The sequence below is a fragment of the Bufo bufo genome, chromosome 5, assembly GCF_905171765.1.
Source record: "Bufo bufo chromosome 5, aBufBuf1.1, whole genome shotgun sequence".
Lineage (NCBI taxonomy): Eukaryota > Metazoa > Chordata > Amphibia > Anura > Bufonidae > Bufo > Bufo bufo.
In genome coordinates, this window is record NC_053393.1 from 517,550,389 (window position 1) to 517,821,566 (window position 271,178).

Consider the following 271,178-nt stretch of genomic DNA (forward strand, 5'->3'; position numbering starts at 1 on the left):
GGTGACAGGTCGGGGCCAATTCTGAATCCTCTATATTATTCACTTGGGGTTGGATAACTCCACGTCCAATGACATACCCCAGGTACTTAGTCTCCTCTAACCCCATCATGCATTTCTTTGGGTTAGCAGTCTGTCCAGCCTATCTAAGGGAGTCCACTACAGCCTGCACTTTGGGTAGATGATTTTCCCAGTCGGTACTGTGGATGACGATATCGTCCAGGTAAGCCGACGAGTACCGACGATGTGGACGAAGTACAATGTCCATGAGTTGTTGGAATGTGGCGGGGCCACCATGCAGACCAAAGGGTAACACTTTATACTGATAATGCCCCTCAGGGGTGACAAAGGCAGTTTTCTCTTTGGCAGCCTCCGTTAAGGGTACCTGCCAGTAGCCCTTCGTGAGGTCCAAAACAGAAAAATATCAGGCTTGTCCTAACCTCTCGATAAGCTCATCTACCGGGGGCATGGGATACGCATCGAACTTGGAGATTTTGTTTAGTTTGCGAAAATCGTTACAGAACCGTAACGTCCCGTACGGCTTGGGTATTAATACTACCGTACTGGCCCATTCACTTTTGGACTCCTCACTGACGTCTAGTTGCAGCGTTAGCTGCACTTCCTCCACGATGGCTTTTCAACGAGCCATGGGTACCCGGTATGGTTTTAACCGGATTTTTGTCTGAGGCTCAGTGTCATGCTGGATTATGGAAGTGCGTCTAGGGAGGTTTGAGAACACATCCGTGTTCCAACTAATAAACTCCCTGGCTTCCTGAGCCTGTTTAGAGGAGAGGCTGTCAGCAATTTTTACTGTAGCAACTGCTTCTCTTGCATCAGACCGAGGAGCCTGAACCTTTTCTCCTACAAAATCAGGCCGCGGGCTGTCTTCAGTAGAGGACTTCCTATATTTCCATGGTTTTAGTAAATTCACATGGTACACCTGCTCCGGCTTTCGCTGCCCCGGCTGGTGTACTTTGTAATTTACCTCTCCCACTTTCTCGAGTAACTCGTAGGGCCCCTGCCACCTAGCTAGGAACTTACTGTCTACAGTTGGTGCCAGAACCAAAACCTGATCACCCGGGTTAAATTTCCAGACCCGAGCTTGCCGATTATAGACCCTACTCTGGGCTCGCTGCGCTGCCTCCGTATGCTCCCTGACCAGAGGCAACACTGTCTCCATCCGTCCTTGCATCTGGGTGACGTACTCAATAACACTTTTGTGTGGTGTGGGTTGTTGTTTCCATGCTTCTTTGGCTATGTCCAACAGACCGCGAGGGTGTCTGCCATATAGCAGTTCGAAGGGCGAGAACCCAGTAGAGGCCTGGGGCACCTCTCGCACTGCGAACATTAGATAGGGCAGACACCACTCTTTTTAACATGTTGTTTAATGTTTGATTTAATCTCTCTACCAGGCCATCTGTTTGCGGATGATACATGGACGTCCGTAGCTGTTTTATGTGTAGCAACTTACAGAGTTACCTCATGACTTTGGACATAAAAGGGGTTTTGGCTGATGTATATCGCAGTGGCACCGCCTCCGGGTACCGAGTGGCGTAGTCGAGGACGACCAAGATGTGTTGTTGCCCTCTAGCGGACTTCGGTACTGGGCCTGTGAGATCGATAGCGATTCGTTCAAACGGGACCTCGATAATCGGGAGAGGCACCAGGGGGCTCCAGAAATGTTGCTGGGGGCTATTTATCTGCAGGTTGGGCAAGACTTACAAAACTCTTCTACCTCTCTGAACACACTGGGCCAGTAAAACTGCTGTAGTATCCGGTTCTGCGTTTTCTGTAACCCCAAGTAACCCCCAAGAACATGTTGGTGGGCAAGCTCCATTACGAGCTTGCGATACGCCTTGGGCACCACCAGCTGTTCAATATGCTCACCCCGTAGTTGGTTTACCCGATACAGCATTTCCTGGTGAACGACAAAACTGGGAAACATCGACTCGGCCCCAGGTTTTTGTGGTTCACCATCAATTATTACAACATTCTCCCAGGCCCGGGATAAGGTTGGGTCCCGGTGTTGTGCGGTTCCGAAATTTTTATCAGAGACATTGAGGTCTGCCAATTCAGGACCCGGCGGCAAGTCCTCAACATCTCCTACCAACACACTCAGTGGGGTTGTCTCCCCCTCTTCCACCGAAGTGACGGTCACCCCTACTGCTGGCCCTTCGGCCTCGGCTTCCCAGGGTTCTGACCTTCCGCCCCAGCCAGGCCACTCTGCTTAAGTTACCCCTGACTCAGGGGCATCAACAACTCTCACAGCCGGCCACAGGGCCGGGAAGCCCGGAAAGTCTCTCCCTACTATCAGTTCTTAAGGTAAAGTGGTGGCAAAGGCCACCTCGTGGGTCCACTTGCCACTTCCCGTGGATAGAGACACCAGGGCGGTGGGATAGTCCTTTAAATCTCCATGTATGCACACGACCCCGATTTTTCGGCCAGTATAGTCGTCGCGCTGCACCAGGGTAGCTCTTACCAGGGACACCAGACTCCCTGAGTCCAACAAAGCCACTTCCAGAGTGTCTCCCACTTCTACCTGGCACAGGTATTATTGTCTATAGTCTCTGGGATACCTGATGCACACAGCTTCCTGGCTTACAACGAGTTGCAGTATCCATAGTTAGTCTCCATGGATTCGCCCCGATGGGGACAATCGGCCCTTACGTGGCCAGGCTCCTGACACCGCCAGCATACTTTTGGAGCCGGGTCTATGGGGGGTACACCCCGGGCGGGCTTGGTAGGCACAAGTCTCTGGGTCTGCGATGGAGATTGCTGTGGTTTGGCTGCCCCCCTCCCAAACGAACCCCCTTTTAAATTCCTGGTAGCCTTATAGCGTTCCACCAGGTCCACCATCTCAAGGACATTACCAGGAGACACCTGGCCGATCCAGTGCTGGAGGGGGTATGGCAAAGCCCTTCAGAACACATCAGCCAACAGACAGTCTAACATAGCAGTGGGACTCAGCACGTCAGGTTGCAGCCATTTTTACAACAGGTGTAAAAGGGTATAATACTGTGGCCTCGTGGGCTCAGCCGGGTTAAACGCCCACTGATGCACCCACTGGGCCCGGACTAATACATTCAGCCCCAGTCTCGCCAGGATCTCACCCTTTACTGTCGGGTAATCAGCCGCTTGATCATCCGGTAAGTCAAATTACACCTGCTGGGGTCCAGACACCAGGAACGGAGCGATGACCTCAGCCTATTGCTCCCGGGGTAGCATCTCTCTATTGGCTACCTTCTTGAAGATTGCCAAGTAGGTCTCGACGTCGACTGCGGGGGTCATCTTGGGGATCACCACACGGACCGCTTTCCGGTCATCATGGACGCTCTGGGATGCTCCTGCTGCTTGTAAAGCCATCACATGTTGTAACAGCAGCTGGTTCGTTTCCTGCTGTTGCTTATTGGCCTCCCTCTGTTGCAGATTAGCTTCCACGAGGGCTTTCACAACAGCCTCCATTTTGTCAAGGGACATGAGTTGTAGTCTCGCTAGTTTGATGTAAGACATACAACCGTGCCCGGAAAAACTAAAAATATTTTGGCCTTTACGCCAGCCTCACTGCAATGCCCGCATCCTCCTCCAATTGTCAGGGATTCGCTCTGGTAGATGGGATAAGCGGGTGCAGTACAGAGGCAAAGTACAAGTTCGTAATTCAAATGTCCATGTTTATTCACACAAAAGGTCAAACTCTTTGCAGGGTGGGTGTTTGTTCACACCGAGTAGAAAGTTTGTGCATAACAAAAAAACGTCACCTTGTCGGCGGTTCTACCTCCAGCAGTCCAAATGCAGGCTTTAGGTGGCCTGCTCTCCCAACACCCAGGTCTCAGCTTTTCAGCCCAGCACAGGGCTCAGTTCCCACACCAATGATTGCCAGAGACTGTCAGAGAGAGGTAATCGCTCTCAGCTGACACTGACACTGAGCACTTTGATTACTCCCAGTAAGAGCCGTCCCGGATCAGCTATACAGCCATACTAAAATAGCAAAGTGTCAATCAGCACTAGCTGCCACTGACACCTGAAAATACCGGCTCTTACTTCACCGAGGCCAGGAACCTCGGTGACACATACCTTCCATCAACGATGGACCCTTGCGCCTTCCTACAATAGTCAGAACATTCCTTCTGTTAATTGTTTTGTCTCGTCAGAAACGACATCTTTTAGTTTGGAGCCGCGGCTGCCCCAATCAGATAATCGCCATGGGACTGGATCCTGACACCCTGGGCAAACTGCTAATTTTGCTGGGGAAAGCCAACTTCAGGCAAAATGAGGTATCACATTTAGATGAAAGACTGTCCATGGGTATGGGGAATACAATGTCTCCTTATGGAGAGCGCCTTAAATGGCATGAGGAGTCTTATAGGCCACACATGCTCCTCTGGAATTCTGGGTAGAGGGTATACAAATGAGCTCTTAACAAGCTTTGTCTCTGATGCTACCAGATGTAAGGTAGCTGTACTACAAGTCAATGTTCAACCTTTTAAGAGGCCTTGAGACTTGGATAATAGTTAAGCCAGCACCTCATCTGCAGACAGCTGTTTTCGGGGTGAGGCGCTCTCCATGAGGAGATATTGAATTCCCCACATCCTGACCTAGGTCTCTCACCCAGTTAAGCCAGGATTACCATGACCCCTTTACTGCCCTAGACCAATCAGGAATTTACAATGAACCCCCATTAACCTAGTCCGCCAGGGATAAGAACATTTTCAGAATAGCTTTTCTTTTAAAAAAAATGAAGCCTGAATTTGCCATGACCGCTTTTTTGCCTGAGACCACCCAGGAATTTACAGTGAACCCTTTGATTAACCTAGCCCGCCAGGGATTATGAAATTTTCGGAATAACTTCTAAATGCTATACATTCTAATAAATGACAAATAGAGTAACTTTGTTCGTTACACAGGGCCCCATTTTCTATAAAAACCCATCCAGTATGGGCTATATGGGCATATGATGACCTAGGCCTCTCACTCAGTTAAGATGGGATTACCATGACCCCTTTAGTGCCCTAGACCAATCGGGAATTTACAATGAACCCTTTCATTAACCTAGTCCACCAGGAATTATGACATTTTCAGAATAGCTTTTCTTAAAGAAAAAAAACAAGAAACAGAACCACCTGAATTTGCCATGACCCCTTTACTTCCCTAGACCACCCAGGAATTTACAAGGAACCCTTTCATTAACCTAGTCCACCAGGGATTATGAAATTTTCAGAATACCTTCTAAATGCTATACATTCGAATAAATGACAAATAGAGAAAGGGGCAACTTTGTTTATTATCCAGGACTGTATTTTCACGCCATCCAGTATGGACTATACTGCACCGTTACACCATGCAGTAATAGGGATCTTCTTCGCTTCGATATGGAAGGTATGCGTGCAGTGTTATAAAGATTCTTGGATTCTTCATGTGTTGCAAAGGTCATAAAGCTGATGGCTAACAGACATGAAGTCTTCATAGGTGTGTAAAATGTAACCAGCCAGCCCTTTGTCCTTTTCCATTAGCTGAGGTGAACAATTAATATGAATCAGGAGCCAGCGTTAACTATTTTCTGCAAGTTTTGTGGGAATGAACAGGTCCCAAGAGACCAAAGTACAGTTCTCTATAAACCTCTAAGACATCTTCTGCTTTGAGAGCTCTGCCTGGAGGGAGCCAGCAGCACCATGCTATCTCCAGGCCACATCTCTAGGCACCTTATAGCGGCATTAATAATACTTTCTGGACTAATATGTCAACTGGGAGAACCTGTGAAAACAAGACAGAAAAGGGATGCAAACGCCGACCAGTAAGTGGTAGAGATTTGGTAAATTTTATTCAGAGGAATACTGCAACTAAAATCTTAGATGCATATTCATGCAGATAAACGATCTACTGTTCTCTGTTATCAGCAAGTTCTAGCTGGGTAAAGGGTGACTGGTATAATATATCTGGAGTCCTGAATTTATCATATCATCACTATTTTACATAAGCTGCTGACTTTAGGTTTACTAGCCCTTTAAAGTGGTTTTGTCACTTCAGCAAATGGCATTTATCATTAAGAGAAAGTTAATACAAGGCACTTACTAATGTATTGTGATTGTCCATATTGCTTCCTTTGCTGACTGGATTCATTTTTCCATCACATTATACATAGAAACATAGAATGTGTCGGCAGATAAGAACCATTTGGCCCATCTAGTCTGCCCAATATACTGAATACTATGGATAGCCCCCGGCCCTATCTTATATGAAGGATGGCCTTATGCCTATCCCATGCATGCTTAAACCCCTTCACTGTATTTGCAGCTACCACTTCTGCAGGAAGGCTATTCCATGCATCCACTACTCTCTCAGTAAAGTAATACTTCCTGATATTACTTTTAAACCTTTGCCCCTCTAATTTAAAACTATGTCCTCTTGTAGCAGTTTTTCTTCTTTTAAATATTCTCTCCTCTTTTACCTTGTTGATTCCCTTTATGTATTTAAAAGTTTCTATCATATCCCCTCTGTCTCGTCTTTCTTCCAAGCTATACATGTTAAGGTCCTTTAATCTTTCCTGATAAGTTTTATCCTGCAATCCATGTACCAGTTTAGTAGCTCTTCTCTGAACTCTCTCCAAAGTATCAATATCCTTCTGGAGATATGGTCTCCAGTACTGCGCACAATACTCCAAATGAGGTCTCACTAGTGCTCTGTAGAGCGGCATGAGCACCTCCCTCTTTCTACTGGTAATGCCTCTCCCTATACACCCAAGCATTCTGCTAGCATTTCCTGCTGCTCTATGACATTGTCTGCCTACCTTTAAGTCTTCGGAAATAATGACCCCTAAATCCCTTTCCTCAGATACTGAGGTTAGGACTGTATCACTGATTTTAAATTTTGCTCTTGGGTTTTTACGCCCCAGGTGCATTATCTTGCACTTATTAACATTACATTTTAGTTGCCAGATTTTTGACCATTCCTCTAGTTTTCCTAAATCCTTTTCCATTTGGTGTATCCCTCCAGGAACATCAACCCTGTTACAAATCTTTGTGTCATCAGCAAAAAGACACACCTTACCATCGAGGCCTTCTGCAATTTTGCTGATTAAGATATTAAACAATATGGGTCCCAGAACAGATCCCTGAGGTACCCCACTGGTAACAAGACCATGGTCTGAATATACTCCATTGACTACAACCCTCAGTTGTCTGTCCCTCAGCCACTGCCTAATCCATTCAACAATATGGGAGTCAAAGCTCAAAGACTTCAGTTTATTGATAAGCCTTCTATGTGGGACAGTTTCAAAAGCCTTACTAAAGTCTAGATAAGCGATGTCTACTGCACCTCCTCCATCTATTATTTTAGTCACCCAATCAAAAAAATCAATAAGATTAGTTTGACATGATCTCCCTGAAGTAAACCCATGCTGTTTTTCATCTTTCAATCCATGGGATTTTAGATGTTCCACAATCCTCTCCTTAAGTATGGTTTCCATTAATTTCTCCACTATTGATGTCAGGCTTACTGGCCTATAGTTGCCCGATTCCTCCCTACTACCTTTCTTGTGAATGGGCACAACATTTGCTAATTTCCAATCTTCTGGGACGACTCCTGTTGCCAGTGATTGGTTAAATAAATATGCTAATTGTTTTGCTAGTTCACCGCTGAGCTCTTTTAATAGCTTTGGGTGTATCCCATCAGGCCCCTGTGACTTATTTGTATTAATTGTAGACAGCTGACTTAGAACTTCTTCCTCTGTAAAGGCACATGCATCAAAAGATTCATTATTCTTCCTCCCTAACTGAGGTCCTTTTCCTTCATTTTCATTTGTAAAAACTGAACAGACGTATTCATTGAGGCAGTCAGCTAGTTCTTTATCTTCTTCCATATACCTTCCTTCTTTTGTTTTTAATTTGGCAATTCCTTGTTTTAATTTCCTTTTTTCATTTATGTATCTGAAGAATGCCTTATCGCCTTTTTCCCCTGACTGAGCTAATTTCTCTTCTGCCTGTGCTTTAGAAGCTCTTATAACTTTCTTGGCCTTTCTCTGCCTAATCTTATAAATTTGTCTGTCATTCTTGTTTTTGTTTTTTTATAATTACTAAATGCTATCTTTTTGTTTTTAATCATTTTGGCCACTTCTGTTGAGTTGTCTCTTCCTTTTTTTGCTTTTACTGACAAGCCTAATGCAATTATCTGTTGCCTTCAATAGTGCCACTTTTAAGTAGTCCCATTTCTCCTGGACTCCATTGAAACTGTTCCAGTCTGATAGGGACTCGTATACCACTAATCTAATTTTTCTAAAATCTAAAACTTTTGTTTTTGTCACTGTACTTATAGTAAACCACACTGACTGGTAATCACTAGATCCCAAGCTTTCCCCTACACTGCTCGTTTCTATGGTTATGACCACCTTGCAATCCAGCAGCAGTGGTCATGCTTGCACACTATGGGAAAAGCACCAGCCTACGTGCTTTTTCCTATAGTGTGCAAGCACGGCTACCACTGATGGATTGCAGGGTGGTCGTAACAATGGAAATGAGCAATGCATCATTTTTATTTATTTATTTTACACACGTATATAGCACTACTATATTCCGCAGCGCTTTACAGACAGTAGCATCAAGCTGTACCCATTGGGGATCACACTCCCTATCAGTTTGCCTTTGGAGTGTGGAAAGAAAACCGGAGTACCTGGAGGAAACCCATGCAAACATGGGGAGAACCTACAAACTCCATGCATATGTTGTCCTTGGTCATATTTGAACCTAGGACCCCAGCCCTGCAAGGTACCAGTGCTAACCACTGAGCCAGTGTGAATCCAGACAGCAAAGGCGGCATGGACAATCACAATACATTAGTAAGTGCCTTGTATCAACTTTCTCTACATGATAAATGCTATTTGCGGATGTGAGACAACCCCTTTAAGTAAAGCTAGTCTGGAACTACAAATCCCAGCAAAGCAGAGCAGAGCAGGGGAATTCAGTGTGATTTTCCATTACCTCAGAAGCAATGTTTAATCTGGAAGTTCTTCTTCTGATCGTAACTCTGTGTTTGCCATTCACCGAACTCTAGCAAAGATCAATGCAATATAATAAAATCTCTTTTAGTTTATTATACTTTATATTTTATATATTCCTTCTATTATAGGCCCCGAATGTCATCTGAAAATGGAAATTTAATATTTTCTGTAAGCCAAACGAAAAATATTGAATTCAAAACCAGTTCCTATGGGAAAATTAAAATGAATGATGACGATCTGACTGAACTTCTGTCTCAGGTAACGAGATAATGTTCACTTTCTAATTACCATGAATGCTGCTGAATTATGTGTATATGTCAGTGCCATAGGCAGATACTGTATGTCTATGGGCTGCGTCTAATATTGTAGCGAGCAATGGGTTTGGCGCTGTAGCTCGCTATATGGGGGTTTCTATGGGCTTCAATCAGACTCTGTTGTGGCAACTCTTATGGTGGTACTATTGCTGCCCCTAGTAGGAGTAATGTGGTTGGCAGTGTTATGGATGCTATGAGGTTCCAAGGCTGACACTGTTTTGGCTCTATTGCTGGCACTGTTATGGGGGAAGTGTGGATGACTCTTTTAGCTGTACTCTGGTTGGCTCTGTTCTCGTGTTTCTATGGTTGGTTTTGTTATAGCGGTTCTCTGGTTGGCTCTGTTATGATGCTACTGTGTCTGGCTCTGTTACGGTGGTACTATTGTTGGCTCTGTTATGGTGGTTGGGTTTGGTTTTATGGCATTGTTTGGTTTGGTTTGGTGGTACTGTAGTTAGCTCTATTAAGGTGGTTCTATGGTTGGCTCTGTTTTGGTGGTTGTATAGTTGGCTCTGTTATGATGGTTCTGTGGTTGTCTCTGTTATGATGGTTCTGTGGTTGGCTCTGTTATGATGGTTCTGTGGTTGGCTCTGTTATGATGGTACTGTAGTTGGCTCTGGTTTGGTGGAAGTGTAGTTGCCTCTGCTATGGTGTTGCTGTATTTGGCTCTATTATGGTGGTTCTGCAGCTAGCTCTGTTATGGTTGTTTTGCTGTTGGCTCTGCTGTGTTGGCACTGTAGTTGGTTATGTTACAGTGGTACTCTAGTTGGTTATGTTACAGTGGTACTGTAGTTGGTTATGTTACAGTGGTACTGTAGTTGGCTCTGTGATGGTGGTTCTGTAATTGGCTCCTTTATAATGCTACAATAGTTAGCTCTGTTATGATGGCTCTATACCTGGATCTGTCGTACTGATGTTGTAATTGGCTACATTATGGTGCTACTATGGTTGACTCTGTTATGTTGTTCTGTAGTTTACACTGTTGTGGCAGTAATTTAGTTGGCTTCAGTATAGTACTACTGTAGTTGGCTCTGGTGTGACGGTTAGTACACAGTATAGTACTACTGTGGTTGGCTCTTTTACAGTGGTACAGTTGGCTTCATTATGGGGCTACTATAGTTAACTCCTCTGTTGTGGTGGTTTTGTAGTTGACTCTTTTGTGGTGATACTGTAGTTGCCTTCACTATGGTGTTACTGTTGTCAGCTCTGCTATGATAGTTCTGTGGCCGGCTCTATTATAGTGGTTCTATAGTTGCCTCTGTTACGTTAGAACTGTTCTTGACTCTGTTATAGTGGTGCTGTAGATGGCCTCATTATGGTACCATTGTAGTTGGCTCTGTTATGATGGTTCTGTAGTTGGCTCTGTTATGATGGTTCTGTAGTTGGCTCTGTTATGGTGGTTCTGTGGTTGGCTCTGTTATGGTGGTTCTGTGGTTGGCTCTGTTATGGTGGTTCTGTGGTTGGCTCTGTTATGGTGGTTCTGTGTTTGGTCTGTTATGGCGGTGCTGTGGTTGGCTCTGTTATGGCGGTGCTGTGGTTGGCTCTTTTATAATGGCTCTGTAGTTTCCTCCATTTTGGCAGTTGTGTAGGTGCCTTTGTTATGGTGGTTATGTTCTTGACTCTGTTATAGTGGTACGGTAAATGGCTTCATTATGGCACCATTGTAGTTGGCTCTGTTATGGTGTTACTGTGGATTCCGCACAGTTTTCAAGCTCTCTACTTGCTATCATTGTTTAGGTGAAACATTTACTTATAATGTAACCTGCTGACACAGAGCTGTTTTACTGAACCAGTCTTTCTGCAGATATTGTCCCATAGTTTATAATACTGTAACCAACCTTGCATCACTTTTACATGTAGACTTCTCTATCAGCTGGCAGCATGGAAAGAAACGGGCACCATAATGCCAGATACTGTTATCATGGAGGAGAGAGATAAGGCTGCCACTAATGATTATATAAATATCTCTGTCTTCTAATTGTTTTTATCACTTCCTTGACAGGTATGGAGAAGGCTGCAGTCCTCTCCTCCCAGACACGTTCCTTAAAGGGACACTTACATTAGAAAAGGGTATTTTTTTAACTCAATTTTCATAGAAAACTTTTTTTTTTGAATTCTTGGCTGTTTTTCTTTTTCATTTTGGCAGTACTGTTCCATTGAAAATTTCAGAACAGACTACCGGATTTACCAAATGCAGATGTGGACACAACCTAACATTTCACACAACTTTGCACAAAGCAATAAGACACTTTGTAATATATCTTATCAGAGAGAAATGTCTAGTCCTTCTGTTATCAGCTGTTTGCACTCCCCCCTATTGCTAAATGCTTTTCTCTTTGAAATTTCTCTTGAAACCAACTAAGATGGAGGAGCTGACTGAAGGATCAGATTATACATGTCAGTACAAGGTTATGGAGAGTGGAGGGGGGGAGGTGAGCAGGAACTCGGAGACAGGCACAGCAAGAGAGATAGCATGAACAGTTTCTGTCTCAGCCCAAGTACTATATTCACATCCACGCAGGTCAGTACCTCTCTGTAATGTCCTCCATGATCCTGGGGCTGCTTTTGAGTAAGAGAAGGTTAGCAGGCAGATTCTCCTCTACTTTCTGTGGGCAGTGTATGGGAGCTTGTCTCCACCCACAATCTCTGGGAAAACGCAAACTAAAGATATATCATACAGAGGGGTAAATTGCCAAAAACAATCTCAGATACAAGTCATATAATGGACAGAAATAGTGTTATTACTGATTTACACTGAGTGTACTATTGATTAATGCAAAGTTTGTAAGTTTAGGTAAGCTGTAAAGAGCGAGGAAAGGAAGTACTGTAGAATACATAGAGTGACCTTAAAAAATTATATCCAGAAAACCTCTAGCTGTTTTTTATAAAAAGAACTACATAAAATATTCACATATAGGCTGTTAATAAGTGATACAAAAATTGATAGAAAGGTCCCTTTAAGGTGAACCTGTCACCATGAAATGCAGAGCAGGAGAAGCTGAGCAGATTGATGCGTGGTCTATGAGAAGAGACTCTCATCTCTGCTCTTTCTCTGCATTGGAGTCAAGGAGGCGGTCCTATCAGTGATGGACAGCATTTCGCTGTATGACTTGCATATAGCGTTACCTGTCAATCACTAATAGGACCGCCCATTGGACTCCTAAGCAGTGAAAGATCAGAGATTTAAATGATGAAACTACAAGTTACACAGAATATTTTATCACAAAACGATATATCAATCTGCTCAGCTTCTCCTGGTCCATAACATGCTGCCTGCAGATAGGACATCACAACATGATGGGTTCCCTTTAACAATCAATATTGGCAAAGAAGCCTTCTTGAAGTGATGTGAACTGTGGGGAAGGATCTTCAGCTGTTTATATCTCCCAATTTTCTGAACATTTTGAAGGTTGAGGACACCATGGACGCTTGGACCTCATACACATGACCGTATTATGGCTTATTTTTGTATGAAGCTATTATCGGGCTCATATAGAGTTGCACAATGCACTTTTTTATGCTGTCTGTCTGGAGATAAGCAGAACCAGAGCTGTCTGGCGACCACTAATCGATTTTTCTTTTATAGCATGGATACATTTTTTGTGACTCCTAATAATATTCACTTTTATTTCTAGATACATAAAAATAAAGAAGAAATTGCTGCGTTAAAAGCCAGTGTTCTTGGAAATAATCAGACTGTTACAAACCAAATTGCTAGACTCGACAGCAAGGTGCGTGGTTATTACTGATGTTGCTTTGACAATTGTTATGTGGTTAATATAATTCAAAAGCTTCCCATTCCTGGCATTGTATACCTTTACTGCATCCAGCTTTAATCTTGCAAGGGACAAAGGCCATATTCATAAAAGTCTTTTAGGGTTTCATGCAAGCTCTGAGCTCTACATAGACACAAGCACCCATACAAGTTTATGGGTCTTATTGTAACTCTGTATGTCTCCAAGTCAAGTGAATGAAACTAAGCTTCAGTAGAAGGCGAAAAATTTAGCAAGTACTGCAATGAAGGGGCCAAAGCTGGTGCACCCTCATTCTGTTGATCTATAGGGGTCCTGGGGATGGGAACACATTGAGGATAGCCATCGATATAAAGCCTCTGTCCTTTTGCATGCATTACTCTCATCACCTGTTCATTTTTTCCCCTAGTTAATTGATATTGAAAATCGAGTTCAACAACTGCAAGAGGTAAGATATTAATGAGCGTAAACTACACTACTGGAAAATGGAAAAAAAAAAACATCTGGAAAACCTACTATGATTAAGCTGAGACTGACAAAGTATAAACTGCTAGTGGTTCTCCATAAGTGATGATCACACAAGGCGGTGCCCCCTTTATTTTGGGTTCTGCAGCAGGGTATATGATAAAGCAGGGTCACATTAATACTGTGTGGCATCTCCCCTTGCTGTGATATAGGCGGCCACTCTGGCATGGTGACGGTCATACAGATGCTGGATATCCTCCTGTGATATGGCCCAAGCCCCAATGAATATGGCCCAGTTTTCTAAATCGCCCACCCCCTCCCCCCACACAATGCATTTTGCTGTACTTGCTATACAGCAGCACATGCCTCTCACATCCAGGGGCTTCCAGGTGACGTCTCCTGCAATCTAGATCTTCTCTGTTATCATCTTCTCCATTCGGTCCGGACTTCTCTCAGCCGCCTCGTCTCTGCAGAGTGTGACACACAGACATCTTAGCTTCCTCACATTTCTATCATCATCCCCCAACCTGGAGTCCCAACATTGTTATCCTGCTACTCGCTGTGCCCCCCAATATCCCCAGATACGCTCCTGAAGAAAAATTAGTGCCCCCATAATAATACTGCCCCCTACAGTGCCCCCAACCGTGATAATGCTCCCCAAGAGTGCCCCCATTAGTAGAAGAGCCCTCCAGTATTAATAATACCCTCACAGAGCCCCCAGTACAAATAAGGTCGTCTATTGTTCCCCAGTGGTAATAAAGCTCTCTACAGACCCCTCAGTAGTAAGAAGGCCCCCCATAGTGCTCTTAGTAGAAATAAGGCAGATCTATAAGTCCCTCCTATAGAGCCCTTAGTAGTAATAAGAACACCTATAATGTCCCCTGGATTTGCAGTGCCCCTTGTTGTTATATTCCCGCCTCCACCATACAGTCTCATGTAAATAACATCCCCCTGCCCCAGCCCCCTCCAACATACAGTCCCATGTAAATAACATAATCCCCTACCACAGCCGCCTTAAACATAGAGTCCCATGTAAATAACAACACCCAGCCCCCTCCAACATACAGGTCCATGTAAATAACATCACTCCCTCCTACAGCTACTATCAACATACAGTCCCATGTAAATAACATGACCCCCTCCCTAGCCACCTCCAACAAACAATGTTCCATGTAAAAAACATCCCTCCCTTCAGCCCTAACATACAGTCCCAGTTAAATAACCACAACTCCCAGCATTGCTCTGCCTCTCCCTTCACTTACCTCACATGATGGTGACATAATCGCAGGTCCTTCTCAACCACTGGTCACATGACCTGTGATGTCACCACAGGTCCTCCAGCTCTTCCACCGCATTTAATTCAATTGTATTGCCGTCCTGTGGATGGCAATACAGTTGTATCTAGCAGGCAGGCAGGACATTCGGGGCCTGGGACAAAACATCAGGGGCCCAGGCCCCGAATGTTTTAACCTAGCAACGCCCCTGCTACCATCAATGGCAAACAATAGCATTAAGCAATGAAAGCAGGTTCTGCCTTGGTACTAATGATGGCCATATCAGAGTTCAGGTCAGAATAAGCATCAGATGCATTCAAAGAGCAGGTGACGGATCAATGCAACGATCTTGGTCCACTATCTGTTTTCTATGTGATATGTAGAAATCAGTGACGTACATGAGGCTATTGCAGGGGAAATTTATTATTACTGTACACGGTACCCATTGAAATAAAGGGTCTTCTCTACTACATCAGGAGCCACTGGTACCTGTTGCTCCAATAGACTGGGGGGGGGGGCAGTATTGCTCTCTGACCATAAACTCCCATTCATTGCAACTGCCATAAAGAAGCGACGATACAGGAAGGCAATGTGTGCATCCAATATGGCCTCCCTAGAGAATCCCCATATTATTATGTATTATTCTACCTCTCCTTCTAGCATGTCAGAGAAGAAAACTTACTTTTATTTTTTTATTACAGAAAATCAGCCAGAAGGCGTGCAATAGTAATACCTGCCAGAATTCCGGAACGTGCCTCAATCTCTTGGATTCCTTCTTTTGTCTGTGCTCCAGTAACTGGCAGGTAATGACCAAACCAGTGTCAAGTGAAAAAAATTCTTGGGACATTTCTTCTTGGAAAGGCAGTCGTGTGTATTTGAGACAAATGACAGAGCAGGAGACAGAAAATTCAGGCAAACTCAAAAATAATGAAATGGTAATGGTAACATTTCTCTCGAACAATAGATTCTTATACCCCAGATGATGAAGCCGTATGTGCAGTACCCCAGACCTGGGGGTATCTGCAGATGTATTTTATATAGTTATGTATTGTTATGTACTGTAATTGTATGTTTTGGCGGTAAGTTCTAGTAGGAAATATGGTTGGCAGGAACAGGTCTAACCACCCTGTTCCTTCCTTCTTGGTAGGTGTGGGCTGTTTCTGCTTCCTGCCAGGACGGGAGTTACTGTTGAGATACAGAGAGGAGAGGAAGCACATATCAGAGCTCCTGCTCCTGGTAGAATTTCTCCAGATAAAACTACTTGAGTGAGCCTCAAGCAAATACTTGAGAAACAAGTAAGGTGAGGGACTATGGCTCAGGCACCCATCACCTATAATAGTACTAGGCCAGTTAAAGCTCAAGTCCAGACCTCAAAGTGAACACCTCCACAGACCTGATCACTGGGGATCCCACCAGGAGTGTTCTGCTTATTGTAAAGGGACCCTACAAACACATAGGACATGTCCAAAGCGGAGAACCACCCTGAAAAAGTCTTGTCCATGACTACTCCATCTCCTAAAGGGTTTTTCTGGGACTTTGATATTGATCATGGCTTGTCCTTGAGATATGGCACCAGTAGCAGATTGGTAGGGATCCAACTCCCAGCACACCCTCTGATTAGCTGATCGAAGGAGCCGTGGTGCTCTGGTGAGGGCGACATCCCCTGCATTGTTTACCAGGCACAGTTTCATTTTTTAATGGGTGTGCATGGTACTGCATCTGTGTCCTGTTCACTTGAGCTGCAGTACCAGGCACAGCCACTATAACATATATGGAGCTGTACCTGGTAAAAAATTAAAGGGATTGTCCCATCACAGACAATGGAGGTGTATCAATAGGATATGTCCCCATTGTCTGATAGGTGCGGGTCCCATCTCTGGGACCTGCATCTACACCGAGAATGGAGCGGGGAAAGGTGGTGGAGGGCGCACTGCGCATGCGCAGCCACCCTCCATTCATTTCTATGGGGCCGCCGAAAATAGCCGAGCGCTGGCTCGGCTATTTCCGTCGGCCCCATAGAAATAAATGGGAGTTGTAGCTGCGCAAGCGCTGTGCGCTCCCAGTTACTTGCATGGGGAGAGCACTTGGTGATGGCCGTAACCCGGGAAATCCGGGTCCTCCAGGAACCATTCTCCCCGCTCTGTTCTCGGCGTGGTTCTCCTAGTGATATTACCCCATTGTCTATGATGAGACAATCCCTTTAAGGGGAAGGGAGGGGTGCGTAGCTCACTACAAAAATGTTCATTACTGGTATTAAAATTTAGATTAAAAAAAATAATTCTAACACTGTAAATGAAAAAAAAAAGTTTTAAAAATGTAATAAAAAAGTGAAAAAGCATATACTCAATATACATAAAAAAAAAGTAAAGAAAACAATGGATTCAATCGAAATCTAAAGTGCATATAAAAGAACACATGAAGTTATACAGTATACACACCAAAATGTTATCAAAAAATCTACACCTTGTTCAAAAATCCTGTGGGGAGGGGAAGCCATCATTGCAACTAATGTGCTGCTCACTTACCTTATCGCCCCCCTTCCCTTCCCCGGGTTATGTGTGGGGCACCTCTCAAAGAAAAATTAAAGTTTCTGAACCAAAAAACATTGGGGGAAGGGTGGGAACTCCAACCCATGTAATCTATATTGTCTCTACATTATTAAGGGGCAAACCTGTGCTGAAGATGTGAATGAATGTCAGCTTTATGGCGGGACGGCGCTCGGTTGTCAGAATGGAGCGTTGTGTGAGAACACACCTGGAAGTTACAGGTAAATCCTTCTATAACAACATACAGTTGCAAGAAAAAGTATGTGAACCCTTTGGAATGATATGGATTTCTGCACAAATTGGTCATAAAATGTGATCTGATCTTCATCTAAGTCACAACAATAGACAATCACAGTTGGCTTAAACTAATAACACAGAAAGAATTAAATGTTACCATGTTTTTATTGAACACACCATGTAAACATTCACAGTGCAGGTGGAAAAAGTATGTGAACCCTTGGATTTAATAACTGGTTGAACCTCCTTTGGGACCAATAACTGCAACCAAACGTTTCCTGTAGTTGCAGATCAGACGTGCACAACGGTCAGGAGTAATTCTTGACCATTCCCCTTTACAGAAGTGTTTCAGTTCTGTAATATTCTTGGGATGTCTGGTGTGAATCTCTTTCTTGAGGTCATGCCACAGCATCTCAATCGGGTTGAGGTCAGGACTCTGACTGGGCCACTCCAGAAGGCGGATTGTCTTCTGTTTAAGCCATTCTGTTGTTGATTTACTTCTATGCTTTGGGTCGTTGTCCTGTTGCAACACCCATCTTCTGTTGAGCCTCAGTTGGTGGACAGATGGCCTTAAGTTCTCCTGCAAAATGTCTTGATAAACTTGGGAATTCATTTTTCCTTCGATGATAGCAATCAATCCAGGCCCTAACGCAGTAAAGCAGCCCCAAACCATGATGCCCCCACCACCATGCTTCACAGTTGGGATGAGGTTTTGATGTTGGTGTGCTGTGCCTCTTTTTCTCCACACATAGTGTTGTGTGTTTCTTCCAAACAACTCAACTTTAGTTTCATCTGTCCACAGAATATTTTGCCAGTACTGCTGGGGAACATCCAGGTGCTCTTGTGCAAACTGTAAACGTGCAGCAATGTTTTTTTTGGACAGCAGTGGCTTCCTCTGTAGTATCCTTCCATGAAATCCATTCTTATTTAGTGTTTTATGTATCGTAGATTCTCTAACAGGGATGTCAGCATATGCCAGAGACTTTTGTAAGTCTTTAGCTGACACTCTAGGATTCTTCTTCACCTCATTGAGCAGTCTGCGCTGTGCTCTTGCAGTCATCTTTACAGGACGGCCGCTCCTAGGGAGAGTAGCAGCAGTGCTGAACTTTCTCCATTTATAGACAATTTGTCTTACCGTGGACTGATGAACAGCAAGGCTTTTGGAGATACTTTTATAACCCTTTCCAGCTTTATGCAAGTCAACAATTCTTCATTGTAGGTCTTCTGAGAGCTCTTTTGTGCGAGGCATCGTTCACATCAGGCAATGCTTCTTGTAAAAAGCAAACCCAGAACTGGTGTGTGTTTTTTATAGGGCAGGGCAGCAGTAACCAACACCTCCAATCTCATCTCATTGATTGGACTCCAGTTGGCAGACACCTCACTCCAATTAGCTCTTGGAGATGTCATTAGTCTAGGGGTTCACATACTTTTTCCACCTGCACTGTGAATGTTTACATGGTGTGTTCAATAAAAACATGGTAACATTTAACTCTTTGTGTGTTATTAGTTTAAGCAGACTGTGATTGTCTATTGTTGTGACTTAGATGAAGATCAGATCACATTTTATGACCAATTTGTGCAGAAATCCATATCATTCCAAAGGGTTCACATACTTTTTCTTGCAACTGTATATGTCGATAATTTAAAGGGGTTTTCCAGTTTGCACCAACTTTATTTAAAATCATAATTTATAAAGTATGCTGTAATTCTGTAATGTATTTATTTTATCTTTATTGCTCCTATCTCCCGTTTTGGGCTGTGGTCACATGACCATGTCCATGCAGCTTTTTTTTTAATCCTGTGATGGTATGTCCATGGGAAGGACAGTGATAGGGCAGTGTCTATCTATCTAGCTAGGTGGGAGGAGCTATAAACTAGCCGGGCGTTGTTAGGGGCGGTGCTGGAGGTGTGGCAGAGAAAGGAGAAGTGCATCATGGGTTTGGTTGGATACAGGAAGTGCTACATTCATAATTGGAAACAAACCAAAGGGGTTGGTTTACATGGTGAAAATGGGTCAGGAAAGTCCAAAATGAAACAAAAAAGAACATGAGGAAGATGGGGTAAACACAACTACATGAGCATATCTGTTAAAAAATCATTATAATCCCTGAAACCCCTTTAAGATTATGCCGTCTTTGCTATATTTTGCTATTTTATATCATCTTGAACATTATATTGCATTGGTGTCCTACAGGTGCTCCTGTACTCCAGAGTGGTATGGTCCACAGTGTACCTCCAAGTATGATGACTGTAAGGCCGGCTCTGTTGACCTCTGCGTACATGGGAAATGTATAGATTTGGACAGAATACAACAAGATCAGGTTAGTGGTGAGCCACAGGCCGTGGAATGGCTAAAATAGGTAAAACTGAAGGTAACTGTAATACAGTATATACTGTATTATAATGGCATAACTTAAATTGGGATATAACCAAATTCACTAATGGTGAATATCCATCTGATGCTCATCACCTCACTGGGGATTTGTACAAAAGGGCTGCTGTAATGGCTGACAGTGAATTGTGACAACCCCTGTTCTGTTTAATCATGGTAGATGCTTGAGTGTTACACAGGACATTGAGTGAAATGCTCATGAGTTCTGCTTCCCACACCCACTTATAGAGAAAGCCTGTTAGTCCTACTTCCCTTGTCCACCCATAGTGAAAGCCTGTAAGTCCTGCTTCATCCATCTACCCATAGAAAAAGCATGTGAGTCCTGCTTCCTCCATCCACTCATAGAGAAAGCCTGTGAGTCCTGCTTCCACCATCCACTCATAGAGAAAGCCTGTGAGTCCTGCTTCCACCATCCACTCATAAAGAAAGCCTGTGAGTCCTGCTTCATCCACCTAACCATAGAAACAGCCTGTGAGTCCTCCTTCCCTTGTCCACCCATAGAAAAAGCATGAGTCCTGCTTCCCTTGCCCACCTAGAGAAAGTCTGTGAGTCCTGCTTCCCCCATCCACTCATAGAGAAAGCCTGTGAGTCCTGCTTCCCCCATCCACTCATAAAAAAGCCTGTGAGTCCTGCTTCCCCCAATAACTCATAGAGAAAGCCTGTGAGTCCTGCTTCCCCCATCCACTCATAAAGAAAGCCTGTGAGTCCTGCTTCATCCACCTAACCATAGAAACAGCCTGTGAGTCCTGCTTCCCTTGTCCACCCATAAAAAAAGCATGAGTCCTGCTTCCCTTGCCCACCTAGAGAAAGCCTGTGAGTCCTGCTTCCCCCATCCACTCATAAAAAAGCCTGTGAGTCCTGCTTCATCCACCTACCCATAGAAACAGCCTGTGAGTCCTGCTTCCCTTGTCCACCCAGAGAAAGCCTGTGAGTCCTGCTTCCCCCATCCACCCATAAAGAAAGCCTGTGAGTCCTGCTTCATCCACCTACCCATAGAAAAAGCCTGTGAGTCCTGCTTCCCATGTCCACCTATAGTGAAAAGCCTGTGAGTCCTGCTTCCCTCCCCCCATAGAGAAAACATGTGTGAGTCTTGCTTCCCTTTTCCACCCATAGAGAATGCCTGTGAGTCCTTCACATCCCATGCTCTCATAGTGAATGTCTGTGAGTCCTGCTTCTTCCGTCCACTCCTAGGGATTGACAGCTTTTCTTATGTGAGTTTCTGCTCAGGAAGAGTCGTCAACCATTTTTTGTGGTTGGACCTGCAGGACTCACAGGGTTTCTCTATGAGCAAGTGGGACCTGCAGGACTCACAGGCTTTTTCTATGAGTCCTGGCAAAATAAACACAGTGTTTTTCCATGAAAATATTGAATCACATAATAGTAAACTATATACCCCTGAGCTTGGCATCTTCCCCTCTATCCTATACTGCCCCCAAATAGGGGATGTGGCAGAGCTACCATCGAATAAATCTGTATTTTAATGGCAGTTATAGTAAATAATATTTACATATTTGTAATAAATACATAAAATATATTTTATAAAAGTTATATTTTATGGAATCTGTATAATATTTTCTAATGACATTGCAGCCCAGGTACAGCTGTGTGTGCGACACAGGATGGACAACGCCGAGTGGAAGTTCTGCCTGTACAGAAGATATCGATGAATGTTCTCTGGACAATCCTCCCTGCTCCCAAAATCCTCCAGTGCAGTGTTACAATACAATATCTTCCTTTACCTGTGGACCTTGCCCAGGAGGTATTGTCATACCTCTTAATTGGGAACACTGGTCATACTGGGGACTTACCATACAGTACATGCATACCAGTAAATAAGTAAAGTCTTCAAGGGGTTAACCAGCAGTTAATATTGATGACCTATCGTCAGGATAGGTCATCAATATCTGATCGGTGGGGGTCCGACTTCCGGCACCCCCTCCAATCAGCTGTGAGACCCATGTGAGCGCTGCTTCCTGGTCATTACACTACTCGTAGTCTCCTGTGGAGCGGCGGCGTAATGTCATTACAAGCACCCACTCCATTCTCTTGAATGGCGTGGATGCTTGTATTACACTGCACTTCCGAGACTGCAGCCGGCGCAAGCTTCTAGAGGGGTGTGTCATTTCTGCTGCAGCTCAGGGGTGTGTCCTTTTCCAGAGGGTGTATTCTTTCTGCTGCAGCTCTCTCCTTATCACAGCTCTGGGGGGGTATGTCCTTTCTACTGCCAGTCTCTGCCTGTAACTGTCACGGCCTCTAACAGTAGATATGACAGGTGTGGCCGTTGAAGGATGGAACTGAGCATGTGCGACCACTTCAGTAGGTGGACATGCACATTACTATACAGATTACACCAGGTGGCGCCATGGTAATTAATTAAAGAAAATATAGCACAACTGTAGCATTCTGTAACCAAAAGTAGATTACAAAAGTAACTAGTTTTTCATGCTCAATTATATTAAAATAACATTCAGTGGTGGTGCAGCCCCTTTAAGTAGCTAGTCAGCAGAAAAGACAGAAGTATTATAACAAGGAGTGTGTGACCAATGAAAAAAAATTAAATTGATCTCCCCTTATGGTGTATGCCTTCTTTTCCTGATAATTACCTAACCCCACCAGGAGAAAGCAACACTTTTAGGGTTATATATATGGTGGTGCTCATAAAGGGGAGGATGTTCAAATATTACACCATTGCTAATTCTGAAATAAAAGGGCTAATTCCATCAAAAACATTTACAGATGCCATAAACGTCTGATAGATGGTCCCACCTCAATGTTCTAGATGTGGGCCCCAGAAGTGGTATTTCTGGCATATCGTTTGTAATACCCCTTAAAAGGCATCTGTCAGCAGTTTTGTACCTATGATACTGGCTGACCTGTTACATGGGCACTTGGCAGCTGAAGGCGTCTGTGTTGGTCCCATGTTCATATGTGACAGCATTACTGAGAAAGATGATGCTTTAATATATGCAAATGAGCCTCTAGGAGCAATGGGGGCGTTATTATAACTCCTAGAGGCTCTGCTCTCTCTGCAATTGCTGTGTTCTCTGCACTTTGATTGACAGAGCCAGGCAGTGAAAACGTCAACATGCCTGGCCTGTCAATCAGAGTGCAGAGGGTGCTGCAGTTGCAGAGAGAGCAGAGCCTCTAGGTGTAACAGCAACGCCCCCATTGCTCCTAGAGGCTCATTTGCATATATTAAAACATCATTTTTCTCAGCAATGCGGACACATATGAACATGGGACCAACACAGATGTCTTCAGCTGCCAAGTGCACATGTAACAGGTCAGCCGGTGTCATAGGTGCAAATCTGCTGACAGATGCCCTCTAAGAAACTACTCTTTGGTGGACATCATTTAGCTCCAGGCCCCATAGCTCTGATGTTCATGCTATTTTTTTCCACTTTCAAAATCCATGATCGTTATATCACTGCGCGCCTTTGCTAAATTCTTCTTTGTCCTCTGACTCTTAATAGGCTGGCAAGGAAACGGATACAGTTGTCAAGATATTGATGAGTGTCAGGAAAACAATGGCGGCTGTTCTTTGGCTCCACTGGTAAAATGCATGAACACTATGGGCTCCTATCACTGTGGCCCCTGTCCTCCAGGTATGTCAGTTCATTAGATCTTACAAACCGGATTCCAAAAAAGTTGGGACACTATACAAATCGTGAATAAAAACTGAATGCAATGATGTGGAGGTGCCAACTTCTAATATTTTATTCAGAATAGAACATAAATCACGGAACAAAAGTTTAAACTGAGAAAATGTACAATTTTAAGGGAAAAATATGTTGAATCAGAATTTCATGGTGTCAACAAATCCCAAAAAAGTTGGGACAAGGCTATTTTCGCCACTCAGTGGCATCTCCCCTTCTTCTTACAACACTCAACAGACGTCTGGGGACCGAGGAGACCAGTTTCTCAAGTTTAGAAATAGGAATGCTCTCCCATTCTTGTCTAATACAGGCCTCTAACTGTTCAATCGTCTTGGGCCTTCTTTGTTGCACCTTCCTCTTTATGATGCGCCAAATGTTCTCTATAGGTGAAAGATCTGGACTGCAGACTGGCCATTTCAGTACCCGGATCCTTCTCCTACGCAGCCATGATGTTGTGATTGATGCAGAATGTGGTCTGGCATTATCTTGTTGAAAAATGCAGGGTCTTCCCTGAAAGAGATGACGTCTGGATGGGAGCATATGTTGTTCTAGAACCTGAATATATTTTTCTGCATTGATGGTGCCTTTCCAGACATGCAAGCTGCCCATGCCACACGCACTCATGCAACCCCATACCATCAGAGATGCAGGCTTCTGAACTGAGCGTTGATAACAACTTGGGTTGTCCTTGTCCTCTTTGGTCCGGATGACATGGCGTCTCAGATTTCCAAAAAGAGCTTCGAATCGTGACTCGTCTGACCACAGAACAGTCTTCCATTTTGCCACACTCTATTTTAAATGAACCCTGGCCCAGTGAAAACGCCTGAGCTTGTGGATCTTGCTTAGAAATGGCTTCTTCTTTGCACTGTAGAGTTTCAGCTGGCAACGGCGGATGGCGCGGTGGATTGTGTTCACTGACAATGGTTTCTGGAAGTATTCCTGAGCCCATTCTGTGATTTCCTTTACAGTAGCATTCCTGTTTGTGGTGCAGTGTTGTTTAAGGGCCCGGAGATCACGGGCATCCAGTATGGTTTTACGGCCTTGACCCTTACGCACAGAGATTGTTCCAGATTCTCTGAATCTTCGGATGATGTTATGCACAGTTGATGATGATAGATGCAAAGTCTTTGCAATTTTTCGCTGGGTAACACCTTTCTGATATTGCTCCACTATCTTTCTGCGCAACATTGTGGGAATTGGTAATCCTCTACCCATCTTGGCTTCTGAGAGACACTGCCACTCTGAGAAGCTCTTTTTATACCCAATCATGTTGCCAATTGACCTAATTAGTGTTATATGGTCTTCCAGCTCTTCGTTATGCTCAAATTTACTTTTTCCAGCCTCTTATTGCTACTTGTCCCAACTTTTTTGGGATTTGTTGACACCGTGAAAATTGGAATCAACGTATTTTTCCTTTAAAATGATACATTTACTCGGATTAAACGTTTGATCTGTCATCTACGTTCTATTACAAATAAAATATTGACATTTGCCATCTCCACATCATTGCATTCAGTTTTTATTCACAATTTGTTTAGTGTCCCAACTTTTTTGGAATCCGGTTTGTAGATGTCATTTCCCTTCCTCCATGATATTATTCACTGAGAGTGCTAACTTTTAACATTACCAGGATATCAAGGGGACGGACGGTCGTGCAATCAGGTGGACGCCTGCTCTGTCAGTAATGGAGGATGCCACCCGTTGGCTTCATGTGCCCCAAGAGAGGGTAATATTTTAGCGTACTTCATTATGAATCGATTTTAGAGACTACGTTACGGGTCTACAAATATGGCGTAGCTTATACTACTTTTTATCTTCTCTCAGAGGGCACTGTACCAATCTGTGTCTGCCCGCCTGGGTACACCGGAAACGGATATGGGGAATACGGGTGTCAGTCTATCAGTGACATTTGTCTGAAGGCCAGTCCTTGTGTAAATGGAGTGTGCAAGGTGAGCAATGATCTCATACAAGAGCTGGAAATATTTGGTAATAATTCTTAGAGCATAATGGGTCGTCTATGGGCGAATTGCATACGTTCTGGCCTTAGCAGAGAAATAAGCCTCCTGGTTTTAAGGCATATGCTGCACTTTGGCACCAATTTATTGGCCTACAGGGATCATTGCAAATCTGTGTTCAGCTTATCAGATGGCTTTCTATACCATGGCAGAAAATGACTCTAGAAAAAAATAAATCATCAGTACTGTACTTACAGATGTAGCAAACATTAACCTGCCATTGAATGCATTTCATACACAGTAGCAGCAAACTTTAACTTTGTTTCACTAGTTGCATTGTATCAATTTAAAGCCCTGTTGCAACAGTGTATTTAACACATTAATGTCAAGTTAAAGGGGTTTTACGAGACTGATGAACTATGCTCAAGATAGGTGATCGGTATCTGATTTGTGGGGGTCCGACACACGGGACCTCCGCCGCTCAGCTTTTTGAGAAGGCATCGGTGCTCCTGTGAACCCCGCAGCTTTCTCTAAGCTTTTCCTAGGCCAGTGACGGCACGTTCATCGGACCTTGATGTAGGAGCACCAGGGATTTGATGCCGCACTTCTTTCCATCCCTAGTAGAATAATGACCGTGTGGACCACATGCGGCTTACCCTAACCTTGAAGGATAATGCTTGATGCCAGCCTGGGCTCCCCTTCTCTCCCGCTACAATGGGATCCATGGCATTTACACAGGCTGATTGTACAGAAAATTACAAACACCCTTGTCTATGCTTGTGAAGGTACCAGTAATACCATATGTGTGGGTATATGAAAAGCCAAAATTATAATAAAAAGTAGAACAAAACGTTGTATCTGCCTTGAGATGATTCCACCCATTCCCATGACCACCATAGCTTTCACAGTGGTTACTTGTATAGATAATACACCCTTATCTATAACATTGAAGATATAACGGGAGAGCTAGAAAAAAGTTGGACAAAACTTATACCTGTGTAGTAGGGATGAGAATGGAAGCAACAGTCTGACAACCTGAAGTCATCTCCTTTTGGTACAAGATTTTGGGTTAACTGTATGAACCGCAACATTGCACCCTATGGATGAAGAACCATCATCACCAGTTTCATCTTACGTTGTGGGTGATCCTTCCTTCTTGCTTTTAATTGCTGATTGGGTCCTTTTGGTTTGCATTTCTCCCCTAACTTTGAGGGTGCTTCTGCCATTTTGTATGTTATAGTCAAAGATGGTAACTATGGTTATGGCATGTCGTTCAGTGAAATTTTTTAGTGGGTCACGTTGAAGACCAAAAATCAGATTTATACCAATGTACGAAAATACCACATTGTCCTATTAATTATAACAATGGGCCGTAGCTTTAGGGGTCTGAAGAAGAAGCATTGGCACGTAGATCCTGGTGTCTGAAAGGGCCTATGATTGGACCATCAGGAGCACCTCTAGAACTTTCTAGAATTCCCATGGTGAACATGCTGAGTACCCCAATAGTATTGTCTGTGTTTCTTTAACTCTTCCAGCCTGGCATCTCAAGCTACATTTGTGAGTGTTATTCAGGGTGGACTGGCATGAATTGTACTGAAAACATCAATGAGTGCGCCAGTAACCCGTGTCAGAATGGAGGCATCTGTATCGATAAAATCAGTGGTTACACATGTAACTGCACCAGCGGATGGACTGGATTCCACTGTGAATCCCAAACACAAGGTACGCAGCTCTTTCTCTATCATTATTATTATTATTATTATTATATTTTATGTGGTTCTTTGCTTGTTTTATGATTCTGTTCACATTAGTGTTTTTTTAGCTTTCCGTCAGGTGTTCCATTATTTTTCACAGCAGGTAGAGTTCTTGACATGAAAAATAACTGAAACCTGTTATAAGCCGGGACCCATTTAGCTGCAATAGCTCAGTTATGAAGGAATACAGTACATTATTCTAGTGTGGACTGATTATAATGTGCATTTTTTGTAAGTAACGGCCCAACTGTGACCTGCCCCACACAAGCAGCCAGGACTAAAATAATCTCTATTAAATTATCTTGAAAGATCTCCTATCATATTGCCTATACAGCATAGTTACTATGCATACCTACGTTTCCATGGTAACAGACTACGAAAAGCCTGTGTAGTCTGATCCTGCAGTCATACTCCCATCTGTCCTCCTAACACACATTCAGTAAGTTAACAAGAAGCATGGACAGATGGAAAGGGATACGACTACAGGACCAGACTACACAGGGTTTGTTTGTAGTCTGTTTCCATGGAGACACATATGTCCACAGGTGTTACCCACACAAAGTGGTAGGGCATTTTTAATTAAGAAAGTTTTAATTTACAAAGCTTTTATTATTTTTAAGATTTAGATGCAGTGCAACAAAAAAAAAAAAAAGCAAAGGTTAACATGGCCCTTATAGTTTTCTTAGCCAATTTTCAAGCATTTGAAGCGTTAATGAATTAATCACATTACATTTTCAAATAGTATATGCTAAAATCCTGTGTTGTCTTATCCTACAATCATGCTCCCCTACTTCTTCCTAACACACATTTAGTAGGTTAACAAGAAGCATGGAGAGATGGACAGGGGTATGACTGTAAGGGTTTGTTTGTAGTCTGTTACCATGGAGACACAGGTCTCCACAGGTGCTGCATACACAAAGTGGTAGGAGATTTTTAATTAAGACTATTTTCAAAGTTTTTATTATTTTTCAGATTTAGATGCAGTGCAACGGTTCAAAGAACAGTTTTGCAAACAAGAAGATAGCCTCTATAGGCATTAGCTGGAAAAACACTCTATAGCCCATTTTTAACCATTTACGCAATCATTAAAGGGGTTATGCAAGCAGTATATATTAATGACCTATCCTCAGGATAGGTCCTCAATATGTGATTGGCAGGGGTCTGACACACCGGCACTCCTGATGATCAGCCCTTTGAAGGGGAGGCGGCGCTCCATACGAGCGTTACTTTCTCTTAATTACACTGCCCGTCAGTTCGGAAATCTTGGCACTGCAATCAAGTATTCGCTCCGTTCACTTAAATGGAGTGAGTACTTATAATTCCACTGCGTCACCACTGCAAGAGAGACAATGAAATGAAGAGGGAGAAGCACCAAGTGGATAGGTCACCAATATAAAACCCCGGCACAACCACTTTTAAGAAAAAAACGAATGTAATCACATTACATTTTTAACTAATATGGGCTAAAAGATATTGTGTTGTGTACTTTAAAAACAATTTTTATATTATTGTAAGTCATCCAATAAAAATTTTTTTTTGTATTTCATTCAGCTTGTGGGGGTGTTTTAAGTGGTTTAAACGGGACTTTGAGTTATCCTACCAATCCAGGCAATGAATATTATGGTGAAAATATAAGCTGCTCCTGGGTCATAAAAACGGAGCCAAACAAGGTGGGTTACATTACTTTAAACATATAACAATTTTTATACATTTAAATATTGCTTTTAAGAAGAAAAAAAAAGCAACCTTTCCCCATAATGATAGCCGGAGTGCCCCCACAGTCGATAGAAATTAAAGGCATGTGTGCACTTTTGCAGCCAATATTCTAATTAAAAGAATTCCTAATGTTTTGGGTATAGAACCCATATGCAGCTCTATGTGACTCAGTGATTTGAGATTGCAAGAAAATCCATGTGTAGTCTGATCCTGCGTGAGTTACTCCTCTCCGCACCCACTTTTTGTTAACATGCAGACAGTAGAAGAAGGAACATAGATAATGGAGTAACACATAACTGCAGGATCAGACTACACACAGGTTTGTTTGTAGTCTGTAACCATAGAAACGCCTAGTTTCGTATAGGAGATGGATACACAAAATAGTAGGATTTTGCAAATAGGGCCGTGCTGCAATATCATGGGTGCGTTCTCTGGAAACTACCGTGTCCTATCACTTGTACTTCCATGACAGGTGGAGATGCTTACTGGCTTTACTAGAGTCTGAATGGTAATGCATTGAATTACAATAATTTTACGTTCTGTTATGATAGGTTCTGCGTATTACATTTCCATATTTCAACCTGGAGATGAGTTCTAGATGTAGTTTTGACTTCGTTCAAGTCCACGATGGAGAAACAATGTCAGACCACATGCTGGGAAAGTTTTGTGGGGCCACTGTCCCAGAAGAACTATTCAGCTCCCACAATGCTTTATATATCTGGTTCAAATCGGATCACAAGTTCAATAATGGAGGATTTCGGATTAACTGGGAATCTCGGGACCCAGGTTAGAGACTTTTGTTTTTTGGTTGAGCTATGTATTACTAGGGCAGTTTGACAGATAAGCTGCACCCAGGAGATCCAGGATTTTCCACCTCCATCTACTGAATAATCAAATGTGGTGATGTGTATAGTATAAGTGCTGGAAGGCGTGTATATCTCACCCAGATACCTAAGCTGGGTGAGATAAATAAAATTCTGAAAGCTGCAGGGGTTTCAGCAAAGCGTAGTTTGCTGAGACAGTTTTGTTTACGTTTTATTCTGGGCTGGATTTTATTCGGACTGGTTGATAGGTTTGGTAGTGGGATCTGCCAGTCCACACCCTTCCAGTACGGGTGTTGTCTCTTACCTGAGGTCATCGCAGGTGAGGCCTGCTGTAATCAAGGAGGGTTAAAACCAACCCTCTGTGTGTCAGTCTGGGGAGAGGAAGTGACCCTACAGAGAGTGAAGCCTGGGAGGCTTGTGTGGCCACAGCCAGGTGGGCTGCTAGACCGTGCGGCTTAGAGAAGCCGGATCTCTCCCCTGGACTTGTGTCTTATGAGCAGGCCTGCTAAGGCTTGAAGCCTGAGACCCTGTGTACAAGCTGTGCTTAGAGGTGAGTCAGGGAAACTACTGTGTATTAGGAAGTGCCTAGACGGGCAGCTGTTTATTTGGGCTTTATGTTTGTGTGGGTGCTGAAGTGCAAAATAAAGCACCAGTTTGGGCATTAAATCCTGTTGTCTGCGAAGAAGTCTGTGATTGCGATCCCCTGAGAGAGAGCGATCCCTTACACAAAGAATATGTACAGGTACATCAGGCTATAATCCAGATTTACTTTGGTCCATTATCACCAAAAATGAAGTCTGTAGCTACAAAAGGTTCCTCTTCAGGATCCTCATCTCTTGGCCAAAGTGGAGATCTGTTAGAAAGAGTGTCTCTCACTCTGAGGGACCTATCCTGTCGTGCATTACACAGACCATCCATTAATGTGATTAGGCACTGTGTAATAGCAAATTTCACCCGTGGTGGAGTTGCAGTGAAATTGAACACATCCTGACAGATTTTCCCACAGATTATAGTTAATCGCTCAGGTTGTCAGCAGGGACTGTTTATTGTAAAGGGACCCTCTTAACAAGTAGGTATTGTCCAAAGCAGATAACCCTTTTAAATTTCTGTAATGACTGTTCTGGATGTTGGAAGTATCCATGTGATCATTGTCTCCTGTGCATAGAAATGTAAAAGAATTATGACTTAAAGAGGATGTCTACTTTTGACCATCTCTTTATGTTAGAAGGGTCCTCGAATGACAAACTGATGACCCGGTTCCCTGTACGTGCAACACAATGTGGTCTGTAAACTGTGCAGAAAATATTAGATCACATTGCAGTGCTACCATAGAGAAATAAAGCATTTTACAGTTTCCTCTTTCCTGCATTATTAACGATGTATATGTAGCCTGTTACAATTTTGTGTTTGGTCCAGTCGACTTCTTTTATGGTCCCAAAACCTCTCAGTAGGTTGCATTGTAATTTTCCAGGCATAGTTCCAATATGTTGATGATGTGTAATTTTAAATTTATTTTCTAGAGTGTGGAGCTCAACTCTTAGAATCTCATGGAACCATATTCTCCCCTGGTTATCCTGGTAACTATCCTCCTAATCGAGACTGTTATTGGACAATCTCTGTCGAAGCAGGTCTTTTTATCACCTTTGCCTTTGGCACGTTAAGTCTGGAGCAGAGCGACACCTGCGAGAACGATTACCTGGAGGTATATATCAGTTTATTTGTGTTCTTAGCTCCATACATACTGTAAGTGTATAAGCTTCTATTTATAATCCATACACCGATCAGCCAAACCATTGATTATCTAGTGACAAATGCACCTGTCTAGGTTATTCAGCAAGAATTGAACAGTCAGTTCTTGAAGTTGTTGTGTTGGAAGCAGGAAAAAATGGACAAGTGTAAGTATCTGAAGAACTTTGACAAGGGACACGTCATGGCGAGATAATTGGTTCAGGGCATCCCTAAAATGGCAGGTCTTTTGGGGTGTTCCTAGGGTGTGGTGGTTAGTATCCTGCCAAAATTAATTTGAGTAAGGAAAACTGGTGAGCCAATGACAGGGTCATGGTCAGCCAAGACTTATTGATGTATGTGGGGCTACCTTATCTGCTTCGATCCCACAGAAGATCTACTGTACAGCAAATTGCTAAAAAGGTTACTGCTGGCTATGAAAGAAAGGTGTCAGAACACTCAGGGCATCACTGCTTGCCGTATGGGGCTACGTAGCCAGAGTTTGGGGCCCTGCACAGAATGTGGTGTCACATACCGAGTGAAGAGATTGCACCTGGATGCACTTTCAGAAGAAGACAAGCCAGAGGAGGCAGTGTGATACTGTGGACAACCTTGGGTCCTGGCATTCATGTGTCATGTACAATCTACCAAAACATTGTACAGACAAGTACCCTCCTTCATGGTAGAGGTATTCCCTAATGGCAGAATAATGCTCAAGCAAAACTGCAAAAATTGTTCAGGAATGGTTTGAGGAACATGACAAAGAGATATAGGTAATGAATTGACCTCCAAACTTCAAAGATCTCATTCCAATTGAGCATTTGTGGGATGTGCTGAAAAAACAAGTCCGATTCATAGAGGATCTGCTGCTAATGTCCTAGTACCAGATACCACAGGACAACTTCAGAGGTGGTGTAGAGTCCATGCAATGACCGCACCATGAGGGAGACTTACAATATCAAGCAGGTGGTTTTATGCTTCATGGTTTTTTGATGTTATAATTCATAGTTGTATATCTCTCTGTTGTCATCTCTTCATACTTTGTTGTTATACTGTACACTCATTTTTCTACACATCAGATTCGAGATGGCCTTTTGTCCCATGACCTGGTTATTGGGAAATATTGCAGCACAAGTTCTCCAGCTCCTCTTCAGACATCGGGTCCATCGGCCTGGATTCACTTTCATTCTAACAGTATGATATCAGACAAAGGATTTTATATCAACTACATAACCTCTTCATGTGAGTAACAGTAGACTTGCAGAAAAACTTGACTCATCAACTATCAACCTTTGGTGGTCTATTGGAGATATAACATTATTTTTTTTTAATATAAAGGGGTGCAAGACATAGGGCATCCCTTCCTACCAATTAGATCATTGTGGCACAAACCACAGAGAACAGAGATCAAGGGCCTACATGGCACAGAGGTATCTCATGGGGACCAGAAAGATGGGTTTCACATAGACATGTACTCAGAAATATCTTTGTAAGTGTGTTACTTGCCAAAATCCTACCTTTGGACTTCTCCAGAGAATGATAACCACCTTAGACTTTTTGTCTCATACTTTTTGTAAATGGATCTGATTGGTTGTCGGTGACATCAAATATGGTCTTTGTTGCAGTACACAAAAGAGCCTTAGTGGCTTCAGAGTAATAAATGAGATTGGTGGATTACAGTAACCAAAAAGATTATCATAATATGGTTATTTTCATAGTTTAGAAAAAAGATGGCGGATCGTATAACTATGTAAAGATATAAAAAGTCAATTCCGATATGTCTCTGTTTACATCCAAGACTGTATAGCTGTAACAAGGGGGCAATATCACTGAAGAAATCCTACCCAAAACGGTAGCTATAAAAAGAGGGCAATATTACTGGAGAAAACCTACCCAGGACTGTAGCTACAGAAATCCTAGCCAGGACTTTAGCTACAAGGGGGCAATATCACCTAAGAACATCCACCCAGGACTGTAACGATAACAAGGGGGCAATATCACTAAAGACATCCTAGCCAGGACTGTAGATATAAGAAGGGGGCAATATCACTGAAGAAAATCCACCCAGGACTGTAGCTGTAAAAAGGGAGCAATATAAATGAAGAAAACCTACCCAATAGTGTAGCTATAGCATAACAAGGGGGAAATATCACTGAAGAACATCCACCCAGGACTGTAAATATAACAAGGGGGCAATATCACTGAAGAAAACCTACCCAATAGTGTAGCTATAGCATAAAAAGGGGGAAATATCATTAAAGTACATCCACCCAGGACTGTAAATATAACAAGGGGGCAATATCACTGGAGAAAACCTACCCAGGACTGTAGATATAGTATAAGAAGAGGGCAATATCACTGAAGAATTCCTTGCCAGCAATTTCATCAGTGATATTTATTTAGTGAATAACCCATATATTAATGTCATTGATATGTATAAAAAGGGGGATCCATAAGTCTAGAGCAGTGGTGGCGAACCTATGCCACGGGTATCAGACACGGGTATCTGTGGGCAGCCGCACCCTGGAAAAAGTCTATGGTGTACCAATAAGCCTTAGACTTTTTCCGCCATTGATCAGCGCAGGGCGCGCTATGTACAGCACAGGCGGAGCACTGAATGTAGGCAGTTATTATAGCTAAATAATAAAGTACATGGAAGATACACTATATTGGACTGAAGTATTTAGGGTAAATTGCTGTGTTGGCACTTTGCGATAAGTAAGAGGGTTTTGGGTTGCAGTTTGGGCACTTGGTCTCTAAAAAGTTTGCAATCACGAGGAAAGAAGGTTTCTACACCAACATTCAAGGGTATTGTTTACTGTAAGAGCAGTAAGACTATGGAGCTTTCTGCCAGGACAAGTCATAATAGTAAAGTCATAGTAAAGTCACTTTCATTGATCCAGGGACTTATTCTGGTTGCCAGATTTGGAGTAAGGAAATAATTAGCTTGTCAGGAAATTGCCTTCAACTTCAGGAAGGTTTTTGCTTTTTTTTTTGCCTTATAAACGATGTCTTTAGTATAAGTTTACAAGTATTTTACCGCACCTCTTTTTCTAAAATTACAGCCGGCTCTGCTTGTGGAGGAACCTTCTCTGATGTTGAGGGCTTCATTATGTCTCCATCATGGCCTGATTCTTACACAGGACACAAGCAGTGTATATACCTTGTCAGACAGGCACCAAATGAGAAGATCAACCTTAAATTTACTCACATGGACCTGGAGAGCAGCCCTGGGTGCTCCCTTACTGTTATGGAGGTACATTTCAAGATTACCCTAAGGTGTAACCCCAATTCATGACAGTGGCTATCCCCCCCCCCCCCCCCCCTTCCCTGGTTTCATAGCTCGTGGTATAGTAGGCTGGTGTGACCTACTGTACATGGGAAAAAGAGGAGGACCATGGGCAAATCCACATCTTCTATTGGAAAGGGTAATTGGGCCAGACTGAGCTGATATCCCATTTCTCCTAGAGGCCCATTGTGGCTACTGTTTTTTCACTATATACGGTATGTGCACAAACCTGATGCACACCAGTCAACTTGACCCTGCTGGCGGATCTCGGTGCAGTTCATACATCCCATGTACAGTGAAGCTTGGTGACGACCAAGCACGTAGCTGATGCTTTCATGCATTTAAGGCACCTAGTCTTAACTTACAAATGCCTATTGCTTCTAAAATCATTAATTCATCTTTTCTTTCTTTCATTCTTCTCATGATCCCTTTTTCTTAAAGGGGTCTTACAACATAAAAAAGTATCTGCTTTCTTCCAGAAACAGCGCTGACCTATTCAGTGGCTGCCTGTAGTACTGCAGCTCAGCTTTATTGATGTGAATAGGGCCAAGCAAAAACTGCAGACAGGTGTCATGCTGTATCTGGAAGAAAGCAGCCATGTTTTTCTAATACTTTACAACCCCCTTTAATTATTGCCTTCCAACTCTCATGCTGCCACAGTTCCCTGTAGGTTAAACATACCCCGTAGTGTGTGTTCTTCCAAAAACAGCACCACGCCTATCCACAGCCCCATTCACTTTAACAGAAGGGGGCTCCAATACCAGACACAACCTATGGAGATGAGAGTAATCCTGTACAACCCCTTTAATAACCGCTTTGTTGTATGTAGGTTAAAGATGGCAGTACAGAGACGGCGCCCTTGATTGGCAGGTACTGTAACAGCACCATCCCCGCTCCCATCATATCAAGCTCAAACGCACTTTGGATAAGATTCAAGTCCGATGCTTCAGCCACAAGTTCCAAATTCCGGGCTTTTTATCAAGTTGGTAAGTGCAATGGGCGGCACAAGGTTCACTATTTGGGGTCCCTGAAAGTACATGTGTTTGTCGTGACGCCGGTTGCATTGCAGCAATGAGGGCACAAGGCCCAGTTTTAGTGATATAGTGGTAGGTTAGGAATGCCAGAGTGGTGTAGGGTGGCCTAATGTCCCTTAGTGGTGTTGCACTTGTCACGGTGCTCCTACCTGGATACACTGGAACCCCAATTGTGGCCGTCCGTTGCAGAAAAAGGGGTAGTTGAATGGTGGGATGAATAAATAAATTGAGTCCAGACCTTGTGATGAACTTGAAAACAGCTTTACTTGAATAAACTTGTATCAGTCAACAGTCTTCCAACTTTATCTTGGTCACCAGCAGGCTTTGGCTTGAATTCTGGCAGGAAAACACGCTCAGCTCTGCTAAATCTGCTACTCTTTGGCTCTGCTGTGCTGACAGGATTAAATTGGAACTTTTCCTTTGCTGTATGCTGCAAATTAAAGGGGTTCTACAGTTATTTTAAACTGATGATCTGTTCACTTGAATGGAGCTTAGCCCCGCCCAGGCCAGTGATACAAGTCGTGACGTCACTGGGCTTGTGGTAAACAGCGAGAAGGCTGCGGCGCTACTGCCAGCGCCACTGCCTTCTCAAACAGCTGATCAGCCGGGGTCCCGGGTGTCGGACCCCCGCCGATCAGATGCTGATGATCTATCCATAGGATAGATCATCAGTTTAAAATAACTGCAGAACCCCTTTAACTTTGTCATCTGGTCTGTCTCTGTCTTGCTTTATCCAGGGGAGCTTTCTCTCACTGGCTCCTGAGGCTCATAGCTTGGGACTCCAGGTCCAACAGAGCTAATGGTGCTCTGCTGGCTTAAGCAGGGCTCGCCCAGCAGGAACAACCTCCCTGCAGCACAACCTCCCATGGACAGGGGGTAGGCAAGACTGACCTTCACTAGCTAAACTCCTCCCTAGAGGGAGAGAAGAGAATGGAAAGAAGGTTCCAACCTCTGTCCCTGTAGCACTGCCATGCTTGCCGCCATCTGCTGGAGAACCAGGCACATTACATCAAACATAACAGTTGCATAGAAATAAATATACACATTATACAGGACCTGGAAATGAGTGCAAAGAATGACACAGAGTTAACCATAAGAGATAGTGGAGAGGTGTAAAAGGTGGTAATGCACCTCTGGGGTGTTACATAAGATCCAAGCATGATCATGATCTCCCTTCTGTATGAATACCCATCAGCTGTATACAGTACATGGGGTGAAGTCAGTTTAAGCCTGTGCTCATATCAGTTTAGACAGCTGAGTGCAGGGTCGGACTGGGGTTCCTTGGGCTCACTGGAGGAAATTAATCTTGAGGTGCAACCTCCCCCCCTTCAGGTTTTGAATTTAAGAAGTAGACCCCAGTGACAGGTGATTAGCTCCAAATGCCAAAGGCAACCAAATGGGTTTTTTCTTCTGGATCTTTGGGGCCCACTATGGTATTAGAGCCTGAGCCTATTACAGAGCCATGGGCATTCTGTGTGGTACTCTGTAATGCCTTTATATGAGGCACAATTATGGAGATATTCTCTTCTAGAAGCAATACTTCTGTCCAACTCCACATTACCATATGTCTTCGTACTATAGGATGCATCTAGGAGTTAGAGGAGGAAAATAAGAAAAAATATATTTTTCAACAGACCTCAGATTAGACCCCCAATCTTCATCAGACCCCAAAATCTGATCCCTAATCTTCATCGGACCTCAGATCAAACCACCAATCATCATCAGACGCCCAAATCTTCATAAGACAACCAATCTTCATCAGACCACCAAATCAGACACCCAATATTCAGTAGACCTCAGATCAGACCCCATTCTTTATCAGATGTCAGTTAAGACCCCAAAATTGGGGCCTCACTACACATTATACTCTGGAACTTCCATACACTACATATTAGTGAGTGTTCCTGTCAGGCTGCTCAGCCATGATGGCATATCACAGGCAGGATCCCATCATTATCATCTATTGTAGAGCAATGTAGTAATATGCACCCCCTCACCCCCCTAGTCAGCATTGTAAGTGGGGGCAACCAGTCCTGCTTATATTATAGGAGAGGTTGCTTGCAGCCATTTTAAGTCAATCCCAGCTAACCCTTTGAAACCTAGTCATGTGCATTAATTAAGGTTAGCCTTAGGGGTGCACAAGTGATGCATTTGAACATTATCTGCTGAAGGGATGCCTCATATAGTCCTTGGTCCAAAGGCTTGTGACCACCATGAATCTTAATTGTATTGCAGAATTATTGTATAGCATTGTTAACCGCTTATGAATGGGTCTATTTTTTTCTCGTTGTATATTGGTATTATTTGAGCACGGTATGGTGGCATTGTGTGGCACTGCTACTTATGCACACTGTACGGTATTTTTGCACTGTATGGAGTAGAGTCATTTGGTCAACATGCGGCACTGTAATTTGGGCACCATTCATTAGCTGTTCTTTTATAGTATGTGGCGGTTCACTGTCTGGAGTAGGAGTCATCCGTACCCCTCATTACCCCAATCCATACTATCGGGAGAGGTCCTGTGAATGGATTATTACTCAGCCAGAAGGGGAAATGGTTATGTTCAAGTTTGACTCTTTCAATGTCTCCAGCAGCTCCGAATGCAGCAACAATTATGTTGAGGTAAGGAAAGTGAATTCCCCTTTACTACAGATGCATGAGAAACATTGGCTCTGTTCATAGCTGTATCATTAAAAGGATTGTTAGGCCCCATTCACATTTTTGTGGATTCGATGTGGACCCATTAATTTCAATGGGTCTGCAAAAATTGCGGACAGCACATGTGAGTCCGTAAGTTTGTTCCGAGGCCCTGCAAAAAGGTAGAACATGTCCTATTCTTGTCCATTTTGCAGACAAGGATAGGCATTGTTATAATGTGTCCTCAAAAATATGGATGCAACACGGACGTCATCTGTATTTTTTGCAGATCCGCGTTTTGCAGACTGCAAAATAAATACGGTTGTGAATGCACCCTTAATCTAAATTAATTTTTACTGAATGTGTATACTGGGTCAGTAAGATATAACGTACACCATATTTTAAGCCCTGTCCATTCTTCTTGCTCTTTCTGTACCCTCAGGTATTTGGTCATGTTTTCCTCAACTGGTCAGTCTACTTTCAATAAACTTTGCATAAATCAATTGAACATGCGATTTTAAGAAAGTTTAAGCTTGTTTGTCGTTAGAGAAAATGCCTCTTTCTTCACGTATCAGCCATTTCTACCCCTCCTCTGTCACTGGCACTGTTCATTCACCCTTCATTCACTACAAAAATATAAGAGTCAAGGCAGATTAGGTTACATGTTACACAGAGAAGTTTATGGAGAAGAAAGAGTGAGCAGCTGGAGTGAGACAGAGGCACTGACACACAAGGAAGCTTCTACAGCTTCTAGTAAGTTTTCTATCTCAGTCCAGTGCTGGATTTGCAACACTGCTCAGTATAGCTGTATAATGTTCTCCATGCTGCTGCTTATGATGGCCTTCTACTGGGAGATCCTCTTCTCTATGTGTTTGCTGTGCATGGGAGACATCATAGCTGTGATACAGAGATGGAGCTTGCAGAGGGGAAAGCTGGTAAAAATGCAGAATACAAGTCATATAATGGCCAGACACTGTGTTATTCTTCATGTGCACCCGACAGCCTATTATACAAAGTCATCTGAAGCAACAGGTATGTTTTAAGCTGAAGATCTGAGTAGCTTGAGACAGACTAGTCCCAGGGGCGTAGCTAAAAGCTCTTGGGCCCTGGTGCAAGAGTTCAGCTTGGGCCCCCGTCCCTCAGTGCTTGTTGGCATGGGGCAGGGAAGCACATATCCTTCCTGCTGCCTGAGGCAAACATTGAAAGGGCACCCCCTCATGCCAAATTCTTAACCTAACCCCTTCCCTCCAGCCAGAGGTGTAAATTGACCAGTATGCACTTTCTATAATGCCAGTGTCTTATGTGGCACAAGGGTCTTTGGGCCCCCTCAGGCTCCTGGGCCCGGTAGCGACTGCTACCTCTGCACCCCCTATAGCTACGCCCCTGACTAGTCCCTAGGGATGTGTTTGTTGTCAGATAACCCCATTTAAAAGTCAGTGGTTATAAGGTAGCATAACTTTATCGTCCAGACTATCAGATTTGACTTCGAGCAGAGGGTCATACTAAGTTCTTTGATAGTTTTTTATGCTATTATTTTATTATATCTTGGTAACATCTCCTGGTGGTAATGTTCTCCTGCTGGAACCCCTAGGATTCATCTGCGAGCAGTGAGTGTTGAGTTTTCTCACAGTGCCTCTACAAATCAAGTGAAGCATTACACATTTCCCAATGAAATCAATAATCAGTCGGCACTCTGGAAAAAGGTGGTGCTCGTATCCTGGGTTGCAGGCCACACATCCAAGTAGAAGACGTGGATCAGCACTCGCCTTTTGATGCTAATAAATCTTCACTTCATTGGCATAAACAAAATACGGGCAGATGTGCTTGTATCTGTACATCTGCCTGTATTTTGTTTATGGCAATGAAGTGAAGATTTATTAGCATCAAAAGGTGAGTGTTGATCCACGTCTTCTACTTGGATGTGTGGCCTGCAACCCAGGATACGAGCACCACCTTCTTCCAGAGTGCCGCCTGATTATTTCTACCAATGAAATCAATGTCCTGACCATGTAATGCACGTGCCGGTCCAGAAAGTGGTATACCCTTCTATTAAAGAATTCTCTTATAGGTCATGTAACTCCTTTTACTCCCAAAAATGTTGATATTTCGTTGACAGGTCAGAGATGGCCCTTCTTCAGAGTCTGCTCTCATTGGAAAATATTGTGGCTCGGAGGTGCCCCTAGCTATTTATTCAACTCAGAAGAGCCTGTACGTTCGGTTCCTTACTGACGCTTCCAGCACTAATCATGGCTTCTCGGCTACATATCGATCCTTGATAGAAGGTAACTTTGATATTTAATTACCGTATATGCGAATTATGATTATGTACAATGGGTCAGATTTACCATTGAAAATGCGCTAGATTTTTGGTGTATTTTGCGCCCAAAAACTGGTGTACATGCTTGGAATCACATTTACTGTTTTACACTCTTTTCTAAGCATCTGACCTATTACACCTCATACAACAAGGGTCGTGGCTTCACAGGGAAGGGGCTTGGCCTAAGCACAGCTCTGCGCGCCAAAATTTAAGCGCTTTTTTGGAGTGAAACTACGGCAACTCGTAGGTGACGTGAACTTAGACTAGACAGTGTTTTTAAGCACAGACAAATTTTTGTTGCATAGACAAAATTCTGGCGGATGGACACATTTTTTGCACACGAATGAAATACTATCGTACATTTGGAGAAGCTCCAAATTTACAAAGGTCCATGCGCCAGAATAGTAAATTTGTCTAATATTAAGACTGCGATTCATATTCTTAGACAGTGCAAAATACAATATTATTAGTAATTCTGCCGCATTGTTCTAATAATCATTTGCAGTGACTTAAAAATGCATGTGAGCGTATGACATGCAAATATACCACATAACAAATACAGAAGTACAAGACCACCTTGAAAGGGGTTATCCAACTCCTATAATGACCCCCCCAATGGCCGGGCCCATCATATACATTATACTTACCTGCTTCCTGGCACCCACGTCGCTCTGGATCCCTGGACGACTGCCGCTGCATCTCCCTGTCGCTCAGATCAAAACATCCGGTGATGGAAGGAGCAGCCAATAGCATGCTGCAACGGGGACGAGCCTCCCTAGCGTCACCCGCTATTCTAGGGAGCCTCGTCCTTGTCGTGGCCTGCTATTGGCTGCTCCCCCCATCGCCGGATGTTTTGATCCGAGCAACGGGCAGATGCAGCGGTTGCTGTGCAGGTAAGTATAATGTATACAAGGGGCCGGATAACCCCTTTAAATTCTATGGACAACTTTGGGGCATTTTTATATGATTGCATTTTACTCATTGTAGTCTAAATTAATTTTTTCAACAGTTTTTTATTAAAACTAGCAGAAGGACCCGGCTTTGCACGGGTATATTTCATCTATTTCATTTAATATTTCTGTGTGTCATTAAAAGATAGACAGTATCCACTATAACAGTGACATCTACAGTACCCTGCCCCCTTAACAGTAACCTCACAGTACCCTGTTGCCTTAACAGTGACCTCCACAGTTCCCGCCCCTTTAACAGTGACCTCCACAGCGCTCTGCCCCTTTAATGCTAGGGCTACACGATGACATGTGTCACGCGACATTTTGTCTCAACTATTTTTATAATGATAGGCTATGGTGTTGCACTGCGACATGTGACATGCTGCGACAGCGACACGACAGTCGCAAAAAATCCATCCAAGATTATCCAGTATCATTATAAAAAGAGAAAGAAAAAATAAGGAAAGAAGAAAAAAAAAAAAGAAAAACAAAGAGAAAAAAAAAGGGGAAAGGAGAAAAGGAAAAAACAAAAACAAAAAACAAAACAGGATCAAGGCATGGCTCCAAAAGCCAATAGGCGCTTGGCTGACCTCTCTAGTCAGAAACAGGGCACCAAAACTTTTGAAACAACAAAAATAGATCAGTTCCTGAGGTCTCTAAGGGTTAACACGAGGGGCGGACAAAAGGACCTTGCCTCTAGAAAAAATGGTGACCCTGGTGCACATTTATGAGAAAGGGATATTAAATATTCTCTCATGTTCCCAGCAAAATTGCAGATTATTTTTAATGATAAAATCCTATTTTTTGATACTCCAGATAAAGCCGCGGACTGGCTCGAACGAAATGATCTGTGACTTAATTGTTTCAGGATTTGGTGGGAACAATAACTGTTATGGGGGGTTTATATCCCCAATTGTCCCTTTTTCTGTTTCTTAATAGGGAGGGCTGAGTGTGGGGAGTGTGGGAGGGATGGTCATAGGAGAGAAATCTACTACAATACGTGGTGGATTACCTATACGGGGGGGCGGGGCTTGGGGTGGGAGATGGGCTGTGGTGCGTCTAAAATTATTTATTTATTTATTTATTTTTTCGTTTTTGTCCTATCTAACCGCTTTTGATAATGACAACTAGAATCCTTGCCTGGAATATACGCGGATTGGGGGATAGAGGAAAAAGACAAGCGATCTTTGACTTGACACAGGTCCACCTACCAGCAATAGTATGTTTATTAGAAACTCATCTTACTGAAGAGACCTCTAGGGTGGTCGGCAGGGGATGGGCCGCGCACACGTATCATTCTACCTTTTCCAGCCACTCTAGAGGTGTTACTGTTTTGATACATAGACAGATTGACTTCGTCTGTGAGGCATCCTCTGTCGACCATAAGGGGAGATTTATCTTCTTATATTGTAGATTAAGGGGGAAGACATGTATTTTGGCTTTTGTCTACATCCCACCGCCATTTTTCTTTTTGGTTCTTAATTCTTTGTTATTATTTATGGATAAATGGCCAGAGTGCCCAACAATGATTATTGGCGATTTCAATTGTGTCATTGATCCTCTGCGTGATAGGGTCTCCACGAGTGTCAGGAGAGATAGCCCAATTCAGGGGTCTCCCCTGACACGGTTTTGTTCTGAGGCGGGTTTCGAAGATGTGTGGGGACATCTAGGACAGGGGAAAAGGGCCTTTTCATGCTTTAGTAAAGCAGGTAAATCTATGTCTAGAATAGATCTTGCATTGATTAGTAGTAAATACGTGAAACTCGTAAAACGAATGAAATATGAAACAAGGTCAATCTCGGACCATTCACCGTTAGTCCTCGAACTCTGTTTAACTCAGGAAAGACACATACAAAAACCCCCTTTTAGATTAAACCCTTACTGGTTAACAGTAATAAAGACACATTAAACAATTCAGAATGAAATTGGTCGATTTTGGGATAACAACTATGGCTCAGCAAAAATCCAAGTGGTATGGGACACCTTCAAGGCATATATGAGGGGAATGATGGTCAGTAATATTGCGAACCTTAGAAAGGAGTACGGGAAAAAACTGAAAAATCTGGAAGAACTTGCATCAATGGCGACACAATGCTTTTATATGAATAAGACGGAGGAGAATAGAGAAAGTATGCAAATGGCCACACAAGTATACTCTAACTTTTTATTGGACAAGGCCCAACAGGGCCTTTTCTTTAGAGGGCAAAAATATTTTACGGAGTCAGGGCGACCTGGTAAACTTTTGGCCAGAGTGATCTCAAGTCAACAATCCAAAAAATATATAGATAATGTTAGACTGGTTAATGGTAAGATGGTTAGCGGGCAGGGACCTGTAGAGAAGGCCTTTGTGGACTATTTTTTGGATTTGTATAAAGCTGATTTGAAGATCACAGATGATAAGATGGATGCCTATCTCGATGACATTTCTTTTCCAACTATTACTGAGGCGCAAAAGAAAGCACTGGAATTGGATGTCTCAATACAGGAACTTGAGGGAGCGATTAAATTATGTTCGGCCAATTCCACCCCTGGCTCAGATGGACTCCCATATGAATTCTACAGTAAATATGGGGACTTTATTTTCCCCAGACTGCTGGAGGTCCTTTCTGAATCAGTGGAGGACGGGAAGTTACCAGATTCAATGTTGGAAGCCGTAATTACATTAATTCCAAAAAAAGGCAAAGATCCCGTAGATCTAGAATCATATAGACCAATCTCACTGCTCAATGCAGATGTAAAGCTCTTTGCGAGGATTTTTGCCACACGGCTTTCTGGGGTTATTTCCTCCATTGTCCATCCGGATCAGAATGGCTTTATTCAAAACAAGGGCACACACCACAATCTTCATCGGCTCTTTGCTAATATTCAGGCCCCTGGGGGGGACCGCTCGCTCCATCCTGTCACTGGATGCCTCTAAGGCCTTTGACAGGGTGGAGTGGCGATTCCTCTGGAAGGTTCTGGTAAGGATGGGCTTTGGGGAAAAATTCATAGGCATTCTTAAGTTACTGTACAGATTCCCCAAGGCAAAATTGAGTCTCAATGGGATTCTGACAACCAGCTTTGATTTAAATAGAGGGACGCGTCAGGGCTGCCCACTATCCCCATTGTTATTTGATATTTATATTGAACCTCTTGCGCTGGCCATTAGACAGGATGATCAAGTTAAGGGATTTGGTACGCTAGGGGTGCAGGACCGTATTTCCTTATACGCAGATGATGTTCTTTTTTTTTATAGACCATACGGAAACAACTCTCCCCAGAATTATTCAAATGGTTAAGTCATTTGGTGAGGTGTCTGGTTTTCTTATAAACTGGTCTAAGACCAGTTTGATGCCAATAGACCCCCTACCACAGAAAGAGGTTCTTGTGACGCAGTTGGATATCGTTGATTCTTTTCAGTATTTGGGTTTGATTATTACACCCAGGGTTCAAAATTTTCTACAACTTAATCTGATCCCCATGGTGACAAAGATTAGAGCTAAAATAGGGATCTGGTTGAGACTTCCCCTGTCCAGAGCTGACCGAGTTTCATTGGTCAAGAAAGTAAAATGAAAAATTCTTTTTGTACTGTAATTTGTTTTTATATCTCAAGTAATAAAGATAATTAATTCAAAAAAAAAGGGGGCGGGGTACTGTGGAGGTCACTGTCAAGAGAGTGGGGTGCTATGAAACTCACTGTTAAAGGGGCAGGCTGCTGTGAAGGTCAAAGTTAAGGGGATGGGCTGCTGTGGAGGTCCCATTTTAAAGTGGCGGGGCACTGTGGGGGGGGGTCAGTGTTAAGGGGTGGGGGACTGTAGAGGTCACTGTTATGGGGGATACTGTTGATATCTTTTAACGACACACACAAGCATTAAATGAAATAGATGAAATATACCCGTGCAAAGCCGGGTCCTTCTGCTAGTTTTTAATAAAGACCAACTGAAAAAAAATAAAAAATTTTGCCTAAAATGAGAAAAATGCAATTATAAAAGAAAATTTGATTGCTATCATTATTGTTTTTGATTGTTATTTATTTCCTGTGGGATTAATTTCTTCATGAAATATGTCACTTGGTATTGTTGTACTAGGCACATTGGGCGTGGTGTGGGTGGGGAAGGGGATGGGCCGACAGGCCCTTTTCATTCATCATTTTGTACGCCTGTTTTAGGTGTAGAAAATGGTCTAAATGTAAGACAGCTAGGAAGCGGTCTTACATTTAGAAGTGGCGCTGGGTGCGCCAAAGTTATGTAGAGGCCAAAGTTAGGTAATCACCCCAGCGCTCTTTATATTCCATGACCACTCAATTTTTATGTAATGTTTTAATAATGTTTCTTCTTGAATAAAGGTTATTTATTAATTATGTATGTGTGTGGATTCTACCATATATTTTTATGGTAGTGCTATCATATAGTATATGATAATCTCTTTCTAGCAAACCAAGAACCAGCCCTGTACCTCACATGGATTTAGAGATCTCCCCTATTAATTTCTCCATGTGCTCTGCTAAATTTATTTCAGTCTGGTAGCTCAGGGGGTGTGTCCTTTCTTAAGGGATATGTCCTTTCTGCTGCAGTTTTTTCCCCTCTCATATCTGAGGGGATATGTATTTTCTCTGGGGGCATGCCTTTTCTGCTGCAGCTCTTTCTCTGTCACAGCTAAGGGGGCATGTCCTTTTTGCTGCAGCTGTTTCCTTATCACAGCTCAGTGGGCATGTCCTTTCTGCTACAATTCTCTCCTTCACAGCTAAGGTAGTGTGTCCTTTCTGCTGCAGCTCTCTTCCTGTACCTGTCACAGCTGCTAACAGTAGATATGGAAACAGGTTCAAGTTCAGGCTAGGAGCAGGTTTAGGGTCATGTCAAACAAACTATGAGGGGGAAACAGGATCAAGTTCAAGCCAGGAGCAGGTTTAGAGCCATGCCAAGCAAACTATGAGGAGGAAACAGGTTCAAGTTCAAGTCAGGAGCAGGTTTAGGGTCATGCCAAGCAAACTATGAGGAAACTGGTTCAAGTTCAAGTCAGGAGCAGGTTTAGAGCCATGCCAAGCAAACTATGAGGAGGAAACAGGTTCAAGTTCAAGCCAAGAGCAGGTTTAGAGTCATACCAAGTAAACTATGAGGAGGAAACAGGTTCAAGTTCAGGCCAAGAACAGGTTTAGAGTCATGCCAAGCAAACTATGAGGAGGAAATAGGTTCAAGTTCAGGTCAGGAGCAGGTTTAGGTTCATGCCAAGCAAACTGTTCATCGATAGATAAACCATTGTATAGACCATAAAGTTCCAGATGTGAAATCATATTCTGAAGATGATTTGTATCTTATTTGGCAGGTTGTGGAGGAACAATGACCACCCCAGAGGGCACCATTAATAGCCCAGGTTACCCCAATGTATACCCGCATGGTGTTAATTGCATGTGGCTTATCTCAGTCCAGCCTGGAAATTTAGTACGCTTAACCTTTTCTGTATTCAACCTGGATCATTCCCATTCATGTCAATATGATTATGTGGAAATATATGATAATTCAACAGATACCTCAGGAAACAAGATTGGAAGGTAATCTTACATGTACTTGTCTCATTCTCATGCTCATAGTAGTTTTTGAAACTGCGGTCTAAGAAATAATTTCTGCAGAACTTTCTATAGTTTGGTATGAATGAGGCCGCAGCGACTGATGTGATGCACGGGCGATTGTGATACGAGAGTGATATCAAAGGTGATAAATATGTAAAATATCCTACAGATACTGTGGACGATCCATCCCTCCCACAATAACCAGCAGTGACAGCACCATGGTTGTATTGCTTGTGACCGATTTAATGATCGGTGCAGAAGGATTTTCGGCTAACTATGTATCCATCAATGCGTCCACAGGTGAGTTCATCTAGCAACAGACTTTACAGAGCACTTCTATTTTTTAAGCAATTAATCCATATTTACCAACGTAAGCCCCACCCACTTTTGGCTCAGGACAGCCTGAATTTGCAGGGACTATCTCAGAAAATTCGGGACAATCCCTGCATATTCAGGAATATTGAGAACTATGTTAATCAGTCTTACAAAGAAGGAATGTGACCAGGTCTAAGACTTCAGAACTGTGAAATAAAGGGTATTGGTCCTAATAAATACGGTGTGCAGACTGAATGCAATTGTGCGAGAAACTATTCTGTTCCTCCCTATTTTAGCCCTTTGGTATTGAGAACCGGAGGCATGAGAAAAGCACAAGAGAATAAATTTATTAATATATTTATTTATTCTCTTGTGCTTTTCTCATGCCTCCGGTTCTCAATACCGGTAGGGCCAGATACAAACAAGTGTAGCATGCTTAAATGGTGGTCACCCAGACAGGAAGTCCAAAGGCTGCTACAGGCAACTTGAACTCAGGCAATCTACACAAAACACCATGATAAAATAGAAATAAGCTTCAACTTTACAAAGTCTCTCTAATATACAGACAGTGTAAACACAGAATAGACAGTCTAAAGATGCTCCAAATTTATCATTTTACAATTAAAATTTGCCTGTTAGAATCGGATGTGGATTCTCTGTGTCTACTAAACAGATGAAACATGGGGCTACACCCAGGGCTGGCCTTAGGTGTTCAGGCGCCCTGTGCGAGCTAATCTTGTGGGCAACCCCCCAGGTTCACCTAAACATACATAAAAATCACAACATAAAAATCACATGCTAACACAGTAGTGAAGGTATAGATCAACTATAGATCAGCTTCACGGTCACTGTCGGGGGTCTTTGCAAATTTGGCAAATTCCCAGACAGTGACAGTGCCACTTTAATAGTATAATCCACAAAGTCAGTTTATGTATTGTAGAAACAAGAGCAATGTTGTCAGTACACTATATTTAAAAAAAACAAAAAAAAAACAATAAGAACAGGTACTCACTGTCTAGTTCTTCTCCCTCCCTGTCTGGGACTGCAGAGCACCGGCCGCCGCCCAGCCCGCCCTCACACATTGAGCGGATGATGCGGATCCTTCCACGGCTAGACTCTGTGAAGGCGCAGGCCGCAGCACTTGGACGCTGCGCCCCTAAGCTCCTCCTCCACGCACCGCTCCTGGACCTGGCAGCTGCAGCGGCTCAGCTGAGCTTGCCACTCGCCAGGCTCGCCTAGTCGCCGACTCGCCTCGCTCACAGTCACACAATCTCGGGTCGGGTCGGCCTGCTGTAGCCTGTAAGAGAGTAAAGACCAACTGTGAGCTGGGTCGGCCGCCGGGCGCCCCTGTTGCCATGGCGCCCTGTGCGGCCGCACAGCTCGCACACTCCAAAGGCCGGCCCTGGCTATACCTAAGGGTGTTATCTAAGTAGCCCCCCTGGTATTTACCATTTAACCCATATACTGGGATCTGGACTCCGCAGTAGGGGAACCACTAGGCCGCTACCTCTCTGTTTAGTAGACTGCTGACCCAAGGGGATCAAGAGACACCGATGTGAAACACCAAGGAATCAGACAAAACCGTAGTCAGGGACAAGTCGAGGTCAAGGCGGGCAAATTTTGCGAACTTCATAGTCGGTCCTAGGGTCTGACTCAAGGTCAGAACGGAGATCAGGCAGAGGTCAGGTCACGCAGAGAAGAGTCAAATCTAGAGATCCAGAACCTATTGCTTAGCCTCCTTCCCACAAGGGAAGGTTCCTTAACTACCCTAAGGTGGCCAGCCATTGGCTGGGGAAGACTGAGATGGATGAACACTGGCTCTTTAAGAGCTAAAAGAGGTGTGCATGCCTTATGGGTGGGGGGGAAGCAGCAGATCTCAGGCTATGTGGAGTGGACAGAGCTGTATGGGAGGGAACAGAAGGACGGCAGCAGGTACTAGCCGGCGGGGAAACAAGGTGAGCGTTCCGGCTGCCATACCCATAGGGAGGAGAGAGATGGAGGTGGGCACTGACGTTCAGCATAACACTGCCTTCATACATACATGTATTCATTATTTTCATCTGCTCCTAGGATGGTGGAAATCAATAAAGGGGACATAAACAGAGCCTTAGATGGTCGTTAGATCCTGTTCACATGAGTGCAAACTGGCAGCAATTATCTAATGTTATGCTTGGTATAATTATATGAAACTGCTAATTAGAAGTGCCCTTCACTATATGTTTTGTTCAGGGACCTCCATGTAAGCTCTACTATCGGGCCTAATTTACCAAATCTGCCTTGTTGCCCCTAGCAACCAATCAAGGTGCAGCTTACATTTGTCCATAGCAATTTCAGAAATGAAAGCTGAGCTCTGATTGGTTGCTCTAGGCCACAAGGCCAGTTTGTCTGTTTAGCCCTATTCCTAGCCATATAATCTTGTGTAACGTGAAGCCTGACGAGTAGACGAGTGGACGCGAAGGCATTTTGTTGATTAAATCTGCACCCCTCTTGTTTTTAGGGTGACCTAGCAGCGCTACGCGTTTCCTGCCCTCCTGGCCATGAAAAATTTGTAACAAACAAAAATAAATGGGTTGGGAGAAGCATAGAAGTAGTGAAGGTAGTCAGTAAACATGTCTATGAAATGCCAGAGGGATCTTGTGGATGCTGAGGCGGTTATTTTTATTTGGCATCTACATGACAATCCCTCTAAAGGGCCTTTGTGCTGGATGATTCTACTCTGTATTGTGGGCCTCTGTGTCTGCCAGCCTCGGGGCCCCCGGCTTGCAGAAACGAGCGTTCCCATTCCCTGCGGTCATGTAGTTATGAAGGGAATATGGATACGGTTCGTTTTTTGTAACCCTGCCCGGTCTCAAATAAAGAGCAATGTGTTTTGCAACACAAATGGAAAAAGTTCTGCAGTAGGAAAATTGGACCAAATGCGCAGCGTGTGATTTCTATATGGTTGTTGCTAGGTCTCGGTGACATAAATCATTACCACGTGCCCCTTAAAAGATGTCCTGCAAAGAAATAGCACCCACTACCTGCCGCTGATCTGTAAGATGGCAGGGGTATCCATGCTGCCACGCTATTTCCCTATGTGAATGAGACATTACATTTCAGCAGAACATTCAATTTGGACTCAAGCACAAAGGGTTAACAGGAGCAAAGGAATCCAGAGGAGTAGGACTGGAGGGCGTTCAGTTTCCCACACATCATCGGGTTCCTTGCCAAAAAGGTCTCAAGAGACGTTAGCTCCATTCAGACTAATTCCCAATGTATTATACCGGTATTAGTCCGTAAAAAAGGGGGGAAAAAATAGCTAACGTGTAAAGTTATTTATGATTGATGCAAAAAATGTCAATCAGACATCATATAGCACATGACAACCTCTTTCTAACCAAGCCTGAACCAGCCCTGTACCTCCCGTGGATCCAGAGATCTCCCCATTCATTACTCCAATGATTCTGCTAGATTTATTTCAGGCTGGCAGCTCAGGGGGCATGTCCCTTCTCAGCTTTCCCTGTAACTGCCACAGCTTTTAACAGACAGTGACAGTTGAAGATTCAAACTGAGCACGTGTGACCACCTCAGTGAGGTGGACAAGAAATAAGGAAAAGAACAACCAGCAGGTGGCGCTATACAGATGCATTTTATTGAATAACTCACTGGCTGTACTACATTTTTTATTACATGCAACTACAAAAGTATTCAGATCCAGGTGCTGGTTTTCCTGGCACAACCCCTTTAAAGAGAATTATGTACAGTACAGACCAAAAGTTTGGACACACCTTCTTATTCAAAGAGTTTTCTTTATTTTCATGACTATGAAAATTGTAGATTCACACTGAAGGCATCAAAACTATGAATTAACACATGTGGAATTATATACATAACAAACAAGTGTGAAACAACTGAAAATATGTCATATTCTAGGTTCTTCAAAGTAGCCACCTTTTGCTTTGATTACTGCTTTGCACACTCTTGGCATTCTCTTGATGAGCTTTAAGAGGTAGTCCCCTGAAATGGTTTTCACTTCACAGGTGTGCCCTGTCATGTTTAATAAGTGGGATTTCTTGCCTTATAAATGGGGTTGCGACCATCAGTGGCGTTGAGGAGAAGTCAGGTGGATACACAGCTGATAGTCCTACTGAATAGACTGTTAGAATTTGTATTATGGCAAGAAAAAAGCTGCTAAGTAAAGAAAAACGAGTGGCCATCATTACTTTAAGAAACGAAGGTCAGTCAGTCAGCCGAAAAATTGGGAAAACTTTGAAAGTAAGGGCTATTTGACCATGAAGGAGAGTGATGGGGTGCTGCGCCAGATGACCTGGCCTCCACAGTCACCGGACCTGAACCCAATCGAGATGGTTTGGGGTGAGCTGGACCGCAGAGTGAAGGCAAAAGGGCCAACAAGTGCTAAGCATCTCTGGGAACTCCTTCAACACTGTTGGAAGACCATTTCAGGGGACTACCTTTTGAAGCTTATCAAGAGAATGCCAAGAGTGTGCAAAGCAGTAATCAAAGCAAAAGGTGGCTACTTTGAAGAACCTAGAATATGACATATTTTCAGTTGTTTCACGCTTGTTTGTTATGTATATAATTCCACATGTGTTAATTCATAGTTTTGTACTGTATATAAAAATGTACTGTATATAAAAACACTTATATAGTCTATATGTAGAAAAAGTTTCCATTGTGAGAAGTTTCTAATATTCTTTGTGTTGCAATTCATAGTCGGTTTGTTACAATGTATCAGTGTAGATAATGCCTCATGCACAAGGCAATGTATAATGGCACATGGTGCAAAAAAGTTCAAGGAATCCAGCTCCACTTCGGTAAAGGAATATTTATTTTGCTTGCGGTAAAATCACATCCAGTTACAAAAGTCTTGTCTACGCGTTTTGGGCTACCAGAAACAGTTCAAGCCCATGGTCATTTGTAAGGGCTTGAATTTTTTCTGGTAGCCCGAAAGGCGTAGACAAGACTTTTGTAACTGTAACTGGATGTGATTTTACCGCAAGCAAAATAAATATTCCTTTACCGAAGTGGAGCTGGATTCCTTGAACCTTTTTGCACTGTGTTACCCGGGCCTGACACGGGTCCTTCGTGCTCACAGGTGAAGGTGGGGCAGGTGAGAGCTGCTGAACTTTCCTTTTTACTATAATGGCACATGGTTTCATATTACAGAGTCATGAGCACTCGGTGTACCGTTCTATGTATAGCAATGTATAGCTCTATATGTCATTCTATCAATTTTTTTTTATTTTTTTATTAAAGGCTCACATAGGTATGGTATGCAGTAGGGCTCATGCACACAGCCATATGACAGACCCATACAACAACCATCCGTAATACGGCTGTGTGCACAAGCCCTACCTCTGGGTTTGGCAGGTCTCACTGTGCCTTATTTTAAACCTAAAGCGCTAGTCTTGTATGACCTATAGTTGTAGGCACTAGAGTCAGCTCTCTTCCAGAAGGAAGAAAACTAAGGGCGGGTTCGCATTGGCATTAGGAAATTCCGTTATAGGTTATAATGGAATATTTAACGTAATTCTAGAACGGAATGCAAAACGGAACCCTTTAAGAGGCATTCCGTTTTGCTTCGTCCTAACACATGTCTATGGGAAGGCATAACGTTTCCGTTTGGTTCCGTTATACATGATGGGAAAAAAAAGTCCATCTCCACAAGGAGAACCAGTACCCCCGAGAGCTACCAATAACCTAGTGTGATACATAGTAACAACAACACCTCCCTTCCCAGCAGTGTGAGCAACCCTTGTTCAAGACAAGTTTTCAGCCTCAAAATGTGAATCATGAATGTTTCAATCAGTGGTGTTCTAAATTGTGATTAACTACATTGTCATTTATTTTTTTTGAAGGTTCATTTACTCAGACTAGGGGGAAAGGTTGTACTGTAGTGGGAGGGAATGGCAGATCCCTCTACCAACACACAAAACACTTTAAAGAAACATGCCTCTGCAAACTACACCTTGCTGAAATAATCCAACTTTCCTGTATTCTTTTATCTCACCCTTCTGAACATTCTGGATGAGAACTACACCTCCTCCAGTACTTTACCATACACAGTGTTACACCACACACAGTGAGGCCTTGCAGGGGTATAAGCATGTAAAATCACAGCCAGACATAATGGCTGCAAGAAACCCGACAAGCAGAGAATAACATGATCATGTATCTTGTAACCAGACATTACCCCAGTAAATTGTTTTTTGATGTGCAATTAAAGGGGTTGTCCATGATTAGAAAAACATGGCAGCTTTCTTCCAAAAACAGCATCACCCCTGTCCACAGGCTGTGTGTGGTATTGCAGCTCTGCCCCATTGACTTCTTTGGAGCTGAGTTGCAATACCAGACACAACCCGTGGACAAAGGGTGGTGCTGGTTTTGGAAGAAAGCAGTCATGTTTTTCTAATTCTAGACAACCCCTTTAATAAAGCGTGACCCTGTTACATAGCAGTCTGGATTTATGCTGAACACAGATTGTTTGACCTATCATGGTTGGCCGGGTAGTCACCATAATACTATGCAGCATGGTGATGATAGGAAATGCGTGGGACATGAATCACAGACATTACCAGCTTGGAAAAACATAACGTTACTAAAGTTTTCCCATCCGTTATCTTTCCAGTTCAGTGATTTCTGTGCAATTTTTCACTGCTTGCTGTAAATGAATGAAAACAAAGGAAATAGGCACAGTCCTACCTCCACACTTGTACAGTTTGCTATAGTTTAGTTAATCTTATGTGAGTAACGCGAGTATCTACCTAGTTCTCCTGGTCTCCAGACTTAAGGTTCTTAAAGATACTGACACACTGTAACAAAACTGATCTTTCATGTGAGCAGAAGTCAGTGCACGCAGAACTCTAGAATATGGTCAGAAACTGAACTCCAGAAGATATTAGAAAGTTTTATAAGAGTAATAAGATGTGGGAGAAACTGCCCTACCGCATTGTAAGAGCTGCAAGTATCCCATCCAACTAAGGGGGGTGGTTGAAGAAATCCATTTGCCACCAAAACAACCCCATTCACATGAACATAACTACATTTTAATACATCTGGTATGTGTGAATTAATTCACACCTAGGGGAATGTTTGTCGACAAGTTTGCCGACTGTCTAAGCAGAATTGTGAATGCAGCTCTGAAGTATAATGCAGGTTGTAAGTCAGGATCAGTGCATGCTCAGATTGATATGGAAATGGGTGAGTGTGTGGTTTGTATTGACATGACATAAATTATACATGGGGTAGATGTAGCAGTCGTGTTTGGCCCTTCTGCCCTACATGAGAAGACACCAGTGTTATGTTACATGGTAGGTGGGGGCCTTTTTACAGATTTTACATTGAGGCTCAGGAACTTCATATTATGCCTCTTAATATTAGGTAGTAACTGTGTGCACTATACAATCCTCCGGGCTGGTGTCCTCGGGGCTGAAAGACCCTACTTCTCTGAGGGGTAAGTTAAAACTCCTGTACTAGAGCCCCCCCACCTACCATGTTCTATTTATAATACTGAGGTCTTCTCAAGGACATTAGGACCTTTGGACCCTCTTAGGCACTAAGCCCCAGGTGTAACTGCTGCCTCTGAGTCCTCTCTGTACCTTACTCATACATGCTAAGGGTATGACGCAGTTGTGAAATGGCTGCCCTGTAGTTGAGTACTACGTGGTTGTATGGACTTCAACTGGCTCTCTTTACCAGGGAGTCTGGAAGGTCTTCCCTTTTTCCAAGAGCCTCCTGGATGTTTCAGAAGAGTAAGGGTATGATCATAGGGCGTGGTCGTGTCACAATTGTGGCGCAGCACTCTACGGTGGAGTACCATGTAGTAGCTGGCTCTGTTAACCAATGAAGACTACACTGTTTAGTCGATCTGCATTGTCAATAGCCGCACAATATTGAAGGGTGCCACATGAACAATGCAGGATCCAGCTGCCACATGGTACTCTACCATAGCATGCCGCGCCACGAGCATACCGTGTGGTCATAGCCTGACTCTCCTGAAACATCCAGTAGGCTCTTGGAAAAAGGAAAGACCTTCCAGACTACCAGAAGAGTTGGTAAATCTCTTGGGTGCTGGAAAAACATCCCGTCATCTCCAGGATATCTGCCTTAAATTGTGTATGGCGCCAGTAGTTACGTCATCAAATGCAATCCCGGCACCCAAACACACACTGGGCGGGTGATGCAGAGACAGTAAAAGGGGCAGGCTTTTTGGTAAGTTGTGCGTGAGTGATGGATTGTGTCAGTAAAATGTGAATCGGCAAATTATCTAAAGAATTATAATTTGCCATTAAAGAAGTGTATGCAGCCATTTGTCTTTTGTTTTTTTTTCCAAAACAGCCTGTGATGTCACCTACACAGAAGCCACAGGCATTTTCACGTCTCCAAACTATCCGAATAAATATCCCACCAACAGGGAATGCGTGTACACCATCAGCGCTGAGGTCAACAGGCAGATTATGCTGAACTTCACACGCTTCAGTCTGGAAAAATCAACAAGTTGTACCAAGGATTATGTGGAAATCAGGCAAGTAAAGAGGACATCATGATGATGAAGTCATAGGTATTAGATCAGGGGTTCTCAAACTTCATAGAGCCAGGGATCCCCAAACAACCTAGAGACCCCACTGCCTAACCTGTTCTCCATATGGATAGCCAGGCTGCAGTTGTTGGGTCGCAACTGGGCAAAGCTGCAACACTGGGCTTAAGATTATGGACAGACCAAACATGTTCTTCAAACCTTTGTATAGACCACACTCTCCAACCTAATGCCTAGGTAGACCCTAAAATCAGAGACATCCCCTTTCAAAGTCCGGCTGATGGGATGATCAACTGATGACCCTAGATGGCCCAGCAAAGTGCTTATTATGGCAAATGAATTGCCAATCAGCAAGGAAAGTTAGTATTGCATGGTGGCCAATCAGATGAATGAGCATCTATTTATTACAATGACAACTCATTCGCTAATATAAGGTGGCTCTCCATTCTGACCCAAGCAGGGGACCCACCTCTATGGTATCCGTAGAGGTGGACAGCCTCTATAATTCCGCCCCGAAACTTCAGAACCCCCAAAATTATTACAAACACCCATTTTCTGACTAAAGCTGTAGGAAGAGAGGACACTCGCTGCTTCTGCACACCCGGGATGAATCGATGAAAAAGATCTATCTCTCTGGCTCCTCACTTTCTAATACACTCCGAATAACACCAGTGCATTCACAATGCAATCCAGCTACCGTTACCAAATATTAGTCCAGAGACCACGTTTAAGAAGCAGTTTGAAAAGCACAGTGTCAGAGTGATCAGCTGGCATTGTCCATTTATTGTATTTTCACATTTAGGCCAGCCACCAATAGATTAATTGTGTTCACAAAGCCCCACCCATGAGGAACATTTTTAATACATCAGTCATTAGGACCAAAGTATTTATAGTCCTCTTCTATTCTAGACACCTTATACTAATGATTTTCTTTACAGGAGAAAAATTTGATTGAATGAAATTATCTGAAATTAATGTTTATTTATTTTTTTCATTTCAGAGACGGGGGCTATGAAACATCACCGTTATTTGGACGGTTCTGTAATGAAGGTCCCCCAGTAATTATTTCCCATAGCAATAAACTCTGGGTAAAATTCAGAAGTGATTCTACTAATACATATGATGGATTTGAAGCCCATTGGGAAAGCGCTGCCACAGGTAATATTGTATTCAGGCTATATGTTTTAATTCACAGATGATCGGTTTATCTAATGGTATATTTTGGTCTATTTTGTTTTCCATAACCATCATGATCACATTAACCATTTGTAATGCTGCATTCTTATTTTTTTCTTATTTCTCAGTCTACCCCAACATGTTTTGTTTCTAATTTTGCAGGACACATGGGGCTTTTAGAGGTTAGAGGGGGTTATCACACTGCCTACCCCTATACACAGCCTTTGGGAAGAAGGCTGCCTTGTGATAAATCTCAGAACTGTGCCTTCTACTGATATTTGTACTGTGTCACCTATCATCCTCAGTAGAGGTTGTTAATCTCATAATCAAGCAGGCCTGGTCATTGGCTCCACCATCAGCCGGCCCCTGCCCTCCTGCCATGCACCCTGGCCAGCCACCATCAAGGTCACCCCAGCCACCATCAGGCAGGTGCTCTAAGCCTAGGGTGTGCCCTGAGGGAAACAAAGGGTGTGGCCCTCCATCCACAACCTAGAGGAGAGCCAGAGAGGGATTGGCCACCGTTAGGACTATGGTACCCCTTATCGCCACCACAGCCACTCTTATCCTCCACATACACGCCAGTGCATCTCCCCCCTGACTTTATTTTCACTTTGTTGCAGGCTGTGGGGCAACCCTAACTGCTCTATCTGGTGCTTTTACATCTCCGAACTACCCCATGCCATATTACCACAATTCTGAATGTTACTGGCTCCTGAAATCTTCGAGCGGTAATCTTCTTGAGATTGAGTTCCAGCACTTCGATTTGGAATATCACATAAATTGTGATCGTGATTATCTTGCGGTAAGTATCACGTGTGCGAAAGATCCAAAGAGCCTCTGGCAATTGCTGATCTGATTGTTGCTTGATCAGTTTAAGGCCTCCTGCACACGACCGTTGTTTGGGTCCGCATCTGAGCCGCAGTTTTTGCAGCTTGGATGCGGACCCATTCACTTCAATGGGGTCGCAAAAGATGCAGACAGCACTCTGTGTGCTGTCTGCAACCGTTGCTCCGTTCCGTGGCCCCGCAAAAAAAAATATAACCTGTCCTATTCTTGTTATATTAATGGCTATCCGTGCCGTTCTGCAAATTGCGGAACGCACACGGACGCCATCCGTGTTTTGCGGAACCGCAAAACACACAACGGTCGTGTGCATGAGGTCTTAGAGTGTGCTTTAAAGAAGAGTAGTACACACATTTTTTTAATATAGATTAGTCCCCTTTCTCGTTTTACGTTCCCCTGCCCCTGTTCAGAAGCCTCCTCTTCATTTATTACAAAGTCCATCTAGTGTAAAATTGTAAATACGGGACCAAAAGAGGGAGGAGGGGAAATGCAGCAGTTACTCTGCATTTTGGAGTCATAAAGGGGTTATCTAACTCTTTGTAACTGTTGACCTTTCCTCTGGATAGGTCGTCAACATGTGATCATGGGGGTCCGACAACTGGGACCCCCGTGGCACTCCTCTGGGGAACTGGTTGACAAGTCTTGGACACTGTCTGTCTGGAGGAAGTAAGGAAGAAGAGTCTGACCTCTTTCTCCCACAAGGAGTCATGTGGCTAACACATCACCTGCTCAGGGGAGAAGAGTAGGGAAAACAAAAAAAACGTAAACTGCGTGTTATGCGCACACCCACCTATTGGACTAAATTAAGGCATGCTGCAATAGCTGCTGCAGCAGGTGAATGTGGACCATCGCAAGTGTGTGTTGTGGGAAAATTTTGCAGTAGCACTAGAAGCTATCTGTATACCCTAGCCAGGGGTGTGCCAAAGAATAGGCCATAGACCAGGCCTGAAGCAAGTCCTTGATTGTGAGTGCCCAAAATGTTGCTTCGTGAGAGGAGATTCCCTCCCTGCAGGTGTGCCACTGAAGCAGATGAGATGGCTGCAGAAGGTACAAAATCCTGCAGATGAGATGGCTGCAGCAATAATGACAAGGCGATAATGAGCATGACCAAAGTGCCAGGTGTCACGCAATGTGTGTAAAAAGTGCAGATTTTTATCCCCTGGAAGTAAACAATAAAGCTTCCTTATTAATTCTAGCAGGCAGAGATTGCGTTAAAGGGCATCTGTCAGCAGTTTTGCACTTTTGAAACTGGCTGACCTGTTCCATGTGCGCTTGGCAGCTGAAGGCATTTGTGTTGGTCCCATGTTCATATGTGCCCGCATTGCTGAGAAAGATGTTTTATTATATGAACATGAGCCTCTAGGAGCAACGGGGGCGTAGCCGTTACACCTAGAGGCTCTTCTCTCTTTGCAACTATGGCACCCTCTCCACTTGGATTGACAGGGCAAAGTGTGATGATTTTTACACTGCCTGGTCCTGTCAATCCAAGTGGAGAGAGCAGGGCCTCTAGGAGTAACGGTAACGCCCCCATTGCTCCCAGAGGCTCATTTGCATATATTAAAACATCATTTTTCTCAGCAATGCGGGCACATATGAACATGGGACCAACACAGATGTCTTCAGCTGCCAAGCGCACATGTAACAGGTCAGCCGGTGTCATAGGTACAAATCTGATACAGATACTTGCAGTATGTTTAGAAATCTCTTATATTAACACTATATCAGAATACAACTTTGCCGTGCAGACTTGGTAAGAATAATGGATATAATTTTTTTGTAAGGTATACAATGGCAACAGTACAATTTCTAACTTGCTGGCCAAACTCTGTGGAAAGACACTTCCGGCTCCAATTCTCTCCTCCTCAAATGTTATGTATGTGAAGCTGAGGACAGATAACTCCATGGCATCAAGCGGATTCCTGGCCAATTACAGACAAGGTGCGTGACAATCAAATAAATGTGGGGTTTACCTGTACATCCTGCGTAGTGCATTGCGGCAGATATACTACTCATTATGATTATTTGTCTTGTACATTTTCTATTAGGCTGCACAAATGCAAACCATTGTCTATCTCCTTAGAGATGAATGGAGCAACAACAAAAAAAATAATGGATGCGCTGTTAGCATTTTCTGTTGCCCCTTTTCATATCTATATACAGTACAGACCAAAAGTTTGGACACACCTTCTCATTCAAAGAGTTTTCTTTATTTTCATGACTATGAAGGCATCAAAACTATGAATTAACACACGTGGAATTATATACATAACAAACAAGTGTGAAACAACGGAAAATATGTCATATTCTAGGTTCTTCAAAGTAGCCACCTTTTGCTTTGATTACTGCTTTGCACACTCTTGGCATTTTCTTGATGAGCTTCAAGAGGTAGTCCCCTGAAATGGTTTTCACTTCACAGGTGTGCCCTGTCAGGTTTAATAAGTGGGATTTCTTGCCTTATAAATGGGGTTGGGACCATCAGTTGCGTTGAGGAGAAGTCAGGTGGATACACAGCTGATAGTCCTACTGAATAGACTGTTAGAATTTGTATTATGGCAAGAAAAAAGCAGCTAAGTAAAGAAAAACGAGTGGCCATCATTACTTTAAGAAATGAAGGTCAGTCAGTCAGCCGAAAAATTGGGAAAACGTTGAAAGTAAGGGCTATTTGACCATGAAGGAGAATGATGGGGTGCTGCGCCAGATGACCTGGCCTTCACAGTCACTGGACCTGAACCCAATCGAGATGGTTTGGGGTGAGCTGGACCGCAGAGTGAAGGCAAAAGGGCCGACAAGTGCTAAGCATCTCTGGGAACTCCTTCAAGACTGTTGGAAGACCATTTCAGGGGACTACCTCTTGAAGCTCATCAAGAGAATGCCAAGAGTGTGCAAAGCAGTAATCAAAGCAAAAGGTGGCTACTTTGAAGAACCTAGAATATGACATATTTTCAGTTGTTTCACACTTGTTTGTTATGTATATAATTCCACATGTGTTAATTCATAGTTTTGATGCCTTCATAGTCATGAAAATAAAGAAAACTCTTGGAATGAGAAGGTGTGTCCAAACTTTTGGTCTGTACTGTATATTGACTATGCAACTAACCAACTGTCCAGGCAAAAATGGGGACTTGGAGCCCCTCTTGTTGGAGCCAGATTCTATTAAATGGGTTAGGCTACTTTCACACTTGCGGCAGAGAGATCCGGCAAGCAGTTCCGTCGCCGGAACTGCCTGCCGGATCAGGCAAAATGTATGCAAACTGATGGCATTAGTAAGACTGATCAGGATCCTGATCAGTCGAAAAAATGCCTGATCATTGAAATGCCGGATCCGTCTTTCCGGTGTCATCCGGCAAAACTGATCCGGCATTTATTTTTTTCACCTTTTTTTCGATCTGCGCATGCGCATGCCGGAACGACGGATCCGGCATTCCGGTATTCTGAATGCCGGATCCGGCACTAATACATTAATATGGGAAAAAATGCCGGATCTGGCATTCAGGCAAGTCTTCAGTTTTTTTCGCCGGAGATAAAACATGCTGCGGTTTTCTCTTTTGCCTGACCAGTCAAAACGACTGAACTGAAGACATCCTGATGCATCCTGAACGGATTGCTCTCCATTCAGAATGCATGGGGATAAAACTGATCAGTTCTTTTCTGGTATAGAGCCCCTGTGACGGAACTCTATGCCGGAAAAGAAAAACGCAAGTGTGAAAGTACCCTCATCCCATTTTTAAAGGGGTTCTCCAGGAATAAAAAAAAAAGAAAATACTTAAATATTATTTTATAATAAATATATTTACAAATACCTTTCATTAGTTAGAATAGCTTGTTTTGTCTGGGGAGCAATAAGGGGAAACTAAATGGCCGCCGTCCTATTAGTGCACACAAAACCTGTCCTAACCACACAGGAGGACAAGTTACTTCACCACAATGAGCCATAGAGCTGCCTCATCCTCCTCTCTGCTCTGCTTGTCAGGAATCATGATCCTGAATACAGGTGAATCTCTGTGGGAATGGAGATAATGAGGATATTTGAGAGGAGGGTGAGGTGTGGCTGAAGAGCAGCAGCACTTGTTTACAGTCTCCATTACCACAGCCTGTCCTGTCCATCCTCACTGTACTTCATGTCTCCTCATGAACTCCATTACTACAGAGATTCAGCTAAAGTTCTTATCATCTCTATTCAGGATCATAATCACTAACAAGTAGAGGAGGAGGCAGCTCTTTACCTCAGTGCTGTAAAGTAACAAGTCCTCTTGTGTGATCAGGACAGGTTTTGTGTGAACTAATGGGACAGCGGCCATTTTGTTTTCCCTGATGATTTTTCCCAAAATGAGCCATTATAAATAATGAAAGGTATTTGAGAGTATATTTATAATAAAGTAATATTTAAGTATTTTAATTTTCTTAAGGCTAGGTCTACACAACGACATTTGTCGCGCGACATTTTGTTGCACCAATGTCGTGCAACAGTTTTTATAATGGCAGTCTATGGTGTCGCACTGCAACATGCGACATGCTGCGACTGCGACAGTCTCAGAAAATCCATTTGAGATGGATTTTTCTGCGAGTGTCGCGTCGCAGCATGTCGCATTTTGCAGTGCAACACCATAGACTGCCGTTATAAAAATTGTCGCGTGACATTGGTGCAACAAAATGTCGCGCGACAAATGTTGCAGTGTAGTTGTGCCCTATCTGTCGCGCGACAAATGTCATCGTGTAGACCTAGCCAAATTCCTGGAGAACCACTTTAATGGAAAAAATAAAAAAATCAGACATCATATAGTACATGACAATCTCTTTCTAGCAAAGTTAGAACCGGCCCTGTACCTCACATGGATCCAGAGATCTCCACATTCATTTCTCCAATTGCTGTGTGATATTTTCTTAAGGCTGGCAGCTCAGGGGGCACTCCTTACTCAGGGGTGTGTCCTTTCTGTTGCAGCTCTCTCCCTATCACAGCTCGGGGGGGGTGTCCTTTCTTAGAGGGCATGTTTTTTCTGCTGCTGCTATCTCCCTGTAACTGTCACAACAACTAATATTATATATGACTGTTTGTAGTTGAAGAATGGAACTGAGCATGTGCGACCACCTCAGCAAGGTGGACAGAGAAATAAGAAAAAGAACAAAAAGCAGGTGGCGCTATACAAATACATTTTAATAAATAACTCGCTTCAGATCCTTGTGCAGGTTTTAAAAAAGTTTAAAAAGAGGTTTTTTTGTGGGATTACCTTTTTAATACCTATACAATGCTGCAAGGAAATTCTCATTCCCTATTATTACCCTCAAAATCCCTTCATGTATATTATCCTAAAGCTTCCAGGCAAAAAAATAAAATAAAAATACTACTATGACTCATATATGATAATACTAAGAAACTCTATGGAATCACTAAGTAAAGGGATTGTCTTAGTCAAGTGACGATCAGCTATTATTTCTAGAGGTTGCACAATTCTCCTGCAACGGCCACTGCTGGAGGAATGTGGTACTACAAGGTGCACATGTAATGCCACATTTCTGATTTATGAAGGCTCTGTTAATATTAGCTTCCTGGCATTGGTTGAAACTGATCCTTCCAAGTCACCCATTATCTTATTTACGCAATAATTAAAGTGGTTGTGTCGTCTTGTGTATCTCCAGAATGGGGCCCCCCAAAGAGAAAAAGACTGCGCATGCTCAGTATGCTCCCTTCACTTCTATGGCAGTTCCGATAATAACTGAGCAAGCGTGATTGGATATTTTCGGAATTCCCACAGAAGTGAATGGAGAGTGCATCGCACATGCATGCCCACCCCTCCACTCGCCTCTATGGGGCTGCCAGAAATAGCAGAGCCAACGCTCTGAAATCAATGGAGGTTGGTTGTGCTCACGCAGTGCGCTCTCTTTTACTTTGGGTAGCCCGTTCTGGAGATAAGAGCAGGTCCCAGAGGTGGTACACGCTCCTAGGGTTATGCCACCAATGTCTGTGGTGAGACAACTCTTTTAAAGGGATACTGCACTTACAGAAGAACCATAACCCCTTCATTGTCCTGATTGGGGGAAGCGGGGGGGGGGGGGGGGGGGAGAATCAGGTTAGACCCCAACCTGAACCCCAAAGACTATTGATGGTATATCTTTAGATAGAGAAGAATGTTATTAACTCCCATTATACAGTACAACTATCCTGATGGTATACCATACATATATCTACTGTATACAGAATGTAAGATACTGAATCTCCTCAAGTAGTAATCCTTCTTTCCTCCTTCTTATGTTTAGTATGTGAAGGAGTCTTGATAAGTAACCGCAACCAAGGAATCTTGGAGAGCCTAAACTACCCAGATCTTTACCCGAACAACAAGCACTGCAACTGGACGATACAGGCGACCGCTGGGAATACAATCAGCTACACCTTCAGGACCTTCCAGTTTGAAAGCATTTGCTCTTATGATTACGTTAAGGTAGGCCGACCGTCTATCCAAATGATGGGTTCTTCACCTGTGGCCAGTGCGTGGTCTTCAGTATTTGTGTAGGCAGACACTGCCTTATATGGGATATATTATATCCCTAATGCTAATCCCTAATGCTAATCTCTGATGCTTCCAAGTAGTAAGCATGGCAGGAAAACCTTTATAGATCATTCTGCCATAGCACCCATGACGTTACTGAAGTCATCCACTAGAACGCTGCTGATTAGTGAAGTGATACAACTGCTGGTGTCAGGATGAGGAAACTGAGTCACTGTGGTCACATAGACAGGATGCACACATCTACCAGCCTAAGAAACAGAACACTTTGGGTTGATCTCCAACAGGAAAAAAAAGCAAGTTTACATGCAGTAATTTGGTAACATATTTTATGGCTGAAAAAAGCCCTCCATCCATCCAGTTCAGCCTGTTATCCTGCAAGTTGATCCAGAGGAAGGCAAAAAAAACAACAACTATGAGGTAGAAGCCAATTTTCCTCACTTTAGGGAAAAAATTCCTTCCCCGACTCCAATCAGGCAATCAGAATAACTCCCTGGATCAACGACCCCTCTCTAGTAGCTATAGCCTGTAATATTATTACACTCCAGAAACACATCCAGGCCCCTCTTGAATTCCTTTATTGTACTCACCATCACCACCTCGTCAGGCAGAGAGTTCCATAGTCTCACTGCTCTTACCGTAAAGAATCCTCTTCTATGTTTGTGTACAAACCTTCTTTCCTCCAGACACAGAGGATGTCCCCTCGTCACCGTCACAGTCCTGGGGAAAAATAGATGATGGGAGAGATCTCTGTACTGACCCCTGATATAGTTATACATAGTAATTAGATCTCCCCTCAGTCGTCTTTTTTCTTAAGCGAACAACCCTAATTTTGATCTTTCTGGGTCCTGTAGTCCACCCATTCCAGTTATTACTTTAGTTGCCCTCCTCTGAACCTTCTCCAGCTCTGCTATGTCTGCCTTGTTTACAGAAGCCCAGAACTGTACACAGTACTCCATGTGTGGTCTGACCAGTGATTTGTAAAGTGGTAGGACTATGTTCTCATCACGGGCATCTATGCTCCTTTTGATGCAACCCATTATCTTATTGGCCTTGGCAGCAGCTGCCTGACACTGGTTTCTATAGCTTAGGCCTCATGCATACGGCGGTTGCCCAGCCGTGGCTGTATTGCGGCCCACAAACAGCGGGTCCGCAATATGCGGGCACCGGCCATGTCACTTGAATGGGTCCGCATTCCGGAGCTGCGGTGCTGAACAGAGGTACGGAACCCCTTGGAAGCACTACGGAGTGTTTCCAAGGTGTTTCTGTCCGTGACTCTGCCCCTCAAAAAAATAGAACATGTTCTATTTTTTTGCAGTGTGGACGGATCACGGACCCATTCAAGTTGAATGGGTCTCAATCCGTCCCGTCAACCGCCGTGTGCATGAGGCCTAAGTTTGCTGTTCACTAAAATTCCTAGGTCCTTTTCCATGTCAGTGTTACAGAGTGTTTTACCATTTAGTATGTACGGTGACTTGCATTATTCCTTCCCATATGCATAACCTTACATTTGTCAGTGTTAAAAGGGTTTGTTGGGCCAATATTTTATTTTTGAACAAAAGGCTGAAAATGCTTTAAAAAAATAAAATACAGTACTACTCAATTTACTAATCTCTCATCACTCCCAATCCAAAGTTTCCATGGTCCCCCATCTGGTCCTGAAAATATAGCCAATCACTGGCTTTATCGGGTCACCAGTTGTGACTAGAGATGAGCGAAGTTTTGAAACATTCACCAAAGTTAGCCAAGAAATTCAATTCATTACAAATTAATTTGTCACAAATCTTTATAAATCAGGTGTACCCAGGCCACTCTGCCTTAGGGTACGGCCACACAGAGTGGCCATGCTGCCAGCAGGTTGTGGCCATGCTGCAGTGAAGAACTGTGCGGCCAATTAGCCAGCAGCTGCCTTTTATTTAATAATGAAGACCGCACTGTATAGTCGGTCTCCATTGTTAATGGCCGCGCAGCACCTTTAATGCACCTTTAAGGCATTTGTTAGTATAGGGTTTGGCTGGTTATTTGACAGTAAATACAATATTAATCAGCTGGCATACCCACTTCTGCAACTCCAGCACTCTCCTGTCCTACAGTTGGGAGCCCTTCTTCTGCCATCTGCTTTTCCACATCATCTAATATCAATGAGAATATGTCATAAGGAATATCCAGCTCCTCCTCTTTCTGCATCTTGCAGATTTTTCTTGGACATGTTCTAGTGGTGATAGAGAATCAGTTCTCACCTTTCCTGCATTCTCTGCTGTCCCTTATACTATAAACAGTGATAAGTAGGGCGTTCTAGTGGTGATAGATAATCAGTTCTCACCTCTCCTGACTCTTATACTATGACCAGTGATAAGTAGGGTCTTCTTGTGATGATAGATAATCATTTTTCACCTCTCCCGTGTTCTCTCCTGTCCTTATACCATAAACACTGATAAGCAGGGTGCTCTAGTGATGATAGATAATCAGTTCTCCCTCTGTGTTCTCTCCTATTCCTCTTACTAGGTATCTTCATGCTGCTCCAAGGCTCTAAGGTACATTGCCTTGAATTGTACTGCACATGCTCACTAGTAAGTTCCTCCTCTAAAGACTAGAGAAGGAAGTTCACTACCGGGCATGCCTGCAGTCATCTCGGAAAAGGAAGACTGCATTAAAGGGCTTTGTGAGGAATATGGATTATTATTTCATTCCTGCCATATGCTCCAGAAGTGGGCAGAGGAAGCCCTGCTTCAAAGCGCACAATTTCTCACCTCCATTCAGACAGCACAGATCCTGCAGGAAAACTTCCCTGCAGGGGGTCTAGGCTATTCCCCATTTCAATCAAATTATCAGACATCATGGAACCAGCAATTCATAAGGAATTATGAATCGCCCGTCCATCACAGACATAAACCAGATACAGATTTGTGTCCCTGTGGCCACGAAGAAACAGGCCCGTGGTCATAGTTTAGTGGTGGGATGTCAGGGAGGGGAGATATACATATCTCCCCACAGAAACCAAATAACGGTACCATGCTTGGACTCTACTGGTAGCCGGAACCCAGGCGGATACATTGGTCTTAGAACCACCTCCCTGCGACATTCTGGTCTGGAGCCATGAGCCCTAATCGGTTTTGTGTCTCATTTGCTGCCAGCCCCAGAAGAGGCGGAGTGTACTCCTCCCAGAGGCCGGGAGGGGAGGGGCCAGCTACAGGACAAAAGACTCGTGCCAGCAAGCGGGTGTGTCTTTTCTCTGAAGGGGGGGTCACATAATGCCATGTGTTTAGAGGGACCTGCAAACTGCTGACATCACTGCCCCCCATGTAACTACAGCTAAGAACTCATCACAACCCAAAGAACTCATCTACCTGGTAAACTGACTTTTGTTCTGCTTAACCCTGGTTGTACCCTATCATCTGTATTTGTAACCTCAGACCACTGTATATATTCTTTGTGTGTATAGTGTTATTTCTAGTGAGCCCTTAAGGCGATTAAATATATAATTTAATCTTGTGCTGTCTTGTATTTCGATCACGAATCCCCACGTCCGTGTTTCGGTCTACTGCGGGTTGGTTTCTAACCCTATATAATCCCGTTAGCGGATCGGGCTTATATCAAACGAGAAGCTGGTGGCAGTCTTCCTAGGATGAGGATGCGCTGTTTCACTGGGGCAGTGAAAAGGCTCCCTCAGCTTGTTGCCTCTCTGTGCCCGCGTGGACAGGAGGAGTCTGTGAACACTGTACCAAGCTGACCTTACCTACTCCCCAGGGACAGCGTAACCTCACGCCTTGGTAACCAGTGACTATACCGTATCTCACTGGCTCTACGTATTTGACGTCCGGCGGCAGCGAGGTGCGGTGCTTGTCCAGGAATAATTAACTTCTCACAGGAGACCGCAGCCTGCGTCCACTATGGAAAGAATCCTGCTTACCTCCTTCCCACCGCTCTGGTCCTGCATGCCAGCTCTCGTGTGTCCATCTTCCGGTCTGCGGCTTGTTTAATTCATCCATAGCATGGACATAATCATCTGCTCCTCTGCAGCCAATGACTGACTTCAGCAGTGACGTGTCTCTTGTGGACACGTCACCACGAAATCCAGTCATTGGCTGCAGCGGAGCAGATGATCATGCCCATGACAGGACAAGAAGTAACCAAGCTACGGACTGGGAGATAGACACACGGGGGCCAGTGCGTAGGACTGGAGCTGGGGATAGCAGGTACATAAGTATGAATCTTTCCATAGCCGAGGCAGGCTGCTAAATTATTGGCCACTTATGAAGGAGTCGGAGTGTGATAAGAAGCAGGAGTCTGAGTCAGAGCTTGGGCTTACCGACTCCATATCCCTGCTTGTTGTGCCATAGCCTAGAGTCATAAAAATCACATTGCTGTGGTTCCCAGTTGCTAGATCCCACCAACCACAGGACTTCCTCTCCATTCAAGTCAACTGGAGTGACTAAAACTTTGCAAAGTTTTCTTTAACTCCCTGTGAGGTGTGCAGTCAGCTCCCTACTAACATCTGTGCCGAAAAACCTGTTAGTCCTGCGTGTCAAAGGCGGTGTCAATTAGCAGATCCTCACCAGTGTGAGCCCCATGACGAAGGCTAGGTCTACACGATGACATTTGTCGCGGGACACATAGGGCACAACTACACTGCAACATGTGTCGCACGACATTAATGTCACGCGACAATTTTTATAATGGTAGTCTATGGAGTTGCACTGCGACTGCAGCATGTCGCATGTCGCAGTGCGACACGATGGACTATCATTATAAAAATTGTAGGGCGACATTGGTGCGACAAAACGTTGCGGGACAAATGTCGTCGTGTAGACCTAGCCTAAGGTCTAATGAATGGGTCATGGAAGTCCATGATTGGAAAATCCCTTTAGCCCCTAATTAAGCGAACATATTTTAATGGAAAACGTAGCGTCATGTAGAATTGCTCACCATCTACTGAGATATTATAAACTATTGGCGACTATAATGGTGAATGCATTCAGAAGTGCCCTCTAGGGTACGTAAACAAGAAAATCACCGCCAACCCATGCCAATGTGCGGCCAAGAAGGTGACAATGAGCTCCCAACACTACTGGAAATAAGTGAGTGCTCAGATTTATTTCCTGAATTTCAGCCATCTGTCCCTGCAGTAAAACCAAAACAAATTCTGCACAAAAAGGACATTCTGTTTTAGAAAATGAGCGGTGGGCCCCAATGGGAATGTTTTAATTAACCCTTTCAGCCCCTGAGGTTTTGTTTTTTTTTCATTTTTGCGTTTTCGTTTTTTACTCCCTGCCTTTCCGGGGCCATAACTTTTTTTATTTTTCCATTCTCATATAGCCATATAAGGGCTTGTGTTATTGTGGTTGCACTTTCTAATGCCGCCATTTAATATTACTAAGGGGAAGCTAGATGTTAATTGATGACTTAATCACCTATACTTTAAATTACACAGACAGAGTGGGGATGGTGATTCTTATTAAAACGTAACTTTTAATTCATTCGATAGAATAAAGTCCCTAAATATTCATATTTGATACCAAAAAAAAGTGCATGATAACACAAAAGATAGTAAATAAAGCGGTGCACGGCGGCACCTAAGATAACCGGTAGTCCTACTGTTTTGCTGGAGTCCTCCGGTTTCCGTGGATATTCAGTAGATGTAATATTACTGTGAAGAGAGCAGTTAAAGCTGGACAGGGGTATTGATGGGTTCTAGGTACCTAGACAGCCCTAATATATGGGTGCTAGCGTAGCCCTAGCGTCCTATTCACGGAGCACCCGTTCTAATATGAACGACCTTGTCCGGAACCTTGCCCTTTTGCTACTTGGCCCTATTGTGCCCTAGCCGCACTCACCATCTGGCTACCCTGATCCCCGCTAGGGGGATCTGGTGCACACTCGGAAGCATGCGCTTCCTGTTTTTTGCGCTCCCAGATGGCATGGTCACATTTGTCGTTGATTGCATACATTAGTTACAGGTGTCTGCTGGCATCTTTAAAGCCAGGTCCAGTGCCGTACATGTATGGCACTGGTTCGGAAGGGGTTAAAGGAGTTGCCAGCTGCTCCTAGAATCTCATGCCAATGAAAAACATATAGGGACAGATTTATCAAAAGTGGTGCAATGGAAAACTGGATTAGTTGCCCATGTAAACCAATCAGATTCCACCATTCATTTTTCAGGGCTCCTTTGGAAAATGGAAGGATCAATCTGATTGTTTGCTATGGGCATAGGGTTGCAAGGCCGGTATTTTAGTGGCCCTGCCGATGCTTTCCTAACAGGACTGCTAATGTCACAGATCAACGGGTTTGAACCCACTGTGCCGCTGACTGGCTATACTCTGGAGGGGCGAGTCTAAGCAACTACCTGGTTTTCACTAGAGCCTCAGATGGTGAGGATAGACTTGAGCCGTTAGGGTAGTTGCCCGGGGCTACTCCAAAGCAATCCCTGAGTCAGTGGCAGCTGGTCCAGGCGGACCAGGAGATACCTTGGTAGGTACAAGAAGTACACACGTAGTCAGGCAGGCGGGATCGTTACCAGGAGCAACAGTGCAGTACCGAAGGATGAGGCAGAGGCGTAGTCAGACAGGAAAAAGGTCAACTCCAGACGACACAGGTACAGGTCAGGCAATCCGAGTCGGCAACAGGAGAGACAAGACAAGCAGCCAGGGATCAGGAGCACACAAGAGTATCAGGAACCGACAAACTCAAGGACCTTGACACTGAGGCATCTGGGAAGAGGGCTGAGCCACTGAAATACCTGCAGGAGAGCCAGGGTTGGTCAGCGAGGTCACCTGACCTAATCCCCACAGCCCAGGGAGTGATGCGCTCCGACCTTAGAGCAGTATAACACGAAACCAGCCGACCTCATGCTGAGTCCAGGGCTGAGTGGAAGCTGTGGAGCGGAATCCTTAAAAGCACTAATCACAGGTCACTGCTGAGCACGGCGATAAGAAGGGGAACAGCGGCGTACAGCAGCCGCTGTTACAGCTACTAATGAGCGCTCCCATTGCTAAGCGCTCATTAGTGCAGTCTTTACCTCCTCCCCCATGTTAATAATAAAAAATAAAAAAATCACTCACATTTTAGTTGTTGTTGCAGAAACAGAGAACGGGGCACTAATGGGGGCATTATTCTAACTGGGGGGCACTAATAGGGGGCATTAGTATAACTGGGGGCACTAATGGGGGCATTATTTTAACTGGGGGACACTAATAGGGAGCATTATTCAAGCTGGGGGCACTAATGGAGGCATTATTCTAACTGGGGGCACTATTGGGGGCATTATTCTAACTGGGGGCACTAATGGGGGCATTATTCTTACTGGGGGACACTAATAGGGGGCATTATTCTTACTGGGGACACTAATAGGGGGCATTATTCAAGCTGGGGGCACTAATGGGGGCATTATTCTAACTGGGGGCACTAATGGAGGCATTATTCTAACTGGGGGCACTAATGGGGGGCATTATTCTAACTGGGGGCACTAATGGGGGGGCATTATTCTAACTGGGGGCACTAATGGGGGGCATTATTCTTACTGGGGGACACTAATAGGGGGCATTATTTTAACTGGGGGAAGTAACGAAGGGATAATTCTAACTGGGGGCACTAATGGGGGAATTATTCTTGCGGGGGGCACTAATGGGAGCATTAGTCTTCCTAGTGGGCACTAATGGGGGTATTATTCTTCCAGGGTGGCACAAATAGGAGCATTATTTTCCTGGGGGCACAAATGGGGGGCATTAATTCTGGGGTGCACTAATGGTGGCATTATTCTTACTGAGGGGCACTAATGGCAGCATTATTTTTTACTGGGGGGCACTAATGGGCCCATTACTCTTACTGGGGGTACTAATGGAGTGCATTAATATTACTGGGGGGCACTAATGTGGACAGTATTAATTCTGGGGGGCGCTAATGGGGGCATTACTATTACTGGGGGCACTAATGGGGGCATTATTAATTCTGGGGGGTGCTAATGTGGGCATTAATATTATTGGGATCATATTATTATGATAGCGACTTAACACCCTGTGTTAAGCCACTCCCCACAGCCACACCCCCTTTGGGCTGTGGCTTAACATGGCCGGTATTTTTTGTTGGGAAAGGTGGCAACCCTATATGGGCAATCTTTTGCGGCCACATTGAAATTAATGGGTCCGCATCTGATACACAAAAAAATGCGGATTGGATGCGGACCCGAAAATACGGTGGTGTGAATGAGGCCTAACACGCACATCTTCTAATGTTAAAGGGGGTTTTTCAATATTTTTTAACTATGGATAGGTCATCAGTATCTGATTGGTGGGGGTCTGACACCCAGGACCACCGTCGATTAGCTGTTTGAGAAGGCAGTGGGGCTTGCAGTAACTTTGCCTAGACCATGTGGGATCATGTACATCTGTCATGTGGCCTAGGCGCAGCTCCTCCCCATTGAAGTGAATAGGGCTGAGCTGCGATACCAGGCACAGCCACTATACTATGTACGGCGCTGTGCTTGGTGAGCTGCGAGAAGGCTGCGGCGCAACTACAAAGCATGGTGCCTTTTCAAACAGCTGATCGGCGGGGTCCCGGGTGTCAGACCCCCACTGATCAGATACTGATGACCTATCCTCTGTTTATAAAAATCTCAGAAAACCCAGTGATGACCCAGTCTACACAGCAAAGCTGAAAAGTGAGCTGCGGAGAAGGGAAACAGACTATTCTGGTGATCATACATTTTAGGATTTTCTTATACAGACTGTCACATAAAAACTAAAGAAAAAGAAAAATCCCCAATTTTTTTAAATAAATATTTTTATAGTAAAAAAAAAACAAAAAAAACTTGACTTCAATAATACGCCTGTCTCTGATTATACCTGCCCTTACGTACATAATATAGTAGACAATTGCCATAATAATATTATGATGATCACAATGGTTCCCTGTAGCTGCAGGAGTGGCCCCATAACATGTTTGCAGAGAATAATTCGTATTCCTTGCAGATAGATCCAGGTTCTCTATCCTCGCCCTGCTCAACTTTGCATGGCAACCCAACAGTTAATTCTTCTTCTGTACAGAGAGTCTTTGATCTTGTGGTTCCTTTAAGTTACTGCGTGCAAATTGAGTCCTGATCCGTAGAAGAGCGGAGCATGCCATGTGTTAAAAATAAAATCACAAAATATTCAGATTTGAGATGGTTTTCATTCAGACATGTGAGCTGTGGCAAGAATGACTCATTTCTTCTAGTTTTTTTTTTTCTTTTCTTTTTTGCGATCTGGAAGAAATTCTGCGGCGACCACACCCTGCCAGCTCACAGCAATGTGACTTCTACTGTTAGTGATTTCCAATAAAGGCCTGTTTTGTGCTGGGCCAGCAGCTCCATCAGAGCAATACGCCCGGATAAAATCATAGGCATGGGAACATAAAGAGGGAACTCCCCGTAACATGTTCTTATAATGCCTCAGCTGCTGCAGAACCTCTTCTTAAAGAGTAGAGGGGAGAGATTCCTATCTACTCTAGATGGACTGATGTGCAATAAAGAAGGCTTGCAGCATTTTGCATAAAATTGTTCTGCAGCAGCAGGGACACAACTGCATAACACATACGGCAGCTGCTGAAGAACCTCTTTTTAAAGAGAGATAGACTACTTCATATTAGACATGATATACTACATGGCAATACCTTTCTAACAAAGCTAGAACCAGCCCTGTCCCTCACATGGATCCAGAGATCTCCCCATTCATTGCTCTTCTAGATTATCTTTAGCCTGGAAGCCCAGGGGACGTGTCCTTTCTGCTGCTCTCTACCTGTAACTGCCACAGCTTCTAAAAAAGCACATGGCTGGTGGCCATAGAAGATTTAAACTGTGCGTGTGTGACCAGCTCAGTGAGACGGATAAGAAAATTAGGAAAAGAACAAACAGAAGGTGGCGCTATACAGATACAATTTTTTTTTTCAGTGTCTATACTACATTTTATATTACATACAATTACAAAAGTATTCAGATCCAGGCGCTGGTTTGTAAAATGTAGAATATGCTTTGTGTCTCAACCCCTTTAAACAGTGGTTGACACAGGAAAAGTGATCTGTGACAGATTGCAGGAAGAAATCTCTTTATAATCGTCTGGTTCTGATTCCAGAATGTTAACTGTATGCAATTTTTTATGTTCGTGTTAAAGGGGCATTTCCATTGACGTGTGCTGTTTACCTATTGTTGTAACGGATCACTGGTGTAGTATGGTTAGGGTGTGGTAAGGGACATTTTGTCTTCAGTTTCCTCCATAATAGAGCAAAAGGGGTTGTCTCAGTTCAGTAAATGGCATTTATCATGTAGCGAAAGTTATCACAAGGCACTAACTAATGTATTGTGATTGTCCATATTGCTTCCTTTGCTGGTTGGATTCATTTTTCCATCACAATATAAACTGCCCGTTTCCATGGTTATGACCACCCTGCAATCCAGCATCGGTGGTCGTGCTGGCACACTATAGGAAAAGGCGCCATCCTCTCTGGTGACTGGGTCCGTGGGAGTGCACCATATAGGCTCATATGAGCACAGGAGCTCCCATCCCAGCCACTTCGTATCTGCGCTGCACCGCACCCAGAGAGTGTGCTTTTTCCTATAGTGTGCAAGCACGACCACCGCTGATGGATTTCAGGGTAGTCGTAAACATAAAAACAGGCCGTGTATAATGTAATGGAAAAATGAAGCAATATGGACAATCACAATACATTAGTAAGTGCCTGGTATTCACTTTCTGTACATCAGGGATGCTCCACCTGCGGCCCTCCAGCTGTTGTACAACTACAACTCCCACCATGCCCTGCTGTAGGCTGTCCGGGAATGATGGGAGTTGTAGTTTTGCAACAGCTGGAGGGCCGCGGGTTGAGCATGCCTGCTCTACATGATCAATGCCATTTGCTGAAACTAGACAATCCATGTAATACAAGAGACAAGGCCAGTGCCGGAAAAAGATGGGTCCCATAGCAAAAAATAAAAGGCACCCATTATGATGCCGGATTTTGCCACCTTGAACAGAAGGGCCCGGTGTTAGTTTCATCCACTGTGATTCTTCGGACAATTCCCCACTCCATTGGCAATGCAATTCCTCTGGGGAGGAGAGTCCTGCACAAATGCCTACCAATAGCAATAGGTAAAAGTCCAACCAAGGCCGGCTCCTCTATCCAAGGGCCCCATAGGTGCCACATGTTCTACCTGTAAGGGACTTGGAGATTTGGAAATAATTTAGATTTCTTTTCATATAATTTTTATACCTGTAATTTATGTTTTTTTTAATTTACATGTTAGCTATTTTTTCTTTCCATAACATAATACGACCCTTAGATAAACTAGTTACCTCTGTACATTTGATACATTTTGATATATCCCACGTTTACTTTCTGGCAATCGTGTATTGGCTAGACATGCGAGCGCGATTCGCTCAGAGAGTGTTTATTGAGGGTGGCTATTACTGTGCACTTTTTTTTATTTATTTTTACTTTTTTATACTCTGTTCCTCTTTGGTCAGAAAAGACCATTTTTGGACTTATTATTACTATTATTTTTAACACTATTTTCCAGCGTAATCAGGACTTTCTCTCAAGCTGCATGGTGGGATAAAGTATTAGATTGTTGTCAGTAGTAGCATGGCGAGTGTATAGGAGGTTTCCATGGAGACGAGGAAATGGCATAAATAGCGCGTGCTGAGCACAAGAGTGAAAACACTGTTTTTGTGGTTATTGCTAAGGAACAAAATGTAAATACAGATCCTTTCCCCTATTAGTCTGACACATATGTAAAAATGTATAAAGTCAACCTTCCTTTAATCCAGCCTCAATGAGACCACATGGATGGCAGATGGACGTAGTAAAGTAGATCAAATGTTATTTTACCAAGAATCTCTGGTTTAGAGCATTTTACATATGATATTAGCAAATTCCATTCTAGAAGTTCCTAATATAACAGACTGGATCCCTGTCAATAAACTGGTAATAGGATGGAACCAACAGAGATCAGGTAAAATCTGACAGGATATGTTCAAATTCCCTGAAGCACTTCCACGTGGAAAATGGAGCATTACCCATTAACCTTCAGGCCCCTTTCACACGGGCGAGTATTCCGCGTGAGGTGAACGCATTGCACCCGCACTGAATCCCGACCCATTCATTTCTATGGGGCTGTTCACATGAGCGGTGATTTTTTACGCATCACCTGTGCGTTGCGTGAAAATCTCAGCATGCTCTATATTGTGCGTTTTTCACGTAACGCAGGCCCCATAGAAATGAATGCACAGTTGCTAGGAGACGATCGGGATGGAGACCCGATCATTATTATTTTCCCTTATAACCATGTTATAAGGGAAAATAATACAATCTACAGAACACCGATCCCAAGCTTCTCTGTGAAGAAGTTCGGGTTTGGGTACCAAACATGCGCGATTTTTCTCACGCGAGAGCAAAACGCATTACAATGTTTTGCACTCGCGCGGAAAAATCGCGCATGTTCTTGCAACGCACCCGCACCTTTTCCCGCAACGCCCGTCTGAAAGAGGCCTTAGGGTTTTCCCATTGCATTTTACTCATTTAAAAATTTTTCAACTGGTTTTTAGATACAAAGGTTCAAAGGTTGCAGAGTATCACTTCTCAGTCTCATCAGCTGACAGCTCTTGTAAAGCCTTATCTCTGATCTCCTGAACTGATAGCCATATTCATACCAATTTGATAAAAGGTTAGCTATAATAAGTGTTTATGAGGTCAGGAGTTCAGAGATAAGGCTTCATATTTTGACAGTCAGCGAATAGACTAATGTTTTAACCCTTGTATCTCAAAAGCGGCTGCACATTTTTAATTAAAACTATTTAAAAAAAATGTTTTCAGCAAGACATGAGTGAGGCTACTTTCACATTAGCGTTTTCAATTCCGCTATTGAGATCTGCCATAGGATCCGCAAAAAACGCTAATGTGAAAGTAGCCTAAAATGCAAACCAAAAAATTCCATAGCCTTTAAAAACAATAGACAGTCCGTGAAATTCAAATACATGTGAGGTGCTCCACAGCTAGGGTGTTCTTTGCAGCCTATCTAGCTGATAGATGAGGATCCTAAATGAGGAATTTCCCTATATTAATGCAAGAATCCCTTAATAAAGGATAGGAAATACAATTTTGGGTAATTAAAAATAGAATGGGGGAGACTTATCAAAAATTGTGTCAAGGAAGGTAGAGCATCCATAGCCACAGACTTCCAACTCTTTTCCTTCTCATCCGTTTTGATCAACCTCCCACAATGTTTTTTTTTTGTTTGTTTTTTGCCATCGTTGTACCATAATCACAGTCCGAAAATTCATGAAAACATAAGGGAGGGGACATACTGCAGAATGCTACCACATACTTACTAACAGTTGTAAATATGAGCAATAAGCTCTCCCCCAGACATACCCTAAATTTAACCAAAACACCCATTTCTGTAAAGCTTACAGGACAAAGACAAATTTGCCAAGATTGTCTCTAAAAATTCAAGACATCCTTGGCAAAGTTAGGACTATTGGCAACTATGTTAGCAAATGTGGGCACTACCCACTGGGACCCCGTTGTGTGCTTATTTCCAGTATCCTTATTCTTTTAATTGTGCCAACATAGTGCCCCCATTGCCACCCCCAACAGCAGCTAACAAGTCTGAGACCAGACGCCGAGATGAATGGTGGGTGCAGGTCCTGTGAGGGGTAGACTCCTTCTCTCCCTTGCTTGACGGTGAGTGGAGTAGCAGTTATGGTCCTTGTGCAGGGGTGTACACATATCTATAGCAAAACTTAATATAGCCCACCCCCCCACACCGTCTCATCCAGTTTCCCAGTACACGTGCTTCAATTAGTCCCAGGCAATGCAGAATAAAAAAAACACAATGCTAAAAACTTCTATGAATTGTGTTTTTTTTTTTTTTTTGTGGAATAACTTTTAATAAAAAAATGTAATAAAAAAAAGTCACCCTCGCCCACTTTATCCAACTTCTATATCAGATGAAGTGGAACAGGTGTTTCATAAATAAGGTGCTCATTCTGACCACTATACTTCTCAATATATTGACTGGCATAAAACAGTGCTTCCCTTTTAATACAAAGCTCTTTGCCTGCAGCCACCACTAGGGGGAGCTCAGTGCATAGGAATTTATGCAGATGCAATTGACTGAAATGGAAGCTGTAATACTCTGTTTGCACTGAGCTTGCCCTAGTGGTGGCTACATGAAAATGCAGTGTTTACACATTGGGAAGAAGAGAAGGCCCCCTCCCCACATGCTCATTCTGCCTCCATTGAAGGTATGCCACTGTCCTTTTGTAGGCCGAGACCTACTAGTAATCCGATGATCTACTAGTAAATTGCATTCAACGCTTGACTGACCTGGGTACTAGACAATCCTATTTCGTTCATACCAATTTCATGAACCAATACCCTTTTCTTTTCAGCTTTATGATGGACCTAATGACCAAGCCAGACTTATTGGGACTTACTGTGGAGAAAAGTTGCCTCCAGACGGCATTACCAATGGTACAAGCCTTCATGTAGTCTTCCAGTCAGATGGTGTCTCAGCACGTCGAGGATTTCAGCTATCATGGAGCATCAATGGTAAGGCCATTATTTGAAGATGTTTATTATATCATCAGACATTGTGTGACACCTGATAGAGAACGTATATATTGGTGGTTTTGTCCATATAAGCTTCATTAGGTGACAGACTGGTATATGCATGTCATATATCCTAAGGACCTTTTGAGGAACATGTAATAGTGACTTCATAGGTGTGCAATAGGCTGCAATAAATGACTCCTACCAAGTGCCCTGAATGTTATGAAGGTAGGCAGCATTTTTTTTATTTGGCTATTCCAGGACCCTTTAATATTGATTGGACCTGGGCAGCCCCACAGATCATCCCCCCACCTCCCTTGTACTTGTTCCACTGATCCGCTACTTGCGGGCTGCACGGGCATGAGTTCAGTCACTTCGGTGCGCAATCCCGTCCTGCGGCGCGTGATCCCGCGAGACCTGCTGCGGGAGGTCACTGGTCTCGCAAGATCACGCGCCGCAGGACGGGATTGCGCACCGAAGTGACTGAACTCATGCCCGCGCAGCCCGCAAGTAGTGGATCAGCAAAACAAGTACAAGGGGGTGATCTGCAGGGCTGCCCCAAATTTCTACACAGTGGGCTTGTACCCCAGATGTTTTCAGACCCTAGCAACGCCCCTGCCCTCTGCAGATGTGATCCAGTCTGATTACAGGGGAGGAATACCAATAGACCCTACAGGGAAATTTCCCAGTGGACCGATGCCCAGGGGACTGCCTCCCAGTGGCCGGCCAGGTACATAACGATTAATGCTAGGAGCATCAGGTACTTATTTTCCAACCCAGTGGCCGCAGGTCCCCCCTCCTGAATTCTATACATTATGGACAGGGGTTGTTCTACTGGATTGACCCCGTTACATTGCGCCCCTGCACTATTTATACCAGAGATTATATCCCAAGGTGGAGCTTTGTTATAATTAAATGGAATTATAACCGATCAAGTGGTTTCTGGAACAAGAAAAGACAAATCTCTTGAATTTCATTCAGTTACTGATGACTCCCAGTCAGTTCCAGCCATGTGCAATAAAATGGAAAGTAACGTTTGAAATGATTTGTGATTCCTTTAATGTTCCTCATTATTTTGATTATCATAGATGTAGCAGAGCTGACTTTGGGTCATAGTATCACATTGTGGAGGGTAAGGGTTCACAGAAACCCTTGCCCAATATACACAAGAGGAGCTGTGAAGAAGAGCTTGAGCGAGTGATAGATTCTGAGGATAGTGATAGATACTTGAGAATAGTCCCAGTAAGAGGACTGAAACGTCGCTGCTTGGGTGAATAAAGAACACATTTTCACCAATTGGAAGTGCTGTGGTTCGTCTTTTCCTAGATAGATAGATAGATAGATAGATAGATAGATAGATAGATAGATAGATAGATAGCTCTATTAGACATGATGGGTGGAGACCAGCTGCCATCCTCTGCACACATAATGTGATTCCTAACCTTCTCTTACTCACTCAGAAGCAGCGCCAGGATCATGGAGGATATTAGAGTGGTACTGACCTGTATGGATTTGTATAAAGCACTTGAGCTGAGATATAAACTTACTATTCAGTTGCAGCAGTTTTTTTGTTAGCTCTCCTGGAGTCCTGTCTCACTCTGCTCCCAGTCACTCCCCCCCACCCCCACCTCCATAGACTTGTATTGACATGTGTAATATGTTCCTGCTGTGAGCTGCTCCAATCCTGGATGGATTCAAAGCATATTTCAAAGAGAAAAACATTTAGCAAGGGAACAGGGATGGGGCAGGGAGAGGAACAGCTGATAGCATGAGAACTAGACTTTCCTCTCTAAGAAATATTACATTATTTTCTTATGGCCGCTTGTACTATTGATATTGACTATTGATATAGATAGATAAATAGATAGATAGATAGATAGATAGATAGATATGAGATAGATAGATAGATAATAGATAGATAATAGATAGATAGATAGATAGATAGATAATAAAGAGAGGAAGTAGAAAGATAGATATATGATAGACTGATAGGTAATAGATAAATATTACATAAACAGGTATTTATGAGATATACTGTATATTAGATAAGTGATTACAAAAACAAAACCAGCTGCTCCATGTATTTCCAGTCCCAGTGTTTTCCGGCTTCCACTGTCCAGAATTCCCAGTGTGTAAACCTTCCGGCTCTCTATCTAAATAAAGGGATTTCAGTCCAACTGATGTCAGTTCACACACCAGGCAAAGGAAATGGAAGTCATTTGTTCTAAATATTACACTGGTGTACTGAATGATGTAATGGCCAACCCCCCAGCAGCACCAGTATACTGACATATAATGGACAGCACAATGACCTTCGCTGTATTGTTGTATAAGTATCCTAATGTTTCAATTGTCATACAGTACATTATATATAGCGTAGTACCTAATCAGTGCCATATACTCGCCAAATAATCATTCCATAATTGCCCAAATAACAATGTTACCGAGTGCTGCCAACACAATGAGCAGCAAGAATAATATACTGTACAATGCCTACGTAGCAGTGCCACACAGAGCCAAAATAAATACCGCTATACCGTGCTGTAATAGTAAAGTGATGACTTCATAAGTAAACGAATCTACATTTTATGCAATGTCTAAATAATACTGCTATATATATAATTCTGTTCCCAATGGGGTTCACAATCTAAGTTCCCTATCAGTATATCTTTGGAGTGTGGGAAGAAACCGGAGGAAACCTATGCAAACACAGGGAGAACATACAAACTCCATGCATATGTTGTCCTCCGTGCTGCATGGTGGCTCCGATTTCTGGTAGCCTCGGGCACCTTGTCACCTGTGCACCCCCTAAAGCATGGAGTGATTGCAGCCCCACACCCTTAAAGGGCCATTCCAAGACTTTTTATATTGATGGCCTATCCTCTGAATAGGTCATCAGTATATGCTGATTGGTGGTGGTCCGATCAACTGTTTGAGAAGGCACCGGCGCGAACAGTAGCACCGCGCTTTTCTCCCTGCTCACCAAGCACAGCGCCGTACATAGTATAGTGGCTGTGCTTGGTATTGCAGCTCAGCCCCACTCACTTCTATGGTGCTAAAATGTGCCAAGTCTAAGCTGCGAGAAGGCCGTGGCTCTACTGTGAGGCACCAGTGCCTTCTCAGCTGATTGGCAGGGGTCCCGGTTGTCAGACCACCACTGATCAGATACTGCTGACCTATCCAGAGGAGAGGTCATTATTATAAAAGTCTCAGAAATTCCCTATAAAACGGAACATGCATTGATATAAATAGTCTATTTTGTGGCTACTTCATACAGTACCATTGTATTAGAGATTTTACTGTAGCTGGTGGTGGGGGTAGTACAAAAATATCCCCTAGTTACCCTGTCTGTTTCTGTTAAAGAAAAGCCTACTTCCTTTTCGAGACGCCTGCCCACGTAGCCTGATACAACTGCGGTGAACGCCCAGCAATCAAATCTTTACTACTTGCAGCCAAATTGCCCCTACCACGACTTATTTCTCTTCATTGCTAAAAACTCTACTTTGCTGAAAAGCCCACATGAAATAAGAGGCGGCCGTGACTCAGAGTTGTACAGTCCGCGGTGACGGCTGACATTACCAAGTAAATCTGGAGTACTACAGACTTCTGGAAATAATCTATTTATTGTCCGGTATCTAGGCAACGCGTTTCGAGCCGGACGTTTGGTGTAATATCCCCCGGGGATCTCCTAAATTCTTTAGACCCTTTTTCATGAAGAATATAATAAAGAGGGAACACACAACATAGCTCATATGCCGTTTCTTGCTGTACTTCTGCTTTGTGGTTTAGCCAATGATTTAGTCAAAAAATGTAATTGCGAAATATATTATTTAGCCAGAAGTATCCAATCGGTGCGAATAACGTTGGTCAGTCTTATAAACTGATAAAGTGTAGTAAAAGACTTAAGGTTGGCCATCCCTTTGAAACTAGTCGGTATAGGCGTTGATGACTACTGTACCTAATGTTCTAGGGTGAGTGTTCGTGGTGGTTTGGAGACATGGAAGTTAAAGTTGAATATACTTTATAGATATTCTACCCCGTGGCTAAGGCCTCATGCACACGACCGTTTTTTTTTTTTGCGGTCCGCAAAACGGATTTCCGTTGTTCCGTGATCTGTGACCGTTTTTTCTTCCGTGGGTCTTCCTTGATTTTTGGAGGATCCACGGACATGAAAAGTGAAAAAAAAAACTAAGTCAAGTTGGCATTGAAAATGATAGAAAAAACGGACACGGATCACAGACACGGATCACGGATGCGGATGACTATCTTGTGTGCATCCGTGATTTTTCACGGACCCATTGACTTGAATGGGTCCGTGAACCGTTGTCCGTGAAAAAAATAGGACAGGTCCTATTTTTTTCACGGACTGGAAAAACGGATCACGGACGCGGAAGCCAAACGTTTTTTTTTCCGATTTTTCCACGGACCCATTGAAAGTCAATGGGTCCGCGAAAAAAAAACGGAAAACGGAACAACGGCCGCGGATGCACACAACGGTCGTGTGCATGAGGCCTTAGGGTGACCTATAGGGTAAAATTTTATATTTATGCTGGTCTAGGAGGTCTAGGAGTTGTGGTCTAGTGAAGTAAAGGTGTGAAATGGTAACATCCCTGGTGGTCTTGGATGGTGAAGTGGTTAATAAAAACCTCCTAGGTGGTCAAGGATGGTGAAGTGGTTAATAGAAACATCCTAGGTGGTCAAGGATGGTGAAGTGGTTAATAGAAACATCCTAGGTGGTCAGGGATGGTGAAGTGGTCAATAGAAACATCCTAGGTGGTCAAGGATGGTAAAGTGGTTAATAGAAACATCCTAGGTGGTCAAGGATGGTGAAGTGGTTAATAGAAACATCCTAGGTGGTCAAGGATGGTGAAGTGGTTAATAGAAACATCCTAGGTGGTCAGGGATGGTAAAGTGGTCAATAGAAACATCCTACGTGGTCAAGGATGGTGAAGTGGTCAATAGAAACATCCTAGGTGGTCAAGGATGGTGAAGTGGTTAATAGAAACATCCTAGGTGGTCAAGGATGGTGAAGTGGTTAATAGAAACATCCTAGGTGGTCAAGGATGGTGAAGTGGTTAATAGAAACATCCTAGGTGGTCAAGGATGGTGAAGTGGTTAATAGAAACATCCTAGGGGGTCAAGTTCGGTGATGGAACTGATACAGTGTTGGACTAGGGTTTCTTGGGCTCACCAGAAGAAATTATTCTCCATCCCTCAAAATGATATAGTCTATATAGCACACAGATAGACTACCCTGGGAGTTTTAATACATACCATTAAAGCGATCCTCCAATCGGGAGCTCAAAAATGATAAGAATAATAATAATAACAACAAAAACAACAATAACAATAAGTTAATATGTGAATCATATACTCTACCTATAGTAGATGATTACCTGCTATTTAATGTACCCCCTTCCCCCAGTGATTTTGCTCCTTGATTGCTTTTTAGCTCAGCTCCAATAGGTCAGGGAGTCAGGTCCAGTGCCTACAGGGAGTCTGGGGTAGTCTGAGACACACCTCCTGCCCCATCATTGGTTTATGCTGCTGCTGCCTCCCGCCCCCTGCAGCTCTGCCTCCTCAGATTGGCTGCTGTGTATAAGCACCAGTCTATCATAGGTTTACTAGGAAGTCACAGCAGGAGCGCGAATTGCTATTTCAGTCAGAGCAGAATCATTATAAAATACGGCAGAGAGAAAAAGAGGATCAGGCAATTGCAGCATATGTAATGAGGGGGATGAGCCTCAAGTTACGCATATATACAGAGGTGTCTGGCAATGGCTTAACGCTATCCCCCCACTAATCACACACGCATGCCTGGCCGAGCCAAGCATACATGTGTGTATGGGGGTGGGGAACAAGACAGTGAAAACGTCATCACGTCAGGACCTGTCAAAGTGCAGAAGGCGCAGCAGTTGCAGAGAAAGCAAAGCCTCTAGGTGTAATGACAACGCCCCCGTTGCTCCTAGAGGCTCATTTGCATATAATAAAACTTCATTTTTCTCAGCCATGCGGACACATATGAACATGGGACCAACACAGATGTCTTCAGCTGCCAAGCGCACGTGAAACAGGTCAACCAGTTTCATAGGGACAAAACTGCTGACAGATGCCCTTTAAATATCTTTTAGTTGCTCCTTAGAATCTTCTGCATCTTGTATTTTCTCTTGTTCTATGTAATATTGAAATGCTTCAGCATAAATAAGGTCACACAAGCACATACTCATGGAACATACACCAATAGTGGATCGGAGCTAAAAATTTGGAATGTGAGAAATCATTGACATTTTGAGTGGGAGCCCTGGAGTCTTCAGGAGGAAATAGCAGCTACGATGCCTCAACTTTCCATAGTCCAGCTCCTCGGAGAGCAGCTGAGTCATAATCCAAGTAATTTGGCTGAAAACATCTTATACGCCAGTGTGGGCACCACAAGAATTTGGGAATGACTCACACCGGACAATACGTTTTTGTACTAAAGGGCTGTGACTGGTATAATTTATAGCCAGAGATGGCTGAACATCAAACTGGAAATATGGAAAATATATTAACCCTCTACTTCCGAGTAATCCTGTGATTTAATATAAATCTTTTACACTGAATCCGTTCATGCATCAGTCCTTGATCAATTCTATATTAGATCTACATGAGCTGAGGACAGTGGCTGCCGCGGTCACGAGCCGTATCGGTCATGTGCGCAGTGACGTGTAGGTGTATAACATAAGACCGCTGCAACCACTGTCCTCAGCGGTACACTGTCAAGGAGAGCGATTGGCTATTGCAGTCACGTGCCACTACAGTTTGTAAAGAAGCATTGTCAGAAGGACCAGACCAGTAGCACACCGCTTTTAATAAAAACGGGAGACCCCCTTTAATAAAAAAAAAAAGACAGACCATTGTGTGTATACAGCTTCTGTACAGAGTTATGTGTCTCTATGACAACAGACTACAAGCAAATATTGTTTGTAGTCTGATCCAGCAGTCATGTGTTATTTCACTCCATATACCGCCTTGTTAAAGAGGTTCTCCAGGCTCTCCTATCTTAAAGACGTATCCTCAGGATAGCTCATCAATAACAGATCGGCGGGGCTTCGACACCCGGCACCCCCACCGATCAGCTGTGTGAGGAGACGGCGCGCAGAGTGCACGTGCCGTCTCCCTTCTCTCTTTCTGCTCACCGCTGCTGTCTATGGCAATGTAGCAGTGAGCAGGAAGAGAGACGAGAGACGGCATGTGCACACTGCATGCGCCGTCTCCTCACACAGCCGATCGGCGGGTGTGCCGGGTGTCAGACCCCGCCTTTTACTGATGACCTGTCCCGAGGATAGGTCATCAATATAGGAGAGCCCAGAGAATGCCTTTAATGTTTTGCTTCTGGAGAAGAACTAATTTTGCATACTTATTTCCCATAGAGCACTGCTTGTAATACTTTATAGAAAAGCTACCACCCCACACCCCCACCCCCACCACCTCAGCTAATCTACGTATGGGTACCAGCACCTTAAATTGGTTTTCCTGGACCAACATATTGATGATGTATCCATAGGTTTGGTCATTAATATGAGATGAGTGGGAGTCTGACACCCAGTAACCCCACTGATCAGCTGTTTGTGGCAGCCGCAGGTTCTGGAAGTAAACTGTGTACGGAGCCGAAACACCTCAGCTCTGTACACCATGTAGTGGCTGTTCTTGGGTACTGCAGTTGATGCTCCAGTGAATGGGAGCTGAGATGCAGTACCCAAGAAGTCCAATTTAGAAAAAGGCAATTTCTATAGCACTCCTTTAAAAAAATCAATCCTTTATTGTAAATGCATTAAAAACATCTTGTACAAAAGGATAAAAAAGCAAAAAAACGATGCGTTTCAGACAGAGTAAGACTTGTCCTTACTCATGGCTTACATAAGTAGGTTTGTTTTTTTTATCCTTTTGTACAATATGTTTTTAATGCATTTCAAATAAAGATAGATTTTTTTCAGGAGAGCTAGAGAAATTGCCATTTTCTACATTGAAATTCCATGTCAGTTCCGGTCTCTGGTTCAGGAATTCTCCGTGCACCCAGGTCTGGAGGCTACAAGTATAAGACAAGAGTGGTGAGCGCATTCTGAGTGTTTATTGATGACTACGGATAGGCATCAATGTTTTGGTCCCGGAAAACCCTTTTAATGGGGAATAGTCCTGAGCAGAAGAACTTCTACATAATTGCTAAATCCATTTTTACGTCACTCTTCCACATTTTATGGGTGAGGTTTGAATTGGTGTCTTCTGAAGGGCGTTGTCCTGATTCTATGAGTGAGTCACTATGCATTCATGTTGCTCACTATTAGGCTGTACGGATATTACATAGCGGTCAGTCAGTGCGGCATGGCTCGTGTAAGGAGAAATTCTGCTAGTTTAGAGGAGAAATAACACTTTCCATATGGCAAGCAAGCACATTCAGTTATATACAGTGGTCTCCGACCAGTGGCACTTCAGCTTTTGCAAAAACCATAGGTCCCAGCATGTTGAAAGGTATAGTGGCCACAGGTTGGAGGCTACTGATATGCAGAAATAAGAGTCATTTCAGTAAGTAGTAGGCAATAAAACCCAGAATAAAAGGCGACATGGGAATACGTTACATGTTGTATAGTGTATAAGATAAAACATCGCAAAAAATGATTATTGTATTTGCCCAGGATTTGAAAGTATCTGTCTTATACAGAAACAGCTCACTTGAAGTGAAGACCTAAGATGCAATACTGGAAATTACCAAGAGTGGCGCTGTGGCAAAATCTATGGAACCACTGTAATGTTTAAGGGGTTGTCCCAATGAGAAGACCATTCTTAGAGGGAAACCGTGCAGGTGATTAATTGAATGTTGCAGGTCTTCTCTAACCAGGGGAGGCTGCATGTGGAGAAGCTTTCAGTATTACTCTTCTAGTAGAATAATGGGGGCAGATATAAGAAAATCCAAACGTTTTCCACAGAGTTTCGCCAAGGAAACACTTCTCCTTCCTAGACAAGTGGCCCTGGCTCTTCTGGCCCTCCTCGCTTTCTCTTGCACAATATAACACTATGGCCCATAAGTTGGTTCTCAAGCTTTTGTTTGTTAATGTCTATGTGTCGGGTGAGAAGGAGGCCATGTTCTGCTGAAGGTGAAGCAGGATGGGCACAACCTCTGCTGGTGCTACCTTCTCCATAGTCACAGGGCTGCCTCACCCTACATACATCCCCGCTTGTCCAGTCTGGACCACCACTTTGTAGAAGGCGTCATGGTGGGACAGTGGTGTGCATTGTTGGTTTATAGCTTATGTTTAATCTGTGGTCTCTGTTCCAACCAAAAACAGGACAGCCAGCTGTGGAATAATCTGCATATACAAGAAGAAGTATGGAGACAGTATGTCCTTTGGTTGGAATTTATTCTAGATGCAACGTTTTGGCTGAAGAGCCTTCAGCCGAAACGTTGCATCTGGAATAAATTCCAACAAAAGGACGTGCTGTCTCCATACTTCTTCTTGTATACAGTACAGACCAAAAGTTTGGAAACACCTTCTCATTCAAAGAGTTTTCTTTATTTTCATGACTAAGAAAATTGTAGATTCACACTGAAGGCATCAAAACTATGAATTAACACATGTGGAATTATATACATAACAAACAAGTGTGAAACAACTGAAAATATGTCATATTCTAGGTTCTTCAAAGTAGCCACCTTTTGCTTTGATTACTGCTTTGCACACTCTTGGCATTCTCTTGATGAGCTTCAAGAGGTAGTCCCCTGAAATGGTTTTCACTTCACAGGTGTGCCCTGTCAGGTTTAATAAGTGGGATTTCTTGCCTTATAAATGGGGTTGGGACCATCAGTGGCGTTGAGGAGAAGTCAGGTGGATACACAGCTGATAGTCCTACTGAATAGACTGTTAGAATTTGCATTATGGCAAGAAAAAAGCAGCTAAGTAAAGAAAAACGAGTGGCCATCATTACTTTAAGAAATGAAGGTCAGTCAGTCAGCCGAAAAATTGGGAAAACTTTGAAAGTAAGGGCTATTTGACCATGAAGGAGAGTGATGGGGTGCTGCGCCAGATGACCTGGCCTCCACAGTCACCGGACCTGAACCCAATCAAGATGGTTTGGGGTGAGCTGGACCGCAGAGTGAAGGCAAAAGGGCCAACAAGTGCTAAGCATCTCTGGGAACTCCTTCAAGACTGTTGGAAGACCATTTCAGGGGACTACCTCTTGAAGCTCATCAAGAGAATGCCAAGAGTGTGCAAAGCAGCAATCAAAGCAAAAGGTGGCTACTTTGAAGAACCTAGAATATGACATATTTTCAGTTGTTTCACACTTGTTTGTTATGTATATAACTCCACATGTGTTAATTCATAGTTTTGATGCCTTCATAGTCATGAAAATAAAGAAAACTCTTTGAATGAGAAGGTGTGTCCAAACTTTTGGTCTGTACTGTACGTGGAATACCCACAGTACAGGGAAGCTTGCCACTTTCCCTGGAGATGTGCACCCACCACTAATTGAAATAGGTGTGCTGTCCGTCCCTCTTTTTTCAAGCTAGCTGTGGAAATTGCCAAACACACCACCAGAGGTGTAGTTATTGGGTGCATAGGTTACGGTTGCACGCAGACGTGGATTCTTGATATGACCCAAAGTCTCCTCTTCCCTATAAGAAGGCACCACTATTACAAATGGCTCATGGTGGGTGGGTCCTGCTATAGGATTTCCTTTGGTGCTCATGCCCCTAAGGGCAACCTCAGTCAAACCCTTTGATTTTGGCAGGACCATGTAGTCATGGGAGTGTGCTGACCCTTTCCTGACAGCAGGTGTTAGGCGAAAGAGGGATCGGGCATGTTGGTCTTCAGCATGCTCGATCCTTTGTTCCTAGAGAAGATAAGCCAGCACCAGAGATCATCAGCTTGTTGCATGCTACCCATAAAGAACACGGACATTTTCGGCCAAGCCTGCCTGTGTACGGGGCATTTGTGTCTCGGCCAACAGCTATTGTAAATGGACACCAGACAAGTATAACCGAAAAATAATTAAAAAACAAACAAAAAAACAAGTACACGAAAAATGCTAATTACACCTAAAACAGCCCTTTTAGGCATGGACAGAATTAACCCTCTAATGCAGCGGTTCTCAACCTAGGGGTCGCGACCCCTTTGGGGGTCGATCGGCCCTTTCCGGGGGGTCGTCTGAGGCTTCCTATTGTGGGTCGCCCGCACAACGGCAGCGGCCCCTTATCCTCGCGCACAGGAAGTGATGTCCTATCACTGCCTGTGCTTGAAGGAGCCTGACGTCTGGATGGGTAAGTCGGGCCGCCTGCCTGCTGAGGTCCGAGTTTTTTCGTTAAAGACACCGCCGCTGAGCACCACTGCCACCAATGATTTAATTGAGCCTGGCTGAGCCTGGCTAATTTTATTTTAATTATTTGGCTGAGCAAGGCTTAATTTATTTGGGGGGACATGAAGCACCGCTGATTTATTTATTTGGGGGACCCTGAGCACCATTGATTTATTTATTTGGGGGGGGGGACCTGAAGCACCGCTGATTTATTTATTTGGGGGACCCTGAGCACTTCTGATTTATTTATTTGGGGGAAACCTGATGCACCACTGATTTATTTATTTGGGGGTACCCTGAGCACTGCTGATTTATTTATTTGGGGGAGACCTGAAGCCCCGCTGATTTATTTATTTGGGGGACCCTGAGCACTTCTGATTTATTTATTTGGGGGGGACTTGAAGCACCACTGATTTATACACCATGCTTCAATACAAAATTTAATTTATTTGTAATTAGAAATAAATATTTGACAATATTTAACATTTTGTCTTTGTGATTAATTACTCTGCTTTAATTATGTTCAATTTGTAGCAATAAAAATACATCCTGCATATCAGATATTTACATTACAATTCATAACAGTAGCAAAATTAGTTATGACGTAGCAAGGAAAAAAATTTAATGGTTGGGGGTCACCACAACATGAGGAACTGTATTAAGGGGTCACAGCTTTAGAAAGGTTGAGAACCACTGCTCTAATGGCTGTTACATTTTGGACCAACTACGGTATAGGAGAATATCCAAAAGTGTGCATATGATTACATCTATAAAGTATAATGCTACAATATGCATGATATCAGTATAACAGCAGCATGTGACTATGATAATAATCCACAACATGCTGGCATCATACATATGATAGAGCATATCACTTGATACCCACTAGATAAGCATGTGACAGTCAGGAGACGTGAGGCGACCGGGTAATGTATAATAAAACTGTGGATTTCACTTTATTTTGCATTTTCTTCCATTCTGATTTTAGTCTTCTAGATTTTTTCCAGAAAATTCTGCCAAACAAAAAAGTTATAAACACTAATACCAAACAGCAAGAAACTATGACGTAATAAAGCAGATGGGGGCTTGGAGCCAGATAGAATTCAGTGGAGTTTCTGCAGCCAGATCCGTAGTAATCAGCTGAACAGGGATTTATTGATGAATCAGCCCATTTAAAGGGAAACAGTGTTAAAGGGGAACTCTTGTGACAACTGGCATCTACTGTTGCAGTTATATATGCATGGAGCTAAAAGGGTTTTCTCATGATAGCAATGCCTTACAAGAGGGTCCTGCTTTGGCTATTGCAACCATTTAATACGTGGATGGTCCACGTATCTTATTCTGGATCCACATAGTGGTGAAATGTAGTTGGAAGCCATTATGCTGTGATGGATCCCTCCTACAAAGACTCTAAACAGTGACCCATTGACCTACAACGGGGACTGTCAAGGCTTCCAAGAAGAGTACTTTATCGAAAGTGACCTAACCCCCAACAAAGGCTCTGAAAGCATATTTGAGCAGAGCTTAAAGGGGTATTTCGGCACAAAAAAAGCAGTTCCAGGGACTGTACTGGATATTCTGTAAAAAAATAACAGAGTTTATACCCACCTTACCGATCCCCTGCAGCTACCATTCCACTGGTGACAAGGTCCCCACTGTGCCTCACTTCCTGCTCCTGTCATGACCAAACAGGAAGTGGCTGCCCAGCCAATCAGTGGCTACAATGATGACCAGCCTCGGTGAGTAAAAGTTCTGTTATCGTTTTCACAGGATGTGCAGCCCCTGGGACAGCTTATTTCTTGCAATGAAATACCCCTTTAATTTGACTGCCTCAAAGTGGTGTACACCGTAGTACTGAGAAATGATGTAAATAATCCATTAACTGTATCGAAGTATAATTTCCACAGGATGTGGCGGAGAACTCTCTGGTCCTAATGGTACATTTAACAGTCCTGGTTACCCTATGAAGTATCCAAATAACCGAGAATGTATCTGGTATATCACCACATCCCCCAGAAGCAGCATCGAGATCAGTATTCTGGATTTTGATGTAGAATACCATACAACGTGTAACTTTGACGTGCTGGAGGTAAGTTGTTGCTGTTGGTATTGGATGTGATATTTCTGTATTAATACAATGAGGTGTCTGTAATGAGAATATGGTAAATCTTCTGAGAATGGGGGTCCCTGTGTACCCACATTTGAATGGATGGGCGGTTGAGCAAGTCCACAGCAGCTTCCTTCAACTCCATAGGGCTGCCAGAGATAGCTGAGCGCTGTGCCGACTATTTCCCATACAGTTAAATGGAGCGCCTTGGTTATTGGCACCAAATTCAAACACCCATAGCTCTATTCACTGTTTGTTAGCTGTTCTCCTCTCCCAAAAGGGCATATGTAAAGAGGATCTTGCAGTGATATAAACACTTGACAGGAGTTGTCCAGTTTAGAAAACCCATTTCCATATAGAAACATAGAAACATAGAAACATAGAATGTGTCGGCAGATAAGAACCATTTGGCCCATCTAGTCTGCCCAATATACTGAATACTATGGATAGCCCCCGGCCCTATCTTATATGAAGGATGGCCTTATGCCTATCCCATGCATGCTTAAACTCCTCCACTGTATTTGCAGCTACCACTTCTGCAGGAAGGCTATTCCATGCATCCACTACTCTCTCAGTAAAGTAATACTTCCTTATATTACTTTTAAACCTTTGCCCCTCTAATTTAAAACTGTGTCCTCTTGTGGTAGTTTTTCTTCTTTTAAATATGCTCTCTTCCTTTACCGAGTTGATTCCCTTTATGTATTTAAAAGTTTCTATCATATCCCCTCTGTCTCTTCTTTCTTCCAAGCTATACATATTAAGGTCCTTTAACCTTTCCTGGTAAGTTTTATCCTGCAATCCATGTACTAGTTTAGTAGCTCTTCTCTGAACTCTCTCTAGAGTATCTATATCCTTCTGGAGATATGGCCTCCAGTACTGCGCACAATACTCCAAGTGAGGTCTCACCAGTGTTCTGTACAGCGGCATAAGCACTTCACTCTTTCTACTGCTTATACCTCTCCCTATACATCCAAGCATTCTGCTGGCATTTCGTGCTGCTCTATTACATTGTCTTCCCACCTTTAAGTCTTCTGAAATAATTACTCCTAAATCCCTTTCCTCAGATACTGAGGTCAGGACTGTGTCAAATATTCTATATTCTGCCCTTGGGTTTTTACGCCCCAGGTGCATTATCTTGCACTTATCCACATTAAATTTCAGTTTCCAGAGTTCTGACCATTCTTCTAGTTTTCCTAAATCCTTTTCCATTTGGCGTTTCCCTCCAGGAACATCAACCCTGTTACATATCTTTGTGTCATCAGCAAAAAGACAAACCTTACCAGCGAGGCCTTTTGCAATATCACTTATGAAGATATTAAACAAAATCGGTCCCAGTACAGATCCCTGTGGAACCCCACTGGTAACATTACCTTGTTTTGAATGTTCTCCATTGACTACAACCCTCTGTTGTCTGTCACTCAGCCACTGCCTAATCCACTCAACAATATGGGAGTCCATGCTCAATGACTGCAGTTTATTGATAAGTCTTCTATGTGGGACAGTGTCAAAAGCCTTACTAAAATCTAGATATGCGATGTCTACTGCACCTCCACCGTCTATTATTTTATTCACCCAGTCAAAAAAATCTATAAGATTTGTTTGACATGATCTCCCTGAAGTAAACCCATGTTGTTTTTCATCTTGCAATCCATGGGATTTTAGATGTTCCACAATCCTATCCTTTAATAGGGTTTCCATTAATTTGCCTACTATTGATGTCAGACTCACTGGTCTATAGTTGCTCGATTCCTCCCTACTACCTTTCTTGTGAATGGGCACGACATTTGCCAATTTCCAATCTTCCGGGACGACTCCTGTTACTAATGATTGGTTAAATAAATCTGTTAACGGTTTTGCCAGCTCACCACTAAGCTCTTTTAATAATTTTGGGTGTATCTCATCAGGCCCCTGTGACTTATCTGTCTTCACCTTAGACAGCAAACTTAGAACATCTTCCTCTGTAAAGATACATGCATCAAACGATTTAATAGTCATTCTTTCTAGTGGAGGTCCTTCTCCTTTTTCTTTTGTAAAAACTGAACAGAAGTATTCATTAAGGCAGTCGGCTAGCCCTTTATTCTCTTCTACATACCTTCCGTCCTTTGTTTTTAATTTAGTTATTCCTTGTTTTAATTTCCTTTTTTCATTTATATATCTGAAGAATGTCTTATCCCCTTTTTTCATAGACTGAGCTAGTTTTTCTTCTGCCTGCGCTTTAGAAGTTCTTATAACTTGCTTGGCCTCTCTCTGCCTAATCTTGTAGATTTCCTTATCTTCATTGCTCTGGGTTTTTTTATAATTACAAAATGCTAGCTTTTTATTTTTAATGATTTGGGCCACTTCTGCTGAGTACCACATTGGTCTCCTCCTTTTTTTGCTTTTACTGACGAGTCTAATGCAATTTTCTGTTGCCTTCAATAATGCACCTTTTAAGTAGTCCCATTTCTCCTGGACTCCATGTAATCCGTTCCAGTCTGATAAGGACTCATTTATGACTAATTTCATTTTTGAAAAGTCTGTTTTTCTAAAATCTAAAACTTTTGTTTTTGTGTGGTGGGACTCTTTCACAGTTCTTATATTAAACCACACTGACTGGTGATCACTAGATCCCAAGGTTTCGCCTACAATGACATCATATACCGAATCCCCGTTTGTGAATACCAAATCCAAAATGGCCTCCCTCCGGGTTGGCTCCTCAACCACTTGTTGTAGAGATAACCCTAGTAGGGAATTTAGAATATCTGTACTCCTGGTAGAACTTGCTATTTTGGTTTTCCAGTTTATATCTGGAAGATTGAAATCTCCCATAATGATAACTTCTCCTTTCATTGTCATTTTAGCTATTTCTTCAACTAGTAGATCATCTAGTTCTTTAACTTGACCAGGTGGTCTATATATCACACCTACACGAGTTACTGCATGGTTAGCAAACTGCAACGTAACCCAAACTGACTCTATGTTGGCCTCACCAACTTGTATTAGGTTAGATTTAATGCTATCTTTCACATACAGGGCCACTCCTCCTCCTTTCTTGCCTTCTCTGTCTCTTCTGTATAAAGAGTACCCTGGTATGGTTATGTCCCAGTCATTTCTTTCATTAAACCATGTCTCCGTAACAGCCACTAAATCTACATTCTCAGATGCCATTATTGACCCAAGTTCATTGATTTTTTTACCTAAACTGCGAGCATTTGTAGACAGGACTCTGAGCTTATCATTTCTTAACCTCAGTGCTTCTGGCCTGTTCTGGCATTGTTTCGGGGGGCAATTGGACTCTTTTATTTTCACTCTTTTGCCCCCCCTTCCTAGTTTAAATACTCTTTCGCAAATTCTTGGAGTTGTTCACTAAGTACATTTGTTCCTTTGAGAGAAAGATGCAAACCATCTTTTTTGTACAGTTCCTTTCTATTCCAAGTAGAGCTATCATGAGAAACAAAGCCAAATCCTTGCTCTTGACACCATTTACCAAGCCATATGTTGAACTCCTTTATGCGCCTCTGCCTATCATTCTGAACATTATGCACAGGCAGAACTTCAGAAAATGAAATGGTGGATGCAAAATCCTGAACGTCATTACCAAGTGTGATAAAAGATTTTTTCACCTCTGACACTTCATTGCAAGCCAGGTCATTTGTCCCTAGATGGACAAGAACATCCACGTCCCCTTCCTGCTTTGCTTGCTTAACAATATTAATAATACGTCTTCTATCTCTTCTAGCAGTAGCCCCAGGGAGACATCTCACAAAACCATTTTCTTTAAGCTCCACACTTCTTATGATTGAATCACCCAGCAACAGCTGCATCCTTTGAGACTTCACTTTATCTATATAGCCTATGTAAAGTGAATTCAAAAGATGTGAGAATGAATAAGCTTACGCAGGCTAAGTGAATAAATATATTTACTAAGTGTGATTAAATATAAGATAACACAGACAAATCACATACAGAATAATAAAAAGTAAATAAACATCACTAGCCTAAATATGCAATATGGGGTAGGGTTCCGGTCGGCCATGCTATAACACATGGCTGTCTACCACATTATAACACATGACCGACACTCCAGGGTGTACAAGAGTCAATACTTACATCCTACCTAGGATGACGTTCCAAGTGGAGTCCCCCCTAATTGTCCGCCCAGACCACAGTTATTCCCATTAGCCCCTCGTCCAGTGTGCATCACGCATGTCTCTGAGATCACTCACGAATTTGTTCTTATCAGCACAATGGGAGATGGGTACTACCTTACATGGAACATCCTAGTAATAGAAAAGAGACAAAATTAAAGGGGACAGAACCAATCAGTACTTAAAAATACCCATACAATACACCCTATTAAGGTATTCTGAATCAATCGAGGAGGGAAGTCCTCTGTTTAGGAGCCTCATCTCTTGAGAAGAAAGGTTACAAAGGGCGTCTGTCACTCTGGAGGACCGGTCCTGTCCTGCATTGTACAGACAACCTATTAATTTGAACGGATGCTATGTAATGCCTAATTTCCCCTGTGGTGGCGCTGCAGGAAAACTAAACACTCACTCTCAATTACAGCTGATCATTGGGGGTCCCAGAAGGTGGGCACTTTGTGATCCACTTATTAGCAACAGTATAATACCTGAAATTAGAGAACTTTTGCCATTTAGTATTCTGGAGAGCTGGGTGACAACCCCTGTGGGAGCTGTAATTTTGACTACTAGTTGTCACCCACCCTTTGCAAAAACAGGCATAGTGAACGGAACAGCGGTCAGCTACACAATTATATCAGCGTGGTACAGGTCCTCCTGATTTGTAAAGGGTCAAATCCTTCTCCTGTTCCTATTATCCTGTCGCAGCGGCTGTGCCCAGCTCATATAATACGGCAGCATGCTCGGCCCTTCCATTGCTCACAACTTTGGAATGCCGACTGAAATTCATCAGTAAATGGAGCTAACAAGGCAGAAGAAAATGCTAAAAACAGTGCACTGCAGCAGAAAGCACCAACACTAAGCAGTGCCGTACACAGCCATGCCCTACGTGTGTGTATATATACAGTATATATTGTAGTTCTTTATTTTTTATCATTATAGGGAATAGAAAATAAATTTTTCAATACACTGTTAAGGAATTCTGTGTGAACAGTGGGTTTCACCCATTCAGGATCCTCATCTTTTAGCCAAAGTCCATCTAAATGGCATTCAATAAGAAGTGTGCAATACTTAATTTTCCCTGTGGTGGCGCTGTAGGGAATTCCAACACTTTTTTGCCATTTTTCCTCAGAGATTCAGCTGATCGCTGGGGGTCCTAGCACTGACATGTGAGACTGTGATGTGAAAAACTGCCTTGTATACATTTCTGTCGAAAAATAATATTTGCCCCAGTTCAATCTGCATCAAAAAGGGTTCTCTGGGAGTAAAAAGCTGATGATCTATCCTCAAGATAGGTCATCAGTATCTGATCAGTTGGGTCCTGACTCCCGGCACACCAAACAAGGAGCTGTTTTAAAGCGCCACTGCGTTCATCCCAGCACTGCAGCCTGCTCTCAGCATACCAACCACAGCGCCATACATTGTATAGTGGCGGTACTTGGTAGTGCAGCTCAGACAGATTCACTTTAATAGGACTGGACTGCGCCTAGGCCATGTGATCGATGAGTGTGACTTTATTCGCCAAGGAAGAGGCCACAATACTCACTAGAGCACAGTGGCCAGCTGATCAGCAGGGGAGTCAGACTCCAACTCATCTGATATTGATGACCTCTCTTGACGACAGGCCATCAATATCCCGGCCAATCCCTTTAATCATCATTTCCTGGAGCTTATATTGTGCCAACATATTCTTCAGCGCTGTACAGTGATTGCCATCAGTCTAACCAAGGTATTGTATCTGGAGGAAATTCATGCACACATTCGGAGAATATGCAAACCCCATGCAGGTACTAAGACACATTTAGTGGTCCTATAGGGGGTGTAAGCTTTAAGGTTATATTACAGCATGAACGCTCATTAGCGATCATCTTGCAGTGTAATACTGGCGCCCAATAGTGTGCAAACACGACCACCTCTGATGGATTGCAGGGTGGTCATGACCATGGAAACAGGCAGTATATATTGTGATGGAAAAATAAATCCAGCCAGCAAAGAAGGAAATATGGACAATCACAATACATTAGTAAGTGCCTTGTATTAACTTTCTCTACATGATAAATGGTATTTGCCGAAGTGAGACAACCCCTTTAAGTACTTTTGCAAGTGCACCTTTAAATTGACATTTTCTGGTGCTCATCGGATCACCACTTTGGTGGCAATTTGTACCCTTTGGACTTTCAAATGAATTTATTATAGTCAACCAGAAAGTGTGTTATAACAATTTTTGTACCTCGCCGCACAATAGGTTGGGGCTATACAGGCAACTGGAAATACATAAAAAAAACTGTGCTCAGGCTCCTAACATAGAAGTAGTTTCACAACAGCTGGAGTGCCGGAGGTTGCTGATTCCTGTTCTACATGTATTTAAAGGGAACCTGACTTGATAAATACGCTGTGTTGTCTACAGGCAGCATGTTGTAGAGCAGATAGTTTGGTTTTGTGGATATTCAGCAGAACTTGTCATTTGTTCATTGAAATCCTTGCTCATTCTGGCTTTACGAGTCCAGTGGGCGGTCCTACTCAGTGACTGGCAGCCCTTTATGCACACTCACACTCACACAGGAAAGGCTGTCAGTCTCTGAGTAGGACCGCCCACTGGACTCCTAACACTCCTAAGAATGGGCAGAGATTTCAATCAATACTTTATCTTTTTAGACAGTGCTATATATCAGTCTTCTCTGTCGCTAGATTGGCCTGCATGCTGACAGGTTCCCTTTACATATGTATTCAATATTCTATATAAACTCATGGAGACAAGTACTAATATTTCCTGCCTGTTCCCCAGAGACCCTCAGAGACCTGCTCACAATATGTTTTCCCAGCATCGCTGTTTTGTAACTCAAACCCCATTTAGTATGTAATGAAATTTACCGTTTCCACCCAGTTTATCTAACTAGATTCATTATACTGTGCTGACTAGTTTATGAACATTTTTTATAGTGTCGAAGCTTAGTTTTCTGATACAAATTTGCTCCAAATCCCCTGCACAGATATAGACTTAAAGGTTTTTTTTTCTGGTGGGGGGGTCCAAAACTTAGCACCCCCACCGATCAGCTGCTTGCAGCAGCCCCCAGCGACGGAACCAACACAGTGGATGGAGCCAGAAGCAGAAAGCTCCATCTGCTGTGTAGTGGCCATGCCGGGGTACTGCAGCTCAGCTCACGTTCACAGGTTTTTGGGGTAATAATATGAGCTGCACTTGAACTAAAGGAGTAACTGACCAAAGGACGTTCAGCTCAGCTCAGACGCTGGTGATTGAGTAGCGTCAGAGGGCAGAAAATCACTCCTCCTGACAGCAATGGAATCAGTTATTGGACAGTAGAACTAATGGTGGTCTTGATCTGAGGAACGGAAATGAGGTGGGGGGTGGCTATGTATAAAGACTAATATGGAATAATAATTCACTCTTTCAGATATATGGTGGTCCTGAGCTGTCTTCTCCAAGGCTGGCTCAGCTCTGTACATCTAGAGCACCGGGGAATCCTCTGCAGGTCTCCAGCACTGGTAATGCTGTGACGGTTTGGTTCAAGACTGACGACCTGGTGAATGGAAAAGGGTTTAATGCTACTTGGCGGGAAGTGCCCGGAGGTATATCAAGCTCTACTGCATGTTATAACATCACCCTGTGCACTCTCTTGAGCCCATGGACTGGACCTCAAATATATAATCTGCCTCCTATCCCTTATTAAAAGTACTTGCCCTGTCAGACGTCCCTTCTTACAGTGATATCCAGAGCCTCTCAGAGGGTACTTATTTTTCCCCTCAGAGAACTATCTAAGAGATACATAAGTTAAAAGTTATGTCCAATATATCAGTAAAACATTTTTTTAATACATACTGTATAAAAAGTCGCTACTTCTTGCCGAGGGTACGTTAGCAAGAAGTCGGTTCACATGGACGGGAGTGTAGTTGTAGCTTCAGACTACGCAGGGTTTGTTTGTAGTCTGTAACCATGGAAGCACATAACTCTTCACAGGAGCTGTAGGTATAAAATAGTAACGTTTTGTTTTTGATCAAGAAAAAGTTGGTTTGTGCTATTTTAGATGCTTTAAATGTCCCATAAATTTGAAATGTTTTCAAAGGATGCTTTGAGAGGAGCAATTTAAAGCTCCTGGGCCCCATTGTAAAAACCTCCACCTGCCAGATGGTATTTGTACTGTGTATACATGGCGTTGGGGCTTTAGGGCCATATGATGCAGCTGCTACTTTTGAAACCTCTATAGAAAATACAGTCCAGGTTACTCAGAATCAGCTAAAAATTGATGACCAACCTTAGCCATTTTTTTTTTTTGCTGCATTATTGTCACCAGTTTGAAAAATTTGTAAAATGGACACAAGTAACTGTTATTTTTCAGGTTGTGGAGGAATTTTTCAAGCACCAAATGGAGAAATCCATTCTCCAAATTACCCAAGACCCTATGATGACAACACAGAGTGCTCATGGCTGATTCGAGTTGACCCTGGACACAGAGTCTTCCTCAACTTTACAGACTTTGACATCGAGTACCACTTAGAAATCTGCAACACTGACAGTGTCAAAGTAAGTGAACCCTATAGATGCACAAATACAAAAGCTAAGCTAACCCTATTGACCACAAACCACTATGCTCATATCAGTTGAACATGTATATTTCTTTCAGTAAGCAGAGGGAAAGGATAGGCTGCTGTCAGAAACCTATGGCAGTAACTTATTTCCCTGGGTACTTTGAAATCCATAATGCTTGACCATTCTTCTCCTTGGCAACAGGGGTGCACCCGTTGCTTCAAATTCATCTGACTACTAACTTTACTATGCAGTTGTCTTGCAATTGGAACTGGTTTTGATTATCATTTAGTCTTTCTTGGTTGATTAGGGTGGAGTGCTGATTGTGAGTCTATTTATATTGAAGCCTCACTTCCCTATAGTTATCAGGTATACTGTTTGCCATGTGCCTTTCTTCCCTTCTGCTACTCTCATCTCTTTATAGTGTACAGTGTTTTCTGTCGTAGAACTGGGATCTTTATTTGTGCATGTGTGTGTTGCTGTGTTTGGGATTTATTTATTGCTGTACTGTTATACTGTCCTTGGCTGAATTACTGGGCTCAATTCGAATAGGGTCAGTTCAGTATTGGATGGTTATACATCTGCAATCCAGTCTATTACTAGATCATCTCGTCCATCTCGTGACTCTCTGTATTTGGTTTGTCAACCACAAAAGATACGACGGCAGCATCTCCAATCCAATGAGGCTTTATTCAAACACGGTGCATGAGACAGTATACACGGTCCGCATTGGTCCAGGAGAGCATTGCATAAAATGCCACCATTGGGTTCAATAGTGATCTAACTTTGGTTCAGTGGAACTTCACAGGTTCCAGATGTTGCTACCTTAATAAAGACCCTAATATACAACAGTATTTTGCCTTTCTGTAATGGGCCTTAACCAGTGAATGACATGATCTACCAGTGTTCACGACTGCTCAGAAAAGGAGGATATTATATTCTAGAAGCTCTTTACTAGAACCTCAAAGCATCTGGTGACCATGTGAAGGTCTTGGGGACATTCACCCCTCTGGTATGTACAGACTCCAGAGAATGACATCTCTCCCTGACAATAGTCTACAGAAAATGACACCCGGTGACCTTCTCTGTCATGTCTCAAATCTCCAAACAGTGCTCAGTTTGTTTTCTCTGCGTGTGTGTAAACTAGGGGTCAAACATAATGAAAACCTGCCAAACTGAAATAGTTCAACCGCACCAATTAATCTGTATTCATCACGATATCTTTGATGTAAACATGAGCTGTTCTGAACAATGGCTCCCTTGAAAATGAGAAATTATTTAGAAACTGGTAGATGTGCAATACAAAAAGATAATCTAGTCTTGTGCCAGTATTACATAAGAAGAGCTATGAAATCATGAGGTGGTCAGCAAGCCTACTGATCATGGCTGTGACTAAAATGGGGATTCTTATCATAAACTTTTTTGTTTCCATAGGACTGCATACATATAGATAATTGATTATTGTGCATGTCGGATCTGAGAGTAAAGAGTAGGATGTCTATTTGCATATGCATCAAGCCCCGGAGGAACCGGTGTAGAGGATAGTAGTGGTAGTGGCCCTGATGGTTGTTGTGTCACGGTGTACTCCCTCAGGCCGTTGCACCCTGGTGATCAGTGCAGTGGAAAATGAAGTCTGAAGAATGAGGCCAGAAGTGAATATATAACAGTCTCTTTTACTAAATGCAAAATATATTTAAGGTAAATACAATGGCAGCAGATTCAAAGTGCAGTTTATTTCACTATTTAAGGAGGTATGGAGGCAGGTTAGATGACTGCAGTTGACCGGTTGTAGATATAAGTGTCCACTGTTAGGTTAAAGTGGCTGATCCTGAGGATAGGTCATCAATATTACAAGCCCGGAGAACCCCTTTAAGACTTGAACTTTGGCTAGCCTAGTGGTGGTTTGCAAGATAGGTGTATGAGCAGTAGTCCTTCACTTTGCAGCAGTGTCTGTAATGCAGTTCTCAGCCTTTCACTGCTGTCTTGTCTCTCAAGATTTTGTCGAGTTGGTCTCTGTGGAGAATGTTTATCAGGAGGTGCATCCTCTCCCTTCTAAGGTTACACAGCAACTCCCCCTCCTGGCAGGAAATGGGACAAGCCCACTCCTACCAAGAGGGGAGGGACAGGGTGGTTAGCCCTCTTCTTGCCAACCATCTGTGCTCCATACCTTTTATGCTGGTACTTATGGCCAAATACAATATGAAATACATAACAATAAAACAATTTGCAGATACCCCCAGGTCTGGGGTACTGCACATACATCTCCATTATACAGTAATGTGAAGGAGATCACAAACTAGCCAATCAGGCCTGCTTATCTGTTTTCCTGGTTATCAGGTAAAACCTATACTTGGTTATCGTCCGACTCTCCCATGCTGCAATCTCCTCGAATCTGTATATTTGATCAACCTTTCCCATCCATTGAGATATAGATGTGAGATCAGTAGACAGCCAAAAACACGGAATCAAAAGGCGGGCTGCACTAAGGAGGGACTTGAAAAGTGGTGAGGGATCCTTAATAGAATCAGTGGGCGAGATTCCCAACAAGGCCAATTAAGGCGAAATCATAGGATCTTATTGCAATTGCCAAAGATTTCAGACCACCAAGTTTGGATCAGGGGGCAGGTCCACCAAATATGGAAAAAGGATCCTCTCTGTCTTAGACATCTCCAGCAGGTATCCGACCCACTGGCATTATATAAAGTAATCTCAGGAGTTTCATACCACCTAGTAAGGATTTTATAACCATTCTCCTGTGTTCGAAAGAAAGGCCGTGATATTTCTGACGGGTAAAGGAGATTCCCAGGTCTTTCTCTCAGAGACCTATGAACGCTGGTTTTGGCATGAGCAGGGGGGTACATAGCGTCTTATAAATCTGAGAGATCAGTTTAGTGTGCCAATTTTAGGCACATGTTTAGAGATAAAGGAGCGCAGGAACGATATTAAAGGTGGGAAAAACCTACCCTCAGAGAAAAGCTGTGATATATCTTTTCAACCCCAAAACCTCTCCATCCTCATTGAGTAGAGCTAGGACTGACTGTGTGAAGTTACCTATGGAATAAGGTAGACTTTCAAGCAAGGTTAAAGTTGCATGAACTAGGATGTCTCGTACTCGAATCAGAGGCGAAGGTAGGGGGATGGCACAGTGGGTTGACGGAAACCATATGCGTGCTAAAAGTGTGGTTTTAACCATTGGGTTGAGGGACCTGTCCAAACATGGAAAGCCACTCGTCCCCACCAAGAGACCAGTAAAGGGGGATCCGAAGTGTGCCTGCTCCATAGGTACCCAAGACCTGCCCAGAGGTCGAGCGAACCAGTTCACCACCCTTGATAAAAGAATGGCTTTCCCATATAACTCCGGATCAGGTAGGCCGATCCCACCATAGGACTTGGGTTTACTGAAAGTGGAGTATGCTAGATGAACCCTCCTTCCCACCCATATAAAGATCCGGATTCGGTGTTTCACTGAAGCGTAATACGATCTTGGCACAGGGATGGGTAAGACCTGCTGCAGGTACGTCAGTTTAGGCAATATGAGTGATGTAACAATATTTTTCCTTCCAAACCAGGATAGCATAGGAGTTTTTAGTGTGGAGAGTTGGTCCGTTATCGATTGTAACAGAGAGGTATAGTTTAGTCGGAAAAGTGAAGAAAGGTTGGGCCCTATTATGAATACCAGATAGGTAATATACGTATGGGGTGTCCCAGATGAACGGGGAGTTAGCTATCAGATCGTGCTTGACTGAGCCAGGGAGGTCTATGCTAAGTATGTGGGATTTATTCATATTGATTTTAAACTTGGAGAAAAGGCTAAAGTGTTCCAAAATATGATCTACACAAGGCAGGGCGTTTGTTGGATTAGTGGTCATAATGAGTAGATCATCTGCAAAAGCTGCGACTTTATGTTCCTGATGTCCCACTAGGACTCCCTTGATCTCACTTTCTCTCCTGACCACCTGCAACAAGGATTCCATAACTAGCACGAATAGTAAAAGGGATAAAGGACATCCCTGTCTGGTGCCATTCCGAATTATAAAGGAGGAAGAGAGAGTGTTGTTTATGATGATTGAGGCTGAAGCATGTGAATAAAGGGAGAAGACTGCTTTAATAAATGAATCGGGGAGCACAAATGTTAACATCACCGTCCACATATAATCCCAGCTAACTGTGTCGAAAGCCTTCTCGGCATCAGTGCTGAGAAGGACCTGAGGATATTTAAGCCTCTTAGAGTGGTAGGTAGCATTAAGGACTCTGGTAGTATTGTCCCTACTCTCCCTGCCCTGAATAAAGCCTACTTGGTCTTTGTGAATCAAGCATGGGAGAAGCTGGGACAGATGGGTGGCCAACATTTTAGCCAGTAGTTTCAAATCTAAGTTCAACAAGGATATCGGACAGTAGTTTGCACAATGAGACCTATCCTTCCCCTCCTTAGGGATCAGGGAAATATAAGCCCCAGTCATATCTACCGACAAAGGGACACCAGACAGGGAGCTATTGCATATTGAGAGTAGGTGTGGCGCTAGGGTTTTATAGAATGTGCGGTAGTATAAAGCAGGGAAATCATCTGGTCCTGGACATTTCCCATTAGGGAGCTGTTTAATTGCAGCTACTAGTTCATCTATAGTGAATGGGTTCTGCAGCGTCTGTGCTTTAGAGTCAGACAGGGTGGGCAACGAAAGAGAGCGGAGGCAAGATATCACAGTCTCCGGTGGGGGAGGGGGGGCATGGCCAGCCAGTTCAGCCTCACGCAGATTGTATAGAGCAGTGATGCCCAACCTACGGCCCAAATGCGGCCCGCGAAGCCGTGTCATGCTGCCTGCGCCGTGACCGGACTTTATAAGTGCACTAGCGCAGGGCGCGCTGCGAACGGCACGGGCAGCAAAGCGATGCTGCCTGTGCCTGCAATCTCCCCGCCCAGCGCCGCCTCCTAGCTAATTTATTCACTGCACTTGCCTCTGTGAAATTGAATAGAAGCGCCGTAATCTCGCACAGGCGCACTGGCAGAGGCATCGAAGTGCGCATGCACGTCTTCCTGGCTTCCAAGTGCAGTGAATAAATTAGCTAGGAAGCGGCTCTGGGTGGGGGATATCTGTGGACAGCACTGAAGGGGGGATATCTGTGGACGGCACTGACGGGGGGATATCTGTGGACGGCACTGAAGGGGGGATATCTGTGGACGGCACTGAAGGGGGGATATCTGTGGACGGCACTGAAGGGGGGATATCTGTGGACGGCACAGAAGGGGGGATATCTGTGAACGGCACTGAAGGGGGGATATCTGTGGACGGCACTGAAGGGGGGATATCTGTGGACGGCACTGAAGGGAGGATATCTGTGGACGGCACTGAAGGGGGGGATATCTGTGGACGGCACTGAAGGGGGGATATCTGTGGACGGCACTGAAGGGGGGATATCTGTGGACGGCACTGAAGGGAGGATATCTGTGGACGGCACTGAAGGGGGGATATCTGTGGACGGCACTGAAGGGGGGATATCTGTGGACGGCACTGAAGGGGGATATCTGTGGACGGCACTGAAGGGGGATATCTGTGGACGGCACTGAAGGGGGATATCTGTGGACGGCACTGAAGGGGGGATATCTGCGGACGGCACCGAAGGGGGGATATCTGCGGACGGCACTGAAGGGGGGATATCTGCGGACGGCACCGAAGGGGGGATATCTGCGGACGGCACTGAAGTGGGGATATCTGCGGACGGCACCGAAGGGGGGATATCTGCGGACAGCACCGAAGGGGGGATATCTGCGGACGGCACTGAAGGGGGGATATCTGCGGACGGCACTGAAGGGGGGATATCTGCGGACGGCACCGAAGGGGGGATATCTGCGGACGGCACTGAAGGGGGGATATCTGCGGACGGCACTGAAGGGGGGATATCTGCGGACGGCACTGAAGGGGGGATATCTGCGGACGGCACTGAAGGGGGGATATCTGCGGACGGCACTGAAGGGGGGATATCTGCGGACGGCACTGAAGGGGGGATATCTGCGGACGGCAATGAAGGGGGGATATCTGCGGACGGCACTGAAGGGGGGATATCTGCGGACGGGACTGAAGGGGGGATATCTGTGGATGGCACTGAAGGGGGGATATCTGTGGACGGCACTGAAGGGGGGATATCTGTGGATGGCACTGAAGGGGGATCTCGGGAGGGCTGTGGGGATGTTGGGGTGTGAGGTCCTGGAGGGGTGTTTGGGTGGGAGCTCTGGAAGGGGTGGGAGGTCCGATAGGTATGTGGGGGTGGGAGATCCGGGAGGGGGGGGGGCATAAATTTTTTTGCTATGGGGCCCAGTCATTTCTAGCTACGCCCCTGATTGTTAAGATTGGGCGGGCACTGGAGAGATAGAGCGCCCTGCTGAAGGAGAAGCCGGCAGGAGATGAAAGGAGGAGGGGCCAGCTCCTGGTGTAGGTGCTCTTTAGATATAAACAGGTAGTCAAGCCTCTGATAAGAGCCATGGACCATCGAAAAGAAGGTGTAGTCATGATTGGAGGGATTAAGAACTCTCCAAGCGTCATAGAGGGACCAATGTTGTAATTTTTTCTTAAGATATCTAAGTGCTATAGCGGAAATCGCAGATTTCTTAGATGTGGAGTCTAAAGTAGGTTCCAGTGTCACATTAAGATCTCGCCCAAGCAAAACCACACCCTCCTTATATACGTTTCCAACAAGGAGAGTATATTATCAATCCAGGAGTTAACATTAGGAGCGTAAACATTAACAAAAGTATATAGTTGGTTAGAAATAGTCCCTTTGAGCAAGATATATCAACCCTCCCTGTCTTGAATGTGGGAGGTATTTGTAAATGGAAGGCCTTTTTCGAATTACAATGCTCACACCTCTGGAGGCCGAAGACCCAGATCCGCAGTGATACCATTGCGAGAATATGGAATGAGAATGATTCGGGTATCTATCAAACCTAAAATGTGTCTCCTGAAACATCAGGACCGAGCATTTTTCACTCTTCAAGTAGGAAAATATCTGGCTAAGTTTGGTAGGGGAGTGAAAACCTTTAACATTAAATGACGCCACACAGATGTCAGCCATCATTTATGAGGTAAAGCAAGGGGGTGGTGTATCTCTAATAAGTAACATGTCACTATAAGTAAGCAGTATATGGGGATACTTAGCCTCCCGAGGTGGAGCATTGGAATTCCCTCGTGAGGCCATCTTCTCATAATCAAAAATCAAAGGAAATAAGCAGTACCTGTCATAAAAATAAAATGAACACAAAAAATAAACCAAGCAAAATAACATGTGTAGAAACAGATTATCATCAAGCTAGCAATTAGGCTCAAATGGCATGTTAGGGGTAAGGTATATACCGTAAAGTAGCACCCTCAATTAAGCAATTGGTTATGGACCACACTACAACTCTAATAGCCCATACTCCTCCATCTTCAAGGACAATATTGAGAGATCTCAGTGACCTCTATGTAGATAATGTTAAAGTAGGACCAAACAAAAAGACAGAATAAATAAAAAGTTAATTTGGAGGAGAAGGAACCAATGAACTCCGTTATAGAAAATGGCTAGAATGGCCGTAAGGTAAAGTAAACTCAAACAAAGGTGGGCACTTATGTAAGGTGGCTGCTGCTATCACATAGGCAGACCTCCTGTTGACCCGGAGATTAGATAGTAATTTTCATTCTCACTTATCAGCAAGTGGTAGTCTCCTCGGAGTTGAAGTCAAAGTTCCTCTCTTGGACCTCTGAGGTTTTGGAGTGCGAGGCATTTCCCAAGGGGTAACTGTAGGTTAGGAAGTGTGGCTAGATCATGAACAACTTCCCAATTTTCAATCGGCAGCGGAGATATCTTAAGGTGGTCATACACCTTATCTAAGTCATTGTAGGATGAGATAGATATGCAGCGTCCATCATGGAGGAAGGATAATCCAAAGGTAACGGTCCATCTATATCAAATCTTGTGGGAACGAAGCCAGTCAGTAAGCGGTTTCAATGCTCTACGTTTTTTCAAAGTGGACTGGGCTAGGTCCTGGAAAATAGTGATGGTATGGTCTTCCCACATCAAAGATGGAGTATTCCTGGCACAGGTAAGGATTGCCTCTTTAACAGGAAAGTGCAAGAACTTGCAAATTACATCTCAGGGGGGCTCAACAGGCTGAGGTTTTCGGACAAAGTGCTCTGTGTGCCCTTTCTATAATGACCTCATGTGCAGAGTCCGGCCCCAGTAAGGTTAAACAAATTTGCACCACCGTTTCAGGTATGTTGGTAGGGGCAACAGACTCTGGAATGCCTCTGAAGTGCAAGTTATTGTTCCTACCCCGATTTTCTTGATCTTCCAGCGCTGTATACAGAGAGTTTATGTGGGACTGGCACATGGCAATGCAGGAGGACATTGCACCTTGGTGCAGTATGACTGCCGACTGCACCTCTTCCAAGGTCTCAACCCTCTTTCCAATGTGGCGCACATCCTCTTTAATAGCTGTGAGGTCCGAGGTGAGGGGCCTCAGTGCATCTGCTAAGGCCTCCCTTAGGAAAGTCTGCAAGATCGGGAGACTATTGGGCCCCAGGGATTCCTCCCTACCTCATTTCGCACTATCAGCAGTGTGTGGTTTATGTCCCGAGGCTCGCGGTGTTCCAGGCGCCATCTTGAATTCCCGGACTGCGTATGCAGAGGCCGCCTTCTTAGTAAACTTTTCCATCTCCCCGGTCTGGATGGGAATTCTAGTGGGACCAGGAGGATCAGCAGGCTTGAGGCCACTGAGCTTGACCATAGTGAGTCCAAAAGGCTAAATAGATCAGGCTGTGAGGGTATAGCTAACAGCAGAGCAGCGCTTCACACAACTATCTTCCTCTAGCGCAGGCTCCACCCCCCCACGGGAGTTGATTTTTCAACTTAAAAAACATTTTGAAACTTGGTTCGAAGTCGGCTTCGGTACCAAGGTACCAGCAAGTACCAAAGACGACTTTGGATTCCTGTTTAAAATGGTTTTTAATTTTAAACATCGAATGTCGAAGTCGTGAGACTCATGATAATTCATTTCAAGTCGCCGGAGCCCATACATTTGAACACTGTACAGAGGCGAATCTCCGTACAGTGTTCAAACTGTTTTGAGCAAAGCGACTTCGGATCTAGGATTTGAAGCTCCCTTCGCTTATCACTGTTGCCTTCACTCCAGAATTCTGGCTTCAAAAAGTCGCAAAATCGGGTTTTGAAATATGGGTGGGAAAGTGGGCATGGTAAGCTATGTTAATGAGTTTCACTCCATATTTATCATTTTAAAAAGTAGCAAAAAAAGTCTCAATCCCACTCAAGTAGGAGGGTGGGGTAGGAAAACTGGAGTAGATTTTTTAGACAAAAGTGTTAGGTTTTGTAAGGATGAGACAAATTTATAAAACAACGTGCAACATTTAATAAATGGGGGGGGGGGGGGAGATGTATGCCAGTTCAGGTGACAAATAATCTGGATCAATTATGATGCGAAATTGAATTGGGAGTCTGGGAACCTCCCAAAAATAGAGCAGACTATTTATTTGTTCTGTATTGTCTTTGCGTATTGTATTTTATCATATTGATTGTCTCAGCAGATTGTGTATTAAGGAATCCGGATTTTTGTCTTGCAAAAAAAATAAAAAAATAAAAAAATGTGGCATAAAGTACGGCAACACAGAGTCAACCAAAACTGACTTCAAATGTTCATCTCGAGATAAATTCCCCTCATTAACTTGGGGAGTTTAAATTTGTTGAAAACTGTAAACCAAACCCAAGTTTTTATTTGATGGAAACCAATCCTTCTCTTATATCGCTGGTAGGTTTATGATGGTGAAAACAGCGATGCAGAACTACTTGCTACTCTGTGCGGAAGTCAAATTCCCAGTGCAATCACATCAACTCAAAACACCATGTTTGTCCGCCTGCGGTCTGACAGCAGCGACCGACGGAGAGGCTTCAGCGCCCGGTTTAGTGAAGGTAAGCTCTTCTATCTGTTCTGTAATGTCCAAAACCCAAGGGTAAATCCGCTCTAACCCTGCTATACTCACATTACTTATCCCTTATTGCTTATAGTATATTATGCTATATAATATATATATACTGTATATATATGAATATATATATATGCACTGTATATACAGGTGAAACTCGAAAAATTTGAATATCGTGCAAAAGTTCATTTATTTCAGTAATGCAACTTAAAATTAGAATTTTGTGAAAAGGTTCAATATTCTAGGCTCAAAGTGTCACACTCTAATCAGCTAATTAATCCATACCCCCTGAGCAAAGGGCACCTCAAAATTGTGACTTTGGGGTTTCATAAGCTGTAAGCCATAATCATCAAAATTATAACAAATAAAGGCTTAATATATCTGACTTTGCATGTAACGAGTCTATCTCATATGTTAGTTTTACCTTTTAAGTTGGATTACTGAAATAAATGAACTTTGCATGATATTCTAATTTTTCGAGTTTCACCTGTATATACAGTATATACTGTATATAGTATATAAGCAAAAGAGGAAATATTGCTAATATTCTATATGTAGGTTAACCTTAATATGAACACCTTCAGGGACAATTTTTTTAAGATTGCATTTTACTTATTTTGGGCTGAAACTATTTTTTCAATTGGTCTTTATTTTACAAAAAATTCAGCAGTTTTTGTCCTACAAGGTTAAGTTTCAGCCTAGCTGCAGAGTATCTTAGTTTTGTTTTAGTCCCAGTCATGTCGCCTTTCTGACAGCTCATGTGTAGCCCTTATCTCTGAACTCCTGATAGCTCATAAACACATAAGGGAGTATTAGACACCCGGTGCTGCAAGGGATGGTCGGGAGGGAAGAGTTCCCTCCTCGCAGTCTCCTGATAGCTAGCAGAGGAATGCTATTACATGCAGCAATGTCCTATGCAGCATGGGAGGGGTGATCGCTATGCCATCACTTGTCCCCATGCCGGCGGCGGTATGCCGGCAGCAGATCGTGATTACACAGCATGATCTGGTGCCAGCAAATCCAGATTTTCAGCATGCTGAAAGATCTGAATTGCTCAATGAATGAGCTCGTTCATCGGGCAATCAGAGGCAGTATTACACTGCCAGATGATCGCTAACGAGCGTCCATAGGAACGTTTGTTAGCGATTATCAGGCAGAAATGCTGCCCATCTAATATACCCTTTACTTAAGCTATATTCTTATGAGTTTGACCATGATCTTTGAACTCCTGACAGTTGATAAACAATTATTTAAAGTTGCGGACCGCTATAGGAAAACAGGTCTATAGGGGATTTCGAATTGGCCTCCATTGCTCTGTATATTCTTGAGAATACAGGCTGCTGATTAGGACAGTCTATACTCTTAGGGAATTGAAGATTTGTTTTAAAGGCCTAGTAATTACCAGATTTCTCCGGCTGATATGAAGGTCTGCTTACAATAATGACACCATATTAGGGAATATGTTTTCAGCGCTTCATTAACGTGAAAAATAGTCCACATTTGTGTTATTAGTCATGGTCTGACTTTCATTTACATCCTTTCCCTTCTGATTCTCTTGTAGCATGTGGAAGCTCTATTGTGGCCGACTCCATTGGAGGCGTTATTTCCTCTCCATTGTATCCCGTCAAATATCCAAACAATCAGAACTGTTCATGGATTATAAAAGCTCAGGATCCTTGTAAGTCACTCGTGTCCATGGCTGGTTTCACAGAAAGCTTTTACTCATTTTTTGGAGGGACTTATCTTAGCAACGAAAAAATCACTTTTACAGCAGGTGTCCCATCCATGACATTGGGGACATTTTTAATTCCTTTCCCCAAAAATGAATTACATCAAAGATCATTTGCCCTTAAAAGGTGTCTAACAGCTGTTTTGACCATGCTAAACTGCTGACAGTGTTAGGTAGGGAATGTGAAGAGCAGTATCATAAATAGTGTGAATATGAACTTGTATTCTGCTATATTCTGCAAGTGCCCAGGAAGCTGAACTTCAGCATGACATGCTCTCTGAACCCCCCGCCCCCCTTGCCCTGAGTGACAGCTGTTGTATCCAACCAGGAGACCACTACAGATGTCACTCTGAGCAGAAGAAGGGGGGTTGCTGTGAAGAAGCTCAATGTAGAAAGCACTTCACAATGAAGCTTCTCCTCCTGGGCACTTGCAGGAGCAGAATATGGCAGAATAAAAGTTTATATTTACACTACTCCTGATGAGAAACGCTCCAGAAAAAGTAGGTTTGAGCCACAACCCGGGAGGTGCAAAGTAGAGGATGGGAGTAGTAGTGGCGATGGTGACTGTACACATGGGTCACAGTGGCAATCCTCATACTGTCGCAGCATGTCACATGTCGCAGTGCAACACCATAGACTATCATTATAAAAATTGTCGCGTGACATTGGTGCAACATCAATGTCACGCGACACATGTAGCAGTGTAGTTGTGCACTATGTGTTGTGCGACTTATTGTCATTGTGTAGCCCTAGCCTAAAGCTAACCTACAGCAGTGAAGAAAAATGGCTGGATTGTTATGGAAACCTGGAGTAAAACTGTGTGTATGTGGAGACTAAGGGCCTGCGAGCTTCTATTGGCTGATAAGGGACATGTGACCGTGTGTATGGCAGTTGGGAAATGAAGAGAAAGACTTGCAGGCTTGTATTGGCTAATGCAGGTAATTTTTTGGGAATATCTCAGGAACAGTACGTCCTAGAGAGCTGAGACCCCCCACAAGATTTCTTTCCAGGTAGCAAGGGATGTGTATACCAAGTTTCCTTGAAATTAATGGTTGCGTTTTGAGTGATCGCGGAACATACATACACACATACAGTATATACATCCTTCTTTATATATATAGATTGTGTGTCCCAGCCACTAAGGCACTGTATAGAAGCATTATTTTTGCAGTCTATAGTGGCAGCACTTTATATAATACTTATTTGGCCAATGTAGGGCACTGTTATGTGGACACCATACTATGTGGAGTATATACAGTAATTAGGCAATGTATGATAGTGTTACTTGTACACTGGATCACAGTACATCATATTGTGGTGGGCGACAACATAAGGTATCGCATAGGGTACTATTAAACAAATGTTGTTTAAAGGGGTTGTCCATCTTAAGGGGCCTTTCAGCCAGATCCCCCCCAACATGGCAGGACCTCTAGAGGGAAGCTTACTTCGGTCTGAAGGAAGGTCCCTTCCTTCCCTCCGCCAGGTTACATGACCCAATGATGTAATGCACCGTGGATACATTACCACTGCAGCCAGTCATTGGCTTCAGAGACAGACATGACGCCCATCAAACTGGATGTTGATGAGCGGAACTAGAGTGCAGCAGCGGGTGACTGAGAGACGGGGGAGCAGGTAAGTATGCTTCCCTCTGCAGGTCCGTTGATGTGGGGGGTCTGACCGAAAGACCCCCTCAAGGTGGACAACCCTATTTAATTCCTTTGTATTTTATTATTTGTAATAATTATATTTTATGTCACTTCTCTCAACAGTTAACCATGTCACCATTTCCTTCACGGACTTCCAAACTGAGGCCAGAAATCATAATTGTTCTGAAGACTTTGTGGAGATTTTTGATGGAGATAATTATGGCTCCCCTTCTCGGGGTATTTATGAGAAATGTGCATCATGTGTATAATGAATGTTTAGTAGTCGATGGTTTTATATGTAGGTTTTGTGTTTTATTTTTAGGTCGGTTTTGTGGCGCAGCAATACCACATCCAGTGACATCTTTCAGTAATGCTCTTGTGCTTAGATTCGTGTCTAATGCCAACACAAACGGGAAGGGCTTCCATGCCTCGTACTCAGCATCATTGTCAGGTGAGACTGATCATATTCATGTTGTCTGTAGCCTCGTTAGACAGGTATGGAGCGGAAAGAAACCTCCACTGGCCTCAGCTGTAATGTTAAATGCCCCCCAAAGGTCTTGTATAACCATATGGGGACACAAAATATAAAATTAAAAAAATTAAAATAAATCGAGTAAAAAAAAAGACAAAATAAAAAGAGGAAAAATAAAAAACATTATAGCAAAATTCCACCACACTGCAGCTTCACACCCTGGTGACCATAACTTATGTATCCCCTAGGACTGTTATGAAAAGGGGATTTTAGTTGCACTTGAAAAAATTTGACAAAAAGGCTATGTTTTCCTTTTTATTTGCATTTTCCTTCGTTTAACACCTTAAGGACACAGCACATTTCCATTTTTTGTTTTCATTTTTCATTCCCTGACTTTCAGGAGCCATAACTTTTTTATTTTTCAGTTCATATAGCCATCTGAGGGCTTGTTTTTTGTGGGACAAGCTGTAGCTTCTAATGGCACCGTTTACTATTGCGTACAATGTAGTTGAAAGCTGGAAAAACAATTCCAAATTTGGCAAATGAGCAATGTGGTTGTAAACAAAGAAATGCCTCTCTGCAGAATACAGGCTGGGAGGAGACTGACCTAAATTATGTCTGAGAATGGAACATCCCGAAGTCATAGACTGGAGAAATGGCGTACTGTGGCAGACCACTCTTTTCCTACATGGGGACAATAGAGTAATGTCGTTATAAAAAGGGAACACAAACTCCACCCTCAGCAGAGGTAACTTAAAAAGCAGGAGACACGGCAGAAGAATGCCTATGAACAAGTTTGGGTTGGAGTTTGAGGGGCAACTTTGGGCTAAATTTGTCCCCATATTTAACCGATGTATGACTGCCGAATGAGGAATGGGACTGCAGGGTCCGGAACCTGCCTGAGCCCTGACCAAACGACGCCACAGACACAAATCTACCAGGGAGGGATATTTTAACACAGAAGGCTTGAGAAAGAGCCATCTTGAGAAGGTAGTAAAAAACATGCATGATCATAACAGTTTTACTAATCTTTATCATGAAACGTATGGTGAATAGCATGGTAGAAAAGAAAAGGAAAAGAGTTCAGGTCTAGGGCGAGACTGAAGTAGAGGGAGCACTGAGGCTGGGGGACTAGAGGCCTGAGGAGAATGGAGGCCATCTTCCCTAACTGTGGATCAAATAGGGTGCAGCTTTGAGGATAGGACCTGCAGCCAACTATTATCCCGTTCCATCAGGCCACGATGCCTAGGGCTCTAAAGTCTGAAATGTAGGGATAAGATCCCAGCTCTAGGTTCCCCATAGGAGGAGAGCAAGGTAACATTGGAGCCACGGTAGTAAGAGACTAGGGAAGGTAGGCGGAAAAAAGCAGGCACGGTTAGGGTCTGAGAAAAAGGTCAAAGTTAACCCCTTCAGAGTCAGATAGGGGAACAAGGGAAAGAAATTCCTGTCTCCCAGGTTGTTATTGACCAATTGTGGGAGAGGGAAAGGTGAGTCCGTAATACCATCGGTTTCTCCCCACCCTAAATCCAGCCGTGTCACCTTTGTTGGTGTGCTGCTCCTTGGGGAGGGAAGCTACATCAGGATAAGGGGAGGCTGGCAGCAAATGTGACCCGATTGCTGGTGGGCAGTGGCAGATTTGGGATCCACCATTCCTCCTTGCCTTCCAGAGGTAGGGAACGAGCAGCAGGTTGTGCAATGTAAACAGCGATTTGCTGCCCAGGAATAATGAATCTGTATAAGGATGAGCAATTGCGGCAAGCCAAGGAGGTGTAAATGTAGGATAGGAGTAGTAGTGACTCTGGTGATGATGGTTGTAAGCACAAATCACAGTGGCAATCCTCAGTGGTACTTCCCAGGGCCACGCAGTGACTGGAGGATTCAGCCTTTCTTCCCTCAAGGCACACCCTGGTGGTGATTGGGGTGCCCTTGATGTTAAGTGTTTTGGCAGGGTGCAAGGCAGGAGTGTGGATTAGGTGGACGGCATACGGTGCTGGAGTCAGTGACCAGGCCAGTTGATATAAATAAATAGGTCTCTCTCTTTACTAAAGTGAAGAATTGGAGTAGTAGTACATTTAACAGATCACAGTGCGATTCCTCCCCAGTGTCAATATATGGATAGCAGCAATGATGGGGATTGTGACACTCCTTCTCTCTGTCTTTCTAAAGAGCTTTAGGCATGCAGTGAGGTACCGTACTTGGTATATATTCCTGTAATTCCCAGGCGGAGGGGTGCAGAATTAAGAAACGGCTGTCCAAAACATCTCAAAGTGTGAGCAGGGTTTTAGCAATATTCCCTCTCACAGCAGCAAAGTCTCTTTCTGCCATAATCAAGCACCATACCTTGCAGAGTGACACCAATGCTCGGCCTTGTAGATTCCGGACCTTCTAATCGTTTCTTTCTGAAGCACTTTAATGCAGCAATTGTTCTTTAGCTGTAGAAGTCTCAGAGGTGATGATTCTCTGAGCTTCGGCCTAGCCCTGAGGAGTAAGCACATGTAGGTCCTCTCTCTTCCTTAGCTAGATTCAACTTAACTCAACTCAACTCACTTCAGTTGGGTACACAAACGCAGTAAATCAGAACATTTCACTCAACAATTCAACATTACAACAATGAACCCTTCTGCAGTGACCCTAATCTGGATCACTGTACAGGATCCCTCGTCCCTGTACAGTGAAGGTGGTCACTGCATGTGAAGGCAGCACTTTCCTTCACTGAAGAACAGGGAGTATTGGAAGTAATGGTCCCTTCCTGATAATTGCCTGCTCGGTTAGCACGTCTAAAGGTACCTCATGGGAGAAAGTGTCAAGGCATTTTATTCGTTTTTGTGCATTTTTCTCCCTTAACCCCTTCCGAAACTTCACTGTACATATACAGCGGACGTCAGGTCTTTAAAAGTTGGTGCCCGCTCGCATGTACAGCAGACACCTGGGGCTTAGATGTCGACGATTGGAGATAATGCCGATCACAAATCAAATGTGACCATGGCATCTGAGAGTGCAGAACTCGGAAGCTCTGTGCTTTCGGGTATGGAACGGGGAAACCATTTATTGTCTGTGAAACGCCGGAATCTGCGGACGCTCCGATGCCTTTGACTAGTACATTCCAATGTAGGCCTGCAAGTGGGATCTTCTATTTGTCAATGGATTTATTTCCATAGATAAATAGAAGTGGCAATCGAATGATTGGATGATGTTAGGCCCCTGTGGACCTAAAGGAAAGTAGAAAAAAAAGTGGAAAAAAAAAGTTTTTAAAAAATATAAAAAATATATAAAAATTCAAATCCCCCACCTTTCCCCAGAATAAATATAAATAATCCAAAAAATAAATATCAGGCATTGGCGCGTCCACACTATTAAAATATCAAAATAAAACCCATAAAACTGTCGTGGAATTCTGTTGGCTTCTCTTCCAACTACATTGTTTGAAAGTACAACTTGTCCTGCAAAAAACAAGCCCTCGTACGGCTATGTGAAGGTGAGAAAAAAAGATATGGTTCCGGGAAAGCAGGGAGAAAAAAACAAAAACAGAAAAATGGAAAACCAAAGAATGGATAACCCACAGACCTCTCTCTATTTCAGGCCTCGTGGTTATCCCTACATGAACAAGTTAGTGGAGCAGACAGTGACATCATTATGCTAAGCAGAGTGACATCACAGTTCTGGGTCCTCAGACTTCAGTCCTGCTTACCTCTTCTCATTCATGTTCAAATATTACAAACCTCTGTTCTCGTTGTTTCTTTCAGCATGTGGAGGAACTTTACATATGGAGAACGGAGCATTTAACAGTCCCAGTTACCCGGACAATTATCCGGCCAGTACGGAGTGTGTTTGGACCATTCTCAGCTCTCCTGGAAACCGGCTCATGCTGTCTTTCATGTAAACCTCACTTCGTATTGTATTCAATTTAATGGCCTTCCAGGAAGGAACTGTAGCATCTGGCAGGAAAATGATTTGACAAAGATTTCAGTGTAAATTATGACCTGGAAAGATAACAATCCGCCAGAGTGTAGCATTGTAAAAAAATTTCCATCGAGGATTCGTTTGTGTCACGTGACCATGGAGCGGGAGTGAAGCACTTGCTATTGCTCCCGCTCCGTGGTCTCCCGCTGGCCCACAATGTGCTCGGAATACTCACCTTTCCAGCAGGGGGACTCTGGACACTCCACAGCACGTCCATGGTCCCGCGCTGCACTGACCTCCTGACATACGCACGCTGTGACCTTAGGCGCTGTGTGAGGTCAGGCCCAGAGCGGCGCGGAACGATGGAGTGTCAGCGGCGCCCCTGCTGGAAACGTAAGTTGTTGACACTGAGGGGGCGTGACTAAGGCCGGGCGCCCGGAGTGCACAGCGTCATAGCAACCAATGACGCTGTGCACTCCGGGTGTCAGGCAGGCTGGGCATTCACGGACCGCGCGTCCGTGGTTTAACTGAAGTGTGGCCCGGCCTTAGGGGAGAGATGGCACAAGGGGAGCAGAGACGATGGCACAAGGGGGGAGTGATGATGGCACACTGGGGAGAGATGATGGCACAAGGGGGAATGGAGCTGATGGCACGGGGGGGGGGGAATGGAGCTGATGGCACGGGGGGAATGGAGCTGATGGCACGGGGGGGGGGAATGGAGCTGATGGCACTGGGGGGAACTGATGCACTTGGGCTGATCGCACAGGGGAAAACGAAGGGTGTTGGGGACTGATGAGTTTTTATAAAGGAAAAGTCTATTAATTTATAAATAATTAATCGTATAAATAATCGGTAGAATACTTTATTGCTAAAATAATCGTTAGCTGCAGCCCTACACTATACAGATACATGAATGCACTGATTTCAACAGAACCGACCAACTATCTAATGTGAATGGGGCCTTCTGACTGTCCCCTACCACAGATGCTGTGAAGATAGTGATCGGGCTGTTGGATACTGTATGTGTGGTGGTTAGGAGAAATAGCTTTGTTATATGGAGGCAGATCTTGCGACCACTATGAGACTTGGGTGATAGGGGCCCATATTGGTCTCCATTTTCTGCTTCGTAAAATAGATCCATGGCATTTCCCTGCAGCTGCCACTAGGATGAGCTCAATTCAAAGAGATCTTTAGAGCTGCCATTGTATTCAGTGGCAATTGTATACATTTCTATGCACTCAGCTCCCCCTAGTGGTGGCTGCAGGCAGACAGTGTTATAATATAATGAAGGGATGCAGGAGAGAGTGGGTAACAAGGGCGAAGTAGAACATTATTTTTATTAATTCTTCACATAAAAGTTCAAAATTAGTCAGAAATCTCTGAGGGAATGGCCTTACTAAGTTTTGCTATAGGGCCGTAAGATCTGCATACACCTCTGGCTGTTGGATCACAGATTTCTCCTGTGTATGGCCAGCCTTACAGGTATCTCAGTTGCTCAGTCCTGATCACATCAAATCCAGTTTTACATTAACCCTTTTACTGACCTAAACCACCACGGATACTGTAATTAGTACCCTCACTGCCCTAGACCACCATGTATACTCATATTAACCCCTTTGCTGCTCTATAACACCAGGGATCTTTACATTAACCCCTTCACTACCCAAAGGTGCAAGGATATTGACATTAACCCCCAGAATATCCTAGACCACCAGATCTACTGATATCAAGCCCCTCACTACCCTTGCCCACCAATGATTCTAACATTAACCTTTTCATTGCTTAGGAATATCGACATTAACCTTTTCATTCTCCATGATCACCATGGATAAGGACACTAAGACCGTTACTGCAATAGACCACCAGGCAAACAAACATTAATCCCCTCACTGCCCTAGACCACCTGGGATTTCTATAGTAACCCCTTTACTGCCCTAGTGTTACAGTTCTCCCGGTCATTGCTGCCTCCGTGCTGCATTGTCCAACTGGTATTTGACCTTTTACCATACGACTACTCTGTTTGTTCCCTGTTTGTGTGTCGCCCTCACAATCATTCCAGCGTAGGGACTGCCATCCAGTTGTGGGGTCACTGCCTAGGGTGACCATGCAAGTAGGTAGGGATAGTGGGTTTGGTAAGATTTAGGGCTGCACTATCACTGTTTTTGCCCATTACTGACACCTAGATCACCAAGGATACTGTAATTAATCCCCACACTGCCCTCAACTCCCAGGCGTACTGACATTAACAACTCCAAGGTGCTAGACCTGGATGCTGTTACTATTTGCCTGGATGATATTTGGCCCTGTTTAACAGTAGACTTGCCGGCAGAATTTTGTCGCAGACACCATGTCAAAGGTCCGCCAGTGGACACATAGGGGGTCATTTACTAACAGAAATACGTCTATGTAAGGCTACTTTCACACTTGCGTTGTTAATTCCGGTATTGAGATCCGGCAGTGGATCTTAATACCGGAATTATACGGATCCGTTTTGATTTTGCACATCAGGATGCATCCGTTTTATTAGGATGCGGTTGTGTGAAATCAAAACAGAAAAAAATCGGATACGGCGCTAAATACATTGAAAGTCAATGGATAATGGATCAGGTTTTTTAGGCTTACATTGTTATCAATGTCGGATCCGTTTTTATGACCGGATACTAACTCATTCAGAATGCATGAGGAAAGTAGCCTTAGGCGTATTTCTGGTGCAGATTGTGGTGAAAAGGTTATTTGCGCCTCAATCTGCGACTTTTCCCCGCTCGCGCCAGGTCTAAAAAAGTGGGCATGGTGTGTTTTAGGCATAGAAAATGGTCTAAATCTACACCAGCAAAGAAGCTTTCGTAGATTTAGAAGTGGTGGTGGTGGTGGTAGAAGTTATGTAGAGGCCTGCGCCTCTTGATAACTTTTGAAGATCCACCGCCAGCGCAGGGCCTTATTAAGACCGCCATCTGAAATGCCAGTCTTAACAAATGACCCCCATAGTGTCTGAAAACATTGAAAACCTTCTTGGTGCTGTGTGTGAACATCTTGAAGCTGTGGCAGTTGTCCCCTCGCAGGTTAGGTCCATTCAATGGAGCTAAGCTGCTAGCGGGTCTGCAGCATCTAAAGTGAACAACTGGGGCAGAAGCTGCAATGGTTTCTGCCACGGTGTACAGGCCCTTAGGGTGCTGTATGTTAATATTGATTTGAGGCTGTTGTGTATTGCTTAGCTTACAGGGTACAGTGCCTAAGCCCCAAATTACCCTGCTCACTAGCTCCAAAAGCTTAGCATTGTTGAAGGATATGCCTCATTCGGTGTATTGTTCTCTCCTTCTATAACCTTCCCGTATTGTGCCACCCTCAGGTCATTCTCACTCCAGCTGAGCGACAACTGTTTAAGTGATTATGTGGAAATTAGAGAAGGAAATGACACAGGCCTCTTCTTAGAACGTTTCTGTGGAAACACATTGCCAAGTAATGTCACCTCCATCGTTGGTCATATACTTTGGGTAAAGTTTGTGTCTGATGCTTCTGGCAGCGGCTCTGGATTTCAAGCCATTTTCTCCCACTGTAAGTATGTGCATTCAAGTAATTTCCATCTGTTCGGAAAATACACAATAAAAGTGTCAATGACCTTACATTTTAGATGAGAGATAACAATAAAAGTAAATCAAACAAATTTAAACCAGAAATTCAATGAGAGATGTATCATCCACACTGGCCTATGACTTTTTGAAAAAATGTGGGAGCATTTATCAACCCTTGTACACCAGAAAACTGGCAGCAAAAGTCTAAAAGTTTGGCGCATGCCATACTTTTTGGAGACTTTAGAGCACTGCTGGCCACTTTTCCAAAAAGTAGGTGGAGCGGGTAGTGGGCAGTGTGGAATAGACCTGCGCAAACGCACTACAATTATTAAGAAGTGCATCTGACGCCAGCCGGGTACAGATTAAGACCGGCATGTAATACGCCGGTCTTAATAAGTGTTCGCTGTAATTTTTTAGTCCTCATTATTAAAAAAATATCAGTCAGAAAATAGACAATCTATATGATGACCACATCCATTCTGGATGGGCAGGGAAAACAGGTAGAAATACTAACCTCCAGCAGTTATTAGACTCACCACCGTGGCCTGATAGTTAATGTCGAAGAAAGTGATGGTTCAGACTTTGTTGGCAGAATCCATGGTTGATGAAGCAACAATCTCTCAAACCCTGTAAAAAAAAAACATCCTGCCCCTCATAAGTGCTCACCCGGAAAGACTTTGCAGGATAACAGGCTGAACTGGATGGACGTATGTCTGTTTTCAGCCGTACAATCTATGGGGCACATTTATTAACCAGGGTTTTAGACACCATTCTTAATAAAGCCTCATAGTTGGCGGTGGATCCACCGATGTAATGAAGAGGCGCCAGTCTCTCCATAACTTCAGCGGATCCTCTGCATGTAAATGCAAGACGGCTTCCAAGCTGTCTTACATTTAGATCATTTTCTACGCCTAAAACAGACGTAGAAAATCGGCCCATCCCCTTCCCCGCCATGCCCACACTTTTAGACCTGGCGTGAGCGGGGAGAACTGGCCCTCGGTATATTTCAGATTAGTAAATGATCCCTTATGTTACTATGTTTATGTATTCTGCAGTTTTTCAAAGGTCCATTTATCCCACCATGTCTCTACTAATCAAATCGTTTCCTTATGAAGTGCCGCCCCCCCCCCCCCCCTTCCTTTCTGGTACCCTAAGCACCTGCCCTCATGTGCCTTGTTGTAAATATGGCTCTGTAAAGATCCGATCTTAGGCAACCCATATCCTTTCCCTAATTGCTATCCCGAACCCATTTCTGCCACTGTCTATGTGGTATCATCAGAATGACAGAGGGTATAGGTAACATCCCACATACAGGCAAAGGTACGTTACCATTTAAACATATTGTGGTGTCAGATACGAATTACTCCTCCAAACAAACCTCCCAGGTATTTTTCTGTCCCTTGTGATTAAAGGGGTTGTTATTCTATTGGGGCATACGGACGTCATATTATAGACAGTCTGTAAGAGCAGCTCCACTGGGGCAGACCCACCAGGTCCATGAGTTACATACAGTACATGCATTCATGTTACATTTTTCTTGGTTGGTGCCCTCTTTGGTAAAGAAGCAGCATGGTCAAGACATTCTTGTAAGTTGGAAGGTGAAAGGATAGTCATAGATTGGATAGACAGTAGTTGGATGATCGTCAACACCAACAGCATACAGTATAGATTGGGGGCTGGATTGTAAGGAGGGCAAAAGGGGCATGTGCCCCTGGGCCTTCATCATATTAAGGACCTGTTCTTACAACCAGGCTGTTAAAAGTACAACCTAATTGGCTTTCTATCTGGGGTAGAGTATTTGCCAAATTGGTCGACAGGCCAAAAGGTCCTGTAGCCTGCACCACTGGATGCACAGTTATGGGTGCCTTTCAAATAGTTGCTATGGGCTTCAACATTTCACAGCTTTGCATCCCCAGAATTTATACAGGTAGTGTAAACACCTCTCAACATTGGGACCCCCAGTTCTCAGGGGGGTGCCAACCTTATCCAGCCAAGAAGAGGTGGCCATACATGGTTCTCTTCACTTTTAGTAATAGTTACAAAATTACTTCATTTAGTGTCTCGGATGTCTGCGTAACTCCAAAATACTTGACTGTGCAGGTCCACATGCATATACGGCCATCAGTTCTATGTGTGATTACAATATAGAATCAGCAGGCGCGTAGCTAAAGCCTCATGGGCCATGGTCCAAGAGTTCATCTTGGGCCCCTATTCTCTCAGTGCTCTGTGGCCAGGGGCCCAGAAGCACATAGCCTTCGTGCTGCCTGATGCAAAAATTTAAATGGCACCCCCCTCCCCTATTCAAAATTCTTGACCTAACCCCTTCCCTCCAGCCAGAGGTGTAGCTTGACCAGCATGGACTGTCTATAATACCGGTGTCTTCTTATGTTGCACAAGAGTCTTTGGGGCCCCTCAGGCTCATGGGCCCGGTAGCGACAGCTACCTCTGCACTCCCTATAGCTACGCCCCTGGGAATCAGGTGTGGTCCAAGACCCAGAGGTGGGATGACAGCTCCCACCAACCTTAATCTGGACTGTTATGTATGTTAGATTTATTGAGTCGGGAGAAGCAGTGAGGGTTGGACTTCCCTAGAACATCATCTTGCATCACAGATCGAAGAGGTGAAAGTGCTTGCCATCAGAGGAAACAATTTAACTTGGGACCATATCTTATCGTAACATGGTGCCCTTCCCATGGCTTGAGTGGTCATTATGATTATTATTATTATTCATTCAAAGTGAAAGGGTCAGAGTTGCAATACCATCAACAACCTGTAGACAAACATGGCACTGTTTTTCAAATTTTGTGCAACCCCTTTAAAGGAAACCTGTCACCTGGATTTTGTGTATAGAGCTGAGGACATAGGTTGCTAGATGGCCGCTAGCACATCCGCAATACCCAGTCCCCATAGCTCTGTGTGCTTTTATTGTGTAAAAAAAACCTATTTCATACATATGCAAATTAACCTGAGATGAGTCCTGTCCCTGAAATGAGTCAAGGACAGGATTGATCACATTTGCATATGTATCAAATCGGGTTTTTTTACACAATAAAAGCACACAGAGCTATGGGGACTGGGTATTGCGGACGTGCTAGCGACCATCTAGAAACCCATGTCCTCAGCTCTATACACATAATCCCGGTGACAGGTTACCTTTAAGTAAAATGGAGTGTTTTAAAAGCTTCCAGTCTCAACTGCAACTACATGAAGTAGACGTCATCTCTGTATGTGACATTTCATCTATTTCTATTCAATACCTTTAGTATTTGGGAACAATATAGAAGGCACTTATGGACAAATTGCATCTCCGCTGTGGCCCCGGCAGTACCCGCACCATTCTAACTACATTTGGAAAGTTAACGTGGAATCGGGCAGTATCATTGAGATTAGAATTTTGGAGATCGACATTGAAGACCAGGCAACCTGTAGTTTTGACAAACTTCAAGTAAGTTTCTTACTAATTTATTACCTTTTAGGATAAGACTCTTTTGATTTTGTTATGGTGGGATATTCCTACCTTAGGCATTTATGGCCCAACCACAGGTTAGGCCATAAATACCTGAAAGCAGCAGATCCCACCCATGGGACTCTCATCTATTGAGTGCAGGGAGTCTAGCAATCTCCATTTGCCAATGCCCAGATGTAATCTCCATACACTTCAACACAACCTTTCTACATTGACCTCTACGGGATGCTGGCCGCTGTTTTTTAAGATTGATGAAGGCCCCAGAGTTGGGACCTAAGCCTACAATATCAGACAAGACCTGTAGATATGCTATTAATAAACAAAATGGGAAGGTTTTGAAAAATGTATCTTGGGAAATCAGTAAAATTTTATGAAGTCCATTTAGAAGAAAATCCATGTTGGTCTGGGATTCATCTATCTGATAGATCCGTGTGGATGACCTCAAAAGTTAATTGTCACCTTACAAATCATGGCTTCACAAAAGGTACCAAAACTTGTGTTCGTAAATTCAGGCCACTTAAGCCCCACCCCAAGTATGACCAATTGCCCCAGAGGCCCACTTCTGTGTGGGGTTTACACAAGCCTCAAACTTGTTTAGATTGTCTCGGAAAATACAGGATGATCCTGGAAAATCCAGGACTCTTAGCAACTTTTAAGCAATTCTTCCTGGGAAACAGATGGGTGCCTGGTTTGATTGATTACCCAGATCATGTTCCAAGGCTCTCTGAAAGGTTGACTAACAGGGTAACTACCTATTGGTAAGTGGCTTATCTAGAACTGACTGGGCCCTACAACAAATTTTTGAATGGGCCCCCAGCTACCCCCTCCTCCCGTGCAACCCTCACTCCTGTGGGTAGTCAAGATCGCTCTCTCAGACCAGGCTCGGCAACCACTCCGTCCTTTCCTACACGTATATACTGTATGTCATGTCACTATACAGTATATTACGGTATGTCATTGTATAATACTGTAGAGTGGGCCCTGACAGTGAATTCTTTCAGTCCTCCTCCCAGGTGGGCCCCTTCTAAATTCAAGGCCCAGTAGCAGCCGTTTCCCCTATAGCTAAACCCCTGCTATTGGTGGTGCTGAAGATGGCCTTGCGGTTTGCCTAGTGGTCATTTCGCTGTAAACTTTGCTCGTTCGCAGTTCGCCGAACAGACGAACATATGGCGATGTCTGCAAGTGCCATATTCTTTTGCATTGTGCAGAACTTTGACCCATGACACATCCATCAGGTGGGACAGGACAGCCATTTAAGAGGTTTCAGCACATGGACATACCCCCTACCTTATAAATAAACCCGATCTGGCAGCCATTTTACATTCAGTCTTTTGCCAGTGTAGGGAGAGGTTGCTGTGTGGAGCAGGGACAGGCTGTTAGGGACACCAAACGCTAGCTAATAGGGCCACAAAAGTCCTTTTAAGGACTGGTATAGGTGTGCTATCGATAGGTGTGACATACTGAGGGGTGTAATACACTTATAATATACTTTCTAACATAGAAAGTATATTATAGTGCATTTGTAATGTGCAGCAATACTCATTAAGGGGTTCTATATACCTGTTTCCACAAAATACTGATAGAGGGGATTGATATACCTGCTTCCACCAAATATAGATTGAGGGCTGCGATACACCGGCTTCCACCAAATATTGATTAAGGGGCTTGATATAACTGCTTCCACCAAATATTGATTGAGGCCTGCGATATACCTGCTTCTACAAATACTGCTCTTCTATAGGGACTTTGTCACAGGGTCATTTTGAAAATGACAGGCAGAGGAAGAGGCAGACCGTTCCACAGGGATAGTAGGGGTCGGGAAGGTGCACCAGGCCGGAGCCTAAGTGGGAAGTTGGAGAAGGTGCGTGCAATTACGTCAAAGGACGCACCACAGTTAGTTGAGTGGCTCACTCAGCCTTCTGCATCTGCACCCTCCTCATCCTCTGTATCTGCACCCTCCTCACTCTCTGCTGTGTGCACCCCCAAAGACACCACCACCATAATCCCTCCACTCGAGTCAGAGGAATTATTTTCCCATCCATTCCCAGACCTAACAGATGCACAGCCATTCTTGGCATCGGATGAGGAAGAGGAGGTAGCAACGGCCGCCACCCAGCTGTCTGACGACAGTACCCAGATCAGCAGGAGGAGGGTGGTCCCTGCTGTTGCTGCCTTCTCCGAGACCTCAAATGTCAGTGGTGCTGAAGGTGACGATGATGACATGTTGATGGATGTCACGTGGGTGCCCACAAGAGGAAGAGGAGTGGAGTTTAGAGGGAGAGACAGAGGAGCAGATAGGGGGTAGAAGGAGGAGAAGCAGGCAGAACTCGCAGTGCACAGGAGGCAAAAAGCAGACGGCAAATGTATCTGGAGCGAGCCATCCACCCTGCACGGTCACATCTGGTGCTCCCAGGACGCCGGCACTTGGCTCCGCAGTGTGGGCTTTTTTTAACGTGTCAGCTGCTGACAATAGTGTTGCCATCTGCAGCCTGTGCTGTCAACGCATAAGTCGCGGTAAGCCCAACACTCACCTAGGGACGACCGCCATCACCGAGCCCAGTGGGAGCAACGCCGTCAGAACCCACAAAGCCACACTCCTGGCGCTCCACTTCCTGCCTCTTCTCCTTTTCCTCTCTCCTCCCATTTGTCCTCCACTCCACCTTCCATCATGCCGTCGTCGCGTTCATCTAGAAAAGGCAGGCTTCCGTGGCCCAAATGTTCGAACGTAAAAAGTTGATGACGCTGGATAACCCTCTTGCCCAATGGCTGACCGCTGGCTTGTCAGAACTTCTAGCACGCCAACTACTGCCATATAAACTGGGGGACTCGGAGGCCTTTAGAAAATTTGTGGCCATTGGCACACCACAATGGAAGGTCCCCCGGAAGGAAATATTTCTCCCAGAAGGGCATCCCAGAGCTACATGGCCATGTTCAGCGGCAAGTGAATATATCTCTGGCACACAGTGTCAGTGCCAAGATACATCTGACCACAGACACGTGGTCTAGCAAACACAGGAAGGGAAGGTACATAACTTTTACTGCCCACTGAGTGAACCTTCTGACGGCTGTCAAGCATGTAGCCCGTGGCAGCCGTGGGGATTTGGTGTTACCGCCACATATAGCATGCAGGTCTGCCTCTTCTTCTCCTCCTCCTACTCCATCCTCCGTCTCCTCCTCGGCTGACTCCTCCTTTTCCATTGCTACCGCCTCTTCCGCTGTCCCCTTCAAGCTCCCCAGAACCTATTCGACATCACAGGTGAGACGCTGCTATGCTGTGCTGTGGATGTTATGCCTGGAAGCCAAGAGCCACACCGGTCCTGCACTGCTTTCTGCTCTGCGGTCACAGGCCGATCAGTGGCTAACCCCGCTCAATTTGACAGTTAGTAAAGTGGTGTGCGACAACGGTGCCAATCTGCTGAGCTCGCTGAAACAGGGCAAAATGACACACGTCCTGAACTTAGTCATGCAGCGATTCGTTGCCAAATACCCTGGGGACGTCTTGCGGCAGGCCAGGAAAATCTCTGGCCATTTTAGAAGATCTTACATGGACATGGCTCGCCTTGCTGACGTTCAGCGGCGACACCACTTGCCCGTCAGGCGTCTGATTTGTGACTGCCCGACGCGCTGGAACTCCATCTTGTATATGCTTGATAGGCTGCTCCAGCAGAAACGTGCCGTTAACGACTACCTGTACGAACTCTGCGGCAGGACAGGTTCTTGGGAGCTTGGTTTCTTTTCACCACTTCAGTGGCTGCTCATGTGCGACGCATGCAGACTTTTGTGGCCATTTGATGAGATCACCAAACTGGTCAGTCGCAGCCAGGGCGCCATCAGTGACATCGTACCTTACGCCTTCTTTCTGGAGTGTGCATTGCGTCGTGTCATTGGTCAAGCCGTCGAGGAGCAGGAGCTGGAAGATAAGGAAGTCGCAATGCTTAATGAATTTCCAGGGGGGCTACTCCATCTGAGACAAGTCAGCAGGAGTCTGAAGAGGAGTCTGAGGAGGATGGTGGCTGGGGGGAGGAGGCGGAGGAGCAAGAAAGGCAGGCTTTGAGGGGGACTTTAAACTTTTCGGGGATCCCTTGTGTTTTCCGTGGCTGGGGGGAGGAGACCGAGGACGACATTATCCTGGGCGATGAGCAGGAGCCAGGGCACTCCATCTCTTCCAATTTAGTGCAAATGGGAGCCTTCATGCACCAGTGTTTGAAGAGGGACCCCCGTATAAAAAGCGTAATGGGCAAGGACCTGTACTGGGTGGCAACGTACTTAGACCCCCGGTACAAACACAAAATGGCGGACATGTTACCAGCATCACAGAGGACTGTCAGAATGCAGCATTTCCAGCCTTGCTGCGAGAGATGCTGCGTTCTGCTTTTGCGGGCGCTGGCAGAGGAATTTCCACCCACAGAGAAACAGGTGCGGGTACCAATCCTACCGTGCCTGCAAGAAGAGGGCGGTTTGAAGATGTGTTGGTCACTTCAGATATGAGATCATTCTTGCAGCCAACCTATCGACAGCCGCCCTCCGGATCCAGCCTCAGGGAACGCCTAGACTGACAGGTGTCCGACTACATCGGGTTAACAGCCGATGTGGACGCTCTGAGAAGCGAGGAACCCCTGGACTACTCGGTGTGCAGGCTTGACCTGTGGCCAGAGCTGGGACAATTTGCCATGGAACTCTTGGCTTGCCCCTCGTCGAGTGTCCTGTCCGAAAGGACGTTCAGCGCAACAGGGGGGATCGTGACCGATAAGCGCACTCGCCTAGCTCACGACAGTGTGGACTATCTCACATTTCTAAAAATAAATGAGGCAGGGATCTCGGAGGAATTCAACACCTTTGACGACCACGTTTAATTGAATTTCACCTATTACCATTGGTTTTTTTTTCAAAAGGGAGGATTTCGTTAGCCATGTTTTTAATCCAATTTTATATTTTTAGTACTTTTAAACATATGTATTTGACATGTATTTGTACTGGCCTGCAGTAAAATTGATATCCAATGACCGTCTAATATACCTCCAGCCATATAATCCCTTGATATTTTCTGTACGGTGAATGCCTAATGTTTGGGGCCTATAATCTAACTGGCCAACAGTAAAATTGTTATTCAGTGAATGCATAATGTACCTCGAGCCACATAATCACAATTTCTTTTCATGTCAGGTGAATGACTAATTTTTAGGGCCCGTACTCCCGTGGCCTAAAATAAAAAATTTCTAGGCTCCAGCAGGGCACATTCTTGAGAATTTCCCTTTGAGACGCATAAAAATGGCCCCTGATTAAAATACATTTTTTTTAAGGAATTTTTGTCATTGATCCCCCTCTAGTATGTCACTGTCCATGTTGTGGGACTATTTGTGCACTTCTAGTAAGTATTTGGTGGCTGCAAATATGACCTGAAGGTTTTTCTGGTTCGCCTGCCATTAAAGTGAATGTGTCCCGCTGCAAACTTGCGGTTCGCGAACATTTGACCGCGTTCGCGAATCGTCCCGTGCAATGTTCGTCCATCACTATTGAAGAGGTATTTTTCTTCATTACAAATGTTGGTATATACAGTATGAATTCTGCCCTAGTGTATTATAAAATTGACATGAACTTCCTTTACCTTGTAAACATAAATGGTACTGCAATTTATAAAATCTGTGGCATAGGTAAAGATTGCATTCTACATACAATAACATTTCTGACCATCTCTTCCTAGAACTGTAAGTTACACTATTCCTCTGTTATTCTGCCTAAAAATGTATAAATAAATTGATAACTGCATGTTACCTTCCCCTTGGCAATAGGGTGTGCCCGTAGACTGACACTGTCCAATCAGATTGTGTTGGGATATACCCTAATGACAAGGGAAATAGTAACACCTGATTGTCAATTTATTTATAATTGTTTCCAGGGAGGAACAACAGAGGAATGGTACAATACACAGTTCTAAGAAAACATGCTGTAGTTTTATCATTTTATAGGGGATATTTAATGAAATAGACATGTCAGTAGAGCAGACACGGACTTCTTTAAAGGGAACCTGTAACGTTGGACATGGTGTCTGAGCTGCAAGCAGCATGTTGTAGAGCAGGAAAAGCTGAGCAGATTGATATATAGTTTTATGTGAAAAGATTCCGTAAAACTTGTATTTTATACATTTATATCCCTGCTCATTCTGGGCTGTGAAGTCCAGGAGGCGGTCCTATCAGTGATTGACAGGGGGCGGTCCTATCAGTGATTGACAGCTCTCTCTGTATACACAGTCATAGAGGGAAGGCTGTCAGTCACTGATAGGACTGACCAGAATGAGCAGGAATATAAATGTATAAATACAAGTTCTACTGAATCTTTTGCAATAAAACTATATATCAATCTGCTCAGCTCCTCCTGCTCTATAACATGCTGCCTGTGCAGCGTGCCGGACCGCAGGGGAAAACACGTGAGGTGACGGTGGGCTGATGGGAGTAGTAGTTCATTTATACTCACGGTTAGCAGAGCCTCCCTGGGTCGGCAGTGCAGTGGATGGGAAGACAGCATGAAATCTTCCGGGGCACTCTCCGTTGCAGGGAACACCAGCCAGATGTTGGTTGAAGTGCCCTTGATGGTGGTGATGTTTAGGGTGCTTGTGGCTGGGCCCCTGGTTTGTAATGCCAGCACCGTTACGTGCAAATGTTGAGAGTGGTAGTGGTAATAATGAGGAGTCAGTAATTGTAAACCAATTGCACATTTACTGAAGATCAATATTCTCTGGACAGTTGGTACAGTTCATCAATGGACAGCTTTTGTCTGCATAAAAAGTTCAGTGGTATTCTATTATCTGGTAGTGGCAAATGTCTATGAGGAATGGTCCTTTTTGGAGTAGACTCTTTACAGGCAAGGATTCTGGTGATAATCCCTCATTTACTTCACAGCACACTGGCACTAAAGAAGCTAATAATTGTTTATCTAGGAGTTTTCCTTTAAGGGCGTCCCCCTCACGGCAGGCAAACACATCTGCTTCATTATTTGGCAGGAAACTCATCTAGAAATGGATTTTATGTTTCCTCACTACCACCCGGAAGGTTAAGTCAGTGATAATGACAACTTGGCCTAAGTTGTCTGGTTGTGTCCATGCACTCTGAAAGCTTCTCCTGGTCACTGGTGCTAATGAGGTCCATAAGCCTTAGTTAGCTGTTACCCTCAATAGTCTCCTTGCATCTCGGTGTATAGACTCACTGTCTGGTGCTGGTCCTCTGGAGATATCTTCTCCAGGCTTGATCAGGGCCCAGAGGGAAGTACCGCCGTTACATGGTGAATTTGGTCTGTCTCCTTCCTCCATGGACTTGCTTCTTCCTCCTCTCACCAGCTACATTCTCTACACTCAACTCCCTCAGCTAGAACCACCCCCCCACACACTATATATACTATGTGGTCACAGCACCACCTAGGGGTGAATGGATGTAATGACATTGCCAGCCAGAAAATAAAGAATACCATAAATTTCAATTACAGATGTTTGAAGTGTCCTCTTTACACACAGATGTGCACATGTACCTTACATTGCATTTTCATAGTGATAAGTTCCCTTTAAACATTGCCTTCAGAGTGGCTGGACCAGCAGTTAGATATCTGGTCCCCGCTGATCTCCAGTCATCAGGAATCAACATCGTGTTTATGGGTGTCACGTGTCCACTGCAGCCAATCACTGACCGCAGTGGTAACCAATCACCCATGCGGCATGTGACCCAATGAGGTGCCGCATAGGGGATTGGTCACCACTGCGGTCAGTGATTGGCTGCAGTGGTCACGTGACACCCATCAACAGGATGTTCATTGGCAGAGACCCAGTATCTACTGAGGCCTCTGTCAAGTGATGCAGCTGGAATCCAGTGGCAAGAACCAGGTAAGTATGAACCCCACCTCAGGTCCAGCCACTCTGCAGAAGTCAGTTAAAGTTTAGTTTTGGATTACCTCTTTCAGCTTGTGCTAGAAATGTTTTTTCATATTATGTTTTGTGTATTATAATTATATTTGTTCTTATTTTTGCATGATATTAGGCAGTGGATGAGGGACAGACAACTGAGGGTTGTAGTCAATGGAGTATATTCAGACCAAGGTCTTGTTACTAGTGGGGTACCTCAGGGATCTGTTCTGGGACCCATATTGTTTAATCTCTTTATCAGCGAAATTGCAGAAGGCCTCGATGGTAAGGTGTGTCTTTTTGCTGATGACACAAAGATTTGTAACAGGGTTGATGTTCCTGGAGGGATACACCAAATGGAAAAGGATTTAGGAAAACTAGAGGAATGGTCAAAAATCTGGCAACTAAAATTTAATGTTGATAAGTGCAAGATAATGCACCTGGGGCGTAAAAACCCAAGAGCAGAATATAAAATCAGTGATACAGTCCTAACCTCAGTATCTGAGGAAAGGGATTTAGGGGTCATTATTTCAGAAGACTTAAAGGTAGGCAGACAATGTCATAGAGCAGCAGGAAATGCTAGCAGAATGCTTGGGTGTATAGGGAGAGGCATTACCAGTAGAAAGAGTGAGGTGCTCATGCCACTCTACAGAGCACTAATGAGACCTCATCTGGAGTATTGTGCACAGTACTGGAGACCATATCTCCAGAAGGATATTGATACTTTGGAGAGAGTTCAGAGAAGAGCTACTAAACTAGTACATGGATTGCTGGATAAAACTTACCAGGAAAGATTAAAGGACCTTAACATGTATAGCTTGGAAGAAAGATGAGACAGAGGGGATACGATAGAAACTTTTAAATACATAAAGGGAATCAACAAGGTAAAAGAGGAGAGAATATTTAAAAGAAGAAAAACTGCTACAAGAGGACATAGTTTTAAATTAGAGGGGCAAAGGTTTAAAAGTAATATCAGGAGGGGGCGTAGCCTGAGCGCAACATGGACGGACGTGTTTAACTGAGCTCCGTCTCTGAAGCCCTGACTTTGTCATTATCCTGAACTTACCGACCGCAATCATATCACCCACGGAGGAGAGGAGATCGGGACGTTCCCGTAAAACAGGGATGGCACGCAATAAGGCGCAGTCGGCGACTGAAAGGCTCAGAGAATTTGCCAGGTCCGATTCCCAAGATGGCGCCGGCTCTGGACCGCGTGCACAAGCGGTTACCTCCCGGAGTGCTTCCCCTGCTCCTAGTGAGGACGGTTCACCGGACGCTGAACCCTCACTCAAGCAAGTGACCGATCAGTTACTTCAGGCGATAGCTACTTGCCGCTCTTCTCTGTCTGGGAAGATTGAGGAGGTGAAGATAGATATCGGCCTCCTGAGACATGACATGCAGAACATGCGAGATCGTATTGCGGAGGTGGAGAACAGTGTATCCACGGCAGAAGATCAGCTGAACCCACTACCAGCTCGTTTAACCGAATTGGAAAAGAAGGTGGATTATTGGCAGCAAAAGTGTGACGACTACAAAAATCGTTTGCGTCGCAACAATCTGCGCATAGTGGGGCTCCCTGAACGTGCGGAGGGTAATAACCCATGCGATTTTGTGGCAACATGGCTGCGAGCCACTTTCCCGGATGCCGTCTTCTCCACTGCCTTTATTGTAGAGAGAGCGCATAGGGTACCTGCCAAACCTCTGCCGCCTAGAGCGCCGCCGCGGCCATTGTTGGCGCGCCTCCTGACATCGGCGGATCGTGACCACATTCTGCAGTTGGCCCGACGCAAGCAGGAGCTCCGCTTTGAGAATGTAACGGTCATGCTCTTTCCGGACTTCTCTGCAGAACTCCAGAAGCGCAGAGCAACGTTCACAGTGATCAAGAGGCGCCTTCGTGATCTAAACATACTATATTCTATGGCCTACCCAGCCAGGCTACGGGTAGTGGATGGGGACTCCATTAAGTTCTTTAACAATCCTGCTGAAGCCGCGGCCTGGTTGGACGGACAACCGCGCCCAGCAAGACCTCAGAGATGAACACTCTCTGCTCCTTTTCGATGCTATTACTTATCCAGGTTTTTCTTATGCATCGCTTATGTGCCTTACTCATTTTATAGTATAATGCTATTCATGTTGGGTTTTTCCACCACTTGTTATTTATTACCCTCTGCGTCACATGTGCTCACAGCATGACACTGCTGTGTAATACTGTTGTCTTCTAGTGGCTGTACGCAGCGTTTATCTTAGTGGTGATATGCAGTATCCTATGGTCCCTTGACTATGGAAGAAAGGTGGTGTGATTGTTGGTATAAGATTGAGGGGCCTTCCTCTCAGATAGTTGTGCCTATATAATACAAAGTTGGGGCATAAGCTCCTTTCCTTCTTTACCTATTTACACTGCCATACAGGATTTACCACCAAACATCTCGCTGCATACTTGCAATGCCCTGGATGCTTGGCGCTGGATCCATTTTTATGATGTCCTTTTTGAAACCAATGTTAATTGTTTGGTCTTTACTAGCTCTTAGCTACCATTTCATGCTCATCTACGTACCATCATATTATGTGAATGATCTGCAGAGATATGGCGGGAGACGGATGTGTGTGATAGAGGGTGGGGGGAGAAATGTATATTTCACTATGTCACAATGGCAGAAATACGGTTGATGTCTTGGAATGTCAGGGGCCTTGGGAGTGTTAGGAAACGCACGATGGTGTTTTCAGTGATCGGGAGGTTTAATTCTCATATCCTGTGTTTAGAAGAGACCCATCTACTCCATGATAAGACTAGGAGATTATGTAGGCCATGGGTCCAATGGTCTAGCCACTCATGCTGCTCCAACTTGGCCAGGGGAGTTTCTCTCATGGTTCATAAATCTCTGAGATGGGAGGTGGAGAGGCTACAGGTGGACAATGCGGGAAGGTTCATTTTTGTGGCAGCATACATTAACTGCATATTATTTGTTATACTGGGAATTTATATCCCTCCCCCCTCCTCCCTCCAAGTGATACACCAAGCGATATGTTTCGCAGCCTCATTCCCCACAGCACGAGTCATATGTATGGGGGACCTTAACATGACCCTACGTCCCCTGCTGGATCGATTTCAAGGGGAGGGACAATCCCATGGGGTATCTCAGACAGAATCACCGCTGTCCAAATTGATGGCGGAAGTGGGGTGGGAGTACCTGTAGCGCCTTAAGCACCCAGATGATAGGGTCTACTCGTGCCAGTCAGCAAGTCACCATCCCCTGTCCCGCATTGACTACGCCTTTGGTAGCTCCACAGTGAGTTCACTCTCCTATCAGGTGGAGTATGGTGCCAGAGGGGTATCAGACCATAACCCTATCCTGTTGTCCTTGCTAATGTCTGCTAGGGGGGTGAGCCGTTCCATGAGGGTGCACCCCTTCTGGCTAACATTGTTCCCGCCCTCAGATCGTATCCCAGACCAATTAGCTATGTTCCTGTCTGAACATGCCGCTTATACAGATAGGTCGATAGTATGGGAGACATTGAAGGCCTATTTGAGGGGGTGCCCGAGATCGTCTATTTCGTTTATTAAACGGAATTCTGCTAAACAAGAAAAAGACCTGGCTGAGGAATGTGCTGGGAGGGAGAGGCTGTATGTTGCGGACCCAACATCTCAGAATAGGGAGGAGTGGCTACAAGTTGGGAGGCGTTATCTTACGTGGTTACAGTAAAAGGCTCAGCGCAAAAAGTTTTTCACTAAACAATCTTTTTTTGAACTGGGCAATCAGTCTAGTAAGTTGCTGGCACATATCGTTCACCGGAACCAAGCGTCTCCTGCTATCCTGCATATTAGAGATGGGGAGGGTACTATAGTAGTGGAGCCGGAGGCTATAGCTCAGCGCTTCCGGGAATTCTATCAAGATCTGTATGAGGCTCGTGTTGATTATACTACAGAGACAGTTAATACTTACCTGCAGGAGTTAGATTACCCCAAGCTTTCACAGGACCTAGCTTAATCTTTGGAAGGCCCAATATTGGAAAGGGAAATAGTGGACGCCATCAAATCTTTAGCGAATGGAAAATCCCCTGGCCCGGATGGGCTACCATTAGAAATATACTCAAGATATGCTGATCAGTTAGTAAGTCCCTTATTGCAAATGTACCATGACTCCTTCTCAAAGGGTGTCCTACCACCTTCACTGTATGAGGCCACTATTGTAATACTGCTCAAACCGGGCAAGGATCCGACTGAGTGTGGATCATATAGACCCATATCACTATTGAATTTAGACTATAAGATCTTGGCTAAGATTTTAGCACAGAGGCTGAATGGGGTCATAGTAAATCTTATTCATCCCGATCAGTCTGGATTCTTGCCCGGTAGATCTACGACAGATAATATACGCAGAGTACAGGTTGTCACCCAGATTGGCCTTCAATGGAGGAAGCATTGGGCCCTTGCTTCTTTAGACACAGCTAAGGCCTTTGATTCAGTGGAATGGCCCTACTTATTGGCGACTTTAGAATGTTTTGGGATAGGTCCAGCATTTATTAAATGGATTTCAGTGCTATATAAGCACCCCTCGGCTGGTATTCTGGTGAACAGTATGTGCTCCGCGAACTTTGACCTGGGCCGTGGGACCAGACAGGGATGCCCGCTGTCACCATTATTATTCGCCTTGGCGATTGAGCCTTTAGCTATTCGAATTAGATCTGATGACCTATTCCAGGGGATATATATAGGAGATCAAGAGGACAGAGTGGGTCTATACGCGGACGACATGATACTGTTCATGTCAGATGTGGAATCCACACTACCTCGAGCCACTCATCTCATTGAAACATTTAGTCAGTTTTCTGGTCTCAAGATTAATTGGACTAAATCTGTTCTATTTCCACTGTATTCCTTATCCTCATCCTCTCTGAATACAGAGTTACCTATAGTATCTGAGTTTAAATATTTGGGAATTCATATTACCAAAGACGTAACATCTTTCCACACCCTCAACATACAGCCTCACAGTGCAGACAAATTCAGGATTTGGAGTGGGCTCCCCCTGTCTGTCCCAGGGCGAATTAACCTGATTAAACTGATTATTTTGCCTAAGTGGTTATATGTTCTGGAGCATGCTCCCTGCATAGTGCCTAAAAAAATATTTCAACGCTTCAAGTCTCTTCTATCTCCATTCATATGGGGTAATAATAGACGTAAACTGTCAATTGATGTGCTGTGCAGACCTAGAGGTGAAGGAGGTATGTCCTTGCCTGATCTATATCTGTATTATCTGGCGGGGCAGCTGAGGCAGTTAAAGTCATGGATTTCCTCCGAAGGTGCTCTGACCAGAGCGGAAAAGCAGTTAGCGGTGTTCTTAGATATTCCATCATTATGGCCAGTGCTGGAACAACCAAAACTGTTTGGTCGACTGCTCCTACCTGTACACAAGCTAGCCGCCCAAGTCTGGGAGGCTGGCAAGAAACTGCATTCTCACACAGGACTGACACCTGAGGTACCTTTATGGGATAACCCTATGTTTCCTTCCCTTCGCACAGGAATAGATGGATGGTTCTGGAGGGATCATGGGATTGGTGTTCTGGGAGATTTATATTCCAGCAATGTATTTAACTCCTTTGAGCAACTGAAGGAACGCCATGATCTCCCTAGAACATCCTTTTTTAAATATCTTCAGGTACGACATGCAATGAGCACTCACTTTGGAAATACTATAATATCTATTTCTGATTACCCACTGATCGGTGTCATACGCTCCCAAGGTCCCAAGGGATTCATCTCTGCTCTCTATACTCACCTGCTGAATACTAAAATGCATGGAACCCCCCTCTTGGTATTATCTAAATGGGAAACACTAATGCCAGGTATTACTAATGAGGAAATCAATGATATATTGGAATCCTCTGTATTGGTTTCCCCATCTATTAATAATAAATTTATACAGTTATGTATTGTTCACCAAAGTTATCTATCACCCGTGCGGCTACAAAGGATAGGCAAATTGACACACTCTAGATGTCACAGATGTGACGCGGAAGGGGCAAATTTTTGGCACCTTATATGGGAATGTCCATATATACAAAACTTCTGGTCTGACATCATAAGTTTCCTTAATACACTCACGCATCCTTCTGTGGCATTGACTCCACAGGTATGTTTGTTTGGTATTCTGGATGAGGAAGTATATCCCCACCATTGCAGAATTTTCTTAAGAGAAACATTATTTCTCGCACGAAAGGCTATTGGGACTCGCTGGATGGGTGATAGACGACCTTCTATTAACCAATGGAAAGTACTTGTGAACAATGTGGTGTCCTATGAGAATATTGTATTTAAGAACCGAGGTTGTCCCCAGAAGTTCAATAAAGTGTGGGGATCTTGGTGTTCATCCATACATACGATGTATTCAGCTCCCAGATTTTCTGATAATCTTAATGCAGTGTTAGGGTAAAATGCTTGTGTACATACTGTAAACATGTGTCCTGCCCGTCATGATTGCTCTGTACATTCATTACAACTGTGAAGTGTAACTTATTGCAACTGATGTCAGTATGAATATGGTACTGTTCTTGTTTTATTTTGCATTTGAATGTCTCATTGACCTTCATGTATACCAACGTGGTCTGTACTTTTCTAATGATTCGTTCAATAAAACGAGTTTAAAAAAAAAAAAAGTAATATCAGGAAGTATTACTTTACTGAGAGAGTAGTGGATGCATGGAATAGCCTTCCTGCAGAAGTGGTAGCTGCAAATACAGTGAAGGGGTTTAAGCATGCATGGGATAGGCATAAGGCCATCCTTCTTATAAGATAGGGCAGGGGCTATCCATAGTATTCAGATATATTGGGCAGACTAGATGGGCCAAATGGTTCTTATCTGCCGACACATTCTGTGTTTCTATGTTTCTATATTGTTCTGGATTTCTCTTGCAGATATTTGATGGACCCGACACCCACTTTCATATAATAGGCACATATTGCGGGGTTGCTCCTCCTCCTTCCCTCTTCTCCTTCGGTAGCACAGTGACCATTCAGTTCCTTAGTGACAACAGTATCAGCAAAAGGGGATTTCTGCTGGAATGGACTGCAGTCAATGCATCACCTGAGCCAGTGCCTACCATCACTCCAGGTATCAATCTTAAAGGGGGTTTCCAGTTGGCTTCAGCATCCTTTAAAATAATCATTTATGAAGGTCGCTGTCATTTTGTAATGTATTTCTTTTCCCTTTATTGCTCCTATCTCCCGTTCTGGGCTGTGGTCACATGACAATGTCCATGCAGTTTCTTCTTGTTTCCTGTGATGTAATGTCCATGGGCGGGGCAGTGATAGGGAAGTGTCTATGTAACTAGCTGGGTGGGAGGAGCTATAACCTAGCTGGGCAGTGCTGGAGGTGTGGCAGAGAAAGGAGAAGTGCATCATGGGTTTGGTTGGATACAGGAACAGGAAGTGCTACATACAGGATGGAAACAACCAGAGGGATTGATTTACATGGTGGAAACGGGTCAGGAGAGTCCAAAGTGAAAAAAATAGCTTGAAGAAGATGTAGCTGAGGTAAGCAACGACATGAGCGTGTATGTTAGAGCAGCGGTCCCCAACCGCCGGGCCGCGGCCCAGGACCGGGCCGTGGAGGATTGTTAGCCGGGCCGCAGCGATCAGGGCAGTCTTTAACTCTGTACTAATGAAGCGCTTCCATTATGGAAGCGCTTCATTAGTACAGAAGGACCAGGGAGCGGTGAAGGATCTGTACTCACCACTTCCTGGTCCTCGGCTCGGCTATCGGCTGTGCATGGCTGCGCACAGCGTGAGGTCTCTCTGTGACCTCACGCTGTGCGCCGCTATACACAGCCAGCCGACAGCAGAATGAAGAGGATCGCGATGGTGACCAGGAGCAGGAGAGGTAAGTGGTTTTTTTTATATTATTTTATTTGCACTAGGGGCTGATGGCTGACCTGGGGGACATGGGGCTGACATGAGGGGCTAATGGGGGGCTTATGGCTGACATGAGGGGCTAATGGGGGCTTATGGCTGACATGAGGGGCTAATGGCTGACATGAGGGGCTAATGGGGGCTTATGGCTGACATGGGGGCTTATGGCTGACATGAGGGGCTAATGGGGGCTTATGGCTGACATGAGGGGCTAATGGGGGGCTTATGGCTGACATGGGGGCTTATGGCTGACATGAGGGGCTAATGTGGGGCTTATGGCTGACATGAGGGGCTAATGGGGGGCTGATGGCTGACATGAGGGGCTAATGGGGGGCTTATGGCTGACATGAGGGGCTAATGGGGGGCTTATGGCTGACATAAGGGGCTAATGGGGGGCTTATGGCTGACATGAGGGGCTAATGGGGGCTTATGGCTGACATGGGGGACTTATGGCTGACATGAGGGGCTAATGGGGGGCTTATGGCTGACATGAGGGGCTAATGGGGGGCTTATGGCTGACATGGGGGGCTTATGGCTGACATGAGGGGCTAATGGGGGGCTTATGGCTGACATGAGGGGCTAATGGGGGGCTTATGGCTGACATGAGGGGCTAATGGGGGCTTATGGCTGACATGAGGGGCTAATGGGGGGCTTATGGCTGACATGAGGGGCTAATGGGGGGCTTATGGCTGACATTGGGGGGGGGGGGTTTATGGCTGACATTGGGGGGGTTTATGGCTGACATTGGGGGGGTTTATGGCTGACATTGGGGGGGTTTATGGCTGACATTGGGGGGTTTATGGCTGACATTGGGGGGTTTATGGCTGACATTGGGGGCTGATAGATGGCTTAAGGTTTGGGGGTTGATCTGAGCCATTGGGGGTCTGATCTGAGGTCTGATTAACATTGGGGGTCTGATTGCTGGTCTGACCTGAGGTGTAATGAAAAATATTTTTTTCTTATTGTTCTTCTCTAAAACTAGGTGCATCTTATAGGGCGAAAAATAATGTACAGTGCAGCAGAGACCAGTGCAGCAGAGACCAGTGCAGCAGAGACCATAGTCAGTTTATATAGTCATTATATAGTGTTATATATTTAATATGCACCTTGTGTTTTGTTATGCGCGTGAATCAGTCAGCCCCGCCCACCCCCTAAGCCCCGCCCCAGGTGCAGCCTATCCTCTGGATAGGTCATCAGTATCTGATTGGGGAGACCCCCGACGATCAGCTGTTTGATAAGGCTCCAGTGCTCATATTAGTTCCGTGGCCTTCTTGAGGCTTTTCCTAGGCCACGTGATGTTAAATTCATTGATCACATGGCCTTGGCGCAAGTCGGCCCCATTGAAGTGAACCGCGATACCAAGCACAGCCACTGTCAGATGGGCGGCGCTGTGCTTGGTGAGCAGAGAGGTGGCCGTGGCACTCACAGGAGCGCAGCTGCCTTCTCAAACAGCTGATCGGTAAAGGTCTTGGGTGTCGGACCCCCACCCTTCAGATACTGATGACCTATCCTGAGGATAGGCCATTGGTAGAAAAGTATCGGAAAACCCTGACATTTGCTTCCATACATAATGAGGGATGAAAGTAAATGACGTGTCGAAAAAAAAAAGGTGCAGCCAAAGTTTCTCTCTACAGTCCATCCTGATATTTTCTTTATTTCATATTAGTAGTAGAGGGCGCTATTACACTTGGTATGGACATTGAACCATATGTTATCACATTACAGGTGCATGCGGTGGAGCTTTACAGACCGGAGAAACACCACTATTTCTTTTCTCTCCTGGATGGCCCAATATGTACCCTTCGAGGATTGTATGTACCTGGGTGATCCGGTCTCCTGAGTCCACGGTGGAGCTGAATCTCCTGTCAGCGGATATTGAAGCACACAGCACGTGCAATAATGACAAGCTGGTCATCAGAGACGGTAAGGGATAGATCACTGTATAAAGATGGAAAATAATAAGGTTGATGACTGTAAATGTCCATTCTTTCTCGTTTTTCTATCTAAATAGAGTGTGTGGTCGTTAATTCTTAAAGGGGTTTCCAGAACTTAAAGGGGTTATCCCATGAGTAATGTAAAAAATTACAATCAGCCATCATATAGTACATGACAATCTCTTTCTAACAAACCAGTCCTGTACCTTGCATGGATCTAGAGATCTTCCCAATTATTCCTCCCATTGCTCTGCTAGATTTATATCAAGCTGGCAGCTCAAGTAGAGAGTGTCTTTTCTACTGTAGCTCAGGGGGCGTGTCCATGCTCTCCCTATCACAGCTCAGGGGGCGTGTCCATGCTCTCCCTATCACAACTCAGGAGGCAGCTGAAGGATGAAACTGAGCATGTGCGGCCATCTGAGTGAGCAGGACAAAGAAATAAGAAAAAAATAAACCATTGGTGGCGCTATACAGAGAGATCTCATTGCAATTACAAAAGTATTCAGATCCAAGTGCTGGTTAGAAAACTGTAGAATATTTTTCATGGGACAACCCCTTTAAATACTCATGACCTATCCTCAGGATAAGTAGTATAAGGCCCCATTCACACGTCCGCAAAAGGGTCCCATTCATTCTCTATGGGCCCGGACATGAAGCGGAGAGCACACTATGTGCTCTCCGCTTCCGCATTTGCGGAGCGCAGCCCCGAAATTCCGGGTTTCGGCCCCGACTTTCCGGTCCGCAGCTCCGCAAAAGATAGAACATGTCCTATTCTGTCCGCAGCTGCGGACAAGAATAGGCATTTCTATAGGGGGTGCCGGCCGGGTGTGTTGCGGATCCGTAATCTGCGGGTCCGCAACACACCACGGACGTGTGAATGGAGCCTAAATATGCGGCACTCAGAGTAGTCTTTGCCATTTGGAATAATTTATTATTCTTATTATTATTAAAGCGCCATTCATTCCATACCGCTGTACATATGATAAGCGGTGCACATACATAATACAGACAATTGCAATAATCATAAACAAGACAAGTTACAAACTGGTACAGAAGGAGAGAGGGCCCTGCCCGCGAGGGCTTACAATAGCATGGTATGGGAGCAGGACACAGTAGGTGCGGGTGAAGTTGGTCATGGCGGTATAGAGGCAGCAGGGTCACGGGTTGTAGGCTTGTCTGAAGAGGTGGGTTTTCAGGTTTCTTTTGAAGGATTCCAATGTAGGTGAGAGTCTGATATGCTGGGGTAGCGAATTCCAGAGTATGGGGGATGCACGGGAGAAATCTTGGAGTCGATTGTGGGAAGAGGCGATAAGAGGAGAGGAGAGAAGGAGGTCTTGTGAGGATCGGAGAGTGCGTGGGGGGATGTATCTGGAAAGTAGCTCAGAGATGTAGGGAGGGGACATGTTATGGACGGCCTTGTGTTATTTCACATCAAAGGTTCATGATCCAGTTTAAAGAAAATAATTTATTAGACGACCACTTTTCATGTTGAGAAACCGAATGTTTCGGTCCACACAGACCTTCTTCGGCGGCTTTAAATTCTGTAGTGAAGGATATAGAAACTCATGTCTATAACAGAGTATCAGAGCGACAGATGTGATAGGTACATCTATATAACACTATATTGCCACTATACAAAGTATTGGTGCGGCCTCAACTGGAATACGCGGTTCAGTTCTGGGCACCAGTCCATAAAAAGGATGCCCTGGAGTTAGAAAAAGTACAAAGGAGAGCAACTAAACTCATAAAGGGCCTGGAAGATCTTAGTTAAATGATTAAATGAACTGAATTTGTTTTGCCTTGAAAAAAGACGTCTAAGGGGGACATGATTAACCTGTACAAATATATAAAGGGACCATACAAAAAATATCAAGGGAAGCTATTCTGTGTTAAACAAGGGTCCACTCCCTATGACTGGAGAAAAAAAAAACAGTCATAAGAGGCGACAAGCATTCATTACAGTAAGGGCTGTGAATCTCTGGAATAGCTGCAGGAGCTGGTCACAGCAAATACAGGAGATGGCTTCAAAAAAGGTTTAGATGAGTTTTTTTAATTCAAAATAACATTGAGGCTCATGACAATGTATAGAAATCTTGTCCCACCCACCCTTTCCCTTTGGCCCAACCCCTTTTTAAAAGGAAGATAGACATTGATCCAGGGATTTGTTCTGTGGATCGATATCAGCAGGATTATAGGTCGGACTTGATGGACTTTTTTCTTTTACCAGCCTTAACAACTATGTAACGATGTTACTATATATACATATATTGTGGGGATTTGCTCTGGTAGACAGGCTTGCGGACGCAGTATAGAGGCAACCATGGGCGTCCGCATGGGGGGCATGGGGGGGCAAGTGCCCCCCCCCTGGAAATCGGGGCACAGGGAGATGAACGCTTCCATTGTGGAAGCGTTCATCTCCATAGTCATCTGTATCGCCGTCCTCAGGAGAGCGATACAGATGACTGTGCTGAGGCAGGGGAGGGAGAGGCGTGTCCCTTTCCCTTCTTCTGATAGGCTGCTGGCATAGTGCCTGCAGCCTATCAGAGGCCGGCGCAGGCGGCGCGATGACGTCATCGCGCCGCCTGAGCCATACAGCGCGGGACACAGGCCAAAAGAGGCCTGCATCGCATCGCTGCCAAGGAGGTAAGTGTAAGTGTTTATTTTTTTTGTGTACAATACTGGTGGCTACTGGCACATAATGGGGGTCTCTGGCTACTGGCACATAATGGGGGTCTCTGGCTACTGGCACATAATGGGGGGGCTGTCATTACTGGCACATAATGGGGGGGCTGTCATTACTGGCACATAATGGGGGGCTGTCATTACTGGCACATAATGGGGGGCTGTCATTACTGGCACATAATGGGGGGCTGTCATTACTGGCACAAAATGGGGGGCTGTCATTACTGGCACATAATGGGGGCGCTGTTATTACTGGCACATAGAGGGCGCTGTCATTACTGGCACAAGGGGGGGCTGTCATTACTGGCACATGATGGGGGGGCTGTCATTACTGGCACATGATGGGGGGCTGTTATTACTGGCACATTATTGGGGGCACTATAGGGGCATCTACTGAGGCCACAAAGAAGGGGTGTTTTATATGGGGGGCGCTGTACAGTAGAATTTTATACTGGGACACATTATGGTGGGTACTATGAGGAAGGGGGGAGAGGAGTACTATGGGGTCATCTACGGGGGGCACTAAGAAGGGGTATTTTATACTTGCAAATTATGGGGGACACTGAGGGCATCTACTGGGGCATTTTATACTGGTACATTATGGGGGGCACTAGGAGGAAGAGGGGAGAGAAGCACTATGGAGGCATTTACTGGGGGCGCAATATATAGGGGTATTTTATACTGGCACATTATGGGGACATTAGCTCAACTGGGGGCATTACAAGGGGATATTTTTGCACTGTCACATTATAAGGAGAATTATTTCTCCTGGGGAGCATTATGGTGGGCTTTATTACTCCCACATGGTATGACCCCCCTAGTAGCAGCACCACCCTCTCCCTGCTCTGCTATTCCTCTGCCCCTTCTCCAAATCCTTATTATGAAATCTTTCTCATTAGGATAAAACACAACATCAGCTCCGCTGAGCCCCCCAGCCAAGTGTTGAAGTGGTGTCCGAGATCCCCAAGGGCCAAGCCAAGTAATTGTAAGTTTTCATGTGAAATATGTTAATATTATACACATATAGCCTACACTGTGCCACACAATATACAGTATACCGCTACACTGTGTAGTCTGTTTTATAAGCACCATTGTATTGTGGCGGCGGACAGAAAATAATCTGGAAGTGCCCCTCCCGAGACCAGGCTCTGGATCCGCCACTGCACAGCTCATGGGTTATTATACTTTGTGATAATGAATATGCCCCTCCCCTTCATTACATTCTCAGAAACAAGCAGAGCATGGATGTCAATAAAATTATGCCACCCCCCCCCCACGGAAAAATTTCTGCGGACGCCCATGGAGGCAACGACAACGTCTTTAACTTAAACTGTTTGGTGTTTATTCACACATAAGGATAAGCAAGACAAAAGGACAGTTTCAAGGAAAACAGTCACATTGAGTCTGGTGTTTGTTCACACCATGCAGCAATGCAGAAGTCCTTGGACATAGCAGAAACCGCCTGCTCTCACACCAACAAGGTAGCAGGCCTTTACCCAGGCCCAAACTCCCAGGTCCCAACACAGAGACTGACAGAGCTTCACTGTCAGAGAGGAGTAAATTCTCACCACCTGACAGTGCTGCCTGTGTTTTTTAGCCAAAACCAAGACCCGGCCTGGAACATGGGGAGAAGCCACCCACCCTGCACTTTAGCTGCTCCCAGTAAGAGCAGGCCCGGATCGGCTTTACAGCCATACTAAATAGCAAAACCATGTCGGCCAGCACAAGCTGCCGCTGACACATGAAACTACCGGCTCTTACCTCACCGAGGCCAGGAACCTTGGTGACACATACCTTCCGTCAATGACGGACCCTTGCGCCTTGTAATCTACCTCTCCAATTTTTTCAAGTACCTCGTAGGGCCACTGCCATCTAGCTAGAAGCTTACTGTCTACAGTCGGTACCAGAACCAATACCCGATCACCCGGGTTAAAGTTCCGGACCGGAGCCTGCCAATTATAGACCCTACTCTGGGCTCGCTATGTTGCCTCCATATGCTCCCTAACAAGAGGTAACACTTTTCCATCCATCCTTGCATCTGGGTGATGTACTCAACAACACTTTTGTGCGGTGTGGGTTGGTGTTCCCATGCCTCTTTGGCGACATCCAACAGACCGCGAGGGTGTCTGCCATATAGCAGTTTGAAGGAGGAGAACCCAGTAGAGGCCTGGGGCACTTCTCGCACCGCGAACATGAGATAGGGCAGAAGAAGGTCCCAGTCCCTCCCATCCTTAGACTTACTCTTTTTAACATATTTTTTAATGTTTGATTAAACCTCTCTATCAGGTCATCCGTAACTGTTTTATGTGGAGCAACTTACAGAGTTCCCTCATGACCTTGGACATAAACGGGGTCCCTTGGTCAGTCAGAACCTCCTTAGGCAGACCCAGTCGAGAAAACCTCTCCATTAACTCCTTAGCTATGAGTTTGGCGATGCATGATGCAGTGGAACCGCCTCCGGGTACCGAGTGGCGTAGTCGAGGATGACCAAGATGTGTTGGTGCCCTCTAGCGGACTTCGGTACTGGGCCTATGAGATCCATAGCGATCCGCTCTAATGGAACCTTAATAATCGGGAGAGGGACCAAAGGACTACAGAAATGTGGCTGGGGGCTGGTTATCTGGCAGGTTGGGCAAGACGTGCAATACTCTTCCACCTGTAGAACATCTGTAGAATCCGGTCCTGCATTTTCTGCTGGCCCAGGTGTCCCCCAAGAACATGTTGGTGGGCTAACTCCAACATGAGCTTGCGATACGCCTTGGCCACTATGAACTGTTCAATATGCTCACCCCGTAGTTGATTTTACCGGTACAGCATCTCCTGTTGAACCACATAACGGGGGAACATAGACTCGGCCCCCGGTTGTTGCAGCTCACCCTCAATTACTGTCACATTCTCCCAGGCTCAGGATAGAGTCAGGTCCTGGTGCTGTGCTGTACCAAAATGATCTGCGGAGACATTGAGGTCTGCCAACTCCGGACCCGGCAGCACTTAGCGGGGTTGTTTTCCCCCCTCTTCTACCGAAGTGGCGTTCACCCCTACCGCTGGCCCTTCGGACTCAGGTTCCCAGGGTTCTGGTCTCCCCCCTGAACTGTGCCACTCTGCTAGGGTTACGTCTGTCTCCCGGGTAACGGTAACTTTCGTATACCTTTCGGCCAGTATACTCAGCATGCCGTACCAGGGCAGCTCTTACCAGGGACACCAGGCTCCCTGAATCCAGCATAACCACTGCCAGAGTGTCCCCCACTTCCACCTGGCACAGATGGCTATTGTCTATAGCCTTGGAGGTTCTGGTGGCACACAACTTCCTGGCATATAATGAGTGGCGGTAGCCATAGTTGGTGTTCATGGGTTCACCCGATAGGGACAGTCGGCTTTTATGTGTCCAGGCTCCTGACATCGCCAGCAGACCACCGGGGCTGGGTCTACAGGGGGTACGTCCTGGGCGGGTTCGGCTGGCACTGGCCGCCGGGTCTGGGGTGGAGATTTCCAGGGATTGACTGGCCCCCTCCCAAAAGAACCCCCCTGTAGATTTCTGGTGGCCTCGTAGCACTCCACCAGGTCGACCATCTCCAAGGCATTACCCGGAGACACCTGGCCGATCCAGTGCTGGAGGGGGTACGGCAAAGCCCTCCAGAACACATTCGCCAAGAGACGGTCCAGCATAGCAGTTGGGGTCAGTACGTCAGGCTGCAGCCATTTTTGCGAACGGTGTAACAGGTCATAATACTGCGGTCTGGTGGGTTCAGCCGGATTAAATTCCCACTGATGCACTCGCTGGGCCCGGACCAACACATTCACACTCAGTCTCGCCAGGATCTCACCTTTTACGGTCAGGTAGTCGGCTGCTTGATCATCGGGGAGATCGAAAAAAACTTGCTGGGGTCGAGACGCCAGGAACGGAGCAATGACCTCAGCCCACTGGTCTCGGGGTAACTTTTCCCTCACAGCCACTTTTTCGAACACCGCCAGATAGGTCTCGACGTCATCTGAGGGGGTCATCTTCGGGATCGCTGCACGGACAGCTTTCCAGGCATCGTGGACGTTTAGGGATGCTCCTGCCGCTTGCAATGCCATCACATGTTGCAATAGCAGCTGGTTAGTTTTCTGCTGCTGCTTGTTAGCCTCCCGCTGCTGCAAGTTAGCCTCCACGAGGGCCTTCCCGACCACCTCCATTTTGTCAGGGGACACGGGTCGTAACCTCGCCAGCTTAATGTAGGACATGCACTTGTGCCGGAGAAAACAAAAACTTTTCGGCCTTCAGGTCTGCCTCACTGCGTTTGCCCGCATCCGACACCAATTGTGGGGATTTGCTCTGGTAGACAGGCTTGCGGACGCAGTATAGAGGCAACGACAACGTCTTTAACCACCTCCGGACCGCCTAACGCAGGATTGCGTTCCGGAGGTGGCAGCGCTGCGCAGAGTCACGTATATACGCGTCATCTCGCGAGACGCGAGATTTCGCTCAAAGCCGGCCCGCGCATGCGCATCGCGGGCCGGCAAAATTAAAAGAAGTATTTCGTCACCAGCCTGCCAGCAACGATCATTGGCTGGCAGGCTGGCGATTTTAAAAAAATCCAATCCAAAGTCATATAACAGATCATATTAGTAAATATGATCTGTTATATGGCTTGTCTGCTCCTGTGCTGGTCCTTTTCGTCGGTTGGATCCAGCACAGGAGCAGACTGAACTGTGAGTACACCAACACTACACCTTAGCCCCAGATCACCCACCTGCACCCCAATTAACCCTTTGATCACCCCTTTGATCGCCCCTGTCAATCACTAGTGAAAGGAAAAAAAGTGATCAGTGTAAACTGTCACTTTTTTTTTTTCACTGGTATTGGCTGTTAGGTTTTAGGGATAGTTTAGGCCCCTTGGTTAGGTAGTTAGCGTCAGTTAGCGCCCACCCCACCGCACCGCAGTCACTTTTATTCGCTGTTTAGCGTATCGCTAATCAGCATTTGTACTTTTATAGTATCTGTAAGTGATCAAAACTGATCACGGTCAGATCTATAATAGTATTAGTGTCACCTTAGCTCGCCCTCCACCCAAAACGCAGTGTTTGCCCGATCAGGCCTGATCGGTCGCCCACATGTGCCTTCACCCACGCCCACCCCACCGCAGTGACAAAAAATATATATTTTTTGATCACTGCACATTCATTTTACACGCACTGCGGCGATAAAAAAAATCAGTTTTGATATTTTTTATCAACCGCAGCGGCCTCCGGTACTTCGCTAGCCTCCCCTTTGTAAGACAGGTTTGCTTTTTTTCTTGGGTAGTCTCAGGGAATACTCCTAAATTTAGTAGTCCAAAATGTCAAACAGGGGGTATTCTTCTGAAGAGGCCTACAGGATTCTGACCCAGTCGGATGAGGAGTGGGAACCCTCATCTGACGAATCTAGCGGGTCAGAATATGAACCTGTGGAAAGCAGTGGCTCTCTGACCCAAAGTTCGGACGAGGAGGTTGAGGTCCCTGGCAGCACCAGGCGTACCCGGCCCCATGTCGCTAGACCACAGGTTATGCAGGATCCGCTTCAAGAGCAGCAGAGTGGGGCTGTCGCTGCCGGATCACGTGGTGAGGCATACACCAGCAGCGCAGCCCTTCCTGGACCTAGTACCAGCACTGCCATACAACCTGGTGAAGTAGCGAGCACCAGAAGGGCAGTTGAAGCTGGTACGGTGGCACGTGCACTAGTTACCCCGTCGCAGCCACCGCACAGACAGGCCCGTAGAGCCCCTAGAGTCCCTGAGGTGCTGGCAAATCCTGATTGGCAGTCACCAACTTCAGCCGCACCAGTAGTTCCCCCTTTCACCGCCCAGTCTGGAGTTCGGGTTGAGACGGCTCAAATCGGTTCGGCCCTGGGATTTTTTGAGCTGTTCTTGACTGCGGAGCTCTTGGACTTAGTCGTGGCAGAGACCAACCAGTATGCCACACAATTTATAACCGCAAACCCGGGAAGCTATTATGCCCAGCCTTTCCGGTGGAAACCAGTCCAAGTTTCCGAACTTAAATTTTTTTTGGGCCTTCTCCTCAACATGGGCCTGACAAAAAAGCATGAATTGCGGTCATATTGGTCAACGCACCCAATTCATCACATGCCCATGTTCTCTGCTGCTATGTACAGGACACGATTTGAGACCATCCTCCGTTTTCTGCATTTTAGCGACAACACCACCTCCCGTCCCAGAGGCCACCCTGCTTTTGACCGGCTCCACAAAATTCGGCCCCTCATAGACCATTTCAACCTGAAATTTGCAGATTTGTATACCCCTGAGCAAAACATCTGCGTAGACGAGTCCCTAATACATTTTACCGGGCGCCTTGGCTTCAAACAATACATCCCAAGCAAGCGTGCCCGGTATGGGGTCAAATTGTATAAGCTCTGTGAAAGGGCCACAGGCTATACCCACAAATTTCGGATCTATGAGGGAAAAGATCAGACCCTGGAGCCGGTCGGTTGCCCTGACTACCTGGGGAGCAGTGGGAAGACAGTCTGGGACTTGGTGTCACCCTTATTCGGCAAGGGGTACCATCTTTATGTGGACAATTTCTACACAAGTGTGGCCCTCTTTAGGCATTTGTTTCTAGAACGGATTTGCGCCTGTGGCACCGCGCGAACTAGTCGCGTGGGCTTCCCCCAACGGCTTGTAACCACCCGTCTTGCAAGGGGGCAGAGGGCTGCCTTGTGTAACGAAGAACTGCTCGCGGTGAAATGGAGAGACAAGCGTGACGTTTACATGCTCTCCTCCATTCACGCAGACACGACAATCCAAATTGAGCGAGCAACCCGTGTCATTGAAAAGCCCCTCTGTGTCCACGACTATAATGCGCTCATGGGAGGGGTGGACTTCAATGACCAGATGTTGTCTCCGTATTTAGTTTCCCGCAGAACCAGACGCTGGTATAAGAAGGTGTCTGTATATTTGATTCAATTGGCGCTGTACAATAGTTTTGTTCTCTACAGTAAGGCTGGGAGAACAGGATCCTTCCTCAAATTCCAGGAAGAGATCATCGAGAACCTCCTTTATCCAGGAGGTTCCGTGGCCCCATCCACCAGTGTAGTTAGCCGTCTACACGAGCGACATTTCCCCAGTGTCGTTCCTGGTACCTCAACCCAACCGTCACCCCGAAAAAGATGTCGTGTCTGTAGCAGGAGTGGAATAAGACGTGACACCCGCTATTTCTGTCCTGACTGTGCTGACCACCCTGCCCTATGCTATGGAGAGTGTTTCCGGAAGTACCACACATAGGTACACCTAGCATAGGGATCACATCTCACCAGGACAGGCACACAGGGCTATTAGGGCCCATTCACTCACAGCTGCTGCAAACCTCTCCTTTCACCTGGGATAAAGTGCATAACGTACTTCGCCACATCTTTGGGCGATTTGCGCTTCGCACATTGTCCCATGGGGAAGGAGAGGTTTGTTCTATAAAGGTAAAAAAAACTAAACAAAAAAAAAAATACCGGTAAGTAAAAAAGTTAAACGTTCAGTTAAAAAAGTTTAAAAAAAGTTTCTATGTTCTGTTCAACAGTTAATAAAGTTATTGCTTTGCGGCCTGGTTTTTTCTTTTTTGTTTTGTTTTTTTTACCTTTCAGGTGGACCAACCGATCGACTAGCTGCAGCACTGATGTGCATTCGGACAGAAGCATTGCGCTGCTGTCAGATTACACGCAAGTCGGTGTATGCGGCGCTGCAAGACGAGATTTCTCCTCTGCAGTAAAAGATACGTTTGCCGAGGCATATGAGCTGAGGAGGTGGCGGTGTTCATATACTTTGGCAAACACTTTGTATATATATAAAAAAAAAAATCCCGGCAATGATTTATTCATCCACATCGATTGATGTGAATGGAGAAATCTGGTTTGCCAGGGCATACGAGCTGAAGTGGGTATGGATGTTGGGCGGAGCTCCTATGTCCTGGCAGACGCCTTTCCCCTCCTTTTTCTTTTTTTGGCAGAGATTTTTTCATCCACATTGATCGATGCGAATGAAGAAATCTGTGCCGTTCATTTTTTTCTTTCAGCCCAGAGGCTGAACGGAAAAAAAAAATTTCATTACCCGTATGCTCAATATAAGGAGAATAGCAGAAACTCCTAATGCTGGGCATACATGTAATGATTGCGGAGACCCTCAAATGCCAGGGCAGTACAAACACCCCACAAATAACACCATTTTGGAAAGAAGACACCCCAAGGTATTCGCTGAGGGGCATATTGAGTCCATGAAAGATTGAAATTTTTGTCCCAAGTTAGCGGAAAGGGAGACTTTGTGAGAACAAAATCAAAAAAATCAATTTCCGCTAACTTGTGCCAAAATTCTTTTTTTTCAATGAACTCGCCATGCCCCTCATTGAATACCTTGGGGTGTCTTCTTTCCAAAATGGGGTCACATGTGGGGTATTTATACTGCCCTGGCATTTTAGGGGCCCCAAAGCGTGAGAAGAAGTCTGGTATCCAAATGTCTAAAAATGCCCTCCTAAAAGGAATTTGGGCCCCTTTGCCCACCTAGGCTGCAAAAAAGTGTCACACATCTGGTATCTCCGTACTCAGGAGAAGTTGAGGAATGTGTTTTGGGGTGTCTTTTTACATATGCCCATGCTGGGTGAGATAAATATCTTGGTCAAATGCCAACTTTGTATAAAAAAATGGGAAAAGTTGTCTTTTGCCAAGATATTTCTCTCACCCAGCATGGGTATATGTAAAATGACACCACAAAACACATTCCCCACCTTCTCCTGAGTACGGCGATACCAGATGTGTGACACTTTTTTGCAGCCTAGGTGGGCAAAGGGGCCCACATTCCAAAGAGCACCTTTCGGATTTCACAGGTCATTTACCTACTTACCACACATTAGGGCCCCTGGAAAATGCCAGGGCAGTATAACTACCCCACAAGTGACCCCATTTTGGAAAGAAGACACCCCAAGGTATTCCGTGAGGGGCATGGCAAGTTCCTAGAATTTTTTATTTTTTGTCACAAGTTAGTGGAAAATGATGATTTTTTTTTTTTTTCATACAAAGTCTCATATTCCACTAACTTGTGAAAAAAAATAAAAACTTCCATGAACTCACTATGCCCATCAGCGAATACCTTGGGGTCTCTTCTTTCCAAAATGGGGTCACTTGTGGGGTAGTTATACTGCCCTGGCATTCTAGGGGCCCAAATGTGTGGTAAGGAGTTTGAAATCAAATTCTGTAAAAAATGACCTGTGAAATCCGAAAGGTGCTCTTTGGAATATGGGCCCCTTTGCCCACCTAGGCTGCAAAAAAGTGTCACACATCTGGTATCTCCGTACTCAGGAGAAGGTGGGGAATGTGTTTTGGGGTGTCATTTTACATATACCCATGCTGGGTGAGAGAAATATCTTGGCAAAAGACAACTTTTCCCATTTTTTTATACAAAGTTGGCATTTGACCAAGATATTTATCTCACCCAGCATGGGTATATGTAAAAAGACACCCCAAAACACATTCCTCAACTTCTCCTGAGTACGGAGATACCAGATGTGTGACACTTTTTTGCAGCCTAGGTGGGCAAAGGGGCCCACATTCCAAAGAGCACCTTTCGGATTTCACAGGTCATTTTTTACTGAATTTGATTTCAAACTCCTTACCACACATTTGGGCCCCTAGAATGCCAGGGCAGTATAACTACCCCACAAGTGACCCCATTTTGGAAAGAAGAGACCCCAAGGTATTCGCTTATGGGCATAGTGAGTTCATGGAAGTTTTTATTTTTTGTCACAAGTTAGTGGAATATGAGACTTTGTATGGAAAAAAAAAAAAAATCATCATTTTCCACTAACTTGTGACAAAAAATAAAAAATTCTAGGAACTCGCCATGCCCCTCACGGAATACCTTGGGGTGTCTTCTTTCCAAAATGGGGTCACTTGTGGGGTAGTTATACTGCCCTGGCATTCTAGGGGCCCAAATGTGTAGTAAGGAGTTTGAAATCAAATTCTGTAAAAAATGACCTGTGAAATCCGAAAGGTGCTCTTTGGAATATGGGCCCCTTTGCCCACCTAGGCTGCAAAAAAGTGTCACACATCTGGTATCTCCATACTCAGGAGAAGGTGGGGAATGTGTTTTGGGGTGTCATTTTACATATACCCATGCTGGGTCAGAGAAATATCTTGGCAAAAGACAACTTTTCCCATTTTTTTATACAAAGTTGGCATTTGACCAAGATATTTATCTTACCCAGCATGGGTATATGTAAAAAGACACCCCAAAACACATTCCTCAACTTCTCCTGAGTACGGAGATACCAGATGTGTGACACTTTTTTGCAGCCTAGGTGGGCAAAGGGGCCCACATTCCAAAGAGCACCTTTCGAATTTCACAGGTCATTTTTTACAGAATTTGATTTCAAACTCCTTACCACACATTTGGGCCCCTAGAATGCCAGGGCAGTATAACTACCCCACAAGTGACCCCATTTTGGAAAGAAGAGACCCCAAGGTATTCGCTGATGGGCATAGTGAGTTCATGGAAGTTTTTATTTTTTGTCACAAGTTAGTGGAATATGAGACTTTGTATGGAAAAAAAAAAAATCATCATTTTCCACTAACTTGTGACAAAAAATAAAAAATTCTAGGAACTTGCCATGCCCCTCACGGAATACCTTGGGGTGTCTTCTTTCCAAAATGGGGTCACTTGTGGGGTAGTTATACTGCCCTGGCATTCTAGGGGCCTAAATGTGTGGTAAGGAGTTTGAAATCAAATTCTGTAAAAAATGACCTGTGAAATCCGAAAGGTGCTCTTTGGAATATGGGCCCCTTTGCCCACCTAGGCTGCAAAAAAGTGTCACACATCTGGTATCTCCGTACTCAGGAGAAGTTGGGGAATGTGTTTCGGGGTGTCTTTTTACATATACCCATGCTGGGTGAGATAAATATTTTGGTCAAATGCCAACTTTGTATAAAAAAATGGGAAAAGTTGTCTTTTGCCAAGATATTTCTCTCACCCAGCATGGGTATATGTAAAATGACACCCCAAAACACATTCCCCACCTTCTCCTGAGTACGGAGATACCAGATGTGTGACACTTTTTTGCAGCCTAGGTGGGCAAAGGGGCCCATATTCCAAAGAGCACCTTTCGGATTTCACAGGTCATTTTTTACAGAATTTGATTTCAAACTCCTTACCACACATTTGGGCCCCTAGAATGCCAGGGCAGTATAACTACCCCACAAGTGACCCCATTTTGGAAAGAAGAGACCCCAAGGTATTCGCTGATGGGCATAGTGAGTTCATAGAACTTTTTATTTTTTGTCACAAGTTAGTGGAATATGAGACTTTGTAAGAAAAAAAAAAAAAAATCATCATTTTCCGCTAACTTGTCACAAAAAATAAAAAGTTCTATGAACTCACTATGCCCATCAGCGAATACCTTAGGGTGTGTACTTTCCGAAATGGGGTCATTTGTGGGGTGTTTGTACTGTCTGGGCATTGTAGAACCTCAGGAAACATGACAGGTGCTCAGAAAGTCAGAGCTGCTTCAAAAAGCGGAAATTCACATTTTTGTACCATAGTTTGTAAACGCTATAACTTTTACCCAAACCATTTTTTTTTTACCCAAACATTTTTTTTTATCAAAGACATGTAGAACAATAAATTTAGAGCAAAATTTATATATGGATGTAGTTTTTTTTGCAAAATTTGACAACTGAAAGTGAAAAATGTCATTTTTTTTGCAAAAAAATCGTTAAATTTCGATTAATAACAAAAAAAGTAAAAATGTCAGCAGCAAAGAAATACCACCAAATGAAAGCTCTATTAGTGAGAAGAAAAGGAGGTAAAATTCATTTGGGTGGTAAGTTGCATGACCGAGCAATAAATGGTGAAAGTAGTGTAGGTCAGAAGTGTAAAAAGTGGCCTGATCTTTCAGGGTGTTTAAGCACTGGGGGCTGAAGTGGTTAACTTAAAGAGTTCGGTGTTTATTCACACATAAGGATAAGCAAAACAAAAAGTCAGTTTCAAGGAAAACAGTCACCTTGAGCCTGGTGTTTGTTCACACCATGCAGCAATGCAGAAGTCCTTGGACATAGCAGAAACCGCCTGCTCTCACACCAACAAGGCCTTTACCCAGGCCTAAACTCCTAGGTCCCAACACAGAGACTGACAGAGCTTCACTGTCAGAGAGGAGGAAATTCTCACCACCTGACAGTGCTGCCTGTGTTTTATAGCCGAAACCAAGACCCGGCCTGGAACGTGGGGAGCAGCCACCCACCCTGCACTTTGGCTGCTCCCAGTAAGAGCCGGCCCGGATCGGCTTTACAGCCATACTAAATAGCAAAACCATGTCAGCCAGCACAAGCTGCCGCTGACATATGAAACTACCGGCTCTTACCTCACCGAGGCCAGGAACCTTGGTGACACATACCTTACCGCACATTCACAGGGTAAGGTGTGACAAGGGCTCACTAACACAGATTTAGACAGATTTGTGAACAATATTTGAGAGTAAAGGGTCTTTTGTGTATGTAGAAAATGTCTTAGATCTTTGAGTTCAGCTCATGCAAAATGGGAGCAAAACCGAAAGTGTTGCATTTATATTTTTGCTCAGTGTGTGTGTATATATATATACAGATTTGCACCTAATTGTAAAAAAAAGCGTTTTCCCTTGGTTTTCAGGTATATAGTGTATCAATATAGTTATAATGAAAGCCAGATGGTATCATATAAATCTATAGTGGTTTTGGCATCATATCCTGGGCCAAGACATATGCCTGCAGTATATATGCCTCTAAACTAATAGTGCCAGAAAATTAGAGAAGCCCGAGTAGATATAAATGTTGCCAAAGTCGCTGTACCTGCAAAGACTAATCTGAGTGCCACATATTTATACTACTGATTGTTGACTGTCAAGTCCTTGCTGGCACCAGAATCATCAAGTGTGCGGTCCTCCATTATTTAATACACTATCCTCAGGATAAGTCATCACTATCTGATTGTAGGATCCGACCCCGTCATCCCTAGTGAACAGCTGTTGGAGAGCGCCTTTACACTTCCTGGGCCAGTGACGTCACGTCCATCGGTTAAATATCCTATGTGCAGCTCAGTCCCATTCAATGAATGGAACTGAGCTGCAATACCAAGCACAGCCACTATACAATGTACGGCGCTGTGCTTGGTATAGTATGAAGCTATCACAGCATTCATTCCAGCATCACAGCCTCTTCAAACAGCTGAGCAATGGGGGTGCCAGAGGTCAGACCCCCCCCCCCCCCAATCTGACATCTGATATAATATGATATATCAGCAAAATTTAAGCCCTGAAAACCCCTTTAATATATCTTCATAGTGTATGAAGCCCAGGTTTTAAGATACAGAGCATTAAATTCACTGCATAGGTTTCAATTTAATAGGTAACATTCTGGCTCCCTGTAGTCACCACTAGAGGGAGCTAACTGCAATTGAACTCAGTAATAACACACTACGCCGTAAACTCTGAAGCTCCCTCTAATAGTGGTTGCAAGAAGCCAGAATGATTTCTATTAAAGGGGTTGTCTCATCTCACCATTACTAAGGCGGAATGAGACACAGTCCAAATCACCAGCCAGCCGGGAAACAGAGGAGCGCTGGCATACTCCGCTGTTTCTTGGCTGGCCGGTGGTCGGGGCTGTGTCTTATTCCACCTTAGTAGTGGCGAGATGAGACAGCCCCTTTAAATCTGTGTCTACACAGGAGATTTGGAGCTGTAATTATTACTGTTTCATTCTAATATTATTAACATATATTCTATTATTTTTTATCATCAAGGAGACAACAACATTGCCCCCATACTTGCCACCATCTGTGGTCGGGAGGTTCCTGGACCAATACGATCAACCGGAGAAGCTATGTTCTTGTATTTTGCCTCTGATGCAAGTGTTTCTGGGAGAGGGTTCAATGCGTCTTATCATCGAAGTAAATTTTCTTGCACATATTTAGATTTTGAATATTGAAGCTATCAATTTGTACCTGTATTTTGCACAGTATGTTTTGGGGGTGGTGACTATCTCCACCTCCAATCTGTCCAAAGCCGTTTTAAATTTATGCAGAATAAAGCTGCTTGCTACCGATCCAGAGTATATATATCGTAGACCCAGGTTTTCTGCTGCCCATGTAGCATGTTAGTGTAAGGCACATGACCATATCTGTGTTTTGTGCGGTCCATGTTGTATGCACATATTTTGCAGACCCAGTGACTTCAATGGGTCCCCGGTCTGTATTTTGCGAACAAGCATAGGACATGTTCCATCTTTTTGCAGAGCGGACATACAGACGTGGAAAGCACACCTGTGTACCTTCTGCATCCATATGTCCGTTCCTCAAAAAGATATCTATTTACACAAAATGTGGACCATGGACCCACTGAAAACAATGGGTCCGCAAATAAAATGCGGACAGCACATGGACCGCATGCTTATTCTGCGGATCCATGATTTGTGTGTGCATGGGGCCTAAAGGCTTATCTGAGTGAGGTTATCTTGTTGTGGTAGGTGGGCTCACACTTATTGACCCAAATATCTCCAAAACTAGAGCTACATCGTATCTTGTGATAGTTATCTCATTGCTTCATAATATGTACTGGGTATGTGCAATATTTTGCTAAATATGGCGTAGACTATGTGAATTCTGCCTTAGTGTAGTATACATACTACAAAAGGTGGTCTGCTTCCACCTTGTGGACATATGTAGTACTGCATGCTCAACAATGTAATATAAACCATACATACCAGAGAGGCAGAACAGGGTCACGAAAAAAAGAGAGCAAAAGGGGTAGAGAAAGCACCAGGAGCATCTGTCCCCTATTTACAGAAAGCAGCAGCACCATAATAGGGGACCCTCTCTCCTCTATATTTGCCTTATATATGGAGGACAAAAATAAAACTTCTCATGGAGAAGACGACTCTTTTCTCGAAGGGTGGGTTCACATCACATTTTATGCCTCAGTTTGACAAATACGTTACAGAAAAAGGTTACAAAAACTCAGCACACCACGTTCTTGTATACTGCACAGTCTGGTAAAAAAAAAAACGGATACTTTTTTTACAATGATAAAAAAAAAGTATACTTTTTTTTTTTTTTTTTTTTACAAAGGAACTCTATAGTGAACGGATCCCGCTGTATGGCATCAGTCTGAGGCATCTGTTTAACGTATACCTTTTTGGATATGTTAAAAGAATGAGAAAAACGTGATGTGAGCCCACCCTGAACACCCATTGCAGCCGCAGTAGGCACCTACATATTCTTCTTCTTCATCAGGCTGTGGTGGATATCTGCATGCCAACAGAGGAGTGATAACCTCGCAGAATTACCCCGAAAACTACGTTCCCAATCTGAACTGCACGTGGCACGTGATGGTCACCGTCGGCTTCACAATTGCGTTCCATTTTGAACAAACATTTGAAGTCCTGAACAACGATGGTTCCTGCGGCAGCGGAGACTTCATAGAGGTAGGTTCACCGTCATCCGGGGGACAATTGTGTAAAACACAGCTATGTAGGTATAACTAATGGATATTATGTCACCAGCTGAAAAACGGCGCAGATGAGTCATCCCCTCCGCTTGGAAATGGGAAATTCTGCGGCAGGAACGCTCCGTCCACCATGCATACCACCGACAACGAACTCTTTGTCCGATTCATCACAGACGCCAGTAACGAAGGGAAAGGGTTTAGGCTCGCATACGAGGCAAAAAGTCTAGGTAAGTGGAAATGACTCGTCAATTACTCTACATAGCAATCAGCTACTGTGGAACTACAACTCCCAGCATGCTTTATTAACTTCTATGGAGAATTACAAGAACAACCAAGCAAGTGAGGATGCTGGGTGTTGTCATTTTACAACAGCTGGAGTGATGGAGGTTTCTAACCCCAGACGGTTGATGTCACCGAGACTAAACCTTCTAGTTACTAAAGGGGTATTCCGAATTTATCCAATAAAATAAACTGGTGATTTTTTTTAAACACTTTGGGGCAGATTTACTGATCCTGTTCAATAGTAAGGCAGTGTAAACTTATACAGACAGTCTTATAGGGGTTGAGGAAGAGATCTGCAGCACAAAGGACACACGCCCTGAAAAAGACACACCTCTTGTCAAAGGGAGATAGCTGCAGGAGAAAGGACACCCCCCAAGAAAGGACATGCTCCCTGAGCTGCCAGCTTGAAATAGCAGAACAATTGGAGCAGTAAATGAGGAGATCTCTGGCTCCATGGGAGGTCCAGGGCTGGTTCTAGCTTTGTTAGAAAGAGGCCGTCGTGTGCTATATGATGTCTGATTTTATATCAATCATGGATGACCCATTTAAACTGTGTCAGATCTAACATATTGGCTGATGCTGGATGATAAATATCGCACACCTATAAACTCTCATCTGACTTTACACCACCTATTTGTTGGTTTAGCTTACCTCAAGAAATTTGCCAGATTTTTGGTGTCATCGCACAATGTTGCCTCTGAGCCATGCCCCCATACATTACCGCTGAACTGTGACAGCACTGTGGGCATTACCGCTGAACTGTGACAGCACTGTGGGCATTACCGCTGTACTGTGACATCACTGTGTTTCTTATCCCTGTACTGTGACATCACTATTTATTATCCCTGTACTGTGACATCACTATTTATTATCTCTGTACTGTGACATCACTGTGTTTATTATCCCTGTACTGTGACATCACTATTTATTATCCTTGGACTGTGACATCACTGTGTTTATTATCTCTGTACTGTGACATCACTGTGTTTATTATCCCTGTACTGTGACATCACTATTTATTATCCTTGGACTGTGACATCACTGTGTTTATTATCTCTGTACTGTGACTTCACTGTGTGCATTATCTCTGTACTGTGACATCACTGTGTTTATTATCCCTGGACTGTGACATCACTGTGTTTATTATCTCTGTACTGTGACATCACTATTTATTATCCCTGTACTGTGACATCACTATTTATTATCTCTGTACTGTGACATCACTATTTATTATCCCTGGACTGTGACATCACTGTGTTTATTACCCCTGTACTGTGACATCACTGTGTGCATTATCCCTGTACTGTGACATTGCTGTGTTTATTATCCCTGTACTGTGACATCACTGTGTTTATTATCCCTGTACTGTGACATCACTGTGTACATTACCGCTGTACTGAGACATCACTGTGTACATTACCGCTGTACTGTGATTTGACTGTGTACATTACCGCTGTACTGTGACATCACTGTGTTTATTATCCCTGTACTGTGACATCACTGTGTTTATTATCTCTGTACTGTGACATCACTATTTATTACCCCTGTACTGAGACATCACTGTGTACATTACCGCTGTACTGAGACATCACTGTGTACATTACCGCTTTACTGAGACATCACTGTGTACATTACCGCTGTACTGAGACATCACTGTGTACATTACCGCTGTACTGTGACATCACTGTGTACATTACCGCTGTACTGAGACATCACTGTGTACATTACCGCTGTACTGTGATTTGACTGTGTACATTACCGCTGTACTGTGACATCACTGTGTTTATTATCCCTGTACTGTGACATCACTGTGTTTATTATCTCTGTACTGTGACATCACTATTTATTACCCCTGTACTGAGACATCACTGTGTACATTACCGCTGTACTGAGACATCACTGTGTACATTACCGCTTTACTGAGACATCACTGTGTACATTACCGCTTTACTGAGACATCACTGTGTACATTACCGCTGTACTGTGACATCACTGTGTACATTACCGCTGTACTGAGACATCACTGTGTACATTACCGCTGTACTGTGACATCACTGTGTACATTACCGCTGTACTGAGACATCAATGTGTACATTACCGCTGTACTGTGACATCACTGTGTACATTACCGCTGTACTGAGACATCACTGTGTACATTACCGCTGTACTGTGAAATCACTGTGTACATTACCGCTGTACTGTGACATCACTGTGTACATTACCGCTGTACTGAGACATCACTGTGTACATTACCGCTGTACTGAGACATCACTGTGTACATTACCGCTGTACTGTGACATCACTATGTACATTACCGCTGTACTGTGACATCACTGTGTACATTACCGCTGTACTGAGACATCACTGTGTACATTACCGCTGTACTGAGACATCACTGTGTACATTACCGCTGTACTGAGACATCACTGTGTACATTACCTCTGTACTGAGACATCACTGTGTACATTACCGCTGTACTGAGACATCACTGTGTACATTACCGCTGTACTGTGACATCACTGTGTACATTACCGCTGTACTGAGACATCACTGTGTACATTACCGCTGTACTGTGACATCACTGTGTACATTACCGCTGTACTGAGACATCACTGTGTACATTACCGCTGTACTGAGACATCACTGTGTACATTACCGCTGTACTGAGACATCACTGTGTACATTACCGCTGTACTGTGATTTGACTGTGTACATTACCGCTGTACTGTGACATCACTGTGTTTATTATCCCTGTACTGTGACATCACTGTGTTTATTATCTCTGTACTGTGACATCACTATTTATTACCCCTGTACTGAGACATCACTGTGTACATTACCGCTGTACTGAGACATCACTGTGTACATTACCGCTTTACTGAGACATCACTGTGTACATTACCGCTTTACTGAGACATCACTGTGTACATTACCGCTGTACTGAGACATCACTGTGTACATTACCGCTTTACTGAGACATCACTGTGTACATTACCGCTGTACTGTGACATCACTGTGTACATTACCGCTGTACTGAGACATCACTGTGTACATTACCGCTGTACTGTGACATCACTGTGTACATTACCGCTGTACTGAGACATCAATGTGTACATTACCGCTGTACTGTGACATCACTGTGTACATTACCGCTGTACTGAGACATCACTGTGTACATTACCGCTGTACTGTGAAATCACTGTGTACATTACCGCTGTACTGTGACATCACTGTGTACATTACCGCTGTACTGAGACATCACTGTGTACATTACCGCTGTACTGAGACATCACTGTGTACATTACCGCTGTACTGTGACATCACTATGTACATTACCGCTGTACTGTGACATCACTGTGTACATTACCGCTGTACTGAGACATCACTGTGTACATTACCGCTGTACTGAGACATCACTGTGTACATTACCGCTGTACTGAGACAGCACTGTGTACATTACCGCTGTACTGTGACATCACTGTGTACATTACCGCTGTACTGAGACATCACTGTGTACATTACCGCTGTACTGAGACATCACTGTGTACATTACCGCTGTACTGAGACATCACTGTGTACATTACCGCTGTACTGTGACATCACTGTGTACATTACCGCTGTACTGTGACATCACTGTGTACATTACCGCTGTACTGAGACATCACTGTGTACATTACCGTTGTACTGTGACATCACTGTGTACATTACCGCTGTACTGAGACATCACTGTGTACATTACCGCTGTACTGTGACATCACTGTGTGCATTATCTGTGTGCATTATAGAACCCTAACCAATCATAAGCTTTTCTGAACTCGCTGCTGAAAGTGGTCATAGTGGAGTGGGACTCCATTCCAGGTTTTGTTATGCCCCTGGCCGCCCTTCTGTACTATGTCATTGCTTTGTATATGGTTAATGTGACAATCATTTATTTCCAGCCTGTGGAGGAACCATCTACGTCACAGACTCCGATCCTAATGGTTTAATTACATCACCAAATTATCCCATTGCCTATCCTCGTAATACCGAATGTGTGTGGACCGTCATAGTGCCGAATGGTGAAGCGGTGCAGATCGACTTCCAAGATCGGTTCCACATTGAGCCCTCCGACAAGTACTTTATTTTTCCAATTCTTTTTATCTACTTCTTTATGGTATTATGTCTGTATATTATACTGTAGAAGCGCATTAAAAGGGGCATTCCCACTATTCAAAGCGATCGGTGGGGTCTGATTGCTGGGATCCCCTGCATATGAACACCCCCCTTTCCACACGCTGAGTCAGTCCCATCCACGTAAATAGAGCTGCAGGTACAGAGGATGGTCAGGAGTCGTGAGCTGAAGGGACATTGATCAGATCAGGGGTCCCATAGGTCAGACCCCGCCGATCATAACGTCACGCCATATCCTTGTGATCATCAAATAAATGTTATTCTTTGTATAATGAAAAGTTTTACTCTTTCCAATAAACACTGTGTGTGAATTGCTCATGGTTTTCAGGATCTCTGCTTGCAGACACTCAGTAGAAACCTATCCACACAAGTGCTCGGTGCGTTACGGTTATCAGATATTTGTCGTGTAACCAGCCGACTCCTGTAAAGACTGACTGCAAGAGATATTAAAAATCATGAGGAATTGATACAGAAAGGATATTAGAAAATTGAGTAGCTTTCAAATGTAATGAAACTGGAATATCCCTTTAAGTAGGAAGCAGCCTTTTCTGTTTTACTTCAAACTACCGGAACTGGTCCACAGTGCCCCTGGTCACATACTGGTAGTCTCTGTTATGACACAACACATGCAGCTACATATTACATGTAGACTTTAAGGAGGACCTGTCACCTATCCTGACATTCCTGTTTTAATAGCTACCTGCATTCCCCATGTAATAACCATTCTGGAGGATCTAGTCTTATTGCTCTATGTTGTGCCATTCCTTTATTATCCCTGCTAGAAGTTTAGGAATGTATTGCTAACAGTTTGTAATGAAGGTCCACCTAGTTGTTCCCTGCACCTTCTGGCAGTGTCACCGATTGGATAGTGCCAGACTGTGCAGGGACATGTCCCCAAACTGGTAACACCCAGATAGACCTCAGTGCAGACAATTTATTCAAACCATCTAGCGGGAATAATAAAGCAATAGAGTCATAAGAATAGATGCTCAGAATTGTTATTACATGGGGGATGCAAGTAGTTACTACAACAGACATGTCGGGAGAGGGGACGGGTCCTGTTTGGTACTTTTGGAGGACACACAAGAAGACAATTCTGAGGAACCTTTCATAATGGTAGAGTTGTGATAGATATTCCCAGTACATTTTTCCATCACTTAAAGGGGTATCCCGGTTGGTTGAAGTTATCCGCTAACTACAGGATAGGGGATAACTATTAGATCAGTGGGGGTCCAACTGCTGGTCAGGGATTATGATCCTGAATACAGATGATAAGATCTTCAGCTGAATCTCTGTAGGAATGGAGTCCATGAGGAGACATGAAGTACAGAGATGAGGTGGGGATGTGGCTGATGAGCAGCAGCACTTGTATGCAGTCTCCATTACCACAGCCTCACATTACCACACTCTGTCCTGTCCGTCTTCTCTGTACTTCATGTCTCCTCATGGACTCCATTCCTACAGAGATTCATCTGAAGATCTTATCAGCTGTATTCAGGATCATAATCCCTGACAAGTAGGAGAGGAGGATGAGGCAGCTCTTTAGCTCAGAGTTCACAAGTGACTTGTCCTGTGTGAGTAGGACAGGTTTTGTGTGTACTAATAGGCCGGCGGCCATTTTATTTCTCCTAATAATTGCACCTTAGACCAAATGAGCCATTATAACTAATGAAAGGTATTTGGGAATATATTTATAATAAAGTAATATTTAAAATTTGTATTTTCTTAATTCCTGGAGAACCCCATAATATCAACCCTGGCTTCCTGTAGATCCTCATATAATATATGTGCTTTCCTTTCTATCAGCTGCAGTAACAGTTACCTGGAATTAGGAGACGGCGCAGATTCTAACAGTAGGCCCCTTGCAAAACTGTGCGGGAACACACTGCCAGTCACCTATAAATCTCTAGGCACTGCTATGTACCTGAGGTTCAGAACAGACGGCAGCACACCTCGCGCAGGATTCAGTGCCAACTATTCTATTGGTAAGGATACTCTTATTGACTACCATGGGAAGGGGCTGCACGTACAGGTGATGGTCCCAGGTGATGGACACACTCCTCCATCTTCATTTCTTCCCATCATTTTATGTATTTTGTGTCTCCAGCTGGATTTAATACATTTTCTACAACCATTAGTGGTGGACACCTCTACATTTTGGAAACCTCTAACTCCCTGACTCACTAGATGGGCATTCTCTTACATGTTCTTATGCCACTTAGATAGAGTACTGGCTCTGTATGGAGACTTACTGGAAGTTCTTCATGGTATGGACACTTATTGGCAATGCTCCATGAAAAATTTAAATTCAAAGAGGTATCTCCTAAACAAAAAGAACCATCTTGCTACTGCCACCTTTTTGGAAGTGACTCCCTATAAGTCACAATCCAACTTTTTAGCGAGCCTTGGGACATGAGTAGGATTCTGGCTGGCTGAGTGCGATGCCTTGGATGCAGCTTAGTTGGGTCTCTTTAAAGACACCAGCCCTGTATTCATACTTCCTGGAAGTGCTCCAAGGTGGCCCTAGCGAAAGGATTCCCTTTCCTTGGGAGATACCTCTTGGCATATTCTTTTCTCATGGAGCATTGCCAATAAGTCTCCTCTTTAAGAAGACCCAGCACCCTACCTAAGCTGCACCCAAGGCATCGCACTCAGCCAGCCAGAATCCTACTCCACACTGATGAGGGGCAAGCACCCTGAAACAGCTTGTCATGTCCCAAGGCTTGATAAAAAGTTGTAGGGAGCCACTTTCAAAGGGTGGCTGTAGCGAGATGGTTCTCGTTCCTTGTCACTTTGCATATATGTTCTTATGCCTAAAGATTAGTCAATCTCCCAATCATGCTCCCCCAGATCCATCATACGGTGGATATCAATGGTGCTCCACCATTGGCCACACCGACAGAGGCTCCTAGCCATAAGGGACACCAATGGCACCCTATGGACCCCACTAACTTACCATGGAGTCCTGTTGTAGTTTTCATCTTTTTGACCATTAGAATAGTGCTGCATGTGCCACAATTCTTGCCGTCCAAATTGATGGAGCCTTCAATGGGAGTGTGAACACAACCTTATTCTTGTTATAGAATTTGGTACTGAGGGTCAGGCTTTTTTTTCACCCCAATATCTGATAGGTGGGGCTCTGACAACCCCGCACTCTCGCTGATCAGAGTAGCTCCAGCACCAGAACAGCTGTACCCATTGTGTAGTGGACGGAGCCTATAACTGCAGTGCTACTCCCTCTCACTTTGACACAATGCTGCATTTACCAGCAACATCCACTATATAACGGATCGCACTGTCTACTTCTAGGACCAGCGCTTGAGCTACTCTGAAACAGCTGATCAGCAGGGGTGCGGGTTGGCCAACCGGTGCCTATCATATATTGATGGCCTATCCTGAGGCTAGGACTTCAATATAAAACCTTAGAATACCCTTTAATGTCAATGTCTAACAGTATGCAGCAATCTCCCCCTAGTGGTGGCAGCAGGAAGATACATTTTTATCATTTAGCTCCATGCATATGCAGGAAGCCTAGAATAGAATGAGAAAAGTAAGTAGGAGATCATGCTACCACCACTATATGTCAGTCTGCAGGATTTTCTGCATGTGCCTGAAACAAACAGGACAATGAGGTTAATCTTCTGTTCCTTGCTTCCATTTTTTGACTAGGAATGACTGACGTGCAGGGAATAATCAAGGGAGGCAGTGCTTGATAATATTTGTGTTCTACTGCACACATGGCACAGGGGGGGAGGCTCCTGCTGCAGCAGTCACCTTACAGCCGGACACAGTACAATGAGGAGGAGGAGGGGGGACATGTCTGACCTGGTGCACTGGGTCTGGGTTACTGGGGCAGATGGTTTATCTTTTTAGATGTGCTGATGAAGATATAATTGCCCTTGGTAAAGTGTGTATTTTATGGATTTGCAGCTACTTGTGGAGGAACTAACTACGGGGAGAGTGGAATTATCCAAAGTCCTGGCTACCCGACCCAGAATTACCCGGACTCCTCTTTGTGTGAATGGTTCTTCAATGGCCCCACAGGACATTACCTTATCATAAGAGTTGAGTCTCTGGATCTTCAGAATTCATCAGATTGCCTAAGTGACTTTGTGGAAATCCGTGAATATAATGCATCTGGTGAGTTCACTTTAACATCTTATATAAGGGCTAGATTACCGAAAAGCTTTCCTTGTCGAGTACCTTGTGCATTGCGGGATGGAGAAGCTTTCCATTGTATTGACTTAGACATATTAGGGAACTTCACTTGACCTTCTAGTATGTAAATGTATATGAATAGTGAAAATTAAGCAACTTAATATTATGCTTCACTCTCCCATCCTGATGGTTTGTTACAATGTATCAGTGTAGATTAAATGTATCAGCTTAGAGTCCATGATGTCACACAGCGTTGACTAGACTGGATATATTTTAAACCATCTGTACAGGTTTTCAGCCTCTGGATTCAAACAAAAATATTTCCATTCAATGGCAGCAAGCACTTATGCTAAAAAAATGAAAAATGTGTATTAGAAAGTTGCAAAGTTTTGATTACACAAAGACTAAGCTTTATTAAGAAAATTGGAAAACCTTTGGTATCTATGAAGGCATAGTAAGCCAGACTCCTCTGGTGCTGCTTATCCTCAGGCAGGGTGAGCCAGTGGCAGGCTTCTCTGAGGCTGCTTATCTGCAGGCATGGTGAGGCAGTGCCAGGCCTCTCTGGCGCTTTACATCTCCAAGCAGGGTGAGCCAGTGCCAGGCCTCTTTGAGGGCTGCTCATTATTAGGCAGGGTGAGCCAGTGCCAGGCAGCTCTATGGCTGCACATCTCCAAGCAGGGTGAGCCAGTGCCAGGCCTCTTTGGGGCTGCTCATTATCAGGCAGGGTGAGCCAGTGTCAGGCCGCTCTGGGGCTGCTCATTATCAAGCAGGGTGAGCCAGTGTCAGGCGTTTTTGGGGCTGCTCATTATCAGGCAGGGTGAGCAAGTGCCAGGCCTCTCTGTGGCTGCACATCTCCAGGCAGGGTGAGCCAGTGTCAGGCCTCTCTGGGGCTGCTCATTATCAGGCAGGGTGAGCCAGTGCCAGGCCTCTCTGGGGCTGCACATTTTTCAGGAAGGGTGAGCCAGTGGCAGGCTTCTCTGGGGCTGCTTAGTGTGTAACAATAGAAGCAATAGCTCTTATATACAGTGATACAGTATTAAAACAGATGGAGAAGGTGCTGGGCATTGTCTGACTAGCCACAGGAGTGGGGGTTGTGAAGAAGTTGCTGCATGGTAAGGGCCCCGTTCAAAAATTTGCTGTGGGTCCGAGTCATTTCCAGTTACTCCACTAAGTGACTTTTCCATAAAAACATATATAAACAGAATATTTTTTTCCTTTTATAGGGAAACTATTGGGAAAGTTTTGCAATAACATAGTACCAGATGAGGTGAGGACCTCCGATAGCTTCGCCTATGTGAAATTTGTCAGCGATGGATCTGTGAATGCCAAGGGATTCCGTCTCCACTATGAAGCCAGTGCAGAAGGTGACATAGGGGGCCACAAACAGTCCACATTTGGTTACAACAACATTATTTTTTTTTACCAGAATTCCTCTTTTAAGATTAAAAACCTATGTATACAGTGCATGTATACAGTCAGGTCCATAAATATTGGGACATTGACACAATTCTAACATTTTTGGCTCTATACACCACCACAATGGATTTGAAATGAAACGAACAAGATGTGCTTTAACTGCAGATCGTCAGCTTTAATTTGAGGATATTTACATCCAAATCAGGTGAACGGTGTAGGAATTACAACAGTTTGCATATGTGCCTCCCACTTGTTAAGGGACCAAAAGTAATGGGACAGAATAATAATCATAAATCAAACTTTCACTTTTTAATACTTGGTTGCAAATCCTTTGCAGTCAATTATAGCCTGAAGTCTGGAACGCATAGACATCACCAGACGCTGGGTTTCATCCCTGGTGATGCTCTGCCAGGCCTCTACTGCAACTGTCTTCAGTTCCTGCTTGTTCTTGGGGCATTTTCCCTTCAGTTTTGTCTTCAGCAAGTGAAATGCATGCTCAATCGGATTCAGGTCCGGTGATTGACTTGGCCATTGCAGAACATTCCACTTCTTTCCCTGAAAAAACTCTTTGGTTGGTTTTGCAATATGCTTTGGGCCATTGTCCATCTGCACTGTGAAGCGCCGTCCAATGAGTTCTGAAGCATTTGGCTGAATATGAGCAGATAATATTGCCCGAAACACTTCAGAATTCATTCTGCTACTTTTGTCAGCAGTCACATCATCAATAAATACAAGAGAACCAGTTCCATTGGCAGCCATACATGGCCACGCCATGACACTACCACCACCATGCTTCACTGATGAGGTGGTATGCTTAGGATCATGAGCAGTTCCTTTCCTTCTCCATACTCTTCTCTTCCCATCACTCTGGTACAAGTTGATCTTGGTCTCATCTGTCCATAGGATGTTGTTCCAGAACTGTGAAGGCTTTTTTAGATGTCGTTTGGCAAACTTTAATCTGGCCTTCCTGTTTTTGAGGCTCACCAATGGTTTACATCTTGTGGTGAACCCTCTGTACTCACTCTGGTGAAGTCTTCTCTTGATTGTTGACTTTGACACACATACACCTACCTCCTGGAGAGTGTTCTTGATCTGGCCAACTGTTGTGAAGGGTGTTTTCTTCACCAGGGGAAGAATTCTTCAGTCATCCACCACAGTTGTTTTCCGTGGTCTTCCGGGTCTTTTGGTGTTGCTGAGCTCACCGGTGCGTTCCTTCTTTTTAAAGGGATTCTGTCACCTCGTATAACACAAATTCAGATTTTAAACCAGTCATGTTCCACAGCTTACCTTGAATCGGCTGTGCTGTTTTTTATTGTAATCCGTCCAGCAGTTTTGCAGAAAAACGACTTTTATAAAACCCTGAAGGTGCCCAGAGGGGCGTTATGTTCCCCTTTGTGTGCCCAGTAACGCCCCTCTTACAGTGCCCAAAACGCCTTCCTACAGAATCCCTAACCGCCCACAGCATCTCATCCCTCTCCTCCCCCTCCCTGACGGCCGAGCGAAGTCTCGCGCGAGCATTGGATGTCACTGGGCTCGGCACATGCCCAGTGACGAGGATGAAGCTCCTGCCCTCAGTCTCCAGCAAATCGCACTGGCGCAGCCCTCAGTGGGTATTGCGTCTGCGCGAGACTTCGCTCGGCCGTCAGGGAGGGGGAGGAGAGGGATGAGACGCTGTGGGCGGTTAGGGATTCTGTAGGAAGGCGTTTTGGGCACTGTAAGAGGGGCGTTACTGGGCACACAAAGGGGAACATAACGCCCCTCTGGGCACCTTCAGGGTTTTATAAAAGTCGTTTTTCTGCAAAACTGCTGGACGGATTACAATAAAAAACAGCACAGCCGATTCAAGGTAAGCTGTGGAGCATGACTGGTTTAAAATCTGAATTTGTGTTATACGAGGTGACAGAATCCCTTTAAGAATGTTCCAAACAGTTGTTTTGGCCGCGCCTAATGTTTTTGCTATCTCTCTGATGGGTTTGTTGTGTTTTTCCAGCCTAATGATGGCTTGCTTCACTGATAGTGACAGCTCTTTGGATCTCATCTTGAGAGTTGACAGCAACAGATTCCAAATACAAATAGCAGACTGGAAATGACCTCCGGACCTTTTATCTGCTCATTGTAATTGGGATAATGAGGGAATAACACACACCTGGCCATGGAGCAGCTGAGAAGCCAATTGTCCCATTACTTTTGGTCCCTTAACAAGTAGGAGGCACATATGCAAACTGTTGTAATTCCTACACCGTTCACCTGATTTGGATGTAAATACCTTCAAATTAAAGCTGACAGTCTGCAGGTAAAGCACATCTTGTTTGTTTCATTTCAAATCCATTGTGGTGGTGTATAGAGCCAAAAATGTCAGAATTGTGTCCATGTCCCAATATTTATGGACCTGGCTGTAAGAATGCCCATGTATACAGTACATGTATCAGTATGCCCATGTATGAAGAACATGTTTACGTATGCCCATGTATACAGTACATGTATAGGTATGTCCATGTATACAGAACATGTATAGGTATGTCCATGTATACAGAACATGTATAGGTATGTCCAGGTATACAGAACATGTATAAGTATGCACATGTGTAGCGGATCTCCTGCCACTGCCGACCCCACGAACCGCCGCAGCTTGGTTGGGATCTCGCCGTCTTCTACCCACCCTGGACTTACGACAAGGCTTCTAGGTTCCAGTGGGTGCTTCAGTTTCTTACATAAACCAATCACATGCAGTTACAGGCAGAAAACACACACATGTGATACAATTAATCAACACAATGGGATAACGTAATCACTCACAGGCAGAAACTACCCATTTTTCCCTTTGTAGAATAATGAACGAGGGTGGGGGGGGGGAGAGGTCTCCATAGTTCTGGGTCCATAGTCCATAGGAAGGAGGCTAGCCCTCAGGCCTCTCCAGCAGCCCCAGTGACGGGTCAGTCAGTCACACCATGTATACAGAACATGTATAAGTATGCCCATGTGTACAGTACATGTATAGGTATGCCCATGTGTACAGTACATGTATAAGTATGCCCATGTGTACAGTACATGTATAATTATGCCCATGTATACAGTACATGTATAATTATGCCCATGTATACAGAACACGTAAAAGTATGGTCATGTATACAGAACATGTATAAGAATGACCATGTATACAGAACATGTATAGGTATGGCCATGTATATAGAACATGTATAAGGCTACTTTCACACTAGATTTCGGGTGTCCGCTCGTGAGCTCCGTTTGAAGGGGCTCACAAGCGGCCCCGAACGCATCCGTCTGGCCCCAATGCATTCTCAGTGGAGGCGGATCCACTGAGAATGCATCCGCCTGCCAGCGTTCAGCCTCCGCTCCGCTCAGTGAGCGGACACCTGAACGCTGCTTGCATTGGAAGTCAATGGGGACGGATCCGCTTGAAGATGACACTATATGGCTCAATCTTCAAACGGATCCGTCCCCCATTGACTTTCAATGTAAAGTCTGGACGGATCCGTCTGAACAACTTTCAGACTTATGTAACCCTGTGAAGTTACACCGGCTGCGTTATCTGAAATGCCCAGTAGATGGACTCAGTATGCTGTTAATAAGACATTGAGCATTCATCACATGACTGGCTGAAATGAGTCACATGGTTAGTGACATCATCGCAGGTCCTAAAACGACGCTGGCTGCACAGCTCTAAGGAGGAAGGTCCTAGAAAAGTTTCTAGAAGCTACAATTTGCTCAGCCAGAGAGAGGACATGTGTCTGGCATTAAGAGACTGCAGCACAGAGATAGAACCTGGCGGAGAGAACTTACTTCACCCAAGATCACACCTGCTGAGAGAGGGACCGCTGGCAAAGACAAGCACTGAGTCCAGACGTCTGGTGAATCCAGTGAAAGGAGATTGCTGCGGACTGGCCTGGTAAATGGTGTTGTGAGGGTAAGTCAAACCTCTCCCTGTATCACCACAGGGCACCTGTCTCCTCACCACAATAAAGACTCTGAGGTCCCGTGCGGACATTACACAGCTCAGGCTGCTTCAGTGACCCTGCGGAGCAGGACTTATAAGGGCCCCAACTCTCCAATGTGCACCAACGGCCATTAGGGCGAAGATAGGGGGTGGGACGCAGGTGTGCTAGTGGGTGGGTGAGGAAGAATCCACATTACCCTGTGATCTGTGTTACTCTATTGTATCTTTCTATGTATGTTGGTTCATTTTGTTACGCACTATATAAAGTTAATTCCAGTTAGGCTGTGTCAGTCTCATTTGCACCAAGTATGTTCCCAGTGGAGCCTCACATCCCTACCCCGGATGCTCCACTGGGTGGAGGCACTGCCGCAGACATGTACCCCAACTCCCAGATAGCGGAGGCTCAGGATCCGCCTGTCAGGCATAGTGAGTTAACTAGGGTTAGGGACCCCATAAACACTAGGGGGCGCCGCCAAAACCCCGTTACATATGGAGGCACTGCTGAGATCAATTGGGGTACAACCAGTGAGAATAGATTAAATCCTCAGGCCACTCCCTCCTTTGCAAAAGAGTGGGCCCAGCAAAGAAATGTACCATTGCAGCAAGCTGTGATGTTATGCAAAGTTCCATCCTGCTGTGAGATGAATCACGTCATCTTGTGTATAGAACTTCGATTGGGAATAGGAATGGCGACCGTCAGGGATATCCTGCAGGATTCTGAAGGCCAAACTTACATGTTAATATATTGTCATACGGACTTGGGAGACCATGAGATGCCTATCAACATTCATTTATATGGAGCCCCGGATGAAGGATGCTCTTTAGTGTACGCTCTCCTTGATAAGAAAGAAAGGGGCTCGCTGCAACAACCTTTTAAATTAGAACAGAGAGATTATGTCACAGAAAATTATTCTAAGCTCCTGACTCCCATCTCCGGAAAGGCCGGAGCCATTCCTAAACAAGCTGCCCATCCTCCTAGAGAACAGGGGATGATTACTCCTAAAGCAGAATTTCAACCATCTATAGCATTACTGAAACCAGACAACCCTGAAGTCCGCACCCCGCCTACAGGAGGTAGTGATGTATCGGACATACTCCAGAAACTCTCAGAAGCCATAGTGACGGTAAACCACACCCATAGTTACCGCAAACTAAAGGTGTTTTCTGGGAATCAGCCTGTTCCTTCAGGAGAAGAGCCTTTTGAGGTCTGGAAGGATAATGCTATGCAGTTGTTGGAGGAATGGTCTTGTACGGATACCATAAAGAAACAGCGGTTGGTGGAGAGTCTTCGTTTTCCCGCTACAGACATGATAAGACTGTACAAGGGAGTAAATGGGCAAGCTACTGTGCACGACTATCTACAAGTTTTGCAGGATGCTTATGGGAAATCAGAAGATTTGGATGATCTGCTGGTTAAGTTCCTAGCCACTAAGCAGAAGGAGCATGAAAAAGCCACTGACTATATCAACCGGTTACAGCTATCGCTTGGAAAGTTATTCCATAAAGGAGCAGTTCCTGCCTCTGAGTTGGATGCTCGGCTATCTAAGCAAATTCAGAGAGGTGGTTTAATCAATAATCCAATTATGATTCTGTTGAGAGCCAAGTTGGATGATAAAGTCCTGCCTTATTCCACCTTAATAAATACAGCCAGGAGATTGGAAGACCAGATGTGTCCACCCCTACAGAAGGAGAAAGAGGATACAGAACTGTCAGCTCTTAGGAAGAAGGTGGCTGAATTGGAGTTCTTATGCAAGTCACCACCAGAGAGAGCAGATCCTCCCCCTGGAAGTGGGGGGCAACACAGGAGGACTCAGAAAAAACTGTTTCCTGAGGATTCACCACGCCGAGGGGATTGCTTTAAATGTGGAAAGTCAGGGCATTTTCAGCGGGAGTGCCCTGCGAACTCCATGGAGGTGGATGTGGAGGTGCTGGCAACCGAGCTTGAGGAGACTCAAATGACCAGGTCTTACAAGCGAAGGAAGACCCGGCCTACATATGGTTTATCTGTAGGAGCCAAGATTGGGCCTAAATATTTGATACACGTGCAAGTAGAAGGAATTCAGGCTTCAGCATTGCTAGATACAGGTTCTCAAGTCACCATTATCTACCGAGACTTCTATGAACGTCATTTGAAACACATTCCTATGGAACCTGCAGGAGAGTTTCAGCTATGGGGCGTTGGTTCTCAAGCTCAACCTGTGGAGGGATGCATAAAAGTGACCATAACTATTCCCCAGTTAAACACTGGGATAATATGTCCTATGGAGCTGGAAGCTTTAATATGCCCTGCAGCCAGGAAAGTGTGTGCCCCAATAATATTGGGCACTAATGCAAAGATGGTACAGGATGTATTCAAGGCCTATCTGACAGAAGTGGGAGATGTCTCCTTAGACCGACTGATGGAGGTCAGCCCTGTCCTAGGGAAAGAGTGTAGACGATTAGCCCTTGAAACAAAACCAGGGTCGTGCCACTATTCAGGAACAGAACCTGCATTTGTGAAGCCTGGTGAGACCAAAACCTTACGAGCCATAGCCTCAATGCACCATGAAATGTTGGGGGGAACTGGACAATACCTTATTGAGTCTCTGCCTGAAGAGGATCAGAAGAAGGGGTGGACTCTCATACCTGAGGTAAAAGATTGGCGGAAAAGGTGGTGTCGGAGCTTTCCTGTGATGGTACAGAATTTAACCCCCACGGAAATCCGGATTGATCGTCATCAGAAGATTGGTGTGATACACCTTTTAGATCAAGTTTCGTCCATCATGTCTGTGAGTGCAGAACAGAAGGATCATGTGAAAGCACCTTTAGATTTTGATCTAGAAGATTCTCCTCTACCACAGGAGTGGAAAGACAGCCTTCGTTCAAAACTGGTCACACGAGAGGGAGTGTTTTCCAGAGCAGAGATGGACGTGGGGTGTTCTAAGAGTGCCACCCATACTATAAGACTTGCTGATTCTACTCCTTTCAGAGAAAGGTCAAGAAGAATATCCCCTCGAGATGTGGAAGATGTCCGGGACATACTCCAGCAGATGGAAGGAGCAGGCATCATCACAGAGTCTCGGAGCCCCTATGCCTCACCTATTGTGGTAGTGAGGAAAAAGAATGGTTCAGTTCGGCTATGTGTGGACTACCGTACTTTGAACAAGAGGACTGTGCCAGATCAGTACACTTTGCCCCGAATAGAGGATCTTCTGAACGCCCTATCTGGCAGCCAGTGGTTCAGTGTGCTTGACTTGATGTCTGGATATTATCAGGTACCCATGAAGAAGGAGGATCAGGAAAAGACAGCTTTCATCTGCCCTTTGGGGTTCTTCCAGTTTACCAGAATGCCACAGGGAGTCACAGGAGCTCCTGCTACTTTTCAGAGGCTGATGGAGAAAACTGTGGGGGATATGAATCCCAAAGAGTGTCTAGTGTATCTAGATGACCTAATTGTTTTCGGGAAGACACCAGAGGAGCATGAACAAAGATTGCTAAAGGTGTTGGATCGACTTCAAGCTGAAGGCCTGAAGCGATCAGTGGACAAATGCCGATTTGCCCAGAACTCTGTCACTTATCTGGGGCATATAGTCTCCACTGAAGGAGTAGCCACAGATCCTGCTAAAATTGAAGCAGTGTTGAATTGGCCAAGACCAGATAACATCAGTGAGTTGCGGTCCTTTCTCGGATTCTGTGGTTACTACCGAAGGTTCGTGAAAGACTACTCAAAGATTGCTCGAGAGTTACATGACCTACTGAAGATTACCTCTGACGTAACGGGTGCTAAGGCACCATCTCCTAAAGACCCCTTTGGAGAGAAATGGACTTCAGGATGTGAAGATGCCTTTCTGACATTGAAGAAGAGACTTACAGAAGCTCCTGTTTTAGCCTATGCAGACCCTGAGAAACCATATATCCTCCATGTGGATGCCAGTATGGAAGGTCTAGGGGGTGTACTGCACCAAAGTTATCCAGAAGGATTGAGGCCGGTGGCTTACATAAGTAGAAGTCTTACAGGTGCAGAGAAGAACTATCCAGTCCATAAATTGGAATTTCTGGCACTCAAGTGGGCCATCGTGGATAAGCTACATGACTATTTGTATGGAGCAACATTCGAAGTAAGGACTGACAACAATCCACTTACCTACATTCAGACTACAGCTAAGCTGGATGCCACAGGACATAGGTGGTTGGCTGCCTTGTCAAGCTACAGTTTCAGCCTGAAGTACAAGCCTGGGCCCAAGAATGTCAGCGCAGATGCCCTGTCCCGCAGACCTAGACTCCCTCCTCACCAAGAAGAAGAGGAGTGGGAAGAGATCCCTGGGCCGGGGGTAGGAGCCTTTTGTCAGATGTATGTGGTGGCCGAGAGACAAGAAGAGTTTGCCGAGCTAAGGGGGATAGACTCCATTAGCCACTCTCCAGAAGCCGTGCCTGAGGTGTTCCATGCTCCAGTCATGCTTCAACAGTGGTCCAGTATAACCACAGAAGACAAGAAGAAGGCTCAAGCGCAGGACTGGTATATTGGGATAGTTATCAGAGCAATAAAGACTAAGAATCCTAAATTGCTGACTTCTCTACCTGTGAGTCAAAGAGAATTATACCGAAGAGAATGGAGCCGACTACATCTTGAAGATGGAGTACTCTATAGGGTCGTGAAGTATCATGATCACCCTGACAGAAAACAATTGGTACTACCCCACAGATACCGTGGCATGGTCCTGAGAGCTCTCCACGATCAGCATGGGCATCTCGGGGTGGACAAGACCTATGGCCTAGTACAAGATCGGTTCTATTGGCCTTGCATGAGGGAACATGTCGAGCAACATGTAAAGACATGCAGGAGGTGTATCCAGAGGAAGACCCTGCCTGTGAGAGCTGCCCCTATGGGTCATCTGAAAAGTACGGGACCCATGGATCTTGTGTGCATGGACTATCTCGGCATTGAGAGCGATACAGCAGGAATTGGAAATGTGCTGGTGGTAACGGACCATTTCACCAGATATGCTCAAGCCTTCCCCACTAAAGATCAAAAAGCTGTGACTGTAGCCAAAGTCCTTTGGCAGAAGTATTTTATTCACTATGGACTACCCAATCGGATACACTCTGATCAAGGTAGAGACTTTGAGAGTAAGTTGATCAAGGAGCTGTTGGACATGTTGCAGGTGCAGAAGTCCAGAACCACACCTTATCATCCGGAGGGTGATGCACAGCCAGAACGGTTCAATAGGACCCTCCTAGATATGCTAGGGACTCTCAAGCAAGTCGAGAAGCGGTCTTGGAGTAAACACGTGGAAGCCATGGTCCACGCATACAACTGTACAAGGCATGAATCTACAGGGTTCTCACCCTATTTCCTAATGTTCGGAAGAGAAGCTCGATTACCGGTAGATGTCCGTTTGGGAGTGTCTCCTGATGGAACAGATTCAACTTCACACTTTCAATATGTGAGGAACCTCAAACAAAACCTTCATCGGGCCTATGAGTTGGCCACCCAAGCTGCAGCAAAAATGGAAGAACGGAACAAAAGAAGGTATGATTCTAAGGTGAGATATCGGGAGATTCAAGCAGGGGATAAAGTTCTTCTCCGGAATCTAGGTGTGCCTGGAAAACACAAACTGGCTGACAGATGGAAAGATACCCTGTTTGAGGTTGTGTCCAAACTGGAAGGACTGCCAGTGTACAACATTAGGGGCCCGGAGGGCCGAATAAAGGCTTGGCATAGAAACCATCTGCTTCCAGTTGTGTATGCTGATGAAGAGGAAGAGAGTAGTGAAGAACTGGAGGAAAACCCAGCAGAGAGTCCTGGAAATGGGGCAGAGGAGACCCCGGGAACTCCCAGTGCAGAGGATCAGTGGTGGTCATCACCCGCAGAAGAAACACAGCAATTGCCTCCTTTAACTCCGGTGGTTCCACAAAGTCCCGGAACCTCTCCTGGGTCACAAAGTTCTCCAAGATTGAATCCAGAAAGTCCATGTTTTGTGCCTGGAACTTCCCTTAGAGACTCTATTTCGAAGGCAGGAGTCGAAGTCCCACAGTTGATGTCCCAAGATCCTCTCCCACAGCGAGAACTGAGACACAGTACCAGAGTGCGGCAACCCCCTAGGGCCTTAGTTTATGATAATATAGGAGAGCCCAGTTATGCCCCGCTGACACAAGCAGCATCTAAAATGGCCACTTTCCTACATGCACTAGCTGAAGTGGTAAATGTTAGTGACTCTTTACCCTAAATAAATAGCTAGCTAGGATATTACTGTGCCGACTGTACTGTATGTATGCTAAACATTTTTCTGTTTAATTTTTGTTAAGCCCCATGGCTAGGACTTGCCAGTGGAAGGCAAGTATTTTTCAAGGGGGAGCATGTAACCCTGTGAAGTTACACCGGCTGCGTTATCTGAAATGCCCAGTAGATGGACTCAGTATGCTGTTAATAAGACATTGAGCATTCATCACATGACTGGCTGAAATGAGTCACATGGTTAGTGACATCATCGCAGGTCCTAAAACGACGCTGGCTGCACAGCTCTAAGGAGGAAGGTCCTAGAAAAGTTTCTAGAAGCTACAATTTGCTCAGCCAGAGAGAGGACATGTGTCTGGCATTAAGAGACTGCAGCACAGAGATAGAACCTGGCGGAGAGAACTTACTTCACCCAAGATCACACCTGCTGAGAGAGGGACCGCTGGCAAAGACAAGCACTGAGTCCAGACGTCTGGTGAATCCAGTGAAAGGAGATTGCTGCGGACTGGCCTGGTAAATGGTGTTGTGAGGGTAAGTCAAACCTCTCCCTGTATCACCACAGGGCACCTGTCTCCTCACTACAATAAAGACTCTGAGGTCCAGTGACGGACATTACACAGCTCAGGCTGCTTCAGTGACCCTGCGGAGCAGGACTTATAAGGGCCCCAACTCTCCTATGTGCACCAACGGCCATTAGGGCGAAGATAGGGGGTGGGACGCAGGTGTGCTAGTGGGTGGGTGAGGAAGAATCCACATTACCCTGTTATTTGTGTTACTCTATTGTATTTTCCTATGTATGTTGGTTCATTTTGTTACGCACTATATAAAGTTAATCCCAGTTAGGCTGTGTCAGTCTCATTTGCACCAAGTATGTTCCCAGTGGAGCCTCACATCCCTACCCCGGATGCTCCACTGGGTGGAGGCACTGCCGCAGACATGTACCCCAACTCCCAGATAGCGGAGGCTCAGGATCCGCCTGTCAGGCATAGTGAGTTAACTAGGGTTAGGGACCCCATAGACACTAGGGTGCGCCGCCAAAACCCCGTTACACTTAGAATTTTTTCTAAACTATAATGCAGACGGATCCGTTCTGAACGGATCCAAACGTCTGCATTATAGGAGAGGATCCGTCTGTGCAGACACCAGACGGATCCTTTCTGAACGCTAGTGTGAAAGTAGCCTTATGGGCTTCCCGGGCAGCCTCCGGTCCCAATGACATGGGGATGACAATCTCTCGCCGGTAGTGCAACTCTGATTTCAAGTATATGGTCCGACAGAGTAGGCCCTGGGTAACAGTCAGCTTATCCCACTACCTCAACAACTTTTGGCCCTCTGTAGTCAGACGGGCTTAGTCTTCTGGCCAAGGCCAGATCTTGGTCCGGACCCATTCTTTCACTTTCCACAGGTCCGGACAGCTATTCTGGACTCTCTCCCAATCAGCCAACGTCTTTCCCAACACCATTGACATCCCAGATGCCACCCCACTTAAATGTGCCGCATGATGAAACATGGGTAGTCGACTAAGGTCTGGATTTTCAGTGTCCTCTAGCTCTTCATCGCCACTCTGAGTCAACAACCTTACAGGGACTCGGGAGACTGTATCGGCGTTGCAGTTCTCCATACCTGACCGGAACTTGATGCGGTAATGGTACTTAGAAAGGCGAGCCAAACACCTCTGCTCAAGCGCACTGAGCTTGGCATTCTCCAGATGTGCTAACGGGTTGTTGTCCGTCATCACGGTCACCTCTGCACCTGTCAGGTACTCCGCAAACCTTTCGGTCATGGCCCACACCAGTGCCAGTAGTTCCAGTTTAAAGGAGCTATAGTTGTCAGGGTTGCGCTCTGACTCCCTCAGAGACCGGCTGCCATAGGCAATGACTGTCTCAGAGACTCCTATCTTTCTTACAGGATACAGCGAAGTCACGAACGAGGAAAGCAACTCCAACACCAGCTTTTGCCAAAACAGAATTTTACTAACACGTGATAATAAACACAACCACAAATGCTGAGAACATAAAATAAATTTACATACACCCAGCCCAAAGGCTGAGACCCCTGTGTTGCACAGCACGGCGCCCTCTGATGGATGCCAGCGGAAATTTTGCGATAATTTACCTACTGGCAGGCACAACTAAAACTGCCTCATCGTACCTATTATTAGCCTGAAACAAACACAAACAATTGGTTGGGTGCTTAGTATGCGCTGGCCTGCGGTGCAACAGAACAGTTTGCAATCTTACCGTGCTGTATATTATTCTCCCTAATAATATAGTCTGGTAGTCTGGTAGCACGTGCCTGATAATTACTCCTGAGCAAAACGCTGAACTGGATAGAGTTCATGGGGGTGTTTATCAGCTCTCAAAAGTAAAATGTCCATTTTAGTAATGGAGTCCTTGTAGTACCAGTAGCAACTCTTTAGACCTGACACAAAGCAGAGACCCTAACTAGCTAACTACAGGCCTGGTCTAAGTCTCTAGGCACCAACACTGCAGTAGGATGCATGCCCGATCTTACTGACCCGGGTCTACTCTTTATCCACTGATGTCTCTGAACTGAACAACCAGTCTCTCCAGCAAACATGAGGTCTCACAGGGTATACAGCTTGTTCCTTAGCTCTTGTCAGCCTTCCTGAAAACAATCCTCCTTTCCCCGGACAGGATCTGGGTCTTGGACAACGATCAGCTGCACTCAGCTGCAGCTGTGGTCACAGAGGGGGTACTCTCACTCCTGGATCCATTAGTTTCGCTGCTCCCACACAGTTCCTCAGCTATCAGCTCGCTCCTAAGATGGCTGCAGCTCCTTCTTCATGCTCTGAAGAACCACACCTCTCATGAATATGGAAATATATATTCAGCCAGTCAGCTGTGCCCAGGAAATAGCAGCATCTTGTGGCCAAACAGCAGAACGTCAGTCCAGAACATTTAATTTAATCCACACACAAATAGTGTTGAGCGAACTTCTGTTTTAAGTTTGGCGTCTAAAGTTCGGCTTCCGGTTAGCAGAGAATCCCGATATGGATTCCGAATTCCGTTGTGGTCCGTGGTAGCGGAATCAATAATGGACGATTATTGATTCCGCTACCACGGACCACAACGGAATTCGGAATCCATATCGGGATTCTCCGTTAACCGGAAGCCGAACTTTAGACGCCGAACTTAAAACAAAAGTTCGCTCAACACTACACACAAACAGTGTTCAAACAATGAGAGCTGTTTCTCAATCTCACATCTATACAGAACATGTATAAGTATGCTGATGTATACAGAACATGTATAAGTATTCCTATGTATACAGAACATGTATAAGTATGCCCATGTATACAGAACATGTATAAGTATGCCCATGTATACAGAACATGTATAAGTATGCCCATGTATACAGAACATGTATAAGTATGCCCATGTATACAGAGCATGTATAGGTATGCTGACTATGTATACAGAACATGTATAAGTATGCTGACTATGTATACAGAACATGTATAAGTATGCTGATGTATACAGAACATGTATAACTATTCCTATGTATACAGAACATGTATAAGTATGCCCATGTATATAGAGCATGTATAGGTATGCCCATGCATACAGAACATGTATAAGTATGCTGACTATGTATACAGAACATATATAAGTATGCCCATGTATACAGAACATGTATAAGTATTCCTATGTATACAGAACATGTATATGTATGCCCATGTATACAGAACATGTATAAGTATGCTGACTATGTATACAGAACATGTATAAGTATGCCCATGTATACAGAAGATTTTTTAATTGCATTGTAACCTTTATTATATCATCACGCAGTCCATGGCCTCCAAAGTCAGTAAGAACATGTGAGGCCTATTATTGTGTCCGAGCCTTAGATCACTGGGTAATAATACAACATACTATGAAGCATGATACTGCTGTAAAAACAACACATACAGTAAAGCCTCCCCCTTTTATATGCTCATAGTCATGTGTTTAGTGATATTGTATGAGATTATGCATACAGGAACATTGATCTGTCTTACAGAATGTGGAGGAGACATTAATGGAATCACCGGAACCTTCAAATCTCCAAATTATCCCAATTTGTACCCTCACAATCGGGTTTGTGAATGGAGAATAACAGTACCGGAGGGCAGACGTGTGACACTGACAATAAACGACCTACAACTACAAGACCACCAGAGCTGTAATTACGACTACGTGGCTGTAAGTCCTATGGGAATGTGGTAACCCGTGCGGGACATTCATTGGGTACATGTTTGTCATTGGGCACATAGGGGAACAGACACAATCCTCTAGGACAGATTCCTCTATGGCTACATGTATATGACTGCATATATTTTGCGGTCCTGATATCTTTATAGTGGTCAGAGCTCCACTTTTCTGATACAGAGAGCCAAATCCACTGTATAGAAATAAATTGAAAAGGTAAAATATTGGCCACAAGAAGTGACCACTAGAGGGAGCTTACTGCACTCTGTGTGATTATTGAGGTCAATATAATGTGTAACAATATACCGGAAGCTCTTTCTTAAAGGGGGTCTTCAGGACTTTGTTACTGATGACCTATCCTTAGGATAGGTTATAAATATCAGAGTGTGACCGTGCCTGGATACTGCAGGGTTGCTCCTACTCACATGAACAGGCGCAGATCTGCAGTAACCAGGCACAGCCACTACACCATGTAAGGAGCTGTGTAATTGCAATGCCTGGTCCGGTGCCACAGTTAGTAAAGTTGCTGATCAGTGGGATGCTGGGGGTCAGACCCCAAGTGATCTCTATTATATAAGTCCCAGAAAACTCCCTCTAGTGGTGGCTGCAACAATTTAAAATATGATCATTTAAATCTGTGACCATGGAGGGAATTTGGAGCTCTGTATAAAAAAAAAAAATATATAAAAAATAATTATATAAAAGATTTATTTAGAAATTAATTTGTACAAATGGGTATGATGATAAAAGGAAGGGATTCACTTCTCACTTTAAAAGGGTATTCCGATTTGGGACCTGCTGCTCGTCTCAAGAATGAGGCCCCACAGTGAACAGAGCAGAGTTTGACACACAGACATCTTAGGTTACTACTTTTTCATCATCCTCCCCATCTTTTGATCACCACATCCTGCCACCCCCAATACTGTGCCCACTGTGCTCCCCTATACTATAGTGCAGAAACAGATAATCCCCCATCAGAATACTGGTACCACACAGATGGCACTTCAATAATTTTTGTCACACAGTGCCCTCAAATATAACTGAGCCCAGCCCACTGCCATAAACATAGTGTCCTCCAAAAATAATTGTGCAAAGCTGATACTATGCCAGGGTACCCCACAGTAATAGTGCTCACAAAAGCCCACCAAAAGCAATACATTTCTGTCAGAGTGCGCTTAGTAGTAATAGCGCCCCTACAGTGCCCCAAGTAGTAATAATGCCCCCCATTGTGCCCCAGAAGTAATAATGCCCCCCATATTGCCCATACTAGTAATTATGCTCCCCATAGTCCTGCAATAGTAATAAAGCCCACCATAATAAAGCCCACCATAGCACATTCTTGTAAGTTACTACTAACCACTTCTGCTCTGATCACAGGTGTACAATGGTTATCGTCATCAGTCTCCACTTTTGGAAAAACTTTGTGGTAACGTAGCCCAAGATACAATAATTAGATCTTCAGGAAATACCATGAAAGTATTATTTATCACAGATGGGTCCGTATCCAGCGGAGGATTCCAGGCGAAATTTATGTCAATGGAGGATGCAGGTAAACATGTGCAGAGTAAGGAGGCAGAAGCAGGTTCAAGCACAAAGGTAGCAGACTTATCAGATGCTAAGGAGTAGCAGGATAGAAGTACAAGTCAGAGTCTAAGTCAGAAAAGTCAGTGGAAGCCAAATCAGTATACTAGGGGTTATTCCAGAGACAAGCCAAAGTCAGTTCACCAGGAGAGAGGATTAAAGCTAGATTAGTAGACAAGACATTAATCCAGCGACAAGCCTCAGTCGGTTCACAGGACGTCCCAAAGCACAGTTCTGAGCACACAGAACTAACAGGAGCCAGGAATAAAATCACAGGCAAATACAGATTAAACACTGCACCTGGGAATGATTGCTGAGGCAGAAACCTAAATGGCTTTGCATCCAGGCTCACAGATAGATCAGCATAGCCAAAGAATGACTATCCAGCTCTCAGAGATTAAAACCATTACGTCTTTATTTCAAGTTGATTTAAAAATAAAATCCAATCGCACATCATGGCAAAAGTCAGTATATGGTTGGCATACCAATCCTCTTACAACAGCTGTGCCCTGGATCAGGGCTAGGTAAATTCCTGACAATCCCAAAGTCAAAAAATCTAAACCTATTAGGTATTAGCATCGTAAGGAATGTGCATGCATGCAATTTTACCACTGGGAAAGCACATGGATGTATGGCCTCTTACAGTGCAGGTTAGACCACTGGGACCCCTAACAAGTCCATGACATGTCCCTTGATCCAGTCAGAGAATTCACACTGCCGTTTTGGCTTTCCGTTTCTGAGATCCGTTTCAGGGATCTCACAAGCGGTCCAAAACGGATCAGTTTTGCCCTTAATTCATCCTGAATGGATAAGGATCCGCTCAGAATGCATCAGTTTGCCTCTGTTCCGTCTCCATTCCGCTCTGGAGGCTGCTTGCAGCGTTTTGGTGTCCGTCTGACGAAACTGAGCCAAACGGATCCGTTCTGACACACAATGTAAGTCAATGGGGACGGATCCGTTTTCTATGACACAATCTGGCACAATAGAAAGCGGATCTGTCCGTTTGTGTTCAAGACGGATCCGTCTTGGCTATGTTAAAGATAATACAAACGGATCCGTTCTTAACAGATGCAGACGGTTGTATTATCTGAACGGATCCGTCTGTGCAGATCCATGACGGATCCGCACCAATCGCGAGTGTGAAAGTATTAGCTGTGCTTTTTTCTCCTTTAGGGCTGTTTTACACGGGAGTTCATTGCCGGAATGACGCTCCGTGTGTGAGCATGATCCTTCATTCCGGACTTGCAGGAGTGCAAGGCATTATACTGATTTATAATGCTGTGTGCCTCTGCACGACCTTACTGATACAGAATCATAGTGACATAAAGCTGTCAGTGTGAAGTAAGGTCAAGCAGAGGCACACAGCATTATAAACCATGATAATGTTGTGCGCTCCTGTAAATCCAGAACGGAGGATCACACTCACACACGGAGCGGAATGTAATTCCCGCAATGGACTCGCTCACATGAAACAGCCCTTATAGTCTATGGGAGAATTGGTTACAGACGAGCGTGCTCACTCAGCCATTTCCATATCTCTCACTTGTTGACTGATTCCGGGAGCTACCAGTAGGCTTGTGAATATGCTCTAGTTTAGTACAGACACTGGGAAGTAAAACCAAACCGATCATCTTTGTCTTGCAGTTTGCGGTGGGCCTCTCATAGGACCTACTGGAGGAAATTTCACATCTCCGGGATATGACCGGTTCCAGAATTACACAAAGAACCTAAACTGTGAATGGACTATTCAGAATCCAAATGCGTATAACTCATCTACATACATGGAGTTCACGACTCTACAGCTGGAACCTCATCAGAACTGCCAGAAGGATTTTATCGAAATCCGCATAGGTTAGTGATGAATATCATATCCATGACTGTATTATGATTTATCCTGAATTAATTATTCATTAGAATTTTTTATTTCATCCCTCTACAGAATACATGAGCTATTACATGGGTTCGGATAGAATGCATGAGCTATGGGCTGACATGGGTTAGGGCAGTGATGGATAACCTCTGGACCTCCAGCTGTGGTGAAACTACGACTCCCAGCATGCTCCACTCATTTCTGTGCAGTTTTGAGAACAACTAAGCAAGTCACACATCTTGGGAGTCGTAGTTATATCACAGCTGGAGTGCCGGAGGTTAGCCATCACAGGGTTAGGGTTATGCTATCCTTCAATTTAAAATGGTGTTACAGGTGACAAATGTTAGATTTCCGGGGTCTGACAACCCCCCAACATCCATGATGCCGCTCTATACAACTTTATGGGGGTATGGACATGGACTTCTAAGACCTCCTTTTTACTGTTGTTGTACCTGTGAGGGTGAAAGGGGACTGGGGTCTCAGCAGTTGGATGGCCACCAATGTAACTTTTATCACCAAGTCATTGAGTAGGTGATACATGTTATAGGCTGGAATACAGTTTAAAGGGGTTGTCTTGTGAAGATGTAACACCCCACAGTGGTGTTATAACTTCTGCACCTTGCTACTGTCTTTAATGGTCTAACCTCATGTCATCTTATGCATTTTGTCCAGGTCCTCCACACTGTGCATTCCTAATAAAGTTGTTATGTAACTGTTGATGCAAATGTTGATAAATGAATGTCTTAATCTTTTGTGTATACAGCTCCAAGGGAAATCTGCGTATCCATGGTTACAGACTACAACAAGCTCTGTATGTAGTCTGATCCTGAAACCATGTGTTGGTCCACTTCATCTGCCCCAACATCTTCTGTCTTTAGGTTAGCAAGAAGAGCGGCAGATGGAAAGGGGTAAAATGTACCTGCCGGATCAGACTACACACAGGGTTTATCTGTAGTCTGTTACCAAGGAGACACATTGGAGCTGTATACAGAAAACACTTCTTTTAACTATTTGTGAATTTTTCCCACATTCTTTACATGCATTGGAGCAATAAAATGGTTGCAAAAGTATACATACCCCCTTTTTTTAAGGTATTCTTTGCAGTAAAGTCTTCAGGATGCTAGATGTACATTCTTTCTATGTGTTGCAGATGACGCAGAAGGCGAGGTTATCAGCAGAGTGTGTGGAAGGACAAAGCCATCCATCCCGCTTGCTCTTGTCGCTCCCAGGATCTGGGTGCATTTTGTAAGCGATGCAGAAGTGGAAGCTCTGGGATTTGTTGCTGTATATTCATTTACAGGTGATGGGTTACAGTGTGGGTTAGGAATATCTATATCTCCTTGTATTGTGGTCTAACATTTCCAATCACTTCATGTCATTTCTGCTGTTGCCTGTTACACCCAGCAGTCTTGGGCTTTATTCACACAGACATATTTCCCCAGTAAGGCCTTCTCCACCTGTCAGTGTTTGCTCAGTGATTTCAATCAGTGATTGACCGCCAAAGCCAGGGGTGGATCCTACACCGTGGTACGGTATAAGGGCTCATGCACATGACCGTATGTATTTTGCATAAAACTGTCTGCAAAAAACGGATCTGCAAAAAATATCCATGACGTCCATGTGCATTCCGTATTTTGCGGGACGGAACAGCCGGCCCCTAATAGAACAGTCCTATTCTTGTCCGTAATGCGGACAATAATAGGACATGTTCTAATTTTTTGCAGAACGGACATGCGCACGGAGAATGCACACGGAGTAACTTGCGTTTTTTTGTGGACCCATTGAAATGAATGGTTCTGCATACGGTCCACAAAAAAAACGGAACGGACACGGAACGAAAATACATTTGTGTGCATGAGCCCTAAAGGATTTAGGCCTCCTCTGTGGCTGAAACCTGACCCAGGTTTTGACTCACAATCACTGATGGAAATCACTGACCACACACTGAGGCCTCTTGCAGACGAACAGAAGGACTCCGTGCTACGGCTCGCAAATTGCGGTCCGCAATGCAGGGGCACAGACCCTGGGCCAGCTGCATGCGGATCGCGACCCCATTCACTTGAATGCGGTCCGCGATCCGTCCGTTCTGCAAAAAGATAGGACAAGTTCTATCTTTTTTGCGGAACGGAAGCACGGAACGGAACACCACAGAAGCACTCCGTAGTGTTTCCGTTGGGTTCTGTTCCGCATCTCCGGATTTGCGGACCCATTCAAGTCAACGGGTCCGCATCACAGATACGGAATGCACACGGCACGGTGCACGTGTATTGCGGATCCGCAATACAGCAACGGAGCCCTTTATGTTCGTCCTGACTGTGTGAATAAGGCCTAACAGGGGGGAGGCTGGACTGGGCCATGGCGAGGGTGGAGTGTGGGGGGTCATTAACCCCGTCTTATTCATCATTATTTATGCCAGAAACTTGCGCACGGACTAAAATGCACGGATGCTCTGAACTGCCGTAGAGTTTAAAAAAAATCTAATTATCTGTGAATGTTCCCAATAGTTTCTGTTCTCTTGTAGGTTGTGGTGGAATACAGAGCGGGGAGTCTGGAGTTGTAGCTAGCCCTAACTATCCTGACAAATATCCAGCTCTCAGCCACTGCGCCTGGCACCTAGAGGCCCCCGAAGGGCACACCATTACCGTGAGTCTTCTCCAAAATATTCCTAAAAGATAAAAGTAAATGCGTATGTCATTGATCATCACCCGTGCTCAGTTTTTGGTGCAGGAGGTTTTTTTTTCACATCCGTGCTCATCTTTTGGCACTTTTTTTTTTCACCAACTTTCCTGGGTGCATCCTGTATCGTACATAACTGATCGTATCTGTGCTCGTTTTCTCGCTTTTCGGCACAGGCTTTTTTTTTGTGTGTATTTATCAAAATAAAAGAAATAGTTAGGTATAGATAGTTTTAGATTCAGATTTTTTACAGTAGTAAATTTTTTTTGCACACACACAAAACTTCCTGCTTCCTACAACCGCTGAGTGGCAATCAGTTCTGTACCTTTTACATTTTTTTTCAAATTGTAGGAAAGAATACTTTTTTTCTTTATTTTTGTTGCTAAATTTTTATCTAAATTTTTTTCCTTTTTTTTCTTTCTCTAAAATTGTATTTCAAATTCATTACAGCCCCTTCGCAGCACAACATAGACACCCTTGTGAATACATAAAATTAATCCACACTTTACATGTGTTGAATCATACACATTACACACCACAATAAAAATACAAATGGCCCGTTCATCCCAAAGAATGTATTCATCATTGCCTCTGGTACAGCCAGTGAGGGAGAAGACGATGCCACATTCATCTCCTCCTCATTACCATCCAGTGATGAGGGACCCTCAAGAAGGTGCCCCAGGACAACAGCGGAGGCAGTCCCCCAGAGTGATCCCTGTGGACCCCACCCCTGAGGATTGTCAGCCTCAAATTCCTGAGTTTCTGGGCAGCTCAGGAATCCAAGTGGACACTACGGGCTTCACAGAAATAGATTTTTTCAAAAAAAATTTGTCAATTTAATGTTGGCCCAAACAAATTTTTATGCAGATGCTGCGATAGATGATGACGTTTTTGGGACTCTTGAACGTATTTTATTTCCGTGTCTGTTCCATATTATTATTTTTTGCTTCCCGTATGCAGAACCACTGACTTCCATCCGCAAAAAAAACGCAAATGACTCTGTGTGCATTCCGTTTCCGTATGTCCGCATGGCTGTTCCGCAAAAAAGATAGAACATGTCCTATTCTTGTCTGTTTTGTGAACAAGCATAGGCATTGTTACAAAGGATCCGCAAAAAAAAAAACGGATGCAATACGAATGTCACACGTCCGTATTTTTTGCGGATCCATGTTTTGCTGACTGTAAAATAGATACGTTCGTGTGCATGAGCCTTTAAGGGGAGGATAAAATTCCATTAATACAAGAGGGCAGGGTATGGCATTAAAATGTATACGCTCGGTGAGAGTTCCTCTAAGTACACCCACAGGTTCCAGGTTTTTTGCGAAGGGAAGGACACGCGGATTGAACCTCCAGAATGCACTCCTCCCTCCTGTCCTAGGAGTTAGTGGGAAAATAATGTGGGACTTAGCGCGCCCACTGCTGGACCACCTTATGCGGATCACTCCAGAGGTCCTGTAGCTTGTGGCACAGTGCACAAAAATCTGAGAGGTCTCCCTAAATCCCTGCTCTGGCAACCACTCAAAAAGGGCGACAGCTGGGCTCTCTTCACCGAGAACATGTGGGTGGTTAAGTTCTCGTCACCAGGAACAGGACCCAAAAGAAATGGCGAATGTGTTCCGAAAGGGGGATGCAAAATATTAGCATGATGTCGTGAAGTAAAAAAGTAACATAACCCTTTATCTCCATCATATTATAGATGTCTTTTGCCTCTTTCGACCTGGAGTATCATTCGGTCTGCCGCTGGGATTCGGTCACGCTCGTGAACGGCGCTTCACCCGGATCCCCCATGATAGGACAATATTGTGGCACCACTTCCCCTGGGACTGTACGGTCCGGATCCAACAAACTATTAGTCATTTTCAATGCTGATCACTCAGTAAATGGTGGAGGGTTTTATGCTAACTGGACATCGGACTCCTTAGGTGAGTAACGACACGATGGTCCCTGTTACTGACCGGAGCACAGGCAAACCCTAATACTGTATAAGGCTACTGTCACACTTGCGTTGGTAATTCCAGTATTGAGGATCTCGATACCGGAATTAAACGGATCTGTTTTGATTTTGCACATCAGGATGCATCCGTTCTAATAAGATGCAGTTGTGTGAAATCAAAACGGAAAAAAAAAACGGATCATTGAAAGTCAATGGGTGCAGGATCCGGTTTTTTAGGCTCCTAAAAAAACTGATCCGTCATCATAGACTTACATTGTTTTCAGTGCCAGATCCGTTTTTTTTTTTCCCAGTTTCTATGACCGGACACAAAACCGCAGCTTGCAGCGGTCACAAAACGGAATGCTGCCAGAACGGAAGACATCCTGATGCATCCTGAACTGGTCTCTTTCCATTTAGAATGCATGAGGACTAAACTGATCCGTTTTATTCCGGTATAGAGATCCTCTGCCGGATCTCAATGCTGGAGAACAACAACGCAAATGTAAAAGTAGCCTGAGAACATTCCTGACGTGTCTGATTTTGAAAATAATTGTATTCACTTTGATTTAACAATTCTGGAGCATCTTTTCCTATAACTTTGCATTATACCGTTCCTCTGTTATCCCTTTTAAAAGTTTATGAATACCTTCACAATTTGGTGTTACCATTCCCCTCCTCCAAAGGGTGTGTCCCTACATATTCAGTGCTGGTTGGATAGTGTGAGAGTGTGCAGGGACCACACCCTCAACTGGTAACAACACCTAGTCGTCAACAGATTCATACATTTCTAGGAGGAATAACAGAGGGATGGCCCAATGCAACGTTATATGAATAGATGCTGTAGAATTGTTTTATTATGGGGAATACTAGTATTTTAAAAGTAGAGCTGACGGGTGCTTTTGATCAGGGGCGAGCCATTACTCAGGACTAGCATTTACGGTTTAAAAAAAAGCATCTTTTTTTAAATGACAGATATAACTAGTGCTTAAAGTGAGCAGAACTTCCAGCACCAACTGAAAACTATTGAAATCTAATCCGCGTTTCAAATCCACTTAAAGGGGTTATGCCATAATTGATGTAAAAAATGTAAATCAGACATCATATGGTACATTACAATCTCTTTCTAACAAAGCTAGAACCAGCCCTGTACCTCACATGGATCCAGAGATCTCCCCATTCATTGCTCTGCTAGATTCTCTTCAGCCTGGCAGCTCAGGAGTGTGTCCTTTCTGCTGCAGCTCAGGGAGTGTGTCCTTTCTGCTGCAGGTCTTTCTCTGTAATTGCCACAGCTTGTAATAGAATATATGGCTGGTGGCAGTATGAGCGCGATCGACCAGCTCATTGAGACTGACAGAAAATTAGGAAAAGAACAAACAGCAGGTGGCGCTATACCGATACATTTTATTGAATAGCTCAGTGGCTGTGCTAAATGTATTCAGATCCAGGGGCTGGTTTGAAAAATGTACTTAGGGTACTTAGTCATTGGCCCCTTTAAGAATACATTGGACTGGTTGAATTCTAAGGTGGTCACCTGCAAAGGAAGAAAGCTTCCTTTCTAAACGTGGCACACAGGGCAAGTGGCTCATCGCCCCCTGGTGCCACTCCCAGAGAGATAAATGCCTCCTGGCCGTCCGCTCATGTATCCCCTCTATACTGTTCATTACTTCAATTACATTCAGTTTTCCTTGTCTATTTCCAGGGTGTGGTGGTTACATCCACGCAGATAGCGGTCATATAAAATCTCCAGGCTGGCCACTAAATTTCCCCACCAACAGCAGGTGCACATGGACGATCCAAACGCATGAGAGCGGCCATTTTGAACTGACATTTAATGAGAACTTCAATATTCCTGATAGCAGCGGACAATGTGAAAGAAGCTATGTGAAGGTCGGTAGAAGCGGAGTGGTAAATAGAAGCGTAAATGTTCCATAAAGAATTGCAAGACTGGGGCATAACGTAAGAACGGCCAGCTTCCTCAAGGGGAGCCACCAGGAAACTCCCTGTCAAACCACTATCTTTTGGGGCTAGCCCAGGAGAATGTAATGATAACGTTTATGTAGTTATCCATACCTTCATTCTAGAGAAAAAGTACTTTTAATCCATATGCAAATGAGCAATTACGTGCACTGAGGGCGGACCCAAGCCGCTCTGTGCACCCTTGCTCCTCCCTCTCCATTATTCACAGGGCCAGGCGAGATGAACCTGGCCCTTTCAATCAAGGGGAGAGAGGGGCTGGTAGAGGAAGCAGGGGCTTGAGCCTGTCCCCAATGCACTTAACTGCTCATTTGCATATGGAAGCAACAGATCGCTAAGTGAAAGGTATCATTACATTTAGCTGAGCTAGCCCTACAAGACATCGTGCCTGGTTTATCAGTGAATTTCCTGGTGACAGGTTCCCTTTAACAGCACACAGATATTGTTTACAGCAGCCACATGGACCGTAGACACAATAGGCAGGAGATTGTTGTGGGCATGCTCTGTGACCTGTGCAGAGGTCATTGTGCAGGGAGGGGGAGGAGAGGCAGGAGGTGGACTCTGACCATGACCTATTATGAATGGTGGATCCTGTGTTGGTTATATATGGGTGTTAACTGTCAGTGTAAACCTGCCTGCGATGATAATGAGATGACTGCTGAAAAGTAATCTTTACAGTACAGAATAGGGGTTTTAAGGTCATTTATTAAGACTGGCGTTTTAGACGCCGGTCTTAATAAGGCCCTATGTTTAACATACAAAACTTGTCAGCTAGATTTAGCGAATCTGTTGTCCAAGGGCACATAGATGATTGATGCCAAACTGCCCCTAGGGGAAGTTCAACCAGCTTAGGCCTGTTTCACACTTACGTTGTTGTTTTCCGGTATTGAGATCCGGCAGAGGATCTCAATACCGGACCAAAAAAAATGGTTCCATTTAGTTCTCATGCATTCTGAATGGAAAGAGATCCGTTCAGGATGCATCAGGATGTCAGAAGCTACGGTTTTGTGCCCGATCATTAAAAACGGAAAAAAACGGATCTGTCACTAAAAACCATGTAAGTCAATGGTGACAGATCAGTTTTTTTAGGAGCCTAAAAAAACGGATCCGTCACCCATTGACTTTCAATGTATTTAGTAAAGGATCCGTTTTTTTCAGTTTTGATTTCACACAACCGCATCCTAACGGAACGGATGCATCCTGATGTGCAAATTTGCTAAATCAAAGCAAATCCGTTTAATTCCAGTATTGAGATTCTCTGCCGGATCTTAAAACCGGAATTAACAACGCAAGTGTGAAACAGGCCTTAGGTTTAAATATTCATACATACTCTGAGCTATAAAACCACAGACCTCTTCTGACTAGCTGTGGACAACAAATACTGTACGATACGTACTGTGATGTATAGGCCCGGAGTGATTCACAGATCTGTCCTGTACTTACTGCAAGCAGAGTGATATATTTGGCGCACTGCGTCTACATCTATGGCCTCATGCACACGCCCGTTGTTCTGGTCCGCATCCGAGCCGCAGTTTTGGCGGCTCGGATGCGGACCCATTCACTTCAATGGGGCCGCAAAAGATACGGACAGCACTCCGTGTGCTGTCCGCATCCGGTGCTCCGTTCCGTGGTCCGCATAAAATTTAACCTGTCCTATTCTTGTCCGCGCTTTGCGGACAAGGATAGGCAGTTATATTAAAGGCTGTCCGTGACGTTCCGCAAATTGCGGAATGCACACGGACGCCATCTGTGTTTTGCGTATCCGCACTTTGCGGACTTCAAAACACACAACGGGCGTGTGCATGAGGCCTTTTAAGAATATATTTTTCTGTGGAAAACTACAATCACATCATTCATTGTAGAATTGCGGAGCATTTTACCCGTACAAGGACATATTATGTGCTGGTCACTGTCATCTGAATATCCTGATTCACTAAACTAGCGCCCCAGACCTTTCACTCTGAGGATCAGGGCCAATCCCGGTGGTCGGATCCACACTGATCAGAAAGTAATGTCATATTCTCATGAAATTGCCATCACATTAAATGCATTTTTCAAGATTTAGTAAAATTTTTAAGGGACTGTATAAAATGTATTTTCAAAAAATTTACTTTTTAAATATTTCACTGCTCCTGCAGTGGGTCTGCAACCCTTACATGATGTTCATTGTTCTCACGACCACTCACCCAATCACTGATCACGTGCCTTAATGCCACATGACCACTGAGGCCATTGATTGGCTGCAGTGCTCATATTGACTGCTGCAGGAGCGGCCTAAGAATGGTGGGATATTCAAATTCCAAAGGTACATTTTTTAAATTTATTTTACACAGACCCTTACAAGTTTTAAAAAAGTTTTTAAATAATACACCATACTTTGTCAACCTAGACAAAAAGGACAAGAAATCAGACCAAAACAGGAGCAGGAGACCACCATTTTACTAATAAGTGGGAGCCACAGAAGTCTATCTATCGGACATTTACAGCATACACAGCATCGATAGTCTGTGAAGATCTTACACCTTTCTGGTGTTACAATGTGACAATCCGGCGCCTGGACCAGATACGGTTGAGCACCACTTGTCTGGAGGGTCACATGTATCATCACTTTGCCCCATGGTAGGAACTGATTTAAACCCCCTATCTCTAATTTAGGAATCCTGAACCTCTAAGCCCCTTGTAGCAGAGATATCAATTCGACCTGTTGAATAGTTTTTGATATCTGCAGTGAGCCCCTGAAGAGTCGGTGCAGAGGATGGGAGTGGTAGTGGCCCTGATGAGATGTTGTGTCACGGTGTACTTCCTCAGGCCATCGCTCCCTGGGGTTCGGTGCAGCGAAAAGGTGATGTGAAAGAATCAGGTAGACGTTTAAGAAAAGCAAACGTTTTTCTTTACCGAGTGCAAAGGATGATTTACAGTACATGCAGCTGTCGTCTGTACAAGGTGTAATGTCTCTATCGCTAGATGATGTGGTATGGTGGCAGGCAAGATGGCAGACAATAGCACTGTGGGGTAGTTCTTCTCTCTCTCTCTCTCTCCTGATTTGCCTTTGCTATAATGTGGCACCTGTGGCTGTAGGTGTCCACTTGATAAATACAGGCTTTTGCCTGTGTTTGTCTGAGCTGTGCTATGGTGATGGGTGTCTTAACATGTTCTCCCTGACCTGCAGAAGTATCTGTGAAGCTGACTGTAGCACCGTAGCTCTGTAAAATGTCCACAGTCATGTACTTTCAGTCTACCAGGAGAAGTGTTCCTCACAGTTGAGATGATTCTGTAGTCCTTAAGACCCTCGGAGCGGGAGCACATGTTCGTGCTTCATCACTCCTCACTAACCTAGCTAGCTCTTTCCCTCCTAGCAGGAAGTAAGACCAGCCCACTCCTACTTAAAGGGGAAGAATGGGATGGTAAGTCCCATTCCTAATGCCAAACAATGTGTACAGTGTATTAGGAACATAGTAAATTGCAATACATAAACAATTGCAGATACCCCAAGGTCTGGGTACTGCATATGTTACATCCTGGTCTTTAAAAACCATATAGCTTTGATCTTAAAGAGGTTGTCTCACTTCAGCAAATCGCATTTATCATGTAGAGAAAGTTAATAGAAGACACTTACTAATATATTGTTATTATCGATATTGCCTACTTTACTGGCTGGATTAATTTTTTTTAATCTAATCTAATTCTCTCTGGCTTGGTTAGGTATGGAGTGGTACTGAAGAGACAGATGAGGTCCTGTTGTCCACAGCCTGTGGAAATACCGTCCCCGGTCCTATCATCTCCCCCGGCAGTATTGTGAAAATAATGTTCCAGTCACAAGACGGTCAAGGAAACGGCTTCATGACCAACTTCGGCAGCAGTAAGTAAAGGGTCTACCACCAAGATCAAAAAGTCTGTACATACTTTCCAACATTCTTCTAAGAAAATTTAGTGCATTTAAGGGTCCCCCTTAAGAGGGCCCAACCATGGTGGGACTAGTTATGGGTGGGGCTAACACAACACATGGCCCAACCCTGTTCAGCCTGGGAAAGCCCAAATTTGTCAAGACTGTCACTAAAATTATGGACTGTCCCTAAATGATAGAATAGGGACAAGGTTTTCTTTTGACCATTCTTAACTCCCTTCTGACATCAACCATATTTGTACGGCAGAAGTCGGGGTGTCGAGTGGTTGACATGGCAGCCATGGGCCTAATGAAGTAGTACCTAGTATCATAGTACTCCTATTACACCCTGCTAGTGCAGCAGGCAGGTGGCAAGGCAAGAGGCATTGGGTCCCTTAAAGGGAAAGTGTTTTTCGTGACGCCTTTTAGTAGATATGGGAGTACCCAGGGTAGGAATGCCAGAGTGGTGTAAGGGTGGCCTAATGTCCCTTGGTGGTGTTGCATGTGTCACGGTGCTCCTACCTGGATATCTTGGAACCCCAAGCGTGGCCATCCACTGCAGTGAAAAGGGTAGTTGAATGGTGGTGAAGATGGAATACATTGAGTCCAGACCTTGTATATAGTTGAACAGTAGCTTTACTTGCCTTTCTGCTGAACTTTACTTTCTGTAGTCGGACTCTGTCTCTTTATCTTTATCCTTAGCTTTATCTTGATCTTTATCTTTATCCAGGGAACTACACTTCCTGGCTTCTGAGGCTTGTAACTTGGGCCTCCAGGTCTAACAGAACTGAAGGTGTTCTGCAGACCCAGGCAGGGTTCTCCCAACGGGGCGAGCTCCCTTCTTCCTTCCCCTTAGAAGGGGGTATTACCAACTCTGCACACAATTTCTCCCCAAGAAGGGGAAGGCTAGACTGCCTTCACTAACTAAGCCTTCACTAACTAATCTCCTCCCTCTCTAGAGAGGTCTGGAATGGACAAAAAGGTTTCATTCCAAATAAACTAGCTCTGCCAACACTGCCGCCTTCTGCTGGTGAACCAGGCACATTACATATAACATAACAGTTTCATGGAATAAATACAAATTTTTTGAAGGACATAGGAATAGGTGCATAAGATGACATTGGGTCCACCGTAGGAGATAGTAGGGGGAGCAAAGAGGTGGTAATACCACTCTGGGGTATTACATTAGTACTGCAGTGTATTATAGAAGTGGTCAAGCGATTGCATATTAAATTACCCTTGGGAGACTAAAAAAAAAGCATAACAAATGTTAGTACAATTTTTAAATGTTTAGAAGGTAGAAAAAAAATAACAACAGTAAAAAATAAACATAACTGGTATTGCCATGTCTTTACATTTCTGAACCATTACAATCATTTATCCTGCATGATGAATGTGGTTAAAGAGGACCTTTCATCACAATAAAAAATCTAAACTAAGCATACAGACATGGAGAGCGGCGCCCAGGGATCTCCCTGCACTTACTATTATCCCTGAGAGTTTTTTTTCTCCCAGGCTATGAGCTGAGCGCTGCGATTGGCCAGCACTCCAGCCTGGGAGAAGGAGACGCCCAGGAGAACAAGAACAGGCTCCTCCCGGTTGAGCCGAAAATCTGAAGATACCGGAGCCTACACCGGGAGAACGGAGCGGCGCCCAGGGATAATAGTAAGTGCAGGGAGATCCCTGGGCACCGCTCTACATGTCTGTATACTTAGTTTAGATTTTTTATTGTGATGAAAGGTCCGCTTTAAAAAAAAAAAAAAATCACAATGCTAGAATTGCTAGGATTTTGTAGTGTAATAAAAAGAAGTGAACAAGACGTCATATGTACCCCAAAATAGTACCAATAAAAACTAAAGCTCAAACAAATTAAAGCAGAAATAAGTCACTCGGCTCCTACCTAAAAATGTTATGAGTCTCAGAATATGGCAACATACAAAACATTTTTTCTAAAGTATTTTTTATTTTGTAAAAGTATTAAAACATTACAAAAACCACATAAATTTGGTATCGCTATAATTGTGCTGACCTGCAGAATAAAGCTGACATGTCACGTTTAGGGCTCATGCACATGAACATTGTTTGGTTCCGCATCCGAGCCGCATTTTTTGTATCTTGGGTGCGGACCCATTCACTTTATTGGGGCCACAAAAGATGCGGACAGCACTCCATGTCCTGTCCGCACCCATTGCTCCATTCCGTGGGGCTGCGATAAAAATAGAACATCTCCTAATAGGAATTTCTATTATAGATGACCCGTTCCGTAAATTGCGGAACGAACATGGGCGGCATCCGTGTTTTTCATATCCGCAATTTGCGGTCGTGTGCACGAGCCCTTACAGTGAACACTGTAAAAACAAAACCCAAAAAACAATTGCAGAATTAAATTTTATTCCCATTCCATCCCACAAATAATCTTTTAAAAGTTTCTCAATTATAGGGTACATATGTACAAGTCATCCCGCATAAAATAAACCCTGATATCGCTATGTCAAAATAAAAAATAAAAAAATGATGGTACTTGGAAAGCGGTGGTAACAAAAAAATTTAATTGGCTGCAGCGGGAGGGGGATAAAAGCGATTAGAAATTTTATAGCAATATCCAGATATGGCTCCTAACCTTGACTTGTGTGTGTCCTTCAAGTAGACTTTGGAACGTGTTTGGTAGAAGGATCATAGAGACCACAGATGTAATGAAAAGGAGAAGCACAAAAATGAGCCTAATAAATAACTAAATACTAGAGCAAAAAGACCATCCTGTTCCTGAGTGAGGAAATGACGACCATCAGTATTTAATTTCAGCTTTTTGGTTTGCATATGTTTCATCGGCGGAGGTCCAACTAATTTATGCCCCCTGATCACAGCAGTCGGCCCCCTCTGTGGTTGCGTTCCCTCCCCTCGTTAGTTCACCCGATTCCCGTTGGCACAGAGACATCCACTTGCATGTCACATGAATGATTTTGTCTTGCAGGATGTGGCTCAAACTTCACAAAACCGAGCGGCCGAATCGTTTCTTCAAATTATCCAAACAAATACGAGAACAACCTGAACTGCAATTATACCATCCAGGCGGATGACGACATGTTCATAGTCCTCACCTTCCTCACCTTTGAACTTGAGTGTGAGTATCGGAATATCATGACCATGGAGATTTATCAAAACCGGTGTAAAGCAGAACTGGCTTAGTTGCCCATAGCGACCAATCAGATTCCTCCTTTCATTTTTCAGAGTTCCTATAGAATATGAAAGGTGGAATCTGATTGGTTGATATGGGCAGAAAAGCCAGTTCTCCTTTACAAAATCTTCCCCTTTAGTTTGCACCTCTAGATGGAGATGTTTAAAAGCTGTATTATTGGTTCTCCTCCACAGGGACATGGAACAGTTCTGATTATAACATGAGAGTCGAGAAATGGCCATTTAATCCATCCCCTAATACAGGCTGGAAAGACATTTACCATAATAACCCATTTATGGCAGTTATAAAACGTTCACATTTTTGCTCAAGCCACATTTGACATAAAAATGATTATTTTTTTCTGTTTTGTGAATTTTTAAAACTATAAGAGGATGGAGTGTAGCTGAAGGGGGCATGACCTTTTAGGCGCCTCTTAAAGGGGTTCTCCAGGAATTAATAAAATGAAAATACTTAAATATTACTTTATTATAAATATATTCCCAAATACCTTTCATTAGTTATAATGGCTCGTTTTGTCTGGGGAGCGACCATTAGGAGAAATAAAATGGCTGCCGTCCTATTAGTGCACACAAAATGTGTCCTAATCACACAGGAGGACAAGTTACTTCACAACACTGAGGTAAAGAGCTGCCTCATCCTCCTCTCTGCTCTGCTTGTCAGGGATTATGATCCTAAATACAAATGATAAGATCTTCAGCTAAATCTCTGTAGGAATGGAGTCCATGGGGGGGGGGGGGAGGAGGATGGGGATGTAGTAATGAGCAGCAGCTCTTGTATGCAGTCTCCATTACCACAGCCGTCTCTGTACTTCATGTCTCCTCTTGAACCCCATTCCTACAGAGATTCAGCTGAAGATTGTATCATCTGTATTCAGGATCATATTCCATGACAAGCAGAGCAGAGAGGAGGATGAGGCAGCTCTTTAGCTCAGTGTTGTGAAGTAACTTGTCCTCCTGTGTGATTAGGACAGGTTCTGTATGTACTAATAGGACAGCGGCCATTTTATTTCTCCTAATGATTGCTCCCGAGACAAAACAATTGCTACTGGTCTGGACTCTCTGAATGACCATGAACAAGCCAAGCCCATCCCTTCCTGGTTACTATCTCTAGGGAAAGGGATTTAACCATGCACATCAACCTTCAGGTAAACTGAAGCAATAAAAGAACAATTCTGTCATGAATAAAGACTATAACAAATCAGTACAGTCATTTAACCCCTCCACAAAGAAAAATCGAATCCAGCTTCGGGAAGCTGGATTAGATTTTTCTTTGTGGAAGGCTACATGGTCATTGTCCGGGACCTTTTTCCGTGCTTCCAAGAGAAAGCTCACAGGTGAGAGCTGCAACCCTTTAACATCCATCCACTGGGTCACTACAGATTTACTGCAGAAATCTGAGCTGACCCTTATATTTAAGCCATAGATTTGCAGTTTGTGATGCCCCTGACCTGACTGCTGATTAGCCCCACTGGAAACAATGGTACATGGATTTGATGCAGGTTTCACATGGATTTCAGCAAGGAGTATATGCATATTTGGACATATACTTATAGCATCAATACAGTGGCAAACTGTACCCAGAGTACGGTACTTTGCTTACGTGGTGCAAGTGTCCACATAGTGCTAAACCGTGACCACGTAGCACTACATAGTGTCCCAGAGAGCTGCGTAATTAGAGCAAAGGTCGTTTACTTCAATAGTCCTCCTAGATATTTGTGATGACAACTGACAAGACTCTACAGCAGTGGGGTTTTCCATCATCAGGTCTCAGGGGGGCCCATAATCAGAACAGAGGTTCTCCAGGCCAGACAACATCTCTGTATTATGGAGTTAATTGTACCATCTTTTCTTTACAGACAATGTATTATGTAACAGGGACAGAGTGAAAATATTCAGCGGAGTCTCAACTTCAGGAAGCCCCCTGGCGACCTTCTGTGGTGACACCATACCTGCACCCGTCAGCAGTAGAGGAACTATGTCAATTAATTTCTATACAGACTCTAACGTAGCCATGCATGGATTTATGGCTACCTACAGGCTATACTGTAAGTAACTCCCGTCAATGTATGGCCAACCATCATCTCTGGAGCTTTTACCCAAAATAAAAACTGAATTAAAGAAGCCCTCTAGGTTGCCCCTAGGCTAAAATGCCTCATTATATGTGCGGCCCATCTTTTTCTCCCTGGTGTACTTTATAATCATTCTACCCTTACTATAATGGAAATCCTCTCTCCATGCACTGATGTTATGGCGAGCCTGTGATAGACTTGTGTTTATACACAGCAGCCAATGAGAGGAGAAAGAGCTAGAGGGGGAGGGAAAGATGAGTATCCTGAACCAATGACGAGGCAGGGGGCGTATCTCAGACTACCTCATACAAACTGTAGACACTGTAGTCAAACTGTAGTCACAGATCTAAGCTCTGCAACCAAGGAGCACACACCGAGGAAAATAAACTGCAGGTAGTCATCCTCTATAGGTACATGGCATATTGTGCCCAACCTAAATTTTATTAAATAAAACACACCATATAAATAAAGAATACACTGACTAGAGAGTGGAGGTAAACGGAACTGATTTATTAAATAAAGTACCAAATTTAAACTTTTAAGAGCCCAGTCATAAACTCAGACTCCAATAATAAATAAATATATATAACTAAAACTCAGAGTCCATCCCATCACGGGACGACTATCATTACTTCACCCAAACATCAATCACATCCCCAAAACTTACCATAGATAAGGGGCGGGCGGGAGGGGCACACAGGATCCGGCTCCACAGGCAGGTTCAAGTCCAAGACAAGCCCAGCCTGCGGAGCACGGCTAATTATAGCCCCTTCTGCATACGCTTAAGCCAATCAGCGGCAATCTCCAGGGCTCCGCTAACCTTCCTTACAACCCTGGGCCATCATAGGCTAAAATTCCCACCAATTGCAGGGTGTTCACTGGGCAGAAATACTCCTCTGCCCAGTGATCCCACAAAAGCGGGAAACCCTTTTCCCGCCAAAAATGCCTAACAATAACCCATCTATCACCAGGCAGACAATTACCACAGGTCAAATAACCATAGGCAAATGCCAGTATGGCCATGCCTCCCCCTCCATAATGTCCGGGGGCCCCTCAGTACTACTAACCCGTACGAATCATTCATTTTTGAGGTCATAATATACTTGTTGTGTGTTGTGGATACAATGAATAATCTGTACTGAATTTCAGCTTGTGGAGGAACATTTAACAGAACTTCTGGCACCATAAGGAGCCCAACTCATTCATTCACCAACTACCACAACAACATGAACTGCACCTATCTCCTCACCGCAGAAGAGAACAAGATCATAGAACTTAAGTAAGATGAGAATTTTTTGCATTTATTTATTTATTCTTGACAATTACAAAATCTCCTTGAATAGTTTTTACCTTTAAAGTCCCCCCACCCCCCAATTCCTCTGCCTCCGCTTTAAAGGGTTATTCCACTTTTTTGATCCTTTTTGGGTCCCCCAGTTCTGGACCTGTGGAGGAAGGCATACTTACTGGTTCTGGCTCCTTCAGTCCACCTCTTTCTTTCCTGTACTCCAGTCTCCTCATGTAAACTTCCGGTGGGGATAGGGTCATGTGCACCAACGCAGTGGTGATGTTTCTCTCAAGTTGCATGTGACCACAGTGACCCAGGTCCATTCTGGAAGTTTACGTACAGGGGACAACAGTGGTGGACAGAAGGAGCTGGAACCAAGTGGCGGAGAGCAGGTAAGTATGCTTCTCTCCACAAGTCCACAAGTCTCCACAAGTGGTGGGAGCCAAAAAGTCTAAAAAGAAAGTTCAAATAACCCTTTAAAGACAAACACATTTTATTATTTTTTCACATGGGTGAGTCAACAATTATCCGTTCTCTGGCTGTAGAATTTATTTTAATCAACTCTCAGAAAAGACAAATACATAATTTTTCGGCATAATCGCCTCAGTCAATGCTGTGCTGGTTTGAATGTGTTACGGCAATTCATTTGTGACTGCGTTGTGAGGAACAACGGCCACCCGACTTGTGATTTGCATGAAAGAAGTGCAACGTGCAGTGATTTGTTTTTTTTTTGATCTGAGGCTGTGTCTGGTGCCAATACTTTGTGCAGAGTATGAAGAAATGGTTTTGTCGCGAACAAGTATGTATGAATAGATAGAGAATTTCAAGGAATGTCACACAAGTGTCAGCCATGAAGAAGAAGCCAAACGCCCGTCCACGTCCACGACTGATGACAACATTGAGCGTACACAAACTGATTCTGTTGTATAGACGAGTGACAGTGGATTATGTCGAGGACGAAGATTCACGTCCGATGAAGAGGTGAAGACAGTGATGCATTTGTGGCTCACAGCTCAGCCTAAAACATTTTTAATGAAGGGATACAAACGCTTGTTGACAGATGGAAAAAGTATATTGAAAAGCAAGGACATTATGTAAAAAAATGATATATTTGTATTTTCTGAAAGTTGATTAAAATAAATTCTACGGCCAGAGTGCCAATAATTTTTGACTCACCCTCGTATTTTGGGGGCTTCAGATTGTTAGAAAACTCCTTTAACCATATATATTCTTATATTACAGATGTAAAATAATATAATGCTTGTTTACAGATTCAATGAGTTTGATGTAGAGGGGTCGGGTTCCTGTACATATGACCACGTTTCGGTCTACGATGGATCAGACATCTATGCCAAACGTTTTGGCAAGTTCTGTGGGAAAGTTCTGCCTCCGGTTATAAGAAGCTCGAGCAATCGTCTGTTCCTGGTCTTTTATACTGACAGTCATGTTAGTGCTGGTGGCTGGAGAGCCTCCTATAGACAGACATTAGGTATGTTAAGTATCGCATAAGAGATAGAGAAATGTGTGGTTTGAAGCCGGCGAGGCCTTCTTGTCTGTTTTGTACTCCCAGCTCATTGCCAATATGGCCTTAATCACAAGACAATGCCGCTTCCTCTATTAAACCCAGTGATGAAGCGACAGATCACAAGGTCCTATAGCTGCCCACGTTAGATGAGACATCAGGATGACCCTCAGATTCATTTGTGACTGCTTGAATGACACATTGCATAAAATGACTTACAAAATATCTATAGAAGGTAGAAGAAACACTAATAAACAAGACAGTAATAAAATAATCAGACCGTACTCATAGCTTACCCTGACTACTAAGGCCTCCTGCACACGACCGTTGTGTGCACCCGTGGCCGTTGTGCCGTTTTCCGTTTTTTTTCACGGACCCATTGACTTTCAATGGGTCCGTGTAAAAAACGGAAAATGCACCGTTTTGCAGCCGCATCCGAGATCCGTGTTTCCTGGCCGTGAAAAAAATAAGACCTGTCCTATTTTTTTCACGGCCAACGGTTCACGGACCCATTCAAGTCAATGGGTCCGTGAAAGAACACGGATGCACACAAGATTGGCATCCGTGTCCGTGATCCGTGGCCGTAGGTTAGTTTTTATACAGACGGATCCGAAGATCCGTCTGCATAAAAGCTTTTTCAAAGCTGAGTTTTCACTTTGTGAAAACTCAGAACCGACAGTATATTCTAACACAGAAGCGTTCCCATGGTGATGGGGACGCTTCTAGTTAGAATACACTACAAACTGTGTACAAGACTGCCCCCTGCTGCCTGGCAGCACCCGATCTCTTACAGGGGGCCGTGATCAGCACAATTAACCCCTTCAGGTGCGGCACCTGAAGGGGTTAATTGTGCTGATCACGGCCTGTAAGAGATCAGGGCTGCCAGGCAGCAGGGGGCAGACCCTCCCCCCCTCCCCAGTTTGAATATTATTGGTGGCCAGTGCGGCCCCCCCCTCTATTGTAATAATAGGTTGGTGGCCAGTGCGGCCCCCCCCCCCTCTCTCTATTGTAATAATTCGTTGGTGGCACAGTGTGCACCCCCCCCCTCCCTCCCTCTATTGTAATAATTCGTTGGTGGCACAGTGTGCGCCCCCCCCCTCCCTCCCTCTATTGTAATAATTCGTTGGTGGCACAGTGTGCGCCCCCCCCTCCCTCCCTCTATTGTAATAATTCGTTGGTGGCACAGTGTGCGCCCCCCCCCTCCCTCCCTCTATTGTAATAATTCGTTGGTGGCACAGTGTGCGCCCCTCCCTCCCTCTATTGTAATAATTCGTTGGTGGCACAGTGTGCGCCCCCCATCGGCCCCCCTCCCTCTATAGCATTATCAACATTGGTGGCCAGTGTGCGGCCTCCCATCTCCCCCCCCCCCATCATTGGTGGCAGCGGAGTTCCGATCAGAGTCCCAGTTTAATAGCTGGGGCTCCGATCGGTAACCATGGCAACCAGGACGCTACTACAGTCCTGGTTGCCATGGTTACTTAGCAATAGTACAATAGTAGAAGATTCATACTTACCTGCTGCTGCGATGTTCGTGTCCGGCCGGGAGCTGCCTCCACCTACTGTTAAGTGACAGGTCTGTGCGGCGCATTGCTAAATGAACCATCACTTACCAGTAGGAGGAGCTCCCGGCCGGACACGAACATCGCAGCTCCCAGGTAAGTATGAATCTTTTACTATTGTACTATTGCTAGTAACCCGCTGCCACCAATGATCGGGGGGGGGGGGGGGGGTAGATGGGAGGCCGCACACTGGCCACCAATGTTGTTAATGCTATAGAGGGAGGGGGGGGCCAATGGGGGGCGCACACTGTGCCACCAACGATTTATTACAATAGAGGGAGGAAGGGGGGGGGGGGGCGCACACTGTGCCACCAACAAATTATTACAATAGAGGGAGGAAGTGGGGGGGGGGGGGAGCACACTGTGCCACCAACAAATTATTACAATAGAGGGAGGAAGGGGGGGTGCCGCACTGGCCACCAATGATATTCAAACTGGGGGGGGGGTCTGCCCCCTGCTGCCTGGCAGCCCTGATCTCAGGGGGCAGTCATGTACACAGTTTGTAGTATATTCTAACTAGAAGCGTCCCAATCACCATGGGAACGCCTCTGTGTTAGAATATACTGTCGGAAATGAGGTTTCACGATCTAACTCATATCCGACAGTATATTCTAACATAGAGGCGTTCCCATGGTGATGGGGACGCTTCAAGTTAAAATATACCATCGGATTGGAGAAAACTCCGATCCGATGGTATAAAAGGGACTCCAGACTTTACATTGAAAGTCAATGGGGACGGATCTGTTTGAAATGGCACCATATTGTGTCAACGTCAAACGGATCCGTCCCCATTGACTTGCATTGTAATTCAGGACGGATCCGTTTGGCTCCGCACGGCCAGGCGGACACCAAAAAGACTTTTTTTTCATGTCCGTGGATCCTCCAAAAATCAAGGAAGACCCACGGACGAAAAAACGGTCACGGATCACGGGAAAACGGGACCCGTTTTTGCGGACCGCAAAAAAATACGTTCGTGTGCAGGAGGCCTAATACGTATGTTATAAATCAAAGGGGTTTTAAAGGTTTAGAAAAACATGACTTCTTCCTTACAGTGCCAAACCTAGCCATGGGCTTTGTCTGGTATTGCAGCTCAGCTCCATTGAAGGGAATGAGGATGAGCTGCAGTACCACGTACAACCTGTAGACAAGTGTGGCACACTTTCTGGAAGAATGCACCCATATTATCCTAATTTTGTACAACCGCTTAAATAAAGGCAACCCCTGTGCATTTGCTCAATAAGATTATATGGTTCTCTGCAGCACAGGACCCCAGTTTATGAGCCAGACTCCCGTTCTGGAGGACTTCAGGCATCCATATATTACACGAACAACCATTCATTTCCCCCCCCCTGCCATGTCAGATGTTTCTGTCACCCCCATAGACATTAAATGGAGTCTCACTGTCCCCAAATACCACCATTTATCAAAAGTGTCTTATTCTAGAGTTACTAGCTTACCATTGCACCCAGTGGCAAATCTGTTTCGATTTTCAGTTTCTGTTAGTTACGTCCTCTATGGAGCCTGGTCATGTAGGACATAGGAAAGGGTGTATGGTTAGTGTCACATGATCTGCTGATGTCAGGACACATCTCACTGCCCAGGTATGATGGAACAGCAGTCACATGACCTACCAGGAATTAGGATTCAAGCATGGGAGATAAGAGAAAACTGCAAATGAGGTTAATTTAATAAAAAAAAAAAAAAAAACAATCCAAAGAGGAATGGGAGGTAGAGTAATAGATAAAAAATAAACGTAAGAGTGAAAAATAGTATATGGCAAAACCCCTTTAATAATTGGTGGGGGTCCCTGCGACTAGACATTTATCACCCTATTCTGTGGTTATGAGATACGGTAAATGCCCATTATGGAAAAACAACCCTTTAAGGCTCCATTCACACGTCCGCAAAATGGGTCCGCATCCTTTCCACAATTTTGCGGAATGGGTGCGGACCCATTCATTCTCTATGGGGACAGAATGGATGCGGACAGCACACAGTGTGCTGTCTGCAGCCACAATTGCGTAGCGCGGCCCCGATTTTAGGTCCGCAGCTCCGCAAAAAGATAGAGCATGTCCTATTCTTGTCCGCAGCTTGCGGACAAGAATAGGCATTTCTATGGGGGTGACGGGCTGGTGTGTTGCGGACCCGCAATTTGCGGGTCCGCAACACACCACGGACGTGTGAATGTAGCCTAAGGCCTCTTTCACACGACCGTTTTTTTCCCCCCGTTTACGGGCCGTTTTTTGCGTTCCGTATACGGTCCGTATACGGAACCATTGATTTCAATGGTTCCGCCAAAAAAACGGAATGTACTCCGTATGCATTCCGTTTCCGTTTTTTCCATTTTTCCGTTCCGTTAAAAGATAGAACATGTCCTATTATTGCCCGCAAATCACGTTCCATGGCTCCATTCAAGTCAATGGGTCCGCAAAAAAAACTGAACACATACGGAAATGCATCCGTATGTCTTCTGTATCTGTTCCGTTTTTTGCGGAACCATCTATTGAAAATGTTATGCCCAGCCCAATTTTTTCTATGAAATTACTGTATACTGTATATGCCATACGGAAAAACAGAACAACGGATCCGTTTAAAACGGACAGCAAAACACTGAAAAAGCCATACGGTCGTGTGAAAGAGGCCTAAGATGTAGATATATATATAAATATATATATATATTCCCTTGTGAGATCCTTATTCCAGGAAACCTGCCAGAATCAAGAACACTGCTTTCAAAGAACTTCAGTGTGCCTATACAGCAGAGTGATCTGCAAAGCCACAGCTTTACAGACCCTGCTGCAGGTGAGGGACTACAGCTCAGACACCATCCCCTAGAACACTGCCAGGCCAGTCTACCTCCACGCCTGTAACACATCCTGAACACCTATATCCACAAGTGACACTTAACTGTCACCTAACCTGCAACCATGCCTCCTCACCTGGTTAGCGAAACTTCACTATGTACCTACCACTGCTGGATGAACTACAAGTTATATTTTGCACTGTTATATGTTTACTTCTGTCCTGATTCTTCAAACCACCTTTCCACTGCACCTATCCCGAGGGAGCAACGGCCTGAGGGAGTACAATGTGACACACAACACCTCATCAGGGCCACTACCACTCCTATCCTCTGCACCAGCACCTCAGGGGCTCGCTGCAGTTGTGCCCCCCTCCCCCGCACTCACTGTCTACCTGGCTTGCCCCTGTGATCAGATCCCTGGTGCCCCTCTCATTTATATTTGACTAGATCATACCAGTTTGGTATTATGGACCCTTTAGTATGGTTTTGTTTTTTGATTCTTGACATTGTAATTTTATTGAGAATGTATTAAAAGCTAAGTTTTATTTGGCCAGGGTTCTGTGATAGATCTGGAAATGACGCAGGTTGCAGCTTTTTCTTGTACCAAGGGACAGAAGTATCGAACACACCAAGATGGTTCCTACTGGTTCCTACACTCCAGTTTTCGACAACAATTTTACCTAAATTTTCATACGAAATTCTGTTTTACGCCAAAGGTGGAGAATTACTACTGTCCATGCCAAGCCCTGTATGAGCCTCATAGTCTGCTCCTCTATACGCGTAGTGGTCAGCACTGACATTATTACCATCTTTATTCAATTCTGCACAGCAGTGCTTGTGTTGGACGCAGCACAATGTCTCTCAGTAACTTCTTCTTTTCTTCCCTCGTGACATTAAGGCTTTTTACAGTATTGGTGGTGACTAAAAGTCATGCCGTTGGCATCGTAATAAACAGAGATAGGAATATTATACACCCTGTGATAAAGCTCATATGACTTGTCCTGGTCACACGTCCAGAAGACACATTAGTGTCAGTAAAACTATATTTTTCTTTTCTCTTCAGAGGTAGTAAGTGCAGACATACACTCATTTTCATATTTATGTAATTTGGCTATTTGGAGCACTGTGCTCTCTGTATTCCTCCTTCTAGGCTCATCTCATCTAGCCCTGTGCTCTCTCTGCAGTGCCATGGCTCAGTGAGTCGGTGCTTGCGCAGTGAATCATATGTTGCTTCCTGAGCTTGGGAAGAAGCAGAAGGATCCACTGCACAAGCGTTGAGTCTTTTCAGTGACTTGGTGCCTTCATCGTGGATCAGATGAGCTCTGCTTTCCAAGCTCCTCAGATCCACTGCACAAGGTCCGAGTCACTGAGACTTGGCGATGCCGCGAGAACAGAGGGCCGGACGAGATGTCCAGCCCTATCACTCTCAGAGGGAAAGGGGAAGTACAGAAAGCACAGAAAGACATTGCTTTATTGGTGCTCCCAGAGCTATGGCCATCCCCCTGGTGCTCCAAATACCTAATTTATATAAATTAAAAAATTTATGTATGTGAAAATAAATATATTGTTTTGTTTATCAGCACTATGCCTGGTTAAATAGGGTTGATCCTGCTGACAGAGGCTCGTTAAAGCTTTAGTTATCTCTTCCTGCTCTGCTCTTTACTCCCAGCACTGCAGTCAACTTCCTATTACTGGCCCATGTTGTCTGTGAAGGTGCCTGCGGAGGAGAGGTGAATGTCTGTCTGGTCTGGTGGTCTTTATCAAAGGCATTATCCGACAAATTTAAAACTGTTTTTACTCACATAATTGGAGGACTTTCTTCCATTTCTGTGGGTGGGCAGCAGCTCATCAAATACCTGCATCTCCCAGGATGCATTGCATTAGCTGTTGTTAACCACTTCCTCCCCACCGTAGAAAATAGTCCCTCACATATAGCTCCAGAGATACATATGGTATGTAAAGCTGATCATGGGTCAGCACAAAGGAGGGTCTGGTGTTAGGTTTTTATAATGGGTTGAGGGTCTGATGTGCATTTTTTTAGGGGCTTTAGTCTGTTTTTAAAATTTATTTTGGTGTTCTGATCTGGGATCTGTATTATTTTGGGGGGAGTGGGGTATATATTTAATTCAGGAGTCCGGGGGTCTATATTTGTTTAGGGGGTCTGCTCTGTGGCCTGTATTTGTTTAGGGCAGGGAGCAGCAACCTTCGGCACTCCAGCTGCTGTGAAACTACAACTCCCAGCATGCAAACATGCTCGGCTGTTCTTCTAACGCCCACAGAAGTGAATGAAGCATTCTGGGAGTTGTAGTTTCTGAACAGCTGGAGGTTGCAGATCCCTGGTTTAGGGGGTCTGCTCCGTGGCCTGTATTTGTTTAGGGGGTCTACTCCGTGGCCTGTATTTGTTTAGGGGGTCTACTCCGTGGCCTGTATTTGTTTAGGTGGTCTGTTTAGTGGCCTGTATTTGTTTAGGGGGTCTGTTTAGTGGCCTGTATTTGTTTAGGGGGTCTGTTTCGTGGCCTGTATTTGTTTAGGGGGTCTGCTCTGTGGCCTGTATTTGTTTAGGGGGTCTGCTCTGTGGCCTGTATTTGTTTAGGGGGTCTGCTCTGTGGCCTGTATTTGTTTAGGGGGTCAGGGACACCACTTTGTGAGCCATTTTTCTGAATCTCCATTCTGAACCTTAACAAGTATAAGGCCTCATGCAAACGACCGTCGCAGGTCCGTGCCCGTATTGCAGCGAGTCTGCAATATACGGACACCGGTCGTGTGCACACGCATCGTGTAGAAGAATCGAGGGCAGTGCACACCCTTTTTAGTGTGTAGTGCAGTGAATAACAGGGACTAGTCCCCAATTATTATGAGAATTACTATGGAAATATGAAATTATGTATTTGGGTCCCATATGCTGGAATGTTATATTATATCTCAATGGACACAATTTGTGAGATATAATTAATATTTAACCGCACGTATCATGGACGCGGACCCATTCAGTTGAATGGGTCCGCATCTGGAAGATATGGTGCGGTGCGGAATGGAGGCACGGATTGGAAGCCCACGGAAGATATGGTGCGGAATGGAGGCACGGATTGGAAGCCCACGGAAGCACTGCGGAGTGCTTCCATAGGTTTTCTGTTAGTGCCTCTGCTCAGCAAAAAAGTAGGGCATGCTCTAAGTGAATGGGTCCACGTCCGCAGACGGCAGACATGCGGTCGATGCCCATGCATTTCGGTCCACAGCACAGGCGAGGTCAGCACATGGTTGTGTGCATGAGGCCATAAGACTGAAAACTTCTTGCTCCAAAAGAAGACTGATGGGGGTTCCAGTGCCCGAAACTCTCACTTAAATAACTTTTATGATACAAATCTGATTGAATAGTAATTTTAGGGGGAATCCATTTTTAAAGAAAACCTGTCATCAACTTTATGCTGATCTCACTGAGGGCAGCATAATATAGTGACAGAAATGCTGATGTCAGCGGTGTGTCACTCATCAGCTAAAAGTGGTTGCTGAGAACCAGCTTCATAATCAATGCAGACCAGGCCTTGAGAAGAGTCACATCTACCTGAGAAGAGTCCTGGTTATTCCTAATCTCCTGCTCTCTCACCCATCTGCTGATGATTGGCAGTTCTCTCCTAGACAGAAAGGGAGAAAACTAGGTAGAAGACTGTCAGTCATCAGCAGGTGGGCGAGGAGAGCAGGAATTCATGAATACCCATGACTCTTCTCAGGTGGCCGTGACTCTTTTCCAGGCCCAGTCTGAAATGTTTGTGATGTTGGTTCTCGGCAACCACTTACTTTTAACTTTTAAATGACAGACGGCTGAAATCAACTCTCCTGTCTCTACTTTATTCTGCCGTTAGTATGGGTAGCATAACGTTGATGACCGGTATAGCAGCAGCAGGGACATTATCTGTTTCCTATTTACTTTGCTCTGCGAGAGGGACGGTCTTGTCCAGGCTGAAAAACAATGCCCTGTATGTTAGTAGCTTACATATTTTTGTTGCCCTGCAGTGCCCCCTGCTGGAGCCATGTAATAATGCCTTCCCAGACGCTTATACTTTGTAAGAGTACAATGAGGGTCATTTACTAACATTTTTACAATTGTTTTGGCATAAAAATAGTTGCTAGGCCCCTTTAAATGCCTGTGCCACAATATTTGGGCGTGACCTGGGGTCTGGGTTTTGGCTCTGGCAAATTTAAAATCTTTTACGCCCAAAAATAGGTGTAAAAGAGGAGTAAAAACTACTTTAGTCAGGGGTTGGAGTAGCTTTTACTCCAGGCGCGCGGACTGCCAGAGGATTTGCATAATTTAAGACGAGGCATATGCAGGGGGGCGAGCATAGACCCACAAATAAAGCCGCTCTTTGTAAAATATTTTGTTTTACATAGATTTTACGGCGATTCAGCCGTGAAATTCACATGAAATCCGCATCCCGTGCATGTCAATGGAGTTTCGGTACCGCTGTACACATGCACAGGAAGACGTCCATGTGGATTTCCAGTAGTGCCCTGGCAAAAAAAAAATCTGTAGAAAAATATTAAGTATTTCAATAGAATCAGTTTATTACTGTTTTGGGAATGTTTGGATCCATCTGACATAACCACAAGCCTTCATAAACCTCTATTCTTCTTTCTTTATCATGGCTATTTTTATTTATTTTCTTTTTTTCACTTTAGGACCTGAACAAGGATGTGGCGGGTACCTGACTAATGCCACTGGGCGATTTGGCTCTCCAGACTCAAATGGTGATGGGAAATATGACAAAAGCCTGGATTGTGTTTGGAACATTGTTGCCCCCACAAATCAGCTAATAAACCTGACATTCAGCTCCTTCTTTTTGGAGGCGCAGTCCCAAGGATCCTGCAGATATGATTTTGTCAAAGTAAGAAGAGAAAATATTCTACCTGCAATGTTAATTATGACCATAGACCCTAAGGCTGGGTTCAGACCTGAGCGTATCTGATATGCGAGTTTAACGCGCGTTTTTGTCGCGCGTTTTTATGCGCGTTTTTTGCAATAGTAAACGCGCGTTTGACGCGCGTTTGTGTGATTGACTGCAGTGTCCTATGGCCACAAACACGCCCCAAAGAAGCTCAAGAACTTGTTTGAGCGTAGGGCGTTTTTCAGCGCGTTCAAACGCGCTGTAAAACGCTCAAGTGAGAACCAGGGCCATAGGGAAGCATTGGTTTTCATGTGTTGAGCGTTTTACAGCGCGTTTGAACGCGCTGTAAAACGCTCAAGTGTGAACCCAGCCTAAGGGAGCTCCACTCACATATCATCCAAGGAACAAACCAGAAAATATGCAGTGTAAGGCCTCATGCACACGACAGTATTTCTGTTCCGCATGCGACCCACATTTTTGGGGATTGGATGTAGACCTATTCATTTCAATGGGGCCACAAAAAAAAAAAAAGAGGACAGCACACCGCGTGCTATCCGTATCCATATGCCTGTGCCGCAGCAAAATAGAACTTGTCCGTTTTGTGGACAAGGATAGGACAGAAAATGGAGACATGCACTTACTATATACTCAACGTGTCATTGTGTCTTAAATTGCAACTACAGTCACATCATATGCTTATAATTGACATTACTGTAAATGTCCTTGACCAAGCCACAAACCATAGCAATTGTACTTCGCCTTAAAGAGAATGTGTCATCAGAAGATGACCGATCTCGTTTTTATGTTGATCATATTTTTAAAGAATTTCTGATTATATTTTTAATTTTCCATGTCAATATTTATAGTTGAACAAAAACCATAAAATCCTGCAGTTTTTACACTATTCCCTATGCCAAATAGGCGCCACTTGTTGGTCTGTAAAGATCACTTTTACTGCAGTTATCTGTGTATCTGTTATTCTAATCCTGCCTGTAATGATAACACCTCTGTGTATAGATAACACAGGATCCTCCATTCACAACATGGAATTGTCAGAGCTTATTTATTCTTTCCTTGTACAATGAGCTAAGAGCATGCCTATAAAACTCTCCCATAGAAGTCAATAGGGTCTCCTCCAGACCATTGTGTCTTTGGCCCATGTGGCTGCCGTAAAGCAATTTTGTTAATGCTTTCTAAATGTTGTTAAGAATGGCTCAGGCAAGATGGCCAACCCATAATCATGTTCAGGAAATAGAAAAAAGAAATCTGCAATCAGAAAATAAAAACAGATTAGAAAAAGGGATATCTGATTTTAACTGGCAGATAAAATGTTTGGTGACACATTTCCTTTAACTGTCTAGTTATGTGAATCACACCTTTACTTTCACTTTGTTCCAATACCCCTCATCTCTAAATTACTAAGAAGTCATAAACACTTATTTAAGCCACATTCTTATCAGTAAGATAAGAATTGAGCTATAATGAGTGTTTAGTAGGTCAGAGGTCAGAGATAAGGAGCCATCAGCTGAGCTGCCTTATAGGAAACAGTAAAAATACAGAGCCTGCTACTGGAGAATCTCAAGGCTGTATAGAGAAAATGGCTCAAATTTTTTAAGAAAGACCAACTGAAAAAATGATTTTTATCTCTATAGCAGTACAATGCAATATTTAAAAAAAAAAAACATGCCCCTAAAGGTGTCCATAACCTTTAATGGAAACTAGACACATCGGACATGGTTTGGGCACCAATTTATAGAACAGGAGGAGCTAAGCAGATTGATAAATGGCCTTGTTGGAAAAGACTGAGTCTAACTTGTCATTGATCTGAATCCCTGCATTTTCTTGCATAATGAGTACTAATAAGTGAATGGCAGCTGTCAATTACTGAGTAGGACCGCCCACTGGACTCCTAGGCTCAAAATAAATCCATAAAATACAAGTTAAGCTGAATAATTTCCCTTAAAACTATACATCAATCTGCTCAGCTCCTCCTGCTCTATAACATGCTGCCTGCAGGCTGGACGCCACATAACTGCATAGAGAAGGCATACCTACAACAGGTCATTTCAGTCCTTCCATGTGACTTACTGTATTTCAGATATTTGATGGCAGCAGCACTAATAGCAGTTTACAAGGCACATTCTGCGGCTCTGACACTCCAGCGCATTTTGTCTCTTCAAGCAATTCTCTCACAGTGTGGTTCTTCAGTGACTTCACCGTGGAGCGGGAAGGCTTTAATGCCACGTATATCATGAACGACTGTGAGTATGGTGTCCATAAGTGAGGTATCTCCTCTCAAAGAAAGACGTCTGACGTGAGTTGTGTGGGCACTATGGTCAGTGGTGTACATAATAAAAGAGGGGGCTGCATGGCAAAATGGCTCTCCATGATGACGTCCACCTGGTACAAAAAACATGTCTGAGCCTCCTGCCCTCTCCATCCATGATGCTTAGGCCAATTCTCCAACCCTCTGAAGATGGGAGTTCTGCAGAAGGTTCTTGCCACCCAGTGGCAAAGGGGATAAGACCAAATAAAGCTGGGCCCCCTTTATCCAGGGGCCTCACAGTGGTCTGCTTGTATCAAATGATCAAATGTACATCCTCGACTACAGTAGTCATCGAAAGATATTCATCACCTTTTGTGATGTCCTCATTCAAGTGAATAGAGATTACCTGCAGTACCAGACATAGCCTGTGGACAACAGTGGTGCTCTTTCTGGGAGTCAGATCCTTTTATCATCTTGTACAACCCCTCTCATGACCACATGTGGCCAGTTAATACAAAGTGTCCAGCTGGTAACTTCGTTTGCTGTAGAGATTGCCTTTCTGTTGGGGGTGTTAATTCAAAATAAGTAGGGGCTACTCATATAAATGACCACCCCACAGCATATTTTGTCTTATTCTGTATTAAAAAGGACCTGAAAGATCACCTGTCAGCAGAATCAAGCCTATTAAGCCAGATATACTGCCTGGTAAGGTTGATCTTGCTGATTAAACTGATACCTGTTTTTGTTTTGTAAAAATCGGGTGCAACGTTCCTGAGAAAAAATACTTTTATTTTTCATGCAAATGAGGGCTTCAGTGCACTCAGGGGCGTGGCCAGCACTGGAAAGATGAGGAGCCACACCCCTTAGTGCACTGAAGCCCTCACTTGCATAAAGAGTGAAAGTCACTGGTGGGTGTATTTACCCTGTAACTATATCGGCCCCAGTTACAGGAGAAATCAATAGTGAAAAAAAAAACAAATATGACGTTAAATGTTATTGTATGACTTTAAAAAACAAAAATAATAAAGTGTTTTTAAAAAATTTTTTTTTTTAAAGTTTTACATTTTACATTTCCCCCCCCCCCCCCCCAAATCCGTTATTTAAAATTTTTTAAAAAAATAGAAGAAAAAAATAAAATATTTGGTATCACCGCGTCCGCAACGACCGGCTGTATAATAATATCATATGATCTACCCCATCATGTAAACACCATAAAAATTAAAATAAATAAACATTGCGCCAAGATTTTTTAGTGATCTCACCTCCCAAAAAACATAATGTTAATCAATAAAAAAGTCGTAGCAATAAAAACATCACCTCATCCCGCAAAAAATGAGCCCCCACACAAGACTATATCCAGAAAAATAAAAAAAATGGCTCTATGAAAATTTAAATTTAAAAATTTCTAAAAATGCTCTTGTAAAAGATAAAAATAAAATATACATATTTGGTATCACCGCGTCCATAACAATTGGCTCTACAAAAATATCACATGATCTCAAGTGAACGGTGTAAAAAAAACAAATAAAAATTATGCCAAAACAGTTTTTTTTACTCACCTCATCTAAAAAAAAACATGATATCAATCAATCAAAAAGTCGTATGCACCCCAAAATGGTAGCAATAAAAACGTCACCTCATCCTGCAAAAAACAAGCCCTCACATAGGACTATAGCCAGAAAATAATATGGCTCTAAGAAAATGGCAACACAAAAACATTATATTTTTTTTCTAAAAATGTTTTTATTGTGTAAAATGTTAAAATAAAATAAAAATATACATATTTGGTATTGTTGCATCCGTAATGACCGGATCTATAAAAATATCACATAAGCTACCTCATCAAGTGAACGGTGTAGAAAAAAATTAGAAAAATTACACCAAACAGCTTTTTTATGACTTCACTTCCCATAGATAAAAAGCAACCAGAAAGTCAAATGTACCCCAAAGAGGTGCCAATAAAAACTACAGCTTGTCTTGCACAAAATAAGCCCTCACGCAGCTCATTCAACAAAAAATAAAAAAAACGTATTGCTCTTAAAAACCATGACAGAAAATTCAGTTAGAAAATCCAGATGCCGCTCCCTCCCTTCTGAGCCCTGGCGTATCCCCAAATAACAGTTTAGGACCACAATTGGGGTGTTACTGTATTCAGGAGAAAGTGGGTAGCAAATTGGGGGGGGGGGATATTCTCCTGTTATCTCTTGTGGAAAAGAAAGCACCATTTACTTGTAAAAAAAAATGAAATTTTTCATTTTCACATCCAAGTATTAAAAATTCTATGAAACAGCTGTTTCCCCCTTAGAAATTCCTTGGGCGGTGTAGTTTACAAAATGTGGTCACTTTTTGGGGGTTTTCTCTGTGGGGTTACGTCAGGGCCTCTTCAAATGCAACATGGTGCCCAAAGACCATTCCAGCAAAATCTGCCTTCCAAAAACCATATGGAGCTCCTTGCCTTCTGTGCCCTGTCGTGTGCCCAAACAGCGGTATACAACCACATATGGGGTGTTTCTGCTAACTGCAGAATCAAGGTAATAAATATTGAGGTTTGTTTTGTTGTTAACCCTTAATGTGTTCCAGGAAAAAATTGATTAAAATGGAAAATCTGCAAAAAAAGTGACATTTTGAAATTTCACCTCTATTTTGCTTTAATTCCTGTGGAACACCTAAAGGTTAACAACATTTCTAAAACCAGTTTTGAAGAGTTTGAGGGGTGTCATTTCTAAAAATGGGGTCATTTATAGGTTGGTTCTATTATGTGGGCCCCACAAAGTGACTTCAGACCTGAACTGGTCCTTAAAAAGTGGGTTTTGTAAATCTTCTTAAAAATTTTAAGAATTGCTTCTACAATTCTAAGCCTTCTAACATCCTAAAAAAATAAAATGACATTTACAAAATGATGACAAAACAAAAAGTAGACATATGGGGAATGTTAAATAATACATATTTTAAGAGGTATCACTTTGTTTCAAAGGCAGAGAAATTTAAATGTAGAAAATTGCGAATATTTCTAAATCTTTGGTAAATTTGGGATTTTTTGATAAATAAAAGGTGAAATATATTGACTCAAATTTATGATTAACATAAAGTACAATGTGTCACGAAAAAACAATCTCAGAATGTCTTGGATAAGTAAAAGCGTTCCAAAGTTATTACCACATAAAGTGACACGTCATATTTGCAAAATTAGGCCTGGTCAGGAAGGGGGCAAAAGGCCCGGTCTGGAAGTATAGACAATTATAATAGCAACAGTGAAAGTTACTACGGCATAATTTCTAGCATCCTTGGAAAGGAGTCCATGGAAGCAGAGAATATGGCTTGGGGAATGGGGGTTCTGCTTTGTTACAGTCATCCAAATTTACCTACAAGGTGGAGGTGACCTTCGAGATGTATCGGCAATGTAGTGCTTTCCTAAAGTCCATCAGGAAAATATCAAAATTGTCCTCATCGTGATGTATGTTTCTTCTTACAGTAATATGTGGAGGGATCTACAACGCAACATCGTCTATGACAACTGCATTGTCACCTAATTATCCTAATTCCTACCCACCATTCACATACTGCATCTGGACCATTGACTCTCCGGAGAAGGAGAATGTAAAAGTCAAGATTCAGTCCTTCCACCTCCAGGCTGAGCAAGATTGCTCCAATAACTACTTAGAGGTTAAGGACTCACCTTTGGTAAGTCGGCTTTACATCTAGAATATGCATTGTTGTAAATTATAATTATAGTGAAGCTCCAATTTGGAGCCAAAATCCCATATTCCGACATAGACATCATATGGTCATGTTAGGGTCATCTCACTACTCTGCCACTATTTGGGCACAATCCAGACTTGCTGTGTAACCTCGGCCTAATAGGTTTAACATGGTTCACTGGGGACATATCTGGCAGCACTATATGTCAGCCTGTAAAATCCAGTTTCTATTTCGAGGGCTTATCACTTATTTATGAACTTGACTAAATAATTAAAATTAGTACATCCTGTATTATACTCCAAAGCTGCACTCACTATTCTGCTGGTGCAGTCACTGTGTACATACATTACATTACTTATCCTGTATTGATCCTGTGTTACATCCTGTATTATACCCCAGAGCTGCACTCACTATTCTGCTGGTGAAGTCACTGTGTACATACATTACATTACTTATCCTGTACTGATCCTGAGTTACATCCTGTATTATGCTCCAGAGCTGCACTCACTATTCTGCTGGTGCAGTCACTGTGTGTACATACATTACATTACTTATCCTGTACTGATCCTGAGTTACATCCTGTATTATACTCCAGAGCTGCACTCACTCTTCTGCTGGTGGAGTCACTGTGTACATACATTACATTACTTATCCTGTACTGATCCTGAGTTACATCCTGTATTATACTGCAGAGCTGCACTCACTATTCTGCTGGTGCAGTCACTGTGTCCATACATTACATTACTTCTTCTGTACTGATCCTGAGTTACATCCTGTATTATACTCCAGAGCTGCACTCACTATTCTGCTGGTGCAGTCACTGTGTACATACATTACATATCCTGTACTGATCCTGAGTTACATCCTGTATTATACTGCAGAGCTGCACTCACTATTCTGCTAGTGCAGTCACTGTGTCCATACATTACATTACTTATCCTGTACTGATCCTGAGTTACATCCTGTATTATACTCCAGAGCTGCACTCACTGTTCTGCTGGTGGAGTCACTGTGTACATACATTACTTATCCTGTACTGATCCTTCCTTAACTACATTCTGTATTACACTCCAGAGCTGAAGTCACAATCCTGCCGATTATTATTGAAACCAGTCAAAAGCTTGTAGAAATACACCCCGCTGAGGACATGTTCACACACAAATTTATCACATATTCCACACCGAAATCTGCAGGAACACCAATTATATTCCAAATCCCATTGATTCTCAAAGGGAATCTGGATTTCACAACAATAAGATTTTTGCTGTAATTTCCACTGTGTGAATGTTCCCTCCATAAAGGATTGAGGCAGTTCTTGGTTTTTTTTTGTACATCAAATTATTGTATATTGTTTTCCACTATTGAAAATGCTAAAGTAAGCCCACAGAATTGTGAATGCAGCTCTGAAGTATAATAAAAGTTATAACCAGATGAGTACAAGAGTAAGTAACTTAAAGGGGTTTTCCAAAATTTTGATACTGATGACCCATCCTCAGGATAGGTCATCGTTATCTGATTGGTCGGATAACGGACACCTGGGACCCCCACCGAGGATAGGTCATCAGTATCAAAATCTCGGAAAACCCATTTAACATAAAATGTATGCGCTTCCTAATTCCACTTACCTCCTCCTGTTTTGTCTGCAGGGTGACCTCGGACAGGCTCATAGATACTGCGGCACTGAAACATATGAAATACCAGAGTTTTATTCCTATGGACGAACAGCTGTTGTCACCTTTAAGTCGCAGGAATTTGTGTCTGGCAATGGGCTTAGTTTTACATATCAAATCTCAAGTAAGCCTAATTTCTTTTTGGATGAGATATGTTATTTTAGCCTAAATCCAAAAGCCCAGTGTCAGCGATAGCCATCACATTTGGGGCATTGTCCTCCCTACCAGCATAAAGATGAACAGACATAACTGTGTGTCCCCCCATGGCTAGCATTAGAGCAGCGCTTCTCAAATATCTTCATTTTGGTCACTGAGCATAACAATAGGCTAATACTTAGAATTCTGTGGAGATCACTTATTAGTAGTCATCTCATTATCATCACTGGGAGGATTACAATGAAAGGTAACAAACAATATTTATATATATATATATATATATATATATAATTACACAGGAGTCACAAAAGGTGATGGTTACAGATCAGCTCCTCACCCTTCTTGCACAGCACCCTCTCCACAAGTCACAGAGCATGCCCACTACACTCAACCATAGAAGTCAATGGATTTTTCCAGAATACAGGTTCGGTTAGACAAAATAGAATAAAACAATCTGCGATCATAGAATAAAAACAGATTAAAAAAATATAGTTGATACATTCCCTTTAAGACCAGAAAACCGAAAACCACCCCAGAGAGCACATCATCAGATGACAGCAGTTATGCATTTATCAGCACGGCTCTGTCTCCACGTGGTGCAGTACCAATGCAGCAGGTGCTCCCAGGTTGCAGTATCTCTGACTTCACGACCACTGAGTACCCTCTTCATTTTCATATCCCCTCCTTTGTGACATACAATATTGCACACAGTCTCTCATACAATGTTTCTTACAATTGCCAAGCTGGCTGGTTAAAGGCCTTCCTCTTATATGGCTGCTTCCAGAATGAATGGACTGGGTGGCTTCTTTCTACCCTCTCAGCTTGAGCCTAAGGCCTCATGCACACAAACGTTTTTTTTCACGGTCCGCAAAAACGGGGTCCGTAGGTCCGTGATCCGTGACCGTTTTTTCGTCCGTGGGTCTTCCTTGATTTTTGGAGGATCTACGGACATGAAAAAAAAGTAGTTTTGGTGTCCGCCTGGCCGTGCGGAGCCAAACGGATCCGTCCTGAATTACAATGCAAGTCAATGGGGACGGATCCGTTTGACGTTGACACAATATGGTGCCATTTCAAACGGATCCATCCCCATTGACTTTAAATGTAAAGTCAGGAGTTAATATACCATAGGATCGGAGTTTTCTCCAATCCGATGGTATATTTTAACTTGAAGCGTCCCCATCACCATGGGAACGCCTCTATGTTAGAATATACTGTCGGATATGAGTTAGATCGTGAAACCTCATTTCCGACAGTATATTCTAACACAGAGGCGTTCCCATGGTGATGGGGACGCTTCTAGTTAGAATATACTGAGAACTGTGTACATGACTGCCCCCTGCTGCCTAGCAGCATCCGATCTCTTACAGGGGGCCGTGATCAGCACAATTAACCCCTCAGGTGCCGCACCTGAAGGGGTTAATTGTACTATCATATCCCCCTGTAAGAGATCAGGGCTGCCAGGCAGCAGGGGGCAGACCCCCCCCCCCCCCCTCCCCAGTTTGAATATCATTGGTGGCCAGTGCGCCACCCCCCTTCCTCCCTCTATTGTAATAAATCGTTGGTGGCACAGTGTGCGCCCTGCGCCCTCCCCCCCCCCTCCCTCTATTGTAATAAATCGTTGGTGGCACAGTGTGCGCACCCCCATCAGCCCCCCTCCCTCTATAGCATTAACAACATTGGTGGCCAGTGTGCGGCCTCCCATCTCCCCCCCCCCGATCATTGGTGGCAGCGGGTTACTAGCAATAGTACAATAGTAGAAGATTCATACTTACCTGGCAGCTGCGATGTTCGTGTCCGGCCGGGAGCTCCTCCTACTGGTAAGTGACAGTACCAGTAGGAGGAGCTTCCGGCCGGACACGAAGATCGCAGCAGCCGGTAAGTATGAATCTTCTACTATTGTACTATTGCTAAGTAACCATGGCAACCTGGACTGTAGTAGCGTCCTGGTTGCCATGGTTACCGATCGGAGCCCCAGCGATTAAACTGGGACTCCGATCGGAACTCCGCTGCCACCAATGATGGGGTGGGGGGGGGGATGGGAGGCCGCACACTGGCCACCAATGTTGCTAATGCTATAGAGGGAGGGGGGGCCGATGGGGGGCGCACACTGTGCCACCAACGAATTAATACAATAGAGGGAGGAAGGGGGGGGGGGCGCACACTGTGCCACCAACGAATTATTACAATAGAGGGGGGGGGGCCGCACTGGCCACCAATGATATTCAAACTGGGGAGGGGGGGGGTCTGCCCCCTGCTGCCTGGCAGCCCTGATCTCTTACAGGGGGATATGATAGTACAATTAACCCCTTCAGGTGCCGCACCTGAAGGGGTTAATTGTGCTGATCACGGCCCCCTGTAAGAGATCGGGTGCTGCCAGGCAGCAGGGGGAAGTCTTGTACACAGTTTGTAGTATATTCTAACTAGAAGCGTCCCCATCACCATGGGAACGCTTCTATGTTAGAATATACTGTCGGATCTGAGTTTTCACGAAGTGAAAACTTTAGATCTGAAAAAGCTTTTATGCAGACGGATCTTTGGATCCGTCTGTATGAAACTAACCTACGGCCACGGATCACGGACACGGATGCCAATCTTGTGTGCATCCGTGTTCTTTCACGGACCCATTGACTTGAATGGGTCCGTGAACCGTTGTCCGTCAAAAAAATAGGACAGGTCATATTTTTTTGACGGACAGGATACACGGATCACGGTCTCGGCTGCAAAACGGTGCATTTTCCGATTTTTCCACGGACCCATTGAAAGTCAATGGGTCCGCGAAAAAAAACGGAAAACGGCACAACGGCCACGGATGCACACAACGGTCGTGTGCATGAGGCCTTAAAGGGGGTCTCTCAGTTCAGCAAATAGCATTTATCACGTAGAGAAAGTTAATACCAGGCACTTACTAATGTATTGTGATTGTCCATATTGCCTCCTTTGCTGGCTGGATTAATTTTTCCATCACATTATACACTGCTCGTCTCCATGGTTACGACCACCTTGCAATCCATCAGTGGTGGTCGTGCTTGCACACTATAGAAAAAAGCACTGTCCTAAAGTATGTGCGCTCCCACGGTCCCGGCCACTAAATAGGCTGGTGCTTTTTCCTATAGTGTGCAAGCACGACCACCACTAATGGATTGCAAGGTGGTCGTAACCATGGAAACAAGCAGTGTATAATGTGATGGAAAAATGAATCCAGCCAGCAAAGGAAGCAATATGGACAATCACAATACATTAGTAAGTGGCTTGTATTAACTTCCTCTACATGATAAAAGCTATTTGCTGAAGTGAGAGACGACCCCTTTAACTCCTATGTAATATTTGGCTTCAGATGCACTAGCTAATCCCTGCGGTGTTCCACCGTTATTACCAGTATCACCTGCGCTGTTGTAGCTAGTTACATGCAGGAATATTGCTGGACTTATTTCCGGCAGCATCAACTCACTCGTCCATCTCCTGCCTGCTACTGACCATGAGGTACGCAGAGCACGTGATGCAAGGGGGGGAAGGTCACTGCTACAGCCAAACATTGGCTGAAGCAGCATTAGGGCTCATGCACACGACCGTATGTATTTTGTGGTCCGCAAAACACGGATCCGCGAAAAAAAAACTGATGACATCCGTTGTTTTTTTTGTGTGAATCTATTGTAACAATGTCTCAAAATGGACAAGAATAGGAAATGTTCTATTTTTTTGCGGAACTGACTTGCGGACATACGGAAATGGAATGCACATTTTTTTAGCATTTAAGTAAATGTTTCGCATACGGGCTGCAAAAAAAAACAAACGGAATGGACAAGGAAAGAAAATATGGTCGTGTGCATGAGCCCTTAAACGGGATGTTAAACGCAGAAGACCCCAGCAGGGCGGCCGTGACAGGGGACTGAAGGAGCCAGGACGCAGCAGCAGCAGGGAGCAGGTAAGTACAGTAGGCTTCCTCCTGCAGGTCACAGTCACAAGACGTGGTCTGCTGAAAGACTCCCAGAAGATGAACAACCCCTTTAATGATACAAATGTCCAAAACTAGCAAATGATCCAACAGTGATAATACAGCTGGTCAGGAGATGTCAGCATAACCTCAGTGTTATTCCCACCATACACATTTATAGTGCACACAGGACGGATCCCACTATCTCCAGTACGGTCTCTGCAATGTCCATCATATCCTGCCCAAGGCATATTGCAGCGACCCCCGGAGGAGCTGGTGAAGAGGATGGGAGTGGTAGTGGCCCTGATGAAGTGTTGGGTCATGATGTACTCTCTCAGGCTGTTGCTCCCTGGGGATCAGTACAGTGGAAATTTAGTATTGAAGAATGAGGCGAGACTTAAAGGGGTTGTCTCATCTCAGACAATGGAGGCATATCGCTAGAATATTACCCCGCCGACCGATAGATGCGGGTCCCACCGCTGGAACCCGCACCTATATCAAGAAAGGAGCCCCAAAAGTGGTGGAGGGAGCACTGCGCATGCGCAGCCGCCCTCCATTCATTCTCTATGGGGCTGCCGAAAATAGAAAAGCACTGGCTCGGCTATTTCTGTCGGGCCAATAGAAGTGAATGGGAACGGTGGCGCCGGTCATATACGATGCTATCCCATTCACTTCTATGGGGAGAGCGCTTGGTGGTGGCCGGACCAGAGTCCTCCATCCACCACTTTGCAGGGCTCCGTTCCCAATATAAAGTAGGTGCAAGTCCCAGTGGTGGGACCAACACCTATAAGACAATGGGGGCATATCCTAGCGATATGCCCCCATTGTCTGAGATGAGACAACCCCTTTAAACATTTAAAAGTCTCTTTTACTAAGTGCAAAGTATAACTTCAAATACATCCAATAGTAACTGAACTTAAGAAAAATCTTCTGGCCCCAGTAAGGATGATGGATGCAGATTGGTTGGCTGCAGTTTAGCAGGAGTATTGTACTGGCCTAGTAGTAGTCTGGGTGATGGGTGTCTTAGCCATAGTCCCTCACCTCACAGCAGTGTCTTTAATTGCTGGATGTAGTTGTTCACCCTACTGTCTGGATTTACTTGAGACTCTCTTTAGTTGTTTCTCTATGGAGAATCCATAGTATGCTTCCTCTCCTCTCCTCCTGCCCACTCCTACCACCCTGTTCTTTGCCAACCATTGCCATCCACTTCTTACTGGAAATAAACGCCATAACAAACAATAATACAAACCATATAGACAGGCATTGCAGATAACCTCAGGTCTGAAGTACTGCAATATGACTGTCCATGACATTATAACTACACTGTACTGCCATGGGCGTTTCACCCACAGTAGTGCACTACATTTACCCTACCCCTGCTGGCGTCTCACAGTGGCTTAAAGGCACAGTACATGAAATATCTGATATCATCACAACATTGCATATCATCATAAGTGGAAGTTACATGGCACACTTAGGGGTTTTCTGGGACTTAGATATTCATGGCCTATCTTCAGGATATCAGATCAGTGGCGGTCAAACACCCAACACCCCCACCGATCAGCTGTTTCAGGCTGCCGTCGGTGCAATAAACTATGCAGTGGATGGAAGGCTCTGTCCACTGTTTAGGGCTGTTTTACACGAGCGAGTCCATTGCGTGAATCGCGCTCCGTGTGTGAGTGTGATCCTCCGCTCTGGACTTGCAGGAGCGCACGGCATTATCATGATTTATAATGCTATGTGTCTCTGCATGGCCTTTTTTCCCACAGAATCATAGTGACATAAAGCTGTCAGTATGATTCTGTATTAATAAGGTCAAGCAGAGACACATAGCATTATAAATGATGATAATGCCGTGCACTCCTGCAAGTCCAGAGCGGAGGATCACACTCACACACGGAGCGCGATTCCCGCAATGGACTCGCTCGTGTAAGACAGCCCTTAGTTTTCGTTGCTGTTACATTGACTTGATTGGGAGCTGAGCTGCAGGACCCCAACTCGGCCTCTACACAGTGGATGGCACCATGTCCACCTGGCTCTGTCCACTGTATAGTGTCCACCTAGGCAGCTGCCCAAACAGCTGATCAGTGGGGATGGCAGGTGTCAAACCCCTACTGATCTGATATCTGAGTATAGGACATCAATATCTAAGTACAAGAAAACCCCTTTTATGTGCTGGGGAAATGCACAAATATAAGAAAGCTGGCATGTTCTTAGAAAGAGTCACATAGCAGTGTAACTAGGTGGTATTGCCACCGCAACTGGGTCAAAAGGTAAACCATAGCAAATGACTGTGAAGAGTACAGCGTCTCTTATCAGAAGACTGACTTCCAACCCTTTTACTTGCTGTTAACAACATTCAGAGATATGTTTTACAGCGGCCATGAACCTGTAGATGACTCATTGGCTTCTATGGGAGAGTATTGTGGGCGTACTCTGTAACCTATGCAAGGGTCACTGTGCAGGGAGGGGGAGTAGATAAGCTGTGACCTACTATCACCTACTGTGAATGGTAGATCCTGTGTTATCTGCTTCCAGTTTTATAATAGAGGTGTTACCTGTGACAATAAGGAGATGACTCCCAAGATGTGTTCTGTACAACAAGAAGTGGTGCCTGTTATTAGGCTTAGTGGACAGAGCAAAAACTGCAAGTTTCAGGAGTGACATTGAAAGTTAAAAATACAGTAAATCACCAAATGTTCTTAAAAAATATGTTATGACATAAAAACTTGATTTAAACAATAGGTAATTTTTTGATGACACGTTCCCTTTAAATGCATAATATTCAAGTTTGATGTAGTGCTATGGGTTATTAATCACATTATATATGGTTAATATGGTTAATGGGGTTTTGGGGAGTACAATATTGATGAGCTATCCTCATGGCAGGTCATAAATATCAGATCGGTGGGAGTCCAACTTCCAGCACCCCCGCCGATCAGCTGCTTGAAGAGACGGAGCGCAGCCCACCAAGCTTAGCGCTGTTTATTGTATAGCGGCTGTGCACAATGCTGTATTGCAGCCCAGGACCATTCAAAGGGTCGTATTAGGTGCAAAAATATATTTATACAAATAAGTAGTAAAGCAACTATAAAAAAAAAATAATACAATAAAAAAATTAAAAGGAAAAGTTGAAAATAAAACAAAACGTGTCAGTGTCCCACAAAGGTCTTTTTATGACATTATGTAGCAGAAATATATTTTAAAAAAAGTTTAAAATTAAATAAATAAAAAACATTAAAAAAAAATCACCCACACCAACCAAAACAGTCGCCATTATCATCTTATTCATGTGAAACTATACATTATATAACAAAACGACCGACACAAAATAGGGAACTCATTATAATAATTTATTTTGGTGTCAGTTTGCATATTTAAAAAAAATAAGGAGCTATAGTTTGAAAACAAAATTATTTTTTTAAAATATTTTGTACAGTTTCCCCCAAAAATGTATTAAAAAATTGTAGGAACTTGTTAAAAAATTATTTTTACTGGAAACCCCTTTAAGCCCCTATTAGGCCGAATGCACACGGCCGTGGAACACGGACGTGAGCGGCCCGTGGTATCCCGGCCTGGCATCCTGCTGACAGCAGGAGCGCACGGCGTCATTGGTTGCTATAACGCCGTGCATTTCAGTAATACACTCCTATGATCTATACGAGTGTATTACTGTAGTGCAGCGGCGGCATGAAGCGCAAGGCGTCATAGCAACCAATGACGCCATGCGCTCCTTCTGTCAGCAGGATGCCAGGCCGGGATACCACGGACACCGCCGCGTGCATTCGGCCTTACACTGCTTGATATTCGGACCAATTGCCGGGAACCAGTGCTCATAGGAATGCCCATTCCTGATATTGGGCCGCTGATCAGCTGATAAAAGCAATCACTTGACGGTTGATTTGTATATTTTATCAAGATGAATATAGATCGATGTGATAATGCAGCCCTCAGACCAAAAAAGGTTGAGCACCCCTGCTTTAAATGGGGCTGACCAATGAACCGCTAGGCCATGTGACCAATGAACGTTACTTCCCTGGCCTCGCGCCATGGCCTCTTTAACCTTTTAACAATCACGGTAAAATTTGGAAAAACCCTCCCAAAAATGTCACTTTTTTATTGAAGATTTTTAATAGGTGTCTACAGTAAAATGGCACATTTTTATATATATTTTTTTACTATTTTTCCTTTCCTCCTCCTGTCAGCTCTGCAACTGCTCCCTCTCCTCCTCCAGACAGACAGGGGGGGGGGCTACTTTAGCTGCTCATATCTCTGGTTTGGTACCAGCTAGAGATATGGGCTTTGTATTGTGTTAATGACAGCAATATCTTCAGTACATGGTAAGATATCACTTTTAGAAATGGGATACAGTGGATGCAGCTGAAAGTGAAAGTAAAAACAGGTTTACCTGCGATTATTCCAGACTTTATTTCTAAAGCTTGGACTTTAACTGTCATTTTGGTCTTGTATGAAAGCCTGGAATACCATACCATGAGATATCAGCAGCTAAAGCAGCCCTCCTGGAATGGCCAGGGATGGAAGTGCACTACTTGGGGTTCTTAAAGGGAAAGTGTTTTTGTCGTGACGCCAGTTGCATTTCAGGAACGAGGGACAGTCCCCTTTTAGTAGGAATGGTGGTACCCAGGATAGGAATGCCAAAGTGGTGCAAGGGTGGCCTAATGTCCCTTGGTGGTGTAGCACGTGTCACGGTGCTCCTACCTGGATACACTGGAAACCCCAAGCGTGGCCGATCACTGCAGTGAAAAGGGTAGATGAAGGAACAAATTGAGTACAGACCTCTGCTGTCAGGATTAAATAGAAACTTTTCCTTTCTGCTGTACTTAACTTTCTGTAGTCTGACTATGTCTTTAGCTTTGTCTGTATTTTTATCTTTATCCAGGGAACCTTTCCTCCTGGCTTCTCTTAGGCTCTCTAAAGAGGGTAGACTAGACTCTGCACACAACCTTTCACCTAGAAGGGGAAGGCTAGACTGACCTTCACTAACTAAACTCCTCCCTCTCTAGAGAGGGCTGGAATGGACAAAAAGGTTCCATTCCAGATAAACTAGCTCTGCCAATATTACCGCCATCTGCTAATTATATAAATGTACTTTAAGATACAGAACACAAGCCCTAGTAAATCTGGAGTCTCCAGTGTTCCAGAATGTGATCATTTTGGAGAATGATGAACCTTCTCTTCTCTTTTCAGACTGTAGCCGGGAATACAACCAGTCATTTGGGTACTTGAAAAGTCCAGGCTGGCCGGGGAGTTACCCAAACAAAGTGGAATGTGACATAATCCTCAGGGCTCCGGAGAACCACTCAATATCTCTCTTCTTCCATTCATTTCATCTAGAGAAAGTTGGTTCAACATGTTACGACTACCTAGACGTAAGCATTTGACAGATGTCTCCACTGATTTGACTAGAAATCCTTAGCGGTTTGCATTGTAGCTCTTAGGGTGCATGTGGGCTGTCCTGTAGATGGTCTGAGCCTGATTTTTACCTATGAAACTTGCTGACCACGTGCGCTTGGCAGCTGAAGACATCTGTGTTGGTCCCATGTTCATATGTGCCCGCATTACTGAGAAAAATGATGATTCAATATATGCAAATGAGCCTCTAGGAGCAGCGGGGGCGTTGCCGTTACACCTAGAAGCTCCACTCTCTCTGCATGTGCAGAACAAAAGTTAATATTCACTGCTGATAATAAAAGCTACGCAAATTGTATGTTTATCATGCCCTCTCCAGACCCTATCTAGCACTGTCAGCAGTTTAGTATGATCAAAACTGCTGACAGACTCAACTTTAAAGGCTATGTACAAGTTTGGTGGCAAATTTTTGTATTATTATATTGTACTCATTTTCAGCTAAAAATGAGTTTTTCAATTGGTCTTTATTAAAAATATTGAGTCTTTTTCTCTGCATAGCTTTGAGTTTGTCTAGTAGCTGGTTCAGAATTTTCTCTCTGCGACATCAGTCAGGGAGCTGACGGGCTCCTTATCTCTGATCTCTGACATTATAATCACTCATTATGGCTCAGTTCTTATCTTACTGATAAGAATGTGGCTTAAATAAGTGTTTATGACTTCTTAGTAGTATAGAGATAAGGGTTATTAGATGAACGGCACAATGTGAAAGTGAAAGTGCCAGTCACACAGCTAGAAAAACAGTTAACCCTTAGTGACAGAACAGCTCAATATTTTTATTAAAGACCAATTGAAAAAATAATTTTTATCCCGAAATGAGAAAAATGCAATCATAAAAATTTGCCCCGAAGGTGTCCATAGCCTTTAAATAGTACAGTGTTTCTCAAATAGTGGGGCGCGCCCCCCAGGGGGGGCGCCAGGCTCCGTAAAGGGGGGCGCCGGGCGGCCGACAGCTCGCAGTGTAATATGCGGCAGGGAGATGAGCGCTTCCATTGTGGAAGCGCTCATCTCCCTTCCTCTGATCAGAGGCCGGCACAGGCGCTGGACTCGATGTACGGAGTGGGGGCCGGAGGAGGGACTGGGAGGAGGAGCTGGGGCCGGCAATAGCGGTGGGGCGGTGCGGTCACTGTACTATAGCCCCGCCCCACCGCTCCCTCCGGTATACTATTATAAAATGTATTATTGAATTGAAAGTAATTAAACATGCCCCCCTCACTCATAATAGTACCGTATATCCGAATTTCTTCTGTATAATGCCGGCAGGCAGGCCGGGCGGCCGGCGCGTCCCTCAGTGACGTCACTTGTCTGCGACGCCTGCTTTATGAATGAAGTGACGTCACTGAGGGACGCGCCGGCCGCCCGGCCCGCCTGCCGGCATTATACAGAAGAAATTCGGATGGCACAATTTCTTCTGTATAATGCCGGCAGGCAGGCCGGGCGGCTGGCGCGTCCCTCAGTGACGTCACTTGTCTGCGACGCCTGCTTTATGAATAAAGTGACGTCACTGAGGGACGCGCCGGCCGCCCGGCCCGCCTGCCGGCATTATACAGAAGAAATTCGGATATACGGTACTATTAGGAGTGAGGGGGGCATGTTTAATAACTTTAAACGGCGGCGGCGGGCACACGGAATCTGTGGATGACACAGTTAAGGGGTGGGGGTCTGTGGATGGCACATATATAACAGTGCCAGCCACAGATCCCCCTGTAACAGTGCCAGCCACAGATCCCCCCCCATAAGTGTCCGTCATCCACAGATCCCCCCCATAAGTGTCCGTCATCCACAGATCCCCCCATAAGTGTCCGTCATCCACAGATCCCCCATAAGTGTCCGTCATCCACAGATTCCCCCCATAAGTGTCCGTTATCCACAGATGCCCCCCATAAGTGTCCGTCATCCACAGATCCCCCCATAAGTGTCCGTCATCCACAGATCCCCCCCATAAGTGTCTGTCATCCACAGATCCCCCATAAGTGTCCGTCATCCACAGATCCCCCCATAAGTGTCCGTCATCCACAGATCCCCCCATAAGTGTGTGTCCGTCATCCACAGATCCCCCCATAAGTGTGTGTCTGTCATCCACAGATCCCCCCATAAGTGTCCGTCATCCACAGATCCCCCCATAAGTGTCTGTCATCCACAGATCCCCCCCATAAGTATCCGTCATCCACAGATCCCCCCATAAGTGTCTGTCATCCACAGATCCCCCCCATAAGTGTGTGTCCGTCATCCACAGATCCCCCCATAAGTGTGTGTCTGTCATCCACAGATCCCCCCATAAGTGTGTGTCCGTCATCCACAGATCCCCCCATAAGTGTGTGTCTGTCATCCACAGATCCCCCCATAAGTGTCCGTCATCCACAGATCCCCCCATAAGTGTGTGTCTGTCATCCACAGATCCCCCCCATAAGTGTCTGTCATCCACAGATCCCCCCATAAGTGTCTGTCATCCACAGATCCCCCCCATAAGTATCCGTCATCCACAGATCCCCCCATAAGTGTCTGTCATCCACAGATCCCCCCCATAAGTGTCCGTCATCCACAGATCCCCCCATAAGTGTCCGTCATCCACAGATCCCCCCATAAGTGTCCGTCATCCACAGATCCCCCCATAAGTGTCCGTCATCCACAGATCCCCCGATAAGTGTCCGTCATCCACAGATCCCCCCATAAGTGTCCGTCATCCACAAGCGGCGTCCCACACGGCATCGGTTGCCTAGCAACTCTACGGCTGGAGAGAGGGAGCCCCAGTAGCAGTACTTATAACAATTTTATAGACAAATGATACTATTTACAGTCGCGTGCGCGGGGGGGGGGGGGGGGGGGGGGCAATATGTTTTCTTCTTCCTAGGGGGGGCATGACAGAAAATAATTGAGAAGCACTGAAATAGTAGAATGTTTGTTGGAGCTCAGATAGGGGATCTGAACTCTGATATAGGGTTGTCACGCTTCGGTGTGGGAGGGAAACAGCACACCGAGCATAGGAGGGAAGGGGGGAACAGGGAATCAGGCCTGAGAACTAGGGAAGGAAGATGGACATCTCCTAGTAAAACCCTAACCAAAATCCTGACTGACTACCAGTATGAACAGACCCCAGAGGTAGGTGTGTTCAGGGCAAGGGACAAGGTGGCAGGGACGAGACTACCTGTTCCTCCAAAAGGAAGGACGAACAGGAGTCTCCTACAGGCCTTATACAACAACAGGGAAATGCAACACACAGAACCCAAACAAAAACACAAAAAGGGAAAGGAAAGACTTAACTTCAAAGGGGCAATGGAAGCACCAGGAACTAGCTCCGCCGAGATTCACACACAAGCAATCCACAACATAAACTGCACAGCATAGTGGGAGAAGCAACTATAAATAAGGAAGGTTAAATGCCCACATAAGCAACACCTGGAGGCAAGGAGTGGGGCCATTACCAGAAACAACACAGACGCCTATTGATCCTCAAGGAAAACCTGTCAGATCAAACCACATGTTGCCAGTCTCACAGATCTCCTGCCACCTGTCGCGGAAACGTCTGTGACAAGGGTCCCGTGGTAGTGCACGCCCCCACAACGGACACTGTGGCCCCCCTATTTCTCTATGACATTCTTGATAACATTTCTCACTACATTTTCCTGCATTTCAACATAAGTTATATCCACGATTTTCTCGTCTTTGGTAATCTGCAGGTGAGGAACGGAAGCTCTCGTGATTCTCCGCTGCTCGGTACATATTGTGGAAACAGTCTCCCTAACCCAATATTTCACAGAAATAATCTTCTCCATCTGTTTTTCAAGTCTGATATTATCACATCTAGAGAGGGATATGAGATTATCTGGACGTCCTCTCCAGCAGGTAAGTAATGCCTCAGGTCTGACGTGTGGAACTACAAGTAGCAGCTTGAAAGATGAAACCATCTGCTCCTTATATGTGATAATTGCTGATTCTATCTTTACCTCAACAATTGCACATTATGGGGGTCACTTACCTTTCATAACTGTCAAGGCATAATTAATTAATATATTTGGTAACTACATAATAATAGCAATAAAGAGGCCTATGTGTTAGGTCAGGGATGCCCAACCCGAGGCCCTCCAGCTGTTGTAAAACGACAACTCCCACCATGCTTGGCTATAGACTGATAGCTGTAGGCTTTCCGGGCATGCTGGGAGTTGTAGTTTTGCAACAGCTGGAGGGCCACAGGTTGGGCATCCCTGTGTTAGGTAATGAGCGACTGCTATTGGACAGGAGAGGTCACCATTCATGCTACTGGAGGGTATGACGGTATTGCAAAAAAACACATAAGTAACCATCGTGTCATCCGCAGGTTGTGGAGGGACCTTGTTTGGTGATCACGGCTCATTTACCAGTCCTGAATATCCTGCGAGTTACAGCAACAACACAGACTGCGAATGGACCATAGCTGCTCCTTCCAGGAGGGCGGTCAGCATAAGCTTCGATGCATTTAGCATGGATGATCCAGGAGATTGCGAGAAAAATTTCCTCAGGATTTACGATGGACCAGACCCCACCTCGCCGCTCATCAGAACATTTTGTGGATTGGTATGTTCTATGGAATTTTTTTTTCATTTGCTTTCTATAGCAGTTATTTTGTAAGCTCGAGTGCCCTCTAGTGGCCAAAAGGGGACTTTTCAGGTTTAGATTTTTTGTTCTTTTATTTAGCACCTCAGATGTCGAGGGAGAGAAATGGGTCTTCTGTTTTGCAGAAACTGTGCTGCTTTTGTTCATAGGCCGTGCCTAATATCTTCCATTTCAATGGAGATAAATACATTTAACCCTTGACTGGGGCTCAAAAAGGCCTGAATGTCCAGGCAATTTTTTCGTGATTTTGTGCACGTGGTGGTTTAGTGACCCTAACTTTTTTGTTTGACTACCAAAATAATTTTTGCGATGTTTTTTACTTGACACTTAGGACTTTTTATTAGACTGTTTTTTAAGAGATTTATTTTCCCTTTTTTTAGGTTTAATTTGGGAGAAAACTGCTAAGTCTTATTAAAAAGATTTTTTTTATTATAGTGTTTTATTTCTTAAACTATTGCAATGGGTTCCCTATTTAGTGATGATCATTTTGATATATAACATGCATAGGTTTTAATGGAAAAGGGCGACTATTGTGATGGTCTCTGTTAGCGATGGCATTTAAAAAAAAATTAATTTACATTTTTTTTAACTTATATTTACATTTTTTTGGGCACATAATATGTCCTCCAGGAGGTCATTAAAAGACCTCTGGAGCACACTGACCTCCGGGACAAACAGAGGTAGCGTTTCGCCCCCTGCTCCCCTTCCTTTGCGGTCGTGCAGCGCTCTCCTTCCAGCACAGGAGAAGGCAGGAGCAGTAATAAAAGGCTCCTGCCTTCTCCTTAGGGTCCCTGCTGTGTCTCACAGCCGGGACCCGACCTGTACCTACTAGATTGCAGGAGCAGGAGCTTTAACCCCAGAGCTGAGATTAAAGGGCTGTCTGACCATTCATACAGGTGCTATCTGCCAGATAGGGCGTATATAGCCAGTGGGCAGTCGGGAAGGGATTAACAATAGTATTGTGAGGATGACATACCAGATACATTACACCATGGATATGGATATTGTACATCAGTGCAGTTAATAAAGGCACATATCAATAAAAAAAACTTGGCGTAATATTGGATTGCAATTGTATGTTTCCTAGCGCTATCACGCTGGCACCAGTCTGATAAATGTGGTGTCATGCCCTGCTCAGGCTATATGCGGAGGTCTGCCAGGTTAGCAGCACGCGTGTAGCCTTTTGTTTTGGAGTTGAGCTATATCCGCCTCCCTTTAGGTGCACTGGGTGGGGTCGTTGGTTTGAGTTAAATTACACCCGCTCCCAGTGTCCTGTGTGGGTTATAGCTTCTGTCTGGCTCTGTGAAAGGAAGGAAAGAAGGATTTGCTGTTCCTGTTCAGAAAAGATAAGTTGTTTTTTGTTTTCTTGTGGTTGGCTGTCTAGGCTGTTAGAGAGACGCCTGCCCCCTCCAGGTTCTGAGGGAGCAGGCTGCCTCTATCCCCTTTTCACCATCTTAGGGATTTTAGGGAATTTTCAGCCCAGGCACGAGGACACGTTATTCCCACCTTCAGGGTCTGAACGTGGGCATAGAAGTATAGGGAGAGCTGGTGACCTTGATCCCCAGCTTCTCGCCTAGACACTTGTTTGTTTATTTTTCTGTGTATCTGGTATCCTGTCCGCCGTGACATGTGGCCCACGGTGGTGACCTTAATGCGTAATAACTTCTTAAAAATTCCACTGACAGGTAGCCTAAAACAAAAGGTTATCAAACAAGTATACTTCACCTGCTTGACCCAAACATACATAATGATCAGAGTCTTAAAGGAGTCCTTTGAGGATATGATATTAATTAAATCACAGAAAACAACAATTTTTCATTGGAAACTGTTAAAAAAAATCCTTCCGGAAAATGCTCCTATTTCTGCTCCAGGCCCCAAATTTCCTTTTTCCACATTTATTTTGTATCAGACCCTTTCTGAGTGGCCAGAACAGCGGCAGGGTTCATACTTACTTGGTCCCCGTTGCTGGGTTCCAGCTGCCTCCATAGGTCCTGGATCTCTGTGAATTAACATTGTACGTGCCAGTGATTGGCTGCAGTGGTGATCTGTCCCCCTTGCGGCAGGTGACCCAGTGACATACTGCATGGGTGACACTTCAAGTGCACTCCCGTCAATAGGATATTGATTCCCAGAGACCCAGGAACTGCAGATGTGGCTGTGCAGTGATGGAGCCTGAACCCAACGGCGGAGACCTGGTAAGTATGAACTCGGATCTACGGATCTGGCCATTCTGAAGGGGTCTGATTTAAAAAAAAAAAAAAAAAAAAAAGTTTAAGGTTGAATAAAATTCTGTTTTCTTGCAGCCACCACTAGAGGGAGCTACCTACATTGAACAAAATAATAGTAAACTCCTAAGCTCCCTCTAGTGGTGGCTGCAGGTAGCCAAAAAGTTATGTTTAGTATATCTGGTATAGTAAAAAAGAAATCAGCACAGAATTTTAGACCAAAAAAATGAGGAAGATAAATGGACAGGCATTATATTTGGTTAATAATGGGTTAACTACATACTGAAATAACCATTTAATTACAGTTTTCCCCCCCTTTTTCTTGTTTTATTTACAGGATGGAAACATAGCATCGTTCAACACCACATCTCATCATGTGTTCATCAAATTTCATGCCGATTACGCTGTGATTCCGTCATATTTTAGAATTGTCTGGAGCTCTTAGAGAGGGAAAGAAGCCGTGGAGACGGAAACTCACACTGGGTTTACATATTACACTGGTATCGTAGCCGTCAGAAAACGGAAGTCAGAAGGAATTTACACTGAAGCGTCACCTCCATAAGGTGGCCAAACCATCGTCATATTCACTTACACTACACAAGCTGCCATTGAATAATGTAGAATGTGAGATTTTTGCTATCATTCAAGGTTGTGAAATATTAGTAAATAAAAATATGTTAATAAAATGAATGGAAAAAAATGAAAAAAGTTTTTTGGGTGTGTGTTTTGGTATCTCTGGGTTTACAAAACATTGATTCCCACATACACATTACTGGCAATAGGCTTCATATAGGAAAGCCTTTCAGGACTCCACAGACCAGCATTGGGATGATGAGGCCTATAAAATATTTTTTATCTTTTAATTGTAATATTCTGACCCCCATAACTTTTTATAGCTATGTCTATGGAGCTGTGTGAGGGCTCATTTGTTGCCAGACGATCTGTAGGTTTTATTCATACCATTTTGGGGTGTGTATGACTTTTTGATTACTTTTTATTCATTTACAGGGAGTGCAGAATTATTAGGCAAGTTGTATTTTTGAGGATTAATTTTATTATTGAACAACAACTATGTTCTCAATGAACCCAAAAAACTCATTAATATCAAAGAATATTTTTGGAAGTAGTTTTTAGTTTGTTTTTAGTTTTAGCTATTTTAGGGGGATATCTGTGTGTGCAGGTGACTATTACTGTGCATAATTATTAGGCAACTTAACAAAAAACAAATATATACCCATTTCAATTATTTATTTTTACCAGTGAAACCAATATAACATCTCAACATTCACAAATATACATTTCTGACATTCAAAAACAAAACAAAAACAAATCAGTGACCAATATAGCCACCTTTCTTTGCAAGGACACTCAAAAGCCTGCCATCCATGGATTCTGTCAGTGTTTTGATCTGTTCACCATCAACATTGTGTGCAGCAGCAACCACAGCCTCCCAGACACTGTTCAGAGAGGTGTACTGTTTTCCCTCCTTGTAAATCTCACATTTGATGATGGACCACAGGTTCTCAATGGGGTTCAGATCAGGTGAACAAGGAGGCCATGTCATTAGATTTTCTTCTTTTATACCCTTTCTTGCCAGCCACGCTGTGGAGTACTTGGACGCGTGTGATGGAGCATTGTCCTGCATGAAAATCATGTTTTTCTTGAAGGATGCAGACTTCTTCCTGTACCACTGCTTGAAGAAGGTGTCTTCCAGTAACTGGCAGTAGGACTGGGAGTTGAGCTTGACTCCATCCTCAACCCGAAAAGGCCCCACAAGCTCATCTTTGATGATACCAGCCCAAACCAGTACTCCACCTCCACCTTGCTGGCGTCTGAGTCGGACTGGAGCTCTCTGCCCTTTACCAATCCAGCCACGGGCCCATCCATCTGGCCCATCAAGACTCACTCTCATTTCATCAGTCCATAAAACCTTAGAAAAATCAGTCTTGAGATATTTCTTGGCCCATAGAAACATAGAAACATAGAATGTGTCGGCAGATAAGAACCATTTGGCCCATCTAGTCTGCCCAATATACTGAATACTATGGATAGCCCCCGGCCCTATCTTATATGAAGGATGGCCTTATGCCTATCCCATGCATGCTTAAACTCCTTCACTGTATTTGCAGCTACCACTTCTGCAGGAAGGCTATTCCATGCATCCACTACTCTCTCAGTAAAGTAATACTTCCTTATATTACTTTTAAACCTTTGCCCCTCTAATTTAAAACTGTGTCCTCTTGTGGTAGTTTTTCTTCTTTTAAATATGCTCTCTTCCTTTACCGAGTTGATTCCCTTTATGTATTTAAAAGTTTCTATCATATCCCCTCTGTCTCTTCTTTCTTCCAAGCTATACATATTAAGGTCCTTTAACCTTTCCTGGTAAGTTTTATCCTGCAATCCATGTACTAGTTTAGTAGCTCTTCTCTGAACTCTCTCTAGAGTATCTATATCCTTCTGGAGATATGGCCTCCAGTACTGCGCACAATACTCCAAGTCAGGTCTCACCAGTGTTCTGTACAGCGGCATAAGCACTTCACTCTTTCTACTGCTTATACCTCTCCCTATACATCCAAGCATTCTGCTGGCATTTCGTGCTGCTCTATTACATTGTCTTCCCACCTTTAAGTCTTCTGAAATAATTACTTCTAAATCCCTTTCCTCAGATACTGAGGTCAGGACTGTGTCAAATATTCTATATTCTGCCCTTGGGTTTTTACGCCCCAGGTGCATTATCTTGCACTTATCCACATTAAATTTCAGTTTCGGGGCGTGGCTTGACCGTCCGGCAAGATGGACGTGTGAGTGAGGAGCTCCGCTGCCCTGCCGTTACATAGAAGCTCCATATGCACGGTGACCGGGTCCTATGGGGAAAACGCTTACCTCAAAGAGAGGGAGAAGTAACCCGCACCCCTACTGAAGAATCAGGACATCTCGGTCTTCCTGGACCGCCGCGCTGCAGCTCCGTCTGCTTCAGGAGGGCTGTGGCGCGAATCAGTGGCGGGAAGCACTGCTGGAGGTAAAGGCAGCAAAGCGCTCCTGATACAGCGCAAAGAAAGAAGTGACCCACTCACAGTGAGTTCCTCTCCCCTATCCCCATTAGCGGAGGAGTTTCCCTATAAGCCAAGGGGGCAGAGGCTGTTTGAAAGCGCAGGGGAACATTCACAGGGGACGAATTCCCAGACGGGCATCCCGGCCAAAATGGCCCCGAAACGAAATAACCCTCCTGCTACTCCAACGCAGCGTAGAAGGGATTGGGCAGAAGCCCCAGAGGTCCATAGCCATATAAATAAGGAGAAAGCTATGGGGGAAGATATATCCTGGGACTCACAGTCAGAGATGAATGAGGAGCTGGAAGACAGTGCCCCACAGATGTCACAGGCTTCAGCTTCCCTGAGACAGTCGCTGCAGCACCTCCCTACTAAAGAAGACTTCAAGAACCTGATAGTTGAAGTTAGGGATACATTTAAAGCTGAAATTTCGTCCCTACGCCAGGACTTCCAACAAGTTACAGCTAGGGTAGATTCCCTAGAAATTGAGCATGACACTACGCGCAAATATATAGCTCATCTGCAATCTACTGTAGAGAAATGTACTATGGTGGTCCGAGAAAACACAAAGCATTTGGAAGACCTGGATAACAGGGGCCGCAGACATAATATTAGAGTGAGAGGCTTGCCAGAACCAGATTCGGAAGAAAACCTACATGAGGTCCTGAATGGATTATTTAACTTCATCTTAGAAGCTCCGGCAACTCACGTTATCAAAATGGACCGCGCCCACAGGGCATTGCGACCCAAAAATATGTCAGCACAGCCTCGGGATGTTATATGCTGTGTCACAGACTTCCAGGTGAAAGAAGCCATAATGACCAAAGCCCGTGCTTTGAGGGCTATAGATTTCCAAGGAGTGCAGGTGCAACTATACCAGGATTTATCGTGGCTCACCCTGCAAAAAAGACGCCACCTCCAGCCCTTATTACATTCCATGAGACAGAAGAAAATTCCATATCGCTGGGGCTATCAGTTTGCGCTCATTGCTAACAAGAATTTACCAGCTTTTTGTACTACTCTGGGAATCTCGGAGCCTCCTATTGATGACTGGGAGATTCCGGACCCGCAGATGGCGCCCCCTCCAATTTGGAGTCAAGTGAAAAGCAAAAATCGCAGGTCCCAGCCAAGAGAAGAGTCCAGGGGGATGAATGCAAGAGATGATCCAGCCTGACTAGATATGTCCTGAGTCATAAAATGACGCTTGCTTCTTGCAGTTTATGTCGCTATATAAGGCGGCTGTTGTTCCGCATATATTTCTGATACCTAATCGTTCAGGAAACTCGTGTTCTTGAGCCTTTGGAAGTTCAGTAGTTTCAAGTATTGTTTAAAAAATGTATGAGCACTCACGTCGGATGTGTTCAACCATGCCACCACAGGGGGGAATGTTGTTGTTAGCCCTCTTCCTTTTCTCAGCTCTTTATAGAGTAGGGAAGAAGAGAATGGGCTATAATATGTGTTCTAAGCCTTTTTTCACTGCCCTCATCTGGACTTTAAAGTCCAATGTTTGGATAATTCCTGTTATTATTTTTTACATGTATGTGTCTTGTGTGTTCCCTTACATCCTCGTGTTCCATGTGTCGTATTACCTGTCTAATGTATCTAACGTTACTGCTGATGATTTATTCCAGACTTTCATTTGGAGGGACCGGGGTGTGTTCTCCTGGAGGAAAGATGTGTCCGGCCTAAATAGCAAGTATATGGCGCAGCCATTATTTCCGCCATGGTCAAGTGTATGTCCTTGAACGTTAAGGGCCTGAACTCCAATGTAAAACGGAGACTGGCCTTGACGGAGTGTCGCGCTCAAAGAGCGGATATAGTCTTCCTCCAGGAGACACACTTTGATAACACTGGAACGTTTAAGTTTGCTAGGGGTATGTTCCCAAAGGCCTACTCGGCTTCTAGTGGGCAAAAAAAAGCAGGAGTAGCGATCCTTTTATCTGCTAGCTGTCCGCTCCAAGTGACTAATCAGATCTCGGATCCTCAAGGGCAGTTTGTTATATTGCAGGCCACTATGTATGGTACTCCTATAATATTATGTAATTTATATGCTCTAAATGCCAAACAGATTCCTTTTATTGCCAGAGTATTTGCTAAATTATCTCAGTTACTACCGGCAGCACTCATTGTAGGAGGAGACTTTAATGTCTCTTTCTCTGAACTGCATGATAGACAGACCCTGTCAGGGAAGTCCCCCTCTAGAGAACAGGCCAGATTATCTCGTCTTTTTAGACGTCTGGTGAGACGATTTGGGCTATTTGACCTTTGGAGAGTAAATTATCCTACAGCTAGAACGTACACATTCTACTCACACCCCCATAGTATGCATTCTCGTATTGATTATTTCTTAGGTAATGTCCCAGTTATGCGTTTAATGGTTGACGCTGATATAGGCTCTATCTCATGGTCACACCATGCGCCAATTTTTCTAAAGCTAAATACAGAGCACCCAATCACTAAGATTTGTCATTGGCGGTTGAATGAAAGCTTGCTTTCTAACCCCGTATCTAAACAGGAGCTACGAGAGGGTCTGTCAGAATATTTCTGTATCAACCAGCAATCAGTCTCCAATGTGTCCATCCTATGGGAGGCGCACAAAGCTGTCTTCAGGGGTAGCTGCATAGCTATTGGATCTAAGTTAAAAAGGGATAGGAACTTGCAATATTGTAGTATTAAAAAGGATTTGGAAAATTTAGAAGGCCAACTGGGAACCCGTGGTTCTCGCCACCTTTTGAGACGTATAGTTCTGTTGAGAGCTAAGCTGAGAGATCTGGCGTTAGTAAAGACAGACAAACTGCTCTTGTACTCCAGACAGAGATATTACGCGTGGGGGAATAAGTCGCACACACTTCTGGCGAAACAACTACGGGATTCCACTTTAGTCAACGCCCCGACGGCCATGAGACAAGCTGATGGCTCTGTTACCTATGACCCCAATAAAATAATGGCTCTGTTCCAAGAATATTATGAAAAGTTGTATTCTCTTCCTCTACAGGGAACAAGGGATCCTGTACAACAACGAGATCAGTTCTCTACTTTTCTTAAAAAATGTAAGCTACCTAAACTGTCTGATGACCTAGCAGCCACCCTTAATACTCAAATTACGGACGAGGAAATCACGGAAGTAATTAATAAGTTGCCAAACCGTAAGTCTCCTGGGCCAGATGGTCTATCGTATCTATATTATAAGACGTATATAGATATTTTACTCCCTCACATGGTTAAAATCTTTAACTCCTTCTTGGAGGGTTCCTCTATACCTGACACGATGCTGCAATCTTTTATTACTCTTATACCTAAGCCAAATAAGGATCATATGGATTGTGCGAACTATCGTCCTATAGCCCTCCTTAACTCGGACCTGAAAATATTTACAAAGCTACTGGCGAATAGGCTTGTTAGTCTGCTTCCGAGCTTGATACATAAGGATCAGGTTGGCTTTGTACTGCATCGCCAAGGAGGGGACAACACAAGGAGGACCATAGATCTGATAGAAGTCCTTAATAAGAGGAAACAGCAAGCATTGGTTTTAGGCCTAGATGCAGAAAAGGCCTTTGACCGCCTGAGCTGGCCATTTATGTTCTCTACGCTGCAGTGTTTTGGCATAGGGGGGCCCTTCCTGAAAGCTATAAGAGCCCTATACACCTGCCCCTCGGCTTATGTAAAAATGACACACGCTCAGTCAAAGCGGATACCTATCCACAATGGCACGAGGCAGGGTTGCCCGCTATCGCCACTACTCTTTGTATTATGCATAGAGCCGCTGGCAGCGCTAATTAGAACCCACCCTGACATTCAGGGAGTAGAAGTGAACAAAGTAGATTTTAAGTTGTCACTCTTTGCGGATGACATCCTCCTAACGCTAACAAACTTACATATATCATTACCAAATTTATTTCGGGTTATAGAGGATTATGGGAAACTGTCTGGATATAAGATAAATAAATCAAAAACAGAAGCATTACCTATCAATCTTCCTCCAGACGTTTTATGTGACTTACAAAGCAATTATCATTTTAAATGGAATGAGGTTGCCCTTAATTACCTGGGAGTAAAACTTACAAAAACCTATGGTACCCTCTACACCCATAATTTTGTACCACTCTTCCAAGAACTTAATACACTCATGGCTAAATGGATGCCCTTACCTATTTCTTTGTTGGGGCGTATCGCAGCGGTCAAAATGACTATATTACCCAAGCTATTATATGTGTTGGAAACTGTTCCAGTTCCGATTCCTAAAAAGGAGCTGAGAGCTTTGCAGTCTTCTATCCTTCGATTTGTTTGGAATGGGAAGAGGCATAGAATTGCATGCAATACCCTAACTGCTCTTAAATCGCAAGGGGGTCTAGGGCTTCCAGACATAGTGAAATACTACTGGGCGACGCACTTGCGTCGGATCCCGGCGTGGTCCTCTCTTCAGGCATTTTCTAGATGGATGGAGATTGAAAAGCTTTGGCTAGCCCCCATACATCCTAATGCTCTCCTGTGGTCCCCTATACCAAAAGATAGCTCTATCCAGTTGCTAGGCCCTATGTCACACACATACTCCGTTTGGAAATGTTGTAAAAGCAAATTCCCATTGGTTTCTGACAGACCCTCTCTGACTTCATTTCTATTTAACCCTGAGTTCAAGATAGGGATGCAGGGTATGCTCTTTAAACCATGGTTCGCTAATAAGCTATTTAGATTCGCTGACATAGTGGACTATAGAACTTTAGAGATTATATCTTTTGATTTGCTCAAGGAGAAATATAATCTTCCGGAGTCCTCTAGATGGCAGCATTTACAAATAAAACATTTCCTTAGATCTATGTTCCGAGATACGAAAGTGTCCATCCCGACACAGTTTGAAAAGTTATGCAAACTTTCTACCTCTACTAGGGGACTTATATCCGATATCTATGTCCTCCTCTCATCCCCAGAGCCGCCTCAGGTCCTAAGACATGCGTATATGTCCAAATGGGAGAGATATCTTGAGCGAGACATCTTGCCAAATGAGTGGCAGCTTATCTGGAGTAGAGCTGCATTGTCTTCCACCTGTGTGTCTTTTAGAGAGAATTCTTACAAGATATTAATGTTTTGGTATCATACTCCCCAAATGCTTAGGCATTTGAACCCTATGGTTTCTGGTACTTGTTGGAGGTGTGATTCAGGACAAGGGTCTTTATTCCACATTTTTTGGGATTGTTCATTCATATTCCCATTGTGGAGGGAAGTCCAGAATCTTTTATTGCAGCTTCTTAACGTCAAGTTTGCATTAGACCCCTATATGTTTTTACTGAACATGCCTCCAATGGTATTAAAGAAGCCGATACTTTGTTTGGTACTTATGTCTTGTCAGCGACAAAACGCCTCATTGCCCAGTTTTGGAAGAGACGGGACATACCTACTAATTCAGATCTGCTCACCAGTATTGCAGATATTAGAAGAATGGAGTATTTGACAGCAACTATTAATAACACAGTAGACAAGTTTAATAAGGTTTGGCAACCTTGGGATATTTTTTTTGATAAGTGAGACAAATATTCTCTTCCCCCCCCTTGATATGTTTATCCTTTTGTGTCCTGTCACGTTTTTCCCCTCCTTTTTGTTTTTCTTTTTTGTTTTGATAAATGTGTACTACCATTTTTAAAAGTGAGCTACATATACCCGGTTTCTGGGTCCTATTATTGCTTGTTAGGATTGAATATAGGGAGCTATATCTATATTGCCGCTTCTGCTATTTCATCCATTTAAAATTACTGACAGTTAATTGTTTACATGAAAAATTGTAAAAATGCACTTTTATTATTGTACTTTTTTCTCTAATAAAAAGACAATTATACAAAAAAAAAATTTCAGTTTCCAGAGTTCTGACCATTCTTCTAGTTTTCCTAAATCCTTTTCCATTTGGCGTTTCCCTCCAGGAACATCAACCCTGTTACATATCTTTGTGTCATCAGCAAAAAGACAAACCTTACCAGCGAGGCCTTTTGCAATATCACTTATGAAGATATTAAACAAAATCGGTCCCAGTACAGATCCCTGTGGAACCCCACTGGTAACATGACCTTGTTTTGAATGTTCTCCATTGACTACAACCCTCTGTTGTCTGTCACTCAGCCACTGCCTAATCCACTCAACAATATGGGAGTCCATGCTCAATGACTGCAGTTTATTGATAAGTCTTCTATGTGGGACAGTGTCAAAAGCCTTACTAAAATCTAGATATGCGATGTCTACTGCACCTCCACCGTCTATTATTTTATTCACCCAGTCAAAAAAATCTATAAGATTTGTTTGACATGATCTCCCTGAAGTAAACCCATGTTGTTTTTCATCTTGCAATCCATGGGATTTTAGATGTTCCACAATCCTATCCTTTAATAGGGTTTCCATTAATTTGCCTACTATTGATGTCAGACTCACTGGTCTATAGTTGCTCGATTCCTCCCTACTACCTTTCTTGTGAATGGGCACGACATTTGCCAATTTCCAATCTTCCGGGACGACTCCTGTTACTAATGATTGGTTAAATAAATCTGTTAACGGTTTTGCCAGCTCACCACTAAGCTCTTTTAATAATTTTGGGTGTATCTCATCAGGCCCCTGTGACTTATCTGTCTTCACCTTAGACAGCAAACTTAGAACATCTTCCTCTGTAAAGATACATGCATCAAACGATTTAATAGTCATTCTTTCTAGTGGAGGTCCTTCTCCTTTTTCTTTTGTAAAAACTGAACAGAAGTATTCATTAAGGCAGTCGGCTAGCCCTTTATTCTCTTCTACATACCTTCCGTCCTTTGTTTTTAATTTAGTTATTCCTTGTTTTAATTTCCTTTTTTCATTTATATATCTGAAGAATGTCTTATCCCTTTTTTTCATAGACTGAGCTAGTTTTTCTTCTGCCTGCGCTTTAGAAGTTCTTATAACTTGCTTGGCCTCTCTCTGCCTAATCTTGTAGATTTCCTTATCTTCATTGCTCTGTTTTTTTTTATAATTACAAAATGCTAGCTTTTTATTTTTAATGATTTGGGCCACTTCTGCTGAGTACCACATTGGTCTCCTCCTTTTTTTGCTTTTACTGACAAGTCTAATGCAATTTTCTGTTGCCTTCAATAATACACCTTTTAAGTAGTCCCATTTCTCCTGGACTCCATGTAATCCGTTCCAGTCTGATAAGGACTCATTTATGACTAATTTCATTTTTGAAAAGTCTGTTTTTCTAAAATCTAAAACTTTTGTTTTTGTGTGGTGAGACTCTTTCACAGTTCTTATATTAAACCACACTGACTGGTGATCACTAGATCCCAAGGTTTCGCCTACAATGACATCATATACCGAATCCCCGTTTGTGAATACCAAATCCAAAATGGCCTCCCTCCGGGTTGGCTCCTCAACCACTTGTTGTAGAGATAACCCCAGTAGGGAATTTAGAATATCTGTACTCCTGGTAGAACTTGCTATTTTGGTTTTCCAGTTTATATCTGGAAGATTGAAATCTCCCATAATGATAACTTCTCCTTTCATTGTCATTTTAGCTATTTCTTCAACTAGTAGATCATTTAGTTCTTTAACTTGACCAGGTGGTCTATATATCACACCTACACGAGTTACTGCATGGTTAGCAAACTGCAACGTAACCCAAACTGACTCTATGTTGGCCTCACCAACTTGTATTAGGTTAGATTTAATGCTATCTTTCACATACAGGGCCACTCCTCCTCCTTTCTTGCCTTCTCTGTCTCTTCTGTATAAAGAGTACCCTGGTATGGTTATGTCCCAGTCATTTCTTTCATTAAACCAAGTCTCCGTAACAGCCACTAAATCTACATTCTCAGATGCCATTATTGACCCAAGTTCATTGATTTTTTTACCTAAACTGCGAGCATTTGTAGACAGGACTCTGAGCTTATCATTTCTTAACCTCTGTGCTTCTGACCTGTTCTGGCATTGTTTCGGGGGGCAATTGGACTCTTTTATTTTCACTCTATTTCACTTTATTTTCAGTCTTGACGTTTCAGCTTGTGTGTCTTGTTCAGTGGTGGTCGTCTTTCAGCCTTTCTTACCTTGGCCATGTCTCTGAGTATTGCACACCTTGTGCTTTTGGGCACTCCAGTGATGTTGCAGCTCTGAAATATGGCCAAACTGGTGGCAAGTGGCATCTTGGCAGCTGCACGCTTGACTTTTCTCAGTTCATGGGCAGTTATTTTGCGCCTTGGATTTTCCACACGCTTCTTGCGACCCTGTTGACTATTTTGAATGAAACGCTTGATTGTTCGATGATCACGCTTCAGAAGCTTTGCAATTTTAAGAGGGCTGCATCCCTCTGCAAGTTATCTCACTATTTTTGACTTTTCTGAGCCTGTCAAGTCCTTCTTTTGACCCATTTTGCCAAAGGAAAGGAAGTTGCCTAATAATTATGCACACCTAATATAGGGTGTTGATGTCATTAGACCACACCCCTTCTCATTACAGAGATGCACATCACCTAATAAGCTTAATTGGAAGTAGGCTTTCGAGCCTATACAGCTTGGAGTAAGACAACATGCATAAAGAGGATGATGTGGTCAAAATACTCATTTGCCTAATAATTCTGCACGCAGTGTAATGGAAGGTAAAGTGATGAAAATTCAGCAAATGACCCATTTTTTTTTCTCCGTTATGCCATTCACCATATGGGATATGTTTTTTTAATATTTTTTAATAGTATGGGCATTTTCACAAGCGGCGATGCCCATGATCTTTAAACATTTTTATTGTTTATTTTTATTTTGGGGAAAGGGGGTGATATGAATTTTTCGATTTTTTTAAATAAATTTTTCAACTTTATTTTTATTTTTACTTTTTTTAGGTCCTCAGGTGTAATCATCAGATTGACATTTGTATAGAGTAATGGAATTCCCTCCATTATCCTATACAGAAATCATTATATTACAATTCAGTGCTGCCGCCTGCTGGCCTGAATTGTAGTATACAAGGCTCTGGCTCATTACTTACACTGACGAGCAAAAGGGTAAGGGTACCTTCACACTAGCGTTATTCTTTTCCGGCATTGAGTTCTGTCCTAGGGGCTTAATGCGGGGAAAAAACTGATCAGTTTTATCCTAATGCATTCTGAATGGAGAGTAATCCGTTCAGGATGCATCAGGATGTCTTCAGTTCAGTCGTTTTGCATTTTCTGGATGGAGAAAATACCGCAGAATGCTACGGTATTGTCTCCGTTTAAAATTACGGAACACTTGCCGGAATGCCGGATCCGGCATTAATTTCCATTGAAATGTATTAGTGCCTGATCTGGCCTTAAGTGTTCCGGCAAAACAGATCTGGCTTTCCGGTCTGCGCATGCGCAGACCTTTTAAAAATGCGGGGAAAAAAACAAAACTGATCCGTTTTTCCGGATGACACCGGAAAGGCGGATCCGGCATTTCAATGCATTTGTCAGACGGATACGCATCCGTCTGACAAATGCCATCAGATTGCATATGTATTGCCGGAATCCGGTAGGCAGTTCAGGCGACGGAACTGCTTGCCGGAATCCTCTGCCGCAGGTGTGAAAGTAGCCTAACAATGTTTTAATCTTTTGACTTCCAGGCTCCATATCTCACTATCCACTACAGTTTTGAACGTGAGACTACTATCATTTTTATAGACGATCATCTTAGCTATCTCATAAATAAATTGGACTTGCAACTATTTAGCATGAGATAAGTTCTGCTGATTATTTTCATATAACTGCATTGTTACTGTTTTTCTCCTAAAATTCTAAATTTACATTTTTCATCATTTTGTTAGTATTTTGTAAATCCACCTTTGGCTTTCAGCACTGCCTGAATCCTTCTGGGCATGGTCTTGATCAGATTCAAGCATGTCACGACCGAAATCTGTTCCCAGGTGTCTTCTACATGTTCCCAATGTTGGTGCACACTGGTCGACTCACTTGGGTACAAATACAGCTTTTGTTTTCAACTCCACCAACAAGTGTTCGATTGGGTTGAGGTCTGGGGACTGTGGGGGCCAATCCAGCACCTCTACTTCATTGTCATTGAACTATTTCTTCGCCAATCTCAACATATGCCTCGGATCGTTGTCCTGCTGGAACACTATGTCGTCCTTTTCATACCCATAGTACCCGAGTGTATGAAGTAACTCGTCTTGTAGGATACTCACATATAAGTTCAACACGGAGTCCACCATTGATCCAGGTCAAGTATCCAACACCTTTGGCTGTGAAACAACCCTATATCAGGCTTCCTCCACTGTACTTGACAGTTTCTTCAAATTCTCGATCCGTTTTTTTCCTATCGCCCATGACAGCACCACCGTTAGAGAGGAGGATCCGCCCTCCAGAGACAGGAAACCTGCCCTTCAGTGTGGTTTCCTGTCTCTGATGGGAAGCCTGCAGCGTGTGTGCATGGATCCTTCCTTCTGGTGGCTCTCCCCTACTAACCGGCGAGTCCCTGGTAAGTTTGGCGTCATCAGGTGGTGCGCTAAGGGCAGGCAGAGGCAGAGCTGAGCTCCGGAGGGGGCGGTCAGTGTGCGGGAGCTCTAGAGACGCGGGCAGCATCGTTGTATGTGCCGGGAAGACGAAACGCCGGCCACCAGGGGGAGGAAGAGGAGTGGCTCCGGCTGTGAGCAGGCCGAGAAGCGCTCCTGAAGTCACGTGACCGGCTTCAGTGCGTCGGCGGTGACGTCATCTCCAGGTGCCCTATGAGTTAGAGCGCGAGTTTCATCGGCCGGCGTCTCTCTTGTGACCTGGGCTGAACTTGACTTCTGCAGTTATGGAAGAAGACAAGCTTTCTGAGGAGCCTACTGTCCCTCCTGCTCCGGTTAGGCCCAAAAAAGTAGTTTAAAAAAAGAAGAATAATAGTGCGCCTTATGCAGAGTGGGGTTATTTTCTGACTGGGATAAGAAAATGTGCCAGCCCTGTATAGATAAGACGGTGGCTGAGGAATCCCCTTCATTTTACAAGTGCCTACAAGCATTAGTCCGCTCGGAAGTTAACGCGTCCCAGGCTGCCAAAAGACAACAAAGACCTAAGCATAGAGAATGCACTGGGGAAACCCCTTTCTTCGGACGAGGGGGAGGCCACTTCCTCGGTATTTGGGCCCTCTGATGTCTCAGCTCAGACCTCTTCTGGGAGGAAGAAATGGGGGGGGGGGAGACCCTGCTTCCCTGTAGAAGACACTGAAAAACTCCTTAAAGCCATTCGCTCGACCATGGGCATAGAGGAAACTCAGGAACCCCGCTCATTTCAAAATATTATGTTTGGCGGGTTGGAATCCAGACAACATGGTACCTTTCCAGTACATAAAAATGTGTCGGCTCTAATAAAAGGAGAGTGGAGAAAACCTAATAAGAGGGTATTTATATCAAAGAATCTTAAACGTAAATATCCCTTTAAAGATGAAGATTCTGCTTCTTGGGATAAGGCACCTAGAATTGATGTGGCTATATCAAAGGTCTCCAGAAAGACGGCCCTACCATTTGAGGATACAGGAATATTAAAGGACCCTCTGGATAAAAAGGCAGATGGCTTTCTTAAAGGAGCTTGGGAGGCATCGACCTCCTCTTTTAGGCCCAGCATAGCCTACACTTGTACGGCCCGGTCTCTTATTGGCTGGTTAACCGAGCTAGAGTCTCAGTTAAAAAATAGGTGCCCCCGGGAAGATATCTTGACCTCCCTCCCTACGACTAGGAAGGCAGCCGACTTTCTGGCGGATGCCTCAGCTGACTCGGTTAGGTTGGCAGCCAGAAGGCAGCTTTATCTAACTCGGTGCGCAGACCGCTATGGCTAAAAAATTGGAGTGGGGATATTGCTTCCAAATCAAAACTCTGTGGAGTCCCATGTGAGGGGGGATACCTTTTTGGTCCAAGCTTAGACGATCTTCAGGACAAGGCGGCAGACAGGAAGAAGAAGTTTCCTGGTTTCCTGGGATCTTTTTCTTATAAAAATAGATTCAGTCGGCCCTTTCGTCCCTTTAGGGGCAACCAGGAAAAGGATAGAAAGGCCAGGGAAGACCGTTTCAGAGGTCAGAGGAAAAGCAGGTACTTTTTCTTTAACCAGTCCTCCGATAAGAGAAAGTCAGACCAGCAATGACGCCAGAACTCCGGTAGGGGGCAGACTGAAGGACTTCTTAGCAGAATGGAGGAAAATTTCTTTAAGCCCTTGTATTCTAGATACCATCGGCAGGGGCTTAAAATTAGAATTCCTTCAATCTCCTCCTGCCGGATTCTTACCAACTGTCGATCCGTCTTCGGCTCTAGGAAAATCAGTCATAGAGGAAGAGTTATTAAAATTAATCGAAAAATCGGTTTTAACCCGGGAAACAGAAGAAGAAAAGGGCAAGGGGTTTTACTCGCCGCTTTTTCTGGTCAGAAAACCAGGCGGTTCTTTCAGAACCATTATAAATGTAAAAAAATTAAACCTCTTTCTTCAACCCAAAAAATTCTAAATGGAGACTATACGATCAGCGATCAACCTCCTATATCCTCAGTGCTTCATGGCCGTTCTCGACTTAAAAGACGCGTACTACCACGTCCCCATTGCGATAGAGCATCAAAGGTTCCTAAGGGTGGCAATCTACCTGAAAGGTCAACTGGAACATTTTCAATTTCAGGCTCTCCCTTTCGGCCTTTCCATGACCCATGAGAGTGTTCACAAAGCTGGTGGCGGAAATGGCGGCCCACATAAAGGAAAGGGATATTCTCTTTATCCCATACCTAGACGACTTCTTAATTGTGGGTCAGACAGAAGAAGCCTGCAATTCAGCAGTATCAGAGGTCCGGTCCATTTTAAACAAATTGGGTTGGATAATAAACGGAGAGAAGTCAAGACCCCATCCAACAAGAAGGCAGACCTTCCTGGGCCTAATCCTGGACTCATCTCTCCAGAAATTTTTTTTACCTACAGAAAAGGTGGATATCGTTCAGAACAAGATCAGAAACCTGACCAGGAGACCAGTTACCTCAATAAGAACAGCGATGTCAGTCCTGGGATCCCTCACGTCTTGCATTCCGGCAGTAAGGTGGGCACAGCTACACTCCAGAGCCTTACAGTGGGAAATCCTGTCCAATTGGAAGGGAAGCAGGTCCTTACACTCAAAGCTAAAGATCTCAGTCCAGACCCTCCAGAAGCTATCCTGGTGGTTAGATACGGAGAATCCTATCCGGGGTGCCCCGTGGAATCCGGACAGGTTAGTTTGCCTTACCACGGATGCAAGTCCTTGGGGGTGGGGAGCCCACGTTCAGGGAACTTCCTTCCAGGGTCGTTGGGACCCCGTACAGAGAGTAAAGTCCTCCAATCTAAAAGAGTTGATGGCGGTCGGCCTTGCAATTAGGGCATCCCTCCCAAGAATAAAGGGAAAAGACCTAAGGATTCTTTCGGACAACAGAAATGTAGTCTCCTATTTGAACAAACAGGGAGGGACAAAATGCAGAGCCCTCATGGAAGAAGCTTATGTCATTTTGGGTCTGGCAGAGAGAGTATGCACCTCGATCTCAGCAGTTCACATCAGGGGTGTGGAAAACAAACAGGCGGATTTCCTGAGCCGCCATATCCTGTCTCAGGGGGAATGGTCTCTAGACCCTTTCATTTTCCAGAAAATAGTGGATCTTTGGGGCATCCCAGAGATCGACTTATTTGCTACCCATTCAAACAAGAAGGTGGCAAGATTCTATTCCCTGAACCAAGCGGGATCCCCTTGTGGGATAGCTGCCCTGGCGCAGGAGTGGAAATTCCGCCTGGCTTATGCTTTTCCCCCTCTTCCCCTGATTCTAATCGCCCCCTTCTGGCCCAGGAGGTCCTGGTTCACGGGGCTCCGGACCATGTCGGTCTCCGATCCCTGGGTGCTTCCAGCGGTCCAGGGCCTTCTGAGCCAGGGACCAGTAATGCATCTAGCCGTGGACAATTTACACTTAACGGCCTGGATTTTGAGAGGTGGCTATTAAAAAAGGAAGGGTTCTTAAATGCTCTAATCTCTACCCTGCTAAAGATAGTAGGGATTTATAGCAAAATTTGGCACAAATTTCTAGATTTCGCCCAGATCCAGTTGAGGGACATTCCTTCAGTTGCTCCTCTGCATACTATCCTTGAGTTCCTTCAGAATGGTCTAGAACTAGGTCTAGTAATCAGTATCCTTGTCTCTGCCCTGTCCGCTCTGTTTAACCAGAACATAGCCGGGAGCCTTTGGGTTTCCAGATTTTTCAGGGCCATTGAGAGATCTTCCCTAGTTTCGGCTCCGAGGGCCCCCCCTGGTGTCTAGAAGTGGTGTTGAAGGCATCTAACTTTGAAGCTGGCCATTTTGATAGCTTTGACCTCCGCCCGCAGGATTGGTGAGATCCAAGCCATTTCCATCAATCCTCCGTACACTTTAATCTTAGAGGACAAAGTCATTATTCGTCCTGACCCAGCTTTTCTTCCAAAAGTCGCCACCAAATTTCACCATTCTCAGGAGATTATTCTTCCTACCCTTTTCCAAAATCCTTCCTCGGAGGAAGAAAAATCTCTTCATTGTCTAGATGTCAAGAGAGCCCTTTTGGCCTATTTGTCCTCTACTTATTCTTGGCGGAAGTCTTCTTCACTCTTCCTGCAGTTTCAGGGGAGGAACAAGGGTTCTTCCTGTTGGTCTGAAGGCTCACTCGACCAGGGCGGTAGCTGCTTCCTGGGCAGAGAGGTCCTCGGTCCCAATTGAGAGAATTTGCAGAGCAGCCACCTGGTCTTCACCTTCCACCTTTTTTAAGCACTACAGGCTGGACTTGAGCTTTTCTGGAGATTCTTCCTTTGGTAAAGGGGTTCTTCTCTCTACTTCCCACCCTTAGGGATTACTCTAGTAAGTCTCCGGTGGTGCTGTCATGAGCGATAGGAAAAAATGGTATTACTTACCGGTAATTTGATTTTACAGAGCCCATGACAGCACCCTGGTTTTCCCTCCCTGGTGGTCCTTCTATACTGCACGGGTGTTGCAAAAAAAAAAAAAAAGTTTAATTACATGTCTAACATACAGTATGTTGGCAGCCTTCCTTCGATACTTGGAAAACTCACTTAAGGGGAGGAGAGTATCCGCCCATTTTTATTCTGCAGGTTTCTTGTCTCTGGAGGGCGGATCCTTCTCTCTCTGGTGGTGCTGTCATGGGCTCTGTAAAATCCAATTACCGGTAAGTAATACCATTTTTCCCTTGTTTCTTCCAGACCCATTTGCACCCATCAGAGCCCAGTCTATTGACTTTCTTCTCATCGCTCCAATTCACCTGTTTCCAATCTTCTACTGTCCACGGTTCTTACTTTTTTACAAACTCGAGCCAACACTTCTTATGAAGATATTGAAGTCGAGGGTTCTTCACTATTCCAGACTTGTGTAATGTGCGTGGCACGGTGCTTGCATGGACGTCTGTGATCTCACTATTACGACGCATACGAGCCACCTCCACTGCCGTGCTTGTCGCACCAGAACTGATAGACCTTGTGATGAGCCGACTGGACTCTAATATTTTGCCTAGACGTCCACCTCTTAGCTTTGGAATGGATGGATGGACTTCATTTCGTATTCTTCCAACTGTCATGGCGCTCACATTTATGCCACGATTGTAAATACGAAAATCAGACATCATAGAGTACAAGACAATCTCTTTCTAACAAAGCTAGAACCAGCCCTGCACCTCACATGGATTCAGAGATCTCCCCATTCATTGCTCCAATTGATCTGCTAGATTATCTTCAGCCTGGCAGTTCAGGGAGTGTGTCCTTTCTGCTGTAGGTCTTTTGCTGTAACTGCTACAGCTTCTAACAGAACATATGGCCCGTGGCAGTTGACGCATTAAACTGAGCACATTCGACCAGCTCAGTGAGGTGGACAAGAAATAAGGAAAAGAACAAACAGCAAGTGGCGCTATACAGATATATTTTATTGAGTAACTCAGTGACTGTGCAAAATGTATAATTACATTCAATTACAAAAGTATTCAGATCGAGGCGCTGGTTTAAAAAATGTAGAATATGTTTTGTGACACAGCCCCTTTAACTGCTCATTTGCATATCGATCAAAAGTTATTTTTCTCCAGAATGAAGCAATGGATCACTAAGGTAAAGGTATCGTACTTTGTGTCCTACTATCGCCCTGATCTAGCAGGTTAGTCTGGCATGTAGATGGTCGGATTCTTCATACGAATGGGATCTGATGTATTCCAGCCGATGCTAATCTCATGTCTATGGCTGCATCCATAGGAAGGCATTGCGGCACACAACTAAAACTGCGCTGTAGATGAATAGTGAGAACCGTGCTGATGTAACTTTTGCCATTCACTCATGTTGTGACCAACATATTATATTACGTTGTAACGGCGGTTGCTGACTGCCGATGTTCCTCTAATCTCCGCTACGGTCCCGGGCTCTGTGTTCGGCCGAGCACTGTCCTTCCTGGTCACCTCCGTCATTGTCCTCGTGTCACTACCAGAGCTTTGGGACGTTCTCACAGCTCTGTTTCTCCACCCCTGTCACGATGTCACTACTAGAGCTGGGAGGAGTTCTCACTGCTCTGTTTACTTTTGGTTTCCTTCCTCCCAGCTGTTCCTCATGCGTTTGATTTCCCTCTCTTTATATCACCCCTCCTCCTATTGTAGGGCGTGGATTATAGTTCTCATTTCAGTTGTAGCTCTTGCTTTAGTATCTTCACTTGTAGCTATCAGTTCACTGGACCTGTGTTCTGCTGCAGCAAGCACTCCGGATATTGCCAGCTGTCCTTGGATCCGTCTTCTCTGCGGCTGCAACACCTTCAGCTAAGTGTACAGACATTGTTGTGTACCTGATTATTTTCTGACTGGATCTGAGGTGGCCACGGTTCCCTCCATATACTGAGTAGGGCACCGGTGGCCGTACCCCTTCCACTATTGTAGGGGTTACAGTGGTCATCAGTCTTAGGCACGTGGGCATGCCTCGTTCCGCCATTGGGATCCGGGCATGTGCTTTAGCAGAATAGGGAAAGCTCTGAGGGTCTGACAGGGGTCACCCTTTATCCTCCCTAGTTTTGGTCCGGTCAGTAGCTCTTTTACTGTGTATACTATTGTTGCTCACATACACCCGTGACATTATAATCCACCAAAACCGTCCTTTTTTTACATGGATCCGCTTTCTGGCCTGGTTGACCGCATGCAGGGTCTTTCTTTGGAAGTAGCGGATCTCCGTCAATCTATGACTCAGCTTCAAGCATTGGCCTCTGCTCCGGCTCATGGAGTCTGTTGCGAGCCAAAGGTCTCACTTCCGGAAACGTTCTCCGGGGGCAGTGAGAATTTTGTTCGCTTCAGAGAGGCATGCAAACTCCATTTTTGCTTGTGTCCCCACTCCTCTGGTAAGGAAGAGCAGAGGGTGAGGATTGTCATCTCCCTGCTCAGGGGTAATGCTCAGACTTGGGCTTTTTCGCTGCCATCAGGGGATCCCTCCCTTCGATCCGTGGAAAGATTTTTTGTGGCCCTGGGGCAGATTTATGATGACCCGGATCGTGTTGCTCTGGCCGAATCTAACTTACGTGTTTTATGCCAGAACAAACTGTCTGCGGAGCTTTATTGTTCTGAATTTCGGAGATGGGCAGCTGATTCGGGTTGGAATGATGCTGCACTCCGGAGTCAGTTCTGTCATGGTCTCTCAGAGAGATTGAAAGATGCGTTTGCTTTCCATGAGAGACCAACGTCCTTCGAGTCTGCCATGTCATTGGCGGTACGCCTTGACAGGCGTCTAAGAGAAAGAAACGAGACCTCTCTGTCCAGCCATTGTCAGTCTAGGGGCAGTGGTGCGGACTCATTCAGTGTGCAGGGGCCTCATCCTGTCTCGCTCCCCTCTGAGGAGGAGCCCATGCAGCTGGGTCGTCTTGCCCCTGATAAAAGAGGATTTAGTCCTCAGAGTATGGTGTGTTTTTGTTGTGGGGGCATAGGTCATTTGGCAAATGTTTGTCCCTCTAGGAGATTCTTGAACTGTACTAAGGGCGATAATAAGAGAAAAACCTCAAAAGGTAAATCATCAAGTTCTGCTTCATCTGCTACTTTGGGCAAAGTTGATGTGGGAATTGATGCTTTTCCTCTGACCTGCAGTTCCCGTTTTCTCCTGTCTGCCAGGGTGGCGCTAGAGAGCAAAGTCATTTCTTGTGAGATTTTTGTCGATAGTGGAGCGGCCGTCAATCTTATTGACACTCAATTTGTAGCCATGCATGGTTTTCAGGTTTGCACATTAGAAAAGGATATACCTGTTTTTGCTATTGACTCTGCTCCACTCTCACAGAGATCTCTGAAGGGCATTGTTCACAATATCCGGCTAGCTGTAGGTGACACTCATGTGGAGGATATATCTTGTTTTGTCCTTAACGGATTGCCTTCTCCTCTAGTTTTGGGGTTACCCTGGCTCACTAGACATAACCCCACTATTGATTGGCAAGGAAGGCAAATAAATGAGTGGAGTGATTTTTGTAGAGAGAATTGTCTCACAGCGACTTTTGCAGAGGTGTCTACTAAAACTGTGCCATAATTTCTCTCTGATTTCTCGGACGTGTTTTCCGAGAGCGGTGTTCAGGAGCTACCTCCTCACCGGGACTTTGACTGTCCCATTAACCTCATTCCCGGCGCCAAGCTGCCAAAAGCACGCCTCTACAATCTCTCACAACCGGAAAGAATCGCAATGCGAACTTATATCTCCGAGAGTCTCGAGAAGGGGCATATTCGTCCCTCAAAGTCACCTGTGGCCGCGGGTTTTTTTTTTGTTAAAAAAAAAGATGGCTCTCTGAGACCTTGCCTAGATTTTAGGGAGCTGAACCATATCACGATTCGCGATCCCTATCCCCTTCCTCTGATCCCGGACCTCTTCAACCAAATTGTTGGGGCCAAGGTGTTTTCCAAATTGGATTTGAGAGGCGCGTACAACCTGGTCAGGGTCAGAGAGGGGGATGAATGGAAAACGGCCTTTAATACCCCTAACGGGCATTTCGAGAATCTCGTTATGCCTTTCGGCCTGATGAATGCTCCGGCCGTCTTTCAGCATTTTGTTAATAGTATTTTCTACCATTTAATGGGGACATTTGTATTGGTGTATCTTGATGATATTTTGATTTTTTCCCCTGATGTTCAGACCCATCAGGATCATCTTTTTCAGGTTCTGCAGATTCTGTGGGAAAATAAATTGTACGCCAAGCTGGAGAAATGTCTTTTTATGGTATCGGAGATTCAATTTCTGGGTTTTCTCCTCTCTGCTTCTGGTTTTCGCATGGATCCGGAGAAGGTCCGTGCTGTACTTGAGTGGGAGCTTCCTGAGAATCAGAAGGCATTGATGCGCTTTCTGGGTTTTGCGAACTATTACAGAAAGTTAATTTTGAATTATTCCTCTGTTGTCAAACCCCTTACTGACATGACAAAAAAGGGGGGGGATTTTTCCTCTTGGTCGGAGGAGGCGCTTGCAGCCTTTTCTAAGATTAAAGAGAGTTTTGCGTCTGCTCCCGTCTTGGTGCATCCCGATGTTTCCTTACCTTTTATTGTTGAGGTGGATGCTTCCGAGGTGGGTGTGGGTGCGGTTTTGTCCCAGGGCCCTTCTCCTGCCAAATGGCAACCCTGTGCCTTTTTCTCTAAAAAACTCTCCCCGGCAGAGAGAAACTATGATGTGGGAGATAGGGAGTTGCTGGCCATCAAGTTGGCTTTCGAGGAATGGCGCCATTGGTTGGAGGGGGCCAGGCACCCTATCACTGTTTTTACCGACCATAAGAATCTGGCATACTTGGAGTCGGCTAGGCATATGAATCCGAGACAGGCCAGATGGTCTCTGTTCTTCTCCAGATTCAATTTTGTTGTTACATTCCGACCTGGGATAAAAAATGTGAAGGCTGATGCTCTCTCTCGCTGTTTTCCGGGAGGAGGAAACTCCGAGGACCCGGGTCCCATTTTGGCGGAGGGGGTAGTTGTTTCTGCTCTATATTCCGATTTGGAGGCCGAGGTCCAGGCTGCCCAGACTGAGGCACCTGCCCGTTGTCCTTCTGGGAAGTTATTCGTGCCTTCTGAGCTACGTCACAAACTCTTTAAGGAGCATCATGATACGGTTCTTGCTGGTCACCCCGGGAGTAGAGCCACGGTAGATCTCATTGCTCTGAGATTTTGGTGGCCGGCTCTTCGTAAGTCGGTGGAGGGTTTTGTGGCTGCTTGTGAGACGTGCGCTCGCGCTAAGGTCCCTCGTTCACGGCCTTCAGGTTCCCTTCTCCCGTTACCCATACCTTCCTGTCCTTGGACACACCTGTCCATGGACTTTATCACGGATCTTCCTCGTTCCTCGGGGAAGTCGGTGATCCTGGTGGTGGTGGACCGTTTTAGCAAGATGGCTCATTTCGTACCTTTCCCTGGTTTACCCAATGCTAAGACGTTGGCGCAAGCTTTTGTCGACCATATTGTTAAATTGCACGGCATTCCCTCTGATATTGTTTCCGATAGAGGCACGCAGTTTGTGTCCAGGTTCTGAAAGGCTTTCTGTTCTTGCCTGGGGGTTCGGCTGTCCTTCTCTTCTGCTTTTCACCCGCAGTCGAATGGTCAGACTGAGCGCCTCAATCAGAATCTGGAGACATATTTGCGCTGTTTTGTGGCAGAGAACCAGGAGGATTGGTGTTCATTTCTCCCTCTTGCTGAGTTTGCTCTGAACAACCGTCGTCAGGAATCTTCTGATAAGTCACCATTCTTTGGTGCATATGGGTTCCATCCGCAGTTTGGGACATTCTCGGGAGGGGCTCTTTCTGGTTTACCTGAGGAGGAGAGATTTTCCTCGTCTTTGTCTACCATTTGGCAAAAGATTCAGAGTAATCTTAGAAAGATGAGTGAGAAGTATAAGCGTGTGGCCGATAAGAGACGTGTGCCTGGTCCGGACCTGAATGTGGGTGATCTGGTGTGGTTGTCTACAAGAAATATTAAACTGAAGGTTCCCTCCTGGAAATTGGGTCCCAAGTTTATTGGGCCTTATAAAATCTTGTCAGTCATCAATCCTGTTGCCTTCCGTCTTGATCTTCCACGGGTTTGGAAGATACATAATGTATTTCACAGATCTCTCTTAAAACCATATGTCCAGCCCACGGTACCCTCCTCTTTGCCTCCTCCTCCGATTTTGGTTGATGGCAATCTGGAGTTTGAGGTTTCCAGAATTGTGGACTCTCGCATTGTCCGCGGTTCTCTTCAGTACCTCGTTCATTGGAAGGGTTATGGTCCTGAGGAGAGGATGTGGGTTCCGGTGTCGGACATTAAAGCCACTCGCCTCATCAGGGCATTTCATAGGGCTCATCCTGAGAAGGTGGGTCCTGGGTGTTCGGAGTCCACCCGTAGAGGGGGGGGGGTACTGTCACTACCAGAGCTTTGGGACGTTCTCACAGCTCTGTTTCTCCACCCCTGTGATGATGTCACTACTAGAGCTGGGAGGAGTTCTCACTGCTCTGTTTACTTTTGGTTTCCTTCCTCCCAGCTGTTCCTCATGCGTTTGATTTCCCTCTCTTTATATCACCCCTCCTCCTATTGTAGGGCATGGATTATAGTTCTCATTTCAGTTGTAGCTCTTGCTTTAGTATCTTCACTTGTAGCTATCAGTTCACTGGACCTGTGTTCTGCTGCAGCAAGCACTCCGGATATTGCCAGCTGTCCTTGGATCCGTCTTCTCTGCGGCTGCAACACCTTCAGCTAAGTGTACAGACATTGTTGTGTACCTGATTATTTTCTGACTGGATCTGAGGTGGCCACGGTTCCCTCCATATACTGAGTAGGGCACCGGTGGCCGTACCCCTTCCACTATTGTAGGGGTTACAGTGGTCATCAGTCTTAGGCGCGTGGGCATGCCTCGTTCCGCCATTGGGATCCGGGCATGTGCTTTAGCAGAATAGGGAAAGCTCTGAGGGTCTGACAGGGGTCACCCTTTATCCTCCCAAGTTTTGGTCCGGTCAGTAGCTCTTTTACTGTGTATACTATTGTTGCTCACATACACCCGTGACACCTCGTCTGGCTGCATAATGGGGCAGGCAGCCCCGTAGCTGCTGGTGATCTGTTGCCAGTGTCTTTCCATTCACCTACGCAGTCCTGGGCTCTGTCCTGGCAGGCATTGTAGTTCCAGCCCTGCACACTGCATGCCTTCAAGCCTGGTCCCTGTAGCACCTCGTTAAAGGGCTTCTGTCACCCCACTAAAGTCTTTTTTTTTTTTTTTTTGCTACTTATAATCCCTATACTGCGATATATCAATAGATAATGTTATTAATCATTTTCGTTCAGTAGATAATTAAAAAAACAGACTTTTATCATATTACCTGTCTGCCAGCAAGTAGGGCGGTTACTTGCTGGTAGCAGCTGCATCCTCCTCTCATAAACACGCCCCCTGCTCTTATTGATTGACAGGGCCAGCGAACGCTCTCGTTCTCTGCTGGCCCTGTCTGCATTCAAAATCTGGCGCCTGCGCCGTACCTGTCTTCAGTCGGTGCAGGCGCACTGAGGGGAGGACGCTCGCTCGCTCCATCCTCAGTGCGCCTGCGCCGGGTGTAGATGTGACATCACCGGCGCATTGAGGATGGAGCGGCCGAGCGAGCGTCCTCCTCTCAGTGCGCCTGCGCCGATGGAAGACAGGTACGGCGCAGGCGCCAGATTTTGAATGCAGACAGGGCAAGCAGAGAACGAGAGCGTTCGCTGGCCCTGTCAATCAACAAGAGGAAGGGGCGTGTTTATGAGAGGAGGATGCGGCTGCTACCAGCAAGTAACCGCCCTACTTGCTGGTAGACAGGTAATTTGCATATGATAAAAGTCTGTTTTTTTAATTATCTACTGAACGAAAATGATTAATAACATTATCTATTGATATATCGCAGTATAGGGATTATAAGTAGCAAAGAAAAAATGACTTTAGTGGGGTGACAGAAGCCCTTTAAGTGCCAGCGAGCATCACTTCCTGTTCTTTAAAAGTTTTGCACATTACCTGTGCAACTAATCCCAGCCCTTTTGCACCTATATAAGTGGTCCAGCCCTCTTCCCAGGTGCCTGAGCATCAAAGGTCCTTGTGTTTTGCTAAAGTCAATTTGTTTGCGCTTGTGTTTCTGAACTTCTGACCCGTGCTTGTCTTCTGGATTCCGCTACCTGTCTGATCCTTGCCTGCTCCATCTCAACTCTCCTGTTGCTGACCCAGATTGCCTGACCTGTACCTGTGCCGCTTTCCCTGACCTATTTCTAACTTCGCCTCTGCCTAATCCTTCGGTCCTGCACTGTTGCTCCTGGTTACTACTCGGCCTGCTGACTACATCGGTACCTCTGGTACTTTGCACTGGTACCTCCTGGTCCGTATGGACCAGCTGCCTCGTGTGCCAATCCTCCTCCAGAGGTAGCGACCTGGTGTCCCCCCCCCCCTCACTATCAGAGGTACTGTGAAGAACGAGGGGTTCACTTAGACAATGCCCTTAGAGGAGGTAGGACACGTGGCACAGTGGGACCACACCCGATGAATCGTGACAGTTGTATAGTTTGCGCCTAGTGTTAGGGTCTATTCACACAACTGTATTTTTGTTCTACATCAAATCTGAATTTTTTGCGGGTCGGTTGCAGACCCGTTCACTTTAATGGGGCTGCAAAAGATTGTGTACTGTTGCCATCCTTATCTCCGAACATGTCCTATTCCTGTCCGTTTTGCGGACAAGGATAATACACTTCTACAGAGGGCAGGACGTGCGTATCCGCAAATTTTCGGAGCGCACATGGGCGGTATCTTGTGTTTTTTGGACTGCAAAAAAGGATAGGGTCATGTGAATGGACCTTTAGCTACATATTACTATACACTGCGTGCAGAATTATTAGGCAAATGAGTATTTTGACCACATCATCCTCTTTATGCATGTTGTCTTACTCCAAGCTGTATAGGCTCGAAAGCCTACTACCAATTAAGCATATTAGGTGATGTGCATCTCTGTAATGAGAAGGGGTGTGGTCTAATGACATCAACACCCTATATTAGGTGTGCATAATTATTAGGCAACTTCCTTTCCTTTGGCAAAATGGGTCAAAAGAAGGACTTGACAGGCTCAGAAAAGTCAAAAATAGTGAGATATCTTGCAGAGGGATGCAGCACTCTTAAAATTGCAAAGCTTCTGAAGCGTGATCATCGAACAATCAAGCGTTTCATTCAAAATAGTCAACAGGGTTGCAAGAAGCGTGTGGAAAAACCAAGGCGCAAAATAACTGCCCATGAGCTGAGAAAAGTCAAGCGTGCAGCTGCCAAGATGCCACTTGCCACAAGTTTGGCCATATTTCAGAGCTGCAACATCACTGGAGTGCCCAAAAGCACAAGGTGTGCAATACTCAGAGACATGGCCAAGGTAAGAAAGGCTGAAAGACGACCACCACTGAACAAGACACACAAGCTGAAACGTCAAGACTGGGCCAAGACATATCTCAAGACTGATTTTTCTAAGGTTTTATGGACTGATGAAATGAGAGTGAGTCTTGATGGGCCAGATGGATGGGCCCGTGGCTGGATTGGTAAAGGGCAGAGAGCTCCAGTCCGACTCAGACGCCAGCAAGGTGGAGGTGGAGTACTGGTTTGGGCTGGTATCATCAAAGATGAGCTTGTGGGGCCTTTTCGGGTTGAGGATGGAGTCAAGCTCAACTCCCAGTCCTACTGCCAGTTTCTGGAAGACACCTTCTTCAAGCAGTGGTACAGGAAGAAGTCTGCATCCTTCAAGAAAAACATGATTTTCATGCAGGACAATGTTCCATCACACGCGTCCAAGTACTCCCCAGCGTGGCTGGCAAGAAAGGGTATAAAAGAAGAAAATCTAATGACATGGCCTCCTTGTTCACCTGATCTGAACCCCATTGAGAACCGGTGGTCCATCATCAAATGTGAGATTTACAAGGAGGGAAAACAGTACACCTCTCTGAACAGTGTCTGGGAGGCTGTGGTTGCTGCTGCACGCAATGTTGATGGTGAACAGATCAAAACACTGACAGAATCCATGGATGGCAGGCTTTTGAGTGTCCTTGCAAAGAAAGGTGGCTATATTTGTCACTGATTTGTTTTTGTTTTGTTTTTGAATGTCAGAAATGTATATTTGTGAATGTTGAGATGTTATATTGGTTTCACTGGTAAAAATAAATAATTGAAATGGGTATATATTTGTTTTTTGTTAAGTTGCCTAATAATTATGAACAGTAATAGTCACCTGCACAAACAGATATCCCCCTAAAATAGCTAAAACTAAAAACAAACTAAAAACTACTTCCAAAAATATTCAGCTTTGATATTAATGAGTTTTTTGGGTTCATTGAGAACATGGTTGTTGTTCAATAATAAAATTAATCCTCAAAAATACAACTTGCCTAATAATTCTGCACTCCCCGTAAATGCGGTATTACATTATACTGCCACCACATGGTGATTGTTGGTACTGCATATTTTGTGTTTCGCTTTAACCCCTTAACGCAAAATCATGTATGTGAACATCAATGGATGTTTGGAGCATGCTCACGAGTTGAGCTCACCCCATACATGGCAGGTGCTGGCTGTATATAAAGCAAACAACTGTTGGCTCTGGCCGGGATCAGAGATCACGTCATCTAAGTGGTTAGACAGAGGGTTGTGGGGCTATTTGGTTACTATAGCAGCCGGGGGCCTTGTGAAGACTCAGAGGCCTGTCATAGTAAGCTGCCTGTGAAAATACCATTGACTGCAGTCTATGGTACAAGCAATTAGAGGACTGCATGTTCACATCCACCGAAGGAACTCAAAATGACAGTTATAAAAATTATAAAAAAAAAACAAACCTAAAATATAAAAAATTCAAATCACCCCCCCTTTCCAATTTTACACATAAAAATAAACAATAAAAAATTAATATCATTGGTGTTGCTGCATCCAAAAATGTCTGAGCTACAAACATATAAAAATATTTCTGTGCAGCGAGCGTCATCGTGGAAAAATAAAAAAGCTAATTTACAGTTTTTTGGTCACCTCGCGCCTCCAAAATATTGAATGAAACGTTGTATGTACCCCAAAATGGAACCAATAAAAACTAGAGCTCTCCACCCGATCAGATAGGGTGTTCATACGTGTACTGCCTCTACGCACATAGATGTAATGAGCGCTCCTCTTGCATACGGGGACGTGTGCTGTCCGACATGGAACACTGACGTGTGAATGAGGCCTTAGGCTACTCTCGCATCTGTGAAAACCGGAGGAAAACACTACAGTTTTGTCTCCATTCATTCAAACGTAACTGAACGGAGGTGCACCAGAACGCATTCCGTTCCGGTTTGTTGCGTTCCCATGCTGGACATGAAACCGCTGCAAGCACATTGTTTTTGTGAGCGGCATGAGAAACTGAACATGCCATGTAAGTCAATGGCGCCAGATGTGTTTTTTTTTCCAGACATAAATATCTTCGATATAATACAATCAGATCCGTTCTGAACGAACGCAGCCGGTTGTATTATCATAACGGAAGCGTTTTGCGATCCCCTAATAGATCTCAAAACCGGACAGCAA

The 271,178-nt window shown here is 44.4% G+C and overlaps 1 protein-coding gene across 1 annotated transcript; it reads left to right on the plus strand.

The window, feature by feature from the left end:
* The first annotated feature begins 5,611 nt into the window (after window positions 1-5,611).
* Window positions 5,612-242,149, plus strand: CUBN (cubilin). Its single transcript, XM_040434511.1, has 67 exons — window positions 5,612-5,785; window positions 9,112-9,241; window positions 12,930-13,025; window positions 13,456-13,494; window positions 15,487-15,588; window positions 17,449-17,552; window positions 19,763-19,889; window positions 21,551-21,719; window positions 23,434-23,565; window positions 25,247-25,342; window positions 25,441-25,565; window positions 27,107-27,293; window positions 28,877-28,995; window positions 29,593-29,827; window positions 31,386-31,567; window positions 32,670-32,832; window positions 34,656-34,846; window positions 35,709-35,865; window positions 38,357-38,535; window positions 40,667-40,832; window positions 47,119-47,344; window positions 47,532-47,662; window positions 56,015-56,201; window positions 57,214-57,371; window positions 58,010-58,191; window positions 60,014-60,170; window positions 64,485-64,666; window positions 79,150-79,309; window positions 92,542-92,723; window positions 100,276-100,450; window positions 101,218-101,402; window positions 111,200-111,356; window positions 112,932-113,048; window positions 114,869-114,982; window positions 115,068-115,196; window positions 118,961-119,093; window positions 122,464-122,669; window positions 125,951-126,132; window positions 140,952-141,147; window positions 143,670-143,867; window positions 160,336-160,482; window positions 161,824-162,014; window positions 162,093-162,264; window positions 166,258-166,432; window positions 168,296-168,474; window positions 170,420-170,629; window positions 171,871-172,011; window positions 186,259-186,440; window positions 187,824-187,995; window positions 189,672-189,878; window positions 191,048-191,197; window positions 192,419-192,540; window positions 194,270-194,495; window positions 196,206-196,393; window positions 200,183-200,339; window positions 203,335-203,484; window positions 205,415-205,603; window positions 206,777-206,906; window positions 208,184-208,401; window positions 217,474-217,679; window positions 219,778-219,940; window positions 223,418-223,626; window positions 225,291-225,438; window positions 234,610-234,791; window positions 238,506-238,671; window positions 239,144-239,379; window positions 241,981-242,149. Exons 1-67 carry the CDS (start codon window positions 5,664-5,666, stop codon window positions 242,086-242,088), a joined length of 10,902 nt encoding a protein of 3,633 aa, XP_040290445.1. The 5' UTR covers window positions 5,612-5,663; the 3' UTR covers window positions 242,089-242,149.
* Window positions 242,150-271,178: the final 29,029 nt, after the last annotated feature.

Coding starts and splice junctions, on each gene's coding strand:
- CUBN (XM_040434511.1), top strand. CDS start 5,664: ATGCTATCTCCAGGCCACATCTCTAGGCACCTTATAGCGGCATTAATA. Junction 60,171..64,484: donor CCTGGCCAATTACAGACAAG/GTGCGTGACAAT, acceptor TCTTATGTTTAG/TATGTGAAGGAGTCTTGATA. Junction 191,198..192,418: donor TGCTGTATATTCATTTACAG/GTGATGGGTTAC, acceptor GTTCTCTTGTAG/GTTGTGGTGGAATACAGAGC.